Source organism: Ursus americanus, chromosome 30 (genome assembly GCF_024610735.1).
Source record: "Ursus americanus isolate L20-20 chromosome 30, mUrsAme1.1.p, whole genome shotgun sequence".
Taxonomy (NCBI): Eukaryota; Metazoa; Chordata; class Mammalia; order Carnivora; family Ursidae; genus Ursus; species Ursus americanus.
In genome coordinates, this window is record NC_142156.1 from 20,059,359 (window position 1) to 20,343,595 (window position 284,237).

The following is a 284,237-nucleotide window of genomic DNA, read 5'->3' on the forward strand; positions in this document are numbered from 1 at the left end:
CCCTTTGCTCCCTGGTGTGTTCACCACCCCCTCCCCAAACAGGGTGCCCCAGGGCCAGGCTATCCTCCCCAGGGCTCAGGGCGCGGTAGGGCTCTGATCAGTCTTGACCCAATGAACATGCTTTAAGGAAGACGAAGAGCTGAGACATCTGTCTACACCATCTCCCCTCTGCTCCCTCTAGCCTCTCTCCCATTCCTACCCTTTTTCAAAGCAATTTGGGCCTCTGCTTTCAGGATGCAAGGCTGGATGCCTGGGAGCGGTGTGGGGGTGTCTGTGTGAGTGGGTGGCTGGATGGGAGCTGCCAATGCAGAGAGCTGCTTCTCCGTCATCTGAAGAAAAGAAAGCAGGTGTCCTTATCCCTTGGGAGGAAAGAAAAGACGGGGGTGGGAGACCCTTGTTAATGAGAAAGGACCTCTAGGAGGAAATCTGGAAAGGGACAGATGCACACACGATTCCAGGAAGGGTTTCTCAGCTCTCCTACTTGCCCCCAGCCCCATTTCTACCCAGTGTTCTCCACCTGAAGGCCCAGGTGGCCTTGAGTAACAGATAATCAGCTCACGGAGACACAGGTGCCCAGGGCAGGCAGTGGGCCATTTAGGACCTAAACTAAGGGTGGGCACTCTGGAAAAAGAGCAGCTCAAGAGCAGGTCTTGAAGCCCCGGGAGCACTCAGACCTCATGTTTCCCCTGCTTCGTAAGTCACAGGTCTTCTAAAATCGAGATTTTTAAAGATTCTTGCATTCTGACTTCAGCGAGATGGAGAAAACCTCGGGTGGCCACATCAAACATTACTACCGCCGGCACTCGGGGTGACTCGGGAACCCCCAAGCATTTGTGTGTGTGCCGGGGGAAGGGGGCGCACAGAAAGCCTGCTCGGCCGGGCGGGTGGCGGTGCGGTCCCTGGGCGCGGCGGCGGGAGGGCGGGCGGAGGCCGGACCGGGGCGGGTGCCCACCGCGCAGGCCGGGCGGGGTGGGCCGGGGGAGGGGAGGAGGAGGAGGAGGAGGAGGAGGCGCCTAGAAAAGGAGGCGCGGGCCGGGAAGGTGCGGAGAGGGCCGGCGGCGGAGCGCGGAGGCGAGGCCGGGCGGGCGCGCGGCGGGGCGGGCGGGGGCGCAGGCGGCGGCGGCGCGCACCGAGCGGCGGAGCTGCGGCGGCGGGGAGCCGGGGCGCGGGGTGGGGGGGTGGGTAGCGCTGGGCCCGACGCGCCGCCGCTCGGCTCTGCCCGCGAGTCCCAGGCGCGCAACCCTCGGCCCGCCGCCCGGCCAGGCCCCCGGAGCGCGGTGGAGGAGTCCCCCGAGGAGCCGGGGGCCCGCGCCCCGCGCCCCCCAGACATGGTGGGCCACCTGCATCTGCAGGGCATGGAGGAGAGCCTCAAGGAGAAGAGCCGGGAGGGCTTGCTGGACAGCCCCGACTCCGGGCTGCCCCCCAGCCCCAGCCCCAGCCCGCCCTTCTACTCGCTGGCGCCCGGCATCCTCGACGCCCGCGCGGGGGGCGCCGGCGCCTCCTCGGAGCACCCCGGACCCGGAGAGGCCAGAGCGGTAAGCGCGCGCCTTCGCGCAGAGCGCGGGTCGGGGCCAGCCAGGGGCGAGGGGTGGCTCTTGCCGCGCCCCCAGATGCGGTGCCTCGGAAGCCGGCACGGGCTTCCTCCCGCACCCCCAGCTGCGGGGCTCAGAAGGGGGCCCGGTGACAGCGGTGCTCCCCGGGGCGGGGCCGGGGCACGGAGGTGGAGGTCTGGCCTGACCCCGGGACCTGGAGACCTCTCCCTGGCGGTGGGCCTCTCTACTGAGTGATTGTCTTGTTGTCAGCCCTGAAGGGCTAGGGGGTGAGGAACACATCCGGAATTCCCAAAGTTCTCTCCCGATTGGGTGGGCTGAAACCCCAGGACGAAGCATGTTGCAGACATCCGTAGCCGGGTCCCTTCTCTCCTGACCCGGGTCCCTGTTTACTGTTCCCGGCGCTGCCAGCGTGAAAGCCCCCCCCCCCCCTTTTTTTTTTTTTTAACAATTTTTTAAAAAAACCAAACCCAGACAGTAACCCTTCCTTCTCTGGATGTTGAGGGATGTTGACGTGGAGCTGAGGCGTGCCTGGGGGAGGCTGGAGCCCCAGCGCAGGAGACTCAAGAGTTTTCTCCCCAACCCCCCCCCCCCCCCACTTAGTAGGGCCTTCATGTGGATTTGGGTGGGCACCCAGCTTGGCGGCTAGGCTGAGCCGGGGTGGCCCCTGGCAGGCTGGAGCAAAGTGGGTGGGATCCGGTACCTTCCCGACTTGAGAAGTGACAAGATGAAATTGGGAGGTCGCTAACGATCCCAGTGGCATTCCCCCCCCCCCCCCCCGTTCCTGCCTGCTCTCTGCACGTCTTAACATCTTTTCTGCCAAGTGTATGTGCTGGCCCAGCTCCAGCCCGACTCCGCTTTCCTGGGGCCCGGTACCTCACAGGGCACACAGTGCCTCCCCCCAGCTGAAAATCCTCCCTACAGCAGGAAGGAACCCTTGCCTTGCCTCAAGCCTCACGGCCTGAATTTCACTTGTGCCTCCCTTGCTCCCTAGTCCGGTGAGCCCTAGACTTGACTGGGCGTTGGCATCTCTCGGAGATTTCTTTGAACAATACCCAGGCCCACCTCCCAGCAGACATCCACGTTTCATTGGTAGAGACTGTGACCCACGCACCAGGATTTTAAAAGCCTCCCCAGATGATTCTGATGCGCAGCCCAGCTTGGGAACTATTATCTTGGACCCAAATCATGTGGTGAATTTGAGCACTGGGCTGGGGGCTGGGGGGAGGCATTGAGGACTTGCAGGGGTGACAGAGGCTGTTTGCAGCATGAACGCCCAGCTTTCCTGCAAGAGGGGCTCGCACTTGGCGCCGCTGCTCCGAGGGTATGTGGGCTGTGCACGTTGGGAGTAAATCCGGTGTCCAACAGGACAGAACTTAGAAAGGGACAGGGAGCCAGTCTTCCCTTTGTTCTTTGGATGACCTAGAGTCCTCCTTAAAGAGGGTTTTCTGGAAGCTTTCTCTGCCAGCCCGGCCAGCCAGCGCAGCCATAAGAACTGTGTGCCTGGCTTCCTTGTCTTGGCTGTTCTGGTTGATTTTATTTTTTTCCCCTTCCTTGCTAACTAGCTGCCAGGTATGGAACTGGGCTGTCCCTGATCTTTTGATTTGGCTTGAAGGCAAAACCTGGGGCTATTTCCGCACAGGTAATGCTATCTGGCGTTTAGATAGCCCTTCCCCCCGGGCCAGAAACTCTCCTAACCCCTAGATGTACATTGGCTCATTTGCTTTCCACAATATCCCGATGAAGTAAGCACCATCCCCATTACTACCCCATTTTCCAGAGGGCCAAGCTGAAGCAGGGGTTAGCGACTTACCCAAGGTCACCCGGTTGTTGGTAAGTGGTCTTGCTGGGATGGAACCCAGAGAATTTAGATCCGGAGTCTCTACGCTTAAACCTTCTATTATCCTACTTTTTACTCTATAGCTAATTAACTACCTTGTGTGGGTTTATTATTATTTTTTTAAGTTGAAAAACAAAATGCCTGTGAACGTATGGGGTTTTGAGATGCTGCTTTTAATAAAAAGAGAGGAAATGGTTGCCAAGGGCAACCTCTTCTCAGCCCGGGGGCCTGCAGCTGGGGCCCCGCCCACCTAACCCATAGGGCATCCCACCTCCTGGTGAGCTCCCGATGTTTAACAGCACCCTGCTGGCTGCTGACTCGCCGAGAATGCTTTCCAGGTGCAGAAGTCGGCAGGTTATCCGCCCATCTTGCGCGTCTCTGGGGAAACAGACAGAAACCCATCGCACGTCTTGGAGCCAATCCTTTCAAATACCCAAGCAGAGGCTGGTGGCAAGCAGAGCCTGGTTTCCTCTGGGGTCCCCTTGCTGCCCTGCACCAGGCCTTACGGGTCTGGGTGTCAGCCTGGTTTGCACGGGCTGTTCTGACACCCGGTTCCGGGTGCTGCTGCCCCAGGCAGGGGCGTGAGCAGCGAGTGCTGTGCCCAGCCCCTAGCGGGTGAGGTCCTCACCAGCTTGTCCCCCTGCTCACTATGCTGGACACGAGCGTTAAATTTGCTCACGCTTCTTTTCATCAAAGAGGTCCCGTCCCCACCCCTCGCTTTGTGTGAAGAGGCTCACTCACGGTCGGCACAATGCCCTGTTGACGCGGGCTGTCTGGCTGACTGCGGGACTGCCCCCGCCCAAGCCAGCAGAGGCACTGGGGCCAGGCTGGGTGTGAACGCACCTCCCCACCCCGCCTTGACCACGGGATTTCCTTGCTCACTCTTTGGGGCAAAGAGTCATGTTCCTGGTGATTCCCGAATCAGATGATGAGGTAGGAATCAGTCGTTCGAGGACTTAACTGAGCACCTACTGTGTGCTGTGTGCTGTTTTGGACTGTGGGTGACATAGCAGTTACAAGATGTTCAGGGTTCCCGCCCTCATGGAACTGGTGTTCTAGTGGGAGAGACAGAGTCACCAACCTAAATGTGACCCCATACCTGGTGGCTTGGTAAGTGTTCTTAAAAGGCCGGGTAAGGGTGGAATGTCGAAGCCAGGGTGGTCAGGAAAGCGGTGGTTAGCAGAAACCAGAACAAAGTGAGGGTGTGGATGTGATGGTTCTAGAGCTGAAGTGTGTGCCAGTCCCAGAGGATGGCAAGTGCAAAGGTCCTGAGGTGGGAGCAAGACAGGTGTGTTCGAGGAGCCGTGAGGAGGCCGGCAGAGGCCAGAGCAGGGACTTGTGGGCCAAGCTGAGGCCAGAAAGTAAATTTCCATTTGGTCTTTTAAAAATGTACTTGTGACTATTTATTTCTATCTTTCAAAAGGCAGACTGAGCCCCTACAGCCCTTCAAGTTAGAGACCCAAGTCAGACTTGATTGAGAGAGATGCCATGAGGAAGGGGGTCTGTGCGGGCCTGGCCCCATGTGGGCGCCCTGCTCTCCTGCAGGACAGAGGGACAGCCAAGGCTGCTCGTGGGCCAGGAGGGCTCGCCTGTCAGCTGCACTCACCCCACAAATGCTCAAACCAGGCCCGGCGAGGGACACAGTATGAGCAAGACACACGCCATCCGTCCGTGCCGCCTGCGAGCTCCTGGGGTCAGGGCTGCCAGCTTGAGGTCGAGCAGACCCCCAATGTCCTCCCTCCCGCCTCCCAGGCCTGCCCGGCCGAGCTGTGGGGACGGAGAGGAACAGGCTGCCTGTGAGGGAGAGGGGTGTGTGCAGCAGAGACTATTAAACATGGGCAGGGCGGGGAACTAGCCCTCAGGGAGGCCACAAACAGCATTTGGGGTCTCAGGCCGCGTGTCTGAGAGAACAGCCATCACCGGGGTGCGAGAGACGTGGACAGAGCTGTGTCTGTGGCAGAGGAGGGACTCTGCCCACTGGGTCGTGGTGGCTGGGGTGACGGGCTGGGTTGATACCCACTCAGATGTGGAGATGGGGTTCTCTTGCCCCGGGCTCCACCCATAGCCAGCGGCCTGGGCTCCGTCATGCATGGCTCCTGTCACCCCATCCGGGCTCCCGGGACTGCTTCTATGTTGAATGGACTTCTGAGCGGCACGCCTGAGAATCCCCCTAAGGATGAGGTGCGGCTTCCCTGGACCCGGATTCTGGGAGGAGCCGTGTGGGCCGGGCGTAGGTGGAACCAGCGGTGGGGAGTCAGGGGTCTGTGCCCCATCCTGGGAAATCTCCCAGGGCCGCCCAGCCCTTTGAGAACACCCACGGTCACCGCCGCCTCCTGGGGGCTTGGCTGTCACGGCTCCCCATCCCCGCCAGCAGTCCTGGAGTCTCTCAGTTCTGTTTCTGGACCATGAGGGTGATACCAAGGGTCACAGAGGGAGGTAGGGATTTTGGGAATTAGTGCCCGGAGTTGGGAAGGATGGAAATACAGAAGGACAGAGGAGTGAATCCATGGATGGATGGACAAACGGACAGATGGGTGGATGAACGGACAGACAGCCTGAGGAGACAGAGGTCAGTCCCCATGGCCCCCTCGCAGGCTCATCCGTGTGCCCCTGACTAGTGAGGGTGTCTGAGCAAGCTCAGGTGGAAGAGAGCCAGGTGTGTCAGGCCAAGAAAGGGAGGTTGGGAGGAGGGACGGGAGGAAGAGCACCTTCATTCAGCCCTTGTCTGCTGAACCCTGGATGAATCGGCCTCCAGCAAAGTCTCCGGCAGCCCCACATCTCAGTGGTGTGCTCGCCGGTCTGAGAAGCTCTGGCTGTAGCTTTCCTGTGGAAGGAAGACAATAGGCCCCCTCCCCCCAGGTGCTCCCCAGCAGGGAGCAAGCAGGAACCCCCTTCCTGGGAAAACCGCTTTCATTGGCTGGCAGAGCCTCGCAGGTGCCTGCACGAGCTCCCTGGGAGCTGTGCAGCCAAGTCACAGACGGGGGGGGGGGGGGGGGGGGGCTTAAAACGACAGACATTCCTTCTCTAGGTTCTGGAGCCAGGAGTCTGAAGTCAAGGCGTCAGGGGGGCCACACTCCCTCCAAAGGCTGTAGGGGGGACTCCATCCCGTGGGTCTATTCTAGCTTCTGGTGGTGGCTGGCAACCCTTGGTGTCCAGTCTCTGCCCCGTCCTTGTGTGGCCATCTTCCCTGCGTGTGTCCCATAGTTTCCCCACTTACAGGAACACCAGTCATTGGATTTAGGGCCCAGCCATATCCAGTAGGACCTCATATTTGCAAAGACCCTATTTCCAAATAGGTTGGGTCCTTTGGGGCGCACACAGGCCAACCTGCCAACCTCTGTCCCGCTGGCTTGGGTCTGTCTGGCCGCCTGTCGCAAGGAGCCCTGCCTCCAAGCTGATGTTGGTGTTTGCTTAGTTCTCCTGCTTTGGGTGTCAGACCTCAGGCCTGTGGAGTGTGTGCTGGGCCCGTGACACTTTGTGGCTCTCCAGGGAGTGGCCTGCTCCGTGCGAGGTCTGGGCTCCCCCCGCCGGGCCCGTTCAGCTCCACGGTGGGGCCGTGTTGGGGGAGAGCAGTGAGCCTATGGAACCCCCTCCCCACTGCCCTAGGATTTGTCCCATGGCCCCAGGCCCTATCGTAAGAAGAGTGGGAGCTCTAAGTTGTCTCCTCCTTGGATCACTTTCCTCTGGGGTGAAGGTCGAGGTCAGCAAATCCCAAATGCGCATGGAAGATAATGGAGTTTAATTCGGACAGCGACAAAAGCCACTGAATCCACCGAAGCCACTGCCAGCCACTGAGCCCAGTGACCTGGAGAAAAGGCCATTCTAGCCATTGCGGGGGGTTGCATGTGACTGTGGCCAGGACACCTCTCGCCATGTCGGGGTGGGGGGTGTCTCCCTGGGGTTCGGTCTCTCTACAGGAGCAGCAGGGGGCTCTGGACGCCTCCTCCTGTTCCACACCCTCCATGGATGGGGCTGGTTGCTCCCTGATGGAACGGAGAGCTCATGGCCGCTGTGTGTCCCCTCGGGTTGGGCCCAGACACCGCTGGGCTGTCCCCCACATGGCACGGAGCTCTCACGATGGGGCAGTTATCTTTCTTTGCCGTCCTGTGGGCCGTGCCCTGTACCGCCGCCAGGAGGGGGCGCTCCGAAGCCCCTCTGTGTCTGTACTTCCAGCCAGAGACTGTTTATCCTCACCTTGGCGCCTCTTGGGGAAGGCCCATGAATCACTGGCCGAGGCGGGTGGGGACTCCGGATCCCGCTCCCTCTGGGGCCCGCCCTGGGCCCCCACCCCACCCCCTGCCTGCCCAGGAGACCAGAGAGCCGGCCTGCTCCCCCAGACTACAACAGGGCCCTCCCAGCTGGGTCCCTCTATCCGGGGTGCAGAGGGCAGCATCTAAGGGGCCTGGGGGGTGGTCTCAGCTCGTCTGTGCGTGGGACTAGCTCGTTCCTCCCCTGCTTCTGCTTCCCAGAGCTGCAAGGGGATCCGAACCCCCCCTAGGTCACTGGCCAGCCCCGTGGGGTAGGCCTCACAAATGGCACAGCCTTATTTTACAGGTGGCTGAGCAGCTCCCGGAGGGTTCTCTTTAGGACGGAACCAAAATCCAGGCATCGGGAGGAAAGATCTGGGGGTGGGTGAGGGTGGTGGGCTGTCTGGGGGCCGTCTTTGCTCCAGGTAGGCCCGTGGCTGGTGTAGCAGGTGCAGCGGCAGTGGGCCCCCTGGGTGTGCGAGCCCCCCTCCCCTGCCCCGCCGGCCCCCAGCCCGGTGACCTCCATCAGACTGTGACCCAGTCTTGGAGGAGCGTCTGTTCCAGGGCGGTTGGAAAGTCCTCCTTCCAGGGCCATCGGTGTGCTTTCTTGGCTGCGAGAGGCACTTCCCTTGCCCACTCTCCAGGCTGGCTGGGTTCCATGGGGCTGGCACTGCCATTTAGATGTTAAAATAACCCTGCATCCAGAAAGACTCAGCTCTGAGCTTCCGGATGGGCCGGTGGCTGCGGGGAGGCTGAGCGCTGTGCGGCCGCCGCCGTCTTCCCCCTGCTCCTGTCCCTGGAGCCCCGCAGGGCTGTCCTGGGGCCTTGGCGGTGACTTCCGGAGCTGTCTCGCCACCCAGGCCCGCTGGATGCCAGCCTGCGTCTGGATTTTCGCTGGCTTCTCATATCTCTTGCACAGCACTTCCAGTCTGGGTAGATTTTAGATGTTTTTCCACTGGGGCCCTTTGGAAAACGGTGCCCAGAGCTCCGGCTTCCCAGCCCAGCCTGTGAAGTGAGTCTTGTCTCCTCTCCTGGCAGCCAGTCAGGGAGCGAGATCCGGCCGGAATGGGGCTGCTCCCACGGGGCTCTCGGGGAGGTACCAGGAGGTCGGGCAGTTTCTTTATCCTGGGTCGACCCCAGGGGGATGGTGTCGCTCAGCTCTGCGACAGCACGGAAGGCTCTGCCCCTCAGAGCTGCCCTCCCTGCTCCCTAGCTTGGGAGTTATTCGGGGAGAGCAGGGTGGGGTGATGAAAACCAGCATCAGGCTTCCTCTCTCTCTCTCCAGCTGTCCCACCCATGTGAACAGAAGAAACATCTCCAGAAACTTTAGCACCCATGCTCACATCCCCTCACGTGCCTGGATCATTCTCTGATTTCTTCTATAGCCAATGTCATGCCCTCTTGAACAAGAGGCTCCCTGGGAGGCACTGTGCCTTCTCCCACCCACACAGGATCTGGCATACAGTAGGTGTTCAGCCCACAGCAGGTGCTTAGCAAACAGTAGGTGCTCTGCAAACACATGTACACCTTTGGGGAAATGCCACTCTTTAGGTAATGCCTTTGGGAAGACAGCATTATTTTGATAAACATCAAATCATGGAGGTTTATAGGTGGGGTCAGTTGGTGTGACCCGATGAGCCATGGAGAATGCCAGAAGTGCTTAAATCTTGTCACTGTCCTCCTACCTCTCTAAATTCAGTCTCCTGAAAGTGTGTGCTTGCTTCTGGCAGTGTTGTCTCAAAGCTCACAAGGTTGTGGGGTATGCTGTTCTCCAGGGAGGACTCCCCTCCCTTGGACCGTCACGTGAAGAAGGACTCCTAACACAAGCCAGTTTTTATACGGTGCTTACTCTGTGCCCCGCACTGCCCCACGCATTTGCGGGCACTGTGACCTGTCACCCGCCTCGGAGACCAGGAGGCCGCTGGCCAGAGAGAAGGGTTGTCTGCCCCGAGTCAGCCGGCGCATGGATAGCTTCCTAGTGCTGCTGTGACAGACTGCCCCCAAGTAGCTTAAAGCAACACACACTGATTATCTCACAGTTCCAAAAGTCAGCCGTCTGAAAGGGGTCTTATAGGCTAAAAATCAAGGGTTTTGGCAAGGCTGTGTTCCTTTCTGGAGGGTCAAGGGGAGAATCGTTCCTTGTCTTTTTCACCTTCTAGAAGCTTCCTCCATCCCTTGGCTTGGGGCCCCTTCCCCCATCCTAAGGCTCCAGCACAGCATCTTCAGTCTGACCCCAACCCCGTGCCTCCCTCGGATAAGGATGCCTGCGATCACGCCAGGCCACCGGCTAGCCCAGGTTCCCCTCTGCATCTCAAGATCCCTAACCTAACCACCTCACAGTCCCGGGGATTAGGGTGCGCTCATCTTTGGGACATTATTCCCCCTGCCGCGCCCAGGAAGGGGACAGCCGTTGGCCCTTTGTGGGTCACTCACTCTGTAAATGCCAGCGAAACATGGGGCCACCTTGAGGACAGCTACTGGGGACTTTGGGGGACCTCCTCCTCCTCCCAGCCTTGTATGCTTTCTCCCTGTGGCCCTTGGCTCTTGTTCTGGGGACCCTGTGGCTGGGGAGGCGCTGCGGGGGATCCTGTCCATAGGCTGACCCCAGACAGGCTTGGGCCCGGCCCCGGGTAACGAGTCAGTGGGGGCTTCTATGCACGTGAGAGTTCTCGCCTCTCAACCACGCAGGCGCTGTGAGGTGCCTGGGCCTGGGTTAGACAGCCCATCAAGTCCTGAACCTTACGGAGCTCCTTGTCTGGGGGTGAGAGACACACGTAGGGGTGGCAGCCCTGGACCAGGTGAGAAGGAACCAGAAGGACGTTCCCGGTGCAGGAAGCAGCATGAGCTGTGGCACAGAGTCAGCGGACGTGTGGCCGAGGGCGTGAGGGACACGTGGGCAGAGGCCAGTCCCACGTGTGTGAGAGGCAGCCGAGGAGTGGGAGTCGAGGGTACGGACCCTGGAACCCCAGGGTTCGAATCCTAGTCCTGCCTCTTCCTAGCTGTGTGGCCTCAAGCAAATTCTTGGTCACTCTGGGCCTCTGTTTCAGCATCTGTAACACGGGGATGCTGGTAGCAGCTGTCCTGCGGTCGGATAAGTGACCGTGCCCGGGGCAGTGCCTGTGCCGCTAGCTCAGAACGCCGGCTGCTGGGATTAATCCTCACCTAGGCGAGCCCTGGGAGGAGCTGGGCGGGGAGGGGCGGTACGGAACTCTCAGGTCGGTCGGCAGGCAGGGCTTGGTCTGAGCCTGCGATTCCTCCTCTTGTCCGATCCAGGGGGTGGGGGCTGGCCTCGATGCTGAGCCCTCGCGCACGCGTGCCTATCAGGACCCTCCACAAAATGGGTAAAACGAGAACGTCCAAGGGAGCAGCTTCCTGCGATAGCGGGAATGTTCTAGATCTGCACTGGCGGTCCTGGAACCGCGACTTCACGCGGCTGCTGAGCCCTTGAAGTGCCGCGTGGAATCTGTCGTTTGTTTAGTGGTAATCCGGTTACACCGCAATCACCCCAGGCATCCGGTGGCTACCGGCCGGGACAGGGCAGCCCGAGAGCAGTGTCCCCCGTGCGTGGGGATTGCGGGACAGGCGTGGAGAAACTTCCCCGAAATGGTAAGGTGTAGGAGCGTGATTCACAGGTGAGCCCAGACTTCGGGGACAGGCCTGTCTACGGCGGGGCTGAGACGGTGCTGAAGGAGAAAGGAAGCTGAGTCGAAGCACGTAGGAAGTGTAGGCGGCAGGTGGCCCCACAGGGGCTGTGGAGTGGGCAGTGACGGAGGGGCTTCTGGGGAGCTCGGCGTCGTCTGTCTCCCACGGCCTGGCGGGCCTCAGCAGGTGGAGCAGGGGAGGCAGGGCTGGGGTCAGGGTGCTGTCTGGGGCTGAGGTGACCCCTCAGGGGCCTGATAGGGTGGGGTTCCGGACACGTTAAAGTGCAGGCCCTATGGCCTGTGGGGCCAGAGTTAGGGACTCTTCACCCTTCAGATCACGTCTCAAGGGGCACTTCCACAGGGGAGCCCTCCTGGATTTCCTGATGATCCCTTGCCACACACCCCCCGCCCCCGCCAACCCCGGGGATTACAGCCGTCACCACAGTCGGAACTCTGGTCTGCTTGAGGGGTCATCTGAAGGCTAGTGGAGGATTCAGGCAGCCAGCTCCGAGGAGCAAGGAGGCCATCTCCTCTGTTCACCGTGGCAACCACAGTGTGGATCCCAGTAGGGCACACGGGCTCAGTGAATGAACGGAACGAAAGGCCCAGCGCCATGTCCGCTGAGCTCACCGAGCACTCGCTGTGGGCACATGGAGTTACAGCGGAGGCAGGCTGGTGGGTGGCCCAGCGCGGGACACCTGCTGTATGAGCACGGGCTAGGCACGCGAGGTGACGCCGCGTCACAGACATCCCTGGATGGCAGTGCTGTTGTACCGGAAGCAGAGGTTTCCTTCTGGCTCGCACTCCGCGTTCGTCATGGGCTGACCATGACGTTGAGACCCGGGCCATCTGCCTTTCAGAGGAACTGAGGGTGTCAGGCTGGCGAAGAGGCCGCCGTCTTGAACGTCACCCCAGAAGGAAAGGTTAGCGATGCGGGACCTCACCCTGGCATGAGACCCTGAGCCCAGAGGTGACACGTGTCACCGGCGCTTGCCACGTGCCCCTCCCCCTCGGCGCTCCCCCACAGCGGGGCCGGAAGTGTCGTCCCCCCAACACGAGTGGAAGGCAGAGAGCAGGTGCCCGTGGCTGGTGGGCTGGTAGTAGTTAACGAGCCCCGCTGGCCACGCTGGAGGTGACCCAGGAGGCAGGGCTGACGGCTGGTCTCAGAAGGAGCGGCTCCTGGTCCTTTCCTGGGTCAGGTGTCAGCCTGAGGACGTTCGCGCTGCTGTGTCCCCTTCCTCCCGGGGACGGGGCACAGACACAGGCTTCGGGGGGGCTCTCCGCCCTCAGCCATGGGCGACTCCAGGCAAGGTCAGGAGCAAAGGTTTGAGCCTCTCACAGAGCTCCCGACTGCCCACGTCAGCACGGGGGCATCTTGGGGGCCTTGAGCTCGGGGTCCCAGCTCTGGGCCGGCTCCCAGGGCGTAGTGTGGGCTGGGGGTTGCGGGGAGAGGCCATTACCACGTCCCCACATTGAGGTGTCTGGGAACTGGGGGGCAGGCTGGTGGGTGGGGAGCCGAGGGCCCAGGTGGGTGCGCTGGGGTGGGCTTCTTGATGGACCCCACGAAGCAGGCTTCCAGACCAAGCCAGGGCTGGAAGGATGTGCGGCAGCCCTCTTGTGCCCAGTGGGGAGCTGGGGCCACAGGGCCGGAGGGCTGTGTAACCCCGTGTCTGTGGCTCTCCCTACAGCCCCCTGGCCTCCCCCCGAATTCCCCAGCGCTTGAGATGAGGCCCCGGATGCTGCCTGTGTTCTTTGGGGAGACCATTGAGGTGCACCCAGAGCCCACGCACGAGATCCGGTGAGTGGGTCTGCTGGGGGGGTGGGGGTGCGGCCGGCGCTGGTCCCGACCCCCCATGGGGAAGGGGGGCCAGGCTGTGGGTCCAGTAGGCTCCCCGCGTTCGGGGCAGCCCTCTGGGGGCTGCTCCCTGAGGAGGCAAGACCGTGTCTGTGCCAGCGGTGACCTGATTCTAAGAGACGCTGACCTGAGGGGACTTTCTCTGTCTCCCTCCCGTGCTCCGGGTCTGCACCGGGCCATGTCCCCACTGCCCTTCTCCCCAAATCTGGCTGATTTTATTTTAATCCAGCCTTCCAGAAGGTGTGCACAACGGTCAGCACACACACACCCTATAGCTCCCTCCCTCCAGTCCCGCCAGACGTGCCGGGATCCGTGACCCAGCCCCACACAGGCAGCAGGGGACCCCCTTTCTGCCCAGCGTTTGGTAGCGGTCACGTGAACACAGAGCTGGGACTGTCGTGTCTCCTTTTTCTACTGAGGCGTCCTTGGCCGCAGGCGCAGTGGGGCCCCTCCCGCGTGCGGGTCATCTTAGGTGCATCTGGATTTCTGGGTGAAGATGACCCCGCAGGAGATTTCCTGCATTGGTTTGCCCTCCTGGGAGGGCTTCTGGGGATCAGGATTCCAGAAGGTGGAGTCCAGGGGCCACAGGTCCTGCCCGCATAGCCACAGGACCCCCGGGATAGAGCTGTCCACGTCAGCCTGGGCCTGTCACGGAGACCCACTGCCTCCTGCCCCCCAGCTCTGGACGTGGTCCCAGGAGACAGACGGCTCTGCTTTACACTTCGTTCTTCCCAGAGAGCCCCCGTTAGTTAAATGTGACGGAGACGACCAGCCGCCCCCACGCGGGTGGAGGAGAGCCACCTCGACTCCCTCTGACTCCCTTCACGAACCAACCATCTGTGGGGCTGCGATGGGGGGCGAGGCTGGTACAGTCTCCACCCTCCCGGAGCTTTGGCTGGCCGTTTGGTTTCCGGAGTTCTGGAAGCAGAGCAGCAGGGAGCAGCTGCTCGCTCGTATGGGCGTCACGCCCCTAGGGGTGCTGAAGCTACTTTTGGGGAGACCTCAAGCTTAGGAGCGTCAGGGAGAGCACAAGGAGGCCCGTGTGCCCGATAAAAAGATTAACCGGCTCTTTACATGTTGCCCTTTTCGCCTGGACATCGGCACACTCGCTCTCTCCTACGTAAATAATCTTTTTTCTGAACCACTGGAGAGAGGCCGTTGGTGGCATCCCGACCTTCAGCCCCTAATACTCTAGCGCCCTTCCTGACAGCAGGGACATCCTCTCACGTAATGACACCACCACCCGCATCCCTGCGGCACAGATTTCGTCCCTTGTCCCCCATGCCCTTTCACGGCAGATTCTTAGCCCAACTCACGAGCCAGCCCGAGTCACGGGTCGCACTGAGTCCTACGTCTTTAGTGTCCTGCAAGCGGGCAACTCCCTCTGCCCTTTGACCCTGACTTTTTGGAAGAGCCCAGGCCATTGTGTTCAGTGGTGCGGGGGGCCCTTCCCACGTTCACGGACACCCCCCCAGACGGCGCGGGTGGGCAGCGGGGGGCCCCATCCTGGGCTCACCCTGCCTCCCCCCCGCCCTCCCCAGCTGCAACTCGGAGGTCAAGTATGCCTCGGAGAAGCACTTCCGGGACAATGTCTTCTATGCGCCCGTGCCCACGGTCACGGCCTACAGCGAGACGATCGTGGCGGCGCCCAACTGCACGTGGCGCAACTACCGCAGCCAGCTGACCCTGGAGCCTCGGCCCCGCGCCCTGCGCTTCCGCAGCACCACCATCATCTTCCCCAAGCACGCCAGGAACACCTTCCGGACCACCCTGCACTGCAGCCTGGGCCGGCCCCGCCGCTGGTTCACCTCCAGCGTGCAGCTCCAGCTGTGCGAGCACCCCCGCCTCCCGGGGCCCGTGGCGCTCTGACGGGGCGGGACCGACCCCCCCCACCAGGGACCTTGGACAGGGGGGCCCGAGGACGGACTCCGTGGCTCAGCCTGGAGCCGGGGCGGGAGGGCGGTGGGGGAGGCCCGTTCCAGTGTGGCGCACTCCATAAACACATCTGTTTTATTAGCACGTAAACGGGCGAGGCGGCGCGGGCCCGGCCCCCTGAAGATGTGGGAGGTGGCGGCCCACCCCAGGGTCCTGGCGGGGGAGAGGAAGGCGAGCGTCTGTGGCGCACCCTTGGAGCCCAGAGCAGCCTTGGCCCGAGGGCCGCTGCAGCTCCTCGAGACCCCAGCCACCCTGTCTGTCCAGGGCTGGTGGCCTGGCTCCCAGGCCCTGTGCCAGGGAAGAGGGTGCCATCCAGACACCCACACCCCTGGGAAGAGGTGTCTCCAAAGTGGGCCCTTCACCTGCGTGCAGCTCGGCTGGAGGCCCAGGCTGAGCGACCCCTGGTGGCCGTTGAGCTGGGAGGTTGGGCACAGGCCAGCGGCAGAAGCCAAGGCTTGTGCTGGTAAAGACCTTGCCCGGGCAGTTCCGTGTCCTGTGCCCCAGGGACGACGATTTGGGGCACAGTCCGCCTAAGTGGAGGCCTCTGAGCTCTGCGGCCGGACCCTCGCCCCAGGGCATCTCTGCTAACCTCTGTCCGTGCAACCCCAGCAGAAGCAGGACTCACCCCGGAGCCTTCGCGCCAGGTGCCAAGGGGAGGCATCAGAGCTCTCGGAACGTCCGTCGTCACCTGTGCAAGGAGGGTCCCCGCTCAGCTGTCGGCTTAGAGACAGACCATGTGGTGCTGCCACACGGGCCGCAGGGCTCCCCTTGCGTCTGATGCCAGGACAAGCCAGGGGCCACGGGCTGGTGCCGCCCCGGACTGGTGCCCTAAGAGCCCCCAGTGCGGCCTGAACGGACCCAGCAGGTAGGGGGCTGCCCTGCCGCTCCCTTCGTCATCCCCCACGACGGGGCGGGATAGAAAGGCTCTGGGACTTTAGCCCCACGTGGGGCAGGAGAAGCAACTGCGAGCTCACGCCCAAGAGAGGCAAAGTGCCTGATATATTTTTATAAAGCTGCACAGACAGTGCGTGTTCGCCACGGTCCGGTTAACAAAGAAATAACTTAAGAATTTGAGTATCTTAATAAAATGTGCAAACCCGAAGAGGCTCCCTCCTCTGTTTCTGAGCCCCTCAGATGCCACGGGGCAGGGGGCAGGTTTTCACAGGCCCCTGTACTCCATGGCCACCCCCTCTTCTCCCCACCCAGGCTTGGCTTCGGGGAACCCTGCCTCCCCTCAGCCTCTCTGCTCACAGGGAACAGGGAGGTGCTCCGAGGACTCAGAACCCTGTGCCCCACCCCCTTAGCCTCAGTGGGCACGGCTTCACCAAGAGCTGGTGAATAAATGCAGAGACCCAGGCCCCACCATGGGACTTGGGTGTGGGGGTGGTTCCAAGGGGTCCTGGGAATCTGCATTTTTGGCACCCAACTGCTTTGTGACCCGCATCTCAGCCCCCTGCACTGATAGCCCCCCACCTCCTCCCCAGAGAAGGGCCCCAGCTGCCTCTGCAGAAGTCATCCCAACCCCTGGGGCTCCAGGTTGTGCTAATAGGGAGACACTCGGCAGCCACAGGACAGTGTCCTCTGCGAATTGCCAAGTCAGACTAGAACTTGCTGCCCTGGGCCTCTGAAGTTGGTGGGCCGAGCAAGTGGGGTGTCTTTTGACATAGAGGCTTTTTGCAGGGGACAGACCCCTCCTTCGAGGGGGTGGGTCGGAGTACAATGGGCAGGGTCACTTGTGACCTCCTGATGCCGAGCCCTGAGCCTGTCGGTGTGTAAGACGACGGTAACGGTAAAGCCGCCCTAGCTGACTCACACAGCACCCGGGGTGCCCCAGACGCCAAATGAACCATCCCGTGTGGCTTCACTCCGTTCAGCCATACCTGCTGAGATGGGCACTCCTGTGTCTCCATTTTACAGAGGAGTAAGGCACAGAGAGGTTAAGTAACTTGCCTAAGGTCACACAGCGAGTGGGAGGCAGGGCCAGAACCTTAGCCACTTGGCTGCCTGCCTTTAATGGGGGATGGTCTCTAGCAGGGTAGGGCCAGGGGTGAAATCCAGGAGGGGCAAGGACAGGCTTCCATCACTGTGAGGAAGACTCCCGAGGCCTCTGCGGGCTGCGTGGACAAGAGGGCACCGACACAGCTTTAGGGACCCTGAGAACTCAGCCCGTTTAGAGATGGGAGTCTGTGTGGACGTGCGTGCTGGGGTCCCATCGTTTGTACCCAATCAACCCAACTGCACAAGCGCCATTTCAACCACGACCTCGATCTCCTACCACTTGAAGGAAGAATGGGTTGGGCTTCTGGACCTGTGCAGTTACGGTGCCAATGACCCAGCGAGCCTGGAGGTGCCCCTGGGGTTGCCCTTCAAGAAGGAACTTCTGAGGCGCGCAGGGAGCCGACACCCTCCAGCTGCAGCTTTCCAGCCCCGGCCTGGGACCCCCAGCAGAGTCCTTACCCTCGGGGGACTGAGACGACGCCTCTCCCTTCCCTTTCCCGGGGTCACCTCCATCCCGCGTCTCCCAAACGGCCTCAGAGAGCACAGCAAGTTGGAGTCTCCAACTGCTCCCTGTCTCCAGGGGGCTCCGTGAGGCCCAACCTGGGAGGAGGAGAAAGTGGGGAGCAAGGGCAGCTGCCCAGAAGGCCCCCAAGTGCACCCCGGGTTTCCTGGGAACCCAGAAGACCCAGAGGCCAGGCAGAGGCGACGCCAGCTTCGTCTAGATCCTTGGGATTTCCACCCCAAAACAGACCCGAGCACAGTGCCCCCTGCTGCCCGGGCTCAGGAAGGCCCTTCCACCTCCCCCGCCCTCCACACACCCGGGATCTAGAGGCACTAGGAAGCCCCTGGAGGGGCAGATGTCACTCACGCAGTCCCTGGGGAGCAGGAGACCACACTAGGGACGGGCCGGTGGCTGGAAAAAGAGCATGTTGCTTAACGTCTCTAAGCATCTGCCAGATGGGCACACGCTCTCATGCCCCAGAAGGTGGGAGGTGAGACTTGGCCCTTGTCGAGCCTCTGCCGCAGTGGACCTGGCCCGGAGCCTTCCTGGGGGCAGGGCCTCCCCCCTCCCTGGGGTAAAGCCTCCCCCCTGGGGAAAAACCCCTCCCGTGTCTGAGGGCCAGGTCTGGCCCCAGACACCCCTCTGTTGCGATCACTCCTGCCGTCTCCGGGTTTACACCCACAAGCCTCGAATCAAACTCAGCAACCCCCCCCCAAACAGGTGTCCCCATCCTCTGGACTCAACGCGGCCCGTCCCCTCCTCCCCAGGATAGGAGTGCCAAGAGCAGCCAGCAAGGGCTCGGAGCCCTCGCTCCGTCTGCAGGCAGCCTGGCCTGTTCATCCTCGTGGGGACCCTTGGAGTTCGTGGGAGGAATCCTAATGAGGAAGCGGGACCTGGCCCGCCTGTGGAGGGGGTCTGTCACATGGCCGCCAAGCCCCCGGGCTCCTTGCAGGATCCGTCCACACGATGGCCCTCCTTAGCCTTCTCAAGGACAGGATGGCCAGGGAGCCCTCCCCCCAGCTGCTGGCCATCCCTTTTGCCCCCAAACATGCAAGTAAGAGCCCCCATTGCTGGGCCCACCTGGAGTTCTTCCTCCTTTCATTTTCTATCAAACCCTCTTTGTCCGTTCCTTGCCTGGTGGCCCTATCTGACTCCCGCACAGGGACACAGTGAACAGTGTCTCTACGAGGAATGACAATGATCGCATCATCCCCTTTTACAGAGGAGGCAACTGAGGCACAGAGGGTTCAAATGACTCGGTCAGGGTCACACAGCCATTAAGTGGCCAGTGAGGACGGACCCCTCGCCGGCCCCAACACACTCCCAGGGCAAGGGGGGCTCCGTCCTGCTCTTCCCTGCTGTGCTGCCCCCACCCAGGCCCCCCATTGGTCTCAGAAGCTTCTCTCTCAATCCATCCAACACGCTGGCAAGCTAAGGTCACCCCAATTTCAGAAAAGCAACAAATCACCTTGCTGGGCTCATTCCTTCTCTGAAAATGCCGGGCCTTCACACTGACTTCCACGTGGTCACCTTGGGCTCCCAAATGTCCCTGGCTGGTTTCCCCTCCCAGCCTTGGCCCACACAGGCTCCCTCCACTCAGCCCATCCTTCCCTTCCCCCACCCAAGAGCTACCACCTCCAGGAAGCCAGCCTGACCACTCAGTTCGGTTATCACCATGCCTGCATCCCCCAGCCCCAGGAAGGCTTGTCCTGAGCCAAGCCCAGTGGGCGGCAGCTCTCTAGGCCAGGCCTCCTCCTACTGCTGGGCCCTGACTAGAGACCTCGTGGCCACACAGAGGGAGGAGCCAGGTTCTCGGTGAAGGTCAACCTCCGGCCGTGGGCACCCCCCCCATCGTGAGGGCTGCAGACCACCCCATCAGAAACACCTGGGCTTTTTGCTGAGAACACAGATTCTCAGGCCGAATCCTAGACCTACAGATTCACACTGATATTCTCTAGCCGGGGCCCAGGAATGTGCATTTAGTCAACTTCCCAATGTCCTAAGACACGCGGACACTGCCACCGACTGTCCTTCACTTTACAGATCACGTGCTGGTTTTCTAGTAGGTCTGCTCCTCAGAGCCCGTTCAGCCCGACACCATTGCCAAGGGAGCCCAGTCAGCAACAGGGCAGGAGGGGAAAACAGGAGCTCTGCCCTGGAGGGGTTCTGTCCGATCCGGGACATGGGTGGCTTGCAGTGTTATCAGAGACCCAGAGGACAGAGGAGATGGTAAGGTGGGAGCTCGTAGAAGAGGCACTGTCCCAGCTGGGTTTGGAAGCGTGTGTAGGAGTTTTCCGGGGAGATGAGGGTCCGGGGAACAGCACAGGCCTCCGTGTCAAAGACGGAGCAGCGAGAAAGGCAAACAAGACGAGGGTGGAACGAACTCTTTCGGGTTGAGGACCGGTTGGTCGAGGTTGGAAGACGCGGCCATGAGCTCTCCCTACACCCTGCAAACACCCCCGTGTTGGGTCAGGGCCACCTCTACACCGAGGTGCTAGATGGGGTCAGCCCTGAGGCCACGGAGACGGGCTGGTGGAGAGGACCATGTAGGCTGAGACTTGCGGCCACTCCCAGATCACTCTGGTCTAACTGCGGCTGAGGGAGGTGCCATGGGATCCTGGGTGGCATCAGCATGTGTGGCCCAACCTTGGTGGCTGGTGTGGCCAACACGGCCTGACCCATCCTGGATTCCAGATGGGGGCTGGCCTATGCCCCGGAGTGGAGCAAGGCCCCAGCCAGGACAGGGTCCTGTGCTGGCCCGACACTGCCACCTGCCTGCCGCCCTCAACACTACAGCCCAGGTGCCCGGTTGCACCCTGCGGGGGATGCACGAGGCCCACTGCCCCTGCTGGGGGGGGGGGGTGTCCCCAAGGCTCCACAGAAAGTCCCCAAGGCTCCACAGAAATTCACCACCAGACCAGGCTCCGGGCCTCTCTGCTCATCTTGCCTCTATGGCACAGGCTGGCAGGAGAACTTAGGAGAATAGAGTATCAGAGAGGCTGGACAGGGTCCCCGGACGACTTGGACCCATCCTCCACCCCCATTCCTGGGGCCTCCAGACACACAGCCCAGGAAGGCGGGGCGCTGGTCAGCCCGGGGACTGGGCAGCAGCCGTGCGGAGCTTGGGCAGGGATGGCAATTTCGGCCTCCGGCGGACCCTGATCCCCTCTCCTATGCCGTCCTAATCCCATGGGGTCTCTGCAGCGCCGAGCGGAAGGCTGGAGCCCAACGTCTGGGGCGGGACACGAGCGCCCCAGGCCCGCGGCCACCCCTGCTGGGGACACCTTATCGGAGCCTTGCAAGGCTGGTTCTGAACTGAATAAACGCTATGCCCTTGGCCAGACACATCGGCCTGCTAGCAAGCTGGCTGGGCCAGGCTGGGCCCCTCTCTGGGCATTTGGGGGTGTCTGTCCCTGGGTGGGCCAAGGGGCCAGCACCCCTGGGCCAAGAGACTGAGGGACAGGGACAGGGTGGATTCCGGGACCATGACGCTCAGAAAGAGAACCTGCCCTGCAGACCCCGTCCTGACCGGGGGCTGTCTGCACATCAGGCAGGCTCTCTGCAGACAGGACTCTGCACACAGGGCCCGAGGGACAGCAGTCGGCGGCCCCCCAGCCCACACGGCGGGGCCGACCCTGGGTCCGTGACGGCGGAGGTTCTCGGACTTCGGCATGAAGTCCACATTCGGGCCAGTGACACCTGGGGGTGGCCGACAGGTGGCTGCCTGGCTCTTGGCTGCAGGGGGAAGAGTCCTGACGGGCGAACACGCAGAGGGCACCCCTGAGGGCCCACAGCACACAGCCACACAGCACGGGCGGGCAGCCAGGACGGGGGGCAGCGAGGACCCCGAACGCCCTTCCAGAATCAGGCACCGCATCTGGCGGTACAGGCTGAGATGCGCACCCGTGACCCAGGACCGGGCGAGGGTCTGGAGGACACAGCGCAGGCCAGGGTGCCAGATGAGGTGGCCACGGGGGTAAGGAGCAGGGGTGGGGGTCACAGTGAGGCTGCCGGTGCCCAGAGCTGACCGAAAACAGCCTCTGTCCGCGGCCAAGAACCGCAGCCTTCCCGAAACTCAGGCTGTGCTCGTAAGGACACGGAGGCAAAGCGCGGGGCGCCTCTCAGGGACCCCTGCCACCGAACCTGCAAGCCACCGCCACTTGGTGGCTGTTCCAAGTCCCAGACGGGTGAGGCTTTCCCTCTTCTGCCTCGTATTCAAAGAAAGCAGTGACAGCAACGGGTCTGTTTCTGAACACGACGGTGGCAGGAACGAAATGAAAAGTACTCCACGGTTACGAACCGACAGGACCATCCCGAACACGATGGCGCTGTGCCCTCCGCGGGTGCGAGCGGGAAGCCCTCCCCAGGGGCGTGAATCCACCCCCCCCCGGTATGCGTGTCGGACGCCCGAACCAGGTGTGCGGACTCGATACCGTCCCCTCACGAGTAGGAGTGTCTGATACTCTCACCAGGGCTGTGACTGGTTGATCCCCTCATGGAGACGTTCTCACCGTGGATGGAAATACGCACCTGCAGAGGGGATGCATCTGGGGCGGTTCGGGTGGATATTTCCTTGCCCCTCCAGGGTGACATTCCCGCTGTCCCCCGAGACCTGTCGCCCGCCCTCCTGGCTGCCCAGTCCGAGGGAGAGAAGAAGCCTTTGTAACTTGAGTATAATTCGCTTTTTAATGAGAACAACGTGTGTAAATGACAGAACACCACCGCCGTGCGCAATGGCGGTCACGGAATACCCATCAAATTCATTCTGCCCAAGGAAGGGAGGGAGGGAGGACGCAGGGGCGCTCACGAGCCGCAGCCCCCGCCCCCTCAGTCCTGCGGACGATGGGGTCACTGACTGGCGGCCTGCACACGCCTCTTGAACGGTAAGCAGAGATCGAAAGCACAGCAGCAATAATACTGGGTAAAGTCCTTCCTTGCGTAAAACATCTGAATTAATTCATTGAAGGTATCAAAAATATACCCTGTAAACCAATACATCATTCACACCTGCCTTTCCTTCCCACCGCTGCGGCAACGCCGTGTGAGACGACAGCCCAGTTCCTTGGAGCGTCCGCTCGCCCTAGACCGCACCTGGCCCTTTCGCCCGCCCATCCGGCCCAACTGGGTTTCCAGCAGTCTCGTGGACCGGGGCAGTCCGTGGAGACCGGGACAAGAGCGCTGGGGGCTGGACAGGGCCCGTGTCCGTCTGTCCAGAGCGAGAAGCGGAATGGGGACGGAGGGAGGGGGCGGGGGCTGCTAGCTCAGTTTAGACTTTGGTTCCAGATGTGTTAGGGGGGGAGGCAGTGGCGTGGGAGGTGCGTGGTCATCCTGCTTTGGGTCCCTGGCCGCCCCGGCTGCGTGCGTGTGGCCGCCGCGCCCCCTCCCCGGCCCCTCCCCTCCCGAGCACCAGGTAAACATCCCCTGAGTAAGGTCACTGCACAGGACCAGCCCGGGGCGGGAGTCGTAGTTAAGGCTTTAGACAGGCAAGGATGCCGGCTCTGGACGGACGGACGGACGGACGGGCGCGCAGGCAGACTCAGGGGCTCCTTCCTCTGTGGGGGGAGTCGGCGGCTGCCCCGCTCCTTGCCTGGCTGCTCTGGCCACGCGCTGGGCCCTGGCGCCGCCCCCCACCCCGTTCTGACAGTCACTCGCTGTCGGAGAGTGTCTCGTACTGTGAGCAGAGCAGTGGCTTGGGCTCCTCGTCCCAGGCATGGTGGGGGCCGGCAAGGGGCCCGCCGCCCGCGGGAAGGCCAGGTGGGGGTGGGGAGGCCATGACACCCGCCTGTAGCCGCATGATCAGGGGGTTGTAGGGAAATGGCGTGGAACCTGCCGGAGAGACCAGGAGAGACCGTCAGGAGGCCCCCGTGAGCTGGGGACCCCCCATGGGCCCATCCATCTACCACACTGGGGACTGGGCCTTGGCCTCCCCCTTCTGGCCACTGTCTCAAACCCCCCTAACTCCTGCGAGCTTCCTCAAAACTGTTCATCTCTCACCGCTACTGTGCCCTGGCCACCTGGTCCCTAGACCAGTGGGGGCCTCTAGGCCATTCCTGCCCTTGCCCCTCGGGTCTGTCCTCCTGCGGCCCAGTGCTCTCCTGAATACAGCAGATAAGTCACGTTCCCACTTACAACCCTCCAGTGACACCTCACGTTCACCGAGGAAACCTGGCTCCCTGCGACCTGCCAAGCCTGTGGGATCGCCCCCCCTTCACTTCCTGAACACCCCCCTTCTCAGATCAGGGCCAGAGGCCAGCTTCCCTGGACAGCCCCGAGCACACCCTTTCTCTCCACCTGGCCCCTGGGCAGTCTTCTTAGGAGAGGCCAGATCACACACTCCGCACACAGTAGGTGCTTGGGCACCCCGACCTTGAAGACCTGTGCGTCCGACGGGCCGACAGCCAGCAGGCCCATGCACCCCCACTCCCTGATGCCCACCTGCGGATGAAGGCCGGTCCTCCCACACACGGTTGGTGAGTGGGGTCCGGCGGTTGCAGTCCCCCTCCGAGTGCACTGAGGAGACGGAGGGTGGCCGGTCCCCAGACGCCAGGCCTGGGGCCGGGGACTTGGCTTTTCGGCTGCTGGGTCTGCCAGAGACTTTGGCCTTCCCGCCACCACCTGCAGGGGGACACACGGAAAAGGGCCGCATTGGACTGTGAAGGCAGCACTCACACGGTGAGGGTGGGGGTGGGTGAGGCCCTGGCTGCCTGCCTCCTGGGCCCTCATGGCAGGGGAGGACAGTAGCTCAGCCCCACCAGGACACCAGTCGACCAGATGGACAGACCTGCCCTGGGCCCGATCCTGGAGGTGGGTTTCTTCTAGGGGAGTGGGTGGAACTACTTTCAAAGGCCCCTCAGGCTGCCCTGAGGCCCACCTATCCACCCAGGGGCTGATACCCTGAGCATGAAGCCTCAGGCCTCTGGCTTGACCCCAACGATTGCTCCAGGACTGTGCCAGGGCTGGGAAGGCTACAGGCCCTCTGCAGAGAAGCTGGGACCCCTGAGGCCAGACCTCGGCCCCCATTAACTCCAGAAACTTCCTGGAACCAGACTGGCCAAGTCAGACAAACGGGCCTGAGGTCTCCTTGCTCAGATAAGTAGAATATTGACTGGGGACCTGGGGCAGAGGGGGAGCTGGCCCCTCTGGTCTCCCTGACTCATCTGAATTTGGGGCTGGCACGCAGACACCCATCAGGTCCCAGGCCAGCCAAGGTCACACATGGTGGCCCCAGCAGACGTTGGGCCCACGGGCCTGGCTGCCAGGAGGGGTTACCCTGACCCACACAGAGGTGGGCCTTTCTCCAGCCTCATCTCCTCTAAGGAGACACAAAACAGGCCCGGACGCGGGCATCCCAGGATCTGCGTCCAGCAGGGGAGGAAGGCAGGGCAGGGCTCGGACAGCAGTGAGTGTTTTTAGAAAAGCAGCAGCTCCTTCGGACCTAGTGGGCAACGGAGGACCGGGGCTATGCCCGCCCAGACGGGGGTTAGCCAACTCCAGACCCACGTCAAACACGCACAAAAATAAAGTCACAAGCTCCAAAGCTGGAGGGGGTTGGTCAGAGGAACGCGGAGGCACAAGATTAAGGACACCGGGATGGGGACAGACGGGGCGGGTGGGGCTGGAGGGCCGAGGCGGGGGAGGCCTGCAGACCTGGCGAGGTGAGTGCGTGTTCGCTCCGTCCGTCAGCAGCGGTTATGGGTATAGCAGCGGGCAGGCTGGCACTGGCATTCAGAGGGTTAAAAGCATTGGCGCTGAGCGGGGGCTCCTCCCACTGATCATATTTACCCATGAGCGCCTTTCTAATAATGGCCTCCAGCCCCATGTTGGTGCTGGCATGCTCCTGCACCGCCTGGCTTCTGCAGGTCATGAGGCCTGGGAGAGAGACACACACACAGGGGCCAGGGGGGCCGGAGGGACAACGGAGAGAGGGAGAGAGTAGCAGAGGGGGGGGAGGAGAAGAGAGAATACACAGTGAGCACATTTTGGCAAAGCAACATGTTTCATTTCCCTATCCCCCCTTGCATTCCTGCGGCGTGGGCGTGGGGTTGGGGGGGGCCCTCGGACTCGGGCCCTGAGGTTTGGGAGGCGAGATGACCACCTCCCACTCTCTCCTACTCTGCCCTCTGGGAAATCAGAAGCCCCTTTGCAACCCCCCCACCCCGAAATCCCAGCTGGGGCTGCTTCTCTTATAAAATTCCAAGTGGCCTTGAAGAGGAAGTCGGGGGAAGGTAGGTGTGTGTGTGTGTGTGTGTGCACGCGTGCGTGTGTCAGGGTGGAAGTCAGAGGGGGACACCCTGTTTGGGGAGACACAGCTGGCAAACCAGGTCAAGCCAGAGCTCGGTACTGGGTTGGGGGGGGTTTCACCCTGGGTTCCCGGGGCTGGCGGGGGCTGAGGAAGAGACTCTGGGAGGGAAGGTGACCCCTGTGAGGTCTGGGACCCTCAGGGCCCACACTCCCGCCTGCACCCCGCCCCCCTGCCAGCACTGGGCCTAACTCTCCTCCCCCAGCCTCTCCCCCGCCCGGGAGCCACGAGGAGAGAGAGGTGCAGAGACGGACGGTGAAGTGGGGGTCGTAGCCATGCAGTTACAGTGCGTGCAGGGGACAGGGCAGAGCTAGAGACACTTGCATGACCGCCCCCAGCCCGGCCGCCTCGTCATCAAACGGTCGAATCCACACACCGGTCCCTGACGGGCCCCTGCGGACACCCGCTACGTCGCAGCCACAAGTTCTGCCTTTCTCATTCACCATGTTCTGTCCCTTTCTCATTTTCTTGGGGATCATTCTGGGGACTTTCACAAACCCAGGGACGTGTCTCTTCTCCGCATTTTTGCTAAACCAGACTGCCCACGAAGCTCAAGCCCCCTCTGCCTGCCGTCCTCGGGCAACGTCTGCACGGATTTTAAAACTTGCACTCTGGCCAAGCGCACCGACAGCCAGCGGCCGCCCCGGCTCGTCTGTGAGCTACACGGACGGCTTCGCGGCGGCTTTGAGAACCACGCTTCTGGACAACCATTTGCTCCCTGCATTTTGTTTTTCTTTTCCTCCTTTTAGCTTCAAACGCAGCCAAAACCAGGGACACACTCCATCTTTTTAGCTGTGTCTTGGCCCCATTTCACCGGCATCAAAAATACATACATAAAAGGGGGGGAAAAAGCCATATCGCTCAATAACAAGCAGTATTTCCAGCAGAGGTGAGCACTGGGGGGAAAAAAAAGTATTCGTGGTGCTCCTAAGAAAACAGCGAGGAGTGGAAAAGACGACGTGAGGGGTACGGGCTGCGGCGGTCTCTTGCAGGGCGGCATCTAGCGAGCCCGATGTTCCCGAGCCTTCCGCCCAAGGTCACGGGTGCGCGGTCGGACGGTGCCAGGCAGGAAGGAAGCTTGACCGCTTCCGGTTACAGAGCCAAAGTCTGACGTGGGGGCTGAGCAGGAGAGACCGGGGCCTGCAGACACGTGTGCGTGCGTGCTGAACTGCTCACAAGAAGTCGAACAGGATTTACACGAAGTCTTGGCGCAGACCTTCGTTGCAGTGCCGCACGAATTTCTACGGACATATGCGCCTGTGTGTCCATGGCCTGCGTCAAGGACTGTGACGTTCTGGACATTTTCATCTCTAACCATCTCGTTGGTTCGACTAAATTGTCTCCTCCCCATTGTGCGAGGCTCAGTGACGGCCCCTGGATCTAGGCTCTGGGTAGACAGACGAGCGCCGGTCCAGACCCCCACTTGGAGGCCCTGACGACCCTTTGATAAAATCCAGTGGTTGTGCCAGGGCTCGAGGCCCCTCTGATGGCCCGCGGGAAGGCCAGCCCACATGCCCTCTGCTCCTCCGGCCTCACACCCTCACTGAAGGCCCAGGGCACAGAGGACACAGCCCTGCAAACGACACTGGGACCTCCGCCCCACCGGACAAGGTCTGCCCACGGAGGTGCCAGTCCCGGCTCTGCTCTGGGCTCAGTCTCTTCGCGCCAGACTTCCGAAGGCAACTCCCTAAAGCCCTGCCCCGGGCCTTCCATGCAGCAGCGGAAACATACCCTGTGGCCCCTACCAGCGGCTGGGGACCCAACCCCGAGGGTCCCCCAAGTCCCAAACATCACAGTAGGCTCAAGTTTTAGTTTAAAAATGCACGTGGGTTTTCACCCATCTCCATAACACATCTTCGTGGTTTGCCCAGCTGGTTCGAATTTTCGAGTAAAACGGGTGTTCTCTCTATAAAAGCGCTCCCGTGGACCCTGAGTGAAGTCCGTGAATACAAAGCACACGCCCACTCTCCCCATCCACACTCAGACCCCCATCCGAGGCCCCGGCAGGCCACTGGTGTTTCCAGATAGTCATGTGTGCTCCTAATTCGGTGCTGAACACACCAGGAGGCCTTGGCATGTAACTCCAATGCAGACTCCTCGCAAAGCCTCGCCAGCCTTTTGTGTGAGTCTGTGTCCCCGCTGCTGGGTTTGCGGAGTCCAGAGGGAAGGACACACTTGAACTAAGAACAGTTTCCCGTCTACAGGACTATGGCTGGGGTGAGGGCTCCAGTGACCTCCCAGGCCACACTCCCTGAGTCTCCTTCCAGATCCCACACACCAGCCTAACCTCCCTAGCGCGCAGCCATGAGGGGGGACAGGGAGAGCAGGGAGGGGGCTGGTGGCCGTGGAGCCCAGGCTGGCCAGTTACCTGCTCCGGTGATGGCGGGCATGTTGAAGATCTCCGTCCCGGGCTGGCCGATATCTGGGGGGCAGGTGACAAGATGGGTAAGGTCTATGGGCCCACAGGTCCTAGGAAGTCACCTGCCCTCCCCCCCGCCCCGTCCTCTGTCCAGTCTAGGCAAGGTGACCAGTGCACACAGATTCAGCAGGTCTGGGGCAGGGCTGGAGAGCCGCCTCTCTCACCAGCTTGCTGGGGCTGCCGACCTGCTGGCCCACCCACCGCACCTGGCAGGGCTCTGGAGTTACCGGCCCAGGCCGGGGACTATCTGCAAGGCCGCTGCTCTAGCCCCAGCAAGTTTCTGAAAAGCCTCTGCGATGCCCCCAGACTGCCCCCAGCTGACGATCCCCCGCCGGGGACTGTGGTGGGTTCTTTCTGTGCTGTGATCTGCTACGTGCCAGGCACTGCACTAAGGGTGGGGGAGCGAGGTTAGGGTTTTCATCCATGAGCCGCACAAATGGAGGAAAGATCACAAATACGGTGAGCACTGCGAGCTGGGGACACACAAGGCCCCTGGGTGGGCAGGACCCTGCTACTCAGTATGGGGCTTAGCACAGAGCCACTCACGCAAGTATTCGCCATGTGCCCCCGGTGTGCCCCACACCGCGTCCCGCACCGGCCCGCAGCAACCATGGAGGGAGAGCTCCCCCAGGGCTCCCTGAACGTCGGGGGAGGGGCCGGGGGAGAAGTGGTCGCGGGCCCCCCGTGCTTTGGCAAGCACCCTGTGGGTTCCACGGCCGTGCCGGCCCCCAGCCCCACAGGGGCCCCAGTCCCGGGTGGGGGGGCGCTTATTATACTCTGGCTCGTCCCGGGTGGGGGGCGCTTACTATACTCTGGCTCATCCGGGGGGGGGGCGCTTACTATACTCTGGCTCGTCGGGGGGCGGGGGGCGCTTACTATACTCTGGCTCGTTCCGGTTGTGGGTGTTGAGCTTCTTGTTAATCTCCTGTTTCTTGGACTTGACCATGGCGGAGTTGCTCTCTGTCAGTTTGCTGAAGAAGGCCGGTGGCTGGCTGGTGTTGCCTGGAGACTTGGAGCCCATCCTGCTGCAAAGATCAGACACCCCAGGTCAGTGGGCTCAGCGCTTAGCTTGCACACCTTTGACGATGGGGCACTCGTCACTTGACCTGCCTCAGAAATTCAGAACCAAGCTTCTACCCCACACCTACAGCCTTCACCTCTCAGGGACCACACGTCTCCTGCAACCTTCTCTGTAGTTCACCGATCCTTGGGCTCAGGCTGTCTCTGCAGAGCCCCAGCAACAGCCTGGCCCCTTGAAAAGCACCTCAGGAACTGGACATACGCTCAGACCACATCCTTCCCCAAGGCCCACGGACCTGGCTTTTTTTTTTTTTTTTTTTTAAGATTTCATTTATTTGAGAGAGAGGGAGACAGCCAGTGAGAGAGGAAACACAAGCAGGGGGAGTGGGAGAGGAAGAAGCAGGCTCCCAGCGGAGCAGGAACCCGATGTGGGGCTCGATCCCAGGACCCTGGGATCACGCCCTGGGCCGAAGACAGATGCTTAACGACTGAGCCACCCAGGCGCCCCATGGACCTGGCTTTTTTTCTCTGTCCCCAACTACCTGATTGGTCCGGCACATTTAGCTCATCATTTCTCAGGTCCTCAGCAAGTGCCAGCAGTGAGGGCCAGGCCTGAGCCAAGACACCCCAGTCCAAGGCCCAGGAGGCTGACACAGAGCTGTCACATCCACTCAGCAGGCCTGAGAGATCTCAGCCCCACACTAAAGCCCTTGTCAGCCCCCAATGCACAGCGGGGGACCGAGGCCATAAGCGGGCAAAGGGGCCGAGTCTCGAGCATCCCGGGGGCAGGGCGGGGTGCCATGGAGGTACCTGGGCTCTGCCGGCTCCCCGTCCCGGTACAGCAGTGGGTACATGGCGCTTCGGGGATGGGCAGCCTCTGCCATGCCCTCCGGTGGGGACACGGGCTCGATAGCGTCCTCACTGCTGCCCAGGGCCGACGTCTTGCTTGGCTCTGGAGACCTGAGTGGAGAGAGGGTCCCCGCTGTGGTCAGAGTTCAGCACTCTCTCCCCCGAAATGACGCAGGGAGGTGCCACTCTCTGAACTCCCCTCCCAACGCTGCCCTGCTCGACATCAGCGTTCAGCCACTCCTTCCACAGAGGGCTGGACGGCTGCTATTTTGGGCTGTGTGGGCCACGCGTGGTCTCTTTTCCAACCCTTAGCTCCTGGACTGTGGGCTGGATTTGGCCCATGGGCGGTAGCTGCCCCCTGCTGCCCCCCATGTCAGGGACCCCACTGTCCCCTCAAAGACATCTGCTGTCTTCCTGCCCTTGTGCCCCTCATGCGGCACCCTCCTCGAGCTGGGGGCCTCCCCCAACCCCAGCGCTCCTGGGGGTACCCCGAAGTGAGTGCACATGTGCCTGCAGTGAGGCTGCTCGCAGAGCACACAGCTCTGGCTCGAATCCCGGCTCTGTCACTTACTGGCTGCGTCCCTGTAGGTAAATGAACTGGCTTCTTCATACCTTAGTTCCTTCATCGGTGACACGGGGACAACACCGCCTACCCTTGCGGGGCTTGCAGCGAGAATCCCGGTTAACACGTGGGAAGTACTTAGCTTGCTGTCTGGAACCCAGAGTGTGACGCACCTACCAGCACCGTGGCCTTGAGCAAACTCCTCTCCCTGAGCCTCAGTTTCCCATCTGCGCCATGACAGCAGGCGGCCCTTGCACTTGGCTCAACCGTCCCCCATCTGACAAAGGCCTCCTAGCAGCTGAACGGCAAGGTCACTACGCCCGACACTTACCTCTTGCCCCCTTCACTGTGGGGCGAGCCACGAGCCGGGGCGCCGTGGTCCGGCGGGGGGAGGTAGAGGTCACTGGGTGGGCGGCGGAGGTCCAGGACGGGGCAGCTGGCTCCGGGGAAGGAGTAGAGGGGGGCAGGGAGGGGCGCGTTGAGCTGCTGCGGGTGGTGCCGCGTGTAATCCTGCGTGATGACCTCCTGCAGGCCAGAGGTCGGGGGAGAGGTGCAGGGTCATACAGCAGCCATCCCACCAGAACCTTCTGGGTGGGCAGAGGCTAGGCTGAGCTCTGGGGATAGAACCGGGCGTGGTCCTTGGCTCCCGGGTGCTTCAGCCCTGCATACAGCAGCCTCAGCACTCTGTGCGTGCAGGGCAGTGGGCGTGGTGGAGGCCTCAAAGTGGTGGCCCCTGATGGGTCAGATTCCACCTGCCATGGACTCATGCACCCCAGGCTCCATTAGCTGGATGAGGAGGCAGCTACCATGTCCGAGTTAGAGACTATGGAACCCCTGGCATGGCTTGCCCTTGCCAACCCCTACATCCTGTGTCCGGTCCATCAGGACTCAGTTTACCCCCCAGACCAAGAGGCTGCATGTGGCCCTCCCCCTCCCTTCCCTGGGACCTTATCCTGGCCTAGGTTCACAGGCGATGAGGAGAGGGCAGAGAACGGGTAGTTACACTGATGTGCTGTGCCAGGGTGACCACCCTCTGGTGACCTTTGACCCCTGGGGTGGTCTGGAGCAGCGGGCTGGACGAGGACTGGCTCTCGGGCAGCGGCCGCAGGTGTGAGAGGTGTGCAGCCTCAGCGCCAAGCTTGCCAGGGCCTGCGGGCAGAGCAGAGCAGGTCAGTCTGGGGGCGGGGGGCTGAAGGGTGGGCCTGGTTGGGGGTGTGTCCCTGAACCCCAGCTCTGCCCTCTGAGCTGTGGGGCGGGGCCCATCCCTCCGCCTCTGGCTGCCTCGGTTTTCCTACCTGCACGATGGGGCGACGGCGATCCCTCTCTCAGGGCGGTGCTAAGTGGGGTACGTGGGGGTGCGTGGGGGGGCCTACCTGGCTGCTTGTGCCGCAGATCCCCCTCCAGGTGGCTCTTGTCGAGCTCCTCGAGGTGCTTGGGGAGCCCCTTGTCGTGGGTCAGGCTGGGTGAGCTCACGGGGCTGACGGGCTCCACCCCGTCGGGGCTGTAGCTGCCGCCGTGGTACCCTACAGTGGGCAAGGCCCCGGGTCAGGCCGGCGCCAGGACCCAGGGCTGGGGCCGCCCCTCCCAGCCCACCCTCCCATGCTGGCTGGGGCCCCCAGGCCGGAGGGGGGCTGTGGGCAGATGGAGAGAGGGAGCGAGCCAGAGCAGGGGCTGCTGGCCGGCCAGGGGTGGGGAGAGGGACAGGCGGAGGAGAAACACAGCTGGACACGCAAGCAGACAGGCCAGGAGACAGAGCCAGACCTAGGGACAGTGAGAAACACAGACCCACCCAGACAGTGGGGGCCAGGGGGGAAGAAGAGTCTCTAGGAAAGGGGATGCAAGAGTGAGATCGGTGGGGGGGTGTGGCAGGGAGTGACACTCAGGTCCCAGGACCCCGCCTGGGCCACAATCCCTGTAGCCCCCAGTCCAGCAAACAGGAGCCCAGGGCAGGGGCCTGAGGCACGAGGCAGGGGGCAGAGGCCTCTCCTTCTCCCAGGGGATGCTGGGCAGCAGGTCAGCAAGGGGGATGTGGGGTCAGGGCACCCCAAGACCCCCTCACAACCCAGGCAGGGTGCAGGGGTCGGCTCCTCCTGCAGAGTCGGGTGCTTCCTGCCCCTCCAGGTCTTCTCCCAGACAGTCTGCCTCAGCGGGCGTCCTCCAAACCAGACTCACCCACATGGCAGCAGGCGTCAGCCCGAGCCCCTCTGCAGCCCCACTCCCTGCTCCCCAAACACAGGCGCAAAGGTTGGGAGATGGGAGGCGCAGTTGAAGTCAAAATCACAGATCCATTCATTAAAGGAAAAAAAAAAGCGAAAATCCAAAAAAAAAAAAAAAAAAATCATGATAAAACAATGTGCAAATGATGAGGTGCCCCCAAATCAGAGGAGGGTGGGCAGCAGCTTGAGGAATAAACCATCAGAGCGTGCAATCGACGAGGACGAGTTTCAAATCAAAATACCAAAACCAACTAAAAATGGGGGGAAAAATAAAAAGCAGAGATCTGAAAATATCTTTAGGCCACAAGACGGGGTGGGTGGGCGGCGGGGCCGGAAGTCTTACCATCGCGAGGGGAGTCGTTGGCCAGCGAACCTCCTTCTCGCGGCCCTTTATCGTGAGCAATTTGACGCATGATTATCGCGTCTATGAAGGTGGCCGCTGTCAGGGTGGTCTTACCCAGAGAACGGAGCTCCAGTTCCTGGATGGAAAAGGGTTTACTTTGAGTCTTTTCCCGGTGCAGGTCCGCGGCCGAGGCAGGCGGCGCAGGCTGGTCCGGGCTGGCGTGGTGGGGTGCGAGGCTCTTTGCTGGGGTGCGGGCGATGGCCATGTGGCTGGAGCCGGGGGGCGCCAGGGGCCGCGGCTCGGAGCCCTTGCTGGGGGAGGAGGCGGGCTCCAGCCCCGTGCGGGCCGGGGGCTTGGCAAGGAAGGCGTGGCCGGTGTCTGCACGGGGCCGCTCGGGCCGGGCGACCCTCGGGGCCTCCTTGGGCAGCAAGACGGGCTCCATGAGGGTGGGGTAGACCCCGTCGAGGGTGCTGCCCAGTGGACAGTGGGTGGTGGGTGGGAATGTGGCAGCCGGGCGGACAGGCGAGGAGGTGGACGTGGACCTGGGGGAGGAGAGAAGGTGGTCAAGGGAACTGTGGAAGCATATCGCGGGGGGCGGGGGGGGGGGCAGGACCAAGGCAGGGTCACTCCCCTCACACTTCAGCACCCGGATGGGTCTCCACTGCCCTGGAATAACCCTGCCCTCCCAATGCGGCCTGAGAGGCCCTGCCGTGCTCAGCCTCACCTGCTCACTTACACATTTATTCACCGTCTCCATCACTTAAGACTTTTTCCTGAACACCTGCTATGTGTCAGGCACTGTTCTAGGCACTGTTCTAGAAACTGCTCTAGACATTGAGGAATATGGCAGCCAACAGACAGAAGCACCTTACGCTCCAGCCGAGCGGACTGTATACAAGAAAACAGAGAAGGCACGCCCCTGAGTACGGCTCAAAAACAAGATGGGGTGAAGAGAGAAAGACGCTGACTGGGGCTGGCAGGTGAGCCACGGGCTGCTCAGGACACATGAGGGAATGAAGGAGCCACGGGGAGAGCAGGAATACCAAGGGAAAGGCCCTGAGAATGCTGGGAGAACGGGAGCTGGGGGATTAGAGAAGGCACAGGACCCGGCTCTCCCACCCCAGCCGCCAGAGGCCACACGGGGCTCCCTGGGATGCCTGCCGGGCCCTGTGCCTGGAGTGCTGCTCTTGAGGGTCGTGTCTCTTCCTCCAAGCAGCCTTCCTTGATTGCTGTCTGGTCTAGGCCATAATCCCCAGCAGGGCAGGGCTTGCATCACGGTGTCCCCCACACCCAGCATAGTGCAAGAGACACACTGCAGGTCGGCCAGGAAGGACTGCACCGACACGTACTCTCTGATCGTCACGGGTAAGTGTAATTCTCCCCGCTTCACAGAGGAGGACACTGGCGCTTGGATGCAAACTGGCCCGACTCCAGCCCTCGGGGCCTCTCTGTCAAGCCCAGCGGCTCCATGAGGAAGTGCCCTGCCCTTCACAAACCCTCACTCCAGCTGCCAGTGGGAAAGGCCCGACTGCCCCATGACAGTTTCTAAGCAGCTTACTGCTGGTGTGAAGAGCTGGCCGTCGTGCATGACTGCTAACTGTGCTCTAAGCAGCCAGGTGCTTCGGCTTCGTGTGACTGCTGGGTGTCTGAGTCAGTGAGGGCACAGCCAACGCTTCTGGGAAACGAGGCTGTCACTGTCCCAAACTGGAACTGTGGCAGGGTGGTAGGTTATGATTTAGAGCGGCCAAATGGGGGGAGGGTGCTTGTATGAACGGAAACTTCATCTTGGAAGAAGCACCTGTCCCCGAACAGGACCCTGAGCAGGGAAGGGCACAGGGGAAGCTCCCTCCCCTGCATTAGGCAGCTCTGCCCCCAGGCCTTGTGGGGGGATGTCACTGGAGGGGACTTGGGCCCCTTGCAAGAGTGAGTGGACTGTGGGGGGCACACCTGGGACCTGTAGAGATTCTCCCAGCTTAAGAGAACCATGAGGTTTTGTTTAGGCAAGATGGACAGATCTCCTCCTCGTTAGGGGCGTGCTAGAGTCAGGGGAGGGCCAGGAGTCTCTCCCCACAGCCCTCTCTTGTCTGTCCCTCTCCTCTCCACAGACTCTCTCTGAACCCAACAACCTACCACCTACTCACTCATCCACTCCCCCAACCCGCCACCCATCTATCCAACTTACCATCTACCCATGCACCTGCCCACCCACCCTCCACCCACCCTCCACCCACCTACTTGCTCACCTCTCCCTCGACCTATACCCAGTGCCCTGCCCACCCCCCACCCATCCAGCCACTCGCCTAACCCACCCAGCCACCCACCTGTTCATCCAGCCCAGCCACTGTCCACACACCACCCACCCGTCTATCCACCCACCTACCCCGTCATCCACCCACTTACCCGCTCAATGATCCATTCGTCTACCCACTCACCCGTTCACCTGTCCACCGACCCATCCTTCTAACCCAATCTCCCATCCACCCGCCTGCCAAATATCTGCCCGTTCACCCACCCATCCAGCCTCTCCCCTGCCCTTCCCTCCACCTACCCACGCATTGTCTATTCATCCACTTACCCACCTGCCCTCCTGCCTCCTACCCCAACCCGCCATCCATCTACCTACTTTCCTGCCCGTCGTTCACGCGACCGTTTACCTCCCGACCCATCAATCCACGCGTGCATCCATCACCCGCCCGCCTGTCCCCTCCCTTGTGCCAACCTGGCCCACCTCAGGACCGTGGGCGTGCTGGGCTCCACGGAGGTGATGATGCCCTTCATGCCCGTGTTGTGCAGCACGCTGGGTCTCTGCTGGATGGCGTCCTGGGTCCGGGGTGAGATGGGCGAGTGCTGGTGGGAGTGCGAGTGGGAGGCGGGGCGGCTGCCGCTGCTGCTGCCTCCCCCACCCCCGCCGCCACTGCCGCTGCCGCTGCTCTGCTCTGTACCTGGTGGGGACAGGCTGTGGCGTCAGGGGCGCAGGCCTCACGTGGCCCGTGAGGACCCCCAGAGGCTGGGGCGGGGACCTCTGACGCCCTACCGGGTCTCCAGATGGGCGCGTGCTCCACAGTGGCGGCGGACGTGAGGATGGACTTCTCGCGCTCCCGTTCACGCTCCCGATCTCGGTCGCGCTCCCGCTCCCTCTCGGACGAGGAGGCGGTGGAAGGTTTTGTCAAGTGAGTGGGACCCCCTGGCAACCAAAAGTCCCGCGATTCAGCCCAGCGCTCAGGGAGGGCCTGGACTGGTCCTCTGGGGTGGACAGAGGACACCCGGCCACCTTCCTCGGACGCCAGGATCCCAAACCCAGGACGGGGGCAGGGGTGTTACCCGGGGAGAGCGGGGAGCTGCTGAGCCGGCTGCTGAAGTGCTGGGGTGCTGTGGGGAGGTAGGCGAGGCGGTCCATGGCGGTGGCGGGTGTGCCTGGTGTTGGAGGCACCAGCACGGGTAGGTGTGGCACTTGGGACAGGTCGATGATGCCTGCAAGAGGAGGTGGGGGCGGGGGTTGTAGGAGGGGCAGGAGGGGCCAGGCCACCCCGTCAGCTGGAGGGCAGGGTGCCCTTGTGAGCTGGGGCGCTCCCTCCTGCTGAGCACCAGGCCCCTCGGGCCCGTCTTCTGAATGCCAGGCTCTCGCAGCCCCACCTCCCCTTGGCTCGCGAAGCCCAGAAGTGGCTGTGTCCTGCAGCCGGCACCCCGCATTACCTCGGCGTGTTCTTCCTTTTCTCCCAACCTCTCGCCCCATACAATCAGTCCCTGTATTCAGTCCTCACTGTCTGAAATACCCAGCATGACTGGTTTTTCCAAATGGACCCTAAGTGGTACTCGGTTGTTCCAGAAGGTTCCAGAGGATGACTTTAATGCACTTACAAAGCAACCACAGGCTGTTTGCAAGTCAAGGGAACCAGAAATACAAACTATTTTGATCCCTTTTTTTAACGCCCAGAACCCTATATACCAGGAGCACCCAGCCGCCGGTGTACAGCTCCGTGTGCACCCAGGACGCACACGGCTACCAGACACACACTCACAGCACACACCACCCTCCACCACCTGCCAGGTCTGCGCGCACAGGGTGGTCACACCGCCCAGACCTCCGGCACACCCATGTCCTCTGCACCGTCGAGCGGGCCCGGGCAGACAAGGACTAGGGCCGACTCTGGATGGGGAGGGTCTGCCCACCCACTTGCCAGCAAGTGCCCGGCCCCACCCACCTCGAGGGCCGGCGGCGTAGTTGAGAGCCAGTGAGGACTCGCGGGGTGACAGGCCCCTCAGCATGTCAGCTCGCTGGGCCATGGCGGTGGCTGCGTTGTGGTGCATCTGCTGCGAGGTGATGTAATCGTTGATGATTGTCTGGCGGTTCTCCAGCGCTGCCGTGTCGGGGTAGCCGCGGATGAGGTACGGTGGGTACAGGTGCGGGTAGGTGGGGTTGGGGGCCAGGTGTCGGGGCAGATAATAGGCAGCGGCTGCAGAGAGGAGAGGGGCAGGGTCAGACTGCCCCCCCACTCCTATATGTGACGACTTCTCCCAAAATACCCCCCACAACTCAGAATGGAGGGCCTAGACATAGAAAAACCCTTGCTCCTCAAAACACATAGGGATACCTTCTACTGATAATGTTCTTCAGATCAAAGTTCCCCCAAACAAAGGGCATCCAAAATGTAGATCACTAAGATACCGACGGGATGCATCCTTCTAAACAGATTTTCAGACCATGTCCATCTGAGGAACACTCAACACTTCAGCCCTCTTTTGATACATTTGCAATTTTAAAGGCACTGATAAGTTCTGCAGGGAGAGAAAACCACTGAAAAATATCTTCTGACCTAAAATGTTCACATGATTGTATCACTGGGTCTCTCCACCCCTACACCTCAGTTTCCCCATCTAGCAGAGTTTAGTTGAGGCCCGAGGAGTCCTTGGGCTGACAATGATGAAGCCCCTGACCCCCTGCTGTGGGGTTCTATTGGTCCAGGACAATCACCTGCATCAAGAGGGATTCCTCGGGGTATAGAGGCGGGATCGAAGGCCAGTGGGATGTGGCCACGGTACAGGTCCACACCACTCACGCCCCGAAGCAGGTGCTCATAGGGCGAGATGGGGTGGGGGTGGTGCTCAGGCACGGTGCTGTGGGGGGACTTGGCAATCTCACGGGGTGTCGATGTCAGCTTTCGGTCCTGGGATGCCTTGCTAGACGAGAGGCTGCCTGTGGGGACAGGCCAAGGGGGGTTAGCATCGGACCTCTGTGCCAGGGCTGTCACAGTCCCCCACACGGGGGCCACCGAGGCCAGGGTTTATGGGAGGCCATCGGAGGGTGGGCGCTCTGGGATCCAGGGACCAGACTCTGCCTTCACCTGTTCCTTTGCCTCAGCTCCTGTGTTCTTTCATTTACTTATTTGCTTCTGTGTTTTTGTTCTTTTTAAAAATTCACTCATTCATGCTCTCATTTGTTCCCTTATTATTCATTCATTCATTCATTCATTCATTCAGGTAATCAAAAAATATTTATGGAGCCTCTACTACACGCCAGGCACTGTTCTAAGAGCTGGAGCCACCCCAGCGAACAAAACGGGCAGGAAACCCGGACCACATGGAGCAGACATCTAATGCTGGAGAAAGGTGATAAACTAGTCTTCAAACGAATTTCTGAGCGATTAATGCTCCAGAGAAAATTTAAAATGTGACCAGAATAGTGGGGGAGGGTCCTAAAAGCCTCCCCAAGAATGTGACTTTGTACAGAGAAATGAAGGACAAAAAGAAGTCTTTTAGGTAACGATCTGAAAGTGGGGAGGTTTCAGGCAGAGGGAACAGCTGGTGCAAAGGCCCCGAGCTAAGTCACAGAACGGAGAGGAGGAAGGCAGCTCACTGAGCCTGGGGTGGATAAAGGAACATGGGGACAGTGAGATGGGGCTTGGGCAGGGCCAGCTCCTACAGGCTTGCCACGGCGAGAAGTCACTAGAAAGATTTAAGCAGTAGAGTGGCACGATTTGATGTGAGCTTTTTGAAGGACAATTCTGGCTGCGTTTGGGGTGCAGATTATAGCAGGACAGGAGGGGAGTTGGGGAGGCCAGGTGGGAAATCGTGGTGGTCTGGAGGTGGCAGGGAGGTGAAGATAATTCTGAGTGTAATTCGGGGGCAGAAGCCATGGGTCGGGCAGGTGGAAGGTATGTGGTAGCCCCGAGGGTGCCCCCGGTTTCCAGCCTATGCTGAAGGTGGGTGGGGGGCAGTTTCCTGAGCCGAGGAGTCCACCCGGCACCTACCCCCCACCCTGCACCCCACGCACCCTCCTGCAGGCGCGGGGTGGGCTCCCGCGTGGTCACCGGTGAGCCGCGTGGGAGGTGGCCAGTGAAGGGTGCCCCGTGCTCCTCATAGGTCAGGGGGCTCTGGCGCGGCTTGCCCAGCTCGGGCACGATGACTGGGGCCCCCCGGGTGATGGAGCCCCCCGAGCTGCCGGCTGCCCCTGGCCGGCTCTTCAGGCTCTCCTCGTAGCAGGCGCGCTCCAGCGCCCGGGCGTCGGCCATCACATCCAGCGGGTGTACGGGCGGGAACGTGCGGCCGGGGCTGCCGATGATGGAGCGCACGTCATGCTTTTTGGGGCCGGCAGAGGATGTACCAGTGTCATACTTGAGCGGGGTGCCCTGGGGAGAAGGGTGTGTGAGCACCAGCTGCATAATGGCTCGGAGCTTCAGTTTCACAGCCACAAAATGGGAGCAATGTTTCACGCCGTTTCACAAAGGACTTTGCTAAACCTAAGATCAGGACACGTGTCACTGCCCTGCCCGCCCGTCCTGGCCCCAGAGCCACCTGCGGGGTTGCAGAAGGGGCACAAAGTTCAGCCCTCCCTGGAGCAAGTGGGGGACCCTCTGTTGGCCCCTGCAGTATCAGCACCCCCATGTGGGGAAAACCTATCCCCATCAGTCAGCAACCCTCCACGGCCCACTCGATGCCACGCCAGAAAATACAGCAGCAAAACCCACTTCCACCGCCTGGGGCCCAAGGCTCAGAGGTCAAGGCTCAGCTTTGTTTGCTCTCTGGCCAGAAGGGGCAGCTGAAGAAACAGTGGGTCATGGACCAGAGGGCAACCCAGCCACATGGGAGAAGCCTCCGCCCTGCTGACACAGGCTTGGGAGCCCGGGGTATAGTGGGGCCCTGTGTCTCCAGTGATAGAGCTCCAAGTTTATTTACGAATGTTTTCATCACTTTCATAAGAAAGGGAAACACCCCACTTTTAAGAATACTGTAGAATCAGGCTAGCCTCCCTCTTGGGTCCATGGAGGACTCTACCCAGACGCTGAGAGCCAAACCGGTCCCCTGGCATTGGATAATTTCCCCACGGCTTCTCCTGGCACTACGCCTTTGACCCCAGCTGTGATGCCCTCCCGGGATACCCTTCCCAGTCCTGTCTGCCCGGAGCCACGCAGCCCCTGGGATGGTTCCCACTATCCCTAGGTAGTTTCCACTGACTAGCTCCTCACACAGTTGGGAGCTGGTCATGCCCTACCAGGCTGGGGCCTCCTGGGGCCCGTGAGCCGCGGGGGTGCAGCCTGCTGGTGGGGGAGTGGACGCCAAGAAGCAAAGATGTTGCAGATTTAAGCACGTCTGGACTTGAGGTTCATAACTGCCATTCACTTGCTGTGTGACCCTGGGCAAGTCTGTTAATGTCTCTGAACCTCCACTTATGCACCAATACAATGAGAAGAGTAAGAGCAGTTGCAGGGGCTCAACAGGACATGATGCCAAGTGCTCAGGCAGTGCCTGGCCCGTAACACAAATCCAGTCAGCAGCCTCCATTTATGGTTAGCTCTGGGACTTTGGCAGGCTGCTTGCTCTCTCTGCGCCTCAGTTTCTCCATCTGAAGAACGGGGACAATGGGTATGAACCTCACAGGAGCATAAATACAATCAAAGGAGGTGGCGGCTATAGAGCCCTTAGCAGGGAATCTGGAATGCACATAGCAGAAGCTCAGTCATGAGCAACTGCGTCATCCCAGGCAAGGTACCCACCGAGTCGGAGCCTCAGTTTCCCCACTTGTAGAGGCCAGAGCAGCGGCTGACAGCGCCCCCACCCACAGCATCCTGGCCCAGCCCGCCCACCCCGGCGCCCGTACCTGCGTGATGGAGCCCTCCTTGAGCGGTCGCGGGGCCAGGGGCAGCTCAGGTGTGCGTCGCAGCTCCTCGCGCGGAATCTCGTGGATGGAGCGGCCGGCCTCCTTCACCGTCGCCACCAGCCCCTCGTGGGCCGGCTTCAGCTTCAGGGGCCCCAGGGCCTCTAAGGGTCGGGCCTTGTAGGCCTCGGCCAGGTCCCGCGGCGGGGGCGGGGGTGGGGGCGGGGTGCCCTCGCGCTTTAGGAGCTTGGCCTCCCGACGGAGGTAGTCTTCCTGGGCCTCCACGTAGGACCGCGGAATCCCTGCCAAGGAGGACAGGGTGCTGACCCTCGACTCCGCACCCCACCGCACTCGTTCTAAGCTGGGATCTCCACACCCCGGTGATTCTGGAGCCAGACTACCTGGGTTCAAATCCTCACTCGCTGTGTTACCTTGAGCACGTGACTGGACCTCTCTGAGCCTCAGTCCCTTCATACATAAAATAGGAATATTAACTGAAACACCTCACCAAGTCGTACACATTCAATGAGATACCGTAGACAGAAAGCATAAAACGGGGCCCCTCGTAGCTGGCTCGCCACCGACCGGCCAAGAGAACTTAACTTGGGTGGCATGGTATCAGCACCATTAATAACTGTTAACACATGATCACACCGGCCCCACACACTAATACGGGAGGAGCACCTGGGTTAGGGCCAAGCACAAAACAGACGCTGAGTCAGCAATGCCTACACAGGACAGGGCTTCTGGGCAGTGTTCTGCTTTCTCCTTCTGTTTTTAAATAAGACAGACATGCCCTTGCTCTGCAGTTCAACCTGCACCTGTATTGGCCACGCACACATGTCACGTGCCTTTCCCACGGCAGGCTGGCACATCCCCCCACCCCCGCCCATCGTGACTGCAAATGTCTGCGCGCTGGCTGCGGCCGCCGTGAGGGCAGTGGGGGACGGACACCATGGGGGACGGAGGGCGGGTGGCACCTTGTGTGATGGAGCCTCGGATATGGTGCTGCTCTTTGAGATGGTGGGGGCTGTGTCGCTCAGGTGGGATGGCGCGGCCCATGAGACCTGGGGGAGGGGCAAGAGCATCATGGTTACATGGGTCCCTCAGCCAGCCTCGGGCAGTGACGGGGGCTGGATTCAGAGCCACCCCTCCCAGCACGGGTCCCTTTGACAGTGGCGGTGGTGGTGGTGGCAGCACTGGACCCAGCAAGCAGTGTCCCATCTCGCGGGCCCTGCACTGCCTCTAGATCAAGCCTCGGCAAAACCTAGCCTCAGTTTACCTCTCTGGAGAATCAGGTGAACCATCCCACCACTGCCCTCCGGGGGCACCGACAGACAAATTCTCTCTCTTTGGTGCTTCAACCCACTGAGCTGGAAGCCCCCCAGGGCAGGTCCCAGGCCCCCTGGCATTCCGTGTCTGCTGGGGTAGGGAGCTGGGCAGGGCGCCCACCTTCGATGCTGGCTGAGGAGATGGCCCTGCTCACACGGCCCTCCATCATGTCATAGGTGCGCTTGGGGGCGGCCGTCTCATGGGGAGGTCCTGAGCTGCTCCTGCCGTCCTCCTTGGAGCACTGGGACACCGACATGCCACCTGGAAACCAGACCATGCTCGTGGTGAGCACTGGTGGGCTGGGGCACATGGGCCCGTGCCAGCCAACCAGCTGGGGCCCCGGGACAGGAGCCCTCCCGAGGGAAGCCACAGCCTGCAGGCAAGCCGGGGCCTCTCGCTCCAGCCTAGAGGATTTAACAGATACAAAGGCTTCCTGCACCGTGAACCCCGACCCACTGTCAGTAGGTATGTGCCTCTGACCACACACGGCCGTGTGAGCCTGCGCGCAAACACTGCCTCACACGGGCGCCGACTTGTGATGTGAACATCAATGCATGCACGCGAGCAGCAGAGTGGGAACAGACAGGGTGTGCGACCATCTGGGTGTGAGCGTGCGCACGTGCGAGTATGTGTGTGCACGTACACACACAGGCCTGGCCACTGAGGACAAAGTGAGGCCAGGTGCACAACGGGCCCATGTGCATATGTGTGCACACACAGATAGGTGCGCTGTAACAAGTCCACGTGGGGGGGGGGGCTGTCCGCGGCAGACGTGGCCTCACTGAGCCAGGAGGAACCTCAGGAACCTCAGGCCCCCCAGACAGGCGGCGGGTCTGAAAGCCAGGAGGCAGGCCCTGAGCAGAGAGGGGCCTGGCCTCCCCCAGCAGGCTGGGCTCCTCCAGGGCCTCTCCTCCTCCAGGGCAGCAGAGTCTAGGGCAGCAGAAGTAAGCTCCCTAGGGCCCCAGTCCTGCCCCTCAAAGGTAACAGGTTCTCCCCCTCTTGTTACTTCTCGGGATCCACGCCACAGGCTACAAAGCGGTGTCCTACAGACATACTGGGTTGCGGCTCTTAATTTTTTTCAAAATTAATTGCTGACGTTTAAACACGGAGATTTCAGATCAAAATGGAAAAAAAAAAATATATATATATATAAGAAGAGATTAAAGTCTAGCCAGGGGGCTCACATCCATACAGGGCGACAGCAGTAGTTGTCTGGGCTGCCAGGGCACCCCAACCCCGCCGCCTCCCCCCTAACCACCCGGCTTCAGGAAGCGCAGGCGAGATGAGAAGCCCTGGTGCAAACACTCAACAGATGAGAGCTCAAGCACCAAGGGGCTCGAGAGTGGGCGTGGGGACCTGGGTTGAGGCTGTGCTCGCCCCACCTGCACGCCTCGACTGCAGGCCCTCTCAGCCATGCACTGAGGCTGGCGCCAAGACGCAGCCACTGGCCTGTCCCTCGGCCACATGGTACCACCTCCACTTCCCAGGACCGAGGCGGCAGGGGGCACGGGCAGAGGCGGACAAAGATGAGAGAAGATGCCTGTTCATTAGAGGAAAAGCAACGTAGGGCCCTGGAGGGCCAGCCCCGGAGAGGGGTACCCATGAGCCGCATTCCACTCCACAGCCCCGGGAGCCCAAGGATGTCAAGAAACTCACATCCCGGCTCTGTCCTCCCTTAACTCTCTCTGTGCAGGGCTCCTTAGGTGGGGAACCTGAACCCAGGAGGGGAGAGGGGGCAAGAGGCAAGGGGAAGGGGAGGGTCACTCTGGTCATCACACCCTGGTGGCCACCCATGTGCTACCAATTAGAGCACAGCATTTGCCAGAAGTGCTGGGCCTCAGTTTCCCCATTATGCTTCCAGCAAGGTGGGCCAACCCTTCCCTGCTGCTGGCTTAGACACCTTCAGGGATAGGGAGATCACCACCTCTCTGGTTGTGCTTTACGCTGTCACCCAGCCCTCACTCCCTGTGCAGCCACCTCCACGAGCCAAACACCCTGATCCCAACCCTCCTTGTTTCTCAAGGGGCCACCAGGGTGGCCACACAGAAGGACCACTGGCTGTCCCAATACATCCGTAAAATGGGGATAAAATGCTTCGCCCTGGTTCTTGACCACTTCCACAGACATCTGGCTGCCTTTTACCCTGACTGCGTTTTTCCGGACCCTCCTCTCTTGACCAACTCCAGAAACACCGAAGCCTGGGGTTTGGTGGACAAGCCATGCCAGAGGGGCAGATTTCCATGACTCAGAGTTCACAAGGTGACTTCCTATTTGCATCTCATGTGGGCATCCTGAGAGCTCTCTGAGGGGGGCTTCATCCGCTGTGCTCCCCCTAAAAACCCTGTGGGCGCATGGCCAACCTGCCTCCCGTGCCCCCATCAGCCCTCCACGGAAAGGTTCTTTCCTGGGCACTAAAAACTCCCATGGATAGGGAGGAGGAAGGCCGCCCCCCGAGCCGGGAGGCTGTTAACAACAGCACTCACCCTCATAGGACAGGACGTGGCCCTTCTTGCCCTCGTAGATGACGTGGCCCTTGGGCAGGCTGTCCTCCCGACTGCGGTCCAGGCGACTGGGGCTGTCCTCGCCGATGATCCTGGTGATGGTGCCTTTGTAGAGGACGTCGGCCGGAGTGCCCTGGAGGCACAGAGGGGGTAAGCGCCTGGCAGGCTCCACCAGGGGACCCCTCATGCTCACCAGGCATGATGCAGGCGTGACCAGAAGACCTACACGGGTCCCTTCAGCTTCACACACACACGTGTTCACATGTGCCAGGCCTACCGACACACACATGTTCACCCATGTGCTGCTTCAAAGGGGGAGACGAAGCCCAGCAGAACGCGACCACACAGACCACCGCCAGGTCACAGCTTACTGAGCACCCCCGGTGTAACAGAAACCGCCCAGAGCCCCTTAGATACATTCGTTCATTTAATCCTAAGACAGGTCCTATCACTGTGCCTGTTTCAAGGGGGAGACTGAGGCGCTGAGTGCTCAGTGACTTTATCCAGGGGCACAGCTGGGACTGGAACCCAGGTGGTCTGGCTCTGGAGTCTGTTTTCCAACCTGTCCCGTCTGGGTTTTACCGTCTCAGAGCCCTGACATTTAACTGCTGACGTAACTGGCAGGGGTGCTGAGATATGGTCCCCGTGCTGTGCGTGTACCATGCACTCCCGTTTCCCAGAACCAGGGCTTCTCAACCTCAGAACTATGCCATGGGGGGGTCAGCTGCTTCTTTGTTCTGGGTGCTCTCCTGGGCATCCCTGGCCTGCACCCTCTGGAGGCCAGAGCTGCACGGTGCCCCCCAATCTGCCCCCCTCCAAGGTGTAATAATCAAAGATGTCCCTAGACATTGTCCAATGTCTGCGAGGAGGCAAAATTGCCCACTGCCTTAGAGAGAGTGAGCTCCCCACTAGGGGAGGTATTCAAGCAGAGAGAAGACAGCCACATGGAATAGCATCCTGCCCTGGGGAACTTCCAAGAACACTGAGTGTGAGGATCAGAATACAAGTCTGGAGTCAGACTACTGGATGGCAAATAGCAGCTTTACCAGTGAGTTGCTGTGTGACCTCTCAGGTCACACTACCTCTCTGAGCCTATATATCTGTACTTCTACAGAAAGGAAATAATCCCTGCATCTATGATTCTCAAAGGCACTTGGCATAGACAAGCTGCCCCCAAATCAAGATGTCTATGAGCCATGTCATTTCACAGATGTGGGGGTCCCTCTGTGTGCCAAGCCCTGGACCAGTGAACCCTGAGTCTTCCTGTGGGAACTCCTCTGCCAGGAAACATCCCCCTGTGGGGTAAGAGCAACAACTGGCAACTCCCTTTTACTGCAAATCCTGAGAGGAACAGCAAGACACTGAATGCAGACGGGCTCCCCCAACTTCTCACAGCAAACGCTCTAGCAGGGGTCTCCCCGCCACACTCAGCTATCTGTGCACACTCAGCAGAAACAGGCGATCACTGGGCGGTGGTCCAGGGGCAGGCAGGAGCACAAGGCAGGGACATCCTCTCTGAGGCCACGGACACCAGCATTGCTGTTAGCCATGTCTCAGTGCTGGCAGAACTGGGTCCATACCGGGAAAGCAGGGGCTCATCAAAGAGCACGGTGGGTGACGGGAAGGGGCTTTCCTGGTGGGACTGAAGGTGGTCAATGTCTTCGAGCTCCGCTGTTTACAGGGGCTCTCCTCCATGCCACAGAGGACAGAAACCCTGACGGCCACGGACCCTGCCCTTGGGGACAATCCCCTGGACAGACTCGTGTGAGCACGGAGATTGTTAGCCGGAGGCCTGTTTCAAGGACAGAGCCTGCAGCCTCAGGGCGTGGGCCCCACGAGCGCCACTCCCAGGGCAGGTGGGAGCACCGGGGAGCACAGAGTGTTGGGGCTTCGTCCAGCACCTGCTAGGTTTGCGGATGTGTGCGTCTATGTGAGTGCACACGTGTGTGTGTGTGGTCCGGGCATGATTTCATCACTGCCCGGTGCAAGGCTGTGGGAAAGTCTGACTCTCCAGCATTCTGGCAGCTGCCACCCTCTGCCAAAGACAATCGAAGGGGTGTGACTGAACGAGATGGTGTGGGTCACAGTTGCCTGGAAACCTGGGGCGGACGGGTGCCTAGGAACTGCACATGTCAACCTTCCATCACCAATGACTCCACGAGAAAGCCTCTGTGAGCGTACTTGACTCGAGAGACCACCCCTGCTCGAGTGAGTGTGTGCCACAGCCGGAGCCTGAATACCCTGCCTGACTTTTGCCCCAGGTACCTGCTCTTTGCACTCAGCAAAGCCACCTCCAAAAGCCTGTTATTTCAAAATCTACAGCTTTCTCCTCTGTGGTGTGATATGAGGCCACCGGGGTCAAAAACACCTCACTGCGGGCCAGCCTATGGCCTGACGCGCCATTAACGTGCGTGTGGGCGGGGCAGGGTGTGCTGTGTGGGCCTGTTTATGTCCGTGTGTCTCTGTGTCTGTGTGCCTGCATGTCTGTTTGTCCATTTGCCCTGTATACGTGAGCGTGTCTGCATTATGTCCATGTGTGTGTGTCCGTGTGTATGTCTGTGTATGCAAGCGTGTCTGTGCACATCCTTCCAGGCACACACACCTGTGTGTTCTGGCTCCTCGTTCTCTGGCCCAGTGCTCCAGAGCCAGACGCAGCTAGGCACAAACCTCTGGGTCCACTACTTATAACTACGTGACCTCCGGTTTAACCTCTGAGCTTTGGTCTTCTTATCTATAAAACCAGCTATGATAGCGCGGACTCTGTGCTAGTGTCATGTGTCTTGCCCAGAGCTGGGTGGAAGGGAAGACGAGAAAGCCCAGGGTGCTACGGACCCCAGGGGGTGATGGAGCCACGCTCATCCCGCACTCCCTGCTGCAGAGGTGAATGTGGCTCCGATGTCTGACTCCAGCCCTCAGGCGACCGAAACCACAAGGTTAAGGCTGGCACAAGAGGAAACCTCTTTGTTTTCTGGGACTGAAGTCAAAAACAGGGAGGATTATGACAGCACATGGGGAGCCCCAGGGGTGGGGGCTGGCTCCGTCCAAGTGCAGAGCACCTGCCCGCTGACACCTTGCCGGGAGCCTCCGCTCCTGCTCTAGACACCACGGCTCCTCGCCAGTCCTTGCACATGCCAGAGACGCTCCCACGTGCTGTTCCCCGAACCGGGAATGCTGTTCCCTGAGCCTCCTGTGGGGCTCACCCCCAGAAGTCTCCCCCACTGGCCTGGGCAGCCCCAGGCGTTCTCAATGGCAGTGTTTTACTCCATCGGAAGCACTGCATACTCCGAAGCCGTCGGCCCCGTTTTGACCAGTCTGTGGATCCGGGGCGACATCCCGCGCTACCCTGCCAGTTCCTTGGGCGTGGCAAGTTTCGCGTGTTGCTCAGCACCTAAAGTGCCTGGCTCCAAGCAGACGAGACGAATGACCACAGCGGGAGTTGCTATCACCAGGACATCACCCCATCCACCAGCCTGGTGCCACGCAGTGACGTCCGAGGGAACAGATGGCCTGGCCCACCGCTCTGCCTGCAGTCCGGGCCACATCCGGAGCCACTGCCTGCCGGCCCTCCCCCCACCCCTCAGGCGGCGCCCCAGGACACCTACGTGGGTGATGGAGCCACGGTACGTGATGGGACTCTCGGAAGGCACCCGAGTGCTGGGGATGCCCTTGGTGATGCTTCCTCCTGGAACCGAGCCCAGGGACGTCCCTAGAAGACATGAGACGCGGGGCGTAAAGGATGTCTGCAACCCTTTCCCAGGGGACTGTGGTCCTGCTGACCTGCGAGATCCCCTTGGTGTCTCAATGCAGAGGACCCCCTGCCCCTAAATGGGTGAGGCATTATGAAGAGGGGCTTCTGGACCCTCTGGGAACGGACGATGCTCAGCAGACTTTGGATAAAAGATCCCGTTCCCGCTTCGACCCTCCTCCAAAGAGCAGAGGAGCAGCTGCTGGGGATGCAGGGCAGACTCCAGGCCTCACACCCACCCCTCATGCCCTCACCTCTCAGCACGGACGTCTCCTGGGCTGTGGGCACCCCCAGGCTCTCCGGTGGCCCAGCCTGGCCCCGTGGGGACAGCTGCTCCTGCTTCACTCCGCTGAAGGGTGCTGGGGATGGGCGAGAGCAGTGAGCCACGTGCCACTGGGATAGGGACTTGGAGGGAGGGCCCCCACCTAATCCTACCCAGGGGTTGAGGTCCAGTACTGCCGAGGATTTGGAGTACCACCCTCCCATCAAGTTTAGGCCATGGTGCCAGCGGCCAAGCCGCCTTCCCTCATCCCCTCAACATGGACAGCTGGAGCCAAGCCTGGGCCTTCCAGGTAGGGGGGTGCAGATCCTTACCCAGCTTCTTGGGGTCCATGGCGAGGGGCAGCCCCATGGTGATGGGGCCCACAGGGGCCTTGGCGTGCTCGGAGTATGGGACGTGGAGCTGCACCGACATTCCCTGTAAGGGGCAGAGGTCATGGGGTCACAGGGGCCCCCACAGTCCCTCTACCACATGCCCAAGCCCAGCCAGAGTGCCGACATCCCTTTCCACAAAAGCCCAAGAGGAGGGAAACCTCGGGATCACATGCAGGTCGGGCAGCTGGGACTCAAGTCCCAGCCCTGCTGCTCAGCCGAGTGACCACGGACAAGTCCCTGGCTCTCCTGAGCTGTGGTCCCCTCACCTGTAAAGTGGCCACCGTGATCTGGTGTCATTTAAAGAGAATGATACACACCCATGGGCTAGGGCAGAGTGGACACCTCACCCCGTCCCTCGCCACACAGGTGGGTAGGTCAGGGAGGCCAAGGGGCAGGTAGTCACGGACAGGCTCACCATGTGCTATGTGTCTAGTGCATTCAATCTTCAATCTCACAGAGCAGAAACAAGGCACAGAAAGCTTAGGTAACTTGCCCAAGGTCACACAGTCTGGTTGCAGCGCCCATGCTCCTGACCACCCCAGATTCCCAAGGTCCTAAGTGCCTGGGACAAGCTCCAGGCAGCTCAGACCCCAGCAGCACTGTGCACAGAGATGACTCTGGCCCCTTGGGTGCCCAGCTCCCACCCAGCCATCACCGCTTCTGATGCCCCCACTTTATAAATGGAAAGAATAACCCCCAAAAGAGGAAGTGGCTGTTCTCCAGGCACCAGGCCACACAGATGCTCCTGGGGGGAGCGCTGACCCTCCCGCCTCACCTGGGAGATAGCACTCATTTGCCTCTCGAGGACACTGGGGTGCTTAGTGGAGGAGATGAGGGGCGGCGGGTTGGAGATGGTAGGTGGGCGTGGCAGGACGGGCCGGACACTGTCATGGAGGCCCAGAGGCAGTGGGTGACCTGCAGGGCACACATCTGTCCATCACAGGGCCCCCGCAGTGGTCGTGCCCCTGCCAGACAGACCCCCCTCAGGCAGGTCCCTGTCCACATGTGCCCCTCTGCTGCTCTTGCCATCTCTGTCCTGATGAGCGCCCGTGTCTTTGGTTCACACACCACAACTCAGGGAAGCCTCCCTCCACCCTGTCACAGCCCAGACCCTGGCCCAAGCCCCTCACCTCTGGCCCAGACCCTTTAACTGGTCTCCCCATTCCCACTTTACCCAAACCCACGCCACCCCCCCGCCCCACCCATCCCAGCAGTAGCCCATTCCCCTCACAGGAACCAAAGGATCTTTCTAATAAGTCTACTGGTTCACATCCTCCCCCCTGTTGTGAACTTTCCATGGCTCCTCACTGCTCCCAGAATAAAGTTTTAACCTCTGACTCATCTTTCAGGTTCGCCTGACTTGGTGCTTGCGGTCTCCCCCAGGCTTTTGTTTCTACCTGTCCATTCTCTAGCTCTAAGTCACTGGTAGAAGGCAGAGCTCCCACTCTAGGGCTGCCCCTCACCAGCTCAAGCACCTCCTATGCTCCCTATTGCCAGTGGCTTCAATCTTAATCCTGCAAATTTCTCAAATCTCAATAGATCTCTTTCTTTCCCTTCACCGACCAGACCATCTCTCTTGTTGGGGCCCATCAGACTCTAAGATGCTTCTGCGTGCAGTTCCAAACCACTGCACACAGTTGGCACCCAACGACTGTGCTGGCTGACTCAGCGTGGCACCCGAGGAGCCCAAGCTTGGGCCAAGCTACTCACCAGGTGGGGCGTAGGAGAAGGCTGAGGGGTCAGGGGCGTGCGGGGAGGCCTTGATCACCTCACGAGGGGGCACAGGGAAGGGCAGGCCTGACGTCCAGCACGGGGGCTCCGTGGGCAGCTTCTGGCCCTCGGGTGCAAAGGCCGGGAAGAACACAGGCTTCTCTGCTAACGGGATGAGGGAGGGCAGTCAGCTGAGCTTGGCCAGCCCTCAGGGACCCGGCAGCCCCAGCCACCCCTGCTCAAACAAGACCCTCCTGTGCCCACAGCACTGGCCTTGGGCAAGGATGGGGTCCTGGCCAACAGGAATGGGGGTCTCTGCTGGGAGCCCACCAAGTCTGCAGCCCGGCACTGTCCTGAGCCCTCATGATATCCTGCTCGTCACAGGAGCGTGTCTCTGGGCTGGGCTGGGGGACTTGGCAGCCCCTGAGATCCTAGGGAGCTGCTCAGTTCTAGTGTGCCAGGCAAGCAGGGGGCCCCAGACAAAGCTCCAAGCAGGGGCCTGCCGCCTGCCCCCACACAGACACTCGCTGTGGGGCACAGCCGCGTCACCCGCGCATGTGTTGTCTATGGCAGAGCTGAGCACTTGCTGCACAGACTGTCTGGCCCATAAAGTCTACAATATTTACTGTCCGGCTCTTTCTAGAAAAAGCTGGTTGGCCTCTGCACAGCGATGAAGGCTTGCTGTGACGTGTATGCCCTGGCCGGAGGGGCGGCCGGAGGTGCAGATGCTCGGGAAACCACGCCCATGGCAGCCTGTCTATCGGACACATACGACATGCTGGGCACTGTGCTAAGCGTCCCCCCAGCGTAAACCCCAGGAGCCTCCCTGTAAGCTCATGAGAAACTGGCTGCTACCAGATCTGTCATACGGAGGGGGAACGGGAGGTACCGACACACTGGTGACGCTCTCTAAGGTCACCAGCAAACGTGCTCGCCGTGCTGGCCTGTGCAGCCGCAGCTCACACAGCAGGAGGCTGCCGCCCACAGCCCCCCACAGGCCGGCACTTCCCAAGTGCTTCGTGTGGGCCAACTCACTTGTCCTCGCTACGCCAGAGACAGAATAGCCACTGTCCCCGTTCTACAGATGGGAAAACTGAGGCCAGGAGAGGGGAGGTCACCTGGTCAGAGGGCCACAGCTGGCAAGGGAGGGAGCTCGAGCTCGGGCAGTCAGGCTACAGGCTGTGATCTGAGCCTTCACCAGCGCTCTGCCCACAGGAGGATGAATGACAGCTGGCCCCAGAGTCCTCAGGCCTGGGGACACCCTGTAGATGGGGTCAAAGGCCAGAGGCACAGGTCCGTCGTCATGGTGTTCTCCTGCCCACCTCCCACTCTACCGAAATCTGCCTCAAGCTCTGAACATCTCCCTTGAGAACTGGCTGGGGGACCAATCCCGTGGGAGAGAACTGGCTGAGAAGTCGAGCAGGACACACAACTTGGAAACGCCAGAACTCTCTAGCCCCTGGACAGAAGAGCAGGCAGGTGTCATCTCTTGGCAGAGGGAGGTTCTGAAAGCCCACTGAGGTACGGCAGCAGAGCACTAGCATGGATGAGTGATGCCCGCTGCGGGCACAGCTGGTGGCAGGGAGGCGCGCACGCTCCAGACCCTCTCTCTCCCCTATGAGAGACTGAGGGCCCCCTGAATCTTCACCCTGGTGAACTGGGCAGCCCACAGGAGAGGGTCACAGGTGCAGGGAATAACCCAGTGGAGGGATTCCACAGCCCTGCCGTGAACCCCCGGGCCTTGCTTGTCCAGCTACCCAGCCTTGTGTGTGCCTCGGCTGTTGCTGCGGCTCAGCTTGGGCTGTGGTGGGCGGGGGTGGGCTCCAGGGCTGGAAGGGAAATCTGGGGCTGGGCCAGGCTGGGCAGGAGGCCGAGAGCCTGCAGAGACAACCTGTTCCTCCAGCTGGCCCCAGGGGAGCTGAGGGACTGGCTTGGCTGAGCCGCTCCACTCAGGAGCCAGGCAGCTGGGAAGGCTCCTGAGAGCCCAGAGAGGTAGTGCTGGGTATCAAGTTCACATGTGTGCTTGAGGGCACTGAGCAGCGAGGCAGACCCCATGAGAAAAGCACGCAGTGCCTGCTGCCCAGTGCACCGTCTGCTGCGGGGAGGCATTCCAGGAAACAGCACAACCCTAGGCCAGACTCAGAAACCACTGGTTGTGGCTCACTTTCTCCCAGGACAGGGCCTATGACCTGTCCCAGCAGGTCCTGGCTAGCCCCGTGTGGTGCCCAGCCACCCAAGGGCAGCCTAGCCCTGCTCACATCTGACACAGGCCAGAGCTGCTTGGGCCCCTGACATCACTGCACAGCCAACCCCTGGGCTGGTGCCCCAAGGCTGGAAGGTCTTCCAGAGCTAGACCCCACTCTCGCCCAACAAACCCCACCCCTCTCATGGGCTATCCTGGTCCCAGTACGGGGGCCGGCAGGGTCCCGAGAGAAGGCAGACACCCTGCCCTCATTCCCACTTGAGTTTATCAGCAAGCCCCACTGGCTCTGCCTCTGAAACAAACTCCCAGTGCACCCCCTTCCTCCCCACCTCCATGGTCACCCCTGCAGTCCAGGCTGCCACCACAGCTGGTCAGGAAGAGCACTGTGGCCTCCTCCATCTGCCCACAACTCCCTGTAGCCCTTACCTCTCAACAACAACCAGGGAGAGAGACAGCTTTCCAAAACAGAAATCAGATTATCTCCACAACACAAACACATTAAAATTCCTCCCGAAAAGGCTTCGCCCACACCTGAGACAAAATCCCTGCGGTACCATGAGCCCACAAGGCCCGACACAATCATGGGCCCCCATTTTCCTCTCTGATCCTCTATCCTACCCTCTCCCCAGTCACAGCGACCTTCTGGCAGCTCCCCAGACACACCAAGCTTGTCCCTACCCCAGGGCCTTTGCATTCCCCCAGATCTTCCCATGACTGATTCATCATCTCCACAGAGACCACTCCTCTGAACCCCTCCTCACCGTGCTTTGTTCTTCAGCTGCATGACCTAACCTAAAGTCAGCTCGCTTCCTTACGTGCGTCCTGACTGAGTGGCCTTCTCAATCACAGAAAGAGCGCCCCGAGTCCAGGACTTCATCCTGCTCACCACCGAGCCCCCGGTGCCTAGCACAGCACTTGGCCATCACAGGTGTTCAACAAATGTCCTGGTCCAGTGGCCACAAGACAGCCCGTGTGCTGGCCAGGATGCACGCCCCCCCCCCCGTGGGGGTGTCTAAGACTTCCTGAGGCAGGTGGAGACGGCCACAGGGAGGCAAGGGGGCGGGCAGGCTGATTAAACAGGGATTGTCTGGCAGACCTGTGTCACTTGTGGGAAGCGTGCAGCCGTCCTCCTTCAGGGACAGCCCTGCTCTTTGTCCTCAGACAGGCAAGCAGCACCCCCCTCAAGGAGGCCTGTGGCCAAGGGCCAGCCTGGCTTTCTAGAGAAGCTGCTCTGCCCAAGAAGGGGGTGCAGGCGGCACTGGCCGCCTGAGCCCACCCCTGCGCTGCGCTGCTCAGGGAGGGTGGGCTGGGGTCCTGCTGCCCTCAGACCCCGAGAGCGGCCAGCAGAAGCCTAGGCTAGCCCAGTGTGGGGGAACTCCGGAGGACCGGCGCCCAGCACCTGTGATGCACGTGGCACGTGCTGCATGCCAGGCTGCCCTGGGGAGGGGGCCTCTTTGGGGACACAGGCCTGGAACTTCTTGGGTCCAGTGGGGAATGTGAGGCAGAGACAGACAATCTGGAGAACAAGAAACCACGCCTTGCCTGTCTCCTGACCTTGAGCTTCACGTGGTGACAATAAAGCACGCCCTGGGCAGTTGCTGGAGCACAGCTGCTCAGGGAATTACCCCCACGGGCTCCCCAGTGAACCCAGCGACCTCGGCCTGGAATAAGGTCAGGATGAGAGCTGGAGGGGGCAGTGCTTCCTGCCCAGGCCTCAGAGTTGCTGCCAGCTGGGTGCTGAGCTTCATGCAGGGTTCTAGAAGCTCCTGTGTGGGCTGAATCACATGGAGTCAGAAGCTGAGCACAGACGTGCTTACGTGCATACACAATGCTTTCGAAAATGTTTCAAAGTTGCCAACATTGAGAAACTGCACCTCAGGTGAAAACATGGATTTCTGGCTTTCCCGGAAGCACAACAGCAGGCCTGTCCGGCCACGGGGTGACTTGGCTGAAGCCAGTATGTGCCCACCTTAGAGAGAGCAGGAGTCTTCTGATTGGCCTCGTTCCCACCATGCCCTCCTGCCCCCTCCAGCCGGTCTACTCCTCTAGCTGGCCCACCCACCACTCTCCACTCGGAGTCCGCAGCAGCTAGCCTTCTGCCCCCCACTCCCCTGCTCTCCACACGGCCAAGGACACACACTCACCCTCCTTGTCGGCAGGAGGCACGGGGCTCCTGCTTTTGCCTCGAGGGCTGCTGCTGGGCTGCTGGGGGGTGTCACTCTCCGGCTGCAGGGGCTGTGGCGGCGGTGGGGCGGGGAGAGCTGCGTCCTCCCGGGGCGGCTCATGGACTTTGCTGACCTGCTGAGAGAAGCAGGGAGAGAAGTGAGTATCCTTACAGGCCGTCCAGGAGCCACAGAGATGAGCAGCAGCCTTCCAGGTCTCTGCACATGACAAGCCTGAGAGCCACAGCAGTGAGGTGCCCAAGGGCACACAGCTGAGGGGGGCAGGAGAGTAGGTCTTCGCACCTCCCAGCTACCGAGGAGGGAGTCCAGGCCCCTGGCCCCGAGTCTCTGTAGGTCTCAGAGAGATCGGGATTGACAATCGGGGCTGCACCCAGCCGTGAGAGCTGGCAGTGTAGCCTGGCCCACCCTGCGCCCCTCACTCAGAAAGCCCTGGTCAGCTCAGAGCCCCTCAGCCCGTAGCCCCCAGCTACGCTTGGGAAGCCCAGGCATACTTCTTCAGAGAGGGTGGCCCTGGCAGCAGCTGGGCCCGGGTGAGGAAAGGGCTCCTTTGAGGGGCTGCCTGCATGGCCTGGAGAGTCTTCTGTGGGGCCTCCCCAAAGGGCCTCATGTTTAGAGTGGGTGGGGCTCCAGCCTTCTCCCCAAGGTGCTGTGACCTGCCTTCCCTGATCTGGGGAGCTCTGGAGAGCCCTTGGGGGCGGGGGGGGGCATGGTGGGCACAGCCACTCTGGCTCAAAGGCCTGCAAGGGCACCGGGCTGGGAGGGTCCCTTCAGAGCCCCACCCCACACGCCTGCCAGCTCCTGGAGCTGTTCCCGCCTCATCTCCGTGGGGATTTCTCCAGGAAACAGGAGGCTGCTGGGAAGGTGGGAAGAGCGAGGCTGCAGGTGCTGCCCCCGCCCCCTGGAGCTGCACACCCACCCTGACCTACTGCCTTCCTGAAGCAGAGGTGAAGGATGGGGGGCACGGGGGCTGCAGCCTTCCTTGGCAGGAGTCCTGGGGTGCGACAGGGGAGCGTCTGGGCACTCACAATTGGGGGTATGGCGGCCGCCCGCTGCTTCAGCTGCTTCAGGTCCAGCGGCTTCTGGGGTGAGGCGTTGGCCCTGGTGTCACTGGTCGGGGTGAGGAGGCTGGGCCGTGGTGACAGCAGCCTGAGCAAGAGACGAGCGTCAGCCCACAGGCTACCAGCTGGCCTCTCCTGGCTCCAGCCCTGCACAATGGGGCTGGAGGGGCCATCAGAAATGAGGCAAATGTCCACGGTCACTGGCCAAGGAGACCAACCAGGACTCTGGGGTGGGGAATGGGAACAGACTCCCCCCCCGCCCCCGCCCCGGGTCCTTGCTGGCTCCATGAGGAGCTGAGACCTCTTCCAACCCCAGCCTAGAGGCCCAGGCCAGGATCCAACACTCGTCTGAGACAGCCCGAGGCAAGCAAAGTCCCAGGAGAGCCCAGACTTAGGGCCCGGGCCGCGGTCCTTCGGAAGCTGCAGGAAAGCCAAAGAATCAACTAGATGTAGGCTTGGTGAGCTTATGACATTATTCATCACCCACATATGAGAGGCTCAGGCACCAGGGCATGGAGCTGGGTGGACCCCACTTACTGGAGGAGAGGAGTTGGGGAACCTACCCTCTCAACCAGAACGCTCCACTAACTGGAATCTAACCGTTTACTGAAGAGCTAGAAGCAGGGAGACTGCAAGCTTTGCGTGGAAGGGCTGCGCGGCGAGTACACTGTCTACCCATCAGCCAGAAGTGCGGCCATGAGCTGAACCGGGCCTGTAAGTGCTTCAATCCCCAAAGCGAGGTCACGTCCATCTGCTGTGGACACGCACAACTGGGTACCTGCACAGGGCACGCAGCAGTGCCGAAGCGGGTGCCAGGGACAGGGTCCCCGCAGTGGAGGGCTGCAGTCTGTGGGGCACCCCGGCAGAGCCTGCCCTGGGGGATGGGGCTCCTAAGCTGGTCACAGACATCACCTCCTGCAGGAAGTCTTCAGGGATTTCCAGGAAATCCCAGAGTACTGGGCACAGCAACTTGCCACAAACCCATCTGGCTCCCTAGTTGGCACGAGGTCTCCAAGGCGGGAGAGCTCAGTCTGCCCCAGCCTCAGACCTTCACCCACCCGCCAGGGCTGCCTGGCTCCTACCCAGCTCTTGACTCTCTCCTGCGATCTGCACTTGCTGGGCACACAGCAGACCCAGTGCTGTGCTTGGGGAGCACAGAGACCCAGGATCCACTCCTGGCCTGCAGGATACCACAGCAGATGACCAAACAGGGTGCGTGAGGGCATCAGCCACAGTCTGGGATTCACCCAGAGGGCAAAGCTAAAGCTGGGTCCCCAAAGCTGGAGGGTCCTGTGGGCACAGTGACCATACCGGGCGATGCCATGTGCAGACTGTAAGCCATAGCCACTGCCTTCCAGGTAAGAGCTGTGACAACCAGGACATGGCTCACGCCACTCTGCAACTGCACGGCTGGTGCCAGACCCCCAGCGATGAGGAAAACATGCCTCCTTCCTGCGGATGGAGCCGGGCAGACACCTGACTCGAGGCCTAGGTGCCCTCCGCTCTCAGTGGTGGTGGGGCCACCGACCATGGCCATGACAGGCTGTCCTGCGGGTACCTGCCTCCCACCCGCATCTGCCACACGCTCGGCTGAGCAGAGACAGACACGGTGACGCCTGCTGGGGCTGCCCAAGGCGTGCAGGTGGGGCCGGGTGCAGAGGAAGGTCGTCCTGACTTCTCCATGCTCAGCTGGCCTCCACGGTCCTCCCCACCTGCTCACCCTCCCTCCTGCCCTCACCTCTCGACCTTCCCAGACCCTGCTCATGCTCTGCTCCGAGGGCTTCTCCACCTCCCCAGACCCCGCTCAGGCTCCACTCCGAGAGCTTCGGGGCCTTTCCTGCAGCTGCCACCCCTCCCTGCTCCCCTGTATTCAGGCCCCCAGGCCCAGGCACCCTAACAGGTCTAAGCACCCACCATTAGCTGTCCTGATGCTCCCCACCTGCCTCAACCCTACACCACGCCCAGCCTCCCCTCCCCTCTGCCTCCCAGCACCCATTTAAACCAACCTGCACCTGTAAACTTCAATTTAAAAATGAATATGCCACTTTGAAAGAAGTCTGGCAGTTCCTCAAGAGGCAAAACACAGTTATCACCCGATCCGGCAATCCGGCTCCTGGGTATTTCCCCAAGAGAACCGAGCACACAGGCCCACAGGAAAACCTGTCCACGAAGACCACAGCAATACCAGCACCACAGCCGACAGGTGAAAACCACCCAAATATCCAAAAACAGATGAAAGATGAACAAAATGGGGTCCGTCCGCACAATGGACTGCGGCTCAGCGATAAAAACGAAATATGACCCCTGCTATACGACGCGGATGGATCTTGACCACAAGATGCCGAGCGAGAGAAGCCAGACAGAAGGGAGGTGAGTGGAGGCCAGGGGCTGGGGACAGAATGAGGAGTGCTGCTGAAGGGTACAGGGTTTCTTTCTGGGTGACGGAAATGTTCTGGAGTTCAACGGTAGTGATGGTCGCACGCCTCTGTGAACAGACTAAAATCCACTCAACTGCACGCTTTAACAGCTAAATTGTACAGTCGGTGAATTATAGCTCCATGAAGCTGTCATGAGAAGAAAATAAAGAATGTACTATATGCTAGCCATGAAATCAAGAGTTTGATTAACTGTACTGTTTCCACGAACGATAAAATGTATTTTATGTGTGTACAAAACTACTGTAAGACACAAGTATTAAAGTTACAAAGTAACATTTTGTATCAGTTTAAGTACCTTTTTATAACATATATATAAGAGAAGTGTTTGCCAGTGAACTAGGGCCTTCCCCTCGGGCCTGGACCCTGCCTTGTTTTCCCCACAGCTCCTCACACAGGGAGGGACCGTCACATCAGAGAGCAGGGGAGCAGGGGAGCAGGGGCTGCCCTCAAACACTCTCAGCAAGCAGCCATTCGGGGCACACATGGAGCCCCAGACTCCCTTCCTGAGTCCCCCACTGAGTGAGGCAGGAGCTCTGTGGGGACTGGTGCCATGGACACAGCACTTCACAGTTTATGAGAGGCCTCCTGACACCAGCCCAACCACCCGCTGTAAGAGGCCAGCATCCAAGAGCGAGGGTCTGGGTTCAAATCCTTGACAAGCCTCAGCGTCTGGAACCCCCAAAGGAGCAGGAAGATCCTTAGCATGGACAGGACTCCCAACTTGCTCTCGTTCCAGCCACTGCAGCCGGCGAGCGCTGCCTCCAGGAGCCCTCCTCAGGGGCAGCCCTGCTTCTGTGCTCTTTCCTTTGTTTTCTTGGAAGACAGCAGCTTTTATTTCTCCTCTCTGGAGGCCCGGGGCGGCGGGGGGGGGGAGGCGGGGCTCTCGGAGCCTGGCACCAGGCATGTGACCCAAGAGGAGGGGAAGCCGGCAACATGGCTGGGAGCGGTTCAGGGCTCATGCTCCCAGTTCAAATCCCACCTTCAGCTGTAGGACAGAACCACTGTGCCTTGGTTTCCTCATCTGTAAAATGGGCATGAGAACAGTCACCCCTGCCCTCCCAGGACTGTTCTGTGGGGGAACAAGGGACTGTACACGAAGCATGTTGAGCAGCACCTGGGGCTGAGTGGGTCAGGTGATCTTTACATCACCATGGGTTTTCTTCCCACACTGCAGGGCCAGGGCCAGGGCCAGGGCCGGGGGAAGGGGATGAGCAACAGGGGACTGGGGACACCCTGGGTCTGCGACAGGGCACCCCTCTGTCTGCAAGTGTCCCCCTTGGCTTCCCCCTGATCACCAGGCTGAGCTCATCCTCGCTACCATGCTGGGGCTGGAGGGTGAGGGAAGGCTGGTCATGAACAGTGTCTGCATAGATACGGTTCTGTTGCTCCCTATGGGGCCAGGTCCCTGCCCACCTGTCACCTTCTCTCCTGACCCTCTCCCTCGCTCTGCCATAGGCTTCTTTGCCTTCCACCAAACATAAGCTCATGTAGCCACAGGGCCTTTGCACTGGCCATTCCTCCCACATCTCCCACTACAGGCTTTGCTCACCCTCCCCATGCCACCTCCTCAGAGAGGCCTCCCTGACTGCTCCACGTATGGCCCCTGCCCGGCACCCCTAATCTTCTCATCGCCCACTTGTCACAGGAGCAATTGTTCTGCTTCTTGAATATTCCCGTTCCATACTAGCCAATCTCACTAGAACGGAGCACTCTGGAATCAGGGCTCATCTGTTCTGTTCCCATCATCCCTCGCACCTAGAAGGGCACCTGGCACACACCAGTGCCCAATCAATCATTTACAGAATAAAGAAATAAAAGGGAAATTGCTATTAGGATTCTATCAAAATTTCCGGGGCAGAGGGGAAGAAGCCACACTCCAGCCCGCTCTTGGAGTAAACTTTCACTGTTTCTAAAGCAGATCCAAAGGCAGGAAACCGTCCACTGAGCACCTAGTGTGTATGCGCCCGGCCCCGGCCTGCAGTTCAAGCTATGACCTCTGCTACGCGCACAGTGAGCCTGAATGTGGGGACACCACACCCATCTTATAGAAAACTGAGGCCCAGAGGAAGGGGCTTTCCGAAGTCTCCACCCCACGAGAAAGTGCCCAGGCACCCGCTCTGGAAATTGGGACAGAGGAGGGCAGGCGAGCTCAAGGCTTAGCAATCAAAGCCACTATCTCTGGTCGTCAGCCAAGAAAACTCCCAGGCGGAGGAGCCGCCTGGCAGAAGGTGACGGAGAGCAAAAGCAGAATATCATTTCTCTCCAAAGGTCGTCCGGCAGGGGCCAGAACGAGATGCCTTCTGGGCCTGTCCAGGGACGCCCGGCTCACCACACCGGGGCTGCCAGGCGGGAAGGAGGGTGGTAGGCGGTTGGCCAGGACCCGGGGTCGTGCAGGGGCCCACCCGTCCCGCCAGCCCTTCCGGGAGGCCCTGGCTGCCAGGACGTGCTCTGACGCATCCTGCCTGCGCGGCCGTGGCTGGGGGAAGGGAGGGGTGGCAGGCGGCCAGCCAGGAAGAGGTCAGCAAGCTGGCCTAAGTCCAGCCTGGCTCCGAGGGCGGGGGACCAGCCTCGGTCACACAGGGCGTGACAAACCAGGTGTCCTGACTCCCAGCCCAGGGCCGCTGCTCTCTGGGGATTAAATGTTGGACATTCAGGCAGGAAGAGTGGATGGAGCCAGACCCAGCTGGGGGAGGGAAGGACACGTCCCTGGGTGGGGCTGTAGAGGGGGAGAAGGAGGCCGAAAGTAGCCTCTGGGGCTTCAGGCCTGGCCAGAGGGATCCAGGGGGTTAGCGGGGCTCAGCCCAGCCTTCCCAGTTCCCCAGTATTGGGCAGGCCATGTGAACCCAAAACACAGACTCCAGGAGGCTGCTTATCAGCGTGGTTGCCCCATGAGCTCAGCACTCTTCCCGCTAAGAGCAGAAACATGTTTCCATGACTCCGTCCCCGTGGCCAGCAGGAGCAGGGTGGGGAGCCGCCCGCCCTGACCCCGTTACCCAGGCACAAAGGGGGAACAGAGCAGCCAGTCCCTGGCCGTGGGCCCTCCCCAAAGGACCGGGCCGCCATGCGTGCTGTTTTCCAAGGGCAAGAAGCTCAGGAGCCTCTAAACCCTCAGAAGCTTGTTGGCCAGGCCTTTGCTGGTCGGTCACAGGGCCACCCACCAGACTATCTTCCTGACACAAATGGGGTGAGGCCCCTGCCAGTGGTGGCTCCCAGGGACCCCCGGACACAGGAACTGGAGGACCACGTGGCTCACTTCCTTTTGTGGAGGAAGACCCAAAGAGCTCTGGATGAATCTGATTTTCACATGAAATGTTCAAGAATTTGCCATTTTAACATGCCCCAAGGTGAATCATGGGGCAGAGGAAAGGCTCCGAGTGAACTTGTCGATTTGAAAGTCAGATTTTCCTCCCTCTCGCTCTGCCCAGAACTTTTCCGAGAGACGGGAGAGGAGAGACAACAGACCGCACTGTTTTTAGTCAAAATAAAAAACGACCCGCCTGCCTCACTAGAAAACATTCCTCCAGTGTCCAGATGTGGGTGGGAGCAGGTCTCTGCACCTCTGCCCTCAACTGCCCGCAGCTGGCCCCAGCTTGGGGGTATGAGCATTGGTGCTGCCAGGGTCTCAGGGCTCGGCGGCCTCAAGCATCGCTGCCAAACGTGGTGAAAATCCAGGGCTCCAGAGGCTTGGGAGGGAGGTGGGGTCCGGCACCCCAGGCCAGGAGCAAAGACAAAGGTAAGAAAGGGAGGAACACATCTCAGAGACAGCGGCACCCAAACAGGACAGCACAGGGGTCCCTCCAGGCCACCCCCGCTAGGAGAGCAGCCTCAACGGCTCAAGCGACTCAAGCCAGGACAGGGGCTCCAAGTTCCCATACGCGGACCCTTGGTGGATGGATGAGACACGAGCCATCAGTGATCTCAGGAGTTGTCACAAGCACCCGCAGGCAAACCTGCATCACTGCTGGGACACGGCAGCCACCTCCCCATGCCTCTCTGAGCCCCACTGAATTCCCCGAACTGACAGCCAGCTGCTTTCAGAGCCTAAGTCACACCCAGCTGAGCAGGGCATTCCCCTGAAAACGGACTGCAGCCATGGTTAGCCCAGCCCGCTGGCCCTCACTGGCTCCACCACCCTGCCTGAATCACACAGGCTCCTTCCCACCCCCGGGCCTTAGCACCTGCTGTTCCTGCCTCGTTAAGGATAGAATTGTGCCCCCCACCACTCCCAACCCCCAAACATGCTCAAGCCCAAACAGCCAGGGATCTGTGAATTTGACCTAATTTGGAAACAGGCTCTCTGCAGATGTGATCAAGTTAAGATGGGGTCATTAGGCTGGACCTGAATCCAGTGATGGAGTTCTCCCAAGAAAAAGAAATTTGGGCACGCAGACACACAGGAAAACACCACGCAAAGACAGAGGCAAAGATGCGAGTGATATGTCTACGAGTCGAGGAACGCCAAGCATGGTCAGCCATCAGCAGAAGCTGGAGGAGCGAGAGCTTTCAGAGGAGCAGGGGACTGGCCACACCTGCTCACCCACAGCCACCCAGTTTGTGGTGCTGCACGCCACGTTCCCGGGAAGCCAGCCCCACTGTCTGGCACGCTCCCCTTCCAGACGGGCCCGGGGTGGCGCCCTGCTGCATCCAGCCACGCTCCCCGAGGGCAGGCAGAGAATCGGCCTGTGCGCTACTGCCTCGGTGCTGGCAGAAGACGAAAGCCGCCACCCGCTCTGCCCACTCACCTGTTCTTATCACCCCCCTCGGGCTCGTCCACCTCGTCTGCACTGCAGGTAGCACTGGAATCACTGTCCTGGGGGGCTCCCGCGCCCTTGGCCGTGGTAGATTTGCCCCCAGGGCCGCCACCTTCTTTCTTCTCCACCTTGAGGGCCCCCTCGGGTGCAGCCTCGGCGCTGGCCTCAGAGCCCCCCTTGCCCTTGTCAGGCCCCTCCTCCGAGGCCTCCTCTTTGCATTCGCTCTTGATGGGCTCTGCGGGGGGCATCTCAGCAGGCTCTTCCGTCCCGCCCACAGCCACAGCCAGCTCTTGGGCCACAGGGGGCTTCTGCTCCTGCTCCTCCACTGCCAGGGGGGCCGCGGCCGCCTCCTCCTCCTCCTCCTCCTCCTCCTCCTTGGGGACCACAGGAGGGGGTGCGGTGGGCGACGCAGGTGCTGGCGGGGGCGTGGGCGGGCCGGTGGCTTCGGGGGCTGGGGTGGGCTCGGTGGGGGCCAGAGCGTCCTCTGGTGGTGGTGTGGGTGGCTCAGTGGGTGGCACGTCAGTGGCTGGGCCAGGTGGGGGCTTGGGCCCATTCTGCCCCGTGTCCTTGGCGGCCACGGTGCGGGGGGAGGGGATGCTCTCAGTGTCAGAACTGTTGTTGACCGTGGCTGTTGGGGGGGAGAAAGAGGCAGGGTAAGTGGTGCTGGGGGCTCGGGGATGGAGCCGGCCCGGCCCATCCCGGCTTGAGGGCACAAAGTCAGGATGTGGCGGCCCCATAGCTTGACACCACAATGGCCCTGAGACTCCTACGCGCCTAAGCAGCTGGCCCCTCCCAGTCCTGGGGCACTGCCCTCTCCCCTGCCACCTTCTCCCCATGCTGACCCTGGCGCCCAGCCACCTCACTAACTTCCGGCCCTGGGGTCGCTGGCATCCCTGCACAGCCAGGGCTGCGGGCCTTCATCTGCGCTCCACCCCTGGCTCTGCCCAGGCCAGCAGCCCGGCCGCGGTAACACAGATCACCTCTGGGCCTTGCTCTCCCCATCTGCAGAGCGGGGAAACTGATCCCAGCTCAGAGGGTAAGCAAGCCAGGAGGTGCAGCAGCACCAGTGACACTTGGGAACTATTCGCTACCGCATCGGGGAACTCCGAGGAGCTCCCACACGGCCTGGCACATGGCAGGTGCACAGTTAAGCATTAACCAAGTAACTGAATGTGTGTGCAGATGAAGGGTGAGGGCAGCTAGCCTCCCACCTGACTCTTCAGCCTTAAAAAAAACCACTCCTGTCACTTCTTTGGGTCTTAATCTCACCATTTTGTGTAAAATAAGGACATGTGAAAAGCCCTGCACCTGTTGTTGGGAAATCAAACAAGGTGAAAGTCACAGATGAAAACACTGGTGAAAATCAACAGAACAGTGGAGCTGAGTGTACAGATCTGCCAGAATGAGTCAGGGAACAGCATGGGGAACAGACACTGCACAGGGAAGGGGGACAGAGGCAGCAACAGCACAGATGTTGGCACTCACAGAGGCATGCTCACAGAAGTGGGGCCCCTCGCTGAGGACAGGTGACCTCGGGATGCCCCTGACCCCAGCACAGCCCTACCCCTACCCCACTCCCAGGCCAGCCGGCCACATTCGTACCTGGGCCACTGCATTCCCCTCTGGGCACCTCATTCCCAGAGGTGTGTAAGGCTGGAAAGAAGCGAGAGAAGGATTAGAAGCAAGGCAGCAGGAGCAACAGGCAGGAGAGAGGAGGTGGCCAAGGAGGCAGGCCAGCGGGGGACCTGCAGCCCGTCAGGCAATGGGGACTTGCAGCAGCCCTCATCTTGGAGTGACGTGCCCTCTCCCTTCAGACCCCACAGGTGACCAGCAGAGGCTTCGGCCAACAATGGGGCTGGTGCAGGGTGAGGAGCCAATCCCGCCCACTCCTGGGTGTCCTTGGACAAGTCATAGGCCTTCTCTGGATCTGTGTCCCCAGGACTCTGAGGGTGGGGGTGCTGACCTCAGAGATGGACAGGGCTGCAGGAGCACCCTTTGGGGCCCTGAACCTCATCCCACAGCTCAGCCACAGAGAGCCAGGTGAGCAGGAGGCTGCCATGGCCCTGGACAAAGGCTTCCTTCAGCCCCTGCTGCCCCACCCCCCAGCCTTTCCCACTGCTCACGTCCCTTCAGAGTCCACTGCTCCCAGAAATCATAATTGGAACAACAGGGCTTCTCTTGTGGGTGCTGAGCTGTGCATGGGGGCCTTCATGCTTGTCACTCATTTAATCCTCAGCAACCCCTAGGATCAGGACAAGCAGCATCTCATATGCAGATGAGGAAACTGAGGCATGGAAAGGCCGAGTCACTTGCCCCAGGCCATACTGCATGGGGGCAGGAGAGGGCTGACCCCGTGTCTCGTGCCCCTAACCACCAGGTTCCTGCCTCTGTGGGCGGACTCCAGTGATGCCACTTCTTTCTGCTCATTTAACAGACATCAGGGCATAGGGGCCAGTGCAGATGCCCCCTGGACAAGTGGCTTAACTCCCAAAGTTTCAGTCTGCTTATCTAAAAAATGGGCAGTTAACCCCAGGCTCTCTCGCTCACTGAGAGGCTTGTCTCCATGAGGAGTTCTCAGGCGAGCGTGCGCCCGAGGCCAGGGGCTGTAAAGACTGGGACTGCAGGGCCCAGCCCCGAAGCGTTTCCTCATCAGTCAGTCCAGGAGGGGCCCGAGGATCTGCACTTCTGACCAGTGTGAACCCTGGTCCCCAAGCAAGCCAACTGTGTGACCTCAGGTGACCGCTGTGCCTCAGTTTCCTCATCTGTAAATAGGGTGACAAAAGCACCTACTCCACTGGGTCACTGTGACGGTTTGAGGGATTAGGACTGGGAGACCATGATCGCTGTGGAGACACTGAACAGAGGATGACTCCTCCCTCCCTGGATGGTTCGTCTCTGCCTGGATGCAACAAGGCACTTGCTGTCCACCCCCTGGAGGGGTCTGCCATGCTGCTGGGGCTGGCTGGGCTTTCTAGAAGGTTCCACTAGGGCGACCTCAGGCCCTAACCCAGAACCTCCCTGACCTCCCCCATCCTGGTCACCAGGGACAGTGTTACACAGCAAATGCTGGTTGGACTGGCCAACTCCAAGTCTACCAGTTATATGACACCCTGCGAGAGCGGTTCTCCTCTCCTTGGGCCTTGGTTTCAAAACTCATCCGTGAGATGGGAGTAGCACCCCGTACCTTTGTGCAGGATTTTCTACCCTGCTGCACAGGATCCTTTCAGAGCCATCAAGTGGTCACAGGCCTCAGCTCCGCCAGACCAGCCCTCCCCCTCCCCCCAGCACAGAATGCCCCTCCTCCACCCCTGCTGTGGTATGCAAACCCTACAAGTGACGGGGAGTTCACTACCACACAGTTCTCTTCCTGGGCAGTGTCTGCTCTGGTCTTAATGCTGAGCCAAAGTCTGGCTTCTTCTACTTTCCCACCAAGGCTGCACCCTATCCACAGAGACAGCTGGGAGGGTACTTAAAGAGGGGGATTGGGTTTCTGCTTCCTTCTCTTTTTCTGGCTATAAACCCAGGACCCAGAAAACAAGGACCCAGAAAACGAGGGCAGAGGGATTTGCGGCCTCCATCAGACACTGGCCAGGCCTCTCACCAGTCTGGACCAGAGAGACCCAGAGCAGCGAGGGCGGATCAGACTCCATCCCCAGACCCGCCCCCAACTTGAGGCGAGGGCAACCACATGGCCCCATTCTCTGTTTTCAACCAGGAAGTAGGGTTCAGGCTGGCGAACGCACTGGGGGCTGGCAAGCTTCAATTTATTTGCAGGCCTGGCTTGAGGAGCCAGAAGCTAACTCGCACCTTCCTTCAGCATGCGGCAGAAGCCTGAGAGTCTGAATGCAGAGGCAGCAGACAGGAGGAATAGGAAGGCACCCTAGGCAGGGGTGGGAGGAAAAAAAGGTCTGTTCACCAGGAACATGAGGGTCCGACTGGGGCAGCTCTTGGTAGGAAGATTAACAGGTGAGGCACAGACATTCAGCTAAGCAGGGGTTGGGGTCTTCAGGGACATCGTGCCATGTGGGGCAAGTATAGACGCAGATAATTTATCATCCAAAATGGGGCACTTGGGAGTAACACTGTCATCACCACCATCACCGTTGTCACCACCATCATCACCATTATCATCACCATCGCCACCACCGCCACCACCATCATCACCATCACCACCACCACCACCACCACCACCACCACCACCACTACCACCAACATCATCGCTATCATCACCATTGTCACCACCATCATCACCATTATCATCACCATCGCCACCACCGCCACCACCATCATCACCACCACCACCATCATCACCATCACCACCACCACCACCACTACCACCAACATCATCGCTATCATCACCATTGTCACCACCATCACCACCACCACCATCATCACCATCGCCACCACCGCCAACACCATCACCACCACCACCACCACCATCGCTATCATCACCATTGTCACCACCATCATCACCATCAGCATTATCATCACCATCGCCACCACCATCATCACCACCACCATCACCATCATCATCATCACCGCCACCACCACCATCACCACCACCACCATCATCGCTATCATCACCATTGTCACCACCACCACCACCATCACCATCATCACCATCGCCACCACCACCAACACCATCATCACCACCATCATCATTGCTATCATCACCATTGTCACCACCACCACCACCATCATCACCATCGCCACCACCGCCACCACCATCATCACCACCATCATCACCATCACCACCACCACCACCACCACCACCACCATCATCGCTATCATCACCATTGTCACCACCATCACCACCACCACCATCATCACCATCGCCACCACCGCCAACACCATCACCACCACCACCACCACCATCGCTATCATCACCATTGTCACCACCATCATCACCATCAGCATTATCATCACCATCGCCACCACCATCATCACCACCACCATCACCATCATCATCATCACCGCCACCACCACCATCACCACCACCACCATCATCGCTATCATCACCATTGTCACCACCACCACCACCATCACCATCATCACCATCGCCACCACCACCAACACCATCATCACCACCATCATCATTGCTATCATCACCATTGTCACCACCACCACCACCATCACCATCGCCACCACCACCACCACCATCATCACTATCATCACCATTGTCATCACTGCCAACACCACCATCAAAACCATCACCATCATCACCACCACCACCATCATCATCACCATCAACACCAACAACGTCACCACCATCACCATGCTCCCCCTCCAAGGCAGTCCAGGCCTCTTTTTAGAAGGACCCAGACATTTCTGGGACCGGTCAGTTCCTGCCCCTCACCTTCTGCCTCCTCCGCCATCTCCTCCTCATTCCCGCTTGCCCCCGACGCCTCCATCTCCTCGTCCTCCACCACGGGCGGGAAGGCAGCCTCCTCACTGGCAGCAGCTGGGGCTTTCTTCTTCTTCCTCCGTGCATTCCTCTCCTTCTCCTAGGGCACAGGGACAGCGGCGGTCACAGCCTGGGCCTGGGCTGTCAGCCCGGGGACTCCCTGTGCCCGAGGCCTCGCCACAGGTGCGATGGACAGTGATCCCCGCAGAGTGGCCATGAGGCGACCTTCCCCCCTCACGCCCCACAGCCAAGCATGCCAGTGGTTATTTTTACTGAGGGCTTTATTCTTCCATCAAGTCCCAGATACACATACGGTGCAGCCTGGCCTATCAGCTGCCCTGACATGCTTCTGGAACAGGTGAGGAAGGGCTGTCTCTGCCTAAAGGCCCCCTGTGATTGCTCCAGCCCCTCTGACTATCCCAGCCAGAGCAGTGACCACACGCCCTGGAGGACACCCTGCCAGGCACAGTCACCACATACGGAGCAAATGAATGAGTGAAACTTCCTTGCATGTCACCTCTGCTCCTCACTGAGCCCCGGAGACAGAGCTGGTTTGGGAAGCTCATCGTTTCGCTCCACCAGTCTTTACAGGGCACCTCCTGTGTGTCAGGACTGCATCGGGGCTGAGGACACACAATGAATGAGATAAACAAAGGCCCTGCACACAGAGGTCTTCCAGTCAGGGAGACCAACAAATAACACACCACTTAAGAAGAACAGACTCAGAGGTGGGGACATGAGCAAGCTGGCATCAGACAGGGTGGGGGCTAGATGGATTGGGAAGGCTTCTCGGAGGAGGTGACATCCGAGCCGAGTAGACGCACTGAGAGAGAGCTGGCCAGGCAAAGCCCTGGAGGATGGTGGTCCAGGTAGAGGGAACTGCAAGCACAGACCCCCGAGGTGGGGCCCAGCTCAGTGTGTGCAAGGAACAGAAAGAAGGGTCTCATTGTGGAGCCTTGCACATCCCTCCACACAGCACCCCGGTCTCTGGACGCCTGGCTCCTTCACTCACGGAGCCAGATGCCCATCCCCCAGCTCGGGTACAAGCTGCTCACTCCTGGTTGGCAGCTCCTGCCTTTGCACCTCACTGGGGGGGGGGGGAGGGAGGGGGCGCGCTCCAGGGGGCCAGGCAGAGGTTCAGAGCACATCTGCGGGCTGACTCACTGACTGACCAAAGGGGCGGCCTCTGGGGCTTAAACACACAGTTGGCAGAGTTGGGGTACGTGTGGTGGCAGAGTGCTAGGGTCTCAAGGTGACCAGGGAATCCCAGAGGCAGTGGACCAGTTCCTAAGAGGGGATAACCCACCACGATATAGCTGGAGTGACAGGAGGGTCCCAGCCTGAGCCCTTTGGGGTCTCCACGGTAGGAGGCAGAACCCACAACACTCTCAGACATGCCAATGGTCTCAACGAAGCCCCTCATGTGGGGTTCAACATTGTTCCCCCAGAATCCATGCCCACCCAAACCTCAGAAAGTGACCTTATTTGGAGATAAGCTCTTTGCAGATGTAATTAGTGAAGAGGAGGTCATACTAGATTAGGGTGGACCCTGAGTCCGGTATGACTGGTGTCCTTATAAGAAGCGGGGAATTTGGACACATAGGCACACAGGGGAGCGATGTATCTGTAAGACAAAGAAAGTCCAGCACGACCGGCCACCCTCAGAAGCCAGAGGAGAAAGGCAGGCTCTCCCCACAGCCTCCAGAGGGAGCAGGGCCCTACAGACACCTCAATTTCAGATTTTTGCGTCCAGAATTGTGACAGAATACATTTCTATTGTTTCAAGTCACCTAGTTTGTGGTACTTTGTTACAGGAAACGGGAAACTAATGTACCTCCCCTCCACCAGCCCCCCAGCCCCCTGGAGAAAGCCACCATACCCAAACCCGATACAGCCCACTCTCGGGGCAAACGCCCTGCCTGCTCCAGGCACCAGCAGGGTCTGCCGGCCCCAGGCCCTCACCATGGCTGGGCTGAAAACAGGCTTCAGGGGGGTCCCCAAGCCCTGGCCCCAGCCTGGGAGTGGGATCACTTCCTGTCCTGCCTTCTTCCTGGGCAAATGGGGGTCCTCTGAGCGTAGCTGCTCAGAACGCGGGGCGGAAAAGGAAAACGTCCGTTTGCCCGTTAGTCACGGTTTCCGTCACCAACAGGCCAGGGCCATAGCCCCACCCTGCCGAATGTCCCCTGGCCACTGTGGGAACGCCCAGCTCCGCCATCTACCCGCCTCCAGGGGCTGGCCCGGCCCTGCCCCAAACCCCAAGCTTCTCCCAGAGGACGAGCTGCAGCCCACGGAGGCGCAGAAAATTGTGTGGCATGTGGGTTCTGTGGGTGCGGCTGAGGGTTCCCCCTTCTTCCCCAGTCTATTTTTAGCAGACAGGGACTCACTCCTGTGCCCGGGCTGGGTGAGGCAGGGGATCGGCTGTGGGGTTGGGTGGCACTCTGCAACACTGGGAGCCTGGCAGGGAACGGGCGCTCCCGGGGGGCCTGGCCAGGAAGTGCATCTTCCTGGGGACTCGAGTCCGAGTCTGGCTGCTGCCAGACCCAGCAGCCCAGGACACCTCAGGCCAAGCGAGGCAAGTGTGACGTCAACACTCGAATCCTAACACGGGGTCTGAGAGGCAGGGGCTTACTGAGTGTCTGAGGAATGACACCAAATCCTTCCACACGTGGCTCCGTACCTCAGAATCAGGAGGTGTGTGTGGAACAGGAGATGCTGGCAAAACCAGTGTAATGCCAGCTGCTGTTTATTAAGTACCTACTATGTGCCCAGTGTTTTCCTGGATGGAGTCAATGGATATGCACAGCTGCTCCGCAAGCCAGAGTACGCTGCTCCCTGCTTCAAACCTTCCAGTGGCTCCCTGAAACCCTTGATATAAAACCCCAAGTCCTCCCCACTCCATACAGCCCTGCATGATCTAGATCTGGACCCCACCCACCTCTCTGAAACGTCTGTCCACCTCTGCCCTCCTCGGTCATCCTGCTACAAACACACTGGCCTCCTTGTGCAAACATGCTTACAGCGCCCCAGCCACAGGGCCTTTGCACTGGTCGTTCCTCTGCCTGGACATCCTTCTCCTAGTTACTAGTGTGAATCACTTCCCCACCTCAATCAGGGCTTTGCTTAGACAGACATCACCTCCTCAGAGAGATCTTCCCAGTTACCTTGTCTAGATCAGCTAATCCTTGCCCTCCCCACCCCAATCAATCACTCTCTACTATATCCCTCACCTTATCACCTTCAGACCACAATCAGAAATTATTTGTATGTTAATCTGCCTCTTGAACTAGAATTAGCCTCTAAGAGCCAACATCCTTGCTCTCTGCTATATTCCCAGCATACCTGAAATAGTGCCTGGTACCTTCTGAACAGGTGCTCTATACCTATTTCTTTAGATGAACTTGATAGACAAAGACAGACACTAGCTCAGAGAGGCAAAGACACTTTCCTGAGATCACACAGCTCTTGAGTTGAGCAGCCCAGATTTGAATGCAGGTCAGGTTTAAGCACTTTGTTGCCTGGGCCATGTCCCTCTGTAGGGCTATGCAGCCTCGGATGGAGGAGACAACAGAGGAAAACAAGAAAAGGTAGGGCCTGGGCTGAAATAGACAGAGACAGAGAAACACGGAAGCTGAGCCCCAGGGCCTGGATTCACAGATGGGAGAAAAGGGTAACCTTCGGCCATAAGGAGGGGGAGGGAAAACCTTGGAGAAGTCACTAATGCCAAATGTTACATAATTCCGGGACATGCTCGCCTGCCCACCCGATCTTGCTTCCTGCTGACGTCGCCCCAGGGCCATGCTCAGGCCAGGCCTGGTGTAAAGCGGGAGGGGACACCCACTGACCCTCTACTTCCCCGGCTCCTTCCTGCACTGGACAAGAGTGACAAGTCTTTCTGAGCTCCAGACAGGGCCTGGCCAATGGCCAGAGGTGGCTGCCCCTGCTTCAGGATCCATAACGACCTAGTTTCCTCCTGGGGACTGCAGAGGGCCAGGGAGGGGTGGGAGGCAGAGGTCATGGAGTTCAGTAGCATCTTGTGAGGCCTGCTTGCATTACTTCAGCAACAGGGAACTCACCTCTGCAGCATGGGTGGCCACTGTCAGGATGGACAAAGCCAGGCTGAGCCCAACTTCCCATGACAGGTACCGGTATCTGCTCACCGTGCTTCCTCCGTTGCTCCCTCGAGGTCGGTGGGGAGCAAAAACCAGCCCCACACTCCCCGACTGCCTTTTCTCACCAACAACTGGTCAGCAAGTTTCACCCGTCTGTAGGGCTCAGAACACGGCTTGCTGGCCCCATCTTCTGGTCCAATGCACTTGGTCCACAGCTCACCCAGCAAGACCATGCTTTGCTGAGTCCTGTGTGAGCCAGGTGTAGTGGAGGACAGGTCCACGAAGGGATGCTCCCAACCCGGGTGCAAATCCCCTCCGTGGTCTCCTGGCTTCATCGCCCGCCAGTGCTCAGGGTCAGGCAACAAGGAGGGCGGCCTCCTCCATCAGCTTCACCAACACTCCTCTCAGACCAGTACCACCCCCCTCGAGCCCAGCCCTGGCAGATGGCTTCCCGCCGTGCACTACAGGAATGCCCAGCTCCTCCGCCCAGCAGGAAAAGCCCGTGCACACGGCCTGCCTGGCACACGGCGGGCGCTCGAGAAAGGCTCGCTGAGTGCACAGTGAGCATAACACCCAGCACTCGCCGAGCGCCGGCCCCAGGCGCGACACCACCCCTACGAGGATCCCCCGGTCCTCACGGTAACCCTGACGGTGCGTCCCAGTCCTACCTTCACTTTACAGAGGACCCCAAGGCCCAGAGTGGGGCGGCCGTGTGCCTGCAGGCACCACTCGGCTGCCAGCACCGCGGGCTCTCTGGCCCCGCGGCCTGCTCTCCACCGTCCTGCTAGGCTAGACGAAACGCACTGGCTGACTGACTGACTCCATCGAACAACTGTCCATCACTCAGCCAGTCTAGGAGCAGCCACGCTCCATATACAAGACTCACCCAGCAAGACGCGAGACCCCAGCCACCGGGCATCTGGCGGCCACGAGAGCCACCACGGCCGTAGCTCTCGGCCGTGGGGCACCCACAACGTGCCAGGCCCTGTTCCAAGCCCTTATATCCACCCACTCCGGTGAGGGCCATGACAGCCCTCCGAGGGAGCCACGAGGATTGCCCCCACTGCACAGCTGGGAGAACTGAGCATAGAGAGGACAAGCCACTTGCCTGTGGCCACACAGCTAGTAAGCGGCAAGATGTGGATTAGAATCCGGGTCTCTTGGGCCAGAGTCCCTACAACGGCTGCTCCTGTATATACCATTTGAGAGAGCGCCTCCCACACCCCTGAGAGGAAGAGGGGGTCAGTGGCTTGAAAATAAACTACTACTACGACTACTACTACCACCACGACCACCACCAGCACCACGGCTACTAGTGGCAGCAGTCAGGCGGCCGCCCCGCACAGATCACACCCCTCTGGCAGGCTCTCGGTGCATCACAAGTGGAAACTCATTCAATCCTCTCCGAGCTCTCGGGGTAAGGGCCATTATTCCGCCGCCATACAGATGAGGGAATGGAGGCTTAGTGGGATGAAGTTGCCACCCAAGGTCACAGAGGTGCCCCGTCCTCAAGCTGGGACTTGACCCCACTCTCGCCCCTGAGCCCACATTGCACCATCCACCTTGCTGGGGTCTCCAATCCACACTCTCGAGTGCTGGGGTCCCTGGCAGCACAGTGGGACTGTGCCATGAGGGAAGCTGGATGGGGAGGCCTGTAACCCGACAGCCTGAGCTGGTTTGTGTCCACGCTGGCTGGGAGGAGCAGGGGATGGGGGAGGAGGAGGGGAACGGGAGTCAGGGGAGGGGGGGAGCAGGAAGACCTCCTCCTGTGCCCAAGGCTGCTCAGGGCCACCCTCCCCCCAGTTAATCCCTAGCTGGTGTGCACAGAGGCCCCTCCCTTCCCGGCTGCTGCTCTAAGGGATTTCAACAGGCGTTAAAGACAGGTGCTCTGGGCCCTCAGGCCTCCCTGAGTCTTCCTCCCTGCAGAACGCAGAGTCCTAGAAAATCCGGGAAAAAAGGACGGCTCCCGGGGTGGTGGGAGCAGTGCCAGAAGCTCAGGGAGCACCAGGGACCATATGAACAGCAGGCAGAGAGGAGAAGGTGGCCTGGCCTCACCAGACCATAACCAGGCACAGGGGACAGACAAGAGCTCAACTGAAGACTGAGGGTCAGCCTCAGCCCTGCCCATAGGAGCATGACACAGGGTCTCCTCCAGCCTCCAACGGCCAGCAGCTGCTTACACACTCAATTCAGTAAGATCCCAGCCAGAACGGCTGGGGAGGGTGCCCTTAGAATCTGCAAGGCGCTCAAGCACAGTTCAAGTGAGGCGATTCTACCCCTGGCTGGCCTGCCACGCCGCGTGACCTCAGCAGTCTGGGTCCCCCAGTGGGCTGCGTGGGGAGAGCAATTCAGCGTTGCCTCCCAGGACAGGCTGCACGTACTTTATAATCAACAACAGGCAGCCTGATCTGGGGGAGGGGGGGAGCAGGCAAGGGGGTCCTGGGGAGGAGAGCTGCGTGCCCCCTTCTTATACCTTCATATCTATAAGGAAATATGCAGCTGGTGATCCAGAGCATGGGTCCCCGGGCCATACAGGTGTGGGTTCAAGCCCCAAGTCCGTTGTATATGAGCCTGGCTGAGCCTCAGTTTCCCCAGATCTGTAATGGTGACAGTGCATGGCATGTCACAAGTGTGTCCAAAAGGGGCAGGAGTCAGGGAGGGAGGAAGAGAGGAGGGCAGGGAAAGAAGAGAGGGGGAGAGAGGAGGAAGGGAAGAGGCTGCCCCCAAATGGTACCCCCTTCACAGTATCAGCTGTGGGGGAAGCAGTTCTCTCTGGAGAGACCATTTACATGCTCAGCGAGGCTAGCCCGCCCTTCTTGTGCTCCTGGCCTCCCCTTGAGGCCAGAGGGCAGCAGGAGAGCGGCATGAGGCCAGGGCTGGGCCCGCTGCTCCCTGACCTGTCCTTCCCTCCCCGAGGCAGCCCTAAGACTATGAGGTTAAGCAGGGAGGTGGAGACACTCACTTGGGGTTCATTTGCCCCTGGGGCTTCATTCCAGTGCCCTGACAGCCCACCGTGCTCCTTCCTCCACACACCCAGAGGTGTTAGACCCAGGAGACCAAGGGAGCCAAGGAGGGGCACTGGGAGGGCGAGCCTGGCACACGGGGTCATCCCCGTGCCCAGGAGGGGATTTATGGCACAGACGGATCCCTGCAGCCAGCCCACGGGTAGGTACCACTAAGCAGGAGGTGCTGGTGGAACACCTGCCCCCAGCCTGGGGTGCAGCCCCCACATGAGGCCCTGGCAGGCGGGACGGTGTGGGGGGGGTGCTCACCATCTTCAGCTTGTGCTGCTGCAGGATCTCATCCAGGTTCTGTCTCTTCTTGTAGTTGAAATAGAAGTTCTTACACTGAGACACGGTCTTGGAGCCCACCATCCGAGCGATGGCCGACCAGTTCCGGCCGTGTTCTAGAAGACCTGTGGATGAGACGGCAGCAGGTGAGGGGCAGCAGGGGGCCTGTGCCCTCGGCCTGGAGCCCCAGGCTGAAAGTGCTCCGAATCCACACACGAGGCTCTCTGCTCCAGAAGCAGACACAACGGGGGTGGGGGGCCCTAGAGAGGTGGGGATGGGGGCCTGGCCACCACCCCTCCCCACCCAGGCTACATGGGCAAGGCACGGGCTCCAGGAACCGAGAGGAGCTCAACCTGGGTACACCCCTGCCAAGGCCACCGTCAAGGATTCTGGGGCGAGGGACTGAGGTCTGGGGCTCAGACCCCGCCCAGGCTCCCACCTCGCTTGCCTCCCTGGCTGTCGTGACCTAGCACCGACACTCCCTCACAGCTGCAGATGAGGCCTCAGGCCTCGGGAGACAGGGCTGTTTTCCGGCCGCACCGGGCCAGGGCCAGAGAAAAGGAAGGAACGTGTGAGCAGGGAAGGGAGGGTGGGGTCCGGGTGGGTGTGAGCTGGAGCCAGGAGCCTCTTCACCCAGGTTAACTGGGGTACCTCTGGGGCCCGAGGCCATCATGGGCTTGGGGCCCACAAGGCTGATTCAGGGGCTGGGAGCAGACTTGCCCCCTCAAACACAGCCCCCGCCCCCATCTCTGTGAGCTTCTTAAAGCTTCACCGACTCCTGATATGGGGAGAAATCCCCAAGAATTGGCAGACTCCGCCCCAAACCCACCTAGGTCAGAGAAAGTTCTCTCCGGCCCCACAAACTCAGGCCAATACCGTACCCCCCAACTCCACACCCCATTCTAGTTTCAATGCCATAAATACCAGGCTCAGCAAAAACACAGCCCCTTGCACAAAGAAGCCGCACTTGGAAAGCCCGGCCCCAGGTCTGTCCATCTGCCCACGGAGCTCCCGGCACACACGGACATGCCACACACTCTGTACGCGTCTCTCTGTACGTACACGGCATGTCCTGTGCAGCCAGGTCAGCCTGAGAGGGTAGGGCCAGCCACTTCCCAGGGGCTGCCGGAGGGACAGGAGGCAGGCTCCAGACCCCCAGCGCCGTGGGGCAGGACTGGGCCCCCTAAGGGCAGCAGGCATGAAGCCTGAGTCACACTGCTGGGAACACGGCAGCCTCTGAGCCCCAGAGCTAGACTTACGATGGCTAACGAAACATTTCCCGTAACGAAGTTTGAGGCCATTTTCCTTGAATCAAATCAAGCTACAAGCAGGGAAGCTATGATGGGGATTTTGCAGGGGTGCGGGAGCCCAAGGGGCCAACAGTCTGTGTGCTGGCATTTTCTGTCATTCATTTGTTTCTTCATCCATCCATCCATTCTAACATGTGCCCACGGCTTGCTACGTACAAGGCTCTCAGAAAATAAAACTGCAACAAGAACAACACTGACAAACCACCACATCACACGGCTGAGGGCCCTGGAGTTTCCAAAGCCCTTCAAAGACATGGTTCTGTCTTGTCCTTGCTGCCGAGGCCATGACTCTTCTCCCATCACCAGATGGGGGGAACAGGCTCAAGGGGCCACAGCCACTCACGGGCTTATGGGGATAGGCCAAGGGCAGAGTGGGAGTGGGGACCCAGGTTTTCCGCTCCCCTGCCTCTGGACCCCATGGGGTGGAGGTGGTGCCAGCCCGACAGGCCACCTGCTCCCCTGCGGTGGCTACGGGCCACGTGGCTCCACAGCGGGCTCCTCAGGGTTCCTCAAGGACAGGCGCGGAGGGGAGGGCTGGGACATGGGATCAAGTGTCACCCAGCCCCCTGACCTTTCCCTCCGCCTGCGCCAGCAGCAGCTGCCACTTCCACAGAGCCTGGCGGAGGACGACGGGACGCGAGCTTATTTATATTTCCCCAGCCGGGGCCAAGAGAGCCCAGGCAAACACGTCGGGCCGGAACCCTGGGCGGGAGAGGGCGGGTCTCCCATCTGGGCCTGCTTGGGGGGGGGGGGGTAGAAGCAGTGAGGGCCCAGGGGGTGGCTGGACCCCAGAGAGAATGATATTTCCAAACTCAACACATAAATAAGGAGGTGGTTTGGAGGCTGGCCGAGGCTTTAGGGCCCTAATTAACTCCACTTGTGGCAGCAGCAACAGCAGGAGTTGATGAGGGTGACGGGGTCACCCAGCCCTTCCCAAATGCGAGCGGAGGCTCAAGAAGGAGCGCTGGACGGGCTTGTCCAGAAGCCCAGCCTAGAAAGTGCTGTGTGCTCTCAGCCACCCACTCTGTTCTCTGGGCCTCGGTTTTCTAACGGCTACGTGAGAGGCTGGGGTGACCGTCCTCGTATGTCTGGCCAGGGCCCCCTTCTGGTTCCCGTTCCCCAGGTTGAGGGTGCCGGGCACAGGTACAAGCACTTTAGAACTCACCGAGCCTTGCAGACCACCTAAACAAGACCCAGCTGAAAGCCCCCCAACACCCATCCAGCTAGGAAGAGCGCCTCTGAGCATGCACCAACCAAGACCCCCCCACCCCGGCCTGCCCCAAGCTGACCAAGGTCCTGCCCTCCCTCCCCAAGAGCCCCAGCCTGACAGCCAGAAAAGTGGGGGGAAGGGGCCCAAAGGGAAAGGGTGGGGATGGGGTCCCACGGGTGCAGAACTCCCGAGTCCCCTGCCTGGCGGCCACAGCCAGGTCCCTGGCACCAGTACCCGAAGCAACCCCAAGCCCCTCCTGGGGCCTCACTCACATCCTCTCATCTGCGTCTCCCCCTCGGCCAAGTTTTCCGGAAACATACGGCTTGGAGGATGCTCCAGGGAGTGGAGCTGGGAGCAGCGGGCTGGGAGGCGGGAGGCTGGGCGGCCGCGGTGCCGGCTCCGCGAGGCTTGTGGCTGGAGCAGGCTTGTGGCTGGCGTCTGCTCCGGCTCAGCTCTGCCTCACATCCTTCTGTCCAACGGCGGCGGCGGCGGCGGCGGCGGCGGCGGCAGGGAGGGAGGGAGGGAGGGGAGGGGTGGGGAGGGAGGGCGGGCAGGCGGGCGGAGGCTGGCTCAGAGGCTGGCTCGGAGAAGGGCGGGGAAGCAGCTCCGCACCGCCCGCCCCTGGTGGCCCAGGGCTTCTACCACCCGCTCCCGAGGCGCTGCCACTCCTGACACCGTCCCCCCCCCCCCGCAGCTGCGGGCGTGCGAGGTGCCCTTCGCCGATGGGGGCGAGCGGCGGGAACTTGTCAGTTGTGTGCTCGTGCCCCGTGCCAGGCGTCACCAGGGTGCACAGTGTCCGAGGCTCCTCCAGGCACAAGTGCACCCTGAACAGACGCTCAGCAAGGGGTGCTGGCCGGGAGCCCCCAGTCCCCGGACACCCCTGCTGGGCAGAATCCAAAGAGCCAAGCCTGACGGGGCAGCAGTGCCCTGAGCAGCCTCGCTGCGTGCCTGGGCTGGATCTTCCTGCTGCCTGACCCAGCGAGACGCGTCGTCAGGGCTGAATGTGACCTCCAGACGGAGGCTCTCGGGAGCGGGCGGGCGGGGGAGCGTGGCAGAAGCCCAGGTTCAGAAGGGGCGGGCCAACTTGGCACTGGCTTCCCCCTCCCTCTCTCCCCATCCGTGGCGGTGGCGGCGTCAGCAGCAGCGGTAAGAACAGATGAGGGTTCAGAAAAACAGAGCTTCTCCACCCCAGCAGACGGGGAGCAAACAGCTTCTGCCGCTGTCATTCCCCTCCCTGTGCCAGTTTCACCTGCGGTCTGCCCCCCACCTGGCCTGAAGCTGCCAGGCCCTCCGTGGGACACTATGGCGGTCTGGGACCGCAGGAAGGGGGCCATGCACTCCTTCCAGCACCCTCTGGTCTATGGATGGGTGAGCCTGGCTTCACATTCCAGGAGGAAGCTCAGCATTTGAGGAGCCTCTTCTGAGTGCAAATGAGACCTCCAACCATTGAGGGCTGGGAGAGGGTTTGGAGTCCCCAAACGGTTCTCTGTTGCCCAAGGATCTCGGGATGACGGCCGCCTCTTTCCTTCCTCTCCGAGACACCCCTGACAACCAGAGCAGCCTGCCCCTGTATAAACACCTGCTAGAGATGTCGTAGGCAGCTCCCGGGAGTTTGAAAGTTAACGGGGTTGAACTTTGGATCCAGATCCAGGTCATGACCGATTTCTCTAACTCCAGGGTCACTGACCTGCTTGTCTCTTTAGCCCTCAGCCTTTATGTCCTGCCCATGGAAACCCACGGAACAACAGGCATCCCTGACGCACCCATGCACCCAGCCCTCACCCTGGGATCCCAACCATGCCAGGGATCTAGGACTTTCTGCCCGAGTCCCTCAATCCATACCCTGCAGGGAGGTCCAAGTGAGCTTTGAGAATGCCAATCTTCCAATGACAGCCCATGCCTCTCCGAATAAAACCCAAAGGCTTCAGTGTGGCGCGTGAGGCTCTGCAGAACCAGCCCCACCCACCTGGCCAGCCTGCTTCCTACTTCTCCCCTTGCTCACCGACTCCAGCCACCGGGACTTTTTATGCCCAGCCCTTGAGTGTGACCAGGACATTTGCACGAGCTGTTTCCTCTACCTGCATGGCTTTTTCACGAATCTGCCTCTGTCCTCCTTCAGCTCAAGTGATACCTCCTCAGACAAGCCTTCCTTGACCATCTTCTCTAAAGCTATCCCCCAGCCACCCTGCCATCACGAGGCTTTGTTACTTCCAGGGCACTATCACTCCAGAAATTGGCTCCCTTGCTCCGCTGCTCACTGCACCCATAACTGCTAGGCATGCAGAAGGCACCTGGTAAATGAACAAAGTTCCAGAGTCCCCGACTGTCTGGGTCTGGGGACCTCCTGGGTGTCCCATGGCATCTCTGCCACCTCTCTGAGGCTCTCAGGAAGGAGCTCCTGAGAGGAGGGGGCTGAATATTTTATCCCAGCACGGTGCCCTGGACCCTCATTAGACAAGGCTGGAGGCAGTGCCCACTTCTCACACCCAAGGGCATGCCCACAAGCGTTTCATGCCAATGCCCAGATGGCAGATTCTCCCAATGTCTGCTGCGGTCTGGATTCCCCGACCCCACTTCTAATTTCTAAGGAAGGAGTTTCATTCTGAAGAGTCAGGAGGCAGGAACTAGGAAGTGAAATTGACCAAGACAGGAAGTCAAGCCAGGAGGTCTGAGTCACATACTCGGAGCTCCAAAGGAGACAAAGGAGCAGTGGGTGGCTGCAGGGGTGGTAGCAGGAGGGGTGTCTCAACACCGTGGCCTGGGGGGGCTCAGCATGGCCACTGACCACTCTGGCCACCCTCAGAGGAAGCTTCCCATGCACTGTGCAGGGGCCTGTGATGAACCGTTCTTACGGGAGCAGTGACTCAGCCCCCAGAAAGGCCTCTGTCCCTGGCCTGGCCCTGGCCTGGCCCCCTCTAGAGGTCCCTGCCACAGGCAGCTCTCTCCCCTGAGGGTCTATGAACCCGTACCAACAGCTAACCCCCAGGCCACCATCAGTGAGTTCAGATAAACAGGGCAGGGAGGGCCCCGGTAGTACCCAGGGGCACACCACCATCCATGTGGGTCATGGGGAAGCCACAGCTGCTCTCTGGAAAATGGGCACCCTCTTCCAGGAAAACGCGGTGGCTCCCCGACCCCAGCCAACCCCTTCCAACCCTGAGGCTTTCTGTTCCCTCCATGAGGAGCACAGGCTGCCTGCAAGAGGGACACATCCCCATCTCTCCTGCCAGCTGCCATTTTCCAAAAGAAACTCCAGTTTGTGAAACAAAATTTTCTGCCCAAAACACTGTCGAAGGAGAGGGGGAAAAAATCCAGCAAGCTTAGTCCTGAGTCACAGTACTTCCTTTTTTCAGAAACCTCAAGCCCTGGGTGGGTTGGACACGGACTCAGCCACTCAGCTGGCAACCCGGCTGGGCACCGACTCTGTGTCAGAGCTTCCAACACTCAGGCCAGTCCTGAAATCCTGGCAGGGTCCTGGCTAGACAACTTCATGCCTGAACTTTGACTTACCTGCCTTTTTTTTTCCATTTATGCTTTTAAAAATAAGCCCCAGTTTCAGCAATCAGAGCTACAGATCATCCATCGGATGTCAGATGGCCCCCTCTCTTCCCCCAACACAGTCCAGTAGACACTGAAGACGAAAACAAGTCACCCGTGTGTGACCTAAGGTCGCCTTGCCTACCACTCCGGGAAAATGCCACTGTTGGGCGTTGAGCGTCAGGTTTTCCTACAGAGCAGAGCAGAGAGCGCGCTCCCGGGGTGGGGCGGCTCTGCGTTATCTGCTGTGCACGTGCTGGCCCATCACTCAGCCCTCCAGACCTCGGTTGTCTTGTCTGCAAAGAGGAAGTCATGTGTGTGTGCCTTTGCGTGTGCACACACGTGTACGGCCACATATGTGCAGCACTCGCCTGGTACAATAATTCATGCAAAGCGCTCAAACCAGTGAGCACTTGCCACGTGAAAACACGCGTCATCACTGCTGTGTAAGCTGCCATGTGCTGCTCTCCCTGAGGACTCAGCAGCTTGAACGCGGACGTGCGGATTTTCCTCCTGGGAGCAAAGTGGGCTGGTAGGTGCCTCACTGTTATGTTCGAGGGGGCTGACGAGGAACTACAGAGGGGTCTGGAGCCAGCCCCGAGTCTGGCCGCCCCCTCCACCCCGAGGGCATGCAGAAACCTGACTTTGTCCTCCTCCTGAACCATCACACACCAGAAGCATCGGGTTGGGAGGCAACGTGCCCAAGATGTAACTCCTCTGCAGCAGCCCAAGGGTGGCAGCAGCTCCCGACCCGCCTCAGCCCCGTCCCTTCTAATGATCTTTAATGCCGCCACACCGTCCCTTCTAATGACCCTCGATGCCGCCACCCCTCTACGTCAGCCTCCCTCAGGCACCCGCTCTGAGGGCTGGCCCTGTCCCCTTCTGGGCCCTCACTGATCGCCACACCAGAGGTGGCCCAGCATACGTGAGCCCAGCCTGCACACTGACCACCGCACCACGCTGCCTGTCACAGCCTCCGCCAGTGCGTGCGCCGCGGTCCAGGCAGAGCGCACAGGCTGCTCCTCGTCTGTGGTCCCTGCAGTAGGGGCAGCAGGAGGCTTTGGCAACGGACTGTGCATGGGGAGGGCCTGCTTTTCCAAGCTCCGTGGCTGGGGGCTCACACCTCCCCTCCCTGAACCTTAGACTCTTCATCCGTAAAAACTAATTAAACCAGCCAGCGTGCACAACAAGCACTTTGAAGGTGCAAAGCAATTAGAGGTTTCTCCTTCACTCCCCACGAAAGGGGGGGGGGGGGCAAGAGCTGCAGGCCCAGCATTACTGCGCGCCAGAGAGTTCTGGGGTCGGCCTCAGCTCCACCCAGCCTGGGAGACTTGCCCGGGGCCACCAGAACCTGGCCCTGCAGCAGCCTCCACTCTGAGCCACTCACTTTGCCTCTCTCCCCTCACCAGGCACGCCACTTGAGGCCAGGGAGGGGCGGTAGCCTGGAGCTAGGCCAGTGCCTATTCCTGGTCTGGAATGGTGTGACCAGGGGCTTCCCTACCCCCTCCACAGCTGGCACCCTGCCCAGCAGAGGAGAGATGCTAGGGACCAAGAGGAGCTGCCAGCAGAGCCCCGGACCTCCCGCACAGCTGGGTCAAGACTCTGAGCCAGGCCAGGCTGACCTTTCCCAGGGGAACTAGAGTCTCGCATCCCAGCCCAGCTCCTGGCCTGCCCCTCCTGCCCAGCATGGCGCGGAGCCTGAGGGCGGGAAGCCAGCTCCCTGGAGCTGCCCGGTTCCTGCGGAGGCTGCTTCCTGCACATGCTCAGTCCCTACTTATTGTGAGCCCCAGGGCAGGCAGTCCTGACTCCATATACACAAGAAGAGAAGGTACCCACCTGCCCACCCAGAACCCTGCAGCTGTTGTGGGCCCTGCTCCACCGCCTCCCCGTGCTCTGAGAGTAACAACCAAACTCCATCCCACAGCTGGTAAGGCCAGGATCCCAAAAGACTCTCCATCCCTTGCCTCTCACCCCCTCATCCGTGTTTCAATATATTCTTACTTGACCACACTGCCCCTGCCACGAGGCCTTTGCACGTGCTATTCCTGCTGCTGGGACGCTCTTCCCTCCCTCGTTATTTGATTTTTTGAAAAGATTTTTATTTACGTATTTAGAGAGAGAGTGCGAGCTAGCATACAAGTGCGCACACGCGAGCAGAAGGGGCACAGGGAGAGGGAAAGAGAGAATCTCAAGCAGACTCTGTGTTGAGTGCGGAGCCCGACGTGGGACTTGATCCCATGACCCTGAGATCAGGACCTGAGATGAAATCAAAAGCCGGACACCTAACCGAATGAGCCACCCAGGCGCCCCTCATTATCTGGTTAGTAGCCACGCCCATGGACTAACTCATTCAAACTTCACAGTAGCCCCATTCCCACCCCATAATCAGAGTACCTGGGCTCAAATCCCAGCTCTACCAATTAAGAGCTGTGTGACCTGAAAACAGCTCACTTAACCTCTCTGAGCCTTGGTTTCCAAATGTGAATAAAGGAACTAAGAACAGCACCTGCCTCACACCCAGGAATACTGAGAAGTACCGAGCAGTGTTACTATCGTTTGTGCCCGCCCACGGGCCCCTATCTCAGGGGAACCCTCTCTGGCCTTGTGGAACCTCCTCCAAGTGTCATTTTACACCTGCATAGCAGGTCACTCACCTCCAACCCACCTCCCCAATGTGTGCACAAGGAGCCAAGGCCCAAGAGAAGCAGACCCATGCTCAGGGTCACACATCTGTAAGGGGCAGAACCAGGGCTTGAACTCAGCACGAAAGGCTCCAGAGTATTCTTCTGTATTGAACTGTGGGCCTACGTCTTCTGAGCACCCACTGTATACTAAGAACCGTACATTTATGGTTTATGCCCCCCTTATGATACCCCCAGGAGATGGTGTCCCAGTCACATGCTAGAGTAGGAGTGAAACGCAGCCAAGACAGGGACGGGTCAGGCAAGGGTCACACGGCCAAGGGACGGGTGAGAGTTACAAATGGTGACGGGGACCTCAATATGCCTGACACGTAGCTGCCCTAAGCTCTTCTGGGTTTCATTTTGTTTTTTTTGCAGAACCAATGGAGGCTATACTGGATTGAACCGTGTTCCCTCCGAATTTCATGTCTACCTGCCACCTCCAAAGGTGACCTTATTGGGAAAAAGACTCTTTACAGATACGATCACATTAAAATGAGATCATCCTGGGTTAGGGTGGGTCCTTGTAAGAAGAGGGAAATTTGGACAGAGACACACAGAGGGAAGACGGCCACGTGAGGATGGAGGCAGAGATGGGAGCCACGTGCCCACAAACCAAGGAACGCCAGGGACCGAGGCAGCCACCGGAGGCCAGACAGGCAAGACAGGTTTCCTCCCTAGAGTCAGAGGGAACGCAGCCCTGCCCACACCCTGACTTCGGACCTCTGGCCTCCAGAGCTGGGAGAGAGCGCCCTGCTGTTCTTTCTAAGGCTCCCAGTTTGTGTGTTGGTAGGGCACAGCTCCAGGATACTCACATGGTGGGCTATATCCTAATTCCCAGTAGACCGATGAGGAAATGGAGGCACAGAGAGGTTGATGGACGTGCCTGAGGTCACAGAGCTAAAAAGCCTGGTTTCTCTCTGGGGATGGGGGGGGAGAGGAGTCCTCTGCAGCTCAGCCTTCAAGGCCAGGCTTCTGGAAGTCGGGGATGCTCCAGGCAGGCTGAACACCCCCAAGGCCCTGGGGACAGCCAGCTGCTTGCTTCCCAGGGCTCCCCATGGGAGGGACCAGGCCGGCTCATTTCTGGGTACCCCTGCCCTGCACAGGGTGAAGCACTGGGTCGATGGGAAGCCTGGGTAGCAAGATGAGTGCATGTCGTCTGCTTCCTGAGTCCCTTCCTGGGTTTCTGAGGGCTGGACGGGGGGCTCCACAACATTCTTAGCCTCCCCACCCCTGCCCGTGGTGGAGAACAGTCACCAGGGCTGCCAGCACCTGCCTCCCTGCCCCGCCCCCTCCTGCCGCCTGGAACACACAGCCATTAGCAGCCACCCTGAGCAGTAATTGTCCAGATTGCTGTAATTCACGGCAGACGAGCACGCTGGCGCTCATCGCATTATTACAAATGTCACTGAGCAGGGCCTTGGCATGCACAGTCCCCAGGGGGTTCTCGCACTGCTGTCTCTGTGGGCAGGACCCGGGATGAGCTCACTGCTGCTGTGAGGACCCAACCTTGAGACAGTGGGGCACACTCCCGTCTCGCCTGGTGAGTCATCCCCGCCGACCTCCCATTCCCCAGATCTGCCCTTCCCAGAGGGAGAGAGAGGACAGCCGCCAACTTGGCCAACTCCCGGTTCCCAGGCAACAGGGAGGGAGCCAGGGATGGAGCCGCCGTGACAACAGAAGACACTCTGCGGGGGGCAGGGGCGGGCTGTGGGAGCACCGGCTGGCAGTCCTGGGACATGCACACGGAGCCCCTCAATGCCTAGTGGGTGGCGTGGGGGGTGGCAGGTGATATTGCTGCCAACAGCTGAGACGCAGGGTCTCACGTGTGGTTAAAAAAACGTGCAATCCTACACAAATGTTCCTGGCGGCTCTGCTCACAAGAGCCCAAAGGTGGAAACACCCCCAGGACCGTCGACGGACGAATGAACTTATCAGCAGGATGGGGTCCCTCCGGGAGGTGCAACAGAGCTCGGCCGTAAAAAGGAACGAAGACCACACGCTACAACACGGATAAACTTCGGAAACGCGAGGCTGAGTGAGAGAAGCCAGACACAGACGGGCACACACTGCAGGACGCCATTCATGTGAATGGCAAATCCACAGAGACGGAAAGGAGATTAGTGGATGCCAGAGGCTGGCAGGACTTGGGGGCTGGGTGTGACCACTTGTGGGCATGGGGTTTCCGTCTGGGGTGATAAAACATTCTGGAACTAGACCGAGGTGATGGATGCACAACACAGCAAATGTACTTAATGCCACCAAATTGTACACTTTTAAACAGTCAAAACAATAATAAATTTTATGTTATATGTATTTTACCAAAATTACATAAGGGGGAGGAAAAAACACACACAATCTCAGGGAAGCCTCCTTTGCACCCAATGGTGCAATCCATCCTGGAAACCGCGCAGTGGACAGAGGACAGAGAAGAACAACAGTGTGGCCCCCTGGGGGGCTAACGGCACCCCCACGCCCTGCAGCTAGAGACAGTGCCCAGGCCCCCGTGTGTACTGCTCTCATCTGCTGAAGAGCTCTCGTCTTCCAGGGCCTCGCCTAGGAGAGGAGGCAGGGCAGCTCCTCTCCTGAGAGCCACTGACGGTTCACCTCACTTGAGGGCAGGGAGCGTGGAAGAGGGGCCTGGGGCCTCGGGAGGGCGGGGGGCCCAGACAGGAGCTGGGAGGGAGGGGTCTGCTCAGGTCTGGGGCTGCTCCTAGTCATTGTCTGAAACCCCAGGGCAGAGCACTCAGGCCACTCAGCAGCACCCCCTTCCCAGGGTGGGGAGGGTGGGGGCCTGGAGGCTGCCCCGTCCTCACACTCGCCTGCCCCTGTGCACCCGGGGCCTTCACAAGAAAGGCCATTTGTTCCCTCTGTGAGTCACGACCTGGAGCTCTGGGCACAAGAAGCTGCACGTCAGCGGTGGGGCCTTGGTAGGGCCAGGGGGACGAGAGCTGGAGGCCTGGGCTTGCTCCCAGCCCCAGGCCATCCTTGGCCTCACTCCTTACTTCCTCCTCTGTGAAACAGAATGGAAACAAGAGCCACTCTGGGAGCTGGGATCAGAGTAAATGAGAGCAGGCAGGTAAATGGGGGTCAGGCGCCATCCAGCCTCAGCCTTCCTGTCAGTGTTGGGCACGGGCGAGGGAGGAGTCGGCCCAGAGACGAGGGGGAACCCACAGGATGCAGCCCCGACATTGCAGGACCCATCCTCAGACCCTTGATGCTTGTTAGCTCTGGGTCCTCACAACCAACCCAGCTGCCCCTCCCATTTCACAGAAGGGGAAACGGAGGCACAGAGACAGGTCACTGCGCCAGAAAGGGAAGGACCCTGCCATTCTGGCTCCAATGAACATACAGCGGCTTCTAAGGGAGGACGTGAGGTCAGCACTAACGCACATGGCCTCCAGCCGCCTCCAGGGAGATGACACAGTGGAGGAGGAGACGCAGCTTGACCCCGTGACCACCGTGGTGGCTGCCGGCAAGCTCTGTGCCGCCCCTCCGAGATGCCCAGGTGTGCTGCTGCCAGTATCTACGGGGCCATGACGTGCTGAGCCTGGAGGGGACAGAAGCTGTCCACTGACCCATGTGCACCGTTTCTGAGCTGTGCCTCGATGTCACCCTGGGGACACACCATGGAGCCTGACGACGTGGCCACTCTAGTGGTTTGGCCACTGGAGGGCAAAACTGAGACCCCGAGGAAAAGCGACCAATCTGAGAAGAGCCCGAAAGCAGGGCCTGCCCCTCCAGACGGCACCAGAGCTCCCGGTTCAGGCCCCATGTGCCTCATCCTCCCCAGCACACATGCTTCAGGACCATGCCCACTGAGATCAGTCAGAGCCCCCAGAGACCCTCACCTTTCTTGGCTGTCTCCATCTCTTCTTCGGTCCAGCGAGAACTCTCATTCATCTCCATTGAAGCTAAAAAGGAAAACGGGGTGCACTGGCAGCAGCCCGAGAGGCGGTCCAGCCTCCACATAACCCGCTGGGACGGGGGTGGTGTCATCAGCCCATTTTACAGGTGGGGACACTGAGGTGGTTCAAGGCCTGGGCCGTGAGAACTATCTCCGCATGCACTTGGTTGGGAAGGGGATAACCTACCTGAAAGCATGGTGACCACATGAAGGTCAGAGGGACTAGAGACATGAGCTCTGGATGGGCAGGGACCTCATCTGAGCGTGGACTTGTCGGTAGGGGTGATTCTTTGCTGTGAAACCCCTGGTTTTAACCCACTAGATGCCAGTAGTCCCCACTCCAACTGTGACAATCAAAAATGGTCCCAGACATGGCCGATTGTCCCCTGCGGCTTATAAGGTCCCTCACAGATAATGCTGCTCTACAGGGCTGACTGCCATATGCTCCAATTCCCCCTGGTCAGGATGAAGCTTAGAAGGGACATGGCTCCCCTTGACACCACACAGAGTTGGCCAGCCCTCCGCTGTGGCACTGTTTTGGGGTCTCTCCTCCAACGTCCCCTAGATATGAGCCCAGGTTTTTCCCTGTAAATTGTTTAAGACCTCATGAAGGGGGCAGACAGGAGGGACCAGCTTCATGGACTCAGCGCCTGGAACAGCACCAGGCCCAAAGTATGTGCTTGGTAGAGGCCGTCTGACCCGTGAAGAGAAGTTCCAGTAAGAGGGACATGAGAAGGAACAGCAAGCCAAGAGAGGGGAGATGGCTCTCACTCCCTGCGGCCACGGCCTGCCAATCTGTGAGACCTCACGAACCTTCCCCTTCCTTCCCAAGGGATCCTTAGAGAGAAGCTATGAAGTCGGAGCTCAGGGTGGGGGTGCTGGAATAGCCCGCTGGAGGGCCTGGGGTGGTGCTTTCCACCCGGCAGACTAGCCCCGACATCAGCCTGGGGCCCAAGAGGAGCTTCCCGAAGTTAGGCCCACCAATGCATTGGCCTCCAGGCACAAAGGGGCAGCCAGCAAAGCCTACAGGAGTCACATGAAATTTGTGGCCAACGGGGCTGGGTCTGAATTCTGGCTAACTCCATGACTATGGAGGCAATATTCTTTCTCTAAGCCTCAAACAGCCCATCTATGAAATGGGTACAAATTATCTTCCATACGAAGAAGAGAAAGGTGTCTGGCACGGACCCTGGGTGTGGGGTAGGGGGCATCTGCGAGAACAAAACATCACCTCCATCAACTCCCACCCTAGGAAGGTTTCCCGGTGGCTGGGGCCTCAGCCTGAGCACTCAGGGCCCGGGAGGGGGGCTCCCACAGAGGTGGGAAGGTGCCCCCCCCCCACACCAACAGCCAAAAGGGTACCGATGACAAACACACGTTGGCTGCCCCCCTGTGGCTGAACTTGAGAACTGCTACTCAATCCATCTCTCCCCTCACCACCCCAAACTTGATGGGGGGGGGGGGGGCAGTGAGGTTCAGAGCACCTCGGGGGTGGACGTCTGCTGAGCAGGAGATACTGAGCCCCACAGAAGGGAAATACGAACCCAGGAGCCTACCGGGGCTGGGGGAGGCACGGGGGTTACACTCTGTGCCCAGGTCCTTCTAAAAAGGGGTGGCGGCTACTTCATGCCAATTGCTTCCTGGCAGAAATGGGGCCAAGTGCAGCCAGATTTTCTGATGGAAAAACAGAACCCAAACAGGTGACCGGGACTTTTATGTGAACGCTCCCAGTTCTGGGATCACTAGGGCTGACAGCCATTGAGCCCTTCCCACACCCCACGCACTGTCGTAGGCTCTTCCCACACCCAGCAAGCACTGTGTGGATGAGGACGCACAGAGAGGTTTAGGAGCTCGCCCCAGGTCACCCAGTGAGTTCGGAAGCTAAAGCTGGGATTCAGAACCCACCATCCTCTCCGGCCCGAAACTCACCCAGCTCAGCACTCTGCTGCGGGGGTGACGGCCTCCTCGCTGTTGGCCTCATTGGCCATCGAGCGGGTGATGCGGCCTTTGCGTCTTCCCTGGCTGTTGGCAGTTTTGCGGCCTTTGGAGGCCACTGCCTCCTTCTCATCGTTGTCCTCCCCAGAGGTGTCGTCCGTCTTCTCCCTAAAGGCCAGAGAGGGAGACAGGGATGGCTTCACCTGTGCCAAGAAACCAGGCGACAGTTGCAAGAGACCTGCTTTTCTTTAGCTCGAGGAACGCTGGCTGCCAGGGGGTTTGTACTAATCAGAGGCTAGGGGACAGGGGAAAGCTCGGGGTAAGGGCTGGCGGGCAGCAATCTGCAAGCCTTCTTCATTCACTGGACGAGGGGCCATGGCTACCAGCTCTCTGCAGTGCCACTCTATTTGTCCAAACCACGGCTTTCTATTCTCTGGATGAGGGCTGGGGGCCGGTACGTAACGGGACGGCTGTGCACAGGCCGGTGGCCGTCTGCAAGACCATCTCACACGCCCAACAGAGAGCTGCTCTCTGCTCCCCGTCTGCAAGACTACTGCATTAACTGCATGGGGTACAGGCGGGTACAACCTACAAGGCCACCTCACTCCCCAAAGCAGAGAGGCTCAGTGGGGCTCTAGAAACGGCATTCGCTTTGCTGGCAGTATTATCAAGGGCCACCATGCCTTGCAGCACACACAAAAGGGAAGTCTCCCGCCGGGCTTCTGCAGCTGAGCCAGGTGTGTGGGGGTGCATGCGACCTCCGTACCCAGGGCTGGGGCTTTCTCAGAAGCCAACTCAGGAGGGTTGACTGTGGGGCCGCTCAGATTTACCACCCCCGCCTCCCATTCATCTTCCTGAAGGCCGTCCCTGGACGTCTGGGAGACGGGGGGGGGGGGGGGGGGGGAGAGAGATAACGAAGCCAGATGTTCTCTGAAGCCACATTCCTGAGCCTCTTCCAGGTACCTGGCACGAAGCCGTGCCCGCCCCCCTCTCCGGCGTGAATCTCCAGCTGGCTGTGCTCGGCACCCGCCCCTGGCAGGCACGGGAGGCTGTGCCTTGATCTGCAAGAACTCACACTGACAGCGATAATTCTAAAGGTGAGGGCAGGGCCCGCCTGCATACCTAGTCCTTCCGCCAGCTCCTCTGATCCCCCTTCCCCCGCCTGGCATCTCGGGAGACTTGGCGGAGGAGGGGGAGGAGATGAGGAGGCAAAGAGCTCCAAAGTCATTGCCGAGATTTATTAGCTCAGGAGTAGAGCTCAAATGAGCTATCAGTCTCTGAGGTCTCCAGAGGGTTTGAGGAGGAAAGGGCGGGCGGGAGGAGAGAGGAGGGGGCCGAGCAGGCTTCCGGAAGGGGGGCTGTCAGGTGCAGACGGAGCCGAAGATGCCTCCCTTCCCGGCAGGCAATCAGCAGATGCCAAACCGCCGTCCTCACAGCCTCTACACAGGGCTGCCCACGGGAGCCCAGTATCGGGCAGAGTCAGGACCACCTCCCCGCCACCTGGGGGGTAAGGCCGGGCCCCGGATGGGCGGCCCGGCGGCCTTACTTGTTCAGCTCCTCCTTGTCGTTCTCCACGTCGGGCTTCTCCTCCTCCTTCTCAGCCTCCTTGTCCTTCTCCTCCTTCTCCTCCTGGTTGCTCCGGGGCATCTGCTGCTGCTGTTGCTGCTGTTGCTGTTGCTGCTGCTGCCAGACCCGGGGCGGGGGGGGGGGGGGGGACAGTGAGACAGGTGAGTGTCTGCACCTGCACTGAGTGAGCGGGCAGAGGAGGGGAGACGGACGGAGTCAGCTGCAGGGCAGAGTCCCTGACCACAGCCTGAGCTCCTGCAGCCCACGGGGTCTGGGGATGCAGGAGTCCCGGGCAAGGTGTAGAAATCGGAAGCCTGGACTCAACTCCTGCCTCCTCCATTCGGTGGCTGTGTGACCTTAGGTGAGGACCGACCTCTCTGCACTGATCCTGCCCCTTGAAAGCAGGGCTATTCAGCAAGCCTACACCTCAACCAGGGGCCAGGAGGCGGAAATGAGAGAACCCCACAGAGCTGGTGTCTGGCGTGGGTGTGAAAGTGGGACTGACGCCATCAACAGCATGGGAAGGGCTGCTGGTCGGCCTCCGGCCAGAGCAGAGTGAGCACCGGGGAACCTGGGGACACATCCCTGACGAAGCTCAGGCCACCTCTCAGCCTGTCACCACATCTGTAAAATGGGCAGCCAGGAGGGATGTCCTGGGCCCTGGCCCATCTGAAGGTGCTTGCTGCCATGTTCAGCCACTCTTACAACAGCCGGCTTGCTCTCCTCACATCAAGGGGAAGCGAACCTCCACCGCAGGGGGAGATGAAAGGGGCTCACAGCCAACCAGCCTCCTCCCGAAGGCCTTACTTCATCTGCTCAGTGGCAAGGCAGGTGCTGGCCAGCCTGCCCCATCACCCCGGGCCGCTGAGCCTGCCCCCTTTTCAGGATGGGGTGCAAGTGAGGGTGGCCCGCTGCTAACCGAGAGGTTGCCCTATTTCCTTTCTGCGCCGCCTGATTTCTTTCAAAACACACAATGATCCTCTCGGCCACCCCAAACTCCTCCCTGCAGGCAACTGCCAAACCAGACCATCTTTCTGTGCCAATGAGCCAAATGAAAGAAAAACAAACCCACCGAAAAGCCTTGCGTGTGTGTGGTAGGGGTACAGTCATACCAATTACCAAGTGAGGAGAAACAACCACACAGATCTGCAGAAGGTGGGGGCAGGTGGGACTTTGCTCCCTCCCTGCACCTTTCCTCCGCATCAGGAACACACGCCCGTCTGACACACAAGGCTGCCTGGGCCTGCGACCCCCTCCCTAGACCCTCTTGTGTGGCTGGAATTTAGGAAGCGGCGGAGCACAGGCCAGCGGGGGGCATTCTGCGGATGCTGGAGCCCAGAGCGTGGGTCTGCACGCTTACAGGGAACCCCTCGCTCTCTGAAGCTGTGGCAGTGGCCGCCCTGGGACTGCCCGGCTTGGCTCTGCCTCCCCCTCTCCAAGAACCCCCTTTATTCTGTCAGAGGAGGCCAGGGGCACAACGGCTGGACTTGGAACAGCCTCTCCACCCCCACCATGTTGCTGCCGATTCCCGGTGGCTGGCTTGGTGTCCCCTAACTAGCCTGTCCCTCACTCCTCCAGAACTCCTCAAACACTAAAGCACAAACTTCCCACAGCCTAGGAGCTGTGGCCACCTCTCACAACCAAAAGGCAGAGTCTCTTTGGAGCTGTCCGTCCCAGCAGCTGGAAGCAAGGACAGAGAGGTTTCCCAGTTTGCTCCAACACAGCGTGCCCTCTGCACACTTGCCTGATGAGGGCAGGGGGGTGAGCGGGGGTCAGGGACCTGGCTCCAGGGGAGGAGAGAGAGCGTGGCTGATTGGGGAGGGATCCCCTGCCCCAGGGGCCACCAGGCGTGGCTACTGTCCACACCTGTCAGATTTGCTGATTTCTGCAACACCTGAGAGCCTAACGCAAGGGCTCCGCAGGGCAGGGGCTTTCCAACCCCAAGAGGCTTGGCTTCACCCAACACCGCCTTTGGCTGCATCTGCACCCAGACCCCCAACTGGGCGGCAGCCTCACTACAAACCTTTTCTTACTGTCCCTCCCAACGGCCACATGGGCCTGACTCTGGACCACCCTCCAGGAGGCACCTGTCATCACCCCTGGATCTAGCCCAGTGGGGCCCCAAAGGCCCCCGGGATCTCATCCTCTACAAAGCAGGCCACTGTCCACCCCAGCACGGCCAGGAGGTGCAGCTCCCCACCCACCGGGGCCCAGCCCCGCACCAATGCCTCCTGATTAACAGGGGCGGAGGCCCTGGGGAGTCTGCATCGGCGCCCGCCCTGAGCCACATGCCTTCCTGCGGCCCTCCCCCCTCAGAATCCTGGAGAAGCCCCACTGGGAAGATGCCAGCACTTCCCAAAGGCTGACGGTACGCCCGACACTGAGCTGCGCACGATCTACAACTCTCCTGGCCCTCTGAAGTCCCGAGGATGGTGACAGAGATGAAAACCCGAGTAGTGGTGAGTCGGGGCGCCATCCACAGAGGCGCTCTGTCCCTTGCACCACACCAAGCACCCTGCAAGCACTATCCTGCTTAATGCCCTTAGCCAACCTCAGACAGAAAGGGCAATGACCCCTGTTCCCATCCTGCAGAGAAACAAAGCCTCACAGTCTCAGAGGAAGGACAGCTGATGGCCTGGTCCCATGGTCCCCACGGCCCCACTTGAGTCTCTGATCAGAATCTGGGGCCTCGGGTGGGGGGGTATCTTTGGGCATCCCCGCCCCTTCCTGCCTAGCCCTCCCTGTCCCCCAATCAAGATTCCTCAAGCCCCTACCTGAGCCTGAGCCGGCCTGTAACCACCCCCACCCCGAATCAGCATCCACATCACAGCACGAGTAACAAAAACAGCTCCAAGTGCCATGTGCCGGGCACTGTTCTATGAACTACAATCACCTCCTTTACCAATCCCTTCATTCTCCCGTTTTATAGAAGAATAAGCTGAAGCACAGAGAAGTCGAGTGACCAACCTGATAAACAGCAGTACCAGGATTCCAACTGACGCCGGAATTCACCCCAGCTATGCCCTCGCCAGGCATCCTGCCAACTCCACCCACCCTGGCAGGCCCCTCACCCCGCAGCCGGTGCTCTAAGCCGACTCCCCTGACCTGTGCCCACCTTGTGGGGAGGCTCAGGAGTCCCAGTCAGCACTGGAGCTTGCTCATTATTCCCATCCCTTCCCACCCAGGTGTGCAAGCCCAGTGCCAGCACCGCTGCCTCTGCCCGGACACCTTCCCAAGCCCTAAGTGCAAGGGTGAGGAGGAGGGGGAGGGCAGCAACACCACCGTGGAAGATGGGCTCATGGTTTCCTGTGACCTGACAGCCATATCCCTCGGGAGCGGTGTCCCGGCACCGCAAGCTGAGTAGCACCGGTGCAGGGGATGAAAGGGAGGAACCCCAGGTCCCCCCGGCCTCAAACATGTTTTCCAGTGGGAGAGACACGCCAGGCACAATAATGACCATCTGCTGGCCTCCTGTTGCACGCAGGAGGTCAAGAGGCTGATTTAGGAGTGCTCCATTCACTCCAGATTTAGGGGGCGAGACAGGGCCCCAAATCACAGGCCCCCCACCACAGCCAGGTCAGTCTCCGAAAGCCTTCAATGGTCTAGGGCAACAAGCAGGAGAATGGCTAGGTCAGCGAGGAGGACCACCCACTAGGCTCTCCGTCCAGACCTCAGGCCATCCACGACCATGGAACCGCACTGGCTTTCACGGGGAATTCAGAGTCACCCGATGGCTGCACACACGGGTCACCTGTGGAGCTCTGGGAAGTCTTGATGCCCAGGCCACGCCCACACCAATCACAAATCCCCAGGTTACTCTGATGGGCAACCAGGCTTTAGAACTAGGGCTTTAGGGGCGCCTGGGTGGCACAGCGGTTAAGCATTTGCCTTCGGCTCAGGGCGTGAGCCCAGCGTTATGGGATCGAGCCCCACATCAGGCTCCTCCACTGGGAGCCTGCTTCTTCCTCTCCCACTCCCCCTCCTGCTTGTGTTCCCTCTCTCGCTGGCTGTCTCTATCTCTGTCGAATAAATAAATAAAATCTTTAAAAAAAAAAAAAAAAGAACTAGGGCTTTAGACAAGGAGCCAACAAGCTTTTCCTGTAAGAGCTACATGGTTAATTCTGTATGGCCACAGGTCCACTGGCTTCTGTTGCAACTGCTCAACTCTACACAGTTTGTAACTTGAAAGCAACCAAAATGTAAACAAATAGGCATGGCTATGTGCCAATAAAACTTTATTTACAAAATAGGCAGTGAGCCAGATTTGGCCAGAGGAGCCATGATGTGCCCACCCCTGCTCCAGACCAGTGCTGCTCAATCTAGACTGTGCATGAACCAGCTGGGGTAGTGGGAAAATGCAGATTCCGTGCGTCTGGGTGGGCCTGAGCCTCTGCATTTCTAGGCAGCTTCCTGGGGGAGGCCGATGCTGCTAGCTCCTGGATCACACTGAGGAGCTAGGCTTTCAAGGACCCTTGTTTCACAAAACACACCTAGGACCCTTGCCACTGGCAGCAGGTGGACACCCGTGGACCTGGGGGGAGGTCCGGAGGCCAAACTCCATCTCAAACGACTCTGGAGCTCATGATGTGGGGTCTACCTCTGCTTTTCAGACACGTCAAGGGTCAGGCTCACGATGGGCTTTATGCCCAGTACTTGGTCAGGAATGTCCCTCCCAAACCACAGCACAGCTTTGCGGAAAACCTGACCGGATCTACGGTTAGCCAGAGCCATCAGTTCCGATCCCCAAGGGTCCCCTGCTTCCGGAGCACTGAGTGTAGGACAAGCAAGTGGCAACGGAGCCAGCACCGTGCCAAGCCCCGGACCAGGGCTGCACAGAAAACTGCACGACTAAAGACGACACAACCAGACGAAGCCACCTTCTCCTCGTTCTCCCTGTGAGTTAACCGAATCCTCCCAACAGCCCTGGGACTACCTGTGTTCTATAGAACAGGACACAAGGACACAGAGAAGTCCAGGAGCTGCCCCGGGTTGCATAGCATTTCCTAGCAAGATCCTGTGGGCAGGTGTTGTGCCTGCTACGCTGGGCTGGGATGCCACAGGCTCCCCCCTTTCGAGCCAAACTGTGCCACTGCCTACGCATTCCCTCCGCTCACGTGCCTCTGAGCCCACAAAGGGGGACACCACGCCACCAAAAATGTGGTCCCCAACCTTCTGGAGCTGGTGCCTCAGCTGACAGAGACAAGGAACTCCGCCAGGGCAGAAGGAGGCTCGGTGCTGAGAACACTTTAAAAGGCGCAGCACATGGCAAATGTGGTGGTGGTTCTTCCTGATCCACGGGGACAGGGAAGGCCTCTGAGCAGAGTCCCCAAAGGCTTTCCGGTTGACAAGGATGAGAGGTGACATTGCAGGGAAGGGACGTGCCTGGGCAAAGGCACGACGACATGAACACAAGCACTGTCCTTACCGTGTGACATACTGGACATGGCTGCAGAGCCTGGTCACCTTTAACCCCCACGCTCGGACATACGGGGGGCGCCCTGATGGCAGTGGCCAGCCACTGAAGGCTCCCATCAGAGGTGGAGAGGGGAGCAGGGGATGACGTCTTCTGGCCCATGTTGAAGGGCAACGCGGCAACCTATCAACGGACGCATGGCTGTCGGTTCCAGGAGAGAGTCCAGCGAGCGCTGACGGGATTTAATCCTCAGATGACAGGTCCTCAGAAACGTGCCATGAGAGCTTCCCCGTACCCCACACGCAGCAGCGCCGAGGGCAATGCCATCTCAGCCACTCAGTCAACAAACCTGTCACTGAGTAGAGACCACACGCCCCTCAGCGAGCAAATCCCGCAGGGGGTTCTGTCCTCACGACACCTGCCGTCTCTTGGAAGTGGGGACAAGGGGGCCCAGGAGCCCAAGGCAGGTAGGTGGGAGAACTGGGGTCGGGGTCAGGCGTCAGAGGCAAGACACAACGGAGATTCCTGGTCCTGGCCACCCCCACCTGATCCTCAGCCCCCTACCCTCCTCATCCAGTCCATCTGTCCCTCCTGGGGAAACACAGACGGGGATGCCCCAAGTCCAGACAGAGATGTGCTGGAGCTGGTTCGGATCAGCTCACGAAAGACTTCAACTTTCAAGGATTTTGCAGGCAAGCTGTTAAACACAGCCATTATTAAAAACTAAACTACACAACGTGACAGTTAAAGAACTACGGTAAAAACAAAGGTAAGAAGTACTGAAAATGCATCACTTCCCAATTATTTGACGACACAGATCCGTGATCGAAGCTCTTGGGGTTATTTACACAACCACATCCACACAGCGGAAGTGGGATAGGATACTGTGCTCGGCACGTCCCCTCCCAGCTCCACCTTTGGTGACGTCACGCTGGTAGCTTGATCGGGCACGGTGGGAGTATTTATACCACGGCAACTGCTATGTGCTACAAATCGGGGCTTCGCCCCCACAAGGCTGGTTGCTAAACACTCCCCAGCACTCCCCTACAAACAGATGTGCCAGCAAAACCCGAGTAACATTTAACACACACACACACCCATGACGTCTGTTCTGCCTGCACGGAGGTGTGTGGTTGTGGCAGCCAAAGCTCTGTCTTAAATTGTTGATCAGCTCCTGTCCTGCCACTGGGAATAAAATCAATGGTCTGACAGATCACAAGGCCATGTGATCTAGCCCCTGCCTGCCCCTGCTCACTTCACCCACTTCCCTTGGGGCTGCTCCCCCTTGCCTCATGGAAGATGCCACATTTATTCCTACCTCAGGACCTTTGCACTCACTGCCTGGGATTCTCCCTCCAACTCTGCCTGGCTGGTTCCTTCTTATCACTCAAGTCTGAATTCAAATGACACATTCTCAGAGGAGCCTTCGAGGTCAGCTCCCTAAAAGCTGCCCTCCCTCATGTCAGCTGCCTCCTGAAATTCTGCAGCCCTTACCACCACCTCAAATACTCAGGTTAATTTACTTGTGCACTGTCCACCTCCCACATGGACGTGTCCACTCTGGGGACCTTGTTTGTCTTGTTCACTGTGGAATCACCTAGAATGGGGACAATGTGAAGTAATGACACAAAAGGTCTCCAACATGCCCACCACCCACCCAGGATGCTCGAGTGGTCAAGCCCAAGGCGGGGGGGGGGCCTCCTGCTGTGGCCTGTACTGGCATAGACCCACACAAATGCTGCTCTTCTGGTAACTATTTCCTGACTCTTGGCAGCCCAGCTTGAGATGCCCGGATGTGGGGTCTGTCAGCCCCCGACCTCTCACCGCCCCCTCCAGGGTCCAAATGCTCCACGCTCACATTTTCGGGGCCGGGTTCACATTTTCCATGTCCTTCTATGCCTTTGATGTGGTCTGCCTTGGACAGGGCTGGCAGAGAGCCAGGTCTCCCCTGCCCCCACGTCATGGCCTGTGAGAAGGCCATGTTTGTCTTCTCCCAAAACGGCAGCCCAGCTTGCTCGCTCCCTGGGGTATGGCCTCTCCTGGGAAGGAGACCACCCACCCTCCTGAGAACAGTGGTTCCTGGAATGTGTCTGGGGGGCTGCGGGCCCGGAGGGGCCTCCCACAGGTCTCTCGCCTCCTGGGCGGCAATCAGGGACAAGTGCTCACTAGAGCCCTAAATCCGGACAGTCCGGCCCAGCCCGGCTCGCCCCCAGCAGTGCAGAAGCGCCACCTCCTACAGGCCTGGGCCGCCCGGAAAGTCGGACAGACCCCCAGGCTGGAGGCCCATCTGGACTCCAGGCAGCGGTACGGGACATGCACACTCATGCTCACCAGCGGGCCGGGAGAAACACAGCCCCACCCGGCGTCAGTGTGGCCATATCTGGCCTGCCCCACGTCCCTGCCAGACTGTACCAGGGGGAGCCCTCAAGTGATTGCATCAGCCCAAGGGGGGGGCAGCCAGGCCCTGGGAACCAGCTCTGACAGCACAGCAGCGGCCCCCACCCTGCGTGGACCGCGCTTGGCTGGGCCTGTCCTGCAGCGGCCTTCCAGGTCACGCTGTCCCCCGTGAGAGCTGCCCCAGGCACGGGAGCCTCTGGAGTGCCTCAGCAACCGGAACAAGGTCACCTGTCCCTTGGCAAGGAGCTGGGAGAGGAGGCTCGGGGGGGCGGGAAGAAGGAGCAGGGATAGGAGGAAAGAGGGGGAGGAAGACAGAGATGGAGGCAGAGGGGAGTGGGTGTAATGGAGGGGGAGGGACGCGGATGCAGGCACAGAAGGAAACAGAGATAGAGATTCACACGCGGGGAAAGAGTCAGGGAGATGGGACATGAAGAGGGAGTAAAGAGGGCAAGAGAGATCAACCTAGAAAACACAGGAGCCTGGGGTGAATGACTGGTCAGTGGTGGGAGCTGGACAGGGCCACAGAGAAGAGCCACAGAGCACAAGGATGTACAGGCCAGAGGGCAGGAGGGGAAGTGGGGTCCCTTGCATCTCCCCCTCAGATGCCCCAGGGACAGGCCAGGAGGCTGGGCCCCAGCTGTTCTGGGGAGCACTCACCCCTGGGGACACGCCCTCTCCGCGGCACGGCCCCATTGCCTGGAGGGCCACAGTGGCCCTTCAGTCACAGCCAAAGCAGCGACGGGCCCTGCTGCTGGCCCAAATCCGCCTCATGCTCTCAGCTCCCCGACGGCCTGCAGAGTTAGGCCGACTACGGACCACAGCATTCCTGGACTCTGGTTCTGCAATTAGCTGGGATAATGCGGCCCCTCTGTCCGTGAATCATGAACTATAAACCACTGTACTGTCACCCACCTCAGCCGGTGATTCACCTCGCAGAGGGGATGCTTGGGCTTGGGCCCAGCCCACAAGCGTGCCTGCCACTCAGGGTTGGGTCTCACGGGCCAGGGTCCAGGAGCTCAGCTGCCACCTGCCAAAGCTCAGGTGTACGGGGTCCAGCGGAGGCGGGCGTGAAGGGGCTGGCGTTCCAAAAGTCTATAGCTTGGCCTGGATCTCCCTCCGTCAGAATATGGAGAAGTTTCCGGAAGGTGGATGGCACCCTCTGCTAAACACAGAGATGAACCTGGTGCCCCAGTGGCCAGCGCACACGCCTTGCCTCCAGGGCCGAGCACCCACACCGTGGATGCCAGGTGGACCTCACCTCTCTCAGGGCAACGCAGCCTCTGAGGGTCTGAGCCCAGAGACATCCAATGGCTGATGCTTTCCATCAAGGAGTTTTACATTCCACTTTTGTAACCATCCAAGCTTTCAAAATGTGACCGTCAACGCGATGAACAAATGGCTTGGTACAGGGCATGTGATGAGGGTGTGACAGGACAGGGTGTCATCTGAACAGACGCAGTGATGTCTTGCTACACACGCTGTGGCTAAGCATTTGAGAAGGTCATGACCACTGGGAAGTGTAGTTTGCAAATACTAAAATGCACAGGATTTATCGTCCCCTGGAGGGACTGGCCAGGTCCCCTTCTAGAAGGTGCTTGTTGCCCCCAGATGCTGCAAGTGCCCTCAGCTGTCCACAGCTGTGGACTGAGAGCTGGCCCTGTCTCCCACCTCAGGACACCTCAGAAGGGCCATTTCAGCTCATCTCCCCTTCAGGGTCATCTCCTCCACCCCCTAACTGTGTCAGGTCTAGGCTGCGGGTAAGCCTGCGCCATGCCCTCAATTTCCCCTTCTGCCACCCTGCTCCCTCCCCCTCCCTTACTGGGGGGGTACTCCCCAGTAAACATCCCACAGGCTGGGGTTCTGAGTGGCCCAGACCAGAAGCCAGTATTGCTGGTATTGCTGGGCGCCTGTTAGAGATGCAGGCTCTTGGGCCCTGTGGGGGGCAGGGGCTGAAGCCTGGCAGTCTGACTTTTGACAAGTCCGTTGGTGAAGCTGGGAGACCCTCAGCTGGACGCCAGCTCTGTCTCGGGTTCGTGACTCAGCCTGGAAACCCAGGAGGGGACAGCCTGAGGACACTGACTGCAGCCGGACTGGAGCAGGCAGTGGTGCCCCCTATGTTCTGGGGAGAGTAAGTCCCCACCATCAGCGCCATGGGATCCCCTCCTCCCCAGACACAGGGATTTGAGCCTGGGACCCACTTCAATCCCACTGAGACAGGAATGGTGAGGAGAAGCACACAGGTGAAGACATGAGGACCGTCCCCCCATCTCCGGGCCTGGGCTAGGAGCCGGCCAACTCAGAACACGCACCTTCTCTAAGGTCGCAGGTGGGGACCATCAAGCCCACTCACCAACACCTTGAAGCACCTCTCACACCTACCTCATGGCTCTTACTGGCGACAGACAGTCTGGGAGGTGTCAAGACAGCCATGCTCGGCTGATGCCTTCACTCTAGCTTCCTGAAAGATCACGGTCTGATCTGCTCCGAAGGCAGAACTTTTAGTCCTGACACGCAGTAGGACTAAACACACAATCCTGTGCATCTGACACCTGGTGGGGAGGGCCCACCAACAGGCACCTGTTGGGCTGGGACGCTGAGAGGCCCCTCACGGCCATCCTTAGCCATGCCGTGGCCCCAACCCACAGGAACCACAGATAGGCACCACAGATAGTCACCACAGCCTCTGCGGCCACTGGCCACCCGGAAGAGGAAGGGGACATGCACAGGGCTGGGGGTGCTAAGAGAGACTGCAAGACAGCCAGAGAGGGGGAGACAGCCCTCTATGTCTCCCAGAGACGCTCACGGTCCCAAGAGCAGAGGAGAACTAAAAGAGACTGCAAGTTTCCAGCTGCTGGCCTCCCAGAAGCCAGGCTCACGTGAGGCCAGGAACAGACTCCCAGTGAGTGGAGATGGAGGCCCACGCGGGGTTGGGGCGTGATACAGATGGGGGCTCAGTGGGGCACATCCCACCCACAGCAAGGTCCATCTACTCCCTGATGCAGCAGAGCCTACAGACAGAAGAACCCAGGGCCTATAAGGTCAAGGAGGGGCAGCTTCCGAAAGATGGGCTACATGGCCAAAAGGTGGCAAATGGGACCACCGGGTCCCCTAGGGCTCCAGTGGCAGACTGTGCCGGGTTTAAATACTGAATATGCCACTAAGACCAAGTTCCTTACCTCCTGGCACCTATAAAGCGGGGATGATGGAAGTAACCCCCCCATAAAGGGGGGGGTTCTGAGTGAAAATGCACCCCACCCCTCACACAGATCCTGGTGCCGAGGGAATGGCCAGCAGCATCGCTGCCCCATCACGCTGCATGGCCAGCGTCTGGCGATTCTGACAGGCCTCCCAGCGTCTCCCCAACAAATACTGGCTGAGATGACCTAAGTGTTCCTCCAAAACTAAAGGGACCCAGGAAGGTGGGGCAAGACTGACTTGCTCCCCTCAAGACATAAAACACAGCTGACGGCTCAGGCCCCATCCACCCGAGAAAGAAGCCGGCAGAAGGGAGCAGCTACTCCTGCCAGCTGAGGCCCTGCGCCCGAGGCCTCTACGTTCATCTGCTGGGCGGGACCTGATGTCTGTCCTCCCGTGGCTGCCCAGGGAGGCGAGGGGGCCATCTCCGGGGCGGAGGGAGAGGGCTGGGCTCTTTACCCAGAAGTCCACATGGACAGGAGAGTCGGGAGAGGGGAGTGTGGGCAAAGGGAAGGGGACACAAGGTGGGACCCATGTGTGCTGTGGCCTGAGATTCCCAAGGTCCTTAGCTGCCAGGGGCAGGCCATGTGTTGGTCAGACACAAGAACAGCACAGCAGAGAGGTCATCCAGGCGCCTTCCGTTCCCCGGCCCACAGCACGTCACCGAAGCCCATTCTCACCTGCTGCCCCAGCTGCACACGGCCGTGGGTCTCTGTTCGCCTCTCCTCCCGTCTGCTCCGGCTCTCCCATTCTCAGCCCACGGAGACCACCACTGCCAGCACCCCTCCATCCATGAACCTGTAGGCACCCACCCGGGCACGCCCTCGCCATGCCAGGCTGCAGGAACCCCTGCCCTCCTCACTGGGAGTATCAGCAGGATTTCGGCCTTTACAAAACTAAGGAGAAAGAAGGAAGCCCGGGCCCCACCAGTAACTGCATCGCAGATTAATGAGAGTGGCCGAGGGACCTGTGTCTGCCATTTATTTCACTGTCTCAGGGCAGAGAAAAGACTTACAGCCCCAGAGTCAATACCGGGTTGACCCAATTATTCCATATTTATCAACAGGGCCAGTGGGCAGTGGTTGAGGGCAGTGGGTCTGCCTGGCACGGAACTCCTTCCAGGACGTGTGTGTGCATCTCTGTCCCCGGCAGGGCCCGGGCCACGCAGGCACACCAGTAGCCCCAGCTGCTGTGAGGGAGGGGAGAGCCACCGAGCCGTGCCCCAGCTCCCAGGAGACAGGGGCCTCCTGCCCTGCTTCCTTCTGTCTTCCTGCGAGGGGCAGAACACAGAGGCATTCTTTCTCTATCCAGGGAGCCCCAACCTGAGGCACCGGACTGAGCAGAGGACAAAACCTTACCGGAGAAGCAGTGCAGACACTATGGCTAATCCAAGACAATGCAGACAAAAAGAGGAAACAGACATTTCTCCTCTGCTATACAATATTCTAGGGCTCCCCAGTGCCCTGGCCTTGCCTGGTCTGGCCTCTGCCCCAAGTCACACACAATCCACTCTTTACGTCCACTGCCCAAGCCTTGCCATTCTCGAATCCAGAGCTCTTACCACCAGGGTCCGAGGACATACGGAGAGCAAATATGATTGAGAGCACGCTTATCACAGTAAGCACTGAGTAACACACAGGATTGCTGAATCACTCTATTACACACCTGAAACTAATGTGTTAACTACACTGGCATTATAATTAAAAACTTAATTTAAGGGGCGCCTGGGTGGCGCAGCCGTTAAGCGTCTGCCTTTGGCTCAGGGTGTGATTCCAGCGTTCTGGGATCGAGCCCCACATCAGGCTCCTCTGCTAGGAGCCTGCTTCTTCCTCTCCCACTCCGCCTGCTTGTGTTCCCTCTCTCGCTGGCTGTCTCTGTCAAATAAATAAATAAAATCTTTAAAAAAAAATAAAAATAAAAATAAAAAATAAAATAAAAACTTAATTTAAAAAAAAAAAGCAAACAGGAGTTGTTTGGCCTATACAGTTGATGTTTTGTTGTTATTTTTCAAGCAGCCTAAGATTGAAAACTCAGGCAATTCCACATAAATCCCAATTTCTAGCTCATCCTCACAAATTAGCTCTGGCGGTGTGAGGCCACGTGGCCAAACGTCAGCGGGGCAGACACGGGGCACGGGCTAAGTCGGCTACAGGCCTCACCACTCCCTGCCGCCTCTCACAGAAGCCGAGGTTAAGTGTGGGCCGCCATGTATCCTCACATTTATATTTCTTTTTTTTTTTCTTTTTTTTTTTTTTTTAAGATTTTTTATTTATTTATGTGACAGAGAGACAGCCAGCGAGAGAGGGAACACAGCAGGGGAGTGAGAGAGAGGAAGAAGCAGGCTCCCAGCGGAGGAGCCCGATGTGGGACTCGATCCCGGAACGCCGGGATCACGCCCTGAGCCGAAGGCAGACGCTTTTAACGACTGCGCTACCCAGGCGCCCCCCACATTTATATTTCTATCTTCCATAGAGTAGAGAAACACCGCTAGTCATTGATCAAACACGAGCAGAAAAAACCAGGTCCTGTGATTTTTCTCTAATCCCTCATTCATTTAAGACCCTGGAAGGTGTTAAGACCCCTGTTCCAAAGACTCTGAGGGCACTGCGCTCCCTCATGCCCCCGTGCCTTTGCACCTGCTGCTCCCTCTGCCTGGGACACCCTCATTTCTCTTCTTGTCCAACGAGGGGCTGCTTCTTAACCTCACTTTCGAGGCCCCTACGCGATGCACTCTCAGGCAGATCGCCGGCATGCTGTCTTGGAACCACCTATGCACACTGGTCTGTACAACCGGCAAGGAGCTTCCTGTGCTCAGCACACTAATGTCCGATACACAGAATTAACACCACAGAATAAAAGGCATGGCAGCCAAGACCAAAGATGTGGGATGCTGACACCCCCAAACCCCCCACCCGGGGCATGTCTGGGGATACCCCCCTCCCTAAATGACCTCAACACACACAAGTCCCCATCTCCCTCCATGCAAACATGGCTCTCCCCATCAGAGTCAGAACCCTTTCTCCTCCAGAGCTCCCAGCCCAGCCACCTGGAGGGGCCTCATGAGTCCACCCACAGCAACCCCTCAAAGGCAGTGGGGCAAGTGAGGGCACACACACTGGGAAGACAAGCAGGAGAACTGAAACACAGTAGGTGCTCAACAGATCTCTGATGATGGTTTTTAAATAAAGGCCTTTAGCTCCCCCTCTATTTTGCCACAGTCCCCACCACTCCCTACTGCCTCTCATGCCTCAGCATATTTATGCTCCCTGCCTGGAATTTATTTGAGTTTGTGCTTCTCAGTCTAGAAAATTCCTGACTGCACTTCAATTTCTAAAACACCACAGCTAGGTCTTTGGAATTAAATAGCTCCAAGCCGGTAAGACTTGCTTTTACACATCTGTTAGATGGGCAAGCAGGCTGGTCAATTGTGGCCACACAATGCTCCAGGAAAACCCTATCCACAAACCGGGCATAGCCACCCTTCAACAACCCAGCCAGTGAGAACCAACACTCAGTCCCAATCATTTATGCCTGAGTTCAGTGAGTGCAGTTACTTATTCTCTTGTCAACAAATTTGCTCCCCTAATTACATGTGGCTTAGCCAACAGGAAAGTGTTGGCACATTGGTCTACAGCGTGGAAGCACAATTCCCAGAAGGCAAGAGAGGAGAAAAAGGATACCGGTTAAGAACCCATCTGTGGGACTCAATTGCAAAGTGGCTGTTTCACAGTGGGCACCAGGACCCCACTGGGGATGGCTGAGCACATCGTGATGCCTCAGGACCTGCCCTGGCCAGCCTGGGGAAGGGAAGACGCCAATGTCAGGGAGAAAACCTCAGGACCCTCTCATCCCAGGTCCCGCTACTCCTGACCTTCATCACTTTCTCCTGGGCACCCCAGGCCAAAGGCCCCAAGAAGGAAGTGCCTCCACCAGCTCCAGGCAGCACCCAATGGCAGTGCCCCAAAGCCATCTGCCCGTCCAGCCCAAACCCCTCCTCCAACAGTGTAAGCCTACCTCCTCCAGGAGTCACGTGCTCCCAGCACCTGCCCTGAGCTGATTTTCAACAGCCCGGAAGTGAAGTGAATCCATCCCCTCTCTGTCTCCCAAGCAACGATCGATCACCCAGGAGCCCCCTTTCACCTGTGTGCTATAGACCCCTACCATCTTTACCATTATTTGCCAAACACTGTTTAAAACCAGATTCTTGTTTCTGTAACTCAGAGGTCAGCATTTTCTGAACGGGACCAGACAGTACATGTTTTAGGCTTTGCAGCTTCTGTCATGACTACCCCACTCTGCTGCTGTAACAGAAAAGCTGCCATGGTAATATGAAAATCAATGAACCTGGCTGTGTGTCAATAAAACTTTATTCACACAAAAAAGGGTGGGCCAGACTTAGCCTGCGAGCCGTAGCTTGCCTAGCCCTGCTCTAATGTAAATAATGCCTCGGTCTCATCCTGAACAGTGATGGCTGACAGACTGCAGGTTGATGTACTGGCTATTTTTTGCTTTCAAATATGCATAAAAACAACACAAAGAAACTATAAATATTTTTAAAAATGTTAAACTTGTTAACCAATCCAAGTCATGCAGAGAACTCAGTCCTTGCTCTGGGGATGTGACCCTTTCACCACAGGGATCATGACTCACCAAGCCAGGAGTTCTAGAATTTTCCAGGCTAAGAATGGAAGTGGTCTTTCTCCTAGTACTCCTCTCTGCTGCTGGGGCAGTATGAACACCCCAGAAAGGGTCTTCCAGCCACCACCGAGGGGGCCCAAGCTGAGGGGGCCTGCCGCAGAGCAACACACGCAGATGGTCACCGCCCATCGTGCAAATGGCCACCAAGCTCGCGTGAAGCCAGCCGCGGAGCATGCCGGGGACTGGTGCCGAGAGCCAGCCACCCGGCCCGCCTCTCACCTGGCTCTTGCCACGGCGCCGGTAGCTCCTCCTCACCAGGCTCTTATAGTTCTCATTCTTCTTGGTCAGGTAGTAATAGAGGACACACTCAGCCACAGTCTGTGGGACAGAGAGAGAATGCTGTGTCCTATGTGGGCGGTCGGAGCAGGGGGCCAAGAGCCAGAGATCTGGATGCAAGGCCTGCCTCCTCCACACAGAGCGGGGTGACCTTGCTCAGGTCACCGCACCGTCTCACCTGTGTGATGGGGTTGCTCAGAGCATACACGTCACAGAGCGGTCATGAATTCGGAGCACTCGGGGCAGCCTATAGAAGTGCCCCCTGGTCCTACTGCCCTTGCTGCTGTCCCTAACCATCACGAGGTGGTCGCCTACCCTCCCCAGGCCCTCCAGCTCCCGGCTGGGCAAACTCAAAGTCGGCCCCGACCTGGGCCTGGGTCTCCTTTCTTTCAGCCCAGCTCCTTCTTCCCGAACACCTGGGGCCCCGAGTAACCTCTTCCAAGCTTCGTGACCCAGCTGGACTATAATGTCCCCAAGCGACTCTTCGTCTCTTGCAACGTTTATGATTTTCTCTGCCTTGATCTGTTCCACACCCATCTGGGTCTAAACCCTAGTGCTACTTGCTGAGTCAACGACTGACCCTCCCTGGAACCCCACCACCTCCTTGCCCAAACAGGACCAGCAAGAGGGCATCCTCAAAGCAACATGGTGATGTGCGGCCACAGGTCAGCTCCAGGTGACAGCTCACCTCTGAGGGCTGTTCCATCAAGGCTGCTGGGTGCAGAGGCAGGCTGGGCCTCAAACCTCGTGGCCCTTGCCACCTCCAGAATGCCCGTCAACAGCGGCTACTTCCCACATAAACCTGGCCCCCACACAGGGCCCGCACAGCGGTTGAGAAAATTATCGTCTTTTCAGATGCCAATATTTGCAGACTGGGCAATGTGGGTGTCCGACTTCCCCTTGAACAATTCAGGGGAGTGCCTTCCACACCGGACAACAGTGGGCTGACCCTAAGCAGCAGCTGTCCCTGCAGACGGGCACAGGCTGGCTGGCCCACCGAGCTCCCACCCTGCTCCCGGCCTCACTCAGAACACGCCTGTCCCCAAAAGCATGGGGCACCGTTGGCAATCCCTGCCTCAGACCCTTCTGGAAGCTCTATTTAAGTCCTATCCTGAGCCGCCTTAGACAAAGTACACCATAAAGTTTACTCTCCAGGGTAGAGACTCTGAGTCCCCGTTCCCAAGCAATGCTGCTCAAGACCAGCATCTGAAACCCTTGCCTCAATCCCTGGGGAGCCCTGACCCAGAGCCTCCCGGACTGTCCACACCCCAGCACAAAGCCATCTCGAAGTCAGAGGAAAGACTATTTATAGGGCTTGCTTCCCCACGCCGGTTTTTCAGGCACGGAGAGATTCTGTTTCCCCACGTTGCCCCATCTCCCTCCTTCTATGGTTATCAGCTCCTTAAGGGCAGATGCTGGGGACAAATGTTCAACTTGAAAATAACCGCCTGGCTCCTGCTCGGATGGCACTCCCTCAGCTGAAAAGCATGAGGCCTCCAGCAGCTGGGCATGAGCAAAGCTGAGGGTGGGCAGATGCCCCATCTCTCACAAACCTGACTCAGGGAGTATGGCATAAAACACCCAGGACAGCAGCCCCAGAAGGAAACCCTTGCTGGAGCCCTTCCTGCTCCGCCCTACAACACCAGGGTTCCTAGCGCCAATGCCAGCACACAGGGTCTCACGTAGACCGGCCCAGCTTCCCCAACTCCAGGCACCGCCCGGCCCGACAAAGGGTACACAGCAGGTCTTTGCCATTCTCTTAGGACGTTCTGTGTCTACCCGTGAGGTCAGGGGTGGAGCAAAAAGGGTCACTGCCTTGGGCTGGGTTTGGGGGCAAGGTAGGGTTCAAGGGACAGTTCTACACGAAGGTTTGTCCAAATGGGATGGGGACTAACTGACCACAGGCCTGGCTGGCATAAGGGATGTCAGAAAGCATCCAGTGACCATCAGAGCGACCAGCCCCCCTGAAAGAACGCCACTCTTGCCTATAAGGCCTTAACTGGGACGCCAGGCACACCATGCATAGCTTCCAGAACCCATGCCCAGTCTGCAAGGAGGCTCGCTGCCACGTCTGAGGAGCTGGCTCCAGGGAAGCCAGGGCACACAGCCCTCCTGGGGTTTCCTAGCCTGGGGCTCCACCCCCTCGGCCAGCAGGGGCGGGGCCTGCGGCTGCTTCTCAAAGGAAGAAGCAGGAGGACCTACGGAGGGGGTTAGGAGGGAAGGACAGACAGACAGAACAAGAGGCAAGCTCTGTGGGCAGGGAGGGAGGGTCCTTTGTCCCAGGGCAAGCGGCCGCCCACTGGAGTGGACCCCAGAGAGGCGCGGGGCGGGCAGGGCGGCTGAGCTGGTGGCTGGGCTTGGGGGCAGCGACTCACCTTCCTCTCCAGGAATGATGCGATCAGGCCAAAGTTCTTGGGGTGCTGCATGAACCTGTGGGAGGAGAAGGGCAGGCGTGAGGCCCAGCCACGGGGGGCTTCCCAACTGGGCGGGCGCCGAGCACCCGGGCGCCTGCCATCTCCGCGGGCCTGGCTAGGCGGGCGCCGCCCCACTCGGAGCAATTAAGCCCAGGGGGGTGTGGGAAGGGCGGGCGGGCCGAGGGTAAGAGAGGGCGTTCCTTGGAGTGAGTCACTGGTTTTAGCGCCTTTGAAAATATATTTGTTTGTCCTGCTGGAGGCGGCTTCCAGGAAAAATGAGGACATTGCATGCAGCTCTTTGGTGGGGTTCCCCCCCTTTTAAAATCTGCCTTTGTTCATATCTCCGGCCGGGTCTGGGAAGCTGGGCCTCGCCCGGCCCACGCAGGCCCCCACAGCCAGGCCACAGGTCAGGCGGCGAGCTGCAGGCCTCCCTGGGAGAGGTGGGAGCACAGGCTCTGAGTGCCCACGAGGAGGCGGCAAGAAAGGACTTATGCCGGAGGGGGTGCAGGGAGCTGGCACCCCACCAACTGGCTTCCTGCGAAGCCGGCAGAATTACTGGGAAAGGCTCGGCAAGGCTGAAATGTCAGGGCCACAGGAGCAGGCGGGCAGTGGGGGCGGAGATGTGGGTCATGGCCGCAGAGGCCCCAGGGATGCTGGGTGGAGTCCCTGGCTCGGACCCAGCCTCAGCCTGACGGTCCCCACGACGTGCCACCGCCCCGCAACCTCCCCTGGGGAGAGAAGGAGCTGCTGGTGAGGCGGGGGCCTCGGGTCCCCCGAGGGAGCCTGGGCCAGTGCCCGGTGCTCTCCGCCCGGCCCTCCAGATGGCTGGGCAGGAGGCCAATGGGCCCCTCCCCTGCTCCCCAACCAGACACCGGAGAATCCGGAATGGCCTCTTCTCTCTTCCAGGAGGAAGCTGAGAGTCAGAGTGGCAGGCTTCCCCGCCTGGGATGCTGCCTCAGGCAGCTTGCAAAGCTGGAGCCAGCCTAACGCCCTTCTTTTCCAGACAGAGTTCCCTTCCTCTCCCTCTCCCTGCCCCAGTGACATTTCCTTCCCCACCTAGATCCCTTCCTTGGGGTTTCCCCAAGGAGAGACAGGATCCCAGGAGACCAGGTTTCACATCTGGAAACCTTCTAGCTCACCTCTTCCACCGCCCTCCAACCTAGACCTGTATTCACTGCCAACACTTACTGAGAATTTCTTACCCACTGGGCACCTCTCAGCAGCTAAACAAGGGAGGCATTGATGCCATACCCATTTTACAGATGTGGAAACTGAGGCTCGGAAAGGCGAAGTGGCTACTGGAGGTGACAAAGCCAGTAAATGGTGGGTCTCTATGCCACTGGCACATGATTTCCAAAGGCCTAAGCACCACCAATTCTGTGGAACATGAGGCCTTGACCAGGACAACTCTCCTGGAAAGACGGGGCACGAAGCTGAGGCTCAGGGGACATCAGCCCAGCCTGCCCCACCCCTATCCTTCTGAATTAACGATGAAATCATTAGGTGAGAAGAGCAAACATGAACTCCAGAAAGGCTGAAACACAGAAAACACAACAGAAGCACCTCTTTTTTTTTTGTTTTTAAAGAAAGCATAAATAAATACAAATAACGAACATACCGGGGGAAGTTAGATACCTAACTTGACGGTAATTCTTAGCATCCATGACTGTGGTCCTTCACTAAAATTATAGTATAGCTTACACGTGGGCCTTGACTCGTGGCAGAACAATCACACCTGTGATTGTGAGGCCGTAGATATGAGCCCCCAAGGAACTAGGTTTCCTGTCTCCAAGGAGTCAACCCCAAACGCCCCTGGGACCCTCTCCCCGAAGTGCTATTCCCTGAAAACTGTTCACTCTGTGGTAGGCACTCGAGGCCTCGTTATGCCACCCCTCTATTTTCAAGGATGTTTTAGAATTTTCATTCTCAAAAGCTTTTCTAAAAACCCACCTCTCCTGCCCAGACCCTCAAGGACGGCTCCCCCTGCACGTCCACGTCCTGGTGTCTGTGCAGCCCATGACCCAGAATCATCCTCGTCCCTGAGGCCCCCCAGGCACTCTGGCCCACAGCAGGTAGTGGAAGAACAGGGGTCTCCGTCCCCTGGCCCTGAGGCCCTCTCCAGAGGCAGAGGCAGAGGCAGAGGTCCAGCTGCTAAGCAGAGTCTGTTTCCAATGCGCCCTCCTGGCCAAGCACTGAGGCCTCTGCTCGTGCCTCAGCTTCCCTGCCTCCCACCTCACGGGGGCCTGTGCCGGCACGTGCAGGGGTCCCTGGGATGTAACTTCTCAGTTCGGCTGAGGGGACGGGGGTTTTATCCATCAGGCAGCTCCTCACTCGTCACCTCAAAACACTCTGTCTTTCGGCTCTTTCCTTTCAAAAGCCCCAAGCCTCACCTCTTAGCACTCAACTCTTGCTTCTGCTTTCCAAAGCTCCCCTGCGCCCTGGCTCCACCTCCCTCCCCGACAGGCCTCTCCACTGCAGCGGAGCCCTTGCCCTGAAGATGGGAGAGTCTGAAGCCTGCCTCCACCGTTTGTAAGCTGTGTGACCTTCATTAAGTGTCTTCACCTCTCTGAGCCTCTGTTTCCTCACCTAGGCAATGGCGACGGCCTGGCAATGCTGTCATGAGGGCTAAGAGGGACAAACATACAAAACCCAAAAAACACTTGCACGGTGTGTGGGATGGAGGATGTGCTCAAAAACAGCCACGTTCAGAGTTAAATGAAAGCCAAAGAGCCATCCCCCAGCCACATATCCCTGCCCTCTGGCCCAGCCTCCCCGCACCCTCCAGCCTTGTTCTTCCGATACACACAGCCCCATTTCACATAAGGCTGCCCTCACACTTCGTACTGGGTTGAACAGTGTCCCCCCAAAGTTCACATCCACCCAAACCTCCGAAAGTGACCTTATTTGGAATGAGTTCTCTGAGGATGTCATTAGTTAAGATGCAGTCACACTGGAGTAGAGTGGCCCTGGGTCCAGCACAGCCGGGGTCTTGATGGAAAAAGAAGACCCAGAGAGACACACAGGGAAGACCACGTGAAGACAGAGGCAGGCGGGGTGGGAGTGATTCACCTCCGAGACAAGGAAAGACGGAGGCTGCCGGGGGTCTCCAGCAGGAACCGACCCCACCCACACCTTGATCTTGGACTTCTGGCCTCCAGAGCGGAGTGAGGATAAAATCACCGTCGCTGTCAGCCACCCAGCTTGTGGTCATTTGTCACGGTAGCCCTAGTAAGCCCGTCCACGCCTCAGCAGGAAGGGCTTCCCGGGACAAAGAGGGCCGAGAGGGCCACGGTGGCCTGCGTCCCGGCACCAGGGACTCACTTCTCCCGGAAGGTCTCCTTCTCCTGCTCGCTCCACATGTTCATGACCTGGCGGTCTTTGTACACCTTCATGGGGTCGTCCATGAGCCCGTTCATGTTGATGAACTTGATGCGCTGCTGGTCCGCGTCGTACAGCATTGGCGGGATCACAGCCAGCTGCCGCATTTGCTTCTCCAGGTTCTGGAGGGGGGAGAAGGCGGAGGGCCGGGGTCAGAGGGCTCCCGAGGGCAGCCAGGGGACGGGGCGGGGAGGGCTCCTGCCAGCGTTGGGGGCCCAGGCAAGGGCGCGGACGTTCCGAGCGAGAGTGCGAAAATGCCAAGCCAGAGAGGAAGGGGAGGATGAGTTGAAAATACTAAGAGCCCAATGCCAGGGGAGGGAGGATTTAAAGGCAGCCCCAGACAGGTTTATGGTGGACGGGACTGTAAATTAAATGCGGAGAGCAGCGGCGGCCTTATCTGCAGGGAGAGGGGGCCAATGCATCTTCCCTTTGGAAATACAAATGCCATAAAACACGACAGGAAAGATGTTCAGCCAGCTGGGCCAAACCAGCTCGGGAGATGGGCCTGGCCATCCAGGCTCCGAGGGCGCACATGGCAGAGAGAGGGGCTGGTGAGATCGCGGACCCATTTCCTCCCCGCCACCCTCCACAGCCCTGGCATCTGCTCCTTCAAGTGTGCCCACTTGGGACCCAGCCTGCCTGGCCCCGTGCACGGCAGGAGTCGGGTGCACTCACTCATAATGCATTGGGATGGCTATTAAGAGGCTCTGAGCCACCACTCAGCTGGGCTCATTTCCCCAAATCTCTGCAGCCAGCCCATTACTGGCGATTAATTACCCATCTGAGGAGGCAGGCGAGCGCCCAGCATGGCCAAGGTCAGCTAGTTCAAAGGATCCGCCGCTCGGCCTCCCATAGCCAACCTCTCCTTCAGCATTTGGGATTCCCAGCAGGAGCACAAAGCCCTGAGCCCCAGCTCGGGGAGGACCCCCACCCCCCCCGCCAGAGGCCTGAGCCTCCCAGCACTTGGCACAGCCCTCCAGGACCAACACCTCTCCCATTGCCCTCAGCTGCCCCACATGGCACTAACGGCAGACCACTGGCCTGGTCACAGGCAGAGCTCTCCGCTGGCAGGACCCCCTGCTCTGCCTTCTCGGGGCTCTGTCTTCCTGGGCATGCACTGTGACTGCCAAAAGCTCCCCACAGGGTGGGGGCGGCTCCTCTCCTCCTGCCCAGCCCCCTCCTTCCTACCCTCCCAGGGAACCTCCAGTCAGGTGAAGTCTCTGTCCTAAATACCCTCCCCACCAGCCCACCCAACTGCCACTCCCTCAACAGTCTCGGGAGGCCAGTGGCTATGTGCTCATGTGGCCGGGACCTGGGAAAGTGGGCCTCTGGCATGGGGGCTGGGGACTGGGGACACTGAATCAGCCAGGATGCCACTCACCCTTGGCTGTCAGGCAGGAAATGCTTGGAAAAGGGCCACCCGCCCCCCTCTCGCTTCCAAGACAAACTGAACTGGTGTCCACACCCCTGCGGGACCGGCACACAGCCACAGCACCGGCGGGACAGGAGCCGGAGCAAACCCACAGGTGTGACCGCGGCCAAGGGCTGAGTTCTGCTTTCTGTGGACTGAATGCTGTTCAGAATAGGGACATACCATGTGAAGTTTTAAAAAGAAGATCTCTTTTCATGGCCAGTCTGAATCACCTGCATCAAAATCATGTGGGTAACTTGGTAAAAATGCAGAGTCCCGGTCTCCACCCCAGACTGGCTAAATCAGAACCTCTGGGGCTAGGGCCTGGAAACCAAGCGGGGCGCCCTCCCTAGGACTCGGCGTCTGCCCAGCGTGAGACTCAGCAGCTGGAGCGGTGCTCTGGTGAGACGCAGGTGTTCGCTGCCCGCCCCAACCCAACCAACCACACGTGGCTGCCAAGCACCCGACGTGTGCCTGGTGTGACCGAGGAACTGAAGTTCTAGTTTTCTCTCCTTTTAGTTAATTTCGATTTAAACAGCCACGCGTTGCCAATGGCTGCTGCACTAATAGATCACAGTCCCCACGGAAGAAGACTGTGCCCCCCTCCTTTCACGAGACTCACTCGTGTCTACTGTGGTGTTGGGAACAAGCAGGTGGGGGGACTGGCACATCGGAAGCTTGACCTGCGAGAGCCGGGATGGACCAGGCTGGCACCGGCACTTCCCTGGGCAAATGCCCCCTCTGCTTCCTGCTCATCTCTGGGCCCCAAGACCACCACCAGGGTCACCCAGGCTGAGCTCTGGTCGTCCGGGCATCCCCAGAGGGGCCCAAGGCAGCAAAGAGAGTGTGCTCGTGCTGGCAGGGCTGGGGGTCCTGCCAGAAGGCCGCCAGCCTGGTGGACGATCGGTGTGCGGGCAATTGTCCATCTAACCCCAGTCTGGGCACTGAGAAGCTGACCTAGAAGGCATAGTTCTCAGGCACCCCTGCCTCTGGCTTCCGGTGGGGCTCAGCCAATGGGAGGCACTGGGAGAAGACTGGAGGTGCAAGAGCAGCCGGTAATCTTAGCTTCCTCCCTGCTGGGGCACCAGGCTGCAGCCCACGCTGTGACCCTCCTGGCCATGTCCTGCCAGGTGGCTGCGGCCCCACCCCTTTCTCTGCTGGTCCTTTAGGCTTGGAGACAGGTAACAGCCACTCCCCCCATGCCTCAATACCCTGCACTGGTTCTGTCCACACTTTGGGGACAAGCCCCTTGATTTCAACCATTGCGGTGAATTCTGCTTCCTGCCAGGACACTCCCATGGATGGGGGACAGAGGTGAGTGAAGCCAAGGCCAGAGACAAGGCCATGCTCTTACCTCCTGCTCTGAGAGGCCATCGATGATCTCGGACACCTCGTGCTCGCTGCGGGCGGCAGACATGGAGAGCCCGCTGCCCCGCTGGCCCACCCTGCTGGAGACCAAAGGGACACACTCAGGACCGGCCCCTTGGCAGCCAGGACTCCAGCAGGCACACAGCACAGACCAAGCCCACAACTTCCCCAGAAGCAGAGTGTAGGCGTGAGGGAGGAAGGTGTAAAGGGGCCAGGCCTCTCATACCCGCTGGGACCGCCCCAGGCTGAGGGGTCCAGGGGAGGGCTTGGAGCCCCCACCCTGACCCAGGAATGCCACAGGGGCTCAGTCCCATCTTCTCTCCTAAGATGCCCCCAAAAGCCCAGCCCCACAGATCCCTGTTGAAATCCCAGCCCCACCTCTTCAGGACCAGTGCCTCAGTCTCCCCCCTGTAACAGGGGGATAGTGTGGTCCCCGGCTCCCAGAGCTGGGAGGGGGCATTCAGTGAGATGCGGACTGTGAGTGTCCAGGAAAGAACCGAAGTGCCATCATCACTGCTTGCTGCCCACCAGCCTATCCATGTAACAAAACCACAGCTACGTATCACCAAGCGCCTACTGTGCGCCAGGCCCTCCTACACAGGATCTCACACAATCCTCATGACCGCCACGTGAGACCAGCATCCTGATCCGGCTTCCAAGCCAGGCAGGCAGCCCTCTCGCCTCTGACCCACACCCAGGATCTCAAGCTCAGCTGCCTTCAGGGGACGCAGGCCACATAAATGAACGACGCTGGTAGGTACCAGCCCACGGCGCGCGGGAAGGAGAGCTTGCTCCACCAAAACATATTTAAGTTTCAAATAAGCATTAAGACCAAGCAGGCTCTGAGTGACTCATCCAAGGACCTCACGTGGCCCCTGTGTCGCCAGTGGAGCCCTGCTGCGCTTTCCGTTTCACACCAGCCACGGCTCTTCTGGTGACCCGCGTCCTTGAGGCACCGTGGAGGAACGGAGTGGTGGGCAGGTGGGAGAAGGAGGAATCCAGGAAGGGAGGAATTCAGGCTCCAGCCCCTGGCTCACCTCTGCATGCGCTCCTGCAGCTCGCGCTGCTTGCGGATCTCAGGGAACTGCTTCTCGTAGTACTCGCGCACCTTGCTCTCCTTGGCACGCCGCCGGGGGTTGTTCTCGATGCGCTCCACCTTCTTCTCCCAGGCCTCCATGAGCTGGTCATAGCGCTGGCAGAACTTCTGTTCCTGGGGGAGCACAGCAAGGGGAGCATCAATTAGCAGTTCGTTCTCCAACTGGACGCCAGCCCCCGCCCCCCGACTCTGGGCTCCCAGCCCGCTCTGCGTGGACGCACACAAGGTCACACAGACACACACAATCACACACATGGTCACACAGAGACCTGGGCAGACCCAGGCCCCAAGAAAACCCTCAGGCTTCCCTAAGGGCCCAGCTGCCTCCCTCTCAGGGATATGGGCCACCGGCCTGGCCTCCTTCTACAAAGGTCTCATCCAATACAAGAGCCACCAGCCACATGTGACCAAGTTCAGACTCTGGTCCCCCCAGACACATTTCTCTTGCTCCATAGCTGCATGCGGGAAGGGCGATCATCCAGAGTAGACAGCCATTTCCATCATGGAGGGAAGTTATGTTAGACAGTGAGGCTCTGGGGTGTCTGTCAGGTTTGGAGTGGCCCCCTAAAAAGCATCCTCTTTCTGAAAAGTTCCTCATTCCCTGGCCTCAGGTTCAGCCATGATCCCAGAACCAGGGAGTCTATGTGAAGTCCCGAGCAGCTCCCACCTCTACCACCTCTCCTGGACAAGGAAGTCCCTCTCTACGTCTCACCACAGTGCCACCTGCTGTTTGTCCCCCACCCAGCCAGGAACTAGCTGCCTGGCTTCCACATCTCCAAGGTGACCTGGACCTCGAGCAGGTGGGGAGCAATAAGCCGCCCATAAGACCCCAATCTCCCCGTCTCTAACAGCTGTGCTGGACAGATGGCACGGTCTGGGAGTCTCGCTTGAACGCCCTCTCGATGTTTCAGCACAATGAGAAAACCCCTCTCTCATCCTCGTGATCAGACACCCCACCCCATCCTGCATTTCAGCCTGACTAAGGCAACCTGTGACCTTGGTCTTCAGCAAACGCAGCAGGGCAACAGTTCCCAAGGGGAGGTCAGGCCAGCTTTGACAAGGAGCGGAACCTGACCCCCAGCTCACAGGGATCCCACATGTATGTGAGCTGCTCCAAGAACCTGCTAGAGATCAGGACGTGGTTCCAGCAGCAGACAATAGCCACACCGTTCATGGCTCTGTGGTGCAGACAGCCCCCCACTGCACATGGGGACTGGGGCAGAGGACATCCGGCCTGTCACCATCACAGCACGGAACCCATCCCACCCTCATAGCTTCTGCCAGAGAGGCCGCAGTCTGATGGACAAAAGTGAGAAAATGTGTCAGATGGGAGGATGGGGAGAAAAGTTCAGCAAACCAGCAGAGGAAAATAATGCAGTTACTGGAGAAGACACACAGGGCCCGTGTCTACTGCACTGAGCACCTGGGGACAATGTACTGCAGGAGGCGACAGCCCTCCCCGCGGAGCACGACCACTCAGCGGGGTCTCTGTGAGGTGGACGCACTGACCAGGGGAGGAAGCAACTCTCCCCCCTCAGGCTCTCACACACACACACACACACACACACACACACACACAAACACACACACACACGCGCGAGACGCTGGGGCAGAGCTAAGCCTGGGGGGGGGGGGTGCCGGGAGCAAGTCTCTGCAGAGGACGAGGAGCAGGGCCACCATGCCCCTGCGACCGCTGTCTCTGTGTCTTATGAAGACGTGTCGCCCCCCACCTCTAGCTTGCCTACAGCCGGAGTTCACCCTCACCAGCCCCACCCCCAGCCCCGACACTGGCTGAATGTTCCTGAGTCACGTGCCAGGCACAGAGCAGCGTCCTTCCTGCAGGCAGACTCACCCGAACCCCGCACGGGCCACAACTACCATCCCTGTTGTCCAGGGTGGGACTCACAGCCCTGGCAGGTCAGCCCCCTGCCTGGTATTGCTCGGTGCAGGAGCAGGAGCCAGGATCCCGGCGCCAGCGGCCGACAGTGACTCTGACGACGTCCAATGCACCTGCTTGCCCCTTGTGTTTTTGGTGTCATACACAAGAGTCTGCTGCCGAACCCAAGGTCATGAAATGTCACTGCTGTGTTTCTCCGCAGGAACGTTACGGCTTCAGTTCTTGCATTTAGGCCTTCGACTGACTTGGAGTGGTGTTTGCGTCAGTTCCGGGAGGTGGGGGTTCAGCTGCACTCTGTGTGTGGATACCACGCACCATCCACTCAGGAGACCAGCCTTTCTCACTGAGTGGATTCGGATTCGGCCTCTTGTGAAAAACCACCCGGCCACAGGTTTGAAGGCTTATCCCGGTGCCTCCATTCTGTCCCACGGGTCTCTGTGTCTGTCCTGACGCCACCACCACACTGTTCTTACTACTGTAACTTTGTGATCCATTTTGAAATCAGATGCACAGGGTTGTTCTTCCAGCCCATAGGGACCGCAGGCCAGCCTGCAGCTGACAGTTTTGAGCGCCCACTGTATCTGGCGTCACCCTGAGCATACAGTGTGAGGCCTCCCTCAGTGACCCAACAAGGTGGGTGGTAATACCCTCACGGAACAGAGGAGGAAAGTGAGGGCAGATGTCAAATGATTTGCCCCAGACACCCAGCAGCACCAAGATTTGAAACCCTCTTGCCCTGCCGGGCGCCGCGTGACACACTCTGCACTCAGGGAGGCGAGGGGAGACGGGGCTCTCTGAACACTGGGAAGGCAGTGTCAGGCCAAGAGAAGGGAGTAAAGGAGGATGGTGTCAGAGAAGGGCAGCTGCAGCCAGCTGGCCAGGGGAGCTGGCCTCTGTGGTCACCTCCCGACCCGCAGGGAGGGCACGGCCTTCTGCAGGAGCCCTGCAGGGCTCAGCCAGACAGGGCTCCCAGAACCTGCACGATGCTCTCCACAAGGGCTGTCCTGAGCACTGGGGCTGCCGGCCTCCCCCGCCTGGTATTCCTGCGAGAGGAGGGAGACAGGTTGCAACTCTCCCCGCCCCCGGCCTACCCAGCGCTCAGGCTGCAGAAGCCAGCCATGGATGCTGGGGTGGGTCTGGGAAAAGCCCCAACTCGGAAAGCGGGAAAACTCAGAGGTGCGGGGGATGGAAGAGGGATGAGCAAATCTTCAGCTCTAAATGCATGTAAATGACAAGGTGGGTGGGGACAAGCCAGGGAAAGCAGAAAGGCAGGCTATGCTGAAAATAAGCCAGTGCCCACTGTGGTAGGCTGAAAGATGACCCCCAGAACCTATAGATTATTTGACCTTATTTGACAAAGCACCTGAGATGAGGTCGTCCTGGATTAGGGTGAGCTCTGAACCATGTAATCAGGTGTCCACGTGAGAGAAGAGACGGGGAGATGGCCCTGTGGATACAGAGGCTGAGACCAGAGGGACATGACCACGGCCCAGGGATGCCTGGGGCTCCCCAGCGCTGGGAGAAGCAGAAGATCCACCCTAGAGCCTGTGGTGGGAGCACAGTCTTGCCCACACCTTGACTTTGGACTCCTGTCCTCTGGAGCCATCAGAGAATACATTTCTGTTGTCTTCAGCAGCCTGGCTTGGGATCATTTACGGCAGCCTCAGGCAACAGGGACACCTACACTCCATGCTGGGCACACCTCCTGGCTGTCCCATTCCACAAGGCCACCATCGCTGTCACATGCACCCCCTTCACCAAGCACTGCTCTCAACCCTCCGGCAGCAAGGATGGGCCTCAAAACTCACTGCATCCCACCCCATTTCGAAGAGGAGGAAAAGTGAGGCTCACGGCGAGACACCGCTTCCCAGATCACACAGAGCAGGCCACGGTGGGTGGGGTGAACCTGAGCCCCTGTATGCACAGTACAGCCTTACTCCCACCCCACCCCCAAGTCTCGCCTCCCAGGGGGCTGAGCTCAGCTTCCCAGGGAAGGCAGGGCGGCCTGAGAGGCTCGTGTTGGTGGACCTCTGGGGGCAAAGCCTTGGCTCTCTGGGCAAGGCACAAGTGCAAGCAGTATGGACAGCTGACTTGTGGTCCCCAGAACCTCTAAGGAGTGGTCTGAAGGGGGCTGGCTCACGGCTGGAGCAGGGCATACAGAGCTGAGGTGTGGAGGGTCATCTGGACCAAGGCCCCTCCCCTTCCTTGCTGAAAATAATGCATTGAGGGCTTTGGGCTCATTACAAAAGAACACAAAATCATTCCGAATGCTCTCCCATTGCAGCTTAGGGGCCTCTCTTAAGATGGCTCAGCCTGGCTTCAGAGACACCCCGAATTTCTTATTAGTCTCCAGCTGCGCTATCTTTAAATAAGCCCATTTTCCCCTCCACCTCCTCAAGGGACCCCCGAGCGACTACACGGATCCCTCTAAAATGTACATTAGAGTTTCTTCCTCCCGCCCCAAATGAACCCCATCCCCAGACAGGGTAACAGGGGACACAAATGTGGCCGAGGCTGGAAGATCACAGGGAATGGCTGCTCATTCTTCGGTGTGGTGATGACAGAACTTCCTATCCTCTCAAGAGACAGGTGCAGAGGCGCTAGGGAGAAGGGTCCAGGTGCCTGCACCCACTTCCTACCAGTTCGACGACATTCACACACACGTGCACACAGCGAAGAAGTGTTAGCCGTGACCAATTCTACACAGTGGAAATATAGGTATTCACTGTATTCTGTCAAATTTCCTGTTTGACTGAAAATTCTCATAACAAAGACTCCACACTGTTTACTAAAAATGCACTTAAAAGAATAAATTAAGGGTCCCACTGCATTCAGAATAAAATCTGAATGCTCCATCCTGGTTGGAGGCAAATGTGTCTAAGTGATCTGGCTCCCATGCCATTTACGTCAGCCGCGACCCCCAACTCAGGCACAGCACTCCAGACTTGCCTGCTACATTCTGCCCTGTCCTACCCAAGCTGGTTCCAACCTCAGGGCCTTTGTACTTGCTGTGCCCTCTGCCTGATACTCCAGACTTCCACACAGCTGGTGCTTCCTTGTCATTCCCACTTCCCTACTGAGGTCACCACCCAGGACATGCAGAGTGTCCCCTCCACACAGCACTTCTCACTGTGCCTCCTCTGCTCAGCCACTGTACCAGGCTTACAGCAGGTCCTGGCTGTATATTTAACTCAATGAATAAGATGGGACGCCCACTTTCAAGAGCCCCATACACTCCATCTCTGCTCACCATCCAGTCAATCTGGGGGTCTGAGGAAGCTGAGAAAGGAAGGGTGAGAAGCCCACCACTTCTCACCCCATGGACCTCTGGGGTCCGAGTGGATCTGCCAGCTTCCCAGGTACCCAGCATCTGTGCCAGAAGTGTCTCCTCTCTTCCAGGACCCAACTGAGGTCTGGAGCCAGACCGGAGTGGGTTCAGAAACTGGTTCAGAGGGACCATGCCCTCAAACGGTCTAATCGGAGCTCTGGTGAGATGGTCTGAGAAAGGACAGCTCTGCCTTTGGCTCTAGAAGACTCAGATGGGCTGCAGGAATTCAGGCCCCACAGAGAAACCTGTCTGTCAATGTGCTAACATACAGAGTTGGAAAGAAAAAGTGATAGAAATGAAGGTAAAATGGGATCAAATCACTCCTGTACTCCACCCAAAGGACTTTTTCAGCCACAAGTTCCTGTACTGTTTAAGCTCATCTGAGCCAGCTCTTCCCTCACGGCGGAAAGAGTACTAACGAGTGACTTCCCTTCCATCTCTGGGCCCTAACCCCACCCCCCACTGAATCAGTGATGTAAACAGCCACCCTGAACCACAGCTGCACGTGTTCCCTCACACACTCTCTCTCCGCCTCGGGCCCGTTTCCAGGATGAGAGGCCAGAGCATGTGGCCTGACGCAGGAGTCGCACCCCTGACGGTCGTGACGCAGCCGCGGCCCGCTGGAGCAAGCGAGGGAGGCCTCACTGCTTCTGGACGCCCTCGTTTTCCTGAGCTGGGAAAACCTCATCTCTAAGGCGCTCCCCGCAGTCACTGCCACCAGCACATGGCCCACCCCCACCTCTTCCAACAAACCTCTCTCTTCCTGCCTGGAAAGCCCACGGGTCTTCTCACAAGCAACCAATTTGCCGGGCCAACATACTGCTTTCTCCCTTTCCAGGCTGGAAAAGGAGCAGCAGAATTCCAGACCCCGGGCCTCTGTCGGGCCCCAGGCCCCAGTTTCACTAAAGCAGCTGCCACCCCTTCCCGTTTCCCTCGCCGTCCCTGGCCTTTCTCCACAGGCTACAGAGACAGCTGCAGGCCAGGAGGTCCCGTGGGCACAGCCTGAAGTGGCCTGGACTGCCTGGACTCTCCAGGAAGCCTGGCCCAGGGGAGCGACCGGGGAGATTCCGGTGATGGCTTACCCATTGTTTCCGAGCGTGGTTCCTCCGCTTGAAGTACAAGATTAACTTCTTCCGCATCGCCTGGTTTCTAAGCGGGAGGAAAACAGCACGTGGGGCAGGTCAGTAATGCAGGGCTCAGACAGACTGTCCTTCACTGAGCTGTTTCCTAAGAGCAAGCCCTACGTTTGCCCCGTTACTGGATCTCGGGGAGCTGAGAGACACCCGTAGCCCCCAGAGGGAGCCAGGAACTGCTAATGTGTGTCCTTCCTCTCCCCCAACGAGGTGCCCCCCCACATTTAGACCGAGCTAATGTGCAGAAGAGGGGTTCCCGGGGGGGTAGGGTGTCGGTGCTTCCCATCCTCCCCTTGAGCTGCCATCCTCTGCCACACACGCCCAGGATCCCTTCTGGAAAACTAGCCACAAAGAAACATCCACAGACTCAGATAAGGAACGTGGGCCAGAGAGACCAAGACCCTGAGAGCTGTGGTCACCCAGAGACAGGTGTCCCCCAGCCGGCTCCAACCAAGCAGCGCACTCTGGCCTCCAGGCACCCCGACCTGTAGCAGGTGGAAGTCCCCTAGGCCGGGAGGCACAGGCGGGCAGCAGTCAGCAAGGCGGGACTCCTCAGGAGGCCCCCTTTCCCTCAGCCCCTCCCCACGGCTTCCCCACACAAGTGAGTGCTACAACCGATGCCTGGGTGGGCCTGGGGGGTCAGGCAAGGCCTCGGGAGCCTGGGGAGACCCAGAACTTGCTCACCCCGACCCAGGCATGCAGCGGCACCAGCTTCTCTAGGGAGGGGTGCTCTGACTTCCTCATGTTCCCAGCAGTATGCAAACCCCACAAAAAGCTTACAAACCATACCCCATCCAGCCTCCAGGAGGTTCCACGGCCCACCCAGGACCCCAACCTCAGGAAAAGGGCCAAGGTGGTGGGAATCCCCAGGCCCTGATGGACAGGCAAAGCTCCCCCAACACACGCCTCAGCGGGGCTAAAGGGGCTGGAAACAATCTGACACAGGTACCCCATGGAAAGTCACTCTCAGCCTCCAGGCCCCCACAGACAGACACCACCTCCTCAGAAGGCCGCACTGCCAGGCCCAGCTGTCCTCAGGTCTGCCACCATGCTTCTGTCCCCGGCCGAACAAGTGTCCCCCAACCCCCAGTGATGTCCATCAGGAAGATGGCATCCTCACTACCTGGCCTCAGGTTCAGGAACACTAACAAGCCTGCACGGCCCCTCTTAATTAGGAGGGAAAGGCCACAGTGAAAGTGTGGGCAGCATCCCCTTTCTGGAACCTCCCATGGACCCCAGCAGGGTTCCAAGCCCTGTCCACTCTCCACTTCCCCACAAGTGAACACCACGCCACTTCTAGGAGGGTCCGGGGGTGGGGAGGAAATCCCTGCCTCCTGGGGTCATTCTGGCCTCAAATTAGCCAGGGCCTCCCCACCAACACTGGCCTCCCCTGCCCTGTCCCCGACAGGGTGGCACTGGGGTCCTCAGTCACACAGGCTGAGACGAGAACACTTTGTTTCATGACGAGGTGTTTTAGCAACCTGAGAGGGCCTCCCAGCCTCAACATCCTTATCTGAAAAATGGGCACAATAACATCATGTTTTCATGTCCTCGGTCATTCAACAGATGTTTACTAAGCACCTACTATGTGCAGGCATTCTTCGAGGCACTGGCGACACAGCCTTGAGCACAGCAGAGTCCCCAGCCCTCATGGAGGTGATGCTTAGAGGGGCCACACAGACAATAAGCAAGATAATCCAGATAATCCTGGATTCAGAAACTTAAACAGGGTGGTGGGGCAGTGACTAGGCGGGAGGCGAGGGTGTAGCTATTTTAGATGCAGTGATGCAGAAAAGTCTCTCAGAGAGGGCCCCGGGCCGAGAACCAGATCGGCAGAAGGACCCAGCTGTGGAAAGAAGCGGAGGGAAGGGCACTCCAGGGAGAGGACTGCAAGTACAAAGGCCCTGAGGTGGGAACAAACTCTGAGTACTTCAAGGACAGTCAGAAGGCCCATGTGGCTGGAGAGCACGGAGGAGGGGCGGAGGGGGCGGGAGGCAGGAGAGGAGCAAGGCTGGCAGGGCTGGCTGTTCGAGGCCTTGGTTTGGGCAGAGTGAAGGGTCTGGGCTTTTAAAAAGACGGACAGAGCTGAGAAGGCCGAGAAGCAAGGACAGCCCAGAGCAGTGAGCCCGGGAGCTCCAAGGTCTTGTTCCTCACATGATTCTCCAACAACAAGAAAGCTATTTCTCTCAAAGGATAAGAAAAAAGAAAAGAAAAGAAAAAAATTAAAAGACCCCGCCTGTGCCACGGCCGGCCTGAGCTGGGAGACGCAGAGCAGCACGGTAAGTTACACCGGCACTCGACTGCAACCCAAAGGACAGAAAAAGTGTCCAGGAGGCCGCACAGATATAAATAAATGACTGAGTAAATAAATAACGAAGAAGGAGCAAACGTTCCTTACAGAATTTCAATTAATAAGGGCACAAGGAAGGCGGGAAACGGACAAGCACCACGAGAACTCGTCAGCCGGGACCGCTGCAGAAGAGCCACATGGGAACGGCACGAGAACTGGCCACACTTCGAGGAAAAACAGGACATTTGCGTAGCATCGAGGTCTCTTTCCCCAAAGAGTCTCTAGTCATTTGTGACTTATGTCCACAAATTTGGTGGTATTGTCCCGGCGGGAGGCGCAGACTGGATCTGTGACATGCTCCTAAAGCACCGAGCACAGGGGGCAAGACAGCAGTACAGGGGGGTGACAGCAGCCCTGAGGGGTCCCGATGGGAAGGGCGGCTCCTCACGTCTGTGGGGCTCTTCCCTCAAATCCACACCTGGCCCCTATGTGAGAAAGCACCAGGAAAACCCAAATCGAGGGACATTCTACCAAATCCCTGACCACAACTCTTCAAAACGGTCAGGAACATCAAGGGAAAATGGAGAAACTGTCACCTGGGTACCAGGGAGACATGAGGACAAAGTGCAAAATGGGAACCTGCAATCAGATCCCGCACCAGAAAACAGACATGAGTGGAAAAACTAGAAAAATCCAAAGAAAGTCTCTGGGTTGGCACAGAGCACTGTCCCACCGTCACTTCCTTAGTTCTGATTAGAGTAGCCTCACTTCTGTAAGATGTTCGTATTAGGGGACACTGGGTGGAGGATATAGAGGAAATTCTCTGTACTATCTTTGCCACTCTTCTGTAAATCCAGCTTAAAAAAAAAAAAAAAGATTTCATTTATTTATTTATTTAGAGAAAAAGAGAGAGTGCGTGAGCAGACAGAGGGGCAAAGGGAGAGAATCCCAAGCAGGCTCCACGCTCAGCAGAGGGGGTCGATCTCTGAGACCATGACCTGAGCGGAAATCAAGAGTCGGATGCTTAACCGACTGAGCCACCTAGGTGCCCCTAAATCTTAAGCTATTTTAAAATAAATACTTAGAAAAAAAAAAAAACAGGGTCATGATCTATGATGAAACGTCATAGTGAGACCAAATACAGTTTACTTTAGAGTTTGCAGGGGGCATGGTGTATGTGATGCATTGAAATGTGTCTCCCCCTCAATGATGCTGGGAGTCCCAACCCCCCGTACCCCAGAATACAACCCGATTTAAAAACCGGGTCTTTATAGAGGTCATCGAGTTAGCATGCGGTCATGAGGGTGGCATCCTTATAAAAAGGTGAAGCGCAGACTTGGAGCTGGACACACAGGCAGGATGACACGAGAAGACAGAGACAGGAGACAGTGGAGTGTCTACAAGCCAAGGGATGCCCAGGAAGCCAGCAAACACCAGAAGCTGGGAACGGCACGGAAGGCTCCTCCCCCGGAGAGACCAGGGCCCCGTCACCCTTTCATTCCCGACTGCTGGCCTCCAGAGTTGGGAGGGGCTAAGCTGCTGTGGTTTCCAGCCACTCGGTTTGGGGTAACCTGACCCTGTCACCCAAGGAGGTGGACACAGCCAAGGCCAGTCCTTTCCAGCAGCGGTGCCGTGGCTGCGCCCTGGGACGGACGCAGCGAGGACACAGGCTCTTGGGGGCGAGGTGACTCCCACAGCCACCGCTTCACCGCAGCCACTGCAGGGCAGTTCTCCCCGGCGGATCCGACTTTCCTTCCAAAGCAAGCACCGTGCCTGACGCCCAGAGGCAGCCACTGACTGCCAAAGAGGACAAATGTCGAGTCGGCAGGTTGCAAACGGGCACAGTCCACCCAGCAGAGCCAGCAGGTTAGAGCGTTGTGTTTGGACTACCGTGCTTTCTAAAAAATCTGAAGTTGCTGCCAGTACTGAAAACCAGAAGCTGTTGCGTAAAAAGCTGAACTTAAAGCTTCTTTTAAAAGATCAGGCAGTCTGGCACAGCCCCTCACGGCCACAGGCTGGGGACAGGCCCGACCACCCCTTTACAAGGATGATGAGCTCACCATTCCCATATTCCCCGCCACTCCCTACCACCTCCCGCCAGCCCTCCCCAGTCTACCTTTCCTTCTCGGCCCCGTGGGCATGGATCTGGTTGCAATCCCCTAGACATCTGGCTTAGGGTGTCCACTTGCTCAACATTCTTCTGGCAAACATTTTTGGAGTGTTTATTTTGTCCCAAGAAATGTTTTGGTATTAGAGATGCAAATAGCTTACTGCAGACAAATCTTTTCTGCTGTGATTTTTTTTTCTGGCAAAAATAGGGAACACAGTCTCCAATAAGAGGGCTCTAGAAGGGCTGACAAACCAGAACATGACAGGTTTGCCAGTGGAGGCATTTATAGGGGTGCAAAGGATATCTGTCATCTCCTGGAGAAGTCAGAGTTTACAAAAGCACAACCTGTGAGGAAACACAGGCCTCGTCATCAGGTGCTGAATCCAGGAGGAGATACGAAAACGAGGAGGGAGTGATAAGGGGCTGGAACCTCTGTGAAGATCCAAGAGAGTCTGGCCAGGCCCTGGGACCTACAGTGTTCTAAAACAGGAAAACTTGGGGGCAATCAGGGGAGGCTTCCCGGAAGTAGAGAGATTTGAGCTGAGGCTTGGGAGAAGCAGAGCAATAGGGTGGGCAGAGGGAAATGAGAGCACTGAGTTCCAGGGAAGCCAGGGTGATGGTGGATTTAGAGGGGGTGAGGAGGGGCGTTCAGGGACAGCCAGACCCCCAGCTGCTGGGGAAGAGTAAGACAGAGGAGGCCGGCCTGAGCGGGACTCTTAACACCTTGAAAAGAGCCTGTCTGACAGGGTGGCTGATGGTCTGAAACCTGCTTACAGACAGGCAAAGTGACTTGCCCAAGGCCACCAGGCTAGCAAGGGGCAGAGCCCCAACTGGAGGCCCAGGAGAGGTAACAGGGTGGGTGTGCAGATCCGGTGGGCCTAGGAGTTTGGCTGTATGACCCGAGCAAAGTTACTTAACATCTCTGAACCTCCAGAGCAAGCCCACAAAAACCTGTCATAGCAACCTGGATCCCAGGTGCCCTTCCCGCCTGCACAGCTCTAGGGCTGACGGCTGCAGTCAGCCAACCCCCAAGTGAGGCAGCAGGTGGGAAGAAGGCGGACATCAAGACAAGAAAAGCAGGGAGCGGAGAGGCCACCGGGAACCAGCAGGCTTGCAGGCCCCAGGAAGGTTAAGAGGAGCAAGGGCAGAGGAGGGTGTGGAAGGGAAGGGCTCGACCACGGCAGAGCACACAGGAGCAGCAGCTGTCCCTGGGCACCAACCCCAGACCCATTCAGGGAATGACAGGGGTCTTCGTGAAGGCGGTGAATTCCCCGGAGAGCTCTCCTGGCAGGTCCCTTCACGGAGGGTCCATTTAGTCCACCTCAGGTTGACTTGGCGCCTTCCCTTGCTTCCCAGAGCCTGAGACGTGGGGCTGAGATCCCACGGCAAGCACCCTGCAGAGCACGGGCAGCCGCCCCCACACCTCCCCACGACGCAGGTGGCGGAGGGAGAGCAGCAGAGGTGGGTACAGGTGACTTCGACACGTCTGAAATTGCCGGTGCAGCAGGAAGTCAAGCGTGAAATTAACTTTAACTGTGCAGCCCCACCGCGCACACACGGGGAAATTAAAGTGACAGGGTAAGGTCCTTGGGGAGGGGATAACCTCCCACCTGGCCCAGTGACAGCAGCAGGAGGGAGGGGGCCAGAATGGGTTGCGGAGGGAGGGGGGGCACCGTGGCAGTAGGGTGCCCCGCCCCCACCCCGATCTCTCATTGTCCTTATCAAGCTCTCACCCAATCACAGAATGTCAGGCCCCATCCACTCCTGTGTCCCCAGGGCCCAGAACAGTACCTAGCACACAGTGAGCGCTCAATAAATACTTGCTGGATGAACAGAGGACAGGAATACATGGATAAAATAGTAAGAAAAATCACAGAATGCTCCCCACGTGCCTGACACTGAGCTCGACACGTCAGGGACAGTAACTCACGGAATCCTCAGCAACCCTCAGAGGCAGGAGCTACTCTTATTCCCACCTCACAGATGGGGAAACCGAGGCAGTGAGAATAAGTGGCTAGCCACAGGGCCAGATGCTCATGGCCCTTAACTGGCCCCTCATCACCGGCATCCATCTCAAGTTTCACTGTCCCCACAGTTGCCCAGGCCCCCAACCTTTGCAGCGATGGGAGTTCCCTGTCCCTGCCCCTCCACACCACACTCCTGGCCGCTCCCACAGCACCAAGGCCCGTCACTGCTTGCCTGGACGGCTATGGCTACCTCCACCAAGGTCTCCCAACCCCCAGTCCTTCCTCTCTGCAGCCACCAAAGTGAGCTCTGGAAGCAAAAGCTCTACATATCACCTCCTGGCATAACCCTCATCACTGGCCTCCCTTCACACATAAATAATATGACCCGAACTCCTCATCAGCCCTGGGTGATCTGCCTGGCACCTTCTCTCCCTCACCTACCCTGCGGGCCATGCTGGCCTTCTCTGGGACCTCACCAGCTCAGTCCAGCCCCAGGGCCTATGCACTGCCTGTTCTACCTGCCAGGGAGGCCCACATGGTGAGCTGCCACTCAGCCCCCAAGGGCCCCCCCTGCTGTCAGGTCCAGCCCTGATCCCCTGGCTAAAATCACCCTCCTTTCCTCTCCCACCACATCTGCCATCTGCACAGCTTTTTTTTTTTTTTTTTTGAGAGAGAGAGAGCACACACAGGGAGAGGGAGGGGAAGAGAGAGAATCTTAAGCAGGCTCTACGCCCAGCATGGAGCCTGACTTGGGACTCGATCCCATGAACCTGAGATCATGACCTGAGCCGAAATCAAGAGTCGGACACTTAACGACTGACTGAGCCACCCGGGCACCCCTGCATCACAGTCTTTAAGTGAACGACTGCACTAACTTACTGATGCTCACACTGAAATAAAAAATACAGAGGTCACTAGGATTTTCATGGAAAACTAGGAACAAAATCAAAATTCTAAGGATAGATCAGTTCAAATAATTTGCTTACAGATATACTTTTCTAACATAAAATTCACCACTTACGTAAGATATCTTAAAATTATTCATCTCTACGTTTTAAACTTCAACGTGCCCATCTGTGATTTGGATCTGGAACACATTTCACCAGGCAGTCACCTACTTAGCCAGAATGTACTCGAGGAGACCAGAGCCATTCTCTGATGAAGACTGGGGGGTACAAAAATAGGGCACTGGTTTCAGTAAGTTTATAGCTTTATTATACTTAAACAGAGACGTGGCAGCATCTTACCTGCTAATATTATTCGTATGGGTGCCTTTCTCCTTTCTTGTTTGGATTTTACGGCTGTTTTTATAAAAGGAAATCATCCACATTATTCAGCTTCAAATATTACTCATTTTTTAGTGAACAAATTGTGTGAGATTTCAGTACAATGACATTACTACAAAAATTGTTATGGCAAGAGGGAAAACAGGACTAGGTGTACCAAAGCACAGGGAGCTTAAGACAGCTGTGTGAGCACAGCACTTGTCAACATCTTGTTCACTTGACTCACTTTCTGTCTCCACTGCCAGATAAAGCTTGATCAAAGCATGGGCCTTTGGTTTGTTCACAGCTGAATCCCCAGGTCCTAGAAGAGGGGCTGGCACATAGTAGGTGTTCAATAAATGAGTGTTGAGTGAATAAATGAATGAATGAATGAGTGCTTCCAGCAGCCCAGCTCAGATGAAAACACCCCACCACTGAGCCCCAAACCAGCTGTGGCAGCCCTAAAAAGCCCCCCTTGCCCTCACCCACCCTCATCTCGGGCTCGCTCCCTCACCTCTAGCCCTGGCCCCTGGGAAGGCAGGTCCCAGGAACTTAGAAGGGACTGAGGTGGCCTGACGGGAAAAGTAACCTAGTTGAGTCAAGGGGGATCTGATGCCTGGGCAGTGGACATACCCACAAGGCCACACAAGAGCACAGGCCACAGCAGACAGGGAAATGCTAGCACTATCCCAGTGCTCCCCACACAGGCCACTCTACACCCCTGCCAGCCACGGGAGGGGAGTGACTCGCCAGCAGTGCAGGTAAGGCATCCTTGGCAGACGCTCCTGAGCACAAACGGGGCAACAACCTAACTGGCAACAAGAGATTTTCTAGGTTGCTCCATCAGACCCTGGGAGCTGCACGGGGGTGGCTGTTCGGGTCACCAGAGCTTGGACCAGTCATGCAAGTCCAGAAACTACAAATGAGACTTCCCTGTCAACTAGACCAACACCGGTAGATATTTTAAAACTACTGGGAAGTTTGGTCCGGGGATGGTGAACTGACTACTACAATGTACACCCCGCAAATCCACCCCAGGGAAACTTGGACAATTGGACCAGGCTGGACTGCCCACCGGACAAGCTAAGTACTGCCCTCTGAGGTCACACAAAAACATCTGCACCCTCTCCCAATGACGAACCTTGAACAGTTCTAACACACCCCGAAGACACTGCCTCTAACCCAACACCACCAAGTGCCCACGGCCGTATGTTCAAGGGGCAAGGTCTATAGCCCCTTTTACCTTTTGGGCTCCTGGATAACAACATGAGGTACTATCCCCTCCTCAGCCAAGGAGGCTATGCTCCCATTAATGCATTCTTCCCCCCTCCCCCAAAGCCAACCCTCTTCTGGCAGCCACATTTCCAGTGCTTCCCTCCCAGCTTGAAGACAGGAAGCCACCAGCCTCCAGCCTCCAGCACAATCCTCTTGCCCCATTATGCCAGCTCCGCCCACACCAACTACATGTGGCACTTAATTGGTATTTCCTGACTCCTAGCCTCCACCTGGGAAAAGGCCCCATCATTGGGATACCATACTGGCCACCCACAAAGCCTCCGGGTCTGGATTAGCGCTCACAGCTGCTCCACACTGGGCTATGCCACAGAGGGACCCCCTGAGCAGACCGTGGGACACTCCCAAATACGCTTATTACATCAAAGCTCAAACCACAGGCCCCACCTGCCCCAGTACCACCCCCCCATCATCTTGAGCTCGCTTTCCAAGAACAGCTTCTGCCTGCTCAAATGGGAGGAGGCCTCACAGCCCCCTACCTCGGTGTCTCCGGGGCTGTGCAGTGTCCTCAGCCACCCTCCCCAACTGAAGGTCTGCATCCCAGTACCTCACGGGGCCGTTCCTCTGCCCCTCCCTGCCCCAGGCCTGCTCTGACCCCAGCCTCAGCCCTACATGGCCCAGAGTTCTTGCCCAAACTGCCCCCTCCTGCCCCTTCCTCTGGCACCTGGGCCTGCCTGGGAGCCCTTTTAGGAACTGAGAACCCACATCCCAGCCCAGATCTCTGAGGCCACACAGCCTGCCCCGTACCCGCCACGCGTCTGCACGGCTGCCCACGAGTACTCACATTTTGATGTTCTCATGATACTGCCTGGTGTCGGAGGGCTGGTTGTACAACGGCTGCAGAGGGAGAGAGGAAAGCACTTCAGAGCCCGGCCTGGGGGCCGCTCCGCCGTCCCAGGCAACCTCAGCCCAGAGCCCCAGGCCCCGGCTCCAGGGAGCTGTGTGCGGCGGTGGGACGTGGCCGCCGACAGGCGTGAAACAGAACACAGGGACCCAGCCTGCAGCCCCGGCCGGGAACGGGCTGTAACCCTCCAGGCACGGCTGCGGGTGCCATGACCCTGCTCCCCCCCCCGGCAAGGCCACCACGGCTCCTCTGCAGGGCACTGGGCAGTGCTAGCCTGAGCGTGCACGGCATCTGAGTGCAGCAGTGGTCTCGACAGGGAGAGCTGCTCAACTTCTCTGCGTCCAAACGACCGGAAGGCACCACGCTGCCCCCACTGCCTGGCAGAGGAGAAGGGCCAAATGCTGCCACAAGTCTGTGAGGGTGAGGGGAGGACAGGAAGGCTCGCGACAGCCAGGGACACGTAGCTGGGTGCACACGCTCTGGGGAGGAGCAACGAAAACACCTGTCAAGGAACAGAGTCCTGTATGCCCTACGGCCCCCACCCCTCCTGCAGATGCCCGAGAATGTTCGGGCACTGTGTCCTGCCAGGAGAGGACACCGCCATGCCCAGATGGCACGGCTCGTGGCAACCATACATCAGAAGCAAGCTAAATGTCCCCCACCAGAAGGAAGAAGAGACACAGAAGGGCCCGTGTGCAGCAGGAATCGTACACAGTAGCCAGGAGGGCCCCGGGCCCACATTGGCGGCCAGTGTGTGCAAGGGGAAGCGGCTGCAGCCGGCCACCGCACATCTCCCTCCCAGGGGCAAGGCCTGGGTGCACAGCCCGGCTCTGCCACTCTCCAGCCACGTGTCTCTGGGTGAGTCACATAAGCCACCTCAGCCCCAGGTGCTCAACTGTAGATGGGGTTAAACTCAGAGTTCTTGTGACGATCAAACAAGGCAGTGCACACGGAGCTCTCAGCCCAGAACCTGGCGGGCAGAAATGCCCCAGAGCGTCCGTGTCTTTTCTGTCACCAACAGGGCACAACGAAGTATTAATGACCCCAATTTTTCCTGCCTCCCGTATCCAGCCATGCCCTTGCTTTGGCCAATGAAACTTGCAAACTTAATGAAAGCAGAGGCTTGAAAATGCACCTCTGCATTTCTGCTTCCGCTCTTGTTCGCCGGCTCCCGGTGAGAGAACACGCCTGGACCGGCCTGCTGGAGTCCAAGAGGACACAGAGTGCAGGAGTGCCATCCCAGCCAAGGCTGAGCGGGGGCGACCAGCCGACTGCCCAGATGAGCACTGAATCAACAGAACTGCTCGGCTGACTCCTACACTCATGGGAAACAGGAAACGGTGCTTGTTTCAAGCCATAAAATTTGGGGCTGGTTTGTTACGCAACAGTGGCTGATACAATTATCCTCCCCATTTTATGGAGGAGAAAATCAAGTCCCTGAGAGGTTAAAATATGTGTCCACAACTGGTAGGAAATGAGCTACAACTAGAATTCCTGTCTCAACTTTGGCCCTGGAGGCAGAGGTCTGCTCTCTGTCTCCGCCTGTGCCCTCTCTGGGTGTCTTTATGTGTGTGTTGTGTGTGAGAGAGATCCTCTCCTTTGCATCCCCACACACACCCACACACACAGCAGGAGCCTCCCAGGGCACCCATGGATGACTGTGGTAGAAGAACCAGGTACAGAGCGTGAGGGGTCACGCAAGACAGGGGCAGCCTCAGGACAGGACCCCAGGGCAAATGAAAAGGGCACTAAGTCTCCGCGCGAGAACTTCTCCCTGGGCATAGGGCTGGAAACACCTCCTGACACCCACAAACATCCTGATAATCCCAGCCAATGGGGACCAATCAAGAGCAGCAAGGCCACAGGGCCCAACCTGCTCCATCCCCAGGAGCAGGCCTCTTGCCCTCCACAGGCAGGGCAGGCTCCTCCAGGAGGGGCCTCCACTGCCAAGGCGGTCACGGGCCTAGGATGAGGCACTGCAGGCAGCCTCGACTGATGACAGCGTCACCTCTCTCCCGGCGTCCCTCAGATTCCCTCCATGAGAATTCACCACTGTGCTTGGCCAGTTCCAGGCTCCGAGCTCAGCCATCCCCCCAGGGACAGAGATGTCACCCCACGGCTGGTACAGGCCATCTCTCCCCATGCTGGGTCAGGCTGCCCTTCCAAGGTGCTCAGCTGGAAGCAGGGAGGTTTGAACCCCCCTCTGGGTTTGAACACGAGGACAACTGCAGAGCCCATGGTGAGACCCCCTGCAGAGTTTCTCAGCTGCGGGGGGGGGGGGGGGGGGGAGCAAGGCATTACTGCTGAAGGCTGATAGCACTCACCTGAGAACAGCAAGGGGCCCTACAAAGATTCCCCAGGCCAAATTTCAAAGCATTAAACATGCGTGTTTAACCCTGGGTGACTCTGCATTAGGTCCTTCCTGTTTCCACGCACCCATAAAACACAGGCCAGGTGGGAGTGGGCTTGGCCCACAGGTTCAGTTTCCAGGAATGAACAGACGCCCCAATTTAAGAGATGGCACCTCCCTCACTGGCTGTGTGACCTCAGACACGTGTGGGCCACACTCTGGGCCTCAGTCTTCTCATCTGGGAAATGGGCACAGAGCAAATAGGAAGTACTCTCAGGGCTTCCGAGGAGCCCAGGAAATGTCAGACTTGGTGACTGATTTGAGTTGTTTTGGTTTTAAAGCTGGCAAACAGCAATGTCTCCACAGCCTGAGGAGATCAGGAGGGCCCGAAGGAAAACACACAGAGACCCTAGGAGAGAGTGATGGACAGGGAGCAGGGACTATCTCTACATAATGGGATAGACCAGAAAAGGGGAGATGGGCTTCTGAGAGCAGGGGTTGCAGCCAGCCTGTGCCCTGCCAAGCCCACCTTCACCTATGGCCACCTGCCCTGCTAGGTAAGGTGGCGACAGGGCAGCCTGGCCCTCGAGGCGGCTGTCAATGGTGCACCCTCTGACAGGAGGCATGGAGAACACTGTGGGGCTCGCTGACTCTAACCACAGGGGCTGTCCCCCAAGGGCATTCACTGAGCACTCTTCAAGGTAAACTGAGTCCTGGGAGGGAAGGAAGTGTCTGGGCCCAGAGCACCTGGGAGGCTGTTTGTTACCATGGTGACAGGCCCCGGGTCAGCCCCTTTGGAAGGCCAGAGTGGGATGGGGGCGGGAGGGGCCATGGTCCATCCTTGGCAGGTACACTGCTGAGGGGAAGGCAGGGCCCAAGGGAGTCTCCCTGACACCTCTCTTGGCCACCTACAGGGGTTGCTGCAAAAGGCCAGGCAAGGCCTCCCTATGTCCCAGGAGACAAGTCCCAATATGGTAGCCCTAAGGTGATCGCCTCACTTACACCTACAGTGGCCTTCCTCTGCCCCTCCCAACCTCTCAGTCTCCAGCCCCCATCAGGGGGACAAATGCCCAAGAAGGAAGCTCCCTCCCACAGGCGGAAGGCTAAGGTACCACTGGGAAGGCCCACCCTCCTGGCTGGCGGCCCTGGACCTGCCTCTTGCCCTCCCCCTGCCTCCATCACCTCCTCTAAAGATGGGGGCGCAGCCCGAACGACCTGGAGGGCAGACAGAGTGCGCAAAGCGGGGCACATGCAAAGCTGCAAACACAAGGCTGGAAAGCAGAAATGACCAGGAAAGCAGAGCCAGTCTCCGGGAGAAGGAAGGGGGGGTCCCCTTCAGGCCTAACTCAGCCAGCTGGCAGGGTAGCCAAGAACAGCCAGAAACCCCAGGTGGACTGAGCTGCTAAGAAATGAAGTGTCAGCCCCGGCCCTCAACCCTCTGGTGACACCACGTTCTTAAAATAGCTCTTCTGAACAGGAAGGAAACCGATGACTCAAAGCCGCGGGGAGAGGGGGTGGGGGCTGCAGCGGCCCACACCCTCCCTTCAGCGCCCCTCCTCCAGGCCAGGCCTCGGATCCCCAATCCCCAATCCCCAGGGGCCTGGGATGGAGGGGAGGTGCACACTCAGACCAGCCCATGCTATTCTCCTGCTTTCCAATGCCAATTTCTCCTAGGCCCTGGCTGCCCTCCCAGCAAGGTCAGAGAGCACCCATCCCTGTCCCTAAGGCCCAGCAGCCTCTCCCTGGGCTAAGTGCTCCCTGGCTGCAGATGACACAGACCACCAGGGAACTGCATGCCCCAGTGGTGCGGCCCAGTACTGGAGACCTGGGATCAGCAGCACCAGGCCCTTCAAGAAGGAGCCTGTGCACAGGGTACGCCTCAGAGCTGCCTCTCCTTGGAAGACACCTCCGGCCACTGGGGCCTTTTGGTGACCAAGACTGAGGGCAGACCCTGGCTGGCCACAACCCCACAAGCTCGGCAACCCCTCAAGCCTCATCCCTTGCTGTTGTGACCCCAGACAAGGCACTGCCCTCTCCAAGCCTCATCTAGAAAATGGACAGTGACCCCTCCACGAGGCGGGACACGAAGAAGGTACCCTGTCACTGTGAGTCCTCTCCACAGCCCCATTGAAGGCCACCAAGCCAAGAACCTGCCGACTTCGAGAGGCTCCAGGGACAGCCACACAGTCCACCAAACAGACACTCCAGACCTTGGCCTCCTGTGCCACCAGCCTTGAAGGAGTCTCCGTTCTGACACCCCCAAGCAGGGGACAATCCCCTCACCCTAGGAAGACCCAGAAAAGAATCACTGGGACTATGAGCCCAGCAGATGCCCTGCCCTACTCACAGGGAGGCTGACACTGCTTCCCTGAGAACTTAGCTCAGGGAGAGGCTGCTGGGCCTCAGGGACAGGGATGGGTGTGCTCTGGCCTTGCTGGGAGGGCAGCCTGGCCCTGGGCATTCCTCAGGCATCCAGACACAGCACCCTCCACCCACTCCCCCCACTCATCAGGTCAGGAGAGGGTAGAGGGAGAGCCATCAGGTCTGGAAATGGTTGGCTACCACCTCTGGTCCTGCCATCCCGTTGGCAAGAGGGGAAACCAAGGCAGGAAGCAACTTACTGGTGCAAATGGAAAATGGTACACAGCTTGTGAAAACGTCTGGCAAATCCTCAAGAGGCTACACGTAGAGTGACCGTGACCCACCAATTCCAGTCCCACGTGTATGCCCAAGAGCAACGCAAACCTGCCCGCACAGAGACTCGTACGGTCATGTTCATGGCCACTTTATGAATGCCGGCCCTCATGTCTGTCAGTGCCTAAGTGGGTAAACAGATGTGATCTAGCCACACAATGGAATATTATTCAGCCCTAAAGAAGAATGAAGTCCCGACACATGCTACAACACGGACGAACCTTGAGGATGTTATACTGAGTCAAAGAAGCCAGTCACAAGAGGCCACATAGTGTATGAGTCCATTGATACGAACTCTCCAGCAGGCAAGTCCACAGAGACAGAAAGTAAATGAGTGGTGGGAGGAGGGGGGAGGGAAGGGATGGAAAGATAAGGAGGTGATAGTTAAGGACACGGAGTTCTTTTTGAGATGGTGAAATGTTCTAAAGTTGATTGTGGAGATGTCGCCCACATGAATATACTAAAAAGTACTTAACTGTACACATTAAATGGATGAATTGTATAGCATGTGAATTATATCTCAATAAAGCTACTTAAAAAAAAAAAGAGGGGGGCGCCTGGGTAGCACAGCGGTTAAGCGTCTGCCTTCGGCTCAGGGCGTGATCCCAGCGTTCTGGGTTCGAGCCCCACATCAGGCTCCTCCACTAAGAGCCTGCTTCTTCCTCTCCCACTCCCCCTGCTTGTGTTCCCTCTCGCGCTGGCTGTCTCTCTGTCAAATAAATAAATAAAATCTTTAAAAAAAAAAAAAAAAAAAAAGAGGGTCTTAGAGACATCCCAGAAATCATGCCCAACAGGGAAAGCAAGCCCCAGAAGCAGGGCCTGTTGCCCATCCCAGAGGGGTGTGAGGCCCTGCCCCTGAGCCCTAGGAGCCCCCCCCGCCGCCAGCCTGGCTCTGCCTTCTGAGAGGACCTGGGGCCGCGCCCTGCTTCACCCTGGCCGGAGCACATGGACTCCAGGCTGGGGCGCAGCTGTCACTGAGGAAACAACTCCACGGGCAAACAGCTCAACCCGCCTAAGTGTTCACAACCGCAGGGTGCTGACGACAGGACAAGATGGCACTAAGTGAGCCTTAACAGTGCATCATTTCCCACTGCCTCCCCAAAGTTCCCGGTCCTCCCATTTCACAGAAAAGGAAACCGAGTCCTCTTCTCAAGGCCACTCAGCAAACACACGGTGAGCGGAGTTTAAAATTAGGCTCCAAATGCACGAGACTTGATTACATAGGAGCACGTGCACAACCCCCCCAGACGTGCCACATGCACAGAGCCGGTCACAGCCATCCTGTGTGTGTCCCTACAACCTGCCCCACAGCTCCACGCCAACGGGCCCAGTGGGACGCTGCCTGGTCCCGGGCAGGTGGGGCTCTGATCATTTCTCCTGGGGCTGAGGCTTCCCATCAGCCGGGAGTTTCCATGTTCCCTCGATTTACGTCTCTAGTGACACATAAAGGTGACGGGGTGCCTGAGGGAGAAGAGGCCTGGGGTCTGCTTCCCAGCTCTGCAGCTGACATGCCATCTTCCCATCAGTAAAACGCCACTGACAACAGTAATATGAATAAGGAAGAATGACTAACGCTCAGCATGTACTGTCCATTAAGCACTGTGTTCAGTGCTTTCCAAAAATTTATATGGTTAATCCTCACTACAACCCAATGGGATATATGCAATTATTCCCATCCTACAGATGAGGAAACTGAGGAACAGAGAGGTTAAGAGAACTGCTTAGGTCCACGCAGCCAGTGGAGTTGCAAAGATCATCTGGCCCAGAGTATGGGCCTCCCATGCTAAGTCAGTCCAACTGCGTTGGCCTTCACTGTGTCCTGACTGCAAGAGAGCCAGCTCCCCATCCCCCTGCCCCCAGCACAGCAGGCCCACCCACCCGCCCACTATCGGCCAGTCCCTCTTATCAGAAGGGTGTACTTCCTGCCTCCTCCAGAGGACAGGGCAGCCTTGGCAACAGCCAACTTCCTCCTTCCCCTCCACGCCCACCTGCTGCCCTGCCCACCTCTCCAGCCACCCCCCGCCCAGAGCTGCCCACCCTGTCCCCTAGCTCACCAGCTCCACCTGAGGCCCCAGGCCTTCCAGAATCCGATGTGCAGCTTCGGCCTTCTTCTGCAGGGTGACAGAGAGGAGGAGAAATTAAAAAAAAAAAAAAAAAAAAAAAAAACCAGAACAGATTATAAATAGAGGCGTCCGGAACAGCAGGCAGCTGCCCAGCCCAGCAGCCAATCCACGGCCACGGAGCAGGGGGCGCAGGGCCCCCTGCAAGCCCTCCCCAGGCTGGAAACAAACACAGGGGCCTCAATACCCCCGCAGCAGCCCTGGCAAGCCCGCCAAGTTTCGATTCTAACAAACACACGGTGTTCTCCGTGGCCTGCCCCCCCCAAACCCTCAGGCCCACGTCCCCCGGGGCCCAGTGCTGCGGGCACAGCTCCGTGCCAGCGCGCCACTCTGCCAGGCCCGAGATGCCTGCCTCCGCCTGGAAGCTGGCTGGTGTCTGCAATTACCTCAGAGCTGATGCCGCCAGCCGGGGGGGGGGGGTGTAGAGGCGCTCAGAGATACCCTTTCTAGGATTCTTGTATTTCACAATCATGTGACTATTTCTGAGCTGCCCGGGGGCCTCCCCGCCTCCCTCCCCACTCACAACCCGGGACTTATTAGGAAAACAGGAACATGTGGCAGAAAGTGCTCAGTGGCTGTGAATGCAGCAGGCTGGACCTCCGGGCCCGGCCATAAAGGCGGACATTGTGCCTCCGCCAGACCCCGTGGGCCCCCAGCCTGGGACCACCAGGGCCTGCTCTCAGGAGGCCCAGGGGATGGCCTGGGGCCAGCCGGGGGAAGGGGTGGACAGAGAGCTGTGGACGGTGGCTTTAGCAGGGTTGCTGTCGGATCTGGACCACCGTGTGTGATGGAAAGCAGGGTGCCCACAGTGTGCACGGGGGGGACCTGATCTTCCTGTGACCCAGGAAAGGCTGGGTGCTCTGGAGTCAGCCAAACTCAGGGAGACCATCTAGGATCTGCAAGGAGCCGGGACAACAGGCCAAGCAAGTCACCATGAATGACCCCCAAATCCAGACCCACTAAAATGGGGTGCTCCCAGAGTCCTGAGAAGCGTGGCTGCCAAAAGAGAATTCGAGGCCCCGGCTCCTGGTGTCACGGTGGGGAGGAGGAGTGCCAAAAGCCAACCCACTCCCCCTCACTTCACCCCCAGTGATAGACAGTGGGCATGTAGGTGGGCTCAAGCTGGCACCTCAAACGAGCTCCGCCTAGAGCCCTGGGCCCAGCCCACCCAAGACCAAGCCATGCTCTCGGCCCCCTTCGTGCAGAGCCAAAACCCCGAGACCAGCAGCCTCAGCGTGTGGCAGGGGGCCAAAACATCAGGGGACAAATCAGTACTATAACGACTGCCATTTTACCAAGGACCTACTGTGGGCCAAGCATGGAACACAGAGCATGCGTTAATATTCATATCACACAAACACAATGTGAGGTGGACACAAGACATGTCCCCATTTAACAGACCTGAGCCACAGAAAAATGACACAAGGAAAAAGTCCTGCTGATCTCCAGGCTCCAAGAAGAAAGAAAGACAAGGGCCAGATCCCATGCAGGGCCTCCCCTGGCCTTGGGACCGGCACCGTCCTGCCCCGGGCACACCACAAACAAGACAGTGTCCCCATGGGGCTGAAGACGGGGGAACTCCTGAGCCAGGTCAAGTGAAGGGATGGGGTGGAGAGGGGACAGGGCAGCTACCCAAACATTTCCTGAGCACCCACTCTACTGAGCACTGGGGCAAAACACGGAATGAATGAGGCCCAGCCTCTGCCTGCAATACCCCCAAGTCTAACGAGCAGCTGGTCGAGAGCAGTGACGGCAGACGAGTACGTGCAACAGAGAAGGTACGTGCGGTGGGCACGCACAGCATCAAGCAGGGCTCGCGTCTCTCCAGAAAGGTAACAGGTGCGATACATAAGGTGGGTTTTGAGAGATGAATAGGAGTTTCTGTGGGGGGTCAGTGGGAACTGCCCATTTAGATAAGAGATGTCAAACACTGGAAGGGTATGGCTGGGTAAGCATAAGCATGGGTCTTGGATCTGGACACAAGGCCCATGGTGGGGGCTCCAGAAGCCTGTGTCCTACGAACCATACCAGACTGCATCTTCAACCACATCGTCACTCTCGGGAACATGGGCACCCAGAGAGGGGGCTTCCTGCAGCCCCTGGAGAAGAGAGCAGGGAGGAGGCCCCTTCCCCACCTGCCAAAGCCACAGGGAACGCAGGAGACGGGGTGCCCCGAGCAGTCAGCTCGCCAGCACACGCCTGGTGCTAGAGTGCCTCTGCTCCTAACACTTCCCCAGGCTCCACTCCTCAGCCCTCAGCAACCCTGCAGCCTTTTAAGATGCACCTCGATTTCCAAAGATGGTACCCCCCCCTTTACCCACTGATACCTGTCCTGAAATGACCCCAAAGACGCCACAGCGCTGGCAGGGCTGGACAGCGTGGTGCCCCACAGCAAGGCAGGCGGAGCCAGCTGGCCCAGGTTCAAGTCTGCTTACTAACTGCGTGGACTTGGGCAAGTCCCTCCACCTCCCCGAGCCCCAGCTTCCTCCTCTAGAGGACGGGGGACCAGAGCACCGCCTCAGGCAGCTGTAACGCTCTAAATCAGGAGCCGACACACAGTAGGTGCTATGTAAGGGCTGGCTATCGCTAGTACTGTGGTTGACAATAAGCACCAGGCCACGGCTCCCGCTAGGGGCCCCTATGCGGGCCAGGCCCTCTACTGCGTCCCGCACATGCCCATGTGTTTGGATGCCTGCAAGAACCCTGTTCAGAAGGTTCTAGCATTAGCCCATTTACGCACAGGGAAGCTGAGGTTTGGGTCATGCACCCCAGCTGAAGGATGCGGCTTGAGTGGCAGGAAGAAGATGGCCTCCCGCAGGCTCACCTCCTCACGCCTCCCTGGGGGCATCTCCTTTTCTCATTCCACCACCCTGCTGCTCCTGCTTCGTCCCCACCCCCACCCCCACCCCACTTCTCTGGCTCAGCCTAAAGGGGTGAAGTGGGAGGAATCTGCTTGTCAGTTCATGGGGAGCAGGGGGGGTGTCCTGACTATCGGGCCTCTCCCCCACACAGGCAGGGCTTTCTCGCCACGTCTCTCCACCAGGGACAACCTGTCCACCAGGGCAACATCTGGGAGCCAGCTCTGCTCTAAGCCTCAGCAAGCCACCCCACCTATCCGGGCCTCGGTCTCCCCATCTGCACGATGGCCACACTCACCCAAGCTACCAAACCCCAGGACTTTTACAAGGACATTCTGCAAGGCACAAAGTGATGTGCATGTTGTCACCTCCCTCTTAACACCCCCTTCAAGTGGAGGGCGCCCCTCCTCCCCACACGAAGCACGTCTGGGAATACAGGTGCGGGCCACGGGGTCAGCCCTGCACCGGAAACTCGCTCGCCCTCTCACCTGACGGCTTCTTGCCACCTGGAAAACCAAAGCCAAATGCCTCAGAGGGTCCAGGGGCCCCCATTGCGCCTGGCCTTTGGGAAGCCAGTGCCAGGGGGTGCCTGGCTCAGCTCCCAGAGGGCAACCCCAGGAGCTCATGCCAACAGGAAGGGAGGAGCAGGGGGTCTCACCTGGCACTGGGGGGCGGGCTGGGGTCTCTCATTCAAGAGACCACACTCCTGCAGGGGACCCTATGGCCCAGGCGGCCAGACCTCCCAGTGGCCACAGAGCCTGGGGGCTGTGCTGGGCCATGAAACCCCACGGTCACCTGCACACACAGGAAGGTGCACAGGCCCCATGGACCTGCGGGACCAAGTACCATGCCTACATCTATAAAGGCATGAACGTCTACAGCTGCGTGCCACCCAAGCTGACTCACATACACACACCCGCATTCACATACACGTGCACCAAGGTGCGCCCAGGCCTACGGGTGGACCCAAGTGGACACACGCATATCCATGAAGTATAAACACAAACAACCACATACGTGCCCAAGCATGCCAATCCACATACACATCTGTACGTGTCACACAGCTAACAAGTGTGCCTACAAACGCAAGGGTGTCTAAGTACACAAATAACCACAGGTGTGCCCCACATGTGCTCACACACACACACACACACACACACACACACACACACGTCCATTCACATACGTGCACCGTCATCCACAGGTCCGCTCAGACACATGTACACATACGTGCATGGACGTATGAATGCATGACTGCCACATGCTCCGTGCATGCACACGTCACAGATACACGTAGCCATCAAAAGGTCCACATGCATACGCACATAAACACATACGTGTGGTGCATAAACACACGTGTGCTCCAAACAAGCTCGCACATATGCACTTGTATGTGCATATGCATGACCACAGCTATCCAGTGAAACGTGTATCCCCTCCCCAAACACACACACACACACACACACACACACACACCCCTCTCCTCTTGGACAGGGGCTCCAGGCCCTCACCCTGGCGGGCCCCCTTGCCAGTCCCCACCACTGATCCCCCATTCCAGCTCCTCAGCTGCCTACTCTGGACTGAGCTCCAGGCCTCAACCTCTCCGTCTGCAGAACAGGGAGGCAGCACGCATGCACCCACCTACCCAGAAAGTCCAAAACCCCAGCATCCCATCCCAGGCCACGGCACCCTCCCCTCCACATGGTGTCTACCTGCCAAGCACCGCAGCGATTCAGGGAAGCAGGACCCCAAAAGTTCAGTGCACTCTCTGCACGTGGGGCCTGAAGACGCAGCCCAGAACTTTCTAGGTGTGTGAAGAGGGAGATACAGTGGGGAAGGCAGAATTCGCGTTAACAAGTTCATCAGGCCAACATGCACTATGTGCAGAAGATGAAGTCTGGAGGCACCCTGGACCCTAGGAGTAGTTAAGATGGCCAGTCACGGAGGCCCAGGGAGGAGCCCAGTGCAGGTGCCAGGGCTGCAGGACTGGACCAGAGCCACTGCTCTGAAAGCCCCGAATTACAGCTCAGGGTGGGCCAGGGAGTCTGAAGCTGGGCATTGCAGTGCCTAGACCCCCAAAACACTCTATAAAGTGCTTCATGGTCTCAGCTACCAACACTGCTACTAGTGTTACTCATGACGGTATTTGTCGTCTTGTCCTGCTAATGTGCCCTAATCACTTGCTACATTTATTTTCTCATTTCTAAGTAGGCTCTATGCCCATCGTGGGACTTGAGCTCGTGACTCCGAGATCCAGAGTCAAATGCTCAGCCGACTGCGCCAGGCAGGCGCCCTAATTACGTTATATGAAAACCTTACTAAGGGCGCCTGGGTGGCTCAGTCAGTTAAGCATCCAACTCTTGGTGTCAGCTCAGGTCACCATCTCAGGGTCCTGAGATCAAGCCCCGAATCAGGCTCCATGCTGAGCACGGAGTCTACTGAAGACTCTCTCTCCCTCTGACCCTCCCCCACCAACGCGCGTATGCTCTCACGCTCTCTCAAATAAATAAATCCTTAAAAACCCGAAAACAAAGCAAAATCCTTACTCATAAGATACTCAAAATGTAAGACAAAAGACGATGTAGATCTTACTCTCTGATTCCCTCATCACTCAGCAATGCACAAATAACCACAGGTGTGCCCCACACGGCCTGCTGCACACATGTGCACTCACACACATGCACACGTATGAGTGTGGATACGCTCTGCGCCCATACGTGCAGCCTCATCACCGCCGGGTAGTCCTCTGCATTGGAAGGACCTTTCTGGCCTGTCCCACCAGTGTCCATGTTTGCAGACCTAGCCCAAGCCCTGCCTCCCCCAGGAAGTCTACCTCAAATGCCCACCGCCCAGGATGCCTACAGAGTCAGCATCATCGACGGGAGCCTTCAGGAGTGTTGCACGTGTTTGTTTTACCCAAACCCATGCACGCTCGTAGACCCACCAGGCCGCCACCTCCCGCCCCTCACACACTCCCTTTGAAGATCAAATGAGACCCTGCCCCTTTCTGAGCCTTTGCCTGTGCTGGGACCCCTCCCCACCAGAATGCCCTCCTCCTCAGGGGTGACGGCTCACCCACTGCTTCCAAGAAGCCTTGCCCAATCCCCACCCACCCCCCCCATGCCTGCCCCCAGGGGACCTGCAGAGACTCTGCCTCCTGTTCAGCCATCTGTGTGCACCTGCCCGGCCCCGCCCACAGAGGCAGCTCCTGGGAGGCAGGAAAAGCCTTGCTCAGCTGGCTCCCACCGCGCGTGCTGGGCACCTCATCCATGTGCCCCGAATGGATAATGAGCCAGAGTCCAACATGCAGAAAAGCCAGACAGGCCCTGCCCGGCAGGGAAGCTGCGTTTTCCAGCCAGCAAGGCATTTAGAGACAGACCCTTGTCATCCACCTCTCAGAGAAACCAGCAGGGAAGGAAGGAGGATTAAAATTTAATCCTATTGATCCCCCAAGGGGCGGTAAGTTCTGGCTGCTCCTGCCAAAGGCAGCTGAGGGGCTTCCTGCCCACCCAGCCTCCAGGCCCTGAGGCTCAGCCTGCATGGAGGGACCCCCCTCCATACTAACCTCCACTGGCGCCAGGGACCAATCCCAGCACCCCCAAAACCACAGGGCTCTTCCAGGGGAAAGAGTCTCCCCTCCTTTCTGCCATCCTTCATTTATTCAAAAAATGTTTACTGAGTACCTACTATGTGCCAGGCACTGTTCCAGGGGCTGGCGATACAGCTGGGAAACAGACACAAAGATCCTTGCTCTCACAGAAGTTCTGTTTACAATAAACAGAATAAATAATAAAATGTGAATCATGTCCAGTGGAGTGGGAACAAGGGCAAAAGAGAAAATTAAAGCCAGGAAGAGGAGAAACATCCCTTGAAGGGTTTTCAGGATTAAATGGAGGATCAAAACAGGCCATGCTGAAAAGGGGACATTAGAGCAAAGAGCTGAAGGAGCAAGTAAGCGAGCCCAGTGAGAAAAAGAAGCTCCAGCCAGAGGGCACAGCCAGTGCAAAGGTCCTGAGGTAGAAGAACAAACGCCAGCAAGACTGGGGCAGAGGGAGGGTGTAAATACAGAACAAGGGAAATTCAGGGACAATGAGGGATAAAATCCTTGGATCAACAGTGTGCCCATATGTGGTGACTTGTTGGTGTGATTATGTCTCCCCCACCAGAGAATCAGTGCAAGTGGGCCAAGGTCACTGCTGCGCCTCACTGCCTGGAACAGAGCAAGTGCTCAACTACACGGCTGCTGAATGGATGAATAAACAGATGAAGAGGAGGATGAGTGTCATGCCCCCAGGGAACCTGAATTTACCTGGCAGGGGCCTGTTCTCACCATCCCCAGAAGAGGGTTCGAGTCCTAACTTGCCACTCACTAGCTATGAGGCCGCAGGGAAGTTGCCAGAGCTTCAGTTTAATCTAACCCAGCCACTCCTACACCATCGGGACACCATCAGAATGAAATCCGAGGAAATGGGCTCAAAGCCCCCAGCCTGCAGTGCTGGGGCACACAGGGCAATGACAGCACTCTGGGACCCCAACGTGGTAATCACCAGCCCGGGTTGGGGGGCACAGGCTGCATGTGCCTGGCCAGCCTCCTCTTCTCTTGGGAGAGTCCCCCTCCCTCTGTCTAGTCCCGGGGCGGGGGAACGACACTGGGGACAGCACCCCAGTCTCCGACGGTGGGCCTGAGACCCAGCCCTGACCAATCAGTGGAGTCGGACCCCTACCACCACCACCCCTGGGGCCTGGGACAGGCTGAGAAATGAGCGTGTGACTCCAGCCAGTCACCAACCCTACACCAACCCTGCAACTGTTTCCCCTCTGCCCTGAGAGGTGGGTGGGCCTAAGGCGGCAGCAGCTTTTCCATGTCCTGGGGAACGCTGCCTGAGAATGACATCGGCACCGAGAGAGCAGGGATGCGGATGGAGAGCTCCCAAAATCTTCATCTGAGTGCCTGGATCCACCCATGCCTGAAGTAACTAACACCAACTTTCATTATAAGATTCAATAACCCCTCTTCAGCCTCAGCCAGTTTGAGCTGAGTTTCTGTCTCTTGAATCCAAGAGTCTTGACTTACTGGACCTTCCTGGTCAAGCACTTTACAGTTTACAAAGCCCTTCTTCCAGCCATCTCTGCCATATCAACCCTGTGACTTCAAGAATATGGCCAGGACTCCGAGCAACCAAACACCTGAGACTAAAATAAACCACCCAGCTCATCCGGGCGTAGGCCGGCCTGGAATCCAAGCCCCCTCCTCCTCCCCCCATCTGCCCACTCACACAGAAGCTGCCGAAAATCTGGACGGAAGGAGATGGGAATTCTGGCACAGAGACCATCCTGAGTAAGAACTGGAAGGGGGTGTCTTAACTGCTCTTGGGGGAGGGGGAGGGGGAGTGCTGAGGCCAAGGAACCAAAGACCAATCTGCTCTGCAGCCACGGCTCTTTGGGGAAAACCTGGTGAGACCTGAAGGACAAAGCCCAGGGAAAGGCGGGCCAGTCGCAGGGCTGGGAAGAGGAGCGAGTTTCCCACAGGGGGCACCAAAGGCCTGTGCCTTCGAGCCCACCTGGCTGGGGAGGGCTGGGGGCTGCAGCCTGCTGGAGTCTGCCAGCCCCAACAGGCTGAGCAATGACGAGGACCAAGGGCACCGTGATGACATCCTGGGCAAAAGCCAGCAACCTGCCTCCACAGCTGCTGGAGGGAAGCGTGCCTGCTCTCTCACCCAAAGGTCAGGGAGGGTAGGCAGAGGGGCTGTCTGGGGCGACAGCCGGGAGCCCTGCCCTTGTCCCCTCCACCACAGGCTCCTGGAGTCAGCTCAACCCCGGCTCCAATTCCCAGCCTCAACGATCACTTGCTGTGCAAGCTCAGGTAGCTCACCTTCCCTCTTGGAGCCTCGGTTTCTTTATGAGTAAAATGAAGAGAACAACAGTGCCTGTTTCACACAAGTAGGGAGAGAATTACGTGGAATCACACACCACGTAGGCAATACCCAGGAAAGAACACTGGCAGCAGTCACCGCACCAGTGAGCACTTGCTCCGTGCCAGGCATTGTTCTGAGGGCATTCCGCGATGAACTCATTTCATTCCCACGCCACCGTGCAAGGGAGGTGCTATAATTACCATCACTCTGCAGGTGAGTCATGGGGAGGTTTCAGCAAGTTGCCCGAGGTCGCAGAGCCAGGGAGTCGTAAAGACGGGATGTGAACCCAGGGCATCAAAAGCATATGTGGCTTTAGCATATGTGACCCGTTGGCTCTCTTACCGTCAGGGTCGTTATTAGTGTTACTCAGGGTGGGGGCTAGGGTTTGAGAGGGTGACCAGCCCCACAAGGTCCAGCACGTAGCTCTAGGCCCCCAGCGGGCTCAGTCTCACCCCGCATCTATTGCCGCCTCAAGAGGTGGAAGCATTGCCAAACCGACTGATCAGTAAGTCCCTATCTGCAGCTGCAGCGACGGGCTCCAGAAGCTACCAGGCCTCCGCAACCCCCAGCCCCCACCTGGGCTCTGAGCACTGCTTCAGCAGCCAGGGGCAGATCCTACAGCAGAGACCGCTGGGAAGGATAGCCAGGACCCCTGACAGGTAGGGGGACCAGAGGAGACAAGGCAGGGAGAAGAGGTCCCCCATCTGTCACACTTCACTATGGGACTTCAGACAAGGAACAGTCCATTTGTGGGGACAGATGTTTCCTCACCTGTCAAATATGGGAGGGGACTCACACCCACAGGCCCTGAGCACATTTGCCAAGAGTCCACTATGAATCATGGAAGCTGAGCTCTCAGGGGCTTGATTAGGATAATAACAAGCTCCCCACCTCTACAGACACCAGGTTCCACTTCAGGGCACCCCTGGAGACACTCTGCTCTGGTCCTCTAAGTCACCAAGACCGAGCCCCCTCCAATCAGCCAGCACCTGCCCTCCAGATCTCTAGGAGCCCCCACAGCCAGCTACAGACCCTGTGTTCAACCATGCCAAAGCCCCTTCCAAGGCTATATGTCAGCAGAGGCCAGTGCTCATGATCTCGGACCTGATGGCCCACAAGTTCAAGTCCCAGGTCCACCACTTTCTAGCTGTGTGGCTTTGGACAAGTCTCACCTAACCTCTCTGGGCCTCAGTTTCTCCCTGTGTTAAATGGAAACAATTACTCCACCTACCCTCCTGGGATTGCTATGTAAAGAACCTGGCCCATTGCCTGAAAAGGTTTGCTGTTACTATTGTTAATAATAATAATAATAATAATAATAATAATAATAATAATAATAATAATACTGTTTGCTGTTACTGTTAATAACAATAATAATAGTACCACTGTCTTCTGCATTACAGGAATTTCTTTTGTGCGAGTTCCAAACTGATCGCCCAGTCCTTCCCACCCCAACCTTCCAATCAACCAGCCCTGAGGCTCTCCTACAACTTGACTCCTACACTGCCCCCTTACATCCCACAGGCCAGCCACAGTCCACGCCCATCAGCACGCTTGAGCAGAACAGCCACAGCCACACCAAGATGGGCTGCCCCCTCCTGTTCCTGCTCCCAAACCCTGGGGTCTGTGCACACATGGGCGATCACAGAGGTCCCCATTTCTCATATGGGAATGCTGAGGCCCAGGGAGAAAGCCAGTCCTTCCCGGCAACAGCTGCAACACCTGGCAGCCAGCCCAGGGCCAGCGAGGGAACAGGGAGTGAGGGCTCTCCAGGCCAGGGTGGGGCATACCCGGTTCTCGTCGTAGATGATCTGCACCAGGCTGCGATGCTTCGACTCGATGGGCGGCGGCGACACGGGTTTCTCGGGCTCTGGGGGCTTGGCGGCCTCCTCCTCCAGCTGTTGCTGTGGGAAGGGTGAGAGTGCAGTGGTGAGCACCCTGGAGGGCGGAAGGCGGGATACGGCACCCCCATGGTGGAGGGGCGGCCCCGCGTAGCCCAGCAAGCTCAGTGGACTCGCACAGGAAATCAGGCTGCTAACCATTTCCTCTGAGTCACCAGGGGACCCCGAGCCCTGGAGAGGCCCCCGCTGGGCGGGGAAGGGCCCACTGCAGGCTCTCCACGGTGCAGCCAGCCTTCCTGGGTTCGAATCCCACTTTGGCCACTCATGAGCTAGGTGAGCGAAAGCAAAGGACCGAGCCGTGCTGTGCAGCCGTTTCCTGGTCTGTGAAATGGGGCTTATCACCAAGCCTCCCAGGCAAGCTGGTCCATGTACAGCATGGCTGGGGGCTCGCTAAAAGCCGGCGGCTAACCTCCTCTTCATCATTACCAGAACCATTTCCATCGGGGGAGGCTGTGTGGATGCTGCAGCCCAACTGTGTGGACTGGAACCCTAGTTCAAGTACTTCCTTGCTCTCTACGTGGGAAATGCCTAAATGTCTCTGGGCTTCATTCTCCTCATCTGGAGACTAGGGATAATTAAGGCCTGCACCGTGCAGGGCAGGTACGAGGGTTTGATGTGCGGGGGCAGGCAACGCACGCAGCACCAAGCAAGCACGTCCTCATGCTCATCTGCCTGGTGCTCTTCGGGCTGGACCCTCCTCCTCCGAACACCGTAGGGCAGCCCTTCACGCCCTATCCACCTTCTCCCGGTAAGGGAAAGTAAAGACACTGGTCCGTGGTCACAGAAGGCCAATGCACACAGAAGGGTGTGTGCAATCTGAGAGGGTATCCGGAGTCAGAACAGAACACCATTTCTGCTCATAATGCCCAGCCTACCCAAGACCATGGACCATGGAGCAAAGCAATATAAACTCAAAAAGGCGGCCAAGACAAGAGCAATGCAGAAGGAGCCAGAAAATCCAGTCCTGGCTTCTGCGGGCACCCAGGCCTGGCTGGTAGAGCCAAGCTGCCTCAGTCCCACAGTGACCCCTGGAGGCAGCTTCCAGAAGGGCAGCCAATATCTGGCAAAACATGGAAATCCACTCCCCAGAAAGCGCAAAAAAAAAAAAAAAAAAGAAGCGAAGAAGTGGAAGAAGCACACAGCCAGGAAGGAGATTCTCTCCGATCCGTGAAGGTGGCCCTCCCTGAGGCACCAAGGAGAAATACCACCTGAGATGCACAGAGACCCTGGCGACACACAGCTCCACCGGAGCCGGATGCAAACCTCACTCCATCGCTCACCAGCTCTGCGCCTTGGGCAAGTCCCCGAACCTCTCTAGAAGATGCATGAAACGTGCTGCTACACAGCTTGACAGACACTGGCTACCGAAGGCAAACCGAAACCACGGTGAGATCCCACCTCTACCCGCCAGGATGGCTAAAAGGAAACAGAAGCACGGAAAACAAGGCGCATCGGTGAGGCCGTGGGGGGACCGGGAGCCCTGTGCTCAGCTGCTGTGGAGGACAGTCCAGCGGCTCCTCCAAACATCACACATGGGACCACCAGACGACCCGGCAGCTCCACTCCCATGTACAGAGCCGAAGGACCAGACACAGGCGCTCAAGCAAGAACCTCAACGCGGCATTCACGGCAGCTCTGTCACGACAGTCAAAAGCTGGAAGGCACCCAAATGTCCACCAGAAGGCGAACGGGTACAAGAAATGTGGTCCATCCACACGGTGGGTGTTATTCAGCCTTTTTTAAAAGGGAAAGAAAGGGCTCCTGGCCGGCTCGGTCGGTGGAGCATGTGACTCTCAATCCCAGGATCGTGAGTTCAATCTCGCGGGGCACAGAGATTAGGCACTGACACCCACTACGACACGGATGAACCTTTCACCGAGTGAAAGAAGCCAGACAGGAAAGCTGATGCATTCCAGGATTCCACTTCTATGAAATACCCAGAATAGATAAATCCATACACAGAAACGCAGATTGGTGGCTGGTGAGAGAGGGGAGAAGGGGGCGTGACAGCTCAGGGGTACAGGCTCTCCTTTAGGGGAGATGAGAATATCCTAAGACTAGATACAAGGAATAGTTGCCTGACCTTACAAATGTATTAAATGACAATGAATTGTCCACTTTAAAATAAGTAATTTTATGTTTTGTGAATTCTAGTTAAAAAACAATAAATGCAGGGTGCGTGGGTGGCTCAGCTGGTGAAGTGTCTGCTTTTAGGGGTCCTGGGCTCCCTGCTCAGTGGGGAGTATGCTTGTCTGCTTCTCCCTGTGCCCCTCGCCACCCGACTGTGCTCTCAACCTCTCTCTCCCTCAAATAAATAAATAAATAAATAAATAAATAAATAAATAAATAAATAAATCTCTTTTTTTTTCCCCCCAAGATTTTATTTATTTATTGGACAGAGAGAGACACGGCAAGAGAGGGAACACCAGCAGGGGGAGTGGGAGAGGGAGAAGCAGGGTTCCCGCTGAGCAGAGAGCCTGATGCGGGGCTCAATCCCAGGACCCTCGGATCACGACCTGAGCCAAAGGCAGCCGCTTAATGACTGAGCCACCCAGGCGCCCCAATCTTAAAAAATAAAATAAAATAAATGCCACTGTGGAATTAAAAAAAAACAAAAAACAATCAAGGGTTGCTCTGGGCCACCTGGCTTCCCGCCACAGTCATAAACGTGTGCACGTGACCTGTAGCTACAGCCGCATCCCAGAGCCAGGCCTGGGGCAACCGAAGTACTCCCTCCCTCCCTGCCCCTGGAAACACTGCCTGACCCCAACCACCACCCAGCCCTCATTCAGGAGGCCAGAGCCGTCATCTTGGAAACCCACCTCTTGTCCCCCAGGTCAGGGACAGCCGGCTAAACCTCAGTGAGCGGCCCAGCTGCTGGACCACCCCCAAGTCCCAGCTCTTCCATGCGAACAATAGCCCCGATGCCTTCTTAAAATCGGTCAACAACCTGGACCTCCTTCCAAAGCTGCTTACATGGCCCTGAACTGGCTTAACCCGCTGCCCATGGTGGCCCGGGTGGCCCTTAACCCTACCTGGAGCCCATACTTCCTTACCTAGAGAGGACCAAGTGTGACCCTGCATCCCCCAGGGGCAACCCAGACGCTTCTCAGGGTCAAGACAGTGTCACACTGCCTCAATCAAGTTTCTATTGAGCACCTAGTATGCGCCAGCACGGTGAGGAGCAGGCAGTGAGCAGGGGCACGAGGACCCTGCCTGTACACTCTAATTGTGAGAGGACCCCAATGTGACAAGGCAGGATGTGTAGTCATTCAAAGGGTGATGTCATCAAGAGGGGTGCGGGGACAGAACAGGATGGCAAACTTCCATGAAGGCCCCAAGAGTAGATGCCTTAGGCTCTGCCAGCCGCCAGGTGTCTGTCGTGACCACTCAGCTCTGCCACTGTTAGAAAGCAGCCACAGACAACACGTGTGAGCGTGACTGTGTGCCGATAAAACTTTATTTACAAACACCAGCATCAAGCCAGATGTGGCTGGATTTGCTGGCCCCAGGATGGAGGGTGGCTGGGGAGGGCTCCTATGAAAGTCAGGAGGGCCCTGCTGTGGTGGGGGTGTCCGAGCAGAGACTGAAGATGCCAAAGGGAAGCCTGGGAGGATCCAGGAAAAAGCAGATTATCGATTAATTTTATATCAATTAATGTTAAAAACTAAACTATAAAATTAGTATCACAAATCTTTACGTTAACTTTTCTTTGGTCTCAATGGTTACCATACCACAGGACCCCGTTCTTCCTCACAACCCTATGACGTGCTGTCACGTCCATTCCTGTTTCACAGAAAGGAAACCGAGGCTGGGGGAGGTGACTGTTCTGAGGCACAGCTGGGAGGCCCCGCCCATCCAGCTTCCAGGGCCACGGCCAGAGGCAGGAGGGGCACGAAGCACAGAGAGGTAACTGCCCTCCCCACATCACTGGGGAGTGGTAGCAACAAGATCGGAACCCCGACAGCCTGACTGTGAATCCTGGCCTCACCCCGCACCTCGCTCCTCGCCCCAGCCGGCTGGTACAGTAGGCAATCCTGGCCTCACCCCGCACCTCGCTCCTCGCCCCAGCCAGCTGGTACAGTAGGCACTTGAGGCTTATTCAAGCGCGGGTGTCGTTTTATTCAAGTCACAAGAAGCTGGAAGTTCAGCTCCTCCACCGACCAGGTGCATGTCACACGTGGCTTGTGGCTACCTCTGTGGACAGTGCGGACCCAGGACATTCCCACCACTGCAGAAAGCTCTGTGGCCAGCCGTGCACCACACAGAACAGCACTCTGGCCCAGGCGCCATCAGGCAGGAAAATGAGCCGGCACGTGGGCAGGCCCAGCACACGTTCACTGCTATCCCCTGTGTTCTCTTCTCCAGAGCACCCCCCACCCCTGGCCCGCACCTGCTTCTTCTTCAGCTTGGAGATTTGCTGCTCTACCATGGTGATCTCGCGGTCCACCCGGTCCATGTTCTGGATCAGCTCCTCCTTGGAGAGCCGCGGAGGCACCAGCTCTAGCTCAGGGTCGGCGTGCGGCGGGCTGGGAGGAGACACGGGCTCCAGCTTGCCTGCCAGACTGCGATCCTGCGGGGGAGGGAAGAGGAGCATGGGATCAGCGCAGAGGGCACCCCCGCCAGCATGCCCTGCCACGCTCCCTGAATTTCCAGCCATGGCCTCAGGCCCCAGCACATGGGACGGCTATCACGACAGTCCCCATATGCCAGACGCAGGGCTGCCTACAAATCCCACCTCCCTGCCTTGGCCCTCCCTGGCCCTCCTGCCGAGGGGACTCAGCCCAGCCTACCACCCACTCCACAGAGGCCTGACCCCTCACGTCCTCCTATACGGAAGTTTTCACAACCTCTTCTCAGGTCGTGAAGGCTTCCCTCTTCCCTCTTCCCACAACACGCCTCTCTCTTGCTCCACCAGCCTGGCTGTGTCCTCCCACAGAACCAAACTCCAAGAGCAAGTACCGAGACCCCAGGTCCCAGCCCCCAAGGCCTGGCCTCAGCAGACCCTCCACGAACATCGATTCACACCACTCTGTCCGGATCGGCAAGCTAGAGACTATCACACAGAGCGCAAGCCTGGTTTTGTAAACACGAGAACTGAGAACAAGCCAGACAGGCGCAAGTAGGTACGGGCAGTGGGGGAGAGGCTTTCACTCTCTTCTTTTTATGGACCAGTATTTTTCTGCTTTTCCTTCTTCGAGGAAAGGATTACTCTTTGTGTAATAAAGCTGTTTTCAAAATTGGGTTAAACACACAAGGGAATCCTTCATTGGGCTATGCGTCGACACTTTCATGCCAGCTGGGGTTTACTGAGCACCCAAGCTGTGCTGGGAGCACCCTGGGGAGGAGGTTACAGAAACAAAACAAAACCCAGTCCTTGCCTCTGGAGCACTCACGTGCAAGGCCCCAGGTTCAGATTGTAGCCCGCTTCGCCACCTCCCAGCACTATGACCACTAGCACCTCAGGGACCCACTCCCTGCCTCGGCTTCCTCATCTGTACAATGGGATGATCCCCACCTCCCAGGCTGCTGAGAGGCTGGAACGAGCTAACGTGCACAAAGAGCTCAGCTCAGAGCGTGGCATACTGTAAGTGCCTCCTGAGTGGGGGCTGGGATTGTCCTGCCCCCAAACCTGGGCTCCAGGCCTGGTGGCCGGCACAGGCAGAACCCAGCCCACGCCCGAGCTGTCCTCAAGGCCACGCCAGCAGCTGCTGGCAGAGGAGGCCCCGGGGAGGAGCTCCAGGCCGTCGTCTCCCCACCCCCATGGCAGCTGCACCCAGAGGACAGAGGACACATTATTCCCTGGGACAACTGCAGCCCCAGGGGCTGCCAAGTGCTCCCCATCTCAGGACTATCAGAGGCTGTGCCGTCGTGCATCCACCCCTCCCCTACACACAGACCCTCGCAAGGTCCACATGGCCCAAGGTTCTTGGGATGTCACTGGGTTTGCCTTCTGCCCTTGTTTCCTTCTGAGACGTGGGCAGCGCTGGCATGGGGACTTAGGCTTTCCATGCTCAGAACACTCGGGAGGAGCGCCTGAGTGGCTCAGTCAGTAAAGCGCCTGCCTTCGGCTCAGGTCATGGTCCTGGAGTCCCAGGATCCAGTGGCCCATTAGGCTCCCGGCTCAGCGGGGAATCTGCTTCTCTCTCTGCCCTTCCCCCCGCTCGCTCTCCCTCCCTCCCTTCCCCCCCCAAATAAATAAATAAAATCTAAAAAAAACCCATCAGGGGAAATACAGAAAAGGCCCCAAGTCCTCAACCAGGTGGCCTCCACACTGCTCAGGCTGCGTCCACAGAGAGGCCCCAGAAATCAAACCTCCTTGCACAGCCCATCCCCGTCCTCAGCAAACCCTACCGACCAGACTCCCACAGCGGCCCTACGGGGGCTGCCACTTTGTCCCCACTGCACAGACAAGGAAACTGGGAACGTGGAGGCACATGTCCGGCAAGGATTTAACCCCGCGGCTAGCAAAGGCCAAGTGGCAAAATAGTTCAGTTTTGTATTTTGGACTCTGTCCAACTACTCACCCACCACTGCATTGGCAAAGCAGCCACAGGACGCAAATGAATGAACATGGCCAATAAAACTTTATTCACAAAAACAGGCTGAGCACTAAGTTTCGAGCTTGCCAAGTTTGCCAACCTCTACCCTTTGCAATTCACGAGTCTTCACTGAGATAACTGTCACAAATACCCTGCGAAGGAGGAATACTGTTTATCCCATCTCCCCGATGAAGAAAATAAGACCCGGTAGGGTTCAGTGACGTGCCTGCGCTCACCAGCCACGTGCAATGGAGCCCTGGCTTGGAGGGTACAAGACGCTGAGGCTGGGCCTCAGTCAGACTGCAGAGGTGGGCAGACCACGAGACCAGGCTACAGGGCGTCCCACAGCAGCAACAGGGTCCAGACCATGCATTTATTCATCCCAAAGAACTGCATGGCTGCGCAGAAGAGCAAGATCTCTTCCAGGGTCCAGGACCCCCTGAAATGAGTGGCGAGACTCTGCAGAAGAAACATTCCCTGGAAAAATACTCGGTGAGCTTGGGACCCTAACTACTCCCCAACAGGAAGGCCCAGCTGGTGAACACGGGAGCACGGGCACCTGACCCCACACACACCACACCAGAATCGGCTCGTGTGCTCTGACACCTGAGGGCCTTTGCACAAGCCATCTCCTCTGCCCACAACACCCGACTCCACCTTTGCACCAGCTGAAATCAGACTCGCCTTCCCCTGCCACCTCCCCCAGCCCGGGATCTGCCGCTTCCTCCGTGCATCCGGGGCACGTGGCTGGTCTCTCCCTGCAGACTCAGTCATTTCTCAGGGATCTGGAGACAAAACGTGTGGGGTGGAGTGGGCCCTGGAGCCCAGCAGCATTACCTGCTGTAAGAAACATCTCCCCTCCCCTCTCTGATCTTCCAGCAGGACCAAGAAGGAAGATAAACAGAACCCCCACCCAGGAAGAGTTCTCGAAAGCAACACTAGCAAAAACAAAATTCCATCCCAAAGCTGGCAGGGTCAGCGCGAGGCTTAGATGAAGCAATTGGCAACTGCTGGGAACCACTAGAAAAGTTGCTGGAAATTTTTCCTTAAATTCTTGATGGGTAAGACCCATCTTCTTCAATGGGTTCTTGTCACTTGAGATTCAGGCTTAGCTTTTATTCTCACCAAAACCGCACAAGTGAGTCCATCCATGGCCAAACAGACAAATAAAATGTGGATCATCATATACTGGGCCACGATTTGGCCATAACAAGGAAGGAAGAAGTTCTGATCCGTGCCACACCGTGGACGAGCCTTAAGAACATGATGCCGAGCGAAAGACAGACAGAAAAGGCCACATATTATGGGATTTCGTTTCTAGGAAACATTTAGAACAGGCAAATCCAGAAAGACGGAAAGTAGATTGGTGGCTGCCGGGGGCTGGGGAGGAAGGAATGAGGAGTGACTGCTAATGGGTGTGGGGTCCCCTCTCAGGGTGTGAGAATGTTCTGGAACTAGTAGAAGCGGTGGCTGGCCAGCACTGTGAAGGTACTAAATGAACTGAACTGTTCACTTTCACATGGTTAATTTCAGGTTATGTGAATTTTACCTCGACCTAAAAAGATGACGCACACCCAGGGGCAAAGGGCGCTTTCTCCGTAACTGAGTTTTCCAGGAATGGGACCAAGGGAGCCTGGCTACTGGGCCTCCAGATGGTTCTCCCAATGGCTGCTGGCCTTCACTTCAGCCCAAAGCCACAGGAGCAAAACAACAAACCCATACCCAGTCGGTCGCCAGGTAGCAATTGGCACCATTTTCCCCATCAGATGCCCTAGGTGTACAATTCAGGCCAACACAGAAGAGAAAACCCATTACACAAAATTAAAGACACAGAGGCAACAAAAGCCCTGTGGCCAGGGAGGTCCTCCACGTCCCAGCTTCAGGCAGGGGCAGAGCCGGCCTCAGGCACTCACAGTCCACTCTGGAGTCACAATGAGGGGTTCTAGGACGGACAAGGCCCCCACGCACAGGCAAGAAGAGAAACAGCTATGGCTGGAAATGTGGAGATGGAGGGAAAGCTCTCCCTTTATGCTGGCCTTGAACATGGAAAGAGGAAGGCCTGGAGTCACAAAATGCCTTCTTGTCAACACACCAAGACCACACAGAAGATGGCAGACCCAAGAGAGGGACAGAGATGGGAACCTGGTGATATCATGTCACCTGGATCGAGCTGTGCCTGAAGTCCACAAACCCTGGATTCCAGTTACATGAGCCAGGACTCATTCTTAAATTAGTCTGACATGGGTTTTCTGTCCCTTTCAGCCAACAGAGGCCCAACAGACAAAGGGACTTTCAGAAACGGTTCTATGTATGATGACTCTACACTCACCTAAAACAAAGTCTGATGAATTCCAAAGGAAGCCTGATACCACAAAACTCCAGAGGCTCAAGGGCAGGGAAGCATTATAAAACAGAACACTTTTATAAGAAAAAGGAACACAGCTGGTGTTGGGGGGCAGGTCAGGGCTGTAAAAAAAAATCCCACTGAATTCCTGTCTCATGCATCCAGCTAAATTCCACAAAGCAGACGCAAAAAACATCTGAGCACTTTCAGAGCTGTGCTCTCCCCTGGCTTCTTCCCTTGCCCAAAATCTGCTCAAACTTTCCAAATGCTCTTATTAGCAAGCAGCCTGGAGCAATTACAGTACTTGGTCCAGGCAGGCCCCAATACTGGGCCCATTACTCCCCTGACCCCCAGGGTCCAGGAAGAGAAGACAGAGACACAGAGACAGACAGAAACGGACACAAAGACTAAGACTCCCCAGGGAGCTGCAAGAAGAGGGACAAACAGAAGCTCACAGAGCCACTGCAAGGCACAGAGACCCTTAGAAGAACCCAAAGGCCCGAAGGCTCTGAGCCACTATTCCAGAGGCCGGTATGGGTGAGCAGCAGAGGCCTGATGGGGGCTGGCCAGAGACAACTGTCGGCCTGTTCTTTAGGCAGAACTGGACAGGAGCAGGGGGCACAACCCACTGGGGGCTCCAGTCCCTAGGGAGGAAATCAAAGCTGCCTGGCATGGCCCTTGGCCTGGCCACTGACATGGTCCTACACCCCTTCACACATATTCCACTCGCCTATCATCCAAGACCCGCTTAGGGAAATAGCTTTCCTAATGGCAACATCCCTCCCAGGAAACTGAGCAGTCAGGAAGCAAGGGGGAGGGCACAAACTCAGGTGCCAATGGGGGGACAGCAGGCACTGGGAGGAGGGAGGCGGATGGCCCGCTAGGGGGACCAGAGGGGAAGCCCACGGCAGGACAGCTAGGTGGCTTCAGTGGCCACTTCCCAGGGATGGTGGACGAGTGGCTTTCTCCCTCAGGCTGGGGCCCCGCTATAAGTATGCTCTGTGATCACACTTCACGGGGCTAGAAGATGCAACAGAATGATGCCCACACTTGGCACGCTACCTGGCACGATGACTTAATGTTAACGTACCATCATCACCACCACCACGGGATACCCCTTCTGTGCCAGCCCCCCAGTAAAGCACCTGCCTTGGCCAGAAATCCCACCATTAAATCCTGTCCAGCATCAGGCAGAGAAGAGGACCCAGAAGGCCCAAGTGGGCCACTTCCACTGCCCAGCCTGGCTCCCACTCCCACCAGTGCTGCAGTAAGAGGAGCACTGACCTCACCCAGCAGCTGGGAAGCTGTTAATGAGCTAACATATGTCCCCACGGTTGTGAAGAAGCTGAATGGAAATACTCAGTACGGGCAGAGGTGACCTCCATCACTCAGCCGGCCAAGGATGAGCATGTCACCGGGCCCCAGTCCCTGTCCCATCCCCAGCAGTGACAGTACAACAGCTTCAGGGGCACCTGGGTGACTGGCTGGGATCCCTCCATTAGCATCTCCGTCAGCTTCCTCTGTGCAAAATGGACACCAAAGAAGCTTCCAGCCTCAACTGTCCTGAGATTTACTGAAATAACAGAAGAACCTCCCACAGCAGCTGCCACAGGCGCTTAAGCTATGCACGTTCTCCCCCTACCATCTCGGATCAACTCTGCATTTTAAAGAGGAGTCAAGTGAAGGAGCTCTTTACAGCACAGGCCGCATGGTGGCCCCGCAGGCCGGACACACCAAGGTAGGTCCCTCTCCAGCCAAGAAGTGGCCTGCAGAGCCGATCTTGGCCCAGGCCCAGCCTCTGCCCAGCCCTGGGGCACCATGCACTCAGTCCCCCCCTCCCAGCCTCTTGCCAACGTTGTGCCCCAGCCCAGCACGCCCACCCCTCACCTTGCACCCAGTCCAATCACAGAAGAAAACCCAGATCTTCTGGAGTTCCGTCTGGGGCCAGGCCTTACCTTGGACAGGTCCTCAGAGCCCCCAGGCTGGCCCGCAGCCAGCAGGGGTGAGGGCCGCAGCAGGGGGTCGGGCAGCAGCTCCAGGCGAGGGCGCTTGCTCTCAATGAACTCCATCTCTGACTTGCCCAGCTCGGGCAGGTATGAGTGGGTCTCAGGTCGCAGGTGAAGCTCCTGGGACCTACAGGAGGCAAGGACACAGGGCATCGCATCTACTGCCCTCCGCTGAGCATCTGCTGGGCGCCAGCCCCTCTTAGACCCCGAGAGAGAAGTGCCCATCTGTGGAAGGGCACACGGCGAGGCAGGACTCAATCACAGACCTGTCTTCCTGCGAGTCAGCGTTCACTATGTTTACAGGAAGAGGATGTACTGGTGATTCCCCACTCCCTCGTCACCACGCGCGGCCCACGACCAGCAGCCCACCTGGAGCTGGTTACAAACGCAGAGCCTGGAGTCCCACCGCAGACCTACTGAGTCAGACTCTGCATGGAAACAAGAACCCCGGCTGATTCATGTGCACAGCCAAATCCGAAAAGCCTTGTGGGTCCAACACAGATGATAACACACACAATGACGTCGTCTGCACATCACTCGCCCAGGGCAGACATCACTAGCCAACCACGGTGCTCTGGCTGCTGAATGTGGCCTTGCCCCCTCAACTCAGCCAGGCTGCCTGGGGCAGAGACAGGAGCTGTCCAGCCTACTCACTCCCGACTGGCTCTCCTTAACCGGCTCCCCAGTATGCAGAGGACAAAATGGCCCAGAGAGGGCATGCCTTGCCTAAGCACACACAGCAGAGCCAGGACTCCCAGACTCTACCTCCAGCTCTTGCCCTTTACCAGACAGCCTGAACACTGCCCGCCCCTGCTGAAATGCTTTCCAAGTTCGTGCCCTCCCTGAACACTCCAAGCACATTCTCCCCTCTGGACCTTTGCACGTGCTGTTCCCTCTGCCTGGAGTGCCCTTACCAGTGCCCATCCAGCTCTCTGGATGACCAGCTACATATTGGACAAGCACCCCTCCTCTGAGAGGCCTTTCCTGACACCCCAGCCGGAGATGTAATACCAACCCCACCCTGCATGTAATGAACAGGTCACGTCCCTCCTTCTGGAGTGATCTTGTATGGTGTTTGTGGTGTATCTCCCCTGCTAGACTGCAGGCTCCCTGAAGGCTGGACCGTCTACCTGGATCCCCACTGTGTGCCCACAGCCTAGAATGGGCCAGCATGTGCCAGATGGCAGGACTCATTATTAGCAGTTAGTACTGTTATGATCTCTGGCATCTTGGGTCCCTGCTCTGACCTCAGTCCTCCCCTCACTGGGGTCCCCATCCTGCTGCACTGGCTCCTGTCCTCCCACCTGGATTTAAGGAAAGGCAGGCCTTTCTGCAACAGGCAGATACCAGCAACGGGCACACACCTTGTCTGGTAGCTGAGGGACAGAACAGGCCGCAGAGGAAAGGAGAGGACAAAGGGAGGGAAGGAAAGGGGCTCCCTGTGGGCACCCTGGTGCAGACATGTCCCTCACAACCGGCACCCCAGCCCTGTTCCTCCACATCTTGATGGTCAACCCCTCCTGCCTCGGCACACACCCAGAGACCACTGATGGCCCGTGGCGGGAAGTCAGAAGGCGGGCCCCAGGACAAAGGCCCCAGGACAAAGGCGAGCACAGTCCAACCACCCCCATTTCACAGCACGCCAGCTCCTGCTCCAGCACAGCTCTCCATTCCCCGACAAGAGAAATGAGGCCGCGGCTCCGAGCTAGGCGATGTACAAGCTTCTCCTCACCTTTCATTCCCAGGCTGAAATTCGGAGAGCAGGGAGGGCCTCCTCCTCTGGGGCTGGATGATGGAGCCAGGCGACAGGTGTGAGGTGTAGTCACGGGGGTGGTGCTGGTACTCGAGCAGCCCGACGTCCTGCGACGAGAGGCCCAGGAAGTGAGTGAGTGAAGACAGCCCACTGCACAGTCACAGGCACAGGGGGCAGAGTCACATGCTCCCCGCCCAGTGCTCGCTTCTGCGCTGGGCCATGGGCCACGTCCACACGCGGCTCCGGAGGCCCAGAGTGGCCAGAGGGCGTGCCCGGGGTCGATCGCCAGCTGACCTGCACCCTGTGGTGCACAGCCTCGGTCCCTCACTCCCCGCCACCCCGGCACCCACAGCGCTCTGCGATTACACCCTCTTTCCAGAGGAGACCGCCAAGCCCGCGCGTCAGCAGACGGCTGCATAAGCCACAACTTGCGTGTCTACCAACTGGGCACTAAGGGAGCAGGGTGTGTGCACGAGACACCACCAGCACCGGACGGCCTGGGAGGCTCCAAGGCCAGTTTCCAGGACAAGGCGCCGCCTTGGGCTTCCCGCGTCTGGTCTGCGATAGGAAAAGCCACACACGTGTCACATACAGAAGCACAGATCAAAGTCAGAAGGAAACTGCAGGCAAAACCCTCCTTCTTCAGGAAAATGCCACCTGGTGTCCGTGACTCTCTGGGGAAGACTAAACGTTAACAAATTAGATGGACCCTGATTGTCAACTGCATCCAGATTTGAAACACATTAAAAGGCTTTTTTTAAAAAAGGACAGAGGAGCACCCGCGTGGCTCTGGCAGTTAGGTGTCCGGCTCTTGATTTTGACTCAGGTCATGATCTCAGGGTCCCGAAATCAAGCCCCGTGAGGGACGCTGCGCTCAGCGGGGAGCCTACTTGAGATTCTCCCCCTCTCCCTATGCCCCTCCTCCAACTCATGCTCTCTCACTGTCTCTCAAATAAATAAATCCTTAAAAAATTTTTAAAGGGTAGAAACAAGTCTTTCAAAAGAGAAAACAGGACTGGCTTCCCACTGTACCAACCCAAATCGATTAACTCTGTCTGCCTAGAACGCTCAGTTCTATTGTGTGCGGCAGTCAGTTAGTGATGTCTGACACAGGTGAGGCTTGGGGAGGCTGGTACCGTGTGTGACTTATATTCTTCTTGGCACCTCTCCTCGTTCTTCCTATTTTCCATAAAATCTAGTCATTCTTCTGTTGTCTGTTTTTTTTTTCTTTTAAGCGGTTATTTCTGTAAAGTGGTCAGATGGTATCAGGCAGGTGTGCTGGGAACGTATGTGTTTCAGACCTCCCAAACCAAGTGTGGAACAGACTGGGAGGCCAATGTCTACAGCAGATGAGTAAATGGAATGAACATGGACCCCGTCAACTTCAGAGGCTGGAAACACTGAGGAAGCCCGACGTGAGATAAAGCTGCAAGGCGCCTCAGGCTGGAGCGGGCTGTCCAACACTCAAGCCCTCCGACACTTGTTTCCTCATCTTTGAAGTGGGTGCCTGACCGGGAAGAAGGCCTCTGTGCCTCCTACCACTCACCCCCTCCCTTAACTCTCCAAAGGACTGCCCCCAAGATGAAGGGCAGCTTCCAGAAGGCAGAGAAGGGCTCGGCCTCCCCCTGCCCTGTGAGGACGTCTAGTACAAGGCACCCGGTGCTCGTGCAGGGCGGCAGGCGGGAAGGACAAGGAGAAGAAGGGCCTCGAGGGAGGGAGTGCAGGCCTCTGGGATCACGCTGGCAAGGCTGCCAGGCAAAGATCTCGCGCACACGTACAGAGGTGTGAGAAGGAATCAGCAGGCTTTGCAGTCTGCCAGGAGGGAAGATTTTCTCCACCCGGCTCTTTCGCACAAAAGCAAAATGAGCAAAGCGGCAGAGAGACAGACAATCCAATCCCTCGGGAGGGCCGCAGCAAGACAGTGCTGATAACTGCCAGCGGAGGCGGGAAGAGGCACACGGGGCCTTTGGGGCGGGGGGAGCAGCAGAGAGGCCACTTCACGAGCTTTCTAGCCTCCGTTTCCCAGTTTAGGAGGTAAGCGGGATATGCTTGTTTGCAAAGTCCCTCCAAGCAGCATCTCAGGGGCCATCTGCAGGGTCCTCACTAAACTCCACCCCAGGGCCTGAAGCTGGTCCCCAGGGCTGAGCCCAGGGACCCCCAAGGGTGTGTGGAAGCTCCACAGGAAGGCAAGAATTGAGAAGACCCCCAGAGACAGACTGACCCAAAGAGGGGCTCACTGTAGTCACATGAGACTGGATCCATCAGGCACGTGAGCTACGAGCCTCCCAGCCACATCTCTGAGCGGGAACACTCTACGTGAGTTAACAAAGTAGTAAGAACACCCAACGTACGTAAATGCCTGTGTCCGCCTGCACTGGAAGTTTTAAATGTACTAATTAATTTAATCCCTACAGCAACACCATGAGGTGGGTATCGTGCACAGTCCCACACAAACATGAAAAATCAGGTACAGAGAAGTTAAGTGACTTGCCCAGGTCACACAGCAGGGAAGGGAGGTTCTGAGACACAAGACTGGGCCAAGCTGGCTTCCTGCTGGGGGGCAGGGAGGAGCAGGGGGCTGGTCCTGAACCAACCCCACACGGTGACCGCAGCAAACCAGACTTCGGGAGAAGAGGCCTCCCCTGCCCTCACCAGGTGCTTCCAAAGCTGCTGCTCAGAAAATCAGGGGAGGAAAAATGTCTCTGGGTGAGACCCCCACTCGCCTCTGCTGGCTTCTACCCAGCCGTGGTGCCTCTGACACTGGGAATTGGGGCTTGCCGATAAATTATGCCCCTAAAAGTCCCGGGAAGGTAACATGGGGCTGGAAAAGCAACTTAGCCAGGAGGGAACCCCATCTGGCACGTCCCTACCTAGATCCTGTGGGGCAACAAGGACAGAGGGGCTGGGGCATCTGAGCCTCAGGTCAAATCCAAGCTGGGTCTGGATTCTGGGAGATGTTTGAAGGAGAGGCTGGGAGGAGGATTTTCTTTGCAGCTGTGCTAGGAGGAGGGGTGCTCCTCACTGGCCCCTGGGATACGGCTTCTCACCCCAGAAGGGATTGGGGAAACACCTAGAGCTATATGTGGCAGGGAAAGGACTCATAGGTCCTTCCTGGAAGAGTGGGGCTATGATCAAGACACCTCAGGGCCTTTGCATGCACTGATCCCTCTGCCTGGAACATTCTTTAGCCACATTTCCCCATGCCTGGCCCTCTAGTTCCCTCCAGGTTCTGACTCCAATGTCAGCTTCTCAGTGAGGCCTCCTTCCCTAGTCCTGGCTTCAGTTAGAACCCCTGCAACCTCAGCCATCTCTCCCTCCTCCTTCCCTGCTCATTGTTCCCCCGTGAGAACACGGCTGCCTAAGGCAGGGATGCTTCTGGTTTGCTCACAGCTCCGTTCCCAGGGCCTACAAAAGTAGGTACATGAGGTGCCTAATAAATACTAAATGAATGAGTAAAGCTCCCAGCATGGGGGCACCCAAGAGGCCTCCTCGGGAGGCCAAACACCACCCCCCCATACCTGTCAAAGCCATCCCCAAGCACCTAGAACCGAGATGGAGGAAGGGCCACACAGGTGAGGGAGAGAAACCACACGCAGCGCTTAGGACACGGGCAGAGCTCCGATACTCCACTCCCCACCCCCAGCTGCCTACGTGTGTCCCCAGCTGCCTACGTGTGTCCGCATCTCCCTCTGGCCCAGGCAGGCTCCTGGGTCTCTGACCCTCAAGCCAGAGCAGCGCTACTCCACATGAGGCCCATGATGCTGCTGGCTTGTGACGAGGTGGATACAGAAGACACGTGCATTTGTGCAACAGCCCGCATGCGCACTGCCAGCCTTGGCCACAACCAGTCCCCGCATCCAAGAGCTGGGGCATACACGGTAAGCCCACGGGCCGGCTTGGGGCAAACGGCAAGTCAGACAGATGGATCCTTCCCACGAAGAGTCTGACAAGCACCGATCCAGGGCAAGAGTCAGAAACGGGGCCCAAGGCCAAAGCCAGGCTCGGCGCTTGGCCATCCCTTTGCATCTTGGCGAGCTGCTTTCAAGCCACGAGGGCAGCAGAGCTGAGCAGTTGTGACACAGACCAAACGGCCTGAAAAGCCTGCAACAGTTGCAGAGAAGGTTTGCTGACCTCTCCTCTAGAGGAAGAGCCCACAGGCAACGTGGAAAAGGATATTCATCCAAAGTTGTTGTTGTAATAATAGCGTCATCATCGAAATCACCATCATTATGACCTGATATCAGTGTGCGCTAATTCTGTCTGGCACTGTGTGAAGACCACCGCCCAAGTCAGCTAATCTGAACCTCAGAATCCTATAATTACCTTGCTCAAGTAATGGGGAAACTGAGGCATGAGGTGGTAAAGCTTGTCCAAAATTCCACAGCTAGGATATCATTAAGGCAGATTATGAATGCAAGCAGTCTGGCTCCAGAGCCTGTGCTCTTAACTACCCTTCTACACTCAGGCACAGAGAGGTTAAATAACTTGCCCAAGGCCACACAGCAGAAAGGGGTAGCGCTGGATGTCAGACTTTGAACCTTTTGACTTTAACACAGTCCTTCAGCACAAGGACTACAAGAACTCAGGGAAGTTCAGATGGTCCTGGCAGACTCGGAGGAGAAGTCCATAGAAAGCCTGATAAGAGGCAAGGCGGGGGGGATGTCGGAACCCTCCATCCTGGGAGACCCTCAGGAAAAGATGTGGGGTCCTGATTCTTTGAGGGAAGCCAAGACCACAGAGGTGGAGAGAGCAGGGCACAGAGGGATTCCGAGGGTAGAGAAGGTGGTCTTCAACAAGCAATGTGCACTGTGCCGAAGCTGGTGTCCGACTCAGAGGGGCTGAGCACGTGTCTAAAGCGGTCAGGGGAATGGTGGGCTTCCCAAAGCCTCGGGGTCCAGGCCTCTGCCTGCAAGCACGCCTAGAATTATGCCTTCCATTTGCACCATGAGCCAGCAGGCTCCAGCCTGGAGGTGGTGGGCCAGCAGACGGGACAATTCTCACTGCCCCTCAGAGTTCAGGGTCCTGCAGCCCCAAAGACAGAGAGGCCCTCCTTGGGGCTCCTGTCACCCTGCCAGGAGGAAAGAGGACTACCGAATGCTTGCTGCATGCAGACCCTGCCCTGAGCACCTTGCAAACATCCTCCACTGAGGCCCACACCCACAACCCCATACGGCAAATAAGAAAACTGAGGCTGCCCCACGGGCTAAGTGAGCGGCCCAGTGTCGCTCAGGAGGTTGGAAGGAACAGAGAGTCAAAGCCACATCTGGAATCTATGGACTCCAAGGGGGACTGGCCATCCACGCAGCCCTGGGCCCAGAGCACATTGAAAGAGATCTCTGGACCCAGGAGGTGCGATCCCTGAAGGTAACCTTTTAGGAGTGTGTGTGGGAGAGGACTGAGCCCCAGGAAGGTCACAGGTCACCAGGCTCAGGCCCCTCCCCTTCCTCCCACTTCCTGCCTTAGCTGCTATGCTAGGAGCCAGACACTGGGCTCCTGCCTAGCTCTTGGATGGGGCATTTATCTCCCTGTGCCTTGACTTCCCCTTTCTTCCACCCTCTGTCTTCTAGACTCAAAAAAAAGGGAGGCATCTCACACACCCCGCCTGTAAAATGGTCTGATGGGAAGTGGTTAGAGGGCATGGGGCTACAGTGGGGAGGAACCTTCAGATTACAGACACAATGGTGACCTCCCACCAGCTAAGGGCAAGTGGCTCCAGCTGGGAGACATGCCCAGGACAGCCAAGATCCCCCACAATCCTCAGGGTGCCCAGGATTCTACCTTTCAGGTGACAAAGAGGGCTGAGCCACCCTGGCACAAGGCAGGGTGGTCAGGGATTGGGGCCCCACGGCTGCCACCACACACAGGACAGGAACGCCCCACCCCACAGCTGCCCCCATGGCCCCGCTCACCCCTGGCCTCAGCCTCCTGCCTGGAGTGGGTGGTGACTGCTGGGTCCTGTCCAGCCATATCCTGCGTCACTGATAGCCCAGCGGGGGAAGAACAGGAGATGTCATGGGTCAGCCAGTGACCCCAAACAACCGGGAGAGGTCCCAGCTGAGGCAAAGGGCAGGAGGGAAGGCGGGAGAGCAGGGGCTATAAGGACTGGAGGACCTCCCAAGGCTGTGCCCGCAGGGAAGGGGGTGGGAGAGGGGTGAGAACCCAGCAGGAGGGAACAAGAGAGAAGCCAGAGGCATCCGCCAGTGGTCCTCAGGAGAGGCAGCCCCTCCAGGCGGCTGCAGTAACAGTGACAGTAACGAGAAATGATAACAAATGGACACATCGGGCAGAGTGTACACCATAAGCACTCATCCAGCCTTACATTTAATCCCCACGAGAATCTAGGAGACAGGTGCTCTTAACACCCCGTTTTATGAATAGAAAACTGAAGCTCTGGAGGGGTAAGCCACTGGGCCTGTTTCCTCACCTACCAAACGTTCCTCACCTACAGACAGAGAGCATACGAGACCCACTCCGGGGTGATTCCAAGCAGCAAGTGCAGCTGTCCCCACAGAAGGCTCTGAACAGAACATCTGTCCTGCCATAGGTGCTCAATAAATGAGAGGCCACAGTTCTGTTGTTGCTGCCGGTGATCACAGTGAAGGTCTCAACACTACATGATAATAACTCGCCCCCAGGAGCATACTCCTTGGCCCTGGGCACACAGTAGGTGCCCAATAAACAGAGAGAACAGTGACCGGGGTTCACAACCCTGAAGCTGAAGTGGACGGTCTCCCAGCAGTGATCTCACCCGAGGCCTGTGGTTCCATCTTCTGGCCTCAGTCCCCTCATCTGCAAAATGGGATAATAATGCAAGCTGCTCTTTCGTTGGGCTGTTTGTCAGAATCTGAAGACTCTACGCAGGGGCAAGTTCTTGCAACAGGACTCCATAATGGCCCAGCTGGCTCTGTAAAGCATCCGGGAAGCCCAAATTCTCAAGAGGCCGCTACGTCTGGGACACCCTCGCGCTGGGCCAGTGGGTTCACACGCTGATGGAAATGCCCTCCCACACCACTTCCTCTCTTCTCATGAGGAGGAACCACGCCAAGCAGTACACATGCACGCATGCGCGCACGCACACACATACACACATACACACACACACACACACACACACACACACACACACACCAGCAGAGCCAACCTCTCCCCCAGCTACAACCGCAAGGCCCCACATTCCTCACTGTGCTGCCAGTTGGTTGACTGGGGAGGCCCAAGACCCTAAGAGCCCTCTGGCAAGAACCAAGGTCATGGTACCCAGTAGGTACTCAATAAATGCCAAAAGAGCAGAACCAAAGGCCCATCCTCACAGCCACACCATGCAGCTAGAGGTGAAGGCACGAAATGGAGCCACTGCGAGGGGCGACAGGCAGAGCAGGGTGCAGCTTGGGAAAGCTGATCGAGGGCACACACGTGTGCAGACCGGCACATGAGAACACTTCTGCCTTCCCCTAGGTAGGTCATCCCCGAGAGATGGGGCGGCTCCTCGGGGAACAGAACCAACACCCCAGATCCCCAAATCAGGGCTGCAGACACAACATGAGCTTTATCATCTCGGAGCCCCGAGCATCACCACAGTGAACGAGCTCCGGGGCCAGGGATCAGGGAGGCAAGGGGCTGTCAGCAATGGCCCCCCCAAAGCAAGAAGGGGTCCAGGGAAGGCTGGCCACCAGGGAAGTATAGAACAGGTGCTCCATGTTTGTACAAAAATTCCACTGCTGCCTCTGAAAGACCGAGATCCCAGCTCATCCCAGCCCCAGTCTCCATCTTCCCAGCTTTAAAGTGGGAGCTAAGAGATTTTACCGGAAGTTCCAGATGCCAGTGGTCTCTGCCGTGGCACCCACTTCCCCTCGGGGGACACAGTGAGCCCTGGCCGGATACCACTGGAGACACACCAGCCCTCATGGGGACTAGGTGAGAAAACAAGGCCCCAAAGGTGGCCCCGGGGAACAGACACACCCGTTACTTACCGTATGCGGCCGGGCGATCTGCACAGGGTAGGAAATGCCGTGGGGCGGGTAGCGGGGCTCAGTGGCCCTCCACGTCTGCGCCACAGGCTGCGTGGATCCCGACATGGCGGTGAGTGTCCGGGGCTCTTGGGCCCCAATAATCTCCCTCTCAGCGGCCACCAAGGTTAAAAACCAGTCCTTGTCATCTGCTCGTGGGCCTGCCTGTCACAGGCACCTGAGAGAAAACCAGAAAAGAAACAAGATCAGCCACAGGGCCATGGCCCCTCCGGGAACTCTGGTGGGGCTCCCTAGTCGTTCTTTTCGTCCCTGAGGAAGCGCAAGCACACAGGTCCTTCTTCCTCCATGACACCGGGGTGCTTCCTGCCCACTGATAGCAAGAGATGCAACGGACATTTGAGGGACTCCTGAGCCACAGACCAGGCCAGCAGCTGCCACAGGAGCCACATCAGGGAACACCATGCCCCCACCCACAACCAAGGCCCTCACTCAGCAGGCACAGAAACCCCAGCTCTGCGGGGGCACTGCCCCCCACCAGATGACTCCCAAGCCCCCTTAGCTCACCTGACCTCACCCCCATGGAACCTCCACTCTGAGAGTACTGCCCCCCACCAGATGGCTCCCAAGCCCCCTCAGCCCACCAGACCTCAGCCAGTGGAACCCCGACTCTGTGGATGCTGCTTCTCCCCTCTCCAAAGAGTCCCAAGCCCTCCTGGCCCACCCCTCACCCCACGGAACCCCAACTCTATGGGTGCTGCCCCTTCCCCTCCAAGGGTCCCAAACCCTGTTGACCCACCCGACCTCACCCCATGACCTCTGCAGATTTCTGAGTCACCAAGGCAAAGTTCTCCGAAAGCACCCAGTTCAGGCAGGCTGCTGGGGGCCTGTCCTAAGAGGCACACATGAGTGTCCTGGGCCGTGGTGGCCAGGTTCAGCTCCAGCAGGACAAAGGTCACAGTGTGACCCCGCAGGCCTGCCTGGGCCTTCCCGCGACCCTGTGCATGAGCAGAGCTGGGAGTAAGGGGATTGCGCAGGGGTGGGGGGCACGGTGGGGAAAGAGCTAAGGATGGACAAGAGCCAGCGAGGCCCCAAATGGCTGCTGGGGGGGCAGGTAAACCATGCCTTCTGCCCCGGTCTAGGCTGGAAACAATCTCGAGCAACAGTCTAATATCTTTATAGGTGGGGAAACTGGAGCTCAGGAAGAAGAAAGGACTCAAGTCGAGGGAGCGAGGAGGCCCTTAGACAGAAGCTGCCTTTGCCCGGAAATCTCTGGGGGCCTCCTTCCTGCCTAGGATCCCCCCCCCCCTCTCCATCAGCCTGCCCGCGGTTCCTACTTGCTCCACTGCCCAAGCCCGGAGCGAGAGCCCAGGGGCACGGCCCAGGCCTCCTCCACACTCCACCCTCAGCAGCCACTTAGAAAAGGGGTGTCCCTCAGGCCCCGCCACGTGCAGCCCTCATCCCCCAGCTAAGGAAAACCCAAGATGGTGCAGAGGCCCCGCCCCTGGATGCTCCCGCGTGCTGGGGAGGTCTGGGGTTGCAGCTCCCGATCTGGTAAATAGAACGTACTCCCTGCTCCCTGTAACCTCACGGCGTCTCTCATCGCCCTGCCCTGCTGCTGACGACTGTCCTCCTCCAAGGGGGCGGACGCCTGGATCCTCCACTAGTGATCTGCCTGGTGGCGGGGTGGGGGGTGGGGGCGTCTAATGTGAAAGAATGCTGGGAGGGAGGGCAGAGATCCCAGTGGTCAGAGGAGGGAGACCCCTGTCTGGGGGCCTACCTGCGTCCCACTTCCCACCCCCATCTTCCGCTGCTGTAGACTCAGCAAGTACTTTCCCGGAACCATGCTCCCTCTCCGGGCTCCAGAAGTGGTCATGTGATCCAGGCCTGGCCAATCAGATTCCTGCATCCCCTGGGCCAGGGATTGGTTCAGGGATGGGCATGTGACCCAAAGTAGGCCAATGAGAAGCAGTCTTGAGACTTTTGCTGGGGGGGAAGCAGAAGGGGTGGCTCCGCTTGGGACTAAGCTGGGAAGATGAAAGCCTGCAGCTCTGGGGGCCACCTCATGGCAGGTGCCTGTCCAACAATGACACCAACCGGCCGGAACGCAGAGCTGCAGGTGTAGAGAGCACAGTTGGGTCCTGATGACTGCCATGCCTGAAGGCAATCGAAGCCTGCTCATTCGTTTAGGAGAACTGAGAAGTTCCCCGTGTGTTTTGCTTTGCCAGCCCAACCTGGGTTCCTGTCACTTGCTACCAAAAGTTCTGACTCGCCCAGGGAAGAAAGGAGTCACAGACCAATGCACCTGCAAGCACCTCAGGAAGTTGCCCACGTGGGCTTTTCCCAGCCAACAGGATGTACCGTGTAATTCTTATGAGCTGGTGTCACTATCACTAGAACCGTCTCTGTAGTAGCTCTAGCCCAGTGATAGTGATGCCCTGATGCAGAAGAGGGGAAAGAGCTGCCCCTGCCCGTTACCACCAAGGGCAATGCAGCATCTGTCCTGCAGCCCAGAGACAAGAAACTGGCCTTGGCAGAGGGGCAGGTGTGGCCACTGCTGCTGGCCCCTGTTCCAGAATTCCCATTGATTCAGTTCATCTCCAAGCCCAGGGAACCCCGGTCATACAATGCAGCGATGCAGATTTTAGTCTGCTCTCTGTCTGGGCTTTCAACAGTTGCCCCCTCTCTCCGAGGAGATGAGGCCAGCACTTCGGTGGGAGAGATGCTCACACTGTTTGCCTTCCTCCAGGAGCACCACAGGCAACTTCCAAACCGCTATCTGATTCTGCACTGCAGAAGGCGGCAGAGAAGTCTGATTTACCCTCAGCTTTCCTGACTTCCTTTGCCTAACAAAACACCGACTGGAGAAGGCAGGCCTCTGCCAGATGCTCACGCGTGCAGTGCACGTGGGCTCCAGAAGCCAGGGAGGTGACACCTTTCCAAACCAGCCCTGGAGAATCCTCGGCGGCATTCCCACCCTCCTCACACCAAGGCCAGAGTCTGGCTGGCTTCCCACTCCCTCAAGACTCACGGTGTGTCCACTGCCAAGCTTGGGGGGCTTCAGCCATCAATAAACAGGTCACCCCAGCAGCTCCCTGGCCCAGTGTCCTCACACACAGGTTGTCCCCAAAGCCAGGGGACTCTGAGTGCCTCCTTCATTCACCACGAGCTTATTTAATAAACCCAATTTCCATCCCTCCCAACCTCAGTCACATTTATTGCCAGCTCAAAAAAAAAAAAAAAAAAAGTTTTTTTTTTTTAGGAAAACATTTTGGCGGTTCCTCCAAAAGTTAAACATAGAATTACCAAATGACCCAGCAATTCCACTCCTGGGCACATACCCAAAAGAACAGAAAACTGGGACTCAAACAAACACATGTATACGAACGTTCACAGCAGCATTATTCACAACAGCCAAAAGGTGGAAACCGCCCAAAAGTCCATCAACAGATGAATGGATAAACAAACTGTGGTCCATCCACACAGTGGAACACGATTTGGTCACAAAAAGAAATAAGTCACTGACACAGGCCACACCACGGATGAACCTTGAAAACCTTGAAAAAGTCACGCTAAGTGAAAGCAGCCGGTCACAAAGGGCCAGATCGTGCCTGAGTCCACTTACAGGAAGTATCCAGAATAGGCAGACCCACAGAGACAGAAAACAGACCGGAGGCTTGCAGGGCTGAGGGGGTGGGCAGGGACTGCTAACGACCACCAGGCTCGCCACGCAGTGAGGGAAATGTGTTAAAATTAGGTAAGCGTAGTATTTGCCTAACATTGTGAATGGAAAGATAAATTTAAGCACTGACTTCAGCAAGGTTTGAATGCGAACAACAAGAAGAAATAGGACGCTCCTTCATCAAAGACAGGGAAAGAGGAGACGAGGGAGCCCCACAGGACGGCAGGAGGGTACCCTGGATCTGGGGTGGGCTGGAAGGCGTTCTGAAGGCGAACCGAGACTGCAACAGGTATAGGACACGGCAGCCCCAATAACCACTGTGGGTCTGGTGGCTTTGGGGCCAGGAAAGGGTGGTGGGCACCCATTTATTTACAGAAGCTTTGGGGTCCCCACTGCAAGCTGAGCCCCAAGTGAGTGAATGAGGCAGGGCCCAGCCACAGAGTGTCCTGGTGCCCTGGCAGGGTGCCGCGGGGGCAGACAAACAGCAAACTGTGAGCTCAGAGAAGGAGGCTCAGTCTACCCCAGCCTCGGGAGGGCAAGGGGGCATTGGGGAGCATTTCCCAGAGCGGGCACAAGACAGTCAGGGGGAGTCGGGTGGAGGCCGCCATCCAAACGGGAGCCCAGAGGTGAGACCAGGCACTGTGTGCTTGAGAAACTCATTGAGTGGGCACAAGGCAGGGAGGGCAAACAGTCACTCAAGGCTCACGGGCCACGGCAAGGATGGATTCTGTTCTAAGGGCCCTGAGGAGCCACGGACAGTGGCTGGGGAAATAAAGGGTCAGTGTGTTTTCCAAGCAGGCAATGCAGAGAGTCAGGAGACCCAGGGGCTACTGCGGACATCCAAGCCAGAGAGGATGCTGGTGGGACTTAGAGCAGCAGCAACAGAGAAAGAGAAGCAGGCACAGGCAGGACAGTCGGGATGGAGCTCACCCAGAGGCAGGGACCCTTTGTCCCTTCCTCAGGCAGGATGTCGCACACCTTGGAGTCTGTTTCTTCAGCTACGTATCACGAGCCCTGCTCCACTGGCCTGCTGGGAGGACAGCATGCTTCCGAAGGGCTGCCATCACACCTGGTAAACAGCAGGTGCTCAATGAGGCAAACTCAGCAAGGTCAGGGCTCCAAGGAGAAAAGACGGCACTCAGGCAAGGTTAAGAACTTGCTGAGCCAGGTGGCGTGGGATGCTTCCGAGCCCCAGGGCCCCAGATGGGGCACCAGAGGCCCACCCACGCCTTACACATCCAAGCCACAAACCTCGGCACCAGGGCCACTAAGCCAGCCAGGGGAGGGCCAAGAACGCCAGGGCTGCCCACGCCAAGGGATCCCGTGCACGGTCAGGAATGGGGCTCCCCATGAATGGCGCACGGTGGGGGCTCCCCACAAACAGCACAGGGGCTCCAGTGTGGCCCTCTACCACACCTGCCCCAGGGGCGGCACCCCGCAAGAGCCACTCAGCGGCCCACAAGAGAGCCCCACAATCCTAACCTCACATCCCTTGTTCCGTCCAGGCATGGCTTTGGAGAAGCTTCCAAATCCGCAGGAGGAAGCTAGCTCGCTGCTGTGGGGTTCGTCTGCCTTGCTCTCTGCTGCATCCCTGCAGCCACTCAGTGGGCCTGGCACACAGCAGGTGCTCAACAAGGGAACCTTGGGGCACCTGGGTGGCGCAGTCATTAAGCGTCTGCCTTCAGCTCAGAGCGTGATCCCAGCGTTCTGGGATCGAGCCCCACATCAGGCTCCTCCACTAGGAGACTGCTTTTTCCTCTCCCACTCCCCCTGCTTGTGTTCCCTCTCTCGCTGGCTGTCTCTGTCAAATAAATAAATAAAATCTTTAAAAACAAAACAAAACAAAACAAAAAACAAGGGAACCTGTCCAGGCAAGCGCCAGTAACACCAGGTGAGGCCAGAGCCTCCTGCCCCCACATTCCTCTCCAGCCCCAGGCAGGACCCCGAGGCCCCACCGAGCCACATTCCATAGATTTTCTGTGTCGTGTGCGGCCTGCTTCAGCTCTGGGGAGGGTGGAGTTACAGCAGGCTGGGGTTGGGATGTCTCAGAGACTTGGGGGGATGTGGGAGGGAGGGGTGCTCGTTAAGGTGCCAAGACTGCTGAAATGTGCCTGGGAGCCTTCAGACCTGAGCCCAGCCTTTGGAGATGATGAAAGGCCAGCTGTCTGCGCCGCACAAGCCCGAAACTTTCCCGTAACGAATGGGCACCGACATCGGAACTTACAGCAGGTGGGGGAGCCTCAGAGCTAACACTCAGCTATCACCCCGAGAGAAGCCCTCAGCACGTGCACACACAGGCACGCTCATCAGAACCCTCTGGGGTGCCAGAACAAGCCACAGGTCCCACGCAGGGGGCGTGGTCTCTTGTACCCCCACCCGCACCCCCCCAAGTCTCCGAGATAGCCCAGCCCCAGGCTGGAGAGACAATGACGCGCCAGGAACCCCGTGCCCCCCTCGCTGCTGCTCTTCAGCATCTAGAAGGGCGTGTGACCATTCAGCAGCTACCTGACCAACGTCTGCTTTCCTTCACTGCTGAACCCCCTGCGAGTGCCTAGCACATGGTGGGTATGTTAGGTTCCTGGGACGGTGGTCAACAAACGACCACACACTGGATGGTTGAAAACAACCGAAACGCATCCTCTCACTGTTCAGGAGGCCACAAGTCCCAAATCAAGGTGCAGGCAGGCGCGTTCCCCCCAGAAGCTCCGAGATCCTTCCTGCCTCCTCCAGCTGCTAGTGGCCCTGCTAGTCATCACCTGGCCCCGTCCCTCGTGTCTGTGTGTCCTTTCCTCTGATAAGGACCCCAGTCATCGGATTCCGGACCCCACCCTCATCCAGTATGACCCCATCTTAACTAATGACATCTGCAAAGACCCTCTTTCCAAATACGATCACATTCCCAGACTCTGGGTGGATATGAACTTGGGGGGTGGGGGGGTGCCCTATTTAGCCCAATACAGTAGGTGTTCAATAAACACGTGTTTTGTTCGCTGCTATAATGCAGAGCCTGGCCCAGTGCCTGGCACACAGTGGGCATCTCACAATTATCTGTCACATAGCCTGGCCCCAGAGAACGGACAGCCAGAGCTGCAGGGGGACGTGCGTGCGGACGCTGTTCTGGGATGTGAGGTTAAGATGTGGCGGAAACACCAGCCAGAACGAAGCCGACTGTTTCCACCTTGAGTTTCTAGTTTCTGGCGTGCTGTAAAAATGGAGGGCTGGCCAAGTATCTGCTGCCACCTTCCGCAGGGCCTCCTGGCGCAGAGCGGACGCCCGGGATCCGGCTCTCCGCTAAGCCCCGAGACACAGAAAGCCCCATGGAAGGCGGCCCCAGGGAGCCCGGAGAAACCTGCATGGCCCCCGAGGGCGGGGGGTGAAGGCAGAGTCCCTGCCCCCTGCCCCAGCAGCTCACCACCGTCAAACACAGTTCCAGCAACCTTCGTGGGCAGGTACCGAGATGCAGTAGCCAGAAAAAGACCCCAAATCCCTGCCCTCGCTGAGCTGCCATTCTAACGAGCAAGACAGGAGTCATGATAGGAATGCTAGAAGGTGTTTGTGGCATGGAGAAAAAGAGAAGCATGAGGAGAGCAGACAGCAGACACAGGGTGGCGGGGGGGGGGGGGTGTAACAAGACAGCTTCACTAGAAAGAGTCTTTAAGCAAAGATGGGGAGGCGGAGAGAAAGGGGAAAAGGGAAGCATGCAGATGTCTGGGGAAGCTGTTCCAGGCAGAGGGACCAGACAGTGCAAAGGCCCAGAGGTGGAGAAGGAACAGCAGGGAGGCCTGGATGGTAAGACTGGAGTGAGCCAGGGCCCCATGAGTTCACACAGGCCTTTACTCTGAGCAAGAAAGGAAGGTGCCACCCCTCTGGGCAGCAGGGATGTTCGAGGTCTCCTCTATCAGGCCTGCCCCTGGTGCCCCTGTGTTAAAGGAAATTTCCGCTGTGCCCTCCATCAGGGAGTAATGGGCCTGGGACCTCTGTGCATCGTATGCAGGTAAAAGGACCAGCTCACCTGGAATCTTAATACTACTAAAGCCACCATTAGGGTCCCACAGAAAACAGGCCCCTGCCTGCCCTCCCAAAAAGGCAGGCCCAGCAGCAATGACACTGACCCAGCAGAGAGCTCACTGGGCTCCCAAGGAGGAGCCAGGAGCCCAACCAAGGCTTGCTCACGGCTCTGTGCAAAGAGCAGCAGCCCTGAGTGGCCCGGGGTCACCATACTCGGAACTCAGGAGTACTATCTGCCCACTCCCAAACTGAGGCCAGCCAAGATAAACCCACTCCAAATGGGTCTCTGCCCCATTCTGGCCAGTCGGGGAATGATTTGAGCATCTCTGATGTGCAGACACTGTGCCAGGCACTGGGGTCACGGCAGTGGACCAGCTGGACAAAAAGTGCTGCCAACCAGAGCTGACACCCAATTGACAGGCCTGTCCCAACAGAGAAAGCACGTCCTCACCGAGGTACTCAACAGAGAATGGATGGAGGGGGAAGGAGGGGCAGGTGGACGGATGGATGAAGGAGGGAGGGAGGAAGGGGAGGAGATGGATGGATGGATGGATGGATGGATGGATGGATGGATGGATGGACGGACAGACGTGACAGACAAATCAGCAGATGGACATCGACTGAACTGTCCCACTGTCCACGGTGTTCTGGGTCTCTTTTTAAAGCAACCCCCAGAGCCAACATACTTTTATTCCACTAATACTCCCACATGAGGCTCCCCACCAGCCACGGCTGGGGACACACATGGGCACCATCACCCCCGTGAACCCCCAAACCTGAACTGCCCCCCAAGCCCCCTCCAGTCCCAAACTCCAGAATCAGAACAGGGAGAGACAGATCCACGGAAAGCTCAACACCCACAGAAGAGTCCGCAAAATGAGGGCTACGGCTCAAGTAGCCTCCGCTTCTTAAAATACGAGGGGTGGGGCAGGGGAGGCAAGTTAACAATGATGGTGGCAATGTCAGTCGCTGGGCAGGTGCTATCACTCTGCCCATTTTGCAGATGAGCAAACCGAGGCTGGGCCCCACCAAATAAATGGCAGAACAAGTCCCCAGAGCAAGGAGGGTATGCAGGACTGGGGAGACCCTCACCCGAACACAGAGAAGACAGAGAGCTTCCTGAGGGAGGGGTGGGCTGGGCCTCGCAGGTTCTGGACGAGGGAGGAGGGGGCTGCCCTCACTCAACACCCTCTTCCTGCAGGCGGGGAAACTGAGGCCCCAAAAAAGGTAGGCATGCAGCAGGCTGGTGCTGCATGGCCGGACTCTGCCCTCCTCGGCTGGATCCCACAGCCCACACGGTCCAGGCATCTGGCAAAGTGGGCAGGGTGGCCTGAGCACAGCCCACCTCAGACACTCCAGGGGAACACCACCCAGGGCCACGGGGACAAAAGCTCCAGGTCCACAAGCATGACCAGGTAGCAGGACAGAGCCCCGGACCGGCCATAGCCTGCACCAACCTTCCACAGAAAACCAGAGGCCGGTACCAAACACACCCCCCCACACCTGCCCCACCTCTCACCTCCCCACAAAAGGATCCTCAGCCACAGCCAGAACCCCCACCACTCCCAGATTCTGCTTTGTGCCCCCCCAGGTACCTCCGGCCTGCCTCGGTTTACCCACAGTTCTACCTGATCCACAGGTGACATTTATCAGGCACCCACACTAGGGGAAGGCTCCAATTTCCCTCACCCAACCAGGCTGCCCCGTTCAACAGACCAGGAAACCGAGGCTCAGAGAGGTGAACTCACCTGCCCCAGGTCACGCAGCCAGAAGGCAGCCAGGTCCAGCCACACACACCCTCCAAAGGGAGAAGAACAGGGGCCCAGCTCAGGGCTGCCGAGGAGGCCCGCTTCCGTCTCCCATTTAACTGGTACATTCGTGTCCACAGAGCTGGGGCCAGCTCGGCCGCACAGCCCCACTCCCCCACCACAGCCAGATCTGCTCAAAATCACTCCCTCCTGGACTCCTTTCCCCCCCTTTCAGTTTTAAAGCAAAGAGACAGAGGAGCCACCGTCGCAACAAACCGTCCCCGCACGCCGGGTCACTGGGTTCCACATGAGAGCCCCTGCCGCGCGACGCGCCCTCCCTCCTGGGTGTTTCACAAACATGACGCCGGATTTTTCCTGGCTCTTCCTCATTAGGTTCTGGGCGCCCCGGGAGGGACGTGTTTTCCATTAGGCCCAGCTCTTCCATCTGGCCTTCCAAACAGCAATTTTTTTCTGCAGAGGGAAGGGGGGAGACCGGAGAAGAGGCTGGGTGTCTGGGTGATGGGGGGTGGGGCGTTGGCACCAGCTGTGTGCCAGGGCACACGGCTTGACCCACCACCCCCGGAGCTTGGAACAGAGCGGGCAGCAGGCACCAGTCACGGCCGGCCGTGTCGGGGCTCAGCACGGTGCCCACTCACCATGAGTGCTCATCCAGTCACAGGCGGCCCGTGACTGCATCCTAATCCAGGACCCTGGGATGGTCAAGGATGCAGCGCTCCAGGTCCCGGGTCTGTCCACCTCACTGCCTGGATGGGAATGAACCAACAACCAAGGAGTAAATGGGCCACAGAGTACAGCTCTCGACATTGCTGAGTGAAAGAAGCCAGACACAAAAGGACAAACACTATGATTTCACTCACAGGAGGTGCCCAGAATAGTCAGATTCATAAAGACAGAAAGTGGAAGGGTGGTTGCCGGGACCTGGAGGACAGGGTATTGGGAGTTTGTGCTTAACGGGGACAGTTTCTGTTTTGCAAGATGAGAAAGCTCTGGAGACAAAGGTGGTGATGGTTGCACAACCACGTGAATGTACTTAACACTACTAAACTGTACACTTAAAAAACGGTTGAGATGGTAAAATTTTTGTTATGTCTATTTTACCACAATTTAAAATTTAAAAAAACAAGAAAACAAAACAAACCACACCCCTCCTCCAGGGAGGCCTCCCTGATTGCTAGCCCAGGCACCCAGCTGGGCTGGTGTTGCCCTGTGGTGGCTCCCAGTGCCCAGGCTGCCCCATAAAAGAGACAGTATTGCCAAAGGCCCTGCCGGGGTCTTGTTATGGAGCAGCCCCTCCTAGCCCAGCGCTGCGAGGGACCACAGTCAAGACCTTGCCTCCAACCCAGGCAGCCTCCGGAGATGACTGAGAGGCCGGGACACAGGGGAGGGGATGACCTGAAACCCACTGCCAGTCTGCCGGCCCCACCCATCACTCCCCAAGACTCTGAGGGTGAAGGGGGCCATCGCGAGGGAGCAGGGGCGGCAGACTCTGGGTTCCCACCAACCTCCCTGCATCAACATCTGGCAAATGTGTCTACAGCTGTGCAGCTGCCGGAAACGCCTCCTCCTGCCCCTCCTCCACGCACGCTGGGCCCTCAAGGACAGCTTTCTGAGGAATTTATGGGGTCGTCCTGAGTATTTCAGGGCAGATCTCTGGGGGACGTCCTCCACCACATGTGAAGGAGGACAAATGTTCCCGCTGCTAAGAATAGCTTGGCCAGCAGTGGCCTGCAGGACCGGGAGCCCACCCACTCAACAACAGCCCGGCCATGCACACACACCCCCCCCAGCCCCAGCCTCCAGGGGCCCACCTCCCACAGGCCTGGCCGGAAGGCCCCTCCTGCCCCCCCAGATGCCTGGCCAAGGGGGAAGGGTCCATTCTGATCCGCTCTTTCCAATGCTCAAATGTGGATCACAGGAGCCCCTCGATTTCCCCGAGGGCTTCCATTCATCAGTTAGTCTCTGATGGTGGAGCAGTGATCAAGAATCCGAAAGGCCCTCCGGCCCCTGCAGCCAGGAGTTCCAGATGAAAACACAGGCTTCCGTGCCCAGGAGTGGCGAGCATTCCCCTGGGACCTGATTATCAGTTTGTGGAGGGAGCGAGACTGACAAGGGTCCAGGGAAGAGGGTCCCGAGCCAGAAATAGGGAGGGGAAGAGAAAGGAGGGCCAAGGATACCATGCCCCAACTGGAATACATACAGCCACGCAGGAGTCGGGCCAAGGAGGGGGGCAGGTGGGGGCTGCACGTGTGGAAGGACATGGGAAGGGGGTGGCCGCTGCTCAGCCCCAGCCAGGGGCATCATGGCCACTCGAGAATGTGGCCCAGGGGATCACAGCTTCCAAGTCTTTCAGGCAAAGAAAGTCTGACTTTTGAGACATCCCTCGGTTTACAATTTTTATTTCAAAAACATGGACTATAAACCCAACCCAATAAATCAGTCTGACATCCAAATACAGCCCGTGGGCTGCCAGGATGTGACCTGTGGCTTCTGACATGTGGTCAGCTGAAAGCCACAAGACAGAGCCCAGCAAAGCCCAGGGGAACTGGGGGTGGCGGGGAGAGTGACAGGCAGGAACGTTCTCCCACGTGGCTTGGAGGGGGCCTGAGAAGCCCCTAATTAAAACAGGGAGTGGAAGGGGCTGGGCCCACTTACCCAGTGAATCTTAAGTAACACCCTCCACCCCAAAGGACACATGCTGGCTGTGAAAGGGGGACTGGGCAGGGACCCCAAGCTGGCTCATCTCCAACACATGCAGTGAGCTGGCCGTGGTCATGACGCAGCTGTTGTCTGCCTACCCAGCATCCACTCCTTGCAAAGTGCACCCTACATTTCTTGGCTTACAACCCCTCCTGCACCCTTGATCCTGCTCTCTGAGGGAGGCTGACCGTACCTCCCAGATCCGACCAATCAGCACAGTCTCAGCAGCAGCCCCAGCAGCCCCAGCAGCACCACTACCATGGCCACATTCATTGGTTTAGGGAAGTGCTTACCTCTCAAGCACTTAACTTCTCAACCCCATAAAGCTCACTCCCATAACTCCCGTTGTAATGTCGGGAACAACCGGTTTACCTTCCACGGGGCTGCAAGGCTGTGATGAGTAGTCTTAGGCTACCAGGAATTGGCCATGGAGAGCACCTCACCACCTGAACCCCTGGATCCAACCATGCCTGAAGCTTACCCTGAGCCTTTTGTGCTAAATGCAGGAGGAGCAGGGAGTCTGCCAACTGCAACCAAGACACCTAAGATAGCAACCCCTTAAAACCCAAATTCTAACCCATGAATCTCCCTGGAATCAGATCTCTACTCTCTGGTCCCCTCGCCTGTGCGGGTAGAGAGATCTCCCAAGCCAGCCAGAAGGAGGCAAGAGAAATGAGATGTGAGCCCAGGACAGACTCAGACTAGGAAGAAGGGGCCAGGCAGGAGCCTGGGATAGGCCTGCCCTGTCTCTCACCTTGAAGGAGAAGCAGTCTCCTGGCCCATGCCGAGCCATCGAGCCATCGGGGGCCTTAATGGGGGACCCAGCAGGCAGCAACTTTGCAGATAAAGGCTGCCCCTCCTCGCTGCCTCAGATCTGGGTCACCCCTCAGCAGCAGGGACACCCCCACCCACAAAGCCCCAAGGCAGTAAGTGGAGCCTCCGGCCTGGGTTTCTGGAGGAACATCCCGAGCTGGCAAGAGCACTACTTTCTCTCCCGCCCCAACCCCTCCCTCAGGCAGGGGCATTGTCCACAGCCAGGAGGCCGTGCAGGCTGCACCCACAGACACGCCTCGGGCCTCATCCCTGCTGGGGCCTGCTTCCTGGGCTGTAAAACAGGCAGCTGCTCTCGGCCTGGAGGGTGGCCAGGGCTCAGACCGAGAGCAGGGAGAGATCCTGATCCCCGCCCCTGACCCCATAGGTGCTAACTTCTCCTACCGTCCTCCTCTCCCCCCGCCCCCGCCTCCATGTGGCCACAAGTCTGTTTCAGCTCCCCGTTCACAGATGGGGAGACCGAGGTTCTGGAGCCAAAGAAAGCTCCTCCATGTCCCGCGGGCAGGGAACAGGACCGTGGAAAGATGAACACACTCCACATCCAGATTCCAGGTTCTGAGCGGTCCCGGTAACAGACCCAAGGTGAGCGCCTCACACTCATCATAGCAAACTGTTAACACAGTGCTCACTATCATCAGTTCATTTAATCATTACAGTACCCATGGGAAGCAAGATTGAGGCACAGAGAGGTTAAGTAACTTGCCTGAGATCACACAGTAAGCAAGTGGAAGAGCCTGGATGCAAACCCAAGCTAGCCCTCTACAGCTACTGTGGAGGGCATCCACTCTGTCCTGGGCATCCATTGCCAGCATACCCGAGCCTCCCTGCTCAGGCTGGAGAAGACCCCTGTGTGTCCCCCACCAGGCTGACATCAGCGCCTCATAGGCCTTGTAGCCAACATCACTGCTCACAGATCCAGGCCAAGTCCTGCCAGCTGGAGGCAACCACAGGTCGCTGCAGATGGGCCACGGCCAGCTCCATGCCCACGTGGCACCCCCAAGAGCTCGTTCCAAATCCCCACCCCGGGTCCCAAGAGGAGAAGGAAGGCGGCACCCTCAGATGTTACCTTGCTCTGTTACCTCCCTCATAGGAATCTGGAATCCTCCATGTCCCTGCTGCCTTATTCCCCATCTCCCCACAATCCCAAAGGTCAGGTCCATGAAGGCAGGAGTCACATCTGTTGTGTCCGCCATTGAGTCCCAGCTCAGTGCACACAGCAGGCCTTCCATAAATGCTTGTTGAGTCCCTGAATACTGAGAGCATTATTGCAGACTCGGAGTCGAAGGTCAAAGGCTACTCTGTGAAAAGAGAAACTGAGGCCAAGAAGGGGTCTACTTAAACTTGGATTTTGGGGTCCCATCTACACTAGGCCAGCGTGTCCCAAGAACTAATCCGTGTCTACACTGCCTGCTCCCCCGCAGTTTTCAGTGTGGCCCAGGGCTCTGATCCCTTCCTCCAGGAAGCTGCAATGACAGCCCATGCATTAGCCATGGCTAGGCTCTGAAAGCCATCCCCACCACCGAGGGGCTGTAGCCTGCCTTCTCTGGACTTCAATGTCTCCCTTTGTCAAGGGCACCTGCAAACAAGGCGGCGTGGGGGTGCGGGTGGGGCGAGAATGGCTGCAAGCCAGGTGCTAGGTGAGTGGCCAGGCAGGTGGGGAATGAGTGTTCGAGGCTTAGGGAGGGCCCAGCACGGAATCTGGGGAGTCTCCTGCCTCCTGCTTTACGTCCTCCTTAGCAGGGTCACCTGAGGCGGGAGAGCTAGGAGCAGGACAACAGGCAGGTTCAGGGATTCGTGGATTAGGGTTCTGGGCAAGGGAGGCGGGTTCTGGACTCCTCTGACAGGACTCCCCACGCCCTTGGGCACAACGGGGTGTTCTCAGCTACCCCAACTACTGCGCTAGGTCCCGGACCCTCAGCTTGGGGTGGGGAAGAGAACGCGCATGCACCTTCACCAGGGAGAGCTCCCTCCAACCTCAAAGAGCGGGGGTCCCTGGCTGTATTAGTTTGTTAAGGCTGCTGTCACAAATGACCATAATCCGGGAGCCTTAAAACAACAGAGATTTATTCGCTCACGGGTCTGGAAGCCCAATGTCCAACATCAAGGTGTGGGCAGGCCTCACTCCCCTGAAGGCTCTCGGGCAGGATCCCCCCTGCCTCCTCCAGCGTCTGGCCACGTCACTGGGGTCTGTGTGCCTTCTCCTCCGTCCCTCAGAAGGACACTGGTCACTGAATAGGGGGCTCGCTCGGGGAATCCAAATGACCTCATCTCAAGAAACGTCCGCACAGACCCTTTTCCCAAAACAGGTCACACTGAGAGGAGATGGGTATTAATGAGCGCGCTTATCTTGGGGGGGGGGGCCACATTCACCCCATTACACAGCAGCCTTTCCTGATGCTGCCCACTGATGGGGCGCCGGCTCCCTACGGAGCCCCACCGCCAAGGCCCAGCAGAACCCCCACCAAGCAGACGAGGAAACGGACACAGAGAAGTCAGCCCCAGGCCCAGGGTTTGAGCCCACTTTCCCTGAGCAGTCCCGACTCATGGAGCCGGGAGCCGCCGGGCACAGGGGCCTCCCTCACGTTTACAGGAAGCAAGGGACTCTCACACCCACGCCTCCAGGAGAGGGCCAGCCAGGGATGACTCACCCCCACTTCACAGGCCAAGAAGAGGCGCAAAGTGGTTCAGCCAGGGGCCTGACCAAACTGAATCTGTTTGCTCCTGTGTCAAAGGGAAGCAAATCCCACTCCTGGAGGATGAAACAGCGTCCTGCAAAGGAGAGCGCGTCCGGCCCCCCGATAATCAGCACCTCTCTATTTATTACCCGCCAGGGCCCAGCCTACACAGCTGCCCACCCAGCCTCCAACCCCAGCAGAAAGGGCCCATTATGACATCACAGGCCGGGAATTATGTTATTAGCCTGGGAAGGAGGCTGGACCCAGGGACAAAGGGCTCATTGTCATGCAAATGGTCAACGAGGAGGAAGCGGGGGCAGCCCCTCCAGCCTTCTAGCGCCTGAGCCACACTGAGAAACCAACTCCAGGCCTTCCAGAAGAGTTTGGGCATATCTGGGCCTCAGATCCGGATGGGTGGGCCTCTCTCAAAGCGGGAAAGGGGCCCCTTCCCAGGGCTGCATACAAAATGTCATTTACCCACTAATACTGTGTGCCTGCAGCTGTGTGTCTCTGGGCAAGATGCTTACTCTCTCTGTGGCTCAGAGGGTTGTTAGAAGAACTCAATAAATTAAAGTGTGCCTCGTCAGCCCTCAGTACACGCAGCTGATGCTGTCAAAACCCCTCCCCTGCCCCCCACGTGCCTTGCTCATGACCTCGACCTCTCTGACTTTATCTAGGAGGTTTAGACCAAGGTGCAGTCCCTATGGGGCACGTGAGCACAAACACAAGAACTGCTTTTCAAAGGACCCAGTTTTCCATGAGTCCCCAAAAGGCATTCTCAACCCCCCAACACAGAACTTCTGGGGTGGAGGAGGTAAGGACCCGAGTCTCCCTAGCCAGAGCCCTGGTCAGTGTGACTTGCCTGGAGGCACAGTTGAAGCCATCCATCCCCAGGAAGGCCTCATTCACCACAAGGGGACAGGCCCAAATCCGCAGCCTGTGGGGGACACTGAGTCAGGCACAATTGTTTGCTGAGCACCTATGATGTGCCCAGTGCTAGGGACACAGTAGTGACCCTAGGGGAAGGGGTTTGGGGGACATGGCGATGGACACATACTAAATCCCAAGTGATGATGGTACAAGGTGACAGGAATAACTCTGGGGAGGTCGGGGCTCTGCTCGGAAGGCCATATTTGAGCAGAGGCCTGTATAAGGGAAGGGTGTTGCAGGAAGAGGGCACAGCAAGTACAAAGGTCCAGAGGCAGGACCATGATGGAAGCTTCCAAAAACAGCCAAGAGACTCGTGAGGCCGGAACACCCCCAACTCAGCCCACTCCCTGCCCTCCAGGATCTGCCCAGCAAACCCCAGCACCTGAGACCCTAAGCTGTGACTGGTGCTCCCCGAGCCTCAGACACAGCCTCCGTCATCTGACATGACCAAGGACACCCCTTCCGGCTCAGCCCCACCGGGGCCCACTGGTACCACCCTCCCTATCCCGTCCCCAGCCTGCAATGGTCTGGAACCCTCCCAAATCCTTACACATAAAGCAAGCCCTACCTGGACCTCTGGGGACACGTGAAGGCCCAAGTGCCCTTACTAGTCTGCTGTAAGGGAGACAGAAATCCCCAAGCCCTCTCTCAGGAGCCTCTGAAGACATGTCTAGCCTTGGATTAGCTTTGGCCGCACAGAAACTCATTTCTCATGCTTAAGTGCTAGTTGGGGATAACCCAGCTTGCTCTAGGGTGAGCCAGTTACACCCTGAAGGCCTTCTCACTGCCACGGAGGTGGGAAGGGGTCCAAAAGAAACCAGTCCCTTACCGCAGGGAAAAGCAAGAAAGGAAAAATGCAGCCCAGAGTACAGAGCAAGGAGGAAAGAGTATAAGAGAGGAAGCGAGTCTGGCTGTCGCAGTTGTGACCCCACAGGCCGCAAACGTGGCTGAGAGGGGGCAGGCTCTGGGAGGGGCCAGGAAGTGAGACAGAGGGCCCAGAGGTCAGGGCTCTCTGGCTTTCACAGTTCATGAGCCCAGCCACTAACCCCCATCCTAACCTCCAAGCCTGGCCTGCAGGTGAGGAGAGAAGAGGGCGACTGAGGCTCAGAGAGGGCAAGCAACTACCCTGTGGTCACCCAGCCAAAGAACCTCCACACACAGGCTCTGGCTGGGGTTCAAGTTGAGCCCCAGCCCTCACAAACTCTGTGTCCTTGGGTGGGTCACCTGACCTGAGCCTCGGTGTCCTCATCTGAGAAGTGGGGATCATACAGCACCCTCCCATCCCACGGCTGATTCAGGTGTGGACAATTGCATCAGAGATGATCCCCCAAGAGCGCCCCCCACACAGGTAGCACTGAGCACGTGCCAGCGCCTTCCTAAACACCTAGCACGTATCACCGCGTGTAACCGTCCCTCGCACCCCATGAAGTACTGAACACCATCTCCAGCTTACGCACGAGGCCTGAGGCCTGGAGGGGCCCAACCACTTGCTCTAATTCACACAGCTACCCACAGGCAGACCTGAATTCGAACCCAGGACAGCCTGGCCCCAAGCCGATGCTCTTTGTCTGCTTAGACCACTATAGATTCGTAGGCAGTCATAAGAAAAAGCTCCACCCTGCGTACCTTCAGCCAGCCTCCCCTACAACGGTGACGTCCCGACAGAAGCCCAGTTCTGTACCTGCAGCGTAACCAGGAGACCGACATTGACACGACTGGCCTTGTACAGACCTCGCAGGTTTTACACATGCGCATTTGTGTGTATGTGAGTGTGTGTGGCATGCTATGCATCTGCACCTCCGTGCAGATGGGCGGGGGGGTCAAGTCACTGAGACCCTCAGGGCAGGGCCGGGACAGCCACAACACAGCTCTGGGGCTGACCCAAGTGGGCACGGGGGGCTTGGGCGGCAGCAAGGTGACAGCCCCCTGCTACACAGGCCTTTCCCGAGGTCCCCAGGAGAGGCCTGAGGACAACGGGACAGCGGGCAGCTGGTGTGGACAGCCTGGACACCCGGGGAACTCCCCGCCGGCTCCTGCTGGCCCAGGAGGAGAGGCCCTGAGCCAGCCACCAGCCCAGCATCCGGTGTCGCTTACAAACACAGGATGACTGCCACCCTCGGCGGGAGAGCCAGCCCTGCCCGCCCAACCTCCAGTCCACACCGAGCAATCGGGGTGCCTGGCCCATGCTTGGTGGGGGACGGGGCAGAACAGGCACAGTGGGACAGCCCCGGGGACCCCAGCTAGGCCCAAATGCAAACAGAGCCTGGGGTTTAAGGAGGGACCCTCTCTCTCCATCTCCTGAGATCTGGACGGTGGTTTCCAAATCATACAGAACAGGAGGGTTCTCAACAGAAAGGAAAAGAAAAATCAGTGGAGACCAAGGTGCAGCCAACTTAAATCCAAGCTCATCTACACGAAAGGAGTCTCCCCACACCCGCCCACAGGGGCCCTGCACGGGCGGGTCTTGGTTCTCCCCCAGACACAACTGCAAGCCACTCACACTGTATGTACAAGACAGCCGAGTTCCACGACCTGCCCACTGTCACGCCTTCCACAAGGGAAGGCGCAGGGACCATTTCTTAGCCCCCTTGAGCCATACAACCACTTCTGGGGTGGAGACAGATGGAATGTCCATTTGCCAGACGAGAACACTGAGGCTCAGAGACATGAGGCAATCTGTCCAAGGCCACATGTCCAGGAAATGTTTAACCAGGATGTGAACCCTGGTGGTCTGGCCCCAGAATGTACCAGGAGGCTGCAGCAACCCCTCACCTCATCCCAAAGCCTGTGTGACCCCCACTATTGCTCCATTTTACAGACAAGGAAACCAAGTCTCACACAGGTGAGGCAAGGCCACCCAGCATAAAAAGGGATGGAAGCAGGATTCAAACTCGAGTCCGTGGCAAATGAGAGATGCCATCTGGGAAGCCAGCCCTCCCAGGACCAGGCTCCAGGCCCCCACGAGACATCCCGCTGCCTCCCAACGGTCCTGGCACACCCAGACCTCAGGACAAATCACTCCCTCATCCCCTGTGCCTGCAACTGAAGGCTCCTTGTGAGCTCAGGAAGCCCATCCAACTTTCCAGTGTTTATGCCGGCTCCTCGCTGCCAGGTCCCTGGGCAAGCCTGGGCCGGTGGCGCTGATTTCAAACCAGACATGGGCACCCAGCCAAGCGCCACCGCGGTGGGAGCCGGGCGCCGGGGCAGCCGCAGCGCTGCCTGCACCTGGCTCCCCTCCCCTGCCCCCTGCCCGCGGAGGAGCCCACCCCCCCAGATCCCAAGGCCCCCAGCCCTCCACCCCCCGCAGCCACAGTGCCAGGAGCACCCCGATTCCTTGGCTCTGCCTGCTCTCCCACAAGGATGCGTGCACCCCAGCTCTGGGCAGCTCGGTCCCCACCCCGCACAACCAACCCTGTGGTCAGACAGCGGCCAGAAGTCCTTCCCTCCCGGCCGCCCGCCTCTCAGCACCCTGCTCTGGACCGTAGGGACTCCGACCACTGTGACCACCGGCTCTTGGTCCCCCAGCACCACGATGTAATCGCCGCCTGCAGGGGCAGGGCCACTCAAGGCCACCACGGCCAGGGCGCGACCGGGCTGCCTCCATCCAGCAAGCCCAGCGGCCCCCAGACGGACACCCCGTCGCACCGTGGTGGCTCCCAGTCTTTGCCCACCCCTCCTGGGCCATGACCCGGCCGCGCTGCGTCTCCCTGCCCACCACCAAGCCCAGAAACTTCTCTTACCCGAGCACATGACCAGCCTTCCACTCGCGTCAGCTCCAAACACAACTTGAAGTAACTCTCCCACAAAAAAAAAAAGAAAGAAAAGAAAAAGAAAGAAGTAAAATGTGCCAGCAAGTGGGTCAGTGGAGTCCACACACACAGACTGTTCTGTTGGCTTCCAGAAGACACACGGCGTCCAACATCAAAGCCATCCTTCCTGCAGGACTGACACGGGGAGCGGCGGCCCCACTGAGCGGCCGCTCGCCTTCCCGCGAGACTACGGGCGCCCCCCCCCCAGCTGGGGAGGCCCCGCAGCCAGGCCCGGCCCCCCCCGCTGCCCCAGGGCCGCTGCCCCCCAAGGCCGGCGCGGGCCGAGGCCCACTAGGCACAATCCCCGGCCGCCGACCCCACACCGGGGCCAAAACTCGGTTGTCAGGCCTCCACAGTCCCTCCTCGCCTCCTGCCACTCTGGGCCTATAAACACAGAGAATTACATAAGTCCACTCCTCTTGTTCGGAAGCCAAAAGTACTCGCTTTTTCTCCCAGCCTTGGCAGTAAGTAATAATTCCTCATCGCCATGGTAACCCTGGCGGGCTTCCAGCCGACACTCAGGAGCTGAAACGCTGGGAGGCCTTTTTATAGCTCCGTAGAAAAACCTCTTCACTATTCCCTCCTCGCAGGCGAAAGCGAGCTCCAGGCCCGAATTCTACTTTAACCCGCTTCCTCCCCGCCAGACCCGTCCACCCGGGAGCCAGACCTGCCCGCCTCCTCCCCGGAGGGCAGTGTGGGCTTCCCGGCCTGGGCCTGGCGAGGAACCAACGCCACTGCCCGGTCCCTCCCCGGGCCTCCAGTCCTCCGGGGTGACATGGCGGAGGGGCAAGTTCTGCCTTTAAAATATTTCTGCCCTACTTGTAATCTCAGGAAAAGCAAACATGACCCCCTCACATTGGTATTCTGAACGAGGGTCATCTCGGTGACAGGCCCAGGGGGTGAACAAAGACAGCCAACCACACACACACACACACACACGGGCCAAAATGGATGCTTTGGTGGTCAGCCAGGGGTCTGAACCTTGGCTGCAACTGGGTATATGACTCAGAAACAAGTCTGAGCTCCTCTGGGTGTCAGCTTCCCATCTGCAGCAGGGCCAGGCTCAGCTCTGCTTCCCACAGTGCTCCAAGCGGCAGCAACGAGAGGAAGCAGCAGGATCCCCCCCCGGGGGGGGGGCTCCAGATCCTTGCCCCCGCCCCCAGCAACCAGGACTCGGGCCCAAGGATAACTGCCCAAGATGGCATCCCCAGTGATGACAAGCGGGGTGTCCCCTGGGGATGCAGGGCAGGGCACCCCAGGCAGGAGGCACAGCAAAGGCGAAGGTCTGGAGGTGGGACCGCGTCTGGCATGTCGCAGAAGCGGAGAGGAGGCTGGTGTGGAGCGAGGCAGAGGGAGAAGGTGGAGTCAGGGGGTAACAGGAGTGGAGGGGGAAATAGGTCATCACAACTCTGGGCAAGTCACTTCACTCCGAAGACTGGAAAGGCTCCCGAGGATGATCATGACAATGACACCAGCAGACAGCATACTATGCGCCGGGCGCCATGTAAGCGCTTCACCCGTGGGCCCATCTGTCCTCACAGCAGCCCAACAAAAGATAGGTGCGCTTCTGAACCCCAAAATATAGACAAGGAAACGGGCTCAGAGAGGTTAAGCAGCTTGCCTAGGGTCACACAGCTGGAAAGTGGCCGAGCTGGGGTTTGAAATGAGCAAGCCTGGCCCACATTCATCCTGCCATGTGGTACAGAGGGTCTGGGGCAGATCGGACTGACTGTGATGAAGGTCCGTGGCCACTGGACTAGCAAGTGGACCAGCGTGGCTGCTAGGAGACCAGTCAAGAGGCCCCACGGAGGCCGTATGTTGTTGACTTTTGTCAACTCACCCTCCAGCCTTTCCCAAGGAAACTCCCCATAGAGTGTTTCGGACCTGCCCCGAAAGCCATGGTGGGGATTTGGCTGCTCCAAAGCCTCGTAGATGGGGAAACCGAGCCACAGGAAGAAACAGGCAACACAGAGCCGCGTTTTTAGTCCCCAGATCTGGGCGCTGTCTCCTGCCTCTTGGCTCTCACCATAACAGTCAGATGACAAAACTCAGGAACGGGTGAAACCGGCCCCACCAAAACACGGCCAGGAAGCGGAGCCTGAAGCAGCAGGGGCAGGACTCATGGGTTCCTTTTGTTCTTTTCTGTTTGTTTTGGACACAGACCTGCGCCCAGACCTTTGCAGAAGCTGGCCCTGGAACCAGGAGGAACTCATCCACACCCCAACCAGAGCTATTTATGCTTTGGGCAGGTTCAACGCCGGGCCATGTCATGTCACGGTTACTTCTTGTGTCTTCCCCCAAGAAGCTGGGCCGCGGATGGTTTGTTGAGCGACTCTATGAACACAGCAAATCATCAAAAACCAGAAACAGTGACACGCAGCTCCTTCTAGATGGAGCCCGCTGCCAAAACTGAGCTTAAGATCAGAGTAAGGTAGCACGTGGTCAACTGCCTAGCAAAGGAACACCTCATTCTCCAAGCCTCTGGCGGAGACCATCCCCCAGGAACCTGTCTGCCTGGCAAAGCTTTGCACATCGGGGAACGATCAATGAAGAATTTAACAGGACACGCTTTGATGGAGGCCACCGAGGCATGGATGGAGAGGAAGAGGGGTCCCCCAGGGGAGGCAGGAAGGACCCAATGCAAGGCCCTTGCCTCTGCAGGCATCAGTCTGCTCAGCTGTGAAATGGGGGCATGCTGCCTGCTGCCTCTCTCAGGGTCAACAGAAGCCACACCCATTGCGGGGCCCAGAGAACCACAGGGTCCAGCCCCAGTGGAAGGGATCCCCACTCACTCCCTCCCCACAGGAGCAGGGGTGGGGCTGAGAGGAGAGAAAGAAAGAGTGAGAGCTAGAAACGCAAGCCTGCTTCCACCTCCCCTCTCCTATCCCGCCCCCCAGTGCTCCGGAGACCGCACGATGCCACACGGTACGACCACAGAAAGGAAGGAAGCACGGACACCTGCCACAACGTGGCTGGACCTCGGAAACACGATGCTCCGCGCACGAAGTCAGACACCAAAGGTCACGCAGTGTGTGATTCCACCGACAGAAAACTTCCAGAACAGGCAGATCCACAGAGACCGAGAGCAGGTGGTCGCCAGGGGCCACGGGGAGGGGAGATGCGGAGGGACTACTAATGGCTGCTGGGTCTCCTTGGGGAGAAGGTGACGAAAATATTTTAGAACTGGACGGAGGTGTGGGCTGTGTACAGCATGGCTCGGGAATGAAAAACGAATGAACTGTTCACTTGAAAATGGTTAATTTCACGTAATGTGAATTTTGCCTCCATTCAATGAAGTTAGAGTCCCTGACCCCAGGCCTGGGGCCATCTGCCATTCAACACACACGTATTGAGCCCCTACTGTCTGCACTGGTCACTGGGGAGACGGCGGGGATGAAGACAGATACCTGCCCTCGCGGAGCTGACACTGGAAGAGGTCAGCAGTGAACAGCCGACGAAGACGTGATGTAATTCACGTAACAGCAGCTGCCGGGGACACTTTCCAAAGTGGTGGCAGTTCGGCAGTGGCCTGGCTGGAGAAGACAGACAGATGTGGAAACTGCTTAGCAAACAGGGTGCCGGGCAGAAGAAACAGCCAGGGCAAAGGCCCTGGGGCCAGGAGGTTAGCATGGCTGGGACCACCAGCTGTGGTCACAGGGTCCAGATGTGCAGGACCTTGAAGGCCACAAACAGGTCTTTAAAGTTTAGTTGTGATTATGATAAAATTCACAAAACCGCATTAGTTTCCTAGGGCTGCCGAAACAAATTGCTACAAACCAGAGGGGCTTAAAGCAAGAGCACTTTACTCTCTCACGGCTCTGGAGACCGGCAGTCCGAAAGCAAGGCTCTGGGAGGGTCCTCCCTCGCCCCGTCCAGCTCAGGGTGGCCCCAGGCGGTCCTTGGCTTGTCTCTGCGCCCATCTTCAAAGGGCCTTCTCCTCTGTGTCTTCTCTTGTAAGGACTTTTGTCATCGGACTTTGGGCCCATCCTAATCTAGGAGGATCTCATCTCAAGATGCTTGACTTGATTGCATCTGCAAAGACCCTCTGTCCAAACAAGGTCACATTCACAGGTTCCGAGTGGACACGACTCAATCCCCTACGTGATCAAGACTCCGCCATGTGCTGGGCCTCCCCCTCCCCTCTCTGCACCGTGTCCAGGGAACCAGGCTGGAAGCTGTGGGGACAGGCACACGGGCATCTCGAGGAATCCCCCCAGGGACCCCACAGCTGGCCCTCTCCCAGCCTAAGCCAGCTAAAAACAGACCCCAAGGAACCCAGACCCCCTTCCCTGAGAGAGGTATCCATGAGCCACTCACAAGGGGCTTGCAAGAAAGGGACCTCCTTAACAGGGAGGCCAAAACAAGCCACCACCTTGGCCCCTGAACGGAGACTTCACCAGACCAAAATGCACCCTTCTTCCTCTACCACTTCATCCAGGTACAGAAGCCACGTTGGCTAAAGGCAGCCAACTGCCCCGCAGGGCTCTTTTCCTGTGTGCTGTTTTTATTTTAAAAAGGGGCCACCCCCACCCAGAGCAGCTGTGAGCTGGCGTGGTGGGCAGGGCTAACTGTCCAACTGTCCAGATTCATGTCCAAGTGCAGTGCCAGCCTGCAGCAAAGGGCACAGAGCAACTGGCAGGGATGGCTGGGGCAGAGGCAGGAGGCAGGGGGCAGATGGCCGCCTGCTCTGGGGCCCCGGGAGCCGACACCCCAGTGGCAGAGGAAGGAGGAGGTGTCCAGGAATGCTCCTAGCTGCCGCCAGCTGGATCTCAGGACCCAAACCAGGAAGGACAGATAATACCAGCACAGGGGAACACACAGTCCCAACATGCCAGGCATTGGGGACACAGGCTCCAATGTGCTCCTTTATACCTTACATCGATCCTATGGAGTATAACCGACACATTTTACAGATGGGAAAACCCAGGAACAAGGATGAACTGACTTCCCAAGGGCAGGAAGCTAGAAGTGGCAAAGCTTAAAACACAGAGAATGTAGTACCCAAGTCGACGGCACCAACCACTGGCCTAGCGGCTCTGAGACTCTCAAAGTCCACTGGAGGGCTCTAGCAGGGACTACTGTGGCCTTGGGCCCCAGCTTTTGGAAATGGGATCTCCAGAGGCGTTAAATGTGACTTCCCAAGGCCCAGGACCTTCTGTTACATTCCATGGGATATTCTGCCCAGATCACGGAGGGCAAAATACTTTGAGATGAAAGTCATAGCTAAGAACAGAGGCCACGAGATGATGACAGCCAGCTGTGGCCAACAGGGAAGCTCTTTCTGGCACACACAATGTTTTTTAAAAATTAGGACATTGCTTATAAAATCCAGATTTCTAGCTTCTCTGAGGAAGAAAACCAAAATACCCAGCATGCCAGTTAGCCACAATCCCCACCCCTCCCTTTTGCCTCAGTCCCTTCCTTGACCGCATCTGAGTTTGGGTCATCCCTTTCCCCCACCTCAGCCACCTCCCCGTGCCTGTTGAAAATATCTGAACAGTATTGGAGGTCCCACTCCGCAAGAGAAAGGAATGCCACTCGAGGCTTCAAGTGACTCCTTCCCCTTAGCTGGCCGAACTGGTGGCAGGAACCTGCCTGTAAACAAGGCCCACACAGAAGGAAGCTCCCCTGAGGCATGGTTTGAGCCCCTGGATCCAGCCATGCCTGAACTTGTCTTACCCTGAACTTTGCCATTATGAGCACCCATCAATTCCTCCTGTGGCCCAAGCCAGCCTGAGTGTGTCTCCACCATGACTCAGGAGTCCTAACTGATCACCTTCGGGTCACTAATCACCTTCGGGTCTCCCCTCAATTGACATTTGTCCAAGAAGGCCTGTCCAGACCACAAACAAATTCAGACCTTGTTATGTACCCCAGGGGTAGCCTGAATTCCACATGATCCTTACCACCTTCGATGTTACCTGTTTAACGACACTCTCCCTCTGGACACTAAACTCCTTAAAGGCATGAACAATGCCTGATTTTTCCATCATTCTGATCCTAGTGGCCTACCAATGTCCAGAACATTCCGTGTGCCCAATAAATGTAAATCAATCAATAAGCAAAAAACAAAAGGGAGAAGCAAAAGCCCTTAAACTTGGTTTCTGCCTTAAGTGTGAAAAGAGCCCAACCCCCGAGGTCTATAGAACAGCCTCAGATCCAGAGAACTGCTCCTGGTGCCCCTGGCTCTGTTCCAGCCAAGCAGGCCCCCTCAGCATTCTTGAAACATTACGGCCTCGGGGCCTTTGCACAAGCTATTCCCCAACCTACAACATTCATTCCTCTTCTTGTCACATGCCTGCTTCCTTCTTATTGTCTAGGCCCCAGCTCCAAAGCCACCTCCACAGAGACCACTCTTGATTCCTTTACCTAAAGCGAGCCCCCCACAAAACCAGAACTGTCCCCCACCCTGCATTATTCCACAGCCAGCATACACCCGTCTTGCAATACCATGTTTGTTTTGTGCACTGCCCATCTCCCTCTCAGCCTGTGGAAACCACAAGGCAGGGCCCTGGCATCGTGTTTGCTGTGTATACACCCCCCCACCCCACCCCAGGAGGCCATGGGACACCAGGCTGGCTGCAGGGAGGCAGAAAGCAGACCCCTCATGTCCTGACCAGTCCTGCCCAGCCCAGAACAGCTGACGCATGCCTGAGAGTCGTAGGTGGCACATGGAGCCTGGCCCGTGGCTGGTGCAGCCCTGCCAAGAAATCCAGTCTGGCTCCAGGCTCACGGGTGGCTGCAGGTGCCGCCTGCACAATCCCCACAATTCCCAGCAGGTGCATGGAGTCAATCTGCCTGGGTTCAAATCCCACCTCTGCCAGCTGCCAGCTGTATGACCTTGGGCACGTCACTTAACCTCTCTGTGGCCCCAGCTTCCCCACCTATAAAACAGAGCTGATAAAGTAATAGCACCTACCTCGTAGGGCTGCCACAGGAGTACATCGGTGGATGTCTAGGACACACTCAGATCACAGCGTGGCAGAGAATAAATGCCCAGGAATCATTAGAAATTAAGTTAATGTTAATGATGGTGATAATGGCAGACCCTCACACAGCACTAAGGCAAGCAGATGGTCTGGAAATGTCAGCGCTGATAAAAAATACAGTACTTGCTCTGTGCTAGGTCCCGTCTGGAGCGTTGTACTCATACTGATTCCTACAAGCGAAGTTTATTCTTGCTCAACGTGCTTGTTCCAGCTCTTCCAGGCAGCCTCCCTCGATTGCTCCCTCCCCCAGAGCACCATGAAGCCATGCAATGCCTCACGTGAGTGTCCTCCATTCCTCTGCGTCCTAGGCTGCAGCGAGGGGCAGGGAGAGCGCCCAAACCCCGCAAACCTAAAGTCAGCACAGGGGAATGCAGGCCCTAGGCCAGCCCAAACCACAGCCTCTGCCGAAAACACAGGCCCTATCTGGCTGCATGAGCAAAAGTGAAGGGTGTTCCCTCCCTGCAGGCTGCAAGACAATTCCTCCAGGGAGGCCCAGGCATATCAAGGGCTCAGAAGGTCAGATGTCCCAAGACACAGAGCAGAGCGTGCAAGAACAGGTGTCAACTCTGGCTGGGTGTCTGGGGTCTGCATGGGATAACAGCACTGCCCCCAGCCACACTCATATCCCCTCTGTCCCCATAATGATGTGGACACAGCTGGTCTCCTCCTTCCACCAGACAGTTGGGCTCACCAGTGAGGCCGGCCATGGCCACCCAGCACAGCAGTGACCTGGCGAAGCCAGCCTTGGGCATGCAGGGCCACTTCACTTCTCAGGCAAGCAGAGAGAGCCCCTCCACAGCAGGGACTGAGGTGGTCTCTGTTCCCCAAATCAGATGGGAAGATCTGGTTAGAATGCAAGCCCTGTCCCCACCCGCTGTGGCCTCACTCAAGCCCTGCCACCTCCCGGAGCCTGGTCTGCTCATCTGGAAAATGGGTCTAAGGATCATCAACACAGTGCCACAGGCAGGGTGAGGAGTGCCCAAAGCACCAGCAAATCAAAGCCACCAAAAGGAAAAGAGAAGATCTAGAAAGAAGAGGGCATTTTAATTTCAGCAATGGGCTTGCTTTGTCTTTAAATGAAAAACAAACATTTTTACTTTATGGTTCAGAATGGTTTGTTTGATTTATGGCAGTCACGGAAGGCATGACATAATCCTTTCAGCATTTACGCCTCTCGAGGACTTGAGCCACCCTAAATAAGCTTCTCCCTCCAAGGGACATGCTGAGGAGCCGTCAGTAAACGCTTAAAGCCTTCGCACAGCTCCTAGCACAGGGACAGCAGAAGTGCCACTCAGGACGACCTGGACACTGAGGCAGGAGAATGGGAAGGATGTGGGCTCCGGGGAGACAGCCTGGGTTTGAATCTCACTGGCTGTGTGACCTCAGGCAGGTCACTTAACCTCTCTGTTCCTCGGTTTCCTCATCTGTAAAACGGGGATAATAACCATCTCTGCCTTACAGGGGGTTGGGTTAGATTAAATTATAACATGTACAGTGCAACACGATTACTATTACAAACTCTGTTATTATTACTGTCATTTACGGCAATTTCAAAACTTGCGTAGGTTTTTAAACCTGACTGCAGAACGAAGACAGGTCTGCCTGGATCCCTGGCGCCAGGGGGGCCCCATCACCAGGCTCACTGGGAGCCCCCGCAAGGCGGTGCCTCCCTCCTCCCTCCAACTGGGGCAGGGGTTACTGTGAGATGGAGGGAGACGCATGTCGGAGCCAAAGATTCAGAACAAGTACAATTATCGGGCAGGCATCCATCCATAATTATGAACTTGATGTAATTAGGCACCCCACTAACTTCATTACTTATTTATTTACGGGATTGCTTATTTAATTTATGGGCCTCCTTCCCCGAAAAGTCATCTTAGCTAACACCCCTCAGGCGAGGGAGGAGGAGAAGTCTCCCCTCTTTGTCCCCATTCCTGGGCTTCTAGAAGTATGTCATGCTCCTGCCTTGCCCCAAAAATAGCTCCCCAGAAGGCCTGCGTGACTTTGCCCAAGACGTCGGGATCGCGCAAGGCCTGTCGTTCACTGAGCAGCTCCCGCGCACAGTGCCTGACCCGGAAGGTGTGGTCCCTCCACCACAGCCTCACTCCCCAGCAGATGAAACTCTCGGGGAAGACCAGAGGTTCTGGCCCCACCTAGCCATCAGTTCCTAGCCTGCCCTCTGCACCAGTAAAGACATCAGTGCAACACGTGGACCTGGTCCTTCCCAGCTCTGAGGAGGAGAAAAAGCACTCAACTCTCGCAGAATGACTTTATATAAGTCACCTGACCGCTCAGAGCCTCGGTTTACACATCTGTGAAATGGGAGTGTTAAGAACAACTCCCACAGCCAGCTAACCCTAAAAACCCAACTGCTGCCACCCAGCATACCCCTGGGTGTCAGCCAATGCAATAAGGCAAGAAAAAGCAGTTAGAGGCACAAAGACTTGCTGGCTTTATTCCTAATAGACCTAAACTGGGAACAAACTCTATGCCCATAACTCATGAATGAGCTGCAGTACATTCATACGTGGGGTATTACTCAGCAATAAAAACGGAGGAGTTACTGATACATCCAAAGACATGGATACATCTCAGAAACATGCAGAAAGAAGCAAAACACACCCAAAATACGCATTCTTTATCATTTTACTATGAAAATCTAGAGGATTCTAGAACTTCCGTGGTAGCAGATCAGTAGGTGCTTCTGGTGGGGGAATGGGGATTCCTTCGGAGTAGATGGAAACACTGTATCTTGATTGTCGTGGTGGTTAGATGAATGTTCTCAACTGTCCAAACCCACAGGAATGAACCACTAAAATGGGTGAGTCGTACTCCAGGTTAATTACATCTCAAGAAGGCTGATTTTTGTTAGCCACAACAGAGAAATACGTACATATAAAACAGCACCACCAACCCCGCTCGGGTGCCCGGACACTACTTCCCCACTTCATGCTCAGGTCTACGGCTTCCTTCACTGTCCACCCAAGTCACCGCCAAGGCCCTGATTTATGAGCCCTGGACAAGCAAGGTCAGGGTTGCATCCCAGATTTATCCCTTCCTTGCTGGGTCATTTAGGGCAAATCACTTTGCCTCTCTGCCTGTCAGGCTCCCCATCTACAAAAGCGGGGTTATAAATAGCACTCTCCTCGGAGAGTTATTGTAGAATAAAATGAACTGAGGTGAAAAGCACCAGCTGCAGGCTGTGGCATACAGCAGGGGCCTCATTATTGCTGCTGCAAAATGATGAATGGGCACGTGTGGGCAAGACTGGCCAGGATGCTTGCCTGCCCCCCCCCCCACAACACACACAAGACCCCCACCAGACAAGACTCCAGGCCTGGGTGGCTACCCCCGTTACTGAAGGCTCCCGGATACCGGGGCTTCAGCATTTAACTGATGCCTGGTGTGCAGAACAGGACAAGGCTCCTCGACACTCCAACCAGGAGGGCAGACACGAAAGGATGGGGGCCCTGTGGGGAGGGGCTGGCCCTGATGGCAGCACAATAGCCCAGAGGTCATTTTGGGGCAGGAGCTGGCCAGCAGAGAGGACATCCCAGTGGGGAAGGGCACCTTGGTGGCCTAGCCATCACATGGACACTAACTGGGGTATGACAAGGGTCACCCTAGAGCCCCCCATTTAGGAAAGAAAAAAGATAATAATAATAAAAGGATGGCAGGGCCTGGCGAGTAGCTTCTGTGCTGGCTCACACGCACCTGCCCGCCAAGGGCAGCCCCTGCTCCCTGCTACCCTATGAGTGATGGAGCGGGCCCTAGGAGCCATGGCAGGAGGGGGCGTCCCCCGGGCCCGATTAGAGGGCCAGCCGCAGGCAGACACGCTCAACTGTCAGCCCCATCCTCCCAGCCCGCCATCAGAGGCACCATTAATTGCTGTCATTTGAGGGTGGCCTGTGGGGAGAAGGAGGGGGGTTGTGGGAAGGGGAGGGAAGGAGGAGGGGGGAAGGGAGGGAGGAGGGGGAGGAAGGAAGAGGGGAAGGAGGGGAAGGGAGAGATGGAGGGGAATGGAGCGAGGGGCAGGGGAGGAGGGGAAAGGAAAGAAAGGAGGGGGAGGGACAGCTTGCCCAGGGCAGAGAACCCCCATGTGCTCACCTCCTCCACCCAGCGGAGGGACCAGGGCCCCGCCCAACCACCAACAAAGCCAGCGGACCCTCTCTCTGCTCCAAGGTGGAGCAAATGGAGTTCTGAGGGGTGTAATTCTGCAGGGCTGAGCCCCAAGAAACTTCCCCCCGCAAGCTCCCAACATACACACCTGCACACTCATCTGTCTGCAGGATGATTGGTCCCCATCTTCCTCCCCAAGTACCCGGAAAGCCTGCCACCCCAGCCCCCACCCATACCCAACCCCTTGGCCCTCATCTGTACACCATCAAGCACCACACTGCAAGGGCAAACCCCACCTGCCCACCTGTGCCCGGGCTCCCACAGCTCCCCGACCTGGGATGCCAGGAGTCCTCCCCACCCACTCAGGTCAAGACCCACACCTGGCTTGCCCCCTCCCACCCCAAACCAAATGCCACCTCCTCCAGCAACATACATGAGTACAGAGACTCCAGAGCTGGGCTCCCTGAGTTCAAACCCTCCCTCTGCCACTTGCCCGCTTGGGGACATCACATCCCCTCCCTGTGCCTTGATTTCCTCATCTATGGAACAGGACGACAACAGTCCCCATCTCATGGGGTCGCTCTGAGGATTAAATGAGATAATCCCACAAGGTGCTTAGAAGGGGGTCTCAGGCGACAGGAGTGTTTGCTGTGGCTGTTACATTACTCTCCTGGACCCTGGGCCTCCCTGGCCTTCGCATGTCTTCCCCACCCCCAGCTCTGGCCCCACCAGACCGCCCCAGGTAAGGGTCTCAGAAAGGCCCTCAAGCTGCCAGCCAGGAGCTGTGGGGCAAAGGGTCGACACAGCGCCTCTGTCTTCATACATCGGCCTGCCTCCGCGCCACCCCCATGGTCCCCCTCCCAGCTGCCCCTGCCTGTCCCCAGACAGGCCTTGTCTCTGGGCTGAGGAGCCACTTGGGTCCTACCGGGGGGGCTCCTGGGACCCCCTCTGCCCCCTCCCCCATCTGTCTGCCTCCCTCCTTCCTCAGACGTGATGGATTGCCCCAGAGGAGGAAGCTAAGTGCTTGCAGACAAAAAGCCCTTTTATCGTCCTCGGGTGGGCCATGGCATGACAAGCAGATAACTCAGCCCTGGGAGGAAGGCTCCCCATTAGGCCAGTAAGGCAGATTGATGGAGGACCAAGAGGCAGAGGAGGAGGAGGAAGCCCCGGGCAAGGCGGCCTTCCTTCAACCTCAGAGGTACCCAAACCTCAATGGGTTCACCATCACCACGGGGGGATGACCACCAGGGTCGCCCATACCTCCCCACCTCCAAGGCGAGACCCACCGCATGGGGCCAGGGCCTGGCTCAAGAAGCAGGCAACCTACAAGCTTCTTGATTCCTCCTGCCTCCCGGGGCGAGGGGGAAGTTGGGGAGCAAAGGAGTGAGGCCGGCCCCAAGAAAACCCCACCCGTATCTCACACAGTCCCTGCAAACCCAGAGGCCCACTCCACACAGCCTCAGAGCCTTTGCATGAGCTGTTCCCTCTGTCCGGGACACCCTTCCTCCCCTCCTGCAGGTCTTTGCTCAAACCCACCTTCTCAAGTGGCACCACCCTCACTCCCCCCCCATTTGAAACGGCCACCCCCAGCCCACCCGCACACTTCCCAAACCCCTTCTCCATCGGTTCTTCCTGCCCGAGCTCCCCACGACAGGACACACCGTGTGTACGTGACTTGCTTACTATCTGCCTCACCCAGGGAGGACAGGACACTCGTCCACCCTACTCACAGCTCCTTCTCCACCACCTGGAACAACGCCTAGCACACAGTAGGTGCCCCAGGAATAATCGTTCTGCGAATGAATGTCTTCTGAAGAGGAATAAAACCTCTCGATAGCAGCCAGGTCTGAGTCAAAATGTGCTCACCTGCTGTGGGCCCAGCAATGCCCTCAATGACCCTGTAGGACACCCATTTGCCAGATGATGAAACCAAGGCACGGACATGGATTCAAGCCCAGGTGTGCAGGAGGCCCGTCTGCTGCAGAACTGCCAGGGAAGCCAGGACATCAGCCAAGGGCTGGGTGTCAGGGACAAGGACTGAAACTCCCCCCACTTGCCTCTCAGCCTCAGTTTACCCCATGCAGAATGGTGCTGCACAGGAGACCCCAGCTGTCCCTCCCAGGTCCCCGTCTGCACCCAGTATGACTCGGAGGGGGGGGGGGAGGTGGGAGGTGCTTGGGAACCCAGAGGAGCACAGAGTGCCTGATCTCAGCCCTGCCACAGAAGCTGCAGGTCAGGCTGGGGGCTCTGCCGGCCGCTCAGCCCCCCTCAAACTCTCCTTTGGGAACCAGACCTAGCCGATACCCCCTCCTCATCCCCCAAAGGAACAGCTCTGTCAGTTAGAGGTAAAAAAAGACAAGGGGAGCAGTGAACAAGCACCTACCACCTGCTGAGCACCACATGCTCACAGAAGCCCATGCGCCATCTCTGAAGCCTCAGCAGAGTGCTCAGTGCCACACAGCCACGGAAGGGGCCTAGCTCTCACTTCTCGGAGGCCATCCCCACTGACCGCTTCTTCCTCCAGGGCATGGGCTGGGACTGGGTGCTCACCTCGTGACCCAGACCCAGGACCCCTTCCCCACAATCCCTCTGGGAGGCATCCTCCACTAGGCCTCCAAATCTTCCAACTCTCGGGGAGGGGAATGGACTGTCCCTGTCATATGCACCAGGGTCTATCTCCCAGGACCTGGCCTTAGTCTTTACCAGGCCTGGGTCAGCACCTGTCTTCCCTGAGCCAAGCCCCATGACTCCAGGGATGGGGACCAGGCACAGGGAGAGGGGGGCATGGATTTAACTCCCTCTGCTACAAGTTTCCCAGCTGCTTAAAAAATTATAAAAACACAGAAATCTTAGCAACAATCCACTCATCACCAATCCTGTGGGGGCGGGGGGGGAGGCAGGAAGATATGGTTGCATCCCCATTTTATAGAAGGGAAAATTGAGGCACCGGGTGGCACAGGGCCTTTCCCAGGGTCATGCAAACAATGAGTGGCCAAGAGAGACCCGCACTCAGGCAGCCGGACTCCAGAGTCCCGGCTCAGGAGTACTGCGCCTCTCCTAGGTAAAGATCACGGCATACAGAAGACGCTGTGCGCCAGCCAGGCCGAACCTCCGAATTCCCAGCTCCAAGCTTTTGTCCACCATACGTGACCTGCTCCTGGACCGCCTTCCCTCTCCCCTGTCATCCCAAACCCTGCCTGTGCCCATCTGACCCCTCCCCAGTCCCCCCGGTGTGGCAGAGGCCCTGCCGTCCAAGGTACCAGGTGGAGGGGCGGGCAGTGGGCACAGACCTGCCCAGTATGGCCTTAGTCTGCTTGCTGCCAAAGGAGCATGTTGGGAAAGAAGCTGCCAGGTTCCCTGGGAGGGTCAACAAAGGGTTCAAGTCCCAGGTCTTAGCTTCCAGCTGAGACAGGTGACCCACATGTGCCTCAGTTTCCTTGTTTGTAAAATGAGGATCACAGCCCATCTGGGGGGCATTGCTGGGAGATCCACACAGGGAAAGCACTAGCTGTGACATCAGCTTGTCAAGCACCTACTCCACGCCAGGCTCTGTTCTGTCTAAGCTCATTTCATCGTCACTGCCACGCTACGAGCGGACACTGTTAGTTCCCCCAGTTTACAGGTTGGGAAGTGGAGGCACAGGGAGAGGAAGTGACTTGCCCTGGGTGCCCAGCATGAATGCGGCAGTGCCAGGGCTTGGCACACGGGCCCCCTCATCTCCCACTGGCATGGCGGCTACAGCGGCACGCATGTGTCCGGACTGAGGACATCCTCTAGCGCCCGCCACCCCAACACACGGGCCTTTCCACGGGCCTCTCCCTCCCCATGCCTGCAGCCACCTTCAGAGCATAGAAGCAATGCACCCATGAACCCACCATCCCACATCTACACTGTCAGGGACTGCCCCTTCTCTCGGGCATCATATCCTATCCCCAGGGACCCCCAAATCCCCCAAGCCATTCCCTGCCCTGGGCAACTCTGGGGTACCAGATCCCACCCCACCAGGTCACACTGGGCCCCCAACCACATCCAGCAGGAGGAATCTGGCTTCCCCAGAAATTCCTGCCCCCGCCCATGAGAAGGTCCCAGCAATGTGAATCCACTAGAGATAGCAATGGGGACAGCCGTGAACCTACCAGAAATGGCCTTCAGCAACGCGGAGTCCTCAAAGAGCCTGGGAGTCCTGCAGGAGGAAAATACGAGTCTTGTTAGTAAAAAGTCAGCAGCCTCCACACATGAGCTAAGTATGGCACGGCCACGTCAATGTGTGGGTAGGGATGGCGCGGTCCACTGGTCTGTGCCTGGGGCGCTGGATGCGTTAGGCCAAGCACTTTCCCGCCACAGCCCAGCGGGCACTCTGCCACCAGTGACGGAGAGGGACACTGAGGCTCAGAGAAGCAAAGTCTCCTGCCCCCCAGTCCCACCACTAGGAAGTCACAGAGCTGGGATTCCAACCCGAGCTGTGTGGTTACAATCAGCAGGGCCACTGAGGAGCTGGGGGCCCAGATCACAGTGTCACTGTGAACCCCCCCATGAACCTCCCAGAGGACCCTATGGACATGCAGGGGACCCCTGAAGGAGTGCACCTGCTATTTTCATTCAAGAATTTCCGCATCACCATTCAAAGTCAGAAATGGTCAGGCGGAAACTCGTGTCCGGAATATATAAAGGACACCCACAAAGAAATAAGAAAGAGCCAGTCAACCCAACAGAAGAACGGACCGAAGACTTGACGGCACTTCGCAAAAGTCAATATACAAATGGCCCGTGAGCACATGAAAAAGTGCTCGATTTCACTAATCATCGGGAAAGCCCAAGTTAAAGCCCTCCGGGGCCACCGCACAGGCACCTGGACGGCTAAGATTAAAGACAGACAGACACCAAGTGTCTCGGGACCATGGGACCCAGCAATCCCACCTCTGGGCCATTCTGCCAGAGGAATGAAACCACAGGTCCTCACGAAGACTCCACACAAACGACTGTTACCGCTTTCTTCATAATCACACCAAAAAAAACCACAAACGATCCAGCCATCCACCAACAGGTGTGCCCCAGAATACTGCTTGTCCCCAGCAACATGTGACAAAGTAGGGGCTCACACAATCAGGCGGAGGGACCTCAGGCTCTCGTGCCGAGCACACACGCCAGGCTCAAAGGGCTGCCACACACCCTCGGTCCACGCACACGATTCTGGGAAAGGCAACACTCAAGTTTCACTACATGACCACAGAGGTGGTCACCCCAGAACAGAAAGGAGATTCCCACGAAAAGCCAGGATGCTGATCACCATGGGGGCCAGGACGGGGGGGCTACATGCTATCATTCATCTGCACCCATGTGTTCTTGTGTTATTATGTTGGCTTTTACACAGAAAAAAAAAATGTAAAGAAATAGTACAGTGGGCAGATCACTGGGCAGAGAGTCCAGAAAGCTGGCTCCAGTCCCACTAACAGCTATGACTTTGGGCAAGCCCCCAGCACTCTCTAAGCTCAGTCTTCCCATCCAGAAAATGGGTCTGCTCCCCAAGATGTCTTCATGGCCCGCTCATGTGCAAACATCTCAAAATCCAGTGGGCCTTCCAGAACCCCCTTCTTCACCCGTGCCGAGACAAGTGATGCTGGGGATGACCATTCTCACAGCACTGGGGACAGCTCCATGCAGGGCTCGGCCTCTGCAGCCAGGCTCCCTGGGTTCAAATAGGGGCCCTGCCCTTCCCAGCTGTGCACCCTTGGATGAGTCGCTTCACCTCCCGAGCCTCAGTATTCCCATCTCTGAAATGGGAACAGTGGCAAATGCATGGACCTCAGAGTTGGATGCAAAGTGTTTGCAGAGCACACCACAAGCGCTCAGTTACCGCTGGGCACTACCATTACCCCTACCCAGGAGCTGAAGGCGAAGCTCCAGGTCTGCCCTGGCAGGCCGTTCGGATCCCAAAGAGCCCTGAAAGGGGCAGCTGAAGGTAGCTCAAGGTGGACAACCCCACCCTTTCTTTCCATCCCCTTCTTTTTCTGTTGAGTTTTTTTTTTTTTTTTCATTATGATGCCCCCAGGCTTGGCACTTGGTCCTGCCATCTGAGGCAGCTCCAGAGACAGGCCCCCACGTAAGGCTGGGAGCAGGGAGGGCCCAGGCACGTCCCCACAGCCGTCTGGAACCAGGCTCCCAAAAACCTCGTAAAGGGCTCGAGGATGGTCAGGCCCAGTGGGCGCTCTCCCCAGGCCACAGCAGGGGGCTCAGACCCCAACTTCTGTGTATCTTCTCTCAACTCCAGCCAGCTCCTCCCACAGTCCTGGGACACAGAGCACCTGGCAGCAGGGGGGCAGGACCAGCCCGGCCGCCCAAGGGTCACACAGCCCAGGGGGAGATAGGGCCATCTCCCAGCAATGACTGAGCCACACGCGAGTCCAGAGAGCAGTTCCCAACCTAGAGAATTGACCGGGGCTTCCCAGGAGAGGATACAGGGGTGGAGGGCGGGTAGGAGCAGAGAACAGGGGACAAAGCGCCGACGTGGAACGCAGGGTGGAACAGACTGAACACACGAACCCAGGGAGACTCGACTGGTCACAAAGAGCCGGCAGGCAGCAGCTTTACTCCCAGAGCGGGGAGACCCTCAGGAGAGTTCTGCATGCCCAGAAGGCACAAGCTCCCACTGGGATTTGGAGAGCGCATTCCAGCCGTGCAGTGGAGGGTGGAAGCCAGTGGCCAGGGGCAGGCTCCTCCACCAGCCCAGGAGGGTCCCCGCGGAGGCGGGAGAGGTGGAGGGGAAGAGCACGCCACAAGGAGAATCCATAGGGCAGGCAGGAAGGAGCTGGGCTGGCCAGCTTGGACAGGGGTCAGGGAGCCCTGGTCAGCTCTGGGTAGGGGAGGGAGAAGAGAAACATAGCCTCCTGCCTGTCTGTGTTCCAAATGCGTCTCACGCGGCACTCACGTTATTCCTCATGACCACCCACACCTCTGTGTTCCAGCCCAGGCAGCCGAGGCTCAGAGAGTGGAGGTAATCCACCCAAGGTCACACAGCCAGAAAGTGAAGGAGCTGCGATCTGAACCCGGGTTCATGCCCTTTGGGTGGTGGGAGCCAGAACACGAGGCAGGGCAGACAGGGAGGGGGTTGCTGGGGCTCCCCCCACCCCGCCCCCTGCCAGCATGGAAGGGGCTCACACCTCCCAGGACAGAGCTGCATGTCCCCAGGACCTCCCTCTGCTCTGGGTCCTCTGCGAGAGGGGGCAGCACCAACCTCCATGCCCAACAGGCCAGGGAGCAGCCGCGGGGGCCCAGCCATGCTCCACACCCCTTAGCCTCACCCACCGTCTCCCTCATGCTGGTGCTGCACACACTTGTTCACACCCGTGCACACCCTCGGCCACTCGCCCACTGGCTCATTGCCTCATCCACTCACATGCTCCTGGGCACCTCACCCTCACTCACATCCGTGCGGGCTTCACTCACTGAGCACGTGGGGGGACCAGGCGCCCTTCCTACTCCACTCCCCTGGGCGGCCTGGCCTGGCCCAGGCCACGGATGCCGACTTCCAGCCCCTTCCTGTCCTCCTCTTCTCCCAGGGGCTACCAGATTTGTTTCCCAGCAAAGCAGATCCAAGGAGGGCTCCTTCTCCCAAACCCACGGCAACTCTAGCTCAAGGACGTCAGTGGCCCCCAGGGCCCATGGACGTCAGTGGCCCCCAGGGCCCATGGACTGAGACTCGTTCTCCCAGCCCCACAACGAGCCCCTTCAGGCCTCTGCCAAATGCACCCTCACCCTCCTCCTCCGCCCTCCCAGACTGAGCACAAGCACCGCCTTTTCCTCCTCCGGGAAGCCTGCCCAGATCACCCCAGTCACAGAGGCCGGCCCAGTGTGTCCATCCGCCTCACTCAGAGACAGGAAGCCACCAGCTCAAGGCCACAGAGCCGGGAGAGGACAGAGCTTGCCAGAATTCAAACTCCAAGGCGGATGCAGCCTTGAACACGAACAAGGAGGGCTCTAAGTGAACGCGGGCACGCCCACCCACACCCACACCCCCCCACAGGCGCATCAGTAAGCGAACAGGATGACTTCAAAGAGCAGTGAGGGACATAAACCAGAGAGAACCTGCAACGAAGGGCATGGGCGGTGGGGCAGGGACGGTCTCCCCAGGAGGTGACACTGCACACCGGGGCTGAAGGTCTAGGAGCAGCTGGTCCTATAGAGATAAGCAGGAAGGGCACTCCAGGAGGAGGGCACATCAGATGCAAAGGCCTAGAGGTGGGAACCAGCTGAACTGGAAACAGCCAGCAGGGCAGGGAGAGGACCCCTGGGTTTTATCTCCAGGGCAAGGCCACAGGACTCAAAACTGAGTAGGAACAGTGTGAGGCAGGGCTGCTGAGGACAGGTCTAGGTCAATCACTGAGGGCTTCTTGGAGGTAGCGACCTCCTGCCCAGGCCCAGCCTCAAGCCTCCTCCTGCACTGGAGTCTCTCCTAAAGTCAGAACCTAAGGGCTCGGCCTCAGGGCCAGGCAAGCACTGATGGCTGGACTCCAGCTCCTCCAGGCCTTTCCCACCAGGCCCCACCGTGGCCAACCAGGGGCAAGTCCCCAACCCTGCTGGCCCCTCCAGGCCCTCGTGTGATATCAGGTCTTTACTCCGTGTGCCCCAGAGCACCACGAACACACAGAACAAATCCTCTCTCCCAACCCAGCCTCCTCCCAGCCTCCCACGGCAGGGGCAGCACCGCAGTCAGGGCCCCACGGGGCACACTTTCGAGGGGCAGGAAAGAGAGCAGGTGTTGACAGAGCACCCATGGTACCCACAGACAATGGGCGAGGTGGGGCCAGAGGCAGCCCGGGTTCCAGTCCCAAACACACTGAAACCACTCCTCTCCCTGTGCCTCTGGCTCCCCATCTGTAACCAGAGGGGTGGGGACAGTGTCCCCTGCTCCCCATAGGGTGCGGTGCCCACTGAATAAGCCAATACAGAACAGCTCCCAGCACAGCATAGGTGCTCGACAAACTGTCACAACGAGTGTTGTCAACGTGTCCCCCTCCTCGGGACCTCAGAGCAGTGCTCCAAGATAAACAGGGAAAGGGAGAGATGTCAGATGGAATGGTCCCCTGTCCCAAGGGTCTCAGCTGGAAACTTATGGAACAAGGGCTAGAACTGGACACTTTCTTGACTCTTCTAGGACCCCTGGATACTTTCTTGACTCTTCTAGGACCCCAGCAAATTTCTCCCTAATGTGCTCATTCCACAGTGAGGCAGACTGAGGCCCATACTGCACTGGTCTGGGCCTGCAGCTTGCCCTGGTACAGATGAGAGCAAGCGGTCTCTCCAGAGAACTCCTACACGTGCCTCAAAGCCCAGCTCCATCATGCCCTCTCCCCTCCCGCCCAATGAGTAAGCCTTTCTAGACAGTCCAGGCATGGTCTGGCCCTCAGTGCCACCCCACCCAAAGGCTCTGTCTGGCCACCCCCAGCAGACCCTAAGTCCCCCAGGAAAGGACCTGATTTCATCCCTCACTGAGGCCACAAGTCTACCCAAAGCCAGATGCAGAGTGGGACCTGCAAGGCGAGGCTCAGAGTAAAAGAAGCTGGGTACACATGGGGGGGAGGCGTGCACAGCAGGGTCAACACCATGGGGTGCAGCTGACAGCAGGGCTGAGAGAAGGCCTGGTATATAGTGAGCCAATGAGATCGCAACAGACCCAACCCAGCGTCCAGCATACAGTGGGTGCGTCATGGGCCCAGGCACACAGTATGGCCCTAGACCTGCCTGCTATCTTCCACCAGTCCCCTCCCCCGACAGACAGGCCGCCCCCCACCACGCACCTCCCACACCCACCAGAATCACACCCATGCGTACAAGCCCAAGGCCCTCTTCCTCCAGGCAGCCCTCACTCCCGCAACATCCTATCTGAGAGCAGCCACAAAACCAACAACTAATAATAACAGCAGTCATAACTAACACTTAGCAACTCAGTGGCAGCCCCAGACTGAGTCTTTACTTACTAAACTCCATCAACCCTTCAAACGGGTTCTTTATTATCCCCACTTTACTGACGAGAAAACTGAGACCCAGGGAGGCTGGTTGAGATGGAGAGTGGAGAAGTCAGGATAGGAGCCCCGGCAGTCTTAACCCCTGCACGGGGGCTGGGCGACAGGGATGTCAATGGTCGGGGCAACCCCTCCCTGCGTTAGCTCAGACACTGGGCCAGGCAGCGCAGATCCAACTTAATTCTTCCTGCAGCCTCTCTCTGGAGCTGCTGCCGCCCAGCTCCCCAGTGGACAGACTGAGGCTCCAAGAGGCGATCTCACGGCCAGCTGCCCCACCCCTCCGTGGTCCCTGAGGAGGGCGTGGCGCCCTCACTGTGCCCCACAGTCAGCGCAGAGGCACAGACTGGGACCCTACAAGGAGCAGGCGCCACGAGTCACCAGCAGCACCCCAGGTATCGCCTCCTGCCCAGCGCAGCCCGCAGGCAGGGCTGGGACCCGGTCCCCCTACCCGGCTCTGCTGCTCCACGGCAGGACCCCCAGTGCCGGCCCTCAGAGGGGAGATGCTCCGCCTGCAGCCCCCACCTTCCCATATCAAACCGCGTCAGCAGGCCCGGGGCAAGTTCTACGAAGTCGCCCACAGCCCGGGGACCACTGCGGTGCCTGCCGCTTCGAGGAAAGGGAAGTGACGTCCATGCAGCCAGCAGCGTGAGCCGTGCCGGACCTCTGCAGAGGCCATCCACGAGGTGGGCGCTGGCCCCCAAGGGGCGAGCGTGACCTCCACAAGCGGTCCCTGCAGGCTGGATTTGCGGACTTCAGATACCACTTGACCCCGGCTCCAGGCTGGAAGCAGGCCAGGGCCCTGAGGCCTTTCGGGGTGGGAGGAGGCACAGAGGAGGACCTAGGGGAACTGCCTGGGCCACCCGGCACATCTCTTCACATCAGGTGGAGAGGGGCCGGGGGTGGGCCTTCCCCACCGCTGCAGTAGCCAGCAGCCCATACAGCCGGAGCGGGAGGCAGGCTCCGCGGCCCTTCCATTTAGAAGCCACTGGGACATTTTATTTTCCTTCTCAAGTGACAGCTGAGGCGTGCCAGCCCACGCCGGCTCTCCTAGAAGCTGCAGAGGCAAACACGGGGAGTTCTCCAGGTCTCTGATTCCCCACCGGACTGCGGCAGCCAGCAAGTGCTGGGGAGCAGGAGGCGGGGGCACACACTGGCCCGAAGGAGCCCTGGCCACCCCACCCCTCCCCCTCCCGCCAGGACGGTGGTGGCCACAGCGAGGCCAGAGGGTGTGGGTGGAAGTGGACAGGGCCTTGGGTAGGACAAAGAGGAGGAGAGGTGGGGGCCCAATAGAGGGCTATGAGGAGGGGGGTGCACGGCTCCATCCAAAGGGGACAGAGCCCATCCAATGGTGGGGGACACTCAAGGGGCCCCAAGGCCCATGCAAGGGGGGCACACAGTCAGGGAGAGAAGGGCAGAGCAGCCCTGATGCTGTCAGTGCACACCCCAGCCCCCAAGTCCATCTGTCTGGGCTCTCAAAAGAGGCCTACACCACCGTCGGGCAAGCCACCACACTGGGCATCCTCACGGGAACACCCCCTCGGCAGGCATCCGCTGCCAGGCTCCGGGCCATCTTCACAGCCCAGCAAGGGGGGCACGATCCTGACCTCATTCCAAAGATGGAGAAACCAAGGCCCAGAGAGGTTTGGCAGCCCCACGAGATGGCACGGTCTTCGAGGGCCGGGTAGACTGGATGGAACCTGGGCATATGTGCAGCCGCCCCATCCTCTAACCCCAACACCACCAATTTGGCCCCAAACACGCTTCTCTGAAACCTCCTGCCCGTCTCTTCGCTCGGGGTGTGGGGCCATCTTCGGGGACAGCAACCGACAGAAGAATCAGACGCCAGGAAGGAGCCGGAATATCGACTGTTTCTGGAGGGAAGGGGGGCAGGCGGGGGCCCAGGCACGTGGCTTCAGCAGCCTGGCTCCCCGCCAAGCACAGGCCAAGGCAGGGCAGGCGGCGCAGACCAGGCCGGGAGGGCCAGGGGCTTCCCTCCAGGCCTGTGGAGGCGCCAGCATGGAGAAGCCATCTGTCCATCCATCTGTCTGTCCACCACCGGCACTGACAGCCCGCAGGGACCTGGAGCTCCCCTCCTGAGGGCTTCACAGTGTCAGGCACACCGTTCAGCCCTCTGTGCCTAGTAACTGGCTAATTCTCACAACAGCCCTATGCCCCTCCCCATTTTACAGATGGGGGCAATGAGGCAGCGAGGCAAGAAAACTCACCCAGGCTTCCCACAGCTGAGATTTGCATCCAGGCACCCACTATAACCACACAACATTATCTCTGTTGGATACTTCTGCCCAGAAGCTCCCTGTGGGGCAGGAGACAAGACAGCAGGCTCTCTCCATGGGGTGGAAACTTCCAGAAGTCTCTGGATGCCCTTCAGTGGCCCCCCTCATTGAAAAGATAATTCAGTCTCTGCCCCTTCGAGAGCACAAAGCAAGCGCCCCAAGATGTTAGCGGGGGGGGGTTCCCCCCAGAGAGGCTGTCTGCCACTGGATCCTAATGGTCAGCCAGAACAAAAACTGCTGCAAAGCCTTCCCTGCCTCTGGCCCCAGGCTCCCCCCGCCCCGGAGCGGGGTCTGGGCCATTAGTGGCTGCAGGGAGGGGCTGGGGGCTGCCTGGGAGAGCAAGGGTGCCATGGAGCCATCGATCACCAGAAGCAATTAATTGTCCAGGTCAAGAGACGGTGAAAGAGATTTGTCACCCGAGGCCCAGGGGATATTCCGGGGAATCCAGCAACCCAGGGCGGGTTCCCGCTGACCTGGTCCAAAGAGCGATCAGGGTCCTTGCACACTTCCTCCCTCTATGCTCTATCATCCGTACCCCCCCCCACTCCCTCTCCCAGCCCCCCTCCGCATTCTCCCCATTGGCCTGCACTCTGGACACCAGCCCAGGCCCCAGCCTCCGCGACCTATGCACCAGGAGGGACCAGACAATCCTTGAGGCAGTGTTCACTGCACAGATGGGACAGTAAGGCCCAACAAGGAAGCCCACACCCAGAGTCCCTGAAGCCCAGGGCCTGGCCTGACACCCGGACTCAATCCAGGTTCTAGCTGGATGACCCCACACTCATGGCTGAACTTCTTCTCTGAGGCTGTTTCCTCAGCTACAAAACAGTAATAACCAGATTGGCAAAAATCAGGCTGGCTGAGACCCAGCCCTGCCATTCTGAAAAGCCTGAGGAAGTCACCTTGCTTCTGCAAACCTCAGTTTTCCCATCTATAAAGCAGGGATGAGGCCAGGACTACTTTGCAGGCCAGCAGGCAGCACTGTTCAAACTCAGGTCAGGGGCTCAGCTCAAGCTTGCCATTGGGCCTCCCCAGGGACCGGAGCTCAGCCCCCAATCCTACTCAGACATCAGTCAACTCCCCCAGCACCTCGGACACCCAGACTTAGCCCCTGAGCCAGGCCAGGATGAGAAGACCCAGAGCACAGGCTTCCGTCTACAGCAGGACCCGGTGGGAGATGCAGGCTTCAGTGGCCACCATGCATTCACCCACTGGGCTTGGCAGCTGGTCGTCCTGGAGAATAGAAGGACGTCGTGACACACACACCCTCCACCCAGGTCTGCCGCGGAGAGGATGGGGGAGGGGGGTAGAGGCTGCAGGCCTCCCCAAGAGCCTCCACTGGCTTTTAGGCCCTTGTTTCTGCACCAAATCCCTTCACGCACATCCACACATGTGCATCCCCTCACATCCGCTGATCAATGTGAAAGACATCAATAAACACCTCTTTCCATGCCCCCACTACACAGATGGGAAAACCGAGGCCCAAGGAAGCCAGCGAGGGATGCATCAAGCCTGGATCTTTCTGACGGCTCACATGAGCGAGAGCTCGGCTCAGCAGGTGTTCATAAGCCCAGGTCACTGAGGCCAGGAGCAGCACTGAGTCAGAGCGAGAAACTCAGCGGAAACTGAAAACAGTCCAGCCCCCCCGCCCGCCCCCCCGCCGTGCTCCCCAGAGTGAGCCACGCTGAATCACAGCACCCGACCCTGTGTTGGAAAGTTCCTGCTTCTGTAGCCAGGGTGGGGGTGGAGACAAACAACAGCCACTGTGCCTGGGGTCCCTCAGGGTGTAAGAAGGTGAACAACACTCCGTGCACACCAGCCCCAGGGCTACAGGATCCCACCCACACACACTGCAACCCAGTGCCCCCGAGGGCCACGCGGCCCCAGCAAAGCACTGCCCCTCAGGAGTGTTGTGTTCATGGCTGGAGGGCAGGCAGGCAGGAGAGCCCCACCCCCGCACAGACTTCTACCACTTTCCTGGCTGGGCTCAGCCGAGAGAGGTGGGGACGTCAGGATCCAGCCCCAGGCACTGCTTCACGTCTGTCCATCTGTCTGTCTGTCCATCCGTCTGTCCCTCCATCCGTCCGGGTTCCACTGCTTTCTGGCTGTGTGATCCCGGGCAGGCCGCGGAACATCTCTGCGCCTGCCCCTTGCCTGTGAAACGGAAACTCTCACCTCCTGGGGCTGACTTAGAGACTCGGTAAGCAAATGCCTACGGTGCCTAGCATACAGTAAGAGCTCAATAAATACACATCTGTTTCAGTTCCAGATTGGTTTTCTGGTGCGGTGAAATTCACGTGACATAAAATTAACCATTATAAAGTGAGCAAAATCAGCAGCCCCGATGGCATGCACAGTGTTGTGCAACCACAACCCCCATCTAGTTCTAGAACATCTCCCGGACCGGGTAGGGAAGGAACCCCCGCCCACAAGCAGTCACCCCACCCCGGCCGTGCCCCCAGCCCCCCTCCAGCAACCACTCCCGCCTCTGCAAGTTTGCTTGTTCGGGACGTTTCTTATCAACAGAGTCAGACCCCACACGGCCTTCCGTCTGGCTTCTCTCATACCGCACCGTGTTCGCAAGGTCCGTCTGCATCACGAACGCACCAGCACTTCATTCCTGTTTCTGACTGAATAGCATTCATTGTAGGAATACAGCAATAATACGGTTTTACGATAAGAAAAATAAGTGTTATAAATAATACATAAATGCAACATGACAAGGGACATACATATATACATGTAGACATGAAGGATTTAAAAATTCGTCAAATTATAAAGTAAATAACCGTAATGACTACAGGAGATGTGGAATCTGGTCAGTGGGAGGAGCCTGCTAGCCAGAGGGAGAGGACTGTGGGAACCCCAGAGCTGGCGTCCTCTCCCTCGGGGGCCTCGGGCCTCCCTGGTCCAGGCTCTACTGTGCTGTGCAACCCGGGGCCAATTCCTCACCCGCGCTGGGCCTCAGCCTCGCCATCTGTAAAGAAGGGCACTGGGAGGGATGCTTTCAGGGGGAGCTCCCACCGCAACAACCGCATTCGCAGCGCCTCCAACTGGCTCTCGCCCCGGGGAGAGGAGACACTACAGCAGCCAGACTGTGGGAACCCTGCAGGTCGGGGACGCGTTACCAAGGCAGGCTGACGGCTGCCCTGCGCGGGAACAGACATGATGAGCAACTCTGGGATGCCTAGTCGCCCTGCCCAGGGGCACACTGTGGGCCACGGAGATGTGGACACAGCTCAGAAAGGGGACCTAGTTTGCCCTGCCCTCCCCTGCCCAGAGCACAGCCCAGATGCTGAGTTCCTGAGGCCCGATGCCCCTTCCAGCACTTTGGGCCAGATCACTCTTCCCTGTGGGGCTGCTCTGTGCCCTGCAGGATGTTTACAGCATCTCCGGCCCCTGGAGTGCCTCCCCACCCCCCTCTCCCTGCCTTGTGACAACCAGAAGTATCTTCAGACATTGCCAAAGGAACCCTGGGGCCTACATCACCCCGCTGACCCCATGTGCACCCTGACCCCCTCAGAGCCTCTCTCCCTGGGCAGGAAGCGGCAGGCACTGGTCCAGCCGGTTCCAGACAGGCTGGGTGCCCTGAGGGACAAGGGCCCTGTGTCCAGCACCCATCCTCCCCCTCCCCCAGGTCAGGCCCAGCCAGGCTCTATCTCACCGTGAAGGGACCCATTTGGCCATCGACACAAACCAACTAAGCCCTTACTATGTGCCAGCACCATTCCAGACATCAGGGGCCCAGCCGCAGACAAGATGGGAGTAGCTCCTGCTGCCTGGGAAGTGACCTCTGACGTGGGAAGGCCACCAAAACCCAAGGGAATAAATGCACTACAGAGAGTATGCAGGGAGCAAGGATGGTGATGGGAAGCCTCCCCCCGAGGGTGACATCTGAGCTGAGACCCATGGCAGCCAAGGAGGGAGCGTGCCAGGCAGGGGGCAGTAAGTGTAAGAGCCTGGGTGGGGAGAGGGGTGAAGGAGGCAGGGGCCACCCAGGCCTCGGGGCGTCTGGGTTTATTCTCCAAGGAGGAGGCAGGGCCTGGAGAGCAGGACACTGAAGAGTCCCCTCCTTCAGACAGGGTCCCTCTGGCTGCCGCAGGGAGGACAGATCCCAGGGACAAGAGTGGATTCAGACCAGGGAGAGGCTACTGCAGACATCCAAGCCAGACGGGGGCCTGGTCTGCCATCACTGTTTGTGTTACTGCGGTAGGAAAGCTGAGAGGGTCTCCGCGGCAGTGGTCCCACTCCCCCAGCACATTACAGTTTACTGGCATTACCCTAACTACAGAAAGGGCCTGGAACAACGTGGTCATATGACTGCTGTCACCGTCACTGTTTTTGTGTGGTTAGGGCAGAGGGGGTCTCAGAGGCGGTGTCCCTACCCGGAACATGCCAGAAATGTACAGGGACAATCGCGGCTGTCCTTCGACGGCCACTCAGCTGGGGAGAGCAGGCCCACGCTGTGAAAGTCATCCTCCCCACGCAATTTTCAAATGACCCGGCCATTAAAAAAACTGGCCAGAACCAATCCAAACACTTGCTTTTATTTTATTTTTTTTTAAGTCCCTTTCATGTATTTCCAGTACCGACACCCTTCTGAGCTCACGTCTCTCAAATCTGCACCTACTCATCCTGAGTGGGAGCCAGCAGCTCCTTCCTCCCATTTCCCTTTATACTACAACTGGGGCATTACACTGATTCTTCTTCTTCTTGTTGTTAATTCTGTGTAAAGTCAAGACTGTATGAAGGAGGAATTTCAGTGCCCAAGAATAAAAAGGCATTTTCCACGTAGATGCTACAAATATTGTTTGGGGGGGAGGGGCATGTCAGGATGCTGTGTGGCCCTGGGAAAGCTAGGTGACCTCTCTGGGCCCTAACAGCTTGCCCGTCACACAGGGAAAGTGATGATCGTTGCTAGCTCACGAGACTGAAAGGGTCCAGTGAATTACCGAGGCTTGTGCCCACCAGGATTAGACCAGCCTCAAAAGCACACAGTCTGAACATGCAGCTGAGGGGGCTGGAGGCAGGTGGGGCAAAAAGCCCCCAGCACAGGCCCCAGCTGCGCAAAGGGTGGAGGATAAAATCCCAAACTCCCTGCCTGGGCCAGGGGGCTCATCGCCTGCCTGGCTTTCATCTCCAGGAGATAAAGCCACCTTCTCAAGTTCACGTCCAGGATCAAATGAACCCACTTAATCGCCTTAGGGATCTCCATTGAGCCAGCTCCTTACAGGCCTGGGGAGGAAGGCAGCTGAGCTCCCTCCCACCAAGACCCCCACCCGCATGGCCAGGCACAGAGAGGATGCCGTGGGCACTCCACCAGCACACCCTACCCCCTGCCCAGCTGGCTGCGATGACCCAAAGGCAGATGCTTGCACACTTGGCCTTCAGAGTCTATGCACACATCATCTGCACACCATCACAAAGCACCTACTGTGTGCCGTGTGCCTGAGCAAAGAACTCGCTAATCCCCAACAGCAGCCCAGAAGGTAACTGCTATCACAAACACCACTCTCCAGATGGGGGCACTGAGGCCTGGAAAGGAAACAGCCCAAGGTGACAGCTCCTCATGCGGTCACCTGCAACCGTCAGGACCACCTTTGCCCCCATCTCATAGAGGGGGGAGACTAAGGCATGAATGGGGCTTAAGTCACCACCATAGCCCAAGGCCAAGCCGGGGTGAGTGAGGAGAGTGTCCAGCTATGCCTGGGACAAACAAGAAGGGGGGCCGCCTGCCTGCCTTGTTCCCAGACGAATCCTAGCACTTAGGACAGCTCCCAGCACACAGTAGGTACTAATGAAAGCATCTGAATGAAGAAAATCTACACACTGGTTACAGTTTTCCAAGGAAAACTGTCCTGGGGCTTTTCTGCCTTCTAGACAGTCCTCTCTGAGGTCCTATCATATACCACAGGAGTCCTGGAGAGGCGACAGTTCCCCCCCACCGAGGACATTGGGCAGTGTCCTCCTGCAGTCATTTCTGGTTGTCACAATGGGGGGGGGGTACAATCTACTGGGTGGGCAGACCAGGGATGCTGTTCCACACCCCCGAATGCACAGGACAGCCCCTAGATCAGAATTATCTGGTCCAAATGTCAGTAGTGCCCAGTAGTCCCTACTGTACTGCATCCCTTCAAGCATCAACTGAGCACCTACTGAATGCAAGGCTGCACAAAAAAACTGCAAGGAGGGGCTCCTGGGTGGCTAATCGGTTGAGCGTCTGCCTTCAGCTCAGGTCCTGATCTCGAGCCCTGCAAGGGAGCCTGCTTCTCCCTCTCCCTCTGCCTGCTGCTCCTCCTGCTTGTGCTCTCTCTGTCAAATAAAATCTTAAAAAAATAAAAACTAAAAAAAAACCCTACAAGGAGACAAAGTCGTGGGGCTCTGAGAGGTGAGGTTCCATGAGCCATGTCCCACAGCTACTGCAGGGCAGAGGCAGCTCCCGGATCCAGCCGATGCAAAGCCCCATCCTGAGCCACCAATTCCCTGCCCCAATCCCTGAGGATGCTGGGTCTAGAGCAGGGGCTGCAGAATCCCCATAGTTCACTGGTCCCATGCCCCATGGTCACAGCAGAGATCAGAGCCAGTCCTTTTCATCAAAACCCACATACACCAAAATGCCAACGCTCCCTCTCTGGGGGGTGGGAATGCGGTCGGGTTTTTTTATGTGCAGGCTTTTTGTTTCTTAATTTTCCAGCTTACAGAGAACATGTTTGTTCTGCTTCTAAAAACCGAGTCTTTTTTGTAAGGCAGCTATCGAACCACACGCCCCACCCAAGGGCTTGGCCGTAGGGAGATCCCACCCCCCAAAGCAGAGAGGGTTGGCCAGTGCAGCCCCCAGGCAGTGCCTGCTGGTGATGTCTGGAAAGTCCACAAGCCGAAGATTCCAGGCCCAGGAACGCATGGAGGAGATGGGACGCACGTGAGGACCCCAAGGCACTCGGAGAAGGTCTGTCCAAACACCACAATCGACTCAAGTGGCATCTGTGGGGACTACACCGATCATATGTCATGTGTCCCCACGACAAAATACTATCTCTACAGAAGTTAAAATCCATCAGCTAGATCGAACTGCACCAACATGCTGCAAAATTGTAATTTTAAAAAATTATAATAATGGTAATGACGACAACAGCTACACGGTTTTTAAACACTTGTGTATTACACTTCTCATCCTCAAAACACATCTGGAATGTAGGTAGTATTCCCATCCCTGTTTTACATACAGGGAAACTGAGGCACAGGGAGAGACGATAATATGCCCGATGCTCACACCTGATAAGAGGCCATGGGGGACGGGGTGGAATGGGAACCGGCGCGCCATCAAAATCCCTGCATGTAGTCACTCCACTCCACCGCCTGTCTAAGCATGGACAGGAAATTACTAGCTTGAATTATATAAAAGCTGTCGATATTCGACCACTTTTGACCTACAAAACTGGCAGAGTCCTACGGCTCACCTTAATAGCAAACTGCAGAGCAGTGCCCACAGAAAAACATGTCCACGTGCCTTCATCCTCCCAGTCCGGAGACGAGACAGGGCCCCAGGCCGTGCAGGGCCCGGGAAGCATGAAAACATGGATTAGAAGAAGAGTACACGTCTAATTGAGAAGTAGAGGCCTCCAGGGAGGGGACTTGGGGGACCGGAAAGTCACCTGCAGCGTTTTGTTTAAATAAAAGGCAGCCACCTTCGCTGGCGTCCCAGAGCCCGGCCTCGTGGGCACATTATCACCGTCTTCCTCCCTAAGGTGGCTTCTCTGACCCCCTCACCCCTCCCCCGCCAGACCCCACACAGTCCATCCACCAGCAGCAGGGCCCCAGGGCCTGGTCTCTGAAGCCTCTTCGGGCTGGAGAAGTTCTCCCCACCTAAGGATCAAGTTTCATTTAATTGCAGGGTTCAGGTTTCTGGACGCAGGCCCAAGGGCCTTCAGGGCCAGAGGTGTAGGCCATTTTCTTCCCCTTTTCAATAAAGCCAGGAAGGAAGCAGCGTGTGGCATCACCTGTCTGCTCCTAGAATCTGGAACACCTGCCCCTTGGGAGACCCCACCCAGAAGAATCATCCATGGCTCGTCACAGGTTGTCAGACAGGCTGGGGATGTATTACTTTTCTGGCCATCACTGGGACCAGGTACCCCCACTGGATTTGAAGGAATTAAGAAAACACACACACACACACACCCCAACATCCCTACCTCACACCACCCCTCCCCCTCTCCAAAGCTTCCAAAGGGTCATCTCTCTGCTTCCAGATCTCCTTCATATTTCATTTTTTCCCTAGCATGGCCCTTTACAGTTTGCAGTCCCCTCTCTTGGCTCCAAGCCCCTCACCCACAGCCCCAGCTCAAGGCCGAGACTCTGAGCAGTCACCTGACTCCAAGACCACTGGCAGTCAGGACCATGTTGTGGGGCACCTGGGAGGCGCAGCTGGTCAAGTCTCTGACCCTTGATTTCAGCTCAGGCCACGATCTCAGGGTCAGGTCATGATCTCAGGGTTGTGGGATCATGGGATCGAGCCCCCGGGCTCTGCGCTCGGCATGGAGACTGCTTGGGATTCTCTCTCCCTCTCCCTCTGCCCCTTCCCTGCTCACATGCTCACACTCACTCTCAAATAAATAAATGGATTTTTTTTTTTTTAAATAAATAAATGACCACTGACCACGCTGCTCCCGGCTGCTGGTACTCAGGGCAGATACAGGCCATGAATGAGTTTCCTCCTGCTGCTGTTGTAATACCTGACCACAAACATGGTGGCTTAAAACCACACAGAATTTATTATCACGGTTCTGGAGGTCAGAAGTCCAAAACAGGGCTAGAAGTCAAGTTGTTGGCAGGGCTGTGTTCCTTCTGGAGGCTCCACAGGAGAATTCATTCCTGGCCTTTCCCAGCTCCCAGAGGCTGCCTGCAGCGGTTGGCTCCACGCCCCATCCTTCCTCCTCAAAGCCAGCAGAGCATCTTCCAGTCTCTGTCTGGCTCTGACCTCCTCCTGCTTCCTCCTCTGAGGACCCTCGTGAGGAGTCTGAGCCCACCAGGATTACCCAGAATAACTTCCCCATCTCAAGGTCAGCTAATGAGCAGCCTTCATTCTCCTTTGCTGTGTGACACTATATGCCCCATGGCTGGGGGCCAGGACATGGACAACCGTGGGAGAAACCATTATTCTCCTGACCACAGGCTCCAAATACCTGGGCCTCGCGAAAAAGGCCCACGGCCCACCCCCACAAACCCCGAACTCCGAAAGCAACTGCACGGTCCACATGACTCAGTCTCTCCACTCCCAGAGAGCACGAGCAGGCACGCCCAGTTCCGTCACCTGTACAGTGAATACATACCCCGACAGTGTCGCGTCTAGCCTTTGATGAACATACGAACCAGGCAGAGTCCTGTGGCTTATCACTAGAGACTTCCCTCTCTGAGACGACAACAGTAACTCATCAATCAATATCCTTCGGCAAGGCTTCTTTCTTTTCTTTGGACCAGTCACAAATTGCCCTATTGTACATCCCACAGTCCAGCAAGATTGCTAACAGGGAAGCCACCCTGCCGAAACCTATACTTATCCGTGTTCGTGTCCTCTGGGCCAAGAACGGTGCGGGTGCCAACACAGCACATAACCTCTGTGAAGGTGGGAGGCTTTGCAAGGTACAGCCGACCTGCAGCGTGACGCTCCCGCTCGGAAACACGTCCAGAGGATCAAGCCGTATTAGCCTTCACCATGCGGCTAGCATCTGCCAGAAACGGGAGGCAGGGACCGGGGAGGCAGAGGCCACCGATGTGCCCAGCAGCAAAGACACTCAGGAAATCCCAGGAGCCAGGGCCCCAAAGGACCTGACAGTCCAGAGAGGGACAAGACGAGCCCTGCCCCCAAACAACAAAATGACATTAACAATATTAACCATGAAAACACAGAAGATGACAGAGGGCGCGATGAAACAGCTCTCTCCAGCTTGAAAGCCTTGTGTGTCTCTTTCCTGCCAGGAACTCTGAGGAGTTTGCCGAGGCCCAAAGAGGCTGTGCAAAAATCACATGGGAACCCAGCAGTCGAGATGGGTTCTCACCCAGTGCCCACCCCGTGGTCCATCTGCCAGCCCAGGACCCTCCAGGCAGCTCCACCTAATCACATTCCCCCCACAGCCATCCAGATAGGTCCCAGGTCCCCTCCCCAGAGTCCCTGGAAAACCCCCTGCTGCGAACCTCCCCCACCTCCAAGGCAAACACCACCTGCCCCCCTCTCAACGACAAACCACCCGCCCTGCCCTCCACACCTCCCCAGCCACCATCCAGACACCCTGGGGACACTCTACAGCCCAGGAAGCACGGAGGCGTCCTGAACACATGGCCAGGGGCTCAGGGGCACAGAGAGGGCAGTGAGAGCCCAAAGGTCACACAGCAAACCTGCGGCACAATGCCTGCGGTGCACACATGCTTCCGCCTTGGCATTCCCACTGGAAGAAGGATGGTTCCGGGAGGTGCTGCGGCAAAGGGGCAGCAGCCAGAGCCCAGGTGCCATGAGATGCAGCTTCCTGCCCGCCACTGCGCTGCGGCTGCTATTTATAGCCCAGACAGCGGGGTCAGCTTCCTGCACGGCAGAGCCGGCCACAGCCGGCCACAGCCCAGGAGCTTGCAAGGGTGACCCCAAGGGGGACAGGCTGGGCTGGGGCAGAGAGTGAGCAGAGACGCGCAGGGCTGGACACACAGTGCACCCAGGCCACCCCTGCCCCAGACCCACAATCCAAGGGAAAGGCAGAAGGCACTTAGGAGCTGCATGACCTGAGCCAATGGCACTACCCCTCTTTGCCTTGGTTTCCCCATCATGAAGCAGGGAAAGGAATGGTTCTGGCCCCATGGGAGTTATTGTGGGGCTTAACTGAGCTACCATAAAACAGGCCCTCAGGAGCTCACCCGGCTCCCCAGCCAGCTCAGGGCCCTTCCCAAAGCACCCCGTCCCTGCCCAGCCCAGCCCAGAGACCAGACATAGAGGGTGGGGTGGGAGCTGGCATGCACACCTGTCTATAGCACATCATCAGAGGTTACCCCAAACACCCTAATCCATCCCACTCCCCCATGAGGAAGGGAACGCAGCTACCCCCATTTTATAGATGCAGAAACTGAGGCACCAAGTGACAGAACTCTGCCCAACAAACGGAGGTGTCCTCAGGCCCCGGGTTTCTTGGAGTTAACGAGTCTCTCTCCTCACACACCAGACAGAAGACCTGAATCCCCCCAAAGGCTCCCTGGGCCTTGTTTGGGCCCCTGCAGAGCTCCCTTGTGGGGGTCAGGGGACACAGGCCAGAAAGGAGCCATCTCAGGCCACAGTAGCACCCAGAGGCCACCTGCCTGTGGAACACAGGCTTTAAGGCCCCCAGGTACCTGGGGTCGTCTGGCTGTGATATCCCAACCTTCCTCCAAAACCATGGCAAAGGGAACATCCCTGCAGCCAATACCAACAGCACACATGCTGACCCATGTAGAGGCCTTGCTCTACGCCCCTCCATATAGGACCTCACTCAACCCCTCAGCACCTTTCAGAGACAAGTAATCTGACTGTGCCCATTTTATGGATGGGGAAACTGAGGCTTGTCTCCTTGTTATCCCAAAGCCTGGGCACCCAGTTCTGCAGGTGCTGGGGGGAAGTCTGCTCCGTGGATCTCCGAGCCAGCGATCCTCGGCGCTCCTGGGCTCAGAGACACGGTGCTTCCGTGTCTGCCCCCTCTTCGGGTGGCCTGTTCCTCTGCTTAAAAATGACCCCCATCATGCTGGATTTGGGGCCCACCCTCCTCCAGCAGGGCCTTAGCCCAGGTACAACTGCAACATCCCGATCTCCACATAAGGTCCCATTCTGAAGTTCTGCAGGAACATGAATTCGGGGGACACTATTCGACCCAGCACAATGGCCTAGATGGGGTGCAGGGAGCAGAGGTGGGGAAAAGTGAAAATGCCTAAAACTATTCAGGAGGATAGAGGGGAAAGTGGGCATCTCCCAACCACCCCCTGCTTACATCTCCCCCCACCCCAGCCAGTTCGACTGGTCATAGGAGCCAGCCACGAGTCACTACCACACCCAATGCCCAGCAGAACCCCACCGTGTGGGCCTGGCCCAAGCCCCGAGGACCCCAGAGGGGGCCCCTGATTCCTGCTGGGCCCTGCTCCTGGCCCAGTGGCCTGCTAGACAAACCGAGCTGAGTCCTGGGGCGGCACGTCCCCGTTTCCCCGCCGGCTCCCCACCTCGGCCCAGCAGGCTTGCCTCGTTAGCCTAACGAGCAGGGCCCTGGTGCCAGGCGGTTGCCATGGCCACAGAGACACCACCGCGGCACTGGGCGATGCTCCCGGAGGGTCTGTGGCGGGCACCGGAGTTCAGCATGAGGACAAGCAGGGGCCTCCGGGGCAACCCCTCCCCATGGGGCCCGCTGCGCCACCTTCGGGCCCGGCCTCCAGGCCTCCTGACTGACAGCATCTCCCAGAGAGGCTCCCTAGGCCACAAAGAAAAATCCACTCCCTCCCACCCCTCCTGCCCTGCCTGGCCAGCATCCCACCCACCCACCAGCATAGCGCACAGTGATTGCAGGGGGCCCGCCCAGGGGAGGTCAGAGGTCGGCAGGCGCCCAGGCAGACAGGCCTCCAAGGCAGTGAAAAGTGGTGGGAAGCCCTTCAGGTCTCTGAGTAAGGTCATGGCACAGCACTGCTGGGGCCCCGCCCGCGTAGCACACAGAACGTCCGCAGGGGCAGACAGCCACAGGGAGACTGGGGAGGGGGCCACTGCAAGCGCCAGGAAGGCAACCACACCAGAGGACAGCGAGGGCGAACCCAGGGTCAATGGCCCATGCCCCACACTCCAGGAGGAAGTCCAGGACTAGGGTCTGACGTGAGGAAGGACCTGGGTCCAGGGGGGACAGCTTGGGCTTGAGGTCCCTGACGGATAACCATGTGCCACTAGCAGGAGACCCCTGCATTCTGCTGCCTGGCCCCAGATGGGCTCCCTGGGTGCATGAGCCACGGACAGGAGGGAGAGGGCAGCTCACAGCCTGCAGGAGTGCCTTGGCCTCAGATGGCCCCTCAGCCCCCTCTGCTTCACCACATCCTATGAGGACTGTGTCATTCATCACCCCATTTCACTGGCGGGTAAACTGAGGAGCTATGCACAGAGGCTCCGTTACTCATCCAGGTCATGGCACACAGCCAGCAAGAGGCAGACCCGGGACTCAGAGCTGTGGGCCAGTCCTGGGAGACAAGAGGCAGAGAGCCTCGGCCACCAGACTGCAGGATGGACTGACCCCAAAGGCCTCTGAGCCTCCCAGCCCCGGCACAGCACACAAGCTCGGACATGCAGCATGTGCACACACACGCTCCTCGTCTCGTCCAATCCCACCTCCTACAACCCACCCTATAGCTCACTCACTCCCCCACTCCTCCCCCAGCTCCAAGAAACACCCCAGGTCAGCAGGAGGAAAGCAGGGCATCTGAAAGCAAGAGCAGAGCAAGGAGGCTGGAAGAGATGCCCCAGGGGTTCCTCACTGTGGACACACCCACAGGACTGCCACCCTAAAATTCCAAAATCCCTGGGCCCCGGGGCCCCAGATATGGAAGAGACAGAAGTGACACTTGACCTCGGGATGGTGAGCCCGACACCTGCTCCACTCCAGGACCTTTCCCAGGGCCTCCAATAGGGATATCTTCCACCCTTCAAATCACTCACTGTCATCTTCCCAAATCCAGCCCAACATGCACATGCAAAGATCCTGCTTATAGCCCCGAGTCTGACCTTGGTTAAGACCCTCCATGGGGCCAGGCCTTGGTCTCCTCCTGGGATCATCTGTCAGGAGATTCCAGGATAAAATCTCCCCAGGTGGGCTGATCCAGCGCCCCACAGACACCCACAGGACACAAGCATGAAAACATCTCACAAAGCGTTCTTCTTTTCTTTACTCCTGTCTGCTCCAGGGCGCCCCTCCAGAGATGAGACAACTTTCAGGAATGCATATGGTAAGATACTATCGGAGGGCAAAGTCAGGGCAAAGAGAAAAACCAGGGACAAAGTAATGTAAAATCAGGATGAAGTAGATAAAACAGAAACACAGACCAGACTGCTGAACGCAGGCTGCAAATCTGGCTTCGAGTTTCCTGACGGCCAAAGCAAAGAGGAAAACAAGATGGGTAGGGAGCGACTTGCCCAAAATTGTGAACACCCCATAGCACCACACAGAAGGAGCGTCAGCAAGCCTGCAGCACCCAGCAGCAAGGATTAGAGTCTCAGGCATCAGAGAAATCAGTCCAGACTGCCTCTTAGCATCCCCCTCTTTCCTACTGAATCCCACAACAGTGAACTATAACCAGGAGCACCGGCATTACTCGGCAAGAACAATTAGCCAGGCCAACAGGAGGTATTTTAAGGGCCTGCTCAGTATGACTCTTAAACTCACAATACTCTCTGGGCCCCCAGTTTCATCAACAGCGAGAACCCCAGATGGTCACGCTGAAGTTAAAAAGAATGAGTTAGCTCCATATCACGTTCTGGCCATAAAGCTGTTAGGCCTTGCAGGCCTTCGGACCTCTGTCACAACTCCACAATTTTTCATCTATAGCTTGAAAACAGACTCAGACAACACATTCGTGCATGGGCATGGCTGTGTTCCAATAAAACTTTATTACGGACACTGAAATTTAAATTCCATACCATTTCGCAGGTCACAAAATATTATCTTCTTTTTATTTCTTTCAGCCATTAAAAAATGCAAAAACCATTCTTAGCTTGCACACCACAGAAAAACAGGAGGTGGGGGCTCCATCGGTTGAGCATCCAATTCTTGATTTCAACTCAGGTCATGATCTCAGGGTCATGAGATCAAGCCCCGTATCAGGCTCTGCGCTGGGCACGGAGCCTGCTTAAGGTTCTGTCTCCCTCTCCCTCTGCCCCCCCCACCCAAAAAAAAAAAAAAAAAAAAACAGGAGGTGGGCTGGTTTTGGCCTGTGGACAGTATTCTCCTGATACCTGCTCTATATGTTCCAGAATAAGCTCCGAGATAGGTTTTAATTTAGGGGAAGAAAGCAAGATGTGAATAGGGTGGTATTATTTGTGTCCATTTAAGGCAGGCAGAGGACCAGCGTCTCTCTGAGGGGAAACTTTACCTGTGTGTGTCTGCCTCAGGGGACAGATAGTGGGAGGGCAGAAACCAGAAGACTTCTCTTGACGCCTTTGCGAACTGTTTCAACTTTCTACCAGGCCCATGCATTTTATCTTACAAAAATTACTTTTTATGAAGCCCAAAGCCCGTGGCAGAGAGTTTTGAGTGCCTTACTTTTTAGTTTCTTCTCTTTTTCAAATGACAACAGAAAGCAACATTATCCGCCCCCCACCAAAAAAAAATAAAGTTAATCCAGTTGTTACATAATGCATGGATTCATAGCAGAAAAAACTACGGAGAAAAAACTTACGGGCAGCAGGCCCTCCCCTATATAGCTGCACTCGTGCAAACAAACGGGGGGCGGGGGTGCAGAGGACCCTCTCTGTGGGCCCAGCCAGGTCCGAGGCCCTGGCACCAGAGCTCAGCCCTGAGGGGCGAGAGCTGCCTCTGTGCTCGGGAAATGACAGCCAGGGGAGCAAGTGGAGGAGTCTGGGCAGAGAGCTCATGGCCTCAGGGGCACTCGGGCCTCCTGCCTGTAGGGCCAAGAAGAGAATGCTCAGCCAGTGGTCTGAAAACTGGCATTTGGCCCCGAGTGCACACAGAAGGCAAGGCACTAAAACCAAGCTGCCCAAAGGGGACGGTGGCCACAGGCCACACGGGGCTATTTCAATTTATTAAAATTGAGTAAAATTAAGTAAAAAATGGAATTCCATTCCTTGGTGGCAGTCACTTCAAATGCTCATGCAGCTATAGCGATGGTGTCGGACAGGGCAGATGCAGAATGTCCCCCCCTCCCCCGCCAACCCCGCAGTTGCAGGAAGGTCGACTGGACGGAGCAGCCCCAGAGGCTTTAGGGACAGGAAGGGCGCAGTGAGACCAGGAGCATGGGCAGGAGAAGGACAGAGGGTGGAGGCGCCTGGGTCAGCACTAGGCTCAGCCCTGGGCCATCTGGGAAGGACCGAAGAAGGTGTGGGGCCCTCCAAGATAGGACAGTGCCATGCCGGCACCGGGCAGAGACACCGAAAAAGGAAAAAATCAGATGCTAAGAGCCAAGCCCTGCTCCCATGCACGGACTCTGAGTCCCATCATCCAGCCCGAGCCGTCTGATTAGGCAGCCATTAGCCACAGCCACATGTGGCTATTTAAATTTAAGTTAATTAAAATGAAATAAAATTACCAGTTCAGTCGTGCTAGCCACATTTCAGGAGCTCAACAGGCCCCCATGCCGGGTGGCCACAGGCATTGTGGGCACACAACACTGTCCCCCACGGCCGGAAGCTGACTGGACACTGCCGCTCCACACTGTCCTCGGAGGTGGCCACGATCTCCTACTTCAGGATAAGGAAATGGAGGCCCAAAGGTCAGGAACTTTGCTCGAGTCACTGGCTGATGGAAGCAGAATTTGAACCCAGGTCTGACTTCAAAGAAGCCCTTTCTGGAACCTGCTCCCCAGGAGAAGGGGAAGCCTGGCCCTCCCCCAGGAGACCCCCTCTGTCCCCAGTGTCAGCCCTCCCCCAACTCTCCAGGGTGCCCAAGCGCTCCAAGTCCCAAGTCCTAAAAACCTCAACCTTCAGGGGCAGAGGAGGGGGCCGAACCTATCTGTCAATCACGCCAACCAGCCAACAAGAAAGGAGCCTCCTCTCTGCAAGGCAATAAGGCCAGGCCCCGGGGCTCAGGTGGAGAGACCCCCAGACCCCGTTCTGTTAGAGCACCCTCCTTCTGAGCAGCCCTTTAGAGGGAGGAAATGTCCAGGCAGCCTGTCCGCAACAACCCGGGATCCCACGATAAACCATACAGGGAAGCACTCGCGCTCTGACAGAGTGAGCCGTAATGATGCAAGAGCAGCTCTCGCGACACACAGCAGGTCCTCCCAGCAGTAAAGTCAGAAGGAGGACGACCCTAACCTCATCGTCACCATCCCCATCTCACAGATGAGCACACTGAGGCTCGGCGAAGTTAAGCAACTCGCCCAGACTCAAACCACTGAAAGCTGCAGAGCCAAACTCCAAACCTGCGGCTCACACGTTCTGCCCTGTAATCCTCTCCACGACCCCACCAGCAGTGAGCCATGCGCCCATTTTACAGACCAGGACACCCAAACTCTGAGAAGCAGGGGCCAGACTTGAACTCACCAGAACCTGCTAAATTGGCCACCCCAATGAGAATCAGGGACTGAACACTCCGAGTCCGTCCTCTACTGTTTGTGGAGGATGATTCCTTACGGTTCTATGAAACCAAAAAGCCTCTGTCCAGGGCGGCTCGCCTGAGCCCAGCTGGGTGAATAACCATGATGATTCTGATCACTGTAAGCCAAAGTCACACCACTGTGGGACCTTGGGCTGGCCTGGCCCCTCGGACCTGTGCCCTCATCTGGAAAACGGGAAAAGCTGCCTTCCACCTCGGGACCTCTCAAGGTCTCCTGCTACAGAAACATCCCAGGGCTGCAGGCCAGCCCAGCCAGCATGCGGAAAGTCCAGGCCACGGCACTCCTCAGAAGCCACTTTCTGGAGCCCCGTTATCCGCCCTGCTAAATAATTCAAAACCATGTTTTCATTTCAAAATAAACACAGCCACCAAAGCCAATGCCAAATTTGCATGAATGTTTAAGATAAAATGAGACTTCAAAGAAATGCCAGGGCCTGCCGAAGGCACTTTCCCCCTCCCCAAATCCTGAGGAGAACAGGTTCTTGGTCTCCTGCCCCCTGGGGCAAAGATCTTGTAGGTGCTGCTCCAATAAGAAACAATTTATTTTCTTCCGAACAGGTGCCGGGCTCCATGGAGCAGGTCTGCAGCAGCCTCGAGCTGCACCAACAAGACCGTGAGCAATCAACCCCACTCTTCATTCTCGGGTCCACATCCACAGTGTGTGACCTTGTGCAAGTCACTGAACCTCTCTGTGCCTCAATTTCTCCATCTATAAAATGGGATAATGAAAACACGGACCTCCCAGGGTGGTACCAAGAGTGAATGAGCGGATTTCTGGGGAGGACAGAGCCTGGCACACAGTGAGAGTGCTTGACGTGCGTTGGGGGTCCCTGTAGAGCATTTTGCCTTACGTAGAGTAGAGCAGGAAGCCACTTGACAGGGGATAAAATCCCTTCCCGACCCCCAGGGATCCTCAAAGGATGCCAGCTGACCCTTCCTAAGGGTCATGTCCCTGGGGACCCCACATACCCACCCATGGGACAAGGCCTTCTAAGATGACAGCCTGGCCTGGCCCTGGGCACCTGGCCCTCCCCAGACCCCCTCCTGGCACCCTCCCCGGGGCGCCTGGGGCAGGAATTACCAGCTCCTGCAAGCTGTTCCCTTCAGAGGTGTCACCTGGGGAGGCTACTGTTGGCGTCTGAGACATGAAAAGGAAACAGAGAAGGGAAAAACAGACACACAAATAAAAAGCTCTCAAACCCTCTCTTGTCAGAGGCAGAGTGCCATGGGGGGGTTTCCTTCAGAGAGCTATAGGAGGGAAGGGCCTGAGCTCTCCTGCCTGGACCACTTCGGCTTCTCCTAGACAGGAGCTCCTCAGGCTGGGTTCTCCGTAGGTGGACCCCCCCCCCCAAATCTCAGAGTGAACCACCGACCTCACCCACAGGCCTCAGGTGGGGGGTGGGAACACAGAACAAGGGACACCCCCACCTCGCAGTCAGGGGGGAGTCCAGGCCTGGCAGCCTCCACACGCAGCCTGAATGGCAAGGCACTGGGGGGCTTGGACTCCTGGGGCGGCGTTCCAACCTGCACCCCCGGAGCCCCCACCCTCATGCCCAGAAAACAATCACACCCTCCCCAGCTCGGAGCTTTCATGCAGCTAAATGCGTGTTTGCAGAGCTCTCAGAAATCTTTAGGAGGTGGTATGAGTATTATTAATTGGGGGGAAAGAACGGATTATGCCAAATAAATCCTTCCCACGTAGCCGAACACTCGCCCAGGGAGGGGGGTGGTGCGCGCAGCCCCACGAGGGGTCTCCATCCCTCACTGGGACCTGACAGCCACATTACCATTTACATGGATTTATCAATAGTATTGATCCCGGAGCAAGCATAAATAGCTCAGTGGGAAGAGGCCAGGGCTGGGGCCCGCTCTGCTCCCGCCCCCACGTCTGGGCACCGCAGACTCCCCGGGCACCCGGCGGCGGCGGCGGCGGCGGCGGCCGCGGTGGCGGCGGTAAATTTCCAAGCAGGGACAAGGCGGCAGGCGGGGAAGCCAGACAGCGCCCGGGATGCCCTCGCCGCTCCGCGCCTGCTCCAGGACCTGCGCGCGCCCCACCGCCCGGCTAGGTCGTGCTAGGTCTGTGCATCCGCTCAATGGGCTGAAGGCAACCCCTGCCCTGTTCCATCCGCCACCAGGAAAAGCGGAGGGAGGGGGTGGAGAGAAAGCGTCCTTCCTCCGCTAGATCCCCCAGTCCCCAGCAAAAGGCAAGATATCTCAAGATATCTCTCAAGATATCCAGGCCGTTGGATGAAAGGCCAAGTTTTAGAACCTAGTAATAGAAATAATAACCAAACAGTGGTCATAGTAACATTCACACAAATACCTTCTACGTATTACCACTCCCGGTTCTCACAACAAACCCAGGAACTCGGGAATATTGTTACCCCACTTTGCAGCTGAGAAGCCTGAGGCACAGAGAGGTTAAGTAATTTGTCCAGGGTGATGCCGCCAGGAAAGTGACAAAAGACAGATTCGAACCCAGGGAGTTGAGTTGCAGAGTAGGCAGTGAAAGGCTCGGCTATCCCAGCTCACATCTCTTCCTTTCTCTGATTGCTTCCCCCACCCCAACCAAAAAAAAAAAAAAAAAGAAGGCGGCCACCCACGACGAGGGACACAACAATGCCCTGGGACGCCCTCCCAGCTCACGCCTGGCCCTGAGAGCCCCTTATATCAAAGCAGCCGCGAGGACCCAGATCTCGTTTAAAAAAAGGGCAAAGTCAAGGCCACCGATAACATATCCCAACGTGCCCAGAACTCCCCCATCCAGCCCACAGGGATCCTCTCCCCTTCCCCCCGCCCTCCCTCACACATCCTTCCTCCAAATCTGCAAAAGGGAAAAAAAAATAATCATAATAAAACCAGTTCTCACCAACAGGGGGGAGGAGGAGGGGGAGGAAGGGAGGAGGCTGAGCCGACAGAACAGATCCGCCTCCGCTGCCTGCACCAGACCCTTGGAGAGCCGAGACCGAGCGCGCGACTGGCGGCGGGAGGACACTAGCTTCCAAAAAAATAAACCTACAATGTAAAAATAACGCCGGGCGCCCCACGCTAATTGGGCCCGGGCGACAGCAGCTCACAGGTACAGCATGTCTCTCCCTCCCGCCCGCCTTGCCCTCTCTCCCTTCCTCAGGCTTTTTTCTGCAAGCGCCTGGGGTGAGGAAAGCGCGCCCCACGAGTCCCCCCCCCCCCCACTGCAGGTCACTGGGGATGCTCCCCCAGCTCTAGGGCCTGGGGCCTCCGGGTCCAGCCCAAGTGGGATCGGCTCTGAATTCCAACTTCCCAAACTAGTGGCATCCCAAGTATCTGCACAGCCCGGGGGAGGGACCAGGAGGCGGCCCAATGAGGCGTCACCAGCCGCGGGAGGCAGGCCCAGACAGCAGGAACACCGGCCCGCGGGGGAGGGGGGAACAAGGGGCGCCTCTCTCGGGGGGACCCCCCACCCAGTGCCCTCTGCTCCTCGGCTCCGGCGCGGCCCCCGCCAGCCCCCGCCCCCAGCTGGCGGGAACCCGCCATGCTCCCTTCCATGGCAGCCAGGCCGGGGAGCACGGGGTGCCATCTCCAGGGACTCCCCAAGCCCGCGCTGCCTGCTGGAAAATAAGACGCAGAGTCACCCCCAAGCCTGGGGCTACTTGGGGAGGAGAGAGGCGCATGGCGGCCATGCCCACAGGGCTGGGGCACACGGTGGGGGGCTGCCCTGCGCATTTCCAGGGCGTCCCCCCGCCAGTCCACCCCCAGGCCACTTCCCTCCTTCCTGCCCCCTCGCAGGGTAGCTGGAGTTCCCCTAAGTTCCCCAGCGCCCCCACGCACGCGAGCCGCAGAGTCTATGGGGCGCCTCGCTCCCTAGCAGGCCACCCCCCGAGAGCGCCAACTCAGGAGTGCAGGGGCCCCGCCAACTCCGCCGCGTGCGCCGCCCGATCTTCCCCTGATCCCCCGGAAGCGTGCCCCGCGCCTCCCCTCGGCCCTCCGCAGGGACCCCCGGCTCCAACTCACCTCGCTGAGGTGGCAGCGGCAGCGCCCGGGCTCGGGGCGCGCTCGGGCCGCCCGGGCGCTTAGGCAAGTGGCGGTGCCGAACGGGCTGGGGGCGCGCAGCAGGCCCGGCCTCCAGCCGGGGCGCGATCCTCCCGCCGCCGCCTCCTAGGGCGCCTGCCCAGGGTCCCCGGCCCGCAACTTGGAGCGCATCGCGAGGCGCAGGGCGCGGGCGCACAGCTCGGGCGGGGCGCGGGCGGACGCGGGTCTCCGGTGCGGCCCGGCCTGCCCGCGGCTCCGCTCCCCGGCGGCGGCGGCGGCGGCGGTGGCGGCGGTGGCGGCGGCGGCGGCGGGAGGGGGAGGAGGGGGCGGGGCGGGAGCCCGGGAGGCGGTGGCTCGGCCTCCCCGCTCCCGGCTCCCCGCCCGCACCGACGCACCCCGGCCCGGCCCCCTCGGGCTCCTTAAAGGGCCCGCATCGCCTCGCCTGGCCCTGCGCGCACCCACTCGCGCGCGCACACGTTGCCACACACACGTGCGCGCGCGCACAGACACTCTTACACTTGGGCGCGACGCCGTTTTTTTTTTTTTTAGCAGCTCCCTGAAGGAGGAAGGAGGGGGAAAGCGCCTCCCCGTCCCGCCCCCTCCTCCTTCTCCTGTGGGGCTTCGCGCCCTCCTTCTCCTCCTCCCCAGCCCCCAGATACTTAACTGGAATCGCGTTTCGGCTATTAAATTATAACTCAAGAGTGGTCGGTGGGTAGGGAGGGGGTGCGCGGGGAGGGCCACACGCGGATGCGCAGGGAGCCGCGTGGTGGAGCTCACTTAGGGGGCTGCCGCACACAGTAGGGAGCCCAACTCTCAGCTGCAGACTTTCACACCCTGGGCCTCACGGGACAGATGTTGCCCAGTGATCGCACGAGGAAACTCACAGCGCACCGCAGACGTGCGCGTAGCCTGGGGCATCGACTCAAGTGTAAGATCACCCAGAGATAAACACGGGACACATACACACAAGTTACACACACACACACTAGAATGTCCTGTTCACGAGGGCTGTTTGTACACTGCCTTTTCACACAGTAGGGACTCCATAATGTGTTGTTGAGTGAACACCCACTTGGGGACCCCGGAGGGCACAAATGCACAGACTTGATGCTACAAGCCTGTGGTCGGGTCCACAGGGACACACGCACGTCCAGGAGCACACCCTCACAAGCCCAGACCCCACAAGCACGCAGCGTCAGGGACAGAGCACACACGTGAACACTCCCCAGCCCGCTGGCAGGCACTCACGGTTTCCAACAAGAACCCCTCTAGCCGCCCTGACAATTGTGTGTCTCCGGTGACCCCCTCCCAGGTGTCCCTCCCAAGCTAGGGGAGATTTTTTTTAAACAGCAGAGGGCACTGGGAGCCCCAGGCCTGGAGCCTCCCTCCTCCTCTCCTTTCCCCTAAGATGTTGGAGAGTTTGAATTTTTGTTTTCAGTTCAGCTTTCCTTTTTTGGAGCGAAGTCTCAGCAGATTCAGTTCTGCCATCTGCCAACATCTGAGAACCCCCAGGGGGAGTGGGGAATGGCTGCGGTGGGGAGGCGGCCATGCGGTTTCCAGGGGCCCGGGCGTGACTCCTGCCAGCAGGCGGGGGTTGCCTGCCTCCCCTGTAGCAATTTGTCCTTCTCTGCCCCCTCAGGCTGCTCGTTTTCCTTCTATTGGGGGGAAAGAGGGAGCACCTGGGGCTGACAAAAATCTGGAAAAAAGGGAAGTACATGTGGAGGAAAGAGGAGAGGTTCACAGCTTGGAACAAGAGGGGGACATGGGTCAGCGGTCCCTCCCCATTCTGGCCCCACCAGCTCCACTGCTGCCAACCAGACCGTGGGAATCCGCAGGCAAAAAGCCAGCCCGGCAGAAGGAAGGCCTAGCGCTCTGAAGGGCCTGGGGAAGGGAGGGCAGGGAGGACAAGGGGGGAGCTGGGAAGCCCTCCTCAGCCTCCTCCCCGCCCCCCAGTGTCACCTGAGAATGCTCCTGACATTTGCATTTCAATGAGATCTGCTCTGGGATTTGGCTACGGAGGAGGAGGGTTTGGGGTATCTTCAGGGGTTCCTTCACCAAGTTTCTGCCTGCCAGTGGTGCTCCGGGGGGCTCGGCTGAGGCTGCGGGCATAGGAGGGGGGCAGGCAGGCAGGCAGGGGGACTGTCAGTTTTTACTGTCCCAGGGATCACTTGGAAACCCCTCAAAGGAAGCCAAGTACAGACTCAAAAGTCAGTGCCCTCCAGACCAGCCATGTTACAGACGGAAAAACTGAAGCCAGGAGAAGCAAGGCGTTTTTTTCTAAAGAGAATTTGTTCTCTTTCTAGCCCTCTCCTGTCCCTCTGGTTATTAATCTCATCCTAGTGGGCTACAGGGAATAATATAAGTACATGTCCTCAGGATCTCACAGGTTCCCCCCAGAAAGCCTCAGACGGTGGGTTCCTAGGATTGACCCCACATTACAGATGGGGAAGCTGAGACCTAGAGAGATTAAGAACCTTCCACTACTGATTCCAGATGGGCGCTCCGAACCATAGCTATGAGGGATGAATTGGAAGGGGTCTCAGATGAGCCCCTGCCCACCCCCAGCTACCCGCACCCCCCCACAGATCAGTACCCAGCACCCCAGTTGCTAGTTTGCAGCACTGCACCATTTACTACTGGGCTCTGAGCAGCAGCCCCAGGGGTTCTCATGTAACTAATGGGAACAACAGCTTTGAAAAATTGCCAAAGAACACTCCGCCCCCAGCCTCCCTGGAGGGCCTTAGACACTGGGCTGGGATGGGGGTTAATAATAATACTAGCTAAGAGCCTCCCAAACACCTCATCATGAGGGAAGGACTGTCAATATACCCATTTTATAGGTGAGGAGACTAAGATCAAGGGAAGTCGCCCAAGGACATTGGGCAACATATAGTACAGCTGGGAACAGGGTAAGAAGATGTCCTATACATCCGGGGGGCTCTGCCATCCAAGTAACGAATTCTGCCCCTAGGCTATGTTCCCACTGTTCTTCGAATCATTCAACCATTCCCTCCTAAATAATTAGCAAACTAGTCAAATTCATTCCTGCCTCAGGACCTTTGCACTGGCTGTTGCCTCTGCCTGAGAAAGCCATCGTCTATCTTCTGGTCCCAGCTTAATGTCACCTCCTTAGAGAGGTTCTCACTGACCCTCTACCAAAATCCCAAGGCACTAACTAACCCAACACCCTATATATTTTCTTCATCATTTATCACCACCTAAAATTATCCTAGGCATTTGTCACTTACATATTGTCTTCTGTCACCAGAATGTCAGCTCCATGAGAGCAGAGACCTCATCTGTCTAGCCCACTGCTGTATCACCGGCACACAATAGACAGCAGTTAAAAAGTATTGACAGCGAATGAACAGTGAATAATGAATTCCTGCAACACAGAGGGCGCTGGCTGGGGATCAGGCTTGGCCTTGCAGAATCTGGACTCAAGTGGGAATGACTGGCCCCTGCATCCCGGTTGTCTAGCACTCATCCCTCTGGCATATTTCACAGTAAAGTCTTCACTTCTCTCCACTGTCTCAACCTCTGGGTAGGTGGGGGAATCTGCCAGCACCCAACCCAGGGCCTGACACCCAGGAGAAACCCATTCAGGCTAACAGTCCATATGAGCTACCATGATGTCAGTTCAAACTTCCCATCCTGAAAGAATGCCACCTGGACAGGCCTGGAGAAGAACCCAGGCTGGAGGGCATGATGACCTGAGCCTCCCTGACCCCAGCCACCCCAAAAGCCCTGGGCTGGCCATCAGAGTACATGCAAAGGAAAGCCCTCACTCTCTGGGCCTCTCTCAGTGACAACCCAAAAGACACCCTGATAAACATTCCCAGGGCAAGCCTTGCGTACACACCAGAACCATGTACACACGGGAAATCTTACACATAGTGTTCGTACTTTGGACGTGCTTTAAACAGCGGTTGCAAACTCGAAAGCCCACAGAGCCTGGCAGGAACAGCAAGCCAGGGACTGGAGGAGAGGTGAGTAACAGAGACAGGTGGGGCCTGCAGCACACCCCTATGCCCTTGCCTAGGCTGTCATAGTCACCCTCGATTTAAAACACAAGTCAGCCAAACCAAATACCAAATGCCTGGGTGGGCTGTATTTAGCAGGTGTTGGCCTGTCTGTGACACACACACACACACACACATACACACACACTCACACAAAGCGTTAGCTGCCCAGGCCAGTCTTCGACTCAGCAATCAGTGGCCTCTACCCAAAATGGAGAGGTCGAGTCGGGGCAGGAAGTAGAAACTTCTTTAGTGAACAGGGGACCCTCTTTCAAAATTGTAGGCAGGAGGAGGGAAGGCCTGCTTTCGGTGAATGCATCATAGCATTGTTTATTTAATGCGTAGTTAGTAAGCGCCTACTGAGTGCTGGGCACTATCAGATAGAACAGTGAAGGTCAAGCCCAGCCCTCAGACCGGGCATCCAGTGGGGAGTTAACACTCCAAATATGAAGTTGCATCGACGCCTGGGCACTAAAATCCTTTAAAGGGTAAGAAAAATCCCCTGGTGTTCAAAAAAAGTTACATGTCAGAACACAGAGGATTTTGAAGGCTCTGGATCTCCCCAGATCCCCACCTTTCCAGAATAATGGAGTCCGGAGGCCCCTTCCAATCTTACAGTCCTGCAAAAGCATCACTGAGGAAGGATTCTCTGAGCACCCCCCAGCCACCCCGCACCCCTTGCTGCAAGAAACTGCCGCGTCACCCACGCTTTCTCTGATGTCAGCACCTTTATTTATGACACTGTGTGCATTTCAGAACAAGATCAAGCCCCTGTCTAACAGGCTTGATCATCTCTGAAGGTAAACAACTCGCCTTCTCCCAGGGCTGCATTTCTGGAGTGTGCTCCTGCCCCACCCCCACCCCTCCCCAGCCTGGGGCATCTGTTTGAGTCTCTGCTCTCAGGCACCAGAGGGATGGGACCAGAGGGTGCAACATCAGAGGAAACATCCAATGAGGACCATGGTCCTTGCAGCCTTGCTTTTGGTTGCCAGAGGCTGGGGTCGCCTGAGCGGACATCAGTGGGGCTGGCTGCGTGGTCCTGGGCGTCTGTCCAATGGAACAGTCAGGCAGCTGTGGACAAGCATGAGAACAGGCTGTGCGTTCTGATGGGGGCAGAGCTCCAAGATACACTGTTTAGCACAGAAGCAGGTGCAGGCACTGGTATGTAGTGTGGTACCTTTTGTGCAAAAAAAGGAAGGCAAAGTAAATCTGCATATACATGCTTGTCCGTGCATGGATAATTCCGAAGGGTATTCACTAATGCAGGTGTACGTACTATGTGCGAGGCACCATGGCTGGTGGAGAGAATTCAGCAGTGACCACGATAAGCAAAGTCTCTGCCCTCACTGAGCTGACGTTCTAAAGGTGAGGGCGATGCATAAGGAAAACCAAATAAATATACAATGTATTAGAAGACAGCCAGTGCTTGGGAAAAAAATAAATCCGGAAAGGAAGACTGTGTACAGGGGTAGGGAGGTCAGGGGCGGCCTTGCTGAGAAGGTAAGGGAGGGAGCCATGCAGTATCTGGGTGGAAGGCACAGCCGGTGCAAGGGCCCTGCGGTGGGAATGCACTCGGCCTATTCAAGAAGGAGACCAGTATGAGAACAGGATGGAGTGGGAGGTGAGGAGGGAGGGATGAGCTTGGAGGGGAAACAGGACACTTGAGAGAAGCTACCAGGGGTTGCCTCTGGGTAGAGGGGGTGCCTGGGAGCTGGAATTGAGGTGGGGGGTGGTGACTTGCTTTGACCATGCCCCATGTGGACTGTTTAAAGATGCAAAATGAAAGTTTGTTCTTTCTTTTTCTCTCCTCTTTCTTTCTTTCAAAGTGTGGACATCTGGTTTTGGACATCCCCTGCGCACACGCTTCTGGGTTTGTTCTTGAGATTTCAAGGAGGTCTCCTTTCCAGCATCTTTGCACCACATTTGCTATTTCTTAGCCTCTCAGAGAATGTCAGGAATTAGCCCCTGGGTGGCCTGACCTCCCAGTGAGGCCTGGGAAGCTGACAAGGGCCCCAGGAAGTCGGAAGAGCTAGGGAGAATCTGCAACATTGCAGTGGCCGCCCCACCTGCTTCTCAAAGCAGCCTTGGCCTGACCCATCCTGCCTATGCACCCAGAGCTCAGGTCCCTGACCAAGGAGCGATGAGAGCCCGGAGGCCTGTGCACAGCTGAGGCGACCTGTGGTCTTGGAGCTGAGTGTGTGTGTCCCTCCCGGGTCCCCACTGGCTCCTGCCCGACTGAGTCAATCCTAATTCTCATTTTAAAAACATCAGCCTTTCTGGGGCGCCTGGAAGCCTCAGAACACAGAGCATGTGACTCTTGATCTCAGGGTCATGAGTTCAAGCCCCAAGTTGGGTGCAGAGCCTACTAAAAACTAATTGTGAAAAATATCACTGTGGCGGGTTCACCCGACTCAGGGGTCCTCCAGGCCTCTCAACACCCCCGGGAATGACTGAAGGGCCAGCACTGCGTGCACAAAGTGTGTGGGGCTCTAAACTCCCAGGTGGGGGCCCAACTAGCAAGGGAGAGCGAGTTAAAAGGGAAAGGATCCAGAGTTTTGAGTCAGACAGATCTGGGTTCAACCCCCAACTCTGACACCTCCTTCAAGCTCTGGCCGGATGAGGCTGGCCCAGGGATGGAGCAGTGAACAGCACTCCCAAGCGCGCGTTGCTAGCTGGCCCGAGGTGTAGTGCGGCGGGAGGGGGGGGGGGGGCACGAGGCCAGGTGTATTCACCAGCCACGCCTCCCTCTTCCTGGCCTGCCTTCCCGGATGGCAGAACAATTATGTTCTCCAGCGAGGGTTCTCTATGGCCTCTGCTTCCAACAATCCATATGTAATACTAGAATTCAGAGCAGAGTCCATGGGCTAGACAGAGGGCCCAGCCGTTGGACTGAGGGCCCCCCAGCAGTGGGGTAGGTGCCGGAACTGGCCTCTGGGCTGGGGGCGGGGGTAGTGCCTCACTGAGACGGTGGCATCCTGCCCGGGATGGGGCAGCAGCTTTCTGGCCGCCCGGTTCTGCAGTGTGTCTTGGGGTGTCAGGCCTGAAAGCTCTACCTCAGGTGTCTAGGCCACTTCATCCCCCCCCACACCCGGCACAGGGCCCATTCTGGTCCATGCAAGATTTAGGGAATCAGCAAAGAAAGAATATGATTAACAGGGGTGGTGATTGCCACAAAGCAAGCAAGTTAAGGTCCTAGAGCACTGGAAGGGAGAGGGAGAACAGGTTTGAGATTTGGGTGATCAGGGATGGAGGGTCTCCCTAAGGAGGTGACGTTAAAGATGGTATCCAAAGTTTGGGAAGGAGGCAGCCAGAGGGTGAGGGCACAGCATTCCAGGTGGAAGGAACAGCGGATGCAAAGGCCATCCCATGGAAAGTGACTCGGTATCTTCAAAGAACGGAGAGAAGACCCACCCGTGTGGCTGGAGTGGCAGGATGGACAGCTCATTTTCCCTCCCTGAGCCTCACTGTTCTTCATCTGTAAAATGGGCTGGACTCTTTACCAGGTGGTTTCAGGTATTCATGAGCTAAAACAGTTGAGTACCCTTTGAAACCCCAAAGAACTGGTACGCTTCAGGATCTTAAAGAGCATTCTTCAAGAGCTCTCTCGATAATGGGTCCTGGGCCAGCTGAGCATTTCCAGGGATTACTGGTCTACAGGAGCTGTGTAGCCTGAGGACTAGGCACATACGCTCGAGCCACACTGCCTGGCTGGGTGACTTGGGGCCAGTTACTCAATCTTTCTGAGCCCGTTTCCTAATCTGTAAAAAGGGGAACAATAACAAACCGTCCTTCAGAGGATTACTGTGAGAATGAATTCATGTGAGCAGAGCAGGCGGTGTCTGGCACGTAATAAGGGCTTTATAAGCGTAAGCTATTTATTGTATCTTCCTGAGCCTCCCGACAACCAGATAAGACTAGCGCACGACCATTCCCGCGGTCCAGGTGAGGGAACGCGGCTCAGTGAGCTCAATCACCAGCCCATGCCACCACTGGCAGGCAGTTCACATCTAAGCCCAACTCTGTCTGGCTCTGGAATCTTCCCTGCACCATCCCACAAGATCCAGTTGGGCCATTGTTTTGACTGTAATTTCCATTGCGCAGAGGAGGCATTCACACCAGTGATGGAATAAACAGCCACAGAGGGAGCAGGGTTGATGTCCCTGGAGCCAAAAACATGGTTCACTGGCCCCACCATGGCCAGTGCGTTAGAACATAACTCAGAATCTGGCTGGTATGAAATCATCATTGTCATAGCACCTGCCAGCCCAGGACCATCGGTTTTGCTAGACCATGTAGGACAGGAAAGAAAAGCAAGAAGGACAGCAGCAAGAAGGGAAAGGGCCCAGCAGGGGACACCATCCTGATCCACAACCCCCAACCTCATCATCCCCACTTTCCCCCTCCTGTCTCTATTCCACTGCATTGGCCTCCTCAAACACATCCACAATGCTGCCTCAGGGCCTTTGCACTGACCACTCCCTCCCCTTGGACTTGCCTTCTCACCTTCTGCATGGCTTAGATAAAATACATTCTGCCCACTTTTTCTAAAACAAGCCCCTCTGCAAAGCTCCCAATCCTCCTCTCTTGCTTAATTTTTCTCCTAGAACCTATTACCTTCCACGTTAGTCACAGTTCTCCCAAGAAACAGAACCACTAGGATATAAATATAAATATAAATATAAATAAGTAAGTGAAGAGAGAGAGAGAGAAATTACAAGGAATTGGCTCACATGATTATGAAAGCAGACAAGTCTCAAGGTCTGCAGTCAGCAGGGTGGGGAGGTGGAGACCTAACACGAACTCCCTGATCTCATAGTGACCATTTTCCAGTAAGAGATACCAAAGACACAAATCAACATACAATGGCATGCTGTAATTTCAGCTAGTGTTGAAGAAAGAAGAATAAAGCAGAGGGTAGTTGGCAAAGCCCTCTTTGGGAAGGTGACAATGCGGCACAAACTTGAATGAAGAGAGAGAGAGCCCGCTGCAAGGACATCCATGGCAATGACATTTCAGGCAGGAGGAATGAGTGCAAAGGCCCTGAGGCAGGATGGATGAGGCCGGCAAACATGAATGTCCTTGTATGCCACAGCAAGGAGTCCAGATTTCACCTGCAAGCACAGGAGAGACCCCGAGGGGTTTTCAGCAGGACGGTACTCTGGCCTGGGTCATGTTTCAGAATGGTGATCCCTTTGAGCACGCAAGGTAGGAGGCCTTGCCGAAAGAAATGCTGTGTCAGGACAAGGACAGTGCAGCAGGGAGGAGCGGACGGATGCCAGAGAGGTTCAGAAGGCAACATATGGGGGACCCAACCCCCAGCGCAGAGAGACCTGCAAGGCTGGGTGTGGAGACAAGTCTGGGCCAGGAGAAAGGGGTGGAGCCCGTTGGTACCTGCAAAACAGTTTGCCTTGGCAGCGGCATGCAGGGACATTTTCTGTTAATGCTTCCTGCAATTCCTTTGAAGCTATTTATGGAAAGGCACACCTGGGGCTGCAGGCCCGTCTTGTTCTCCAGGCCGTCCAAGTCCAAGCCAAGCCCATGAAGGGTGTCCAGGGCAGGTGGATCAGCCCTCCTCATCCCATCCCGTTATTTTTCTTAACCTCTCCATGCCTCAGTTTCTCCTCTGTGAAATGGGTATCATATAAGCCCCTTCCTCATGGAAGGTCCTGGAAATCAAATGAGATACCAATGTAAAGCCTTTAACATGGTGTTGGAACCACAGACACGTCAGCTGTACTCTTTTTATTTATGGTAACCAGGAAGGAGCAGTGGGCATGAGCTGGAGGAATCAAGGGTGACTTCCTGGCAGAGGCATGGCTAGAGCTGGAACTGGTGAGTAACAGCTATGCCTAGCAGGGCTCTCACAACATGCCAAGTCCATGCTTGTGCTTCTTGAATCCCTGCCAGGACTCTTGGAAGTAGACACAATTACCAGCTTCGTGGTATAAATCTCCTGTCACCACTATAACAAATTACCACAAATTCGGTGGCTTTGAATGACAAAAACATCCTACTTTGTAGTTGTGGACATCGCAAGTCCGAAATGAGACTTACGGAGTTAGAATCAGGGGCCTGCAAGGCTGCATTGTTTTCGGAGGCCCTGAAGAGAATCTATTTTCTTGCTTTTTCCAGAGTTTAGGGTTTGGTGGCCCCACATCCCCCAACCTCGCCCTCCATCCTCAGGTCTCCTCTCTGACTCTGACCCTCTGGCCTCCCTCTTATAGGGACTCTAGTGTTTACACTGGGCCACCTGGATAATCCAGGATAATCTCTCCATCTCAAGATTCTTAACGTAATCACAACTACAAAGTCCCTCTGTCATGGAAGGTCGCATGGTCACCGATTCCGGGGATTAGGACGGGGACATCTTTGGGGAAGGCATTATTCTGCCTCCCAGATCTATCTTGGGCACAAGAAAACTGAGGTGGGAAAATTTGCCCAAGGTCACCTGGCTCAAAAGTAGAGTGCTGGGCCCTGAACCCAGCCTGTCAGACCGCGAAGCCCACAGTCGTTACTTTATGGGATTTCGGCTCTCGCTCTGCTTTATTGTTTGAACCTGCATTTTTGCGCTTTAGCTGCTCTGCTGCATCGATTCATTTAACAAACACTCATTGAGTACCTGCTGCGGGCCAGGCAGTGCTCATGCACTGGAGATACAGTGGCAACCCAAGCAGGAGAACATCCTTGTCTGCACAAAGCTGACCATCATTCTATCATATCCGCTTCGATGCAAGTAACAGAACCCCCAGCTCGAACCAGCTTAAACAGTGAGATCATTTGCTACTTCACAAAGCAAGAAATCAGGAGGAGGGTTAGTTCTTAGTTTGGTTAAAAGTGCCATTGTCGCGGACCCCAGGTTCTTTCCCTCCTCAGATTTGTTCTCCCAAATTCCCTCATGGCCATAAAATGACTGCCATTGCTCCAGCTAACACATGCAGAGCAAACAGCCAGTGCATGGAGAACAACAAATCTCCCCAAAGCCTACTGCAGGCTTTCTTTCACTCATGTACCATTGGCTAGACCTAGGTCCCATGCTCATGGCTTAACCAATCTCCAGGAAAGGATCGGAGCAATTACCTGAAATCAATCCAGAACTAGAGGTGTGTCACACTTTCTTGAACAACACAGAGACGCATTAGCCCCTTAGTAAAACCATAGCTTCCCCAGCAAGAGAAGGGGATCATTGCTTCAGCATCAGATGGCCTGGGTTCAATCTAGGCTCTGCCACATTCCCTCTGAGCCGTTCTCTGGGCCTCAGTTTCCCCATCTGTAAAATGGGTGTAGTAATGGGACCTAGCTCACAGGATGTGGTGACAATGTCATAAGCGAACCATGCAAAGCCCAGCTCTGGACAAGCCTACCCACCACTATCTTTTCTTCCAGCCTATTCCTCAGTGCAGGGCCCAGAACATCTATTCTTATTCCATTTGTTGCCTTGACTATGGAAGACTTTTTTCTAGTCTCCCCCCAGATCAAACTGAAGAGCGGCTGAAGATGACTGTGCTGCAAGACCCATCGTAGACGCCGGTGGGGGAAGGACTTGGGTGAGCCCTCTGCCCAGAACAAACACAAATCTGAGCGGTACTTACTGAAAGAGAGACGCTGGGCTAAGTGTTTGGCATAGGGGACCTCTCTCCCCTTTGTCTTTATCAGCTGCCATGAGCAGGTGAAGAGACAGAGGGTCAGAGAAGAAGAGCAGCGTGGCTCAGATCACCCGGAGCAGACGCAGAGAAGCAAGGGTCTGAGCTGGGATCTCTGGGGCCTGAGGCTCAGACTGCAGGGGTGCGAAAGCGCCCCACACAATGTCCTGAGCGTCCTATTGGCCAGAATTGGGTCACGTGCACATTCTTCCCATCCCAGAAAAAGGAGATCTGTTGGCTCACAGACCCATCGAGGCCTTGCCTGGAGCTGGTGGTGGGCTCAGCTACCCCTGAGGCTCACTGTCGGTGGAGGCTGTTAGGACCCCAATAAAGCCAGGGTTCTAACTGCTGGGTAAGAACCAGCAGTAGTAACACCTCCAGCAGGCTTTCCTGAAGGGTGACGTCCATACTGCTGATGACGTGTGAGGTAATTCTCGGTGGTGAACTTTTTAATAGGTTTTAGATGAACCTTTTTAATAGTTATTAGTTTTTATAATAGCTATTAGAACCTTTTATTTGTGGCAAGTGAAACTGATTTTTCTTTTAAGGTAGCTATACAATTTCCTTTTTAAAATAAGCTTAGGGGCGCCTGGGTGGCTCAGTCGGTTAAGCGTCTGCCTTCAGCTTAGGTCATGCTCCCAGGGTCCTGGGATCGAGCCCCATGTCAGTCTCCCTGCTCAGCGGGTAGCCTGCTTCTCCCTCTGCCTCTGCTGCTCCCCCTGCTTGTGTGTGCTCTCTCTCTGTCTCTCCCACTCTCTGTCAAATAAATAAATAAAATATTTAAAATAAAATAAAATAAGCTTAGATGGCACTATTCTGACCTTTGAAATAATTATACCAAAAAATAAAAATCACATAATAAAATAAAATAAACAAAATAAAATGGATGGGCAAATTCTCATACGCCCAGTTGGGAGTGTAAAATGGTTCAACCACTTTGGAAAACTCTTGTCTGCTAATCTCAGCATATGCCTGCCTCAGCAATTTCTATCCCAGGTATGTGCCCTTTAGAAATGTGTCCGTGTGTTCAGAAAAACACACGCACCAGGGTGTCCACACAAGGGTTCATTCAGAAAAAAAAAAAAAAAAAAAAAAAACTACCCCAATGCTCATCAACCTGGAATGTATTAATAAATTGTGGCATATTTACACCATGGAAGACGGAACCACTACATGTAACAACATGGAGAAAACCAGACAGAGAAGAGACCCAACTGTAAGATTCTATTCATTTAAAGTCTCAAATCAGGCAAAACTAACCTGTAGTTAGAAGTCACAGTAGTGGTCACTGGTGGGGGTAGTGATAGAAAACGGGTGTGGGTGGGGGGAGTCCTGGGGAAGCTGGGACCATGGTATTCCTTGCAGTGAGTGCTGGTTAGACTGGTGTGCTTGTTTCATGAATGCTTTAAGCCATGCATTAGACACCTGTGTATTTTTGTATGTATAATATACCTCAATAAAAAGTTCCAGGGTGCCTGGGTGGCTCAATTCATTAAGCATCTGACCTCAGCTCACGTTATGATCTCAGGGTCCTGGGATCGAGCCCCACATCGGGCTCCCCACTGAGCAAGGAGTCTTCTTCTCCCTCTCCCTCTGCCCCTCCCCCTGCTTGTGCTCTCTCTGTCTCTCTCTCAAATAAATAAATAAAATCTTTTGCTTAAAAAAGTCCTAGAAAGTGAAACACTGTAAAGAAAAATATTAGCTAAACAATAGAATCAGTACACTGGCTTGCGAAAATGTACAGGTTTTCAGGAATGACTGAAGTCTTGGAATCTGTCTTATAGCATCATTATTATCATGCCTATTTTTAGTGGTTGGAGTTGAATGAACAGCAAACACCTGTTGGGATCATGTAGACTAAGAGAAGAGGTTTAGGAGAACAGACGGGGCATAAAAATTACTATTTGCTTAGAGATTATTTCATTTAGCATTTGATGGAAATAAATCTGTCTTCAGTTGCTGGAGAGGCCTCTTAACATCCCCTCTCCCTGGAATAACCTTGGGAAGTTCTGGCTTAGCCGTAGCAAATATGAGGTGTGCCTCCTATCTCTTCACAGTCCATTCCCAGGGCAGGCATTGCTAATCAATCCCAGCACTCTCGTCCACTGAGTCCAGATAAAGCCTTAATCCTTTACAATGCAATGTCAAGGAAAATTGTGGCAAACAGTGGCAGCTTGCTCTTGGATGACATGTACTTGACATTCCAGATCCAAACATTTGCCCTGCCTCGATCAGGGGGACTCTAAGCCATGGGTCCTCCCTCTGCCAGGGGCATACCCAGGAGACCACCATGCCCAGCAGAGAGGGCAGAAGAGAAGACATACACAGCTTCTGTCTGGAACTAGGTCATACTGCATGATGCCTGGACACCTTATCTCTGCTCTCAACCCTACCTGCCTACCCGCTCCCTGACACCTTCCTCTCCTATACAGCATCCACTTCTAGACAGAGGGCCTTGCATGTGTTCACCTGTGTGATACATGCATGAGCAGATCCCACAAAAGCACCATGTAGTTTTCACGGGCCAGACTACTACCTATTAGTTTACTAGTTGTTGGAGGGATGGAGCACAGGGAAACAATAACAGATTCATTTTGACTTTGGGATGCCATTTAGGCCTGTCCTCCTTGCATGATATTTGCATAACTAGTCATAATTTGATTAGGATGTGTTTTTGCCTGACCAGTACCCATTCCTTCTTTTCTCTATAATGGCATCTCAATTTTCCTTTAGGGAACTCTTCCTCTCCTACTGCTAGAGGAAATAATCTCTAATGTGATCTGTATGGAGGACATGGACTAACGAACCCAAGCAATCACGGTGATTGGTTCAGGTATGGGTGTGAGACTCAGTTGGGCCAATCAGAGCTGGCCCAGATACTGGGGCTGCTCAGGTTGCCAAGGTGATAAGAGGTAATCCAACAGCTATTGGCACCATCTTAGCTCCACTTGAGGAAATCCAATCTTAAAATGAAATCAAATACAAGGGAAAGCAGATCTAACATAGGGCAGTTTTCAGATGCCCTATGATATCATTTCGACACCTGGATCCAGCCATACCTGAAACTGGAACACCTCCAGACATTTCTACTTACGACTATTTGAACTGGATCTCTTTCCCTTGCAACCAAAAGATACTTTGTTAATATAGATTATTAAAATAAGTCTGCATAACTTATAAATTGATAATTATTTGGGGAAATGACCTAAAAACATGTGGGATAGGAATAGTATTGCCAGATAAAGCAGATGCAGAAAACACAAGGCAGATAATCAAGAAATTGGTAATAATTCCTGCCATAAAGATAATAAAAGCACTATTCTACAGATGCTTTAGGAGGGCAGGGTCCTAAATGGCCATCTGCTCTACCAGGGTGGCCTCCGCATGAAAACAGGAAATTGACATTAGTCGACACAAGGTAGCTTAGTGAACCTGTGTTAGCTTCTCATGATTATCATATTTTCTTCTAAACAGTCACAAGCCATCTGTGTAAAGCTCTGTTCCAGAATTCTGCTAAGAGCTCTTGCTGTCAGACATATCCCATCTGGGGTTTCCAGAATCCATATTATCTTCCCTTTTAGAAAATGGGAGTCCTCGCCCATCTTCAAGCTCCACTTTCTATCCAGCGGTTTCTTCTGGGTCCCTTCTTACTGTCTCCTGGAGAGCCGTGAATTCAATCCTCTCTTTAGAACATCTCTTCCTCCCGTGGGATTTGCAAGAACATTTGTCCTCAGTGGTGAAGGCAGAGCTGCACCAAAGATGAGTGATTCAGCATTCTTCCTGTTGTATGACCACATGACCCCATCTTCTCCCATGGGGAGTCTGTCTCTGACATCTCATTTTTCCCTCCGAATTTCGTACATTATTTTTATTGTAAAATTCACCTGGAGACCTTATTACTTTTTTTAAAGTAACACATGCATATGATAAAATAAGTTCCAATAGACCCAAAGGGTATGCAATTGAAAAGATGCCCCCTCCTTGACCCCCCCCCCAGTCGCCCAATTCCCACCCTCAGGAACAACCATGCCCATCAGCGTTTTCTCCCCAGACGTATTTTGTGCAGACATCAGAACATATGTTTGTACATGTATGTGTTGGTATATACCCTCCCCCTGCCTTTTTTAGGTAATCTCTATACCCAACGTGGAGCTCGAACTCACAGCCCTGAGATCAAGAGTCCCATGCTCCACTGACTGAGCCAGCCAGGCACCCCACCCCACCCCCCGCCATTTTTTTTTATGTGTGGTAAAAGATTCATAACCTAAAATTTACCATTAGTGACATTGAGTACATTCGCAGCCATCCCTACTGTCTAGTTCCAGAACATTCTTATCACTCCAGAAGGAAACTCACACCCATTTATCAATCGCTCCTCATTCCTCCCCCCAGCTCCATGGATTTACCTATTCTGGACATTTCCTATAAACGGAATCATCCGGCATGTGGCCTTTTGCACCTGGCTTCTTTACTCAGCGTACTGTGTTCAAGGTCACCCAGGTTGGAGCGGATATGGGTACTCCAGTCCTTTTTGTGGCTGAAACATACTCCATTGAATGGAGAGACCACATCTTGTTGATCCACTCATCTATGGACGGACACGGGGGCTGTTGCTACGTTTGCCCACAGTGAACAGCGCTGCCATGAACATTCACGTGCAGAGATTTATTCGAGTCCCTGTTTTCAATGATTTGGGGGTACACCTAGGAGTAGAATTGCAGAGTCAATGCATTTAACGTTTTGAACCGCCATACTGTTTTCCACAGAGGCTGCACTATTTTATATTCCCACCAACGGTGCACGAGGGCCCATTTCTCCCCATCCTCGCCAACACTTGTTTTTCTGTTTTTCTCACAGCCATCCTAATGGATGTCAAGTGGCCTCTCGTTGTGGTTTTGATTTATGTTTCCCTGATGCCTAATGATACCCTTCTTTGTCACATGAATGGAGCCTACTAGCCACTCTTTTTGGCCTCCTGAATATCCGCTGAACAATCTGTAACTGGAGCTTATCCCTTATCAGTTTTACATGGAATCGGCGATCTTCTCAGAGCTGCAGACTAATCCACAGTCCCGGTGGACCCTGACTCACCAGCCAGCCCCCTACTGGCCTCTCACTTCCCATAACGCTGGAACACACCCCCCTGGGTGGACGGTCCTCGGATTTTTCTAATTTTCGTCCTTGAAGTCAAGGGTGGCCCTGTCTCCGCTAATTCCAGTCTGTAAAAGGCCTTCCTCTTTGCCTCCCCTCATCAGTGATGAGAACACAATCATCTCCCCACCACTGACAAAAATCAGTGATGTGTTTGAGACCTCACTCTATTCCAGTCACTTAAGTTTCTCTGCTTCCTTCTATTGCCTTCCCCCAGCGTTCTTTGAGAAAACTTATTCCACTTTCCAGGAAGCAGATGGGGACATAGGAGGGTCAGTGGAAGCCGGATTCAGCCCCGGTGCTGTCTGACACCCAGGGCCGCACCCCTTACCTCCAGGCAACTCCCTCGCTTGTGGCTCTGGAACACAGTGAACAATCGTCCCAGTTTCCCTGGACTGGAGGGGTTTCCCAGGACAGGGGACTTTTAGTACTAAAACCCAGAAAGTCCCAGACAAACCAGGATGAGTCCGTCACTGTGGTCTGGACAGCCTCCCAGCTTTTGTGTTGGGGGCACACTGCCATGAGTCACTTATGCCTCCTGTCCTCTCCCTGCTGGCACGGGAGCAAGAGTCACAGCTCCCAGGCCTTGATAGGACGTAAACCCACAACCTCCACCCTTCATTTCCCTCCCCCACACCCTGGCCTGGGCAGCCGCTGTCCAAAATTTCCCCTTTCCTCCCACGCAGCCCCAGAGAGGCATTCAGATGACAACCCGCAGTGAGGCCAGCCAAGGGCCTGTCCAACAGCAGAGAGAAAGCAAGCTCCCGGCCTCGCCGGCAAGGTTAGTGAGTCAAGGGAAGTAGAGAAGAACTCAGTGTTGGGTATTTTCTGGCGTCTGCATTTTCCATAGTCCCCTGTGTTTCTGCCGCACACCTCGGGATGGAAGAAGGCGTGTAGGGCCCAGGAGTTCAAAGCTATCCACCTGGGTATTTGTGCCCAGGCAAATCGGCCAGCTGAATAACACAGCAAGCTGGGGACAGCTTTGTCGCATCCATAATCATTCAGAACCGCTCGCTCAGACGAGACCCGGGGCACTGCCTCGGCCTCCTCACACCCCTGATCTGCCAGCACCATAATTAGCTTATTACCAGCCACCTTGTGCTAATAACCTTTCCCTTTATTACTGAGAAAGGAATTAAAGAGAACTAATAGAGCCCAGCCAGTAATCCATTTGTAACCTTGCATTTTTTTTCCTGGGCACCCAGTGAAGACCGAAGTCGGGGGAGTTTCCAACCCCACCCCCTCGGTGTTCTGGTTCTTCTCCGACAGTTCCATGATGTGTCCACAGAGCTTCCCTTTTTGGTGGGCACGTCTCAGGTTCTGCTGGCCCTTAGGCTGCCCACTGAGTGGGCAAGAGTGGCGTCTGGGGAATCATCCCCCCGAGGATGGAAAGGGTAGGGAAAGGGGTTAAGGCCGTCCCCTGGCCTGGTGTGGCCTCCTGCCTCCTCTTGGCCTGAGCACAGCGGTCCATTGTGGTCTGGTCTATGGTGGGTACCTGGAGGCTCAGTCCTCTGACAGATGCTGTCGTTTACCCTTGTTCTCGATGGAAGCGGCAACCTCCCCCTCTCCTCCCGCCCCACCCGGCCGTGGGGAAGGAACCTTCCAGCTCCCTGCTTTCCCAGTGCAGAGAACCCTGCCGGGGGTCTACCCTGATCCCTCGGAGACCTTGACCAGTCTGCGCCTCCACCGCCCCCGGCTCTGTGTGCTCTCTGCTGCTGATGGCTCGCGAGGGCTGGCTTTGGGGGCTGAAGGCTCCTCACCTCCCTGCCTGCGATGACGTCCCCTGGCACAGCTGTCTGGCAGCACCAGCTGGCACAGGGATGAATGCCTGGCCCCAAGGCGGGGCCACCGGTGCCCGCAGCTCCCTGTGGGACCAGGCCAAGGCCAGGACTTAACCTAAAACTGCCCCCTTTCCTGACTCGCTTCCCCACTCCCTCCCCAGTCGTGCCAGGAGCACGACCTTAGCAATAAATCACCCTCACAGAACTGTCACCTCACAGTCTGCCTCTGAGGAGACCAAACCAAGACACCGTTCTGAGCTAGGATGGGCCCCGTGACCTAATTCTGCCAGCGGACGTGAGGGAAGACTCTGGGGAAGATTTTCCCTCCCTGACGAACAGTTGTGTGAAGAAGTGTGGCCAAGGCGGCCATTTTGAGCTCAGGAGGGGCGCCACGTGGAGGGGGGCCGGGTCTCGGGTCCTTGCAGACGCCACTGAGCTGGCCCCAATCCTGAGGCCTCCTGCCCATATCTCCACCTTTGTTTTTGTGAGAGTACACTGGCCCCTTCTTGTGGAATCTTCTAGTCAGACAGATGTTCCTTGAAGTGGGAAGCACCCCCACCAACAGAGCCCCCCAACGCCCCTTCCATGCTGGGGTTGACCCCTAATGACCCCTGTCTGGTGAGTGCGTTAGACTTGTGGGAGACATTCACCCTCGTTCTGACCAGCGACACATGCAAGGACATCTCCTGGGGGAAAGGTCTGTGTGTGCTAACCGCACGGTAACGGCCGCCTGGCCACGGGAGAATGCCACCCCCGGCCTCCCCAGAGGATGCAGCCAGAGTCGGGCCACCATGCCTGGGACCCGTGGGGTGGGGGGTAGTGGGGCCTGGGCCTCTTGTCATGTGTGACCGTAAGTTTTCTTACTGTCAACACAGGGGGGTAAGCAGGCCAGAGTCAGACCGGCCTTCCACCAGCTCGCTGTGCGCCCTTGAGCAGGGAGCACTGCCTCTTTCTGGGGTCAGTGGAGGCACGAGGGCTGTGCACACCTTATCAGCGCCTGTCCCTGCAGGGCCTGCCATGGGAACCCTGACAGAGGCCCTCGGGACCTGAGTGTTGTGTGGAGGTAAGACTAAGGAAAGAGGAAAGAAAGAGGGAAGGGAAGGAAGGAGGAGGGAGGCCGTGGCCTCGACTCACCCGTGACCCTGGGAGAGAAACCCTCCGGTCTGACCTGCTCCTTCTTAATCTTGTCAATTTTCATAAGGATTCAGCAACCCTGCTCCTGCTTGATTCATTTGGCTTATTATTATCAATCTATGATATATTAGTATTAATATTTTAAACACCCATGGCCGGAGAACAGAGAATTCTATCATGAACACCCCTGCACACCGCCAGAGTGACTGAAGGCCTCCCTTTGCCGAAACTGCTTCAGACGCATTGGAAGCCGATCAAACGTTATTGATGCAGACGAAGCTCTCGAGGCTCACTAGCCCACCCCCCTCCGCCCCTCAGGCGTCCCCCTCCCCAGAGCTAAGCGCCATCCTGAAGTTCCGGCCAGCGGCACTTCTACTCTACTTGAATGCAGTCACGTGCAGTGGGTTCTAAAGCTTTACCTAGGGGCGCCTGGGTGGCGCAGTCGTTAAGCGTCTGCCTTCTGCTCAGGGCGTGATCCCGGCGTTCCCGGATCGAGTCCCTCATCGAGTCCCTCATCGAGTCCCTCATCGAGTCCCTCATCGGGCTCCTCCGCTGGGAGCCTCCTTCTTCCTCTCCCACTCCCCTGCTGTGTTCCCTCTCTCGCTGGCTGTCTGTCACATAAATAAATAAAATCTTAAAAAAAAAAATAAAGCTTTACCTAAATAACATCTTATTGCGTGAATTATTTTGTAATTAGCATTTCTTGTCCTTTATTATGTTTTTGCAGTAAGCCGTGCTGATAAGCTTGGAGCGAGTTCCTTCGTCTCAACCTCCATGGTGTATTGCATTAGCTGGACAGCTACAGTATTTTTTTAAGTCACCCTTTGACGGATGTACGGGTGGTGTTCGATCTTCCCCAATTCCAGACAAGGCTATAGTGAAAAAAATCCTATGTGTGCTTCCCGGGGCTCAAGAGTTCTCTAAAGCTCAACACCCCCCTTGAAGCCAAATGTTTGGACTGTCGCCTCCATGATCCTGAAATGTGACTCATGACTTGATAGGCGCTACCTACATATGGTACGTACCAGAAATAAAATATAGGGGCGCCTGGGTGGCTCAGTCGTTAAGCGTCTGCCTTCAGCTCAGGGCGTGATCCCAGCGTTATGGGATCGAGCCCCACATCAGGCTCCTCCGCTGGAAGCCTGCTTCTTCCTCTCCCACTCTCCCTGCTTGTGTTCCCTCTCTGGCTGGTTGTCTCTCTCTGTCGAATAAATAAATAAAATCTTTAAAAAAAAAAGAAATAAAATATACGCATGCATGATGCCCTGTCGGAAATATCAAGGAAAGTGATTCCTATTAAAATAATACATATTTCGGGGATGCCTGGGTGGCTCAGTCGGTTAAGCGTCTGCCTTCGGCTCAGGTCATGATTGCAGGGTCCTGGGATTGAGCCCCACATCGGGCTCTCTGCTCGGCGAGGAGTCTGCTTCTCCCTCTGCCTCTCCCCTCTAGCTTGTGATCTCTCACTCTCTCTCTCAAAAAATAAACAAAAGCTTAAAAAAAAAAAAAACCTATTTCTATAGGTTAGTGCTCAAATACAGCCACCCCAGTTGGCCCCAGCAGTGGGTTTGCACCTGTTTGTGGAATCACTCTGAAGGCCCCAGGTGACATGCAGACTCACACAGGTGTGTGGGTGGTGGTGACTCTCCTATCACTAGTGGCGATGTCATCGGCCATGTGGCTTACCAGACGGGCACCCAACTCTTGGTACGGCTCTGAACAAAACGGAGCATGCTTGCCCCTTGATCCCCACGCTCGTTCGATTCCTGGAAAATCCCGTGCCCACCGAAAACCTTGTCAAACGTGCTTCCAAGTTTTTTGCACTATAGAATTAGGCTCTAGAACTAGTCTGTGATAGACAGGGTCTTCACCAAAAATGCAGGAGGCAGGACCATTCTTTCTTTTAGGGGATGATCCTGGCATCACAGGAAGATTAGCGTCTCTCTTGCCCGTCCAGAAAAAGCTCTCCGCACACCCTCGGTTACTGCAAATCCCAAAAGGCATCACACTGGGGCCATTAAGTCTCCAGACGCCAAGCTCACAGGACAGAGGTGAAGAGCTGCTCTCTGGGACATTTCTCCAGAGCTCAGAGGAGGGGGCAAGTTTCATGATAATGGCCAGAAAGAGTCCTGGGCTTGGACTCCAAGAGACACCACCAACCCATGCCATGACCAACCAGGCCCTCAGAGGGCCAGGACTGGGACACCACCTCATAGAATGGGGCCATTTTTCAAGGCACTTACACATTGAAGACTGCCCCATGAACGACACACGAGCTAGTGGACAGGCACTTTTAAGAGTCTTTTCTTCTTTTTAACTGGGGTATAGCCTATGTGCAGAAAAACGCATGATGAATTTTTACATATGCACACGCATCTCTCCAGTAAAGACATACGAGACTTCTAGAACCCCAGGAGATGCCCTTGGTGCCCACCCCACCCCCACCCCCGGCAACCACGGATCTGATTTCTGTGACGATAGCTTAGATGTGCCTGTTCTAGAGTTTCATATAATTGGAATCGCACGGTTCATATGGCTTTCTATCTGCCTTCTTTCACTCGGCATAACGTATTTGAGATTCATCTGAGTTGTGGCACGTGTTGAAGGTTCACGACTTCGATTGTTGAATAGCTTTCTATGGCATTGACGTCCCCCAGAGTAGTTATCGTTCACTAGTTGTTGGGCATGTGGCTCGTTCCCCGTGTTGGGTGATGATGAATCATGTTACTATGAACCTTGGTGTCCAAGCCTTGGTGTGGACATGTGTTTCCACTTCTCTTGGGTTAAATACCAGGAGGTGGGCTGTGGGCTCCAATGATAACCATACACTTCCCGCTATAAGAAATCGTGGGACAGTGTCTGCAGAGCAGTGGCACACTAGGCATTCCCACCAGCCACGTCTGGGAGGTCCGGTTGCTCCGCATCCTCTCCAGCACTGGGTATAACCAGTTTTTCTAATGTTAGCTGTCCCAGCTGGGGTCTAGTGCTTCCTCACTGGGGTTTTATTCCCCTTCAGGAGTAATGAGATTGACGTGTGTGGATTTTACAGAGTGGAAAAGAGAGGGCTTTCAGCTAAATCTCTTCATGTCAGGCTCAGAGGGAGCCCCCAGTCCACCTTGGGCTTCCCCACCTGGACTTACATGGGCAAAGCCTTACTGCTCAGCAAGCCCCCTGGGACCAGAGAAGAAAGGGTCCCTTCTGGCCACTGGGGCCTGGGCCGGATATTCTGCACACTGGTCAAGATAGAGGAGGCCACACTCTGGGGGCCGGGGTAACCGACCCCAAGACCTCAGCCCCTGCAGTAGACAGGTGTTCCAGTAAATAGCATGGGCTTGGGGACTAACCCCACAATGGGGCACCCATGCCACTTTCCAAATATGGGACTTCAGGCAAAGAATTTCCTCTTTAACCTCAGTTCCCTTGTCTGTAAATCGGGTCTAATACTAGAACCCGATTCATGCAAAGCATCTACCCCAGGGCCTGGCACCCGGGAATGCTCAGGACATCAAAGAGACACTAACTCCTTCAATCCCTCAACAAAGAGAATAGCTATCCTTCAGAGAAACAGCAGTGACCTGGTATTTGAGTCCTTACAAAGCCTGGTACTTCTTTATTTCTGTCTCATTAACTTTTTTTTTTTTTTTTTAACATCAAAGTCTGGTCTGGAGCAGCATTTCCCCAATGTGAGCATCAGGATCCCCTGGAGGGCTTATGAAAATGCAGAACTTGCTGGGCCCCACCGCAGAGTGTCTGATTCAGCAGGTGTGGGCTGGGGCTGAAAGTTGCATTTCCAGCAAGCTCCCAGGTTGTCCTGATGCTGGCCCAGGGAGCACACTTTGGGAACCACTGGTCTGTCCTACCAAAATTACCCTCATGAGTCTCCACCTGGGGAGTTCTTAGAACTCTAGATGCCTATCCCCCCGACCCAGGAACCCAGAACCCAGAACCCTCCATACATGTGAAAAGCTCCCCTGGGGTGATTCTAAACAAACTACCAGTGAGAACCAGGGCTTCATCCTGAAACCACCTCCAATGATGGGTGTCACATGGGATTCTTCTGTGCCACATCCTCGAATCATTTGTCCTGAGAGGACACCGAGAAATTTAATCAGATCTAGCCATTCTTCTGGGGGTATGACTTTGCATTCACAGGCGTTGGGTGTCACAATAAACAAACCTTTCTAAAGATCCCTTTAACGAGTAATACAGTCAGCAGTTACTTGCTCGATCTCATCAATAATATACACCCACCAAGCAAATGAAACAACCCCCGTCCTAATTTATGCAAAAGGGTATTTGTGGCCTGGGATAACATTTCCAGTGGCTGCGTCATGTGCAGATTCAAAAAACACCATGTCTGAAAAGTTCTAGACATAAGGAGAACAGATGGGCTCAGCCAAGCTCTGTTTGATGACTCAAACCACCATGTCAAAGGCACGGGCGAGGGGGTGGGGGGCCCAAACACGTTGCAGCGTTTCATGAATGTAAGCATGGGACAAAAAGAAATATTTCTTAATGTATTACATGGCTTATATAACACGTGACTTTACATGGACATAAACAGGCATATGTAACTCTTTCACTAACACAAAGGGGCAAGTAAACATTTGACTGTTTAATTTATACCTCCAAACTCTTACACTGAAGTGTGTCAAAAAACACCGGACAAGTTCCCCTCTCGTTGATGGAACAAGGCGCTGCCTAACATTTGCGCATCTATTCTATTGTTTGCAGCACAATGTTAACAAGACAGAGGAGTAGCTGCTTCCAGGAATCTGGCATTAGGAGACAAATACGATGTTATAAAGAATGTCCTGGGGCACCTGGGTGGCACAGCGGTTAAGCGTCTGCCTTCGGCTCAGGGCATGATCCCGGCATTCTGGGATCGAGCCCCACATCAGGCTCCTCCGCTATGAGCCTGCTTCTTCCTCTCCCACTCCCCCTGCTTGTGTTCCCTCTCTCACTGGCTGTCTCTATCTCCGTCGAATAAATAAATAAAATCTTAAAAAAAAAAAAAATAAAAAAGAATGTCCTGATGCAAACAAGAGTAGTACAGAGGGAAAGGAGTGACAGGGAGGGGTGCTGCTGCTGCATTTGAGCAGAGAGAGAATAAGGGAGAATTGAGCCTTGCAAGTATCTGAGAGAGGAGCATGCCTGGGAACTGGAACAGCAAGTGCAAAGGCCCTGGGGTGACAACACACTTGCAATATTCGGGGAACAGTAAGGAAGCCAGAGCATAACGGGAGCAGGGAGAGAGGGCAGGCCAGATCTTACAGGGCTTGGTGGACCATGGAGGGAGGTGGGTTTTATTTAGTCTGATGGGTCTGGAGTGCCTGGTTCCTTTTGGGCTGAACAGGGGCGTAACTTCTCATTTTTCTAGATCTAGGGCCTTTGTCCACAGCTGGGTCCAGTCAGTGTGCCTGTTCAGCATTCTCAGGGGCTCCAGGATGGAAGTATCAATGCTTCCTACTTCCCCATCTGCCTCCTACCCTCTTCTCCTCCCCGATGGAGCAGCCAAGGCAGGGAGGGGCCACAGCAAGTACCAGAGGGTAAGTAGGGGCTTCCCAGCTACACCTGTACAATGCAGCTCAAGTCTGGAAACTAGCACTTACTTAGTACCTCTTAGACACTAGGCACTGACCTCAGTTTGGCTCATCCACTCGGCACTCAACAACACCTGCTTTTGAGGCCAAAGCTAAGAGCGGACACAATCACCCTTTGTATTTTATGGCCCTTGAGAATGTACTTTGTTCTCACCAGGCCTGCATCCCCTGAGGGGAGAGGGAGGGCAGAAAGACAGGATTGACATACCCACTTGGTAGATTAGAAAAGTGAGGGGAGGCTGAGAGATTGAGGCCCCACAATCCAGCTCTCCTGATTCCCACTCCCTGTGCTCCCACGGTGTGCTCCTGCCATATGGGGGCTGACGGGGACAGGGCGCAGTCACGGGAAGACCCACCCTCAGAAGGGCCCGTGGCTGGTTTAATGCTCTATTGCCACCACACTGAACTTCATCATTTTTGAACAAAGGACCCTCTGTTTTTATTTTGCACCAGGTCCCACAAATTACGTGATTGGCCTGGACAGGGCCCCATTCTAGATGCACAGAGATCTAGAAGGCTGGTGCCCTGACAGCCAGTGGCGGTCTGACACATAGCCTAGACTCAAGGCCCCCAGTGCTGTGGCCTGCAGATCCCCACCTCTTGGCCAGAAGGCGCTGGAAACCCTCCGGGCCCGCGTCACTGTGGAAGAACCCTATAGAGGTCGGAGCTGCTCGCAGCAGACGTCTGTGAGGTGGTGTCTGGTTTTGATTAAATATCCAGAGTCACTCATTAACTTGCCCTACAGACAGACTTGGAAGCCCTCCCAATATAAAACCCTCTCCACTGTGGCTGCCCGGCCCCATCCCTGCCACCTACACTTCCTGCCAGGAACCAGGAGCCCCTGGCTCGGGGGTTGAGGACATGGAGGCAGGGGGATGGCCCGCAGACCGGCAATTGTGCGAGAGGGCTCCCTCGTCTCCTGACTGGGGTCAGAAGCCATCATCAACCTGGTACCACCATTTAAAGGGGTCCAGGAGGGCATCCTGCTCTCAGAGCCTTCCCCTACCTTGGCCACTGGGTCTGCAATTCCATTAAAGCCAGTCCTTTTGGGGCGCATGGGTAGCTCAGTCAGTTAAGCATCCAACTCTGATTTTGGCTCAGGTCATGATCTCAGGATGGTGAGATCAAGCCCCAGGCTGGGCACCACACTCAGTGGGGAGTCTGCTAGATTTTCTCTCTCTCCCTCTCCCTCTGCCCCTCCCTGCCCCTGCATGCTCGCTCTCTCTCACTCTTTCTAAAATAATACAGAAATAAAATCTTTTTTACATAAATAAAATCTTTAAAAAAAAAAGATTTTATTTATTTATTTGACAGAGAACTAAAGAGCACAAGCAAGGGGAGCACCAGAGGGAGAGGGAGAAGCAGACTTCCCACTGAGCAGGGAGCCCGATTCAGAACTCGACCCCAGGACCCTGAAATCATGATCTGAGCTGAAGGCAGTCATTCAACCAACTGAGCCACCCAGGTGCCCCATAAATAAATAAATCATATATAAAAAAAAAGGCCAGTCCTTTTTCCTATGGGTGAAACCCCTGTCTTGAACTCTCTTACATTTCTTGTTGCAGTATTTGTAATGACTTATTTACCAGTCTGTCTCTTTTCCAGGCTGGAGCTTTGGAGGGCAGAGTTGGTGCCCTGTTCATTCATTCCTCAGGAAATCTGTTCCCCTGCATCCTTTCTGGTTGGGGCATCAGCTGGCACAGGGACTCAAGTCCAAGCTTTGTATTCCCAACACAAGGCAAAGGGCCGCCACTGGCAGGGGCGCTCGACGTATTTGCTGAATGAATGAATGAATGAATGAATGAATGAATGAATGAAAACTATAGCTTACATTTCTGGAACCTCTGCTAGGCAATCAGCATAGTTTTACTCGATTTGTATGTATTTCCTCCTTCAGCTCTCCCAACCCCCGAGTTTAGAGCTTTTCTTGTCCTCATTTTACAGAGGAGCAGACCGAGGCACTCAGGAAGGACACTTAGAGGGCTTACGATGTGCACGTGCACCTACACACACACACACACACACACACACACACACACACACACACACACACAGCTCTGCAAGCCAGAAACTGGCCGATTCACAGGCAGGCAGAATTCAGGGCCAAATTAGCGAAATATCTTGAGATGGTGTTTATTTCCCTTCTAGTTCCCGAGTTTTAATGACTGTTTATTCTCATAAACATCTAATTTGTGTGCTCAGCCTCCCAGTCAGACTGCAGTGCCAAGTGGCTGGGATGTTTGCCTCTGGTGGGATATCATACCCCCTCCCTGTTTTGTTTTGTTTTTTATAAAACAAGACTCCTTGGAGCCTTCATACCTTGCTGGCATCTCCTGGGTGGGATGTGCTGTCCTCCGCAGCCTCTGAGGCCTTGCCAGGCCAGCTGGAAGCAGGCTGCAGGGGAGTGAGGGTTCCCTGCAAAGATGGCCATCAGCACGCCTCTCCTGCCTGCAGGTACCCAAAGCTCCTCCCACTAAAGGGCGGAGTCTCCCCGAAGTGGGTGGGCTCCTTGAATGCTTTGACCAATAGGAGGCAGTGGAAGTGATTTAATGCCAATTTGGGACTAAGCTTTAAGAAACCTGGCAGCTGCTGCTTTCCCTCTCTTGGGATCCAGCTTCCACCCTGAAGAGAAGCTCAAGCCAGTTTCCAAAAGGATGAGTGAGCATGTGGATAAAGGAAAGGCTGAGAAAAGGAGGGACTACAAATGGAGAGATGGGCCCCACGGATCCCTGCCCTTCCAGCCTGCCCAGCTGCAGTGCCAACAGATGTGGGGAAAGCCATGCAGATCATCCAGTCCCCGCCAGCAACCTGATGAGTCTTGAGGGTCAGCCCGGCAAACAGCCTCTCCCCAAGTACTTCCCCCACCCTCTCCACCCGCCCCGTCCCCCCCACCCACCCAAGGAGAGTCCTTGCTGGTTTTCCTAGCAGGTGTTAAAATAACGACCTTCAGGCTAAAAAGGAAGCCCTGTGCCTGGGTGATAAGAGGGTCTGGCTGCCTGAACCGGAAGGAGGGAGGAAGGGAACAGAGGTGGAGGCAGAGTCTGGGGAGAGTTTGCAAATTTCAGGGGGGTGGCTATCAACTGGACTGGGGGGTGGGGCACAGCGTTTCTTGTCCCACCCCCCACCCCCAACTCAGACTCAGAATTCAGTCTCAGGCTTTTCCTCAAGAACAAGTTTTGCAGGAAACAAAGTTCTGAGATCAATAGCCCTCCCCTGCCTCAGGGCCTTTGCAAGTGCCATTCCCTCTGCTTGGAATGCTGTCCCCCCCCCCCCCCCCCGTTCTGGATTGCAGAGTGTCCCACTGAAAAAGGGGTTAAAGTCCTCACTCCCAGGATTTCAGAATGTGACCTTATTTGGAGATAGGGTCACTGTAGATGTAAGTAGTTAAGTTAGCATGAGGTCATGCTAGAGCAGGGTGGGTCCTAAATGCAGTTTGACGGGTGTCCTGGTAAGAGAGGAGAGTTCCATAATGGAGACACAGAGTCACTCAGGGATGACGTCCTGAGACAGCAGAGGCCGAGACTGCAAGCCGGGGAAGCCGGAAGGGGCAAGGAGCGATCCTCCACTAGAAACTACAGTGGGAGCATGGCCCTGCTGACACCTCAGTGTCACACTTCTGACCTCTGGAACTTGAGAGATGACATTTCTGCTGCTTTAAATCACCCAGTTTGTGGTATTTTGTTACAGCAGTCCTAAAAAAGTAATACATGCCCTAGTGCCCTGCTCTAGGAACCTTGCACTTCAGTAAGCACTGTGGATTCTGGCTTCAAAACACACCCCAGATCTGCCCCCCTCCCCAACCACAGTGAACACCCTGGTCCACCCACCACCTTCTCTTGCCTGGACCGGTGCAGTAGCACCCTCCCCGGTCTCCTACATCCACCCTGCCCCCTCTCCCTCCAAGCAGCCAAAGGGATCCTTGTCAAACCTACCTTAGGCCTGTCACCATCCCTTCAAATTTCCCCATCCTGCTCATAATACAATCCCAATTCCTGCCAATGGCTGAATCAGGCCGCCATGGGCCAGCCCCTTCCCATCTCCATGGTCTGCTCTCCTCTCACCCATTTTGTTCCAAGCCATTGTCCTCCCCACTGTTCCTCAAACATACCAGTGGTGGTCCCACCTCAGGGGCTTCGCACGTGCTATCTCCTCTGCCTGGAACCCCCTTCTCTGCACACGTAGGTGGCTCCAACTCTCTCTTTCTTCACGTCTCTGCTTCCCTGACCACCCTGCGTAAAAGGGCTAAGCCCCCTCTTCCTGCCCTGACCCTGTATCATCTTTTTCCATCCTTTTTGGGAAGATCTCTTGTATGGCATCCAAACCCAAACTCCTCATGCAGACACCCTTTGAAGCCATTCCATCTCTGGGAAGTGACCCTGCAGAGATGCTGGGACGGAGCATGGAAGCACTGACAGACAGAAACGCACAGCAAAAGCCTGAAAGCAAGCCCAGTGCCCGCAGATAGGGGATCCAGTGTGTTAGTTCTGGGACTTCCAGACGGAGGGCCTCTCTGCAGCCATCACAATGGACGAGGCTGCCCCACAGTTGGGGTGCAGGGCCACCTCGAAGATCTCTGCTTCCCATGTCATTTCTGTTTTGTATTTTTTTTTAAGATTTTATTTATTCATTTGAAAGAGAGAGAGACAGCCAGTGAGAGAGGGAACACAAGCAGGGGGAGTGGGAGGGGAAGAAGCAGGCTCCAGCTGAGCAGGGAGCCTGAGGCGGGGCTGGATCCCAGGACCCTGGGATCATGACCTGAGCCGAAGGCAGACGCTTAATGGCTGAGCCACCCAGGCGCCCCACTGTTTTGTATTTTTTAACTGAGAGTTAAAATACATAATCGTGAAGGGCATGCCGTGCATTCGCCTTTGGTGTACTTGCTGGATTAAAAAAAAAAAATAAACTATTTTATAAAACAGTTTCAGATTTACAGACAAATTGTGAAGATAGGCCATCCGGCACCCCATCTCCCATTATTAACATCGTAAATTCCTATGTGACATTTGCCACGACAAACAAACCAATATTGGTACGTTATTATTCAGTAAATCCACACTTCATTCGGATGACCCCCCCTTTCTCCCTCATGTCCTCCTTCTCTCTGGAATCCTGTCCAGGACACCACACCACATTTAGGCGCATGTCCCCTTGGGCGCCTCAGCTGGGACGGCTTTGCAGACTTTCCCCGTTTCCGACGGCCTGCACAGCGTTTAGGAGCCCTGGTTAGGGAGTGGGTAGGAGTTGGTACTGGGCTGATGTTTCTCTTGTGCTGGGACTGGGGTGACGGGCTTGACGAATTTTTTAAGCCGTATTGTTCAGTAGGTGCCGGAGACGAGGAAGCACCCCATCACCGGTGCTTTAAGGAATATGTTCATATTCATGTTTGTGCATTTCTGCAGGTCCTCCCTGGAAGGACACACGGACACTAGGAACGGCAGATGCCTCTGGGGCAGAGAAGTGGTGGGCACCTGAAGACAAGGGGAGATAGAATGAGCTCTATACTGTGCCCATCGAGAAAATGCTTAACTTGTACATAGGCAATGGAAAAATCTGGAAAGATACACTGAATAAAACAAAACATGCTCCCTGTCCTGCGGCCTCCGCCCCTCTCCTCAGCAGCCCTGAGAGGCTAGGCAGGAGTCCAGGAGGAAACAGGTCGGCCCAGTCCACTGGCTGGGACTTCAAAGGACCTGAACCGCCAAGAAGGCCCACTTGGGGCCGGGTCATTCACCTCCTGGGAGGGGAGGAAGTGTCAGCCCCAGGGGCAGTCTCCCAACGGCAAAAGGGACAGGCCACCTGGGCAAGCAGCTTCCTCTCTGTGCCTCAGTTTGCTTGTCTGTGAATTGGGGATGCAGACATGCCTGAGCTCTGGGGCTGCTGTGAAGATCAATGTGACAGTGAGCATAAAGGGCTTCGCTCGTGGCAGGGCTAACAACACGTGATCTTCAGGCTGACAATAAAATCAAACCCCCTCCCATCAGCAAACAGCGTCCTGGAGGAGCAGCCCCTGACCACCTGCCTGTCATACCCCATCTCCTTCTTCCCCCTCGTTACTCCCCCAGCTCCAGCCATACTGGCCTCTGAGCTCTCCCCCAAACACACCAACCTCTTCCCACCTCAGGGCCTTTGCACTTGCTATACCCACCGCGCAGAACGCTTTCCTCCCTGATATCCACATGGCTCCCTAGCAGGTCCTCTTGGCTGGTTTGGGGCCAGCTGTGCACCATGGGATGGGACATTTCACTGCCTGCCTCCTGGAGCCTGAACAAATTTCAAGACAGATGAGTGCACAGGGGTGTGGGAGCCCAGCTTCCGAGGCACCAGGGAGACTGAGTTTCCCTCCTTGGGGAGGTCTCTGGGGGTGGGAGGGCAGATGCATGGTCCTTCAGTCCTTAAGCTCCATTATAGGGAGGATAAGAGGCTCAGAGGGAGGGTGGTGTCTTGGAGACGATAGAGAAGCACCCCCCCGCCCCCGACAAGACAATGGAGGCGTGAGGCACATAGCTCCATGGCCAGGAAGCTTCAGAAAAACAGCCAGATGGTCATTTGCAGGGAGCCCCTGGTATTTCTAAGCGACAGATGCTGCCACTGACAGAGGCTTGAGTGGGGCCTCTCTACGCCCAAGATGCTACACTCTAGAACAGCCCTCAGCCAGGGTGGCCCTGGGAGGTTGTGCAGACTCAACACTGCACAATTCCAGGGGCCCAGAGTCCACAGTGGCTTCCTGCAAAGGGCACTCAGGACCGGTAGTTCAGCTCCCTGCTGTCCCCTCCCCTTTCTGCTGTAAAGCTCAGTCACAACAATGCTCATCGCCCGCCCCCCAAAGCTGCTTAACTCCTGAGAGTGGTGCTGGGTTAATGTTACTGCAGGGCCAGAAAATAAAACCAAGTGCCACCACCAACAACGTGCCAGAGCTCCCCTACTCTGCCCCCGCCTGCCGTGCCCTGGGAGGGCACATGACCGTAGGTGTTGTTTGGGGCTGTGATGGCTCCTGGGTTCAAAAGCCAGCTCTGCCACTTCCTGTTGGGTGGCCCCAGGCAGATTGTGGAAAATCTTTGGTCTCAGTTTCCCTCTGCACGAAATGGGAGTTCTAACAGCTTGCCTTTAAAGGTTAACACTGCGTCCTTCTCGCTTTCCAGGCCTGAGGGTATGTCTGGGTGTGTCCCAGTCCCTGTGAGGCACTCTGCAAGTTGTCTGTGAGGGTATGTATGAGGGTGAGCCTGCCGAGACCACCCCATCCCTTGCCCTCTCCATTGGGCAGACTGGAGGGCTGCCTGGAGGAGGTAGCATGGCCCAGTTTTCCTGTGGTTCTCAGGAACCTGTTTCATTGGAGGTGGCCTCCGGGGAGCCATTACCAGCTGACTCCAGGGATCAGTAAAGGGAGCAATGTCAATGCTTGTGCTAATCACTTATTTAACGGGACCTGACAGGTCTAGCGATTTCTTTGTTGTGTCCCATGCAGAAAGAAGATTCCAGCCACGTTGCGTGGCAAGGTCACTGCTTTGGGTGTTTTTAAAAACCCAAAATGATCACACCAACACAAGAACATCTAACCGGTTGCTATCTACCATGCATTTGACATACCTTGTCTCAGTCTACGGCGTAGCAAGACCATCACCATCCCCATTTGACAGAAGAGGAAACCGAGGCACAGGCTGTCTGAGAAGGGGCCCCAGGTCCCACAGCAAGTGAGTGACCAGTGGGATCTGAGCCAGAGTCAGGTCACTCACAGCCCTCCTGGCCCAAGTCCCGCTTCCCAGGGACCTCCTGTGACCCCCTATGGAGAGGCCAGTGGCCTTGTGGCCCCTTCCCTGTCTGGGGCCCACCTTGCTGATTCACCTGCGTCCTTGCCGCATGGATCCCAGTCCTGCCAGGGCCTCCCTCAGAGACCCCAGAACCCTGAGCACTTACAACTTTAATAACAAACACTGTTCCCAAACGTCGGGGTCAGAGAGGGCAAGGGTTCCATTCTGGAGCAAACCTTTGGCAGTTCCTCTGTCCATCCATCTGTCTGTCTCCCCTCCCACCCCTCAGAATCAACCAGGATTGCTCTCTTTCCTCCAGCCATGCAGTTCCAAGAGCAGCAGTTCTTGTTTCTGGAACATTCTTTGGGCTTGAGCCTCCACCCAGTGGCTTCTCACAGTGATTCTCCCAAGCCACAGCCTTGCCTGCCATTGAGCTGAAGTCAGCCAAGGGCCAGGCCCGGTGTGGAGGGAGGGCCTGAAGAGGAAAGCACCAAGGCCCTGGGAGGGCCTGTGCTCAGAAACCTGAGCTTCACGCAGAGCGCGCTTCCTGGGTGCCTGGTGGAGGGGGCCGGAGAGGTGACAGCACAGCCTCGGGGACCCCCCTGACTCTCGCGGCGGGCGGGGGAGTCCGGGGAAGCAAAGCCTGAGTCTCTGCCGTGAAGGGTGTGACAGGCCCTGGGGAGACACCCCTATGCTCCTTCTCCCTCTAGCTGCCTCCACCCCTGCAGGAAAGCCCCCCTGTTCTCAGAAAACCCCTGTGACAGGCTAGGGCCGGGTGCCTGCTCCCTACGGGCATCTCGCCACGAGGCTGGGTTTCAAGGCTGTTCCCAACATATAACATGTCCTTGCAGCTTCTCCTTAGCCTACACCAGGTACAGATCACACATTTGAATTCATTTCATCCTTTCGACATCTCTAGGATGCATCCCCATCTACAGATATGGAAACTGAGGCATGCATGGGTCACTTGCCCAGGGTCCCCCATCCCTGGGAAGGGGCTGCAGCTGAGACTCGGACCCAGGCAGTCTGCCTCCAGAAGTCCTCCGAGGACCCCTGGGTACCACCACCTGAGCTCACACGGTCCAGGAGAGACGCAGCCAGGATTCAGCCCCCGCGATACCTACTTGAAATCTCGTGCCCCCTCTACCTGCACCTGTCCTGCTTTGGGTTGTGTGTTCATTACCGACCGTCGCATAACAAATTGTGACCTACTCGGAGGCTCAAAATGACACATGGTTGTTAGCTCGCTGTTTTTGCCGGGCAGGAATCCGGGCGTGCTTTGCTGGCTCTCAGCAAGGAGTCCCACCCACCAGGCTGCCACCAGGTAAAGGTCGGGCTGTGCTCTCCTCTGGAGGCCCGATTCGGGAAGGATCTCTGGCAAGCTGCCGTACGCTGCCAGCCAACTTTCCTTCCTCGTGTCTGTTAGAAGGCCCAGCAGCTTGCTTCTTCACTGCCAGCGACTCAGAAAGGTCAAGCTTCCAGTTCTCCCTGCCGGACCCTCTCTTAAAGGGTTTGCCTGATTAGATCAGGCCCACCAAGGATAACTGCCCTTTTGATTAGCACAAGGTCAACTTTATTTACATCTGGGACTTTATTTACATCTGCAAAACGCCTTTACCTTCCTCACGTTCTGTGGGTTAGAAACAAGTTACGGGTCCCCATACATAATTAAAGGGGAGGGAATTAGACAAAGATACGGGTTATTTGGGGTCATCTTGGAATCCTACCTACCAAAGGTTATGAATATTCTGATCAAGAAATATTTATTCAGGGGCACCTGGGTGGCGCAGTTGTTAAGCGTCTGCCTTCGGCTCAGGGCGTGATTCCAGAGTCCTGGGATCAAGCCCCACATCAGGCTCCTCCACTGGGAGCCTGCTTCTTCCTCTCCCACTCCCCCTGCTTGTGTTCCCTCTCTCGCTGGCTGTCTCTATCTCTTCAAATAAATAAAAATAAAATCTTTAAAAAAAATGTTTAGTCAGCGATTTGCATCATATTCACATCTTTGGGGGCTGCTTTTATTTTTTATCATGGGAAATATACATAACACAACATTTACCGTTTTTAAGTGTAGAGTTCAGTGGCATTAAGCACATTCACACCGCTGTGCAGCCATCCCCACCATCATCTCCAGAACTTTCTCATCTTCCCAAACTGAGACTCTGTCCCCATGAAACACTAACTCCCCATCCTCCTCCCCCAGCCCTGGGCACACTCCCCCCTCCTGCTTTCTGTCCCTATGAATCTGACTGTTCTAGGGGCCTGTACAGGTGAAATCATACAGTGCGTGTCCTTTTGGGACTGGCTGCTTTCACTAAGCATTGTGGCCTCCAGGTCTATCCATGCTCCGTCAGCGGCTCCTTCCTTTTTTAGGGCTGAATACTACTTCCCTGTACGGATAGACCACTCTTGTTTATCCATCCAACCGTCGATGGATGTGGGTGATCACCCCCTTTGGCTATTTTGATGCTGCCCAGAACGTGGGGTGCAAGTACCTGTCGGAGTGCGGAGCCACTGGTAGGTTTTGGCAAAAGGCCTCAGCCAGGCTAGAGCCCACTGTGGAGGAACATCAATAAGTGGGATGATCCAGCTTCTCCCCACGCTTTAGTGCTCAAGGAGGACGACTGGCCCGTTTCATGAAAGTCAATGATCTGTTCAAATCAGATCTGTCGAGCCCGGTTTTATCTTCTGAAACGCAGTTTGTGGAACAGAAACACACCCATCCAAGGCAAGGAGCAGGAGTCCTGTTGAATGGGAAGCAGATCTTGCCATTCCCTGGCTTACATCCTTGTAGTCTCTTCCCTGTGCTCTCAAATCAAAATCTGGACACTTCGTTGCAGCCCACACAGCCCTGTATGACTGGCCTCTGTTCTCCCCTCCCTCCTCACTTCCTATCCCACTCTCCCTTACACTCTGGCTATGACACCACATCGACCTTCTCGCTCCTTAAACATGCCAAGGCCGTTCCTGCCCCAGGGCCTTTGCATGTGCTGTTCCTCTGTCTGGAACGCTTGTCCCCCAGATTTTCTCATGGCCACCTCCTCAGAAAGATCTTCCCCAGCCCCTGCCCCAAGTGAAAGTCACATCACCTCTCCCTATTATCCCATGTCCCATCACCCAGGTTTCCTGGCTGCGTAGCATCTCGAGTTCATTCTTTTGTTAACAAGGAGGACAGAGACCTTGCCTCTGGCCCCTTGCTCTCACCCCACTGCCCAGCATTTAGTCAGGGTTCGGTGAACGTTGGTTGATTGAATAAGTGACCCCCTAAAACAAGGCTGTGTGGCAGTGTTGACATCGACCCTTTTCAAGGAAACCCAGTGAAGCTGAAGGTCATGGAGCTTGTAAACAGAGGTGCCAGGACTGAAACCTGTGTCAGCCTGCCCGCTCCCCACCCGGAGCACCTCGGAAAACAGGGTGAAGCTCTGGAAGAGGCCCTGTGTGCCCTCATTCTGCCCCCTTGGGAGGAGAAGCTAGCAAGAAGAGAAGGCGCTAGACTTCAGCTGGCCTTCCCGGGAGGCACGGACCCTGCAGAGCCTGGCTCCCCATGGCAGAATTAATCTGCCCTTGGGCTGCGCTGGCTCTAGTCCCAGCAAGGTGGTGGCTGTCACTCTAGATAGAAGAGGGTGCCTCTCGCCATGGCAACGGGGATGTGTTTGCACAAAAGGGGGTGTCGGAAAACACCCACACACTGGCAGCAGGAACACGATGCCGTGGCCTCCCTCCTTGCCTGGGGACAGCTGTTGGGAGGTGGCCGATCCTCTCGGAAGAGCCGCAGCCTCCCCCAGACCCCATTCCTGCTCCCCGAAGAACTGTGACTCTTTTCCACCTTTTCCTGAAGCAGAGAAAGGAGCCTTGTGCTGCCACACTCGTCTGCTCTGTGCCTGGCACAGCGCCTTCATACCCATTGCACAGAATCAGAAACTGAGGCACAGAGAGGCAAGGATGCTTGCCCCAGATCTGGGGAGCCCCTAATGGTGTGGGGTTACTTGTGGGGCTCTGGAGGCAGAACCGGCCTGGGCTCAAATCCCTGCTTTCCCACACACCAGCTCTATCTCCTTGGGTAAGGTCTTGAGTCTCTGAGCCTCAGTGTTCTCATCTGTAAAATGGGAGCAATAATGTTTTACAAAACAGCCCACCATCGCTTTCTTTAAGTGTACGATTCTGTGGGGCTAGTATATTTACACGATTGTGCAACCATCACCACCACCTAATTCCAGAACATTTTTCCTCAGCCCCAAAGGCTCATTAGCAGGTGCTTTCCTTTCTCCCTCCCACCAGGGCCCCAGCTACCACCAGTCTGTTCTTGGTCTCTATGGATTTGCCAATTGTGGAAATTTCACGTCAGTGGAACCCTACCCTATGTTAAATTGGGCATGTTTTCACTGTTCATTCATGCCCAGCCCTATGTCAAGGCTCCATTTCTCTTTATGGCTGAATGATACTCCATTGTGCGGAGGGACCGCGGTGTGTGCATCCGTTCATCCATGGAAGGACACTCAGCCTGTGTCTACCTCCCAACTGTTGTAAGAAGGGCTGCAGCAAGGTTCGGGTGCAGGTCCCCGGTGGGCATGCACTGCCTTCCTCTTAGCGTGCCCCTGGGACCAGAGTGACCCGATACGAGGTGGGCGTATCTTCACCTTTGTTAAAAACCACCCAGCTGTTTTCCAAAGCAGTTGTGCCATTCTGCGCCCCTGCCGCAGCGTGTGGGAGGCCCGGTGGCTCCCGATCCCCCAGCATGTGGCTCACTGCCGTCAGATTATCAGTGAAGGTGCTTTTGAAGATCCTGAAGGTAACAAAAAAGCCCATACATTACTCACAATTACTCGCACACGGTGGGAGCCACCCACAAGGCCATCGACAGAGGAACTGGTGAACAGAATGATGTATGAATGTACTGTGGAGTATTATTCAGCCTTAAAAAGTCCCCTCTCCTGCTGTGGCTATCATGGGCCAAACGGTCTGAGAGATGCCCCTGCAGGTTATTGGTGCTGTCCTTGTAAATGTGAGCTAAAAATGGACTAGCTCGCAGAAATGTTAAGGCATCAAAAAGAATCAAATCAGTATTTTTCATACCATACCCGGCTGGCATGACCACTGACATAATGTCTGATGATCTGAATCCAAACAAATAAAATGCCCAAATATTGGGCTCCCCCCCAACGCTGCACGGCCGGTACCAGGAGAAGGAGGAGGAAGTGGGGAAGAGGCAGGAGGAGGGGAGGTTTGGACACATGGATGTCAACATGGGGAACCTCAAGGACATGACACTGAGTGAAAGAAGCCAGATGCAGAAGGACAACTATTGCATGATTCCATGTCCTGGAGATCCCTAGGAGAGTCAAAGTCATGGAGACAGAAAGTTCTAGAAGGGTGGCTGCCAGGGCCTGGGGGGGTGGCAAGGGGGAGTCAGTGTTGCATGGGGACATTCACACTGTTGTGCAACCATCGCCACCGTCCATCTCCAGAACTTTCTGGTCTTCCCCAAGTGCAGGACTCTGGAGGCAGAGGCAGGCTGTCCTGGACCACGGTAGGGCAACTGCGGCATCGTTTCTGGCTCACTGAGCTCTGGAGGCTGCAGAGGCCTTGGGCGGCTGTCTGGGGAAGGGACATGATCTGGTGGAAACTGGCTTGTACGCTCCCTCCCCCTTCACAAGAGCACTGAGCATTTACTTAGAGCGGGCTCATAAATCCCCAGCCGCGGCACAGCCTTCCAGCTGGAAATGAGTCAAGCGCTCCTCTTTGCTGAGTTCAAGGCTGGCCCCCTGTTCTGGGCACTCAGGATCCCCTGGAATGAGTGGAGCGGCAGCATTGCAGGAAAGCGGCGGCACCCCCCCTCCCCCAGGAACCGGTGGAGACGGGAAACCGGCAAGATCACCTAAGGAGGATCCCACTACCCTGAGGAATTTGAGAGCAAACAGCTAAGACAAACTCTCAAGTGGCCGCTAGCCAAGTGGGGAGTTTCCATGCCCGCCAGAGAGGGGGTGGGCTGGCAACTCTGATCTCATTAGCAAGGCTAAGTTCATCTTCCAAGGGTCCAGAAACCAACTTACCAATCTTATACCCATTCTCCAGATGCCTCGACTGAGGCTGACACGGACTGAATACTTGTGTCCTCCAAAGCTCATCTATTGAACGAAACCCAGTCCCCAATGTGGTGCTATCAGGAGGTAACTGAGTCACCAAGGGGGGATTAGCACCGTTATAAAAGAAGCCCCGGAGAGCTCCCTGGCCCCTTCTAGCACAGGAGGACACAGCGAGAAGATGACCAGCCACGAACCGGGAAGCGGGCCTCACCACACTGGATCTGCCGGCACCTTGATTTTGGACTTCCAGCCTCCAGGACTGGGGGGGCTATGTCTGCGTTGGGAGCCCCCTCCCACCCAGTCTGTGGTACTTTTGTTATAGCAGCCCCAACGGACTAAGAAGCCCAGAGAGACTGCAGGGTGATCTCAGAGGTGGTGGCAGCCTCCCCCCAAGAGGAGGACGGTCCACACAGCCAGCTGCAGTGGGTCCATTACAGGTTGGCCCCTACAAGATCGCAAAGTCCTGGGGTGTTGAGGTGACCTTGGCTTGGTCCTACCCAGTCCCCCTCAATCTCTCCCACCTCCAGCCCCATGTCCGCTCTTCTGTGCTGCCCTTTCCTCTAGAGGAGTTTCTCAGGCCAGCTGTCCCTCCCACCTCCATCCTCCCAGGGAGTGACTCTGAGAAATGTGTCCGTCCTAAGGAACGTAGACTCCCTGCTTCTTGTTCAAAAAATAAACTCAAATCCTAATGCAATGTGAGCAACCACAAGGATGCAGGAAAACCTGGGAGGTCACAGAGAATGGGGAGGTGTGGCAGGAAGGTGGTTGGGGCCCACATGGTGGAGAGCATTGATGACCAGCAGTGGCTTTGGGCTGAAATGGGGAGGGAGCCAAGAGCTGTGGGAGGCTCTGTGTTGGTCCTGGAGCTTCTGCTCCAGCCACACAGGCTTCCCAATAGGCCCTTGGACACACTGGTTTGACCTGCCACAGGGCCTTTGCACCTGCCATTCTCCCTGCCTGGAATATTCTTCCCCAGATCTTGGCACAGCTTGGCACAAAGATCACCTCAAATAGGGGGGCCCTCAGTGGCCTTTCTACAGCAGCTGTACCCCTTCTGTCACTGTTCCTTTAGTCACTTCATTTTATGGAGTTACCCCTTCCCACTGCCCAGAATCCATGAGACTCCTTGTTTGTTTGTCTAGGTCTTTCTTCTTTCCTGCTGAACCTCCAGTTCCTAGGGCAGAGGATGAACCAGTGGGCAAACAATGGATGAATGAATGATGGAGCTGGGTTTGGGCGGTTTGTCACAGCGCCGCACATAGCAGCCTCTGCCTAGCCACGTCTGGGACGTGCCACCTGCAGTCCCCCGCACCAGCCTCTTGCAAAGCTTTGAGGCTGGCAGTCCCCACTGCGATGCAGACAGGAGCTGCCTGACGTTTCTCAAGGAGCAGGGGGCCACTGGGCAGCAGAGCTCTGGTTTCCCGTCAGAGAACCCCCCCAGGGAAGCAGGATTTTTTCCAGAATGCCAAGGGCAGCCTCTTGTCTGAGACTCTGAAGACACCGACACCGGCATGACAGTGAGGCGAGGCCTCAGGGCTGCTCCTTGAGCAGCCAGGCCCCTCGCCAGCAGGACAGAAGAGAAGGCCACAGGCTGGGCTGACAACTGCCCAGAGAGAAGCTTCAGGGCCTGAGGGATGGGACGGAAGTTCCCAGGCAGCCAGAGGCAGCCGCAGAAGGACCCAGGCCTGGAGAAGGGCTCTAGGACAGAAGCGGGTCTAGCCCTCTGTAAGAGATTGCGTTGTGCGGACATGGCCACCCTGGTATCCCTTGTTTTAGCCTAATTAGCTGCTGAAAGTCCCAATCTCCAATGTGCTGGGGGCTAGGGCTTCCACGTATGAGTTTCAGGAGGAAAATGTAACTCATTACAGGTACAAAAGGGACTTTGAGATGAAGAGATAATCCAGGGTTATCCTGGTGGCCCAATGTCACCAAAATGGCCCTTACGAGAGGGGGGCTGGGGAGTCAGAGTCACAGGAGCCAGAAAATGCAGGTGTGTCTGGAAGTTGGAAGAGGGAAGCAGACGGAGCCGTTTCAGTGTGTGCCCTCCAGAACGGTAAGGGGATGTGCTGCTTTGAGCCACTATGTTTGTGGTTGTCTGTAACAGCAGCAAGAACTCCTACACCTTCCAAACACCCGGGTTCATAGAAACCCTCCCCAAATCCACTCCTCCTTCATTTGGCCAAGTTCTGCCCTCCTTGGGGATGGGTCAGGAGAACTCTTTCCCTGGGACCAGCTCGCCCCAAAGCCTGTCTCTAGATCTCCAGCCTTAGGACACGGAAGCCCTCCCCTGCCGCCACCCGCCCCCAGGGCAGAGGGATCCAAGGGCCTGGGGCCACCACCTTGGATGAGGGGGGTCTGGCCTGTAGGGGTGAGTAGTAAATACAAAGGACATGTGACCACAAACCACCCAGTTTTCTCTGCCCTGGGGACAAAACTCCTCAACGGTGGGCCTGACCTCCCATCCTCAGCTCAGACCACATCCAGCTGCTTCCTCAAACTCACCAGGCCCTTCCTACCTCCCCACCTTTGCCTTGTTATTTCCCCTTCATGGCAGACAGCCAGTGGGCCTGACTGATCCTCAAATCCTAAGCTCAAACCTCTCCCATCGGCTATAGCTTGTCCCACCTGCCCCCCTCCTCCGCCCCGGCCCCGGACTGCGGGATCGATCTTAGTTCATGCATTCACTCAGATGGGCACTGATTAGGTCCTCCGTCTCCCAGGCAGGGAGCAGGACAGACACAGCCTTAACCCCCTGTAAGCCAACAGACTGGGGGGCCCGTGACATGTTTTCATAAAATGTAGCCGCTTGGAGTGAATGGTTCAGACACGTGACAACTGTGCCACGTAGCCACCACCCCAGCCAACACAGAGGACATTTCCATCATCTCCAAAGCTCTCTCAAGTCCCTTCTCTCTCACTCACCCCCGCCCCCCCCCCCCTGGCAGTCCCCCATCTGCTTTATGTCACTATGGAGGAGGTCTGTCTTCTCTGGACTCTAACGGAAATGGATCACACACAGGGCTCTGTAGGCCGGGCTTCCTTACCCAAGCAGGGGCCCCAGGGCCAGATCAGGCCTGCTGCCGGCTTGTTTAAGGCCTGTAAGCTAAGGATGGTTTTTACTTTTATTTCTGTGCCTCAAAAAATAAAGAGTAAACTTTATTTTTCTAGTATAGTTTTGGATGGGCAGAAAATCGAGCCGAGCGTACAGAGGGTTTTGTGTAAGTAGCCTATTCCGAACCCCGACCCCCGGGGCATGGTGTCCCCTATTTTTAACGTCTTGCATTAGTGTGGTACATTCGTTCTAAATGATGAGCCAATATTGGTAAATCATTATGAACTGAAGTGCATCGTTTACATTGGGGCTCACTGCTGGTGCTGCTCAGTGCTGTGGGGTGGGACCAGTGCATGACAGGTGCCTACCGCGACAGTAGCAGACAGAATACTTTCACTGCCCTCAAAGCCCTCTGATCTCTGGCAACCCAGATGTCATTACTGTCTTCACAGTTATGCCTTTTCCAGAATGTTCTAGAGTTGGAATCAGGCAGTCTACAGCCTTTCCAGACTGGCTCCTTTCACTTAGCAATATGCATTTAAGGTTCCTTCATGTCTTTCCGTGGCTGGATAGCTCATTTCTTTCTAGCGATGACTAACATCCCATTGTCCGGATGGACCAGGGTTTATCCGCTCGCCTACCAAAGGGCATCTTGGTGGCTTCCCGTTTGGGAGATTAGGAATAAAGCTGCTATAAACATCCCCGTGCGTTTTGTTTTTTTTTTTAGATGGACATACGTTTTCAATTCATTGGAATAAATACCTAGGAGCACAATTGCTGGGCTGTATGCTAAGAGTATGTTTAGTTTTGTAAGAAACCGCCAAAAGTCCCGTCTCCAACTAACTGTACCCTTTTGCATTCCTACCACCAATGAATGAGAATATCTGGGTTTCAGCATTTTTGGATGGTTAAGAAAAGTCAAAAGAAGAAGAGTATTTCATGAAACACATATGAAATGGAAATTTCGGTGCCCACAGCTAAAGCTGGGTTAGAACACAGCCACACTCACTCATGCATGTATGCGTCTAGGTCTACGGTTTCTCCCGCACTACAAGAGTGGAGCTGAATGGTCGACACAGCGACAATACGTCGCACAAAGCCAGAAATACTCTATCTGTCCCTTTACAGGAAACGTGTGCCCCGCTCAGTACAGGCGTGCTGAGACTCACCCACGTTGCTGCGTGGATCAGTAGGTCCCTCCTTTTCACCGCCGAATGGGGTTCCTGTGCATGCATCCATCATTTATCTGTCCAGCAGCTGATGGACAGGAGGCTTTTCCCAGTCTTTACCTATTACAAACAAAGCTGCTGTACGCATTTGTCTAAGAGACTACATGGGACATATGTTCTCATTTCTCTCGGGTAGGTGCCTGCGAGGGGGATCGCTGGGTCCTGCCAGAGCATGTTGTCCTTCATATATGACCTTGGGGAGGACGCGATTTCTAAGCACTGCCCTTTTTATACCAGGGATTCCTTCCTTGCCTTTTGCCCTCTGCTAGACTAGACCCTGGAGGACTTCATTGCCCAGGGAAGGAAAAACAGAGTAGAAAGCATTCAAAACGCTACTCTGTTTCAGAAGCCAGAGCTTTTGAGTTACAAGAATCTGGGTTTTTGAGCCGCAGAGCCAGACCAATGAAGAGCTTCAGACATGAAATTGATTCGGGGAACATATCTGCCTGTGAGCCCAGGAGGAGGGGATGGCTCCTGGGCCTGGAGAAAGAAGCGAGTGGATGGGAAAGACACCACTAGCTGTCCATCAGCATCTGCTATTCTCTCCTATGGGGGAGCAGCAGGATGGCGTTCCCCAGCCTCCTTCACAGCGAGCCATGGCCATGTGTGCGAGCTCTGGCCAATGGAAGATGAGGCAAGGGACCTGGGCCACTTGTAGGCTGATCCTCCGAGCCTCCCCTGTATGCTCCCTGATCTCTTTCTTGTTGCACTAGTGGACGCTGCTGTCACAATAAAACTCACGGACGGGATGGGACCATAAGATGGCAGGAGCCTGAGACACGAATGACTGGGAGAAAGGAGGGCCCCCTCCACCTAAAATACCACCCTAAACCCCCAACAGTCATGTGAGCAAGAGACTCATTTGTGTTAAGCCATGAGGGGGGGGCCCTTCTAAATCACGAGTACCAAACATGAATGCTCAGTTGGCCAGATGGGTAATGTGAGAGCAGCGGGGTTGGCTGTGAGGCAACAGGGAGTGGTGGGGACTATGGCAAACCGGAGCCCACGCCCCATCTAGAGAGGAGAGCTGCACTTCACCTCTACCACTTGCTGCTACATGGGAATAGGGACCCAAGGTGGCCAGAAATCCTGACTTTTCTAGAGAAGCTGGAAGTTTAGATGCTTATAAAATGCCCTCCTCATCAAATGGCAGTGAGTTAGTTAAATTGTACGAAAATATATTGTGCTGGCTGGATTCAATGCATCAAGGGCTGGATACGACCTATGGGCCACTGGTTGGCAACCTCTGTCCATTCATTCAATTAATATGCATTTATTGAGCAACTGTGTGCCAGGCAAAGCCCAGGGAAAGAGAAGAGGGGAAAGCATTTCCCTGGCAGAGACACAGAGGGACAGGATACACGACCCCTCCCATCCCGAGAGTGGTGGGGGTTGGGGGTCTGTGCGGGGCCCTGCAGCAGCCTCCAGGCCTTTCCAAAGATTTACAGGGGAAAACTTTTCCTCACTATCTCCCAGAATAAACTCCCAGCCATGTGCTAATTACTATGCCCTTGAGCGAAAATGTTAATCTAAAAAACATAAAATTATAATGGCTTACTTGACGTAATAGGAACAAACAAGATGAGCAGGGAAGCAGCTAGCAGCAATGTCACCCACACCAGCCCCCTGCTGACCCTGGGGGGCAGGGCTGGCTAGGGGGGAAGCCACCAGGGAGGGCGGGAGGCGGGGCCCTGGTGGGCAGAGATTTATGGCCTTGGGATGTGGCTGAGCACAGCTCTCTGTAGTGGGTTTCTGGCTCAGACTGAATAGTCATCCTATCTGGGTGTGGAACCGCCAGCCTGGGTGAATCCCCCTTCCCGCTATGTGTCCTGGGGACAGTGACTTCCTCTGTCTGCCCATTTCCTCATTTATCAAGTGGGGCTAAGAACGTCTACCTCTGAGAGTTCTCCCCCACATTACAGGTTTGCAAACACTGAGCCCAGCACTCCGCACACAGGAAGCTCTCCCTACGTGATCCCCACCCCCTCCATCACCGCTCCAGGCCTGTGGAAGCCAGAGGGGAGGGGGTGCGGGACGGAGGACTCCCCACTGCACACTTCTGTCCTTCCTTCTCTCTCATGGGCCTGTCCCACCCCTGGCTGTAGCTTGAAGGTCCCCGTTTGGGAAAGGTTCTCATGTTCTGGCCTGCCTGCCGGCCCAGCCAAGCATCCAGTAGGAAGCATTCCACAGATTCTAGAGTCAGCAAGGAGGAAGGGAAGGAGCTGGTAATCTCTTGATAAGAAAAGCCCTGAGAGTGCCGCCCTTCTTGTCTGAGCAGATAAGATGGTGAGGGGGCGGAGCCCCATCCAGGGCCCATGCACACACCCAGAGACCGTGCACACCTGCCCAGAGCCTGTGTACACACACCCAGAGCCCGTGCACACCCGCCCAGAGCCCATGCACACACACCTAGAGCCCATGCACACCTGCCCAGAGCCTGTGTACACACACCTAGAGCCTATGCACACACACTCAGATCTGTGCACGCACATCCAGAGCCATGCACACACATGCAGACCCTCTCTTGGCTGCCCTTAGCCCCA

General features: G+C 57.4%; 3 protein-coding genes across 3 annotated transcripts; 1 reads left to right on the forward strand and 2 right to left on the reverse strand.

Moving 5' to 3' along the window:
- The first annotated feature begins 1,181 nt into the window (after positions 1-1,181).
- RFLNA (refilin A) lies at positions 1,182-16,170 on the forward strand. The gene is made up of 3 exons (XM_045778851.2): positions 1,182-1,535; positions 12,967-13,076; positions 14,675-16,170. Exons 1-3 carry the CDS (start codon positions 1,329-1,331, stop codon positions 15,000-15,002), a joined length of 645 nt encoding a protein of 214 aa, XP_045634807.1. The 5' UTR covers positions 1,182-1,328; the 3' UTR covers positions 15,003-16,170.
- Positions 16,171-22,235: 6,065 nt separating this feature from the next.
- On the reverse strand, positions 22,236-194,381 carry NCOR2 (nuclear receptor corepressor 2). Its single transcript, XM_087857429.1, is given in 51 exon segments — positions 22,236-23,394; positions 24,004-24,183; positions 25,216-25,437; positions 28,236-28,289; positions 29,163-29,308; positions 30,117-30,266; positions 31,049-31,242; positions 31,721-31,866; positions 32,091-32,240; positions 33,277-33,818; positions 36,005-36,218; positions 36,311-36,460; positions 36,598-36,747; positions 37,479-37,730; positions 38,249-38,470; positions 39,548-39,902; positions 41,372-41,670; positions 42,349-42,435; positions 42,821-42,961; positions 45,184-45,334; positions 48,804-48,907; positions 49,201-49,305; positions 49,541-49,643; positions 50,376-50,515; positions 51,311-51,475; positions 55,658-55,814; positions 56,722-56,842; positions 63,935-64,571; positions 65,546-65,596; positions 69,300-69,447; positions 76,729-76,871; positions 89,336-89,398; positions 91,321-91,342; positions 91,344-91,494; positions 92,873-93,009; positions 108,815-108,913; positions 111,247-111,301; positions 114,607-114,785; positions 117,429-117,522; positions 118,480-118,652; positions 124,846-124,912; positions 132,511-132,564; positions 132,776-132,862; positions 134,606-134,658; positions 141,764-141,820; positions 152,393-152,506; positions 156,897-157,076; positions 163,345-163,522; positions 165,128-165,255; positions 173,116-173,329; positions 193,442-194,381. Coding segments are annotated over 50 exon segments (7,857 nt in total). The 5' UTR covers positions 173,221-173,329; positions 193,442-194,381; the 3' UTR covers positions 22,236-23,212.
- LOC148107454 (uncharacterized) lies at positions 177,725-239,175 on the reverse strand. The gene is given in 7 exon segments (XM_087857165.1): positions 177,725-177,860; positions 208,755-208,801; positions 238,240-238,455; positions 238,458-238,494; positions 238,496-238,698; positions 238,701-238,937; positions 239,142-239,175. Coding segments are annotated over 6 exon segments (762 nt in total). The 3' UTR covers positions 177,725-177,860; positions 208,755-208,766.
- Between the last annotated feature and the right edge of the window lie 45,062 nt (positions 239,176-284,237).

Coding starts and splice junctions, on each gene's coding strand:
- RFLNA (XM_045778851.2), top strand. CDS start 1,329: ATGGTGGGCCACCTGCATCTGCAGGGCATGGAGGAGAGCCTCAAGGAG. Junction 1,536..12,966: donor GACCCGGAGAGGCCAGAGCG/GTAAGCGCGCGC, acceptor CTCTCCCTACAG/CCCCCTGGCCTCCCCCCGAA. Junction 13,077..14,674: donor GAGCCCACGCACGAGATCCG/GTGAGTGGGTCT, acceptor CGCCCTCCCCAG/CTGCAACTCGGAGGTCAAGT.